This window comes from Dromaius novaehollandiae, chromosome 4, assembly GCF_036370855.1.
Source record: "Dromaius novaehollandiae isolate bDroNov1 chromosome 4, bDroNov1.hap1, whole genome shotgun sequence".
Taxonomy (NCBI): Eukaryota; Metazoa; Chordata; class Aves; order Casuariiformes; family Dromaiidae; genus Dromaius; species Dromaius novaehollandiae.
The window spans coordinates 3,425,801-3,714,158 of record NC_088101.1 but is presented as its reverse complement, the minus strand read 5'-3'; the positions used below and the strand labels follow the sequence as shown (position 1 = coordinate 3,714,158).

The window sequence follows — 288,358 nt, the reverse complement described above, 5'->3', positions numbered from 1 at the left end:
CTTCTGCGACGAAGAAGGCCGTCGGGCAGAGACTGCGAGCGAGGGCACCACGCACAGGCCATTCAGCCCCAGCAGTGACACCACCCCCACAGGGACAGCGGCCCACCATGGCTCCCGCCTGCTGACAGCAGAGCAAGCAGCTCCACACCCCGTGCCCCACAATGACTGGCTGGGCCTGGAGATCGCCTCAAAGTCAGGGCCCACAGCCCCAACATCTTCGCCAGCGCCAGCAGGCTCTCAGCAGACACCTCCATGCCAGCCATGTCCTCCAGAGCTCTGAGCAGCGCTGCCACCGTGGCCGCACCATGCCTCCGCAGCTGCAAAGCAATGGGCGCAGGAGCTGCTCTATGCTCCAGCCTCTCACTGCCGCTCTCGGCCCAGGTCCCAAGGGTGGGGCTTGCTGGAGCAAGTCCAGAGCAGACCGCGCCCCGCGCCAGGAGGCCTGGCCGGTGCCCCATGCACCCGTTGCCACCCTGATTACGCCATACCGAGGAGGGCGGCCTCACCACAGCCCCACACCTGCCTCTGCTCCTCTCTCAGCACGGTACTGACGGGGTAGTTTGATCTCTCCTCCAAGGACTCTAGGAGCAGCTTCCTCGCCTCCACTAGCTTGTCCTTCATCAGCTGCAATCAAGCCACGTGGCCGCTAGCATTGGCCGCGAGTCACGCCGGGCGAGACGCAGGAACCCCTCCGAGCCACCGCTCTGCTGCCTCACCTCAGCAAAGCAAGCCGTGGCCGTGAGCCACAGGTGTGCAGACTGTGAGTCTGAGCAGCAGAAGAGGCTCTGCAGCAGGCGCTGCGGGACGAGCTCTGCGCGGAGCTGCATGCTGCGCACAGAGCACGAGCAGGCTCAAGACACGCAGTCCCGCGGGAGAGCCAGGGGCCGTGACTTCCACCTTCTCCCGCGCCCCAGGCAGACGCCGCGCTGCAGCTCAGCAGAGCTCCCAGGTGCGCAGGAAGCTCTCAGCAGCCCTTTCCCCGAGCACAGGGCAGGGCGCATCCCGGGCTCTCACCTCACCAGGAGACACACGCCGGCGCTGTGAGCCCGGGGCTCTGCCAGGGACGCCCACACTCCCTGCTCCCGGAGCAGCCGCAGCCACCGATTGTCCAGGCACCTCGCCAGCTCCAAGGCGGAGCAGAGCTCAAACCTGGGGCCGGTGCCTGCAGCCTGCATGGCAAGGCTAATCTCAGTGATGCTCTGCAGCAGGGGCAGCTTCAGCTGTGTGTCCTGCTCTCACGGGAGAAAAGCCTGCTTGGAGCTCTTCCAAGGCCCGAGGGCGCTAAGAGCAGCTGGGCTTGGGGCAATCCCCTCTCCAAGCACAGCGTAGGGATGACACTGCGCCGTCCAGGAGGCCCGCGGAACCCAGCTCAGCACCTGCGCCCCACCAAGGACACCTCTCCCCCCCGTCCTGGGAAGGAGCCTCCCACGGGGAGGGGAGCAGCTGCCCCAGCTGCCAGCTGGAAAGGCCCTGCGGAGCCCGCTCCACAGCAGCAGGGCCTGCAGCACCCACACGCCTGTGACGGGAGAGCTCCGGCCTCTCCTGGGCCTTGCCACGCGCACCTCTCCCGTCACGGCCGGCACCAGTGCTGCTCGCCCTGCTGCCATGGGCCAGGGTCTGCAGGGTCTTTCCAGCTGGCAGCTGGGCAGCTGCTGCCCTCCCCGTGGGAGGCTCCTTCCCAGGACGGGGGGAGAGGTTTCCTTGGTGGGGCGCAGGTGCTGAGCTGGGTTCCGCGGGGCTCCTGCAGGGCACAGTGTTGTCCCTGTGCTGTGCTTGGAGGCAGATTGCCCCCCACGCCCAGCTGCTCTACCCCAGCTCTGGGGCCTTGGAAGAGCTCCAAGTGTGTTTTTCTCCCCTGGGATCAGGATGCGCAGCTGAAGCTCTCCCTGGGGCAGAGCGTCCCTGAGACCAGCTTTGCCATGCAGGCTGCAGGCGCCGGCCCCAGGTTCGAGCTCTGCCGCAAGCGGGAGCTACTGCCGACCCGGCTGGTGAGTGCCCAGAGCTGGGGCCGTTGCGCAGGGGAGCTTTGGGCTCTGCCGTGGGGCACATTTGCGCAGAGTCCGCTGGTCTCCTGGGGCAGTGCGCGAGCTCCCGAGGGCCCTGAGCCGCATCCCCAGCCGCACCCAGTGCCCCAGGCCACTATTGCCTCCCGCCTCAGGCCGCTGTCTCCGCTCCCCCGGGGCCCAGGCAGCACTGCGCTGCACTGGAGACACATCGGGGGGGCGGCAGGGCCAGGGCCGCCGCCAGACCCTGACAGCGCCCCACACGGCTGGTGCCGTCCCCACGGGGACACAGCTTTATTGAGCTCCTGCCCCAAGCAGCCAGGGCCACCGGGTGCGGGGCACTGCGGCTGCTGCCCACCACGCGCAAGGGGCCTCGATGTGCTGATGCCGAGCTGTAATGAGACTGATGACGCGGGGAGGCACCATGGGCCCTTGGCTGCGATGCCGCAGGTGCCCTGCGGTGCCCGGGTGGGGCAACTTCCCCGGCAGCACCCTGGGGACACGGGAGCCACCCGCCTCTCCGGCAGTTGGCGCCTGCGGGGCCTCCAGACACCTCCCTGGCCCGCAGGGTGGCAGTGTGGCCGCCAGCACCTATGTCCCGACAGGAGCTCGTTGCCATCTCCAAGCACCCCTCTGCCACCCCCCCGCCCCGCCCCGCCCCCACGCGGCGCCTGGCGGCCAAGGGCAGGGACGAGGCCCTGGTGCAGCGCTTGCTCAGCAGGTGCCTGCAGATCGCATCCTGCAGCTGTGCTCAGCCCGATGCTCACGGCCGTGCGCTGCTGCAACCTCTTGGAGCCCAGAAACGGGGTGCACAGAGACCTTGCAAGCCTGGAAAGAGCACCGTGCCTGGTCACGGGGAACGCTCTCCGCTGGAGCTACTGCCGAAGAAGCAGCTCACCACTACGGCAGTGCTAGCTAGGGCTTGTGGACGCAGCGGAAACCTGCGCAGGCCAGGGCGGCACCACGGCTCTGCCCGTGCCGTGTGGCATCCTGAATCGCCACAGGATGCTGCAGGGCTCTTACGTTGCAGACGGCTGGGGCTGGGTCCTCGAGGTGCAGCATCAGGCTGGGAAATGCCGCCTCCACCTCTCTGCTGAAAAGTGACTTCCTCCCCGAGGTGGAGGAGACCAGGGTGCCACAGCTGACACAGGCCAAGAAGCGCAGAACCTCTTCCTTCTGCGACGAAGAAGGCCGTCGGGCAGAGACTGCGAGCGAGGGCACCACGCACAGGCCATTCAGCCCCAGCAGTGACACCACCCCCACAGGGACAGCGGCCCACCATGGCTCCCGCCTGCTGACAGCAGAGCAAGCAGCTCCACACCCCGTGCCCCACAATGACTGGCTGGGCCTGGAGATCGCCTCAAAGTCAGGGCCCACAGCCCCAACATCTTCGCCAGCGCCAGCAGGCTCTCAGCAGACACCTCCATGCCAGCCACGTCCTCCAGAGCTCTGAGCAGCGCTGCCACCGTGGCCGCACCATGCCTCCGCAGCTGCAAAGCAATGGGCGCAGGAGCTGCTCTATGCTCCAGCCTCTCACTGCCGCTCTCGGCCCAGGTCCCAAGGATGGGGCTTGCTGGAGCAAGTCCAGAGCAGACCGCGCCCCACGCCAGGAGGCCTGGCCGGTGCCCCATGCACCCGTTGCCACCCTGATTACGCCATACCGAGGAGGGCGGCCTCACCACAGCCCCACACCTGCCTCTGCTCCTCTCTCAGCACGGTACTGACGGGGTAGTTTGATCTCTCCTCCAAGGACTCTAGGAGCAGCTTCCTCGCCTCCACTAGCTTGTCCTTCATCAGCTGCAATCAAGCCACGTGGCCGCTAGCATTGGCCGCGAGTCACGCCGGGCGAGACGCAGGAACCCCTCCGAGCCACCGCTCTGCTGCCTCACCTCAGCAAAGCAAGCCGTGGCCGTGAGCCACAGGTGTGCAGACTGTGAGTCTGAGCAGCAGAAGAGGCTCTGCAGCAGGCGCTGCGGGACGAGCTCTGCGCGGAGCTGCATGCTGCGCACAGAGCACGAGCAGGCTCAAGACACGCAGTCCCGCGGGAGAGCCAGGGGCCGTGACTTCCACCTTCTCCCGCGCCCCAGGCAGACGCCGCGCTGCAGCTCAGCAGAGCTCCCAGGTGCGCAGGAAGCTCTCAGCAGCCCTTTCCCCGAGCACAGGGCAGGGCGCATCCCGGGCTCTCACCTCACCAGGAGACACACGCCGGCGCTGTGAGCCCGGGGCTCTGCCAGGGACGCCCACACTCCCTGCTCCCGGAGCAGCCGCAGCCACCGATTGTCCAGGCACCTCGCCAGCTCCAAGGCGGAGCAGAGCTCAAACCTGGGGCCGGTGCCTGCAGCCTGCATGGCAAGGCTAATCTCAGTGATGCTCTGCAGCAGGGGCAGCTTCAGCTGTGTGTCCTGCTCTCACGGGAGAAAAGCCTGCTTGGAGCTCTTCCAAGGCCCGAGGGCGCTAAGAGCAGCTGGGCTTGGGGCAATCCCCTCTCCAAGCACAGCGTAGGGATGACACTGCGCCGTCCAGGAGGCCCGTGGAACCCAGCTCAGCACCTGCGCCCCACCAAGGACACCTCTCCCCCCCGTCCTGGGAAGGAGCCTCCCACGGGGAGGGGAGCAGCTGCCCCAGCTGCCAGCTGGAAAGGCCCTGCGGAGCCCGCTCCACAGCAGCAGGGCCTGCAGCACCCACACGCCTGTGACGGGAGAGCTCCGGCCTCTCCTGGGCCTTGCCACGCGCACCTCTCCCGTCATGGCCGGCACCAGTGCTGCTCGCCCTGCTGCCATGGGCCAGGGTCTGCAGGGTCTTTCCAGCTGGCAGCTGGGCAGCTGCTGCCCTCCCCGTGGGAGGCTCCTTCCCAGGACGGGGGGAGAGGTTTCCTTGGTGGGGCGCAGGTGCTGAGCTGGGTTCCGCGGGGCTCCTGCAGGGCACAGTGTTGTCCCTGTGCTGTGCTTGGAGGCAGATTGCCCCCCACGCCCAGCTGCTCTACCCCAGCTCTGGGGCCTTGGAAGAGCTCCAAGTGTGTTTTTCTCCCCTGGGATCAGGATGCGCAGCTGAAGCTCTCCCTGGGGCAGAGCGTCCCTGAGACCAGCTTTGCCATGCAGGCTGCAGGCGCCGGCCCCAGGTTCGAGCTCTGCCGCAAGCGGGAGCTGCTGCCGACCCGGCTGGTGAGTGCCCAGAGCTGGGGCCATTGCGCAGGGGAGCTTTGGGCTCTGCCGTGGGGCACATTTGCGCAGAGTCCGCTGGTCTCCTGGGGCAGTGCGCGAGCTCCCGAGGGCCCTGAGCCGCATCCCCAGCCGCACCCAGTGCCCCAGGCCACTATTGCCTCCCGCCTCAGGCCGCTGTCTCCGCTCCCCCGGGGCCCAGGCAGCACTGCGCTGCACTGGAGACACATCGGGGGGGCGGCAGGGCCAGGGCCGCCGCCAGACCCTGACAGCGCCCCACACGGCTGGTGCCGTCCCCACGGGGACACAGCTTTATTGAGCTCCTGCCCCAAGCAGCCAGGGCCACCGGGTGCGGGGCACTGCGGCTGCTGCCCACCACGCGCAAGGGGCCTCGATGTGCTGATGCCGAGCTGTAATGAGACTGATGACGCGGGGAGGCACCATGGGCCCTTGGCTGCGATGCCGCAGGTGCCCTGCGGTGCCCGGGTGGGGCAACTTCCCCGGCAGCACCCTGGGGACACGGGAGCCACCCGCCTCTCCGGCAGTTGGCGCCTGCGGGGCCTCCAGACACCTCCCTGGCCCGCAGGGTGGCAGTGTGGCCGCCAGCACCTATGTCCCGACAGGAGCTCGTTGCCATCTCCAAGCACCCCTCTGCCACCCCCCCGCCCCGCCCCGCCCCCACGCGGCGCCTGGCGGCCAAGGGCAGGGACGAGGCCCTGGTGCAGCGCTTGCTCAGCAGGTGCCTGCAGATCGCATCCTGCAGCTGTGCTCAGCCCGATGCTCACGGCCGTGCGCTGCTGCAACCTCTTGGAGCCCAGAAACGGGGTGCACAGAGACCTTGCAAGCCTGGAAAGAGCACCGTGCCTGGTCACGGGGAACGCTCTCCGCTGGAGCTACTGCCGAAGAAGCAGCTCACCACTACGGCAGTGCTAGCTAGGGCTTGTGGACGCAGCGGAAACCTGCGCAGGCCAGGGCGGCACCACGGCTCTGCCCGTGCCGTGTGGCATCCTGAATCGCCACAGGATGCTGCAGGGCTCTTACGTTGCAGACGGCTGGGGCTGGGTCCTCGAGGTGCAGCATCAGGCTGGGAAATGCCGCCTCCACCTCTCTGCTGAAAAGTGACTTCCTCCCCGAGGTGGAGGAGACCAGGGTGCCACAGCTGACACAGGCCAAGAAGCGCAGAACCTCTTCCTTCTGCGACGAAGAAGGCCGTCGGGCAGAGACTGCGAGCGAGGGCACCACGCACAGGCCATTCAGCCCCAGCAGTGACACCACCCCCACAGGGACAGCGGCCCACCATGGCTCCCGCCTGCTGACAGCAGAGCAAGCAGCTCCACACCCCGTGCCCCACAATGACTGGCTGGGCCTGGAGATCGCCTCAAAGTCAGGGCCCACAGCCCCAACATCTTCGCCAGCGCCAGCAGGCTCTCAGCAGACACCTCCATGCCAGCCACGTCCTCCAGAGCTCTGAGCAGCGCTGCCACCGTGGCCGCACCATGCCTCCGCAGCTGCAAAGCAATGGGCGCAGGAGCTGCTCTATGCTCCAGCCTCTCACTGCCGCTCTCGGCCCAGGTCCCAAGGATGGGGCTTGCTGGAGCAAGTCCAGAGCAGACCGCGCCCCGCGCCAGGAGGCCTGGCCGGTGCCCCATGCACCCGTTGCCACCCTGATTACGCCATACCGAGGAGGGCGGCCTCACCACAGCCCCACACCTGCCTCTGCTCCTCTCTCAGCACGGTACTGACGGGGTAGTTTGATCTCTCCTCCAAGGACTCTAGGAGCAGCTTCCTCGCCTCCACTAGCTTGTCCTTCATCAGCTGCAATCAAGCCACGTGGCCGCTAGCATTGGCCGCGAGTCACGCCGGGCGAGACGCAGGAACCCCTCCGAGCCACCGCTCTGCTGCCTCACCTCAGCAAAGCAAGCCGTGGCCGTGAGCCACAGGTGTGCAGACTGTGAGTCTGAGCAGCAGAAGAGGCTCTGCAGCAGGCGCTGCGGGACGAGCTCTGCGCGGAGCTGCATGCTGCGCACAGAGCACGAGCAGGCTCAAGACACGCAGTCCCGCGGGAGAGCCAGGGGCCGTGACTTCCACCTTCTCCCGCGCCCCAGGCAGACGCCGCGCTGCAGCTCAGCAGAGCTCCCAGGTGCGCAGGAAGCTCTCAGCAGCCCTTTCCCCGAGCACAGGGCAGGGCGCATCCCGGGCTCTCACCTCACCAGGAGACACACGCCGGCGCTGTGAGCCCGGGGCTCTGCCAGGGACGCCCACACTCCCTGCTCCCGGAGCAGCTGCAGCCACCGATTGTCCAGGCACCTCGCCAGCTCCAAGGCGGAGCAGAGCTCAAACCTGGGGCCGGTGCCTGCAGCCTGCATGGCAAGGCTAATCTCAGTGATGCTCTGCAGCAGGGGCAGCTTCAGCTGTGTGTCCTGCTCTCACGGGAGAAAAGCCTGCTTGGAGCTCTTCCAAGGCCCGAGGGCGCTAAGAGCAGCTGGGCTTGGGGCAATCCCCTCTCCAAGCACAGCGTAGGGATGACACTGCGCCGTCCAGGAGGCCCGCGGAACCCAGCTCAGCACCTGCGCCCCACCAAGGACACCTCTCCCCCCCGTCCTGGGAAGGAGCCTCCCACGGGGAGGGCAGCAGCTGCCCCAGCTGCCAGCTGGAAAGGCCCTGCGGAGCCCGCTCCACAGCAGCAGGGCCTGCAGCACCCACACGCCTGTGACGGGAGAGCTCCGGCCTCTCCTGGGCCTTGCCACGCGCACCTCTCCCGTCACGGCCGGCACCAGTGCTGCTCGCCCTGCTGCCATGGGCCAGGGTCTGCAGGGTCTTTCCAGCTGGCAGCTGGGCAGCTGCTGCCCTCCCCGTGGGAGGCTCCTTCCCAGGACGGGGGGAGAGGTTTCCTTGGTGGGGCGCAGGTGCTGAGCTGGGTTCCGCGGGGCTCCTGCAGGGCACAGTGTTGTCCCTGTGCTGTGCTTGGAGGCAGATTGCCCCCCACGCCCAGCTGCTCTACCCCAGCTCTGGGGCCTTGGAAGAGCTCCAAGTGTGTTTTTCTCCCCTGGGATCAGGATGCGCAGCTGAAGCTCTCCCTGGGGCAGAGCGTCCCTGAGACCAGCTTTGCCATGCAGGCTGCAGGCGCCGGCCCCAGGTTCGAGCTCTGCCGCAAGCGGGAGCTGCTGCCGACCCGGCTGGTGAGTGCCCAGAGCTGGGGCCATTGCGCAGGGGAGCTTTGGGCTCTGCCGTGGGGCACATTTGCGCAGAGTCCGCTGGTCTCCTGGGGCAGTGCGCGAGCTCCCGAGGGCCCTGAGCCGCATCCCCAGCCGCACCCAGTGCCCCAGGCCACTATTGCCTCCCGCCTCAGGCCGCTGTCTCCGCTCCCCCGGGGCCCAGGCAGCACTGCGCTGCACTGGAGACACATCGGGGGGGCGGCAGGGCCAGGGCCGCCGCCAGACCCTGACAGCGCCCCACACGGCTGGTGCCGTCCCCACGGGGACACAGCTTTATTGAGCTCCTGCCCCAAGCAGCCAGGGCCACCGGGTGCGGGGCACTGCGGCTGCTGCCCACCACGCGCAAGGGGCCTCGATGTGCTGATGCCGAGCTGTAATGAGACTGATGACGCGGGGAGGCACCATGGGCCCTTGGCTGCGATGCCGCAGGTGCCCTGCGGTGCCCGGGTGGGGCAACTTCCCCGGCAGCACCCTGGGGACACGGGAGCCACCCGCCTCTCCGGCAGTTGGCGCCTGCGGGGCCTCCAGACACCTCCCTGGCCCGCAGGGTGGCAGTGTGGCCGCCAGCACCTATGTCCCGACAGGAGCTCGTTGCCATCTCCAAGCACCCTCTGCCACTCCCCCCCGCCACGCCCCGCCCCGCCCCCACGCGGCGCCTGGCGGCCAAGGGCAGGGACGAGGCCCTGGTGCAGCGCTTGCTCAGCAGGTGCCTGCAGATCGCATCCTGCAGCTGTGCTCAGCCCGATGCTCACGGCCGTGCGCTGCTGCAACCTCTTGGAGCCCAGAAACGGGGTGCACAGAGACCTTGCAAGCCTGGAAAGAGCACCGTGCCTGGTCACGGGGAACGCTCTCCGCTGGAGCTACTGCCGAAGAAGCAGCTCACCACTACGGCAGTGCTAGCTAGGGCTTGTGGACGCAGCGGAAACCTGCGCAGGCCAGGGCGGCACCACGGCTCTGCCCGTGCCGTGTGGCATCCTGAATCGCCACAGGATGCTGCAGGGCTCTTACGTTGCAGACGGCTGGGGCTGGGTCCTCGAGGTGCAGCATCAGGCTGGGAAATGCCGCCTCCACCTCTCTGCTGAAAAGTGACTTCCTCCCCGAGGTGGAGGAGACCAGGGTGCCACAGCTGACACAGGCCAAGAAGCGCAGAACCTCTTCCTTCTGCGACGAAGAAGGCCGTCGGGCAGAGACTGCGAGCGAGGGCACCACGCACAGGCCATTCAGCCCCAGCAGTGACACCACCCCCACAGGGACAGCGGCCCACCATGGCTCCCGCCTGCTGACAGCAGAGCAAGCAGCTCCACACCCCGTGCCCCACAATGACTGGCTGGGCCTGGAGATCGCCTCAAAGTCAGGGCCCACAGCCCCAACATCTTCGCCAGCGCCAGCAGGCTCTCAGCAGACACCTCCATGCCAGCCACGTCCTCCAGAGCTCTGAGCAGCGCTGCCACCGTGGCCGCACCATGCCTCCGCAGCTGCAAAGCAATGGGCGCAGGAGCTGCTCTATGCTCCAGCCTCTCACTGCCGCTCTCGGCCCAGGTCCCAAGGATGGGGCTTGCTGGAGCAAGTCCAGAGCAGACCGCGCCCCGCGCCAGGAGGCCTGGCCGGTGCCCCATGCACCCGTTGCCACCCTGATTACGCCATACCGAGGAGGGCGGCCTCACCACAGCCCCACACCTGCCTCTGCTCCTCTCTCAGCACGGTACTGACGGGGTAGTTTGATCTCTCCTCCAAGGACTCTAGGAGCAGCTTCCTCGCCTCCACTAGCTTGTCCTTCATCAGCTGCAATCAAGCCACGTGGCCGCTAGCATTGGCCGCGAGTCACGCCGGGCGAGACGCAGGAACCCCTCCGAGCCACTGCTCTGCTGCCTCACCTCAGCAAAGCAAGCCGTGGCCGTGAGCCACAGGTGTGCAGACTGTGAGTCTGAGCAGCAGAAGAGGCTCTGCAGCAGGCGCTGCGGGACGAGCTCTGCGCGGAGCTGCATGCTGCGCACAGAGCACGAGCAGGCTCAAGACACGCAGTCCCGCGGGAGAGCCAGGGGCCGTGACTTCCACCTTCTCCCGCGCCCCAGGCAGACGCCGCGCTGCAGCTCAGCAGAGCTCCCAGGTGCGCAGGAAGCTCTCAGCAGCCCTTTCCCCGAGCACAGGGCAGGGCGCATCCCGGGCTCTCACCTCACCAGGAGACACACGCCGGCGCTGTGAGCCCGGGGCTCTGCCAGGGACGCCCACACTCCCTGCTCCCGGAGCAGCCGCAGCCACCGATTGTCCAGGCACCTCGCCAGCTCCAAGGCGGAGCAGAGCTCAAACCTGGGGCCGGTGCCTGCAGCCTGCATGGCAAGGCTAATCTCAGTGATGCTCTGCAGCAGGGGCAGCTTCAGCTGTGTGTCCTGCTCTCACGGGAGAAAAGCCTGCTTGGAGCTCTTCCAAGGCCCGAGGGCGCTAAGAGCAGCTGGGCTTGGGGCAATCCCCTCTCCAAGCACAGCGTAGGGATGACACTGCGCCGTCCAGGAGGCCCGCGGAACCCAGCTCAGCACCTGCGCCCCACCAAGGACACCTCTCCCCCCCGTCCTGGGAAGGAGCCTCCCACGGGGAGGGGAGCAGCTGCCCCAGCTGCCAGCTGGAAAGGCCCTGCGGAGCCCGCTCCACAGCAGCAGGGCCTGCAGCACCCACACGCCTGTGACGGGAGAGCTCCGGCCTCTCCTGGGCCTTGCCACGCGCACCTCTCCCGTCACGGCCGGCACCAGTGCTGCTCGCCCTGCTGCCATGGGCCAGGGTCTGCAGGGTCTTTCCAGCTGGCAGCTGGGCAGCTGCTGCCCTCCCCGTGGGAGGCTCCTTCCCAGGACGGGGGGAGAGGTTTCCTTGGTGGGGCGCAGGTGCTGAGCTGGGTTCCGCGGGGCTCCTGCAGGGCACAGTGTTGTCCCTGTGCTGTGCTTGGAGGCAGATTGCCCCCCACACCCAGCTGCTCTACCCCAGCTCTGGGGCCTTGGAAGAGCTCCAAGTGTGTTTTTCTCCCCTGGGATCAGGATGCGCAGCTGAAGCTCTCCCTGGGGCAGAGCATCCCTGAGACCAGCTTTGCCATGCAGGCTGCAGGCGCCGGCCCCAGGTTCGAGGTCTGCCGCAAGCGGGAGCTGCTGCCGACCCGGCTGGTGAGTGCCCAGAGCTGGGGCCGTTGCGCAGGGGAGCTTTGGGCTCTGCCGTGAGGCACATTTGCGCAGAGTCCGCTGGTCTCCTGGGGCAGTGCGCGAGCTCCCGAGGGCCCTGAGCCGCATCCCCAGCCGCACCCAGTGCCCCAGGCCACTATTGCCTCCCGCTTCAGGCCGCTGTCTCCGCTCCCCCGGGGCCCAGGCAGCACTGCGCTGCACTGGAGACACATCGGGGGGGCGGCAGGGCCAGGGCCGCCGCCAGACCCTGACAGCGCCCCACACGGCTGGTGCCGTCCCCACGGGGACACAGCTTTATTGAGCTCCTGCCCCAAGCAGCCAGGGCCACCGGGTGCGGGGCACTGCGGCTGCTGCCCACCACGCGCAAGGGGCCTCGATGTGCTGATGCCGAGCTGTAATGAGACTGATGACGCGGGGAGGCACCATGGGCCCTTGGCTGCGATGCCGCAGGTGCCCTGCGGTGCCCGGGTGGGGCAACTTCCCCGGCAGCACCCTGGGGACACGGGAGCCACCCGCCTCTCCGGCAGTTGGCGCCTGCGGGGCCTCCAGACACCTCCCTGGCCCGCAGGGTGGCAGTGTGGCCGCCAGCACCTATGTCCCGACAGGAGCTCGTTGCCATCTCCAAGCACCCCTCTGCCACCCCCCCGCCCCGCCCCGCCCCCACGCGGCGCCTGGCGGCCAAGGGCAGGGACGAGGCCCTGGTGCAGCGCTTGCTCAGCAGGTGCCTGCAGATCGCATCCTGCAGCTGTGCTCAGCCTGATGCTCACGGCCGTGCGCTGCTGCAACCTCTTGGAGCCCAGAAACGGGGTGCACAGAGACCTTGCAAGCCTGGAAAGAGCACCGTGCCTGGTCACGGGGAACGCTCTCCGCTGGAGCTACTGCCGAAGAAGCAGCTCACCACTACGGCAGTGCTAGCTAGGGCTTGTGGACGCAGCGGAAACCTGCGCAGGCCAGGGCGGCACCACGGCTCTGCCCGTGCCGTGTGGCATCCTGAATCGCCACAGGATGCTGCAGGGCTCTTACGTTGCAGACGGCTGGGGCTGGGTCCTCGAGGTGCAGCATCAGGCTGGGAAATGCCGCCTCCACCTCTCTGCTGAAAAGTGACTTCCTCCCCGAGGTGGAGGAGACCAGGGTGCCACAGCTGACACAGGCCAAGAAGCGCAGAACCTCTTCCTTCTGCGACGAAGAAGGCCGTCGGGCAGAGACTGCGAGCGAGGGCACCACGCACAGGCCATTCAGCCCCAGCAGTGACACCACCCCCACAGGGACAGCGGCCCACCATGGCTCCCGCCTGCTGACAGCAGAGCAAGCAGCTCCACACCCCGTGCCCCACAATGACTGGCTGGGCCTGGAGATCGCCTCAAAGTCAGGGCCCACAGCCCCAACATCTTCGCCAGCGCCAGCAGGCTCTCAGCAGACACCTCCATGCCAGCCACGTCCTCCAGAGCTCTGAGCAGCGCTGCCACCGTGGCCGCACCATGCCTCCGCAGCTGCAAAGCAATGGGCGCAGGAGCTGCTCTATGCTCCAGCCTCTCACTGCCGCTCTCGGCCCAGGTCCCAAGGATGGGGCTTGCTGGAGCAAGTCCAGAGCAGACCGCGCCCCGCGCCAGGAGGCCTGGCCGGTGCCCCATGCACCCGTTGCCACCCTGATTACGCCATACCGAGGAGGGCGGCCTCACCACAGCCCCACACCTGCCTCTGCTCCTCTCTCAGCACGGTACTGACGGGGTAGTTTGATCTCTCCTCCAAGGACTCTAGGAGCAGCTTCCTCGCCTCCACTAGCTTGTCCTTCATCAGCTGCAATCAAGCCACGTGGCCGCTAGCATTGGCCGCGAGTCACGCCGGGCGAGACGCAGGAACCCCTCCGAGCCACCGCTCTGCTGCCTCACCTCAGCAAAGCAAGCCGTGGCCGTGAGCCACAGGTGTGCAGACTGTGAGTCTGAGCAGCAGAAGAGGCTCTGCAGCAGGCGCTGCGGGACGAGCTCTGCGCGGAGCTGCATGCTGCGCACAGAGCACGAGCAGGCTCAAGACACGCAGTCCCGCGGGAGAGCCAGGGGCCGTGACTTCCACCTTCTCCCGCCCCCCAGGCAGACGCCGCGCTGCAGCTCAGCAGAGCTCCCAGGTGCGCAGGAAGCTCTCAGCAGCCCTTTCCCCGAGCACAGGGCAGGGCGCATCCCGGGCTCTCACCTCACCAGGAGACACACGCCGGCGCTGTGAGCCCGGGGCTCTGCCAGGGACGCCCACACTCCCTGCTCCTGGAGCAGCCGCAGCCACCGATTGTCCAGGCACCTCGCCAGCTCCAAGGCGGAGCAGAGCTCAAACCTGGGGCCGGTGCCTGCAGCCTGCATGGCAAGGCTAATCTCAGTGATGCTCTGCAGCAGGGGCAGCTTCAGCTGTGTGTCCTGCTCTCATGGGAGAAAAGCCTGCTTGGAGCTCTTCCAAGGCCCGAGGGCGCTAAGAGCAGCTGGGCTTGGGGCAATCCCCTCTCCAAGCACAGCGTAGGGATGACACTGCGCCGTCCAGGAGGCCCGCGGAACCCAGCTCAGCACCTGCGCCCCACCAAGGACACCTCTCCCCCCCGTCCTGGGAAGGAGCCTCCCACGGGGAGGGGAGCAGCTGCCCCAGCTGCCAGCTGGAAAGGCCCTGCGGAGCCCGCTCCACAGCAGCAGGGCCTGCAGCACCCACACGCCTGTGACGGGAGAGCTCCGGCCTCTCCTGGGCCTTGCCACGCGCACCTCTCCCGTCACGGCCGGCACCAGTGCTGCTCGCCCTGCTGCCATGGGCCAGGGTCTGCAGGGTCTTTCCAGCTGGCAGCTGGGCAGCTGCTGCCCTCCCCGTGGGAGGCTCCTTCCCAGGACGGGGGGAGAGGTTTCCTTGGTGGGGCGCAGGTGCTGAGCTGGGTTCCGCGGGGCTCCTGCAGGGCACAGTGTTGTCCCTGTGCTGTGCTTGGAGGCAGATTGCCCCCCACGCCCAGCGGCTCTACCCCAGCTCCGGGGCCTTGGAAGAGCTCCAAGTGTGTTTTTCTCCCCTGGGATCAGGATGCGCAGCTGAAGCTCTCCCTGGGGCAGAGCGTCCCTGAGACCAGCTTTGCCATGCAGGCTGCAGGCGCCGGCCCCAGGTTCGAGCTCTGCCGCAAGCGGGAGCTGCTGCCGACCCGGCTGGTGAGTGCCCAGAGCTGGGGCCGTTGCGCAGGGGAGCTTTGGGCTCTGCCGTGGGGCACATTTGCGCAGAGTCCGCTGGTCTCCTGGGGCAGTGCGCGAGCTCCCGAGGGCCCTGAGCCGCATCCCCAGCCGCACCCAGTGCCCCAGGCCACTATTGCCTCCCGCCTCAGGCCGCTGTCTCCGCTCCCCCGGGGCCCAGGCAGCACTGCGCTGCACTGGAGACACATCGGGGGGGCGGCAGGGCCAGGGCCGCCGCCAGACCCTGACAGCGCCCCACACGGCTGGTGCCGTCCCCACGGGGACACAGCTTTATTGAGCTCCTGCCCCAAGCAGCCAGGGCCACCGGGTGCGGGGCACTGCGGCTGCTGCCCACCACGCGCAAGGGGCCTCGATGTGCTGATGCCGAGCTGTAATGAGACTGATGACGCGGGGAGGCACCATGGGCCCTTGGCTGCGATGCCGCAGGTGCCCTGCGGTGCCCGGGTGGGGCAACTTCCCCGGCAGCACCCTGGGGACACGGGAGCCACCCGCCTCTCCGGCAGTTGGCGCCTGCGGGGCCTCCAGACACCTCCCTGGCCCGCAGGGTGGCAGTGTGGCCGCCAGCACCTATGTCCCGACAGGAGCTCGTTGCCATCTCCAAGCACCCCTCTGCCACCCCCCCGCCCCGCCCCGCCCCCACGCGGCGCCTGGCGGCCAAGGGCAGGGACGAGGCCCTGGTGCAGCGCTTGCTCAGCAGGTGCCTGCAGATCGCATCCTGCAGCTGTGCTCAGCCCGATGCTCACGGCCGTGCGCTGCTGCAACCTCTTGGAGCCCAGAAACGGGGTGCACAGAGACCTTGCAAGCCTGGAAAGAGCACCGTGCCTGGTCACGGGGAACGCTCTCCGCTGGAGCTACTGCCGAAGAAGCAGCTCACCACTACGGCAGTGCTAGCTAGGGCTTGTGGACGCAGCGGAAACCTGCGCAGGCCAGGGCGGCACCACGGCTCTGCCCGTGCCGTGTGGCATCCTGACTCACCACAGGATGCTGCAGGGCTCTTACGTTGCAGACGGCTGGGGCTGGGTCCTCGAGGTGCAGCATCAGGCTGGGAAATGCCGCCTCCACCTCTCTGCTGAAAAGTGACTTCCTCCCCGAGGTGGAGGAGACCAGGGTGCCACAGCTGACACAGGCCAAGAAGCGCAGAACCTCTTCCTTCTGCGACGAAGAAGGCCGTCGGGCAGAGACTGCGAGCGAGGGCACCACGCACAGGCCATTCAGCCCCAGCAGTGACACCACCCCCACAGGGACAGCGGCCCACCATGGCTCCCACCTGCTGACAGCAGAGCAAGCAGCTCCACACCCCGTGCCCCACAATGACTGGCTGGGCCTGGAGATCGCCTCAAAGTCAGGGCCCACAGCCCCAACATCTTCGCCAGCGCCAGCAGGCTCTCAGCAGACACCTCCATGCCAGCCACGTCCTCCAGAGCTCTGAGCAGCGCTGCCACCGTGGCCGCACCATGCCTCCGCAGCTGCAAAGCAATGGGCGCAGGAGCTGCTCTATGCTCCAGCCTCTCACTGCCGCTCTCGGCCCAGGTCCCAAGGATGGGGCTTGCTGGAGCAAGTCCAGAGCAGACCGCGCCCCGCGCCAGGAGGCCTGGCCGGTGCCCCATGCACCCGTTGCCACCCTGATTACGCCATACCGAGGAGGGCGGCCTCACCACAGCCCCACACCTGCCTCTGCTCCTCTCTCAGCACGGTACTGACGGGGTAGTTTGATCTCTCCTCCAAGGACTCTAGGAGCAGCTTCCTCGCCTCCACTAGCTTGTCCTTCATCAGCTGCAATCAAGCCACGTGGCCGCTAGCATTGGCCGCGAGTCACGCCGGGCGAGACGCAGGAACCCCTCCGAGCCACTGCTCTGCTGCCTCACCTCAGCAAAGCAAGCCGTGGCCGTGAGCCACAGGTGTGCAGACTGTGAGTCTGAGCAGCAGAAGAGGCTCTGCAGCAGGCGCTGCGGGACGAGCTCTGCGTGGAGCTGCATGCTGCGCACAGAGCACGAGCAGGCTCAAGACACGCAGTCCCGCGGGAGAGCCAGGGGCCGTGACTTCCACCTTCTCCCGCCCCCCAGGCAGACGCCGCGCTGCAGCTCAGCAGAGCTCCCAGGTGCGCAGGAAGCTCTCAGCAGCCCTTTCCCCGAGCACAGGGCAGGGCGCATCCCGGGCTCTCACCTCACCAGGAGACACACGCCGGCGCTGTGAGCCCGGGGCTCTGCCAGGGACGCCCACACTCCCTGCTCCCGGAGCAGCCGCAGCCACCGATTGTCCAGGCACCTCGCCAGCTCCAAGGCGGAGCAGAGCTCAAACCTGGGGCCGGTGCCTGCAGCCTGCATGGCAAGGCTAATCTCAGTGATGCTCTGCAGCAGGGGCAGCTTCAGCTGTGTGTCCTGCTCTCACGGGAGAAAAGCCTGCTTGGAGCTCTTCCAAGGCCCGAGGGCGCTAAGAGCAGCTGGGCTTGGGGCAATCCCCTCTCCAAGCACAGCGTAGGGATGACACTGCGCCGTCCAGGAGGCCCGCGGAACCCAGCTCAGCACCTGCGCCCCACCAAGGACACCTCTCCCCCCCGTCCTGGGAAGGAGCCTCCCACGGGGAGGGGAGCAGCTGCCCCAGCTGCCAGCTGGAAAGGCCCTGCGGAGCCCGCTCCACAGCAGCAGGGCCTGCAGCACCCACACGCCTGTGACGGGAGAGCTCCGGCCTCTCCTGGGCCTTGCCACGCGCACCTCTCCCGTCACGGCCGGCACCAGTGCTGCTCGCCCTGCTGCCATGGGCCAGGGTCTGCAGGGTCTTTCCAGCTGGCAGCTGGGCAGCTGCTGCCCTCCCCGTGGGAGGCTCCTTCCCAGGACGGGGGGAGAGGTTTCCTTGGTGGGGCGCAGGTGCTGAGCTGGGTTCCGCGGGGCTCCTGCAGGGCACAGTGTTGTCCCTGTGCTGTGCTTGGAGGCAGATTGCCCCCCACGCCCAGCTGCTCTACCCCAGCTCTGGGGCCTTGGAAGAGCTCCAAGTGTGTTTTTCTCCCCTGGGATCAGGATGCGCAGCTGAAGCTCTCCCTGGGGCAGAGCGTCACTGAGACCAGCTTTGCCATGCAGGCTGCAGGCGCCGGCCCCAGGTTCGAGCTCTGCCGCAAGCGGGAGCTGCTGCCGACCCGGCTGGTGAGTGCCCAGAGCTGGGGCCGTTGCGCAGGGGAGCTTTGGGCTCTGCCGTGGGGCACATTTGCGCAGAGTCCGCTGGTCTCCTGGGGCAGTGCGCGAGCTCCCGAGGGCCCTGAGCCGCATCCCCAGCCGCACCCAGTGCCCCAGGCCACTATTGCCTCCCGCCTCAGGCCGCTGTCTCCGCTCCCCCGGGGCCCAGGCAGCACTGCGCTGCACTGGAGACACATCGGGGGGGCGGCAGGGCCAGGGCCGCCGCCAGACCCTGACAGCGCCCCACACGGCTGGTGCCGTCCCCACGGGGACACAGCTTTATTGAGCTCCTGCCCCAAGCAGCCAGGGCCACCGGGTGCGGGGCACTGCGGCTGCTGCCCACCACGCGCAAGGGGCCTCGATGTGCTGATGCCGAGCTGTAATGAGACTGTTGACGCGGGGAGGCACCATGGGCCCTTGGCTGCGATGCCGCAGGTGCCCTGCGGTGCCCGGGTGGGGCAACTTCCCCGGCAGCACCCTGGGGACACGGGAGCCACCCGCCTCTCCGGCAGTTGGCGCCTGCGGGGCCTCCAGACACCTCCCTGGCCCGCAGGGTGGCAGTGTGGCCGCCAGCACCTATGTCCCGACAGGAGCTCGTTGCCATCTCCAAGCACCCTCTGCCACTCCCCCCCGCCACGCCCCGCCCCGCCCCCACGCGGCGCCTGGCGGCCAAGGGCAGGGACGAGGCCCTGGTGCAGCGCTTGCTCAGCAGGTGCCTGCAGATCGCATCCTGCAGCTGTGCTCAGCCCGATGCTCACGGCCGTGCGCTGCTGCAACCTCTTGGAGCCCAGAAACGGGGTGCACAGAGACCTTGCAAGCCTGGAAAGAGCACCGTGCCTGGTCACGGGGAACGCTCTCCGCTGGAGCTACTGCCGAAGAAGCAGCTCACCACTACGGCAGTGCTAGCTAGGGCTTGTGGACGCAGCGGAAACCTGCGCAGGCCAGGGCGGCACCACGGCTCTGCCCGTGCCGTGTGGCATCCTGAATCGCCACAGGATGCTGCAGGGCTCTTACGTTGCAGACGGCTGGGGCTGGGTCCTCAAGGTGCAGCATCAGGCTGGGAAATGCCGCCTCCACCTCTCTGCTGAAAAGTGACTTCCTCCCCGAGGTGGAGGAGACCAGGGTGCCACAGCTGACACAGGCCAAGAAGCACAGAACCTCTTCCTTCTGCGACGAAGAAGGCCGTCGGGCAGAGACTGCGAGCGAGGGCACCACGCACAGGCCATTCAGCCCCAGCAGTGACACCACCCCCACAGGGACAGCGGCCCACCATGGCTCCCACCTGCTGACAGCAGAGCAAGCAGCTCCACACCCCGTGCCCCACAATGACTGGCTGGGCCTGGAGATCGCCTCAAAGTCAGGGCCCACAGCCCCAACATCTTCGCCAGCGCCAGCAGGCTCTCAGCAGACACCTCCATGCCAGCCACGTCCTCCAGAGCTCTGAGCAGCGCTGCCACCGTGGCCGCACCATGCCTCCGCAGCTGCAAAGCAATGGGCGCAGGAGCTGCTCTATGCTCCAGCCTCTCACTGCCGCTCTCGGCCCAGGTCCCAAGGATGGGGCTTGCTGGAGCAAGTCCAGAGCAGACCGCGCCCCGCGCCAGGAGGCCTGGCCGGTGCCCCATGCACCCGTTGCCACCCTGATTACGCCATACCGAGGAGGGCGGCCTCACCACAGCCCCACACCTGCCTCTGCTCCTCTCTCAGCACGGTACTGACGGGGTAGTTTGATCTCTCCTCCAAGGACTCTAGGAGCAGCTTCCTCGCCTCCACTAGCTTGTCCTTCATCAGCTGCAATCAAGCCACGTGGCCGCTAGCATTGGCCGCGAGTCACGCCGGGCGAGACGCAGGAACCCCTCCGAGCCACCGCTCTGCTGCCTCACCTCAGCAAAGCAAGCCGTGGCCGTGAGCCACAGGTGTGCAGACTGTGAGTCTGAGCAGCAGAAGAGGCTCTGCAGCAGGCGCTGCGGGACGAGCTCTGCGCGGAGCTGCATGCTGCGCACAGAGCACGAGCAGGCTCAAGACACGCAGTCCCGCGGGAGAGCCAGGGGCCGTGACTTCCACCTTCTCCCGCCCCCCAGGCAGACGCCGCGCTGCAGCTCAGCAGAGCTCCCAGGTGCGCAGGAAGCTCTCAGCAGCCCTTTCCCCGAGCACAGGGCAGGGCGCATCCCGGGCTCTCACCTCACCAGGAGACACACGCCGGCGCTGTGAGCCCGGGGCTCTGCCAGGGACGCCCACACTCCCTGCTCCCGGAGCAGCCGCAGCCACCGATTGTCCAGGCACCTCGCCAGCTCCAAGGCGGAGCAGAGCTCAAACCTGGGGCCGGTGCCTGCAGCCTGCATGGCAAGGCTAATCTCAGTGATGCTCTGCAGCAGGGGCAGCTTCAGCTGTGTGTCCTGCTCTCACGGGAGAAAAGCCTGCTTGGAGCTCTTCCAAGGCCCGAGGGCGCTAAGAGCAGCTGGGCTTGGGGCAATCCCCTCTCCAAGCACAGCGTAGGGATGACACTGCGCCGTCCAGGAGGCCCGCGGAACCCAGCTCAGCACCTGCGCCCCACCAAGGACACCTCTCCCCCCCGTCCTGGGAAGGAGCCTCCCACGGGGAGGGGAGCAGCTGCCCCAGCTGCCAGCTGGAAAGGCCCTGCGGAGCCCGCTCCACAGCAGCAGGGCCTGCAGCACCCACACGCCTGTGACGGGAGAGCTCCGGCCTCTCCTGGGCCTTGCCACGCGCACCTCTCCCGTCACGGCCGGCACCAGTGCTGCTCGCCCTGCTGCCATGGGCCAGGGTCTGCAGGGTCTTTCCAGCTGGCAGCTGGGCAGCTGCTGCCCTCCCCGTGGGAGGCTCCTTCCCAGGACGGGGGGAGAGGTTTCCTTGGTGGGGCGCAGGTGCTGAGCTGGGTTCCGCGGGGCTCCTGCAGGGCACAGTGTTGTCCCTGTGCTGTGCTTGGAGGCAGATTGCCCCCCACGCCCAGCTGCTCTACCCCAGCTCTGGGGCCTTGGAAGAGCTCCAAGTGTGTTTTTCTCCCCTGGGATCAGGATGCGCAGCTGAAGCTCTCCCTGGGGCAGAGCGTCACTGAGACCAGCTTTGCCATGCAGGCTGCAGGCACCGGCCCCAGGTTCGAGCTCTGCCGCAAGCGGGAGCTGCTGCCGACCCGGCTGGTGAGTGCCCAGAGCTGGGGCCATTGCGCAGGGGAGCTTTGGGCTCTGCCGTGGGGCACATTTGCGCAGAGTCCGCTGGTCTCCTGGGGCAGTGCGTGAGCTCCCGAGGGCCCTGAGCCGCATCCCCAGCCGCACCCAGTGCCCCAGGCCACTATTGCCTCCCGCCTCAGGCCGCTGTCTCCGCTCCCCCGGGGCCCAGGCAGCACTGCGCTGCACTGGAGACACATCGGGGGGGCGGCAGGGCCAGGGCCGCCGCCAGACCCTGACAGCGCCCCACACGGCTGGTGCCGTCCCCACGGGGACACAGCTTTATTGAGCTCCTGCCCCAAGCAGCCAGGGCCACCGGGTGCGGGGCACTGCGGCTGCTGCCCACCACGTGCAAGGGGCCTCGATGTGCTGATGCCGAGCTGTAATGAGACTGATGACGCGGGGAGGCACCATGGGCCCTTGGCTGCGATGCCGCAGGTGCCCTGCGGTGCCCGGGTGGGGCAACTTCCCCGGCAGCACCCTGGGGACACGGGAGCCACCCGCCTCTCCGGCAGTTGGCGCCTGCGGGGCCTCCAGACACCTCCCTGGCCCGCAGGGTGGCAGTGTGGCCGCCAGCACCTATGTCCCGACAGGAGCTCGTTGCCATCTCCAAGCACCCTCTGCCACTCCCCCCCGCCACGCCCCGCCCCGCCCCCACGCGGCGCCTGGCGGCCAAGGGCAGGGACGAGGCCCTGGTGCAGCGCTTGCTCAGCAGGTGCCTGCAGATCGCATCCTGCAGCTGTGCTCAGCCCGATGCTCACGGCCGTGCGCTGCTGCAACCTCTTGGAGCCCAGAAACGGGGTGCACAGAGACCTTGCAAGCCTGGAAAGAGCACCGTGCCTGGTCACGGGGAACGCTCTCCGCTGGAGCTACTGCCGAAGAAGCAGCTCACCACTACGGCAGTGCTAGCTAGGGCTTGTGGACGCAGCGGAAACCTGCGCAGGCCAGGGCGGCACCACGGCTCTGCCCGTGCCGTGTGGCATCCTGAATCGCCACAGGATGCTGCAGGGCTCTTACGTTGCAGACGGCTGGGGCTGGGTCCTCGAGGTGCAGCATCAGGCTGGGAAATGCCGCCTCCACCTCTCTGCTGAAAAGTGACTTCCTCCCCGAGGTGGAGGAGACCAGGGTGCCACAGCTGACACAGGCCAAGAAGCGCAGAACCTCTTCCTTCTGCGACGAAGAAGGCCGTCGGGCAGAGACTGCGAGCGAGGGCACCACGCACAGGCCATTCAGCCCCAGCAGTGACACCACCCCCACAGGGACAGCGGCCCACCATGGCTCCCGCCTGCTGACAGCAGAGCAAGCAGCTCCACACCCCGTGCCCCACAATGACTGGCTGGGCCTGGAGATCGCCTCAAAGTCAGGGCCCACAGCCCCAACATCTTCGCCAGCGCCAGCAGGCTCTCAGCAGACACCTCCATGCCAGCCACGTCCTCCAGAGCTCTGAGCAGCGCTGCCACCGTGGCCGCACCATGCCTCCGCAGCTGCAAAGCAATGGGCGCAGGAGCTGCTCTATGCTCCAGCCTCTCACTGCCGCTCTCGGCCCAGGTCCCAAGGATGGGGCTTGCTGGAGCAAGTCCAGAGCAGACCGCGCCCCGCGCCAGGAGGCCTGGCCGGTGCCCCATGCACCCGTTGCCACCCTGATTACGCCATACCGAGGAGGGCGGCCTCACCACAGCCCCACACCTGCCTCTGCTCCTCTCTCAGCACGGTACTGACGGGGTAGTTTGATCTCTCCTCCAAGGACTCTAGGAGCAGCTTCCTCGCCTCCACTAGCTTGTCCTTCATCAGCTGCAATCAAGCCACGTGGCCGCTAGCATTGGCCGCGAGTCACGCCGGGCGAGACGCAGGAACCCCTCCGAGCCACCGCTCTGCTGCCTCACCTCAGCAAAGCAAGCCGTGGCCGTGAGCCACAGGTGTGCAGACTGTGAGTCTGAGCAGCAGAAGAGGCTCTGCAGCAGGCGCTGTGGGACGAGCTCTGCGCGGAGCTGCATGCTGCGCACAGAGCACGAGCAGGCTCAAGACACGCAGTCCCGCGGGAGAGCCAGGGGCCGTGACTTCCACCTTCTCCCGCGCCCCAGGCAGACGCCGCGCTGCAGCTCAGCAGAGCTCCCAGGTGCGCAGGAAGCTCTCAGCAGCCCTTTCCCCGAGCACAGGGCAGGGCGCATCCCGGGCTCTCACCTCACCAGGAGACACACGCCGGCGCTGTGAGCCCGGGGCTCTGCCAGGGACGCCCACACTCCCTGCTCCCGGAGCAGCCGCAGCCACCGATTGTCCAGGCACCTCGCCAGCTCCAAGGCGGAGCAGAGCTCAAACCTGGGGCCGGTGCCTGCAGCCTGCATGGCAAGGCTAATCTCAGTGATGCTCTGCAGCAGGGGCAGCTTCAGCTGTGTGTCCTGCTCTCACGGGAGAAAAGCCTGCTTGGAGCTCTTCCAAGGCCCGAGGGCGCTAAGAGCAGCTGGGCTTGGGGCAATCCCCTCTCCAAGCACAGCGTAGGGATGACACTGCGCCGTCCAGGAGGCCCGCGGAACCCAGCTCAGCACCTGCGCCCCACCAAGGACACCTCTCCCCCCCGTCCTGGGAAGGAGCCTCCCACGGGGAGGGGAGCAGCTGCCCCAGCTGCCAGCTGGAAAGGCCCTGCGGAGCCCGCTCCACAGCAGCAGGGCCTGCAGCACCCACACGCCTGTGACGGGAGAGCTCCGGCCTCTCCTGGGCCTTGCCACGCGCACCTCTCCCGTCACGGCCGGCACCAGTGCTGCTCGCCCTGCTGCCATGGGCCAGGGTCTGCAGGGTCTTTCCAGCTGGCAGCTGGGCAGCTGCTGCCCTCCCCGTGGGAGGCTCCTTCCCAGGACGGGGGGAGAGGTTTCCTTGGTGGGGCGCAGGTGCTGAGCTGGGTTCCGCGGGGCTCCTGCAGGGCACAGTGTTGTCCCTGTGCTGTGCTTGGAGGCAGATTGCCCCCCACGCCCAGCTGCTCTACCCCAGCTCTGGGGCCTTGGAAGAGCTCCAAGTGTGTTTTTCTCCCCTGGGATCAGGATGCGCAGCTGAAGCTCTCCCTGGGGCAGAGCGTCACTGAGACCAGCTTTGCCATGCAGGCTGCAGGCACCGGCCCCAGGTTCGAGCTCTGCCGCAAGCGGGAGCTGCTGCCGACCCGGCTGGTGAGTGCCCAGAGCTGGGGCCATTGCGCAGGGGAGCTTTGGGCTCTGCCGTGGGGCACATTTGCGCAGAGTCCGCTGGTCTCCTGGGGCAGTGCGTGAGCTCCCGAGGGCCCTGAGCCGCATCCCCAGCCGCACCCAGTGCCCCAGGCCACTATTGCCTCCCGCCTCAGGCCGCTGTCTCCGCTCCCCCGGGGCCCAGGCAGCACTGCGCTGCACTGGAGACACATCGGGGGGGCGGCAGGGCCAGGGCCGCCGCCAGACCCTGACAGCGCCCCACACGGCTGGTGCCGTCCCCACGGGGACACAGCTTTATTGAGCTCCTGCCCCAAGCAGCCAGGGCCACCGGGTGCGGGGCACTGCGGCTGCTGCCCACCACGCGCAAGGGGCCTCGATGTGCTGATGCCGAGCTGTAATGAGACTGATGACGCGGGGAGGCACCATGGGCCCTTGGCTGCGATGCCGCAGGTGCCCTGCGGTGCCCGGGTGGGGCAACTTCCCCGGCAGCACCCTGGGGACACGGGAGCCACCCGCCTCTCCGGCAGTTGGCGCCTGCGGGGCCTCCAGACACCTCCCTGGCCCGCAGGGTGGCAGTGTGGCCGCCAGCACCTATGTCCCGACAGGAGCTCGTTGCCATCTCCAAGCACCCTCTGCCACTCCCCCCCGCCCCGCCCCGCCCCGCCCCCACGCGGCGCCTGGCGGCCAAGGGCAGGGACGAGGCCCTGGTGCAGCGCTTGCTCAGCAGGTGCCTGCAGATCGCATCCTGCAGCTGTGCTCAGCCCGATGCTCACGGCCGTGCGCTGCTGCAACCTCTTGGAGCCCAGAAACGGGGTGCACAGAGACCTTGCAAGCCTGGAAAGAGCACCGTGCCTGGTCACGGGGAACGCTCTCCGCTGGAGCTACTGCCGAAGAAGCAGCTCACCACTACGGCAGTGCTAGCTAGGGCTTGTGGACGCAGCGGAAACCTGCGCAGGCCAGGGCGGCACCACGGCTCTGCCCGTGCCGTGTGGCATCCTGAATCGCCACAGGATGCTGCAGGGCTCTTACGTTGCAGACGGCTGGGGCTGGGTCCTCGAGGTGCAGCATCAGGCTGGGAAATGCCGCCTCCACCTCTCTGCTGAAAAGTGACTTCCTCCCCGAGGTGGAGGAGACCAGGGTGCCACAGCTGACACAGGCCAAGAAGCGCAGAACCTCTTCCTTCTGCGACGAAGAAGGCCGTCGGGCAGAGACTGCGAGCGAGGGCACCACGCACAGGCCATTCAGCCCCAGCAGTGACACCACCCCCACAGGGACAGCGGCCCACCATGGCTCCCGCCTGCTGACAGCAGAGCAAGCAGCTCCACACCCCGTGCCCCACAATGACTGGCTGGGCCTGGAGATCGCCTCAAAGTCAGGGCCCACAGCCCCAACATCTTCGCCAGCGCCAGCAGGCTCTCAGCAGACACCTCCATGCCAGCCACGTCCTCCAGAGCTCTGAGCAGCGCTGCCACCGTGGCCGCACCATGCCTCCGCAGCTGCAAAGCAATGGGCGCAGGAGCTGCTCTATGCTCCAGCCTCTCACTGCCGCTCTCGGCCCAGGTCCCAAGGATGGGGCTTGCTGGAGCAAGTCCAGAGCAGACCGCGCCCCGCGCCAGGAGGCCTGGCCGGTGCCCCATGCACCCGTTGCCACCCTGATTACGCCATACCGAGGAGGGCGGCCTCACCACAGCCCCACACCTGCCTCTGCTCCTCTCTCAGCACGGTACTGACGGGGTAGTTTGATCTCTCCTCCAAGGACTCTAGGAGCAGCTTCCTCGCCTCCACTAGCTTGTCCTTCATCAGCTGCAATCAAGCCACGTGGCCGCTAGCATTGGCCGCGAGTCACGCCGGGCGAGACGCAGGAACCCCTCCGAGCCACCGCTCTGCTGCCTCACCTCAGCAAAGCAAGCCGTGGCCGTGAGCCACAGGTGTGCAGACTGTGAGTCTGAGCAGCAGAAGAGGCTCTGCAGCAGGCGCTGCGGGACGAGCTCTGCGCGGAGCTGCATGCTGCGCACAGAGCACGAGCAGGCTCAAGACACGCAGTCCCGCGGGAGAGCCAGGGGCCGTGACTTCCACCTTCTCCCGCGCCCCAGGCAGACGCCGCGCTGCAGCTCAGCAGAGCTCCCAGGTGCGCAGGAAGCTCTCAGCAGCCCTTTCCCCGAGCACAGGGCAGGGCGCATCCCGGGCTCTCACCTCACCAGGAGACACACGCCGGCGCTGTGAGCCCGGGGCTCTGCCAGGGACGCCCACACTCCCTGCTCCCGGAGCAGCCGCAGCCACCGATTGTCCAGGCACCTCGCCAGCTCCAAGGCGGAGCAGAGCTCAAACCTGGGGCCGGTGCCTGCAGCCTGCATGGCAAGGCTAATCTCAGTGATGCTCTGCAGCAGGGGCAGCTTCAGCTGTGTGTCCTGCTCTCACGGGAGAAAAGCCTGCTTGGAGCTCTTCCAAGGCCCGAGGGCGCTAAGAGCAGCTGGGCTTGGGGCAATCCCCTCTCCAAGCACAGCGTAGGGATGACACTGCGCCGTCCAGGAGGCCCGCGGAACCCAGCTCAGCACCTGCGCCCCACCAAGGACACCTCTCCCCCCCGTCCTGGGAAGGAGCCTCCCACGGGGAGGGCAGCAGCTGCCCCAGCTGCCAGCTGGAAAGGCCCTGCGGAGCCCGCTCCACAGCAGCAGGGCCTGCAGCACCCACACGCCTGTGACGGGAGAGCTCCGGCCTCTCCTGGGCCTTGCCACGCGCACCTCTCCCGTCACGGCCGGCACCAGTGCTGCTCGCCCTGCTGCCATGGGCCAGGGTCTGCAGGGTCTTTCCAGCTGGCAGCTGGGCAGCTGCTGCCCTCCCCGTGGGAGGCTCCTTCCCAGGACGGGGGGAGAGGTTTCCTTGGTGGGGCGCAGGTGCTGAGCTGGGTTCCGCGGGGCTCCTGCAGGGCACAGTGTTGTCCCTGTGCTGTGCTTGGAGGCAGATTGCCCCCCACGCCCAGCTGCTCTACCCCAGCTCTGGGGCCTTGGAAGAGCTCCAAGTGTGTTTTTCTCCCCTGGGATCAGGATGCGCAGCTGAAGCTCTCCCTGGGGCAGAGCGTCACTGAGACCAGCTTTGCCATGCAGGCTGCAGGCACCGGCCCCAGGTTCGAGCTCTGCCGCAAGCGGGAGCTGCTGCCGACCCGGCTGGTGAGTGCCCAGAGCTGGGGCCATTGCGCAGGGGAGCTTTGGGCTCTGCCGTGGGGCACATTTGCGCAGAGTCCGCTGGTCTCCTGGGGCAGTGCGTGAGCTCCCGAGGGCCCTGAGCCGCATCCCCAGCCGCACCCAGTGCCCCAGGCCACTATTGCCTCCCGCCTCAGGCCGCTGTCTCCGCTCCCCCGGGGCCCAGGCAGCACTGCGCTGCACTGGAGACACATCGGGGGGGCGGCAGGGCCAGGGCCGCCGCCAGACCCTGACAGCGCCCCACACGGCTGGTGCCGTCCCCACGGGGACACAGCTTTATTGAGCTCCTGCCCCAAGCAGCCAGGGCCACCGGGTGCGGGGCACTGCGGCTGCTGCCCACCACGCGCAAGGGGCCTCGATGTGCTGATGCCGAGCTGTAATGAGACTGATGACGCGGGGAGGCACCATGGGCCCTTGGCTGCGATGCCGCAGGTGCCCTGCGGTGCCCGGGTGGGGCAACTTCCCCGGCAGCACCCTGGGGACACGGGAGCCACCCGCCTCTCCGGCAGTTGGCGCCTGCGGGGCCTCCAGACACCTCCCTGGCCCGCAGGGTGGCAGTGTGGCCGCCAGCACCTATGTCCCGACAGGAGCTCGTTGCCATCTCCAAGCACCCTCTGCCACTCCCCCCCGCCCCGCCCCGCCCCGCCCCCACGCGGCGCCTGGCGGCCAAGGGCAGGGACGAGGCCCTGGTGCAGCGCTTGCTCAGCAGGTGCCTGCAGATCGCATCCTGCAGCTGTGCTCAGCCCGATGCTCACGGCCGTGCGCTGCTGCAACCTCTTGGAGCCCAGAAACGGGGTGCACAGAGACCTTGCAAGCCTGGAAAGAGCACCGTGCCTGGTCACGGGGAACGCTCTCCGCTGGAGCTACTGCCGAAGAAGCAGCTCACCACTACGGCAGTGCTAGCTAGGGCTTGTGGACGCAGCGGAAACCTGCGCAGGCCAGGGCGGCACCACGGCTCTGCCCGTGCCGTGTGGCATCCTGAATCGCCACAGGATGCTGCAGGGCTCTTACGTTGCAGACGGCTGGGGCTGGGTCCTCGAGGTGCAGCATCAGGCTGGGAAATGCCGCCTCCACCTCTCTGCTGAAAAGTGACTTCCTCCCCGAGGTGGAGGAGACCAGGGTGCCACAGCTGACACAGGCCAAGAAGCGCAGAACCTCTTCCTTCTGCGACGAAGAAGGCCGTCGGGCAGAGACTGCGAGCGAGGGCACCACGCACAGGCCATTCAGCCCCAGCAGTGACACCACCCCCACAGGGACAGCGGCCCACCATGGCTCCCGCCTGCTGACAGCAGAGCAAGCAGCTCCACACCCCGTGCCCCACAATGACTGGCTGGGCCTGGAGATCGCCTCAAAGTCAGGGCCCACAGCCCCAACATCTTCGCCAGCGCCAGCAGGCTCTCAGCAGACACCTCCATGCCAGCCACGTCCTCCAGAGCTCTGAGCAGCGCTGCCACCGTGGCCGCACCATGCCTCCGCAGCTGCAAAGCAATGGGCGCAGGAGCTGCTCTATGCTCCAGCCTCTCACTGCCGCTCTCGGCCCAGGTCCCAAGGATGGGGCTTGCTGGAGCAAGTCCAGAGCAGACCGCGCCCCGCGCCAGGAGGCCTGGCCGGTGCCCCATGCACCCGTTGCCACCCTGATTACGCCATACCGAGGAGGGCGGCCTCACCACAGCCCCACACCTGCCTCTGCTCCTCTCTCAGCACGGTACTGACGGGGTAGTTTGATCTCTCCTCCAAGGACTCTAGGAGCAGCTTCCTCGCCTCCACTAGCTTGTCCTTCATCAGCTGCAATCAAGCCACGTGGCCGCTAGCATTGGCCGCGAGTCACGCCGGGCGAGACGCAGGAACCCCTCCGAGCCACCGCTCTGCTGCCTCACCTCAGCAAAGCAAGCCGTGGCCGTGAGCCACAGGTGTGCAGACTGTGAGTCTGAGCAGCAGAAGAGGCTCTGCAGCAGGCGCTGCGGGACGAGCTCTGCGCGGAGCTGCATGCTGCGCACAGAGCACGAGCAGGCTCAAGACACGCAGTCCCGCGGGAGAGCCAGGGGCCGTGACTTCCACCTTCTCCCGCGCCCCAGGCAGACGCCGCGCTGCAGCTCAGCAGAGCTCCCAGGTGCGCAGGAAGCTCTCAGCAGCCCTTTCCCCGAGCACAGGGCAGGGCGCATCCCGGGCTCTCACCTCACCAGGAGACACACGCCGGCGCTGTGAGCCCGGGGCTCTGCCAGGGACGCCCACACTCCCTGCTCCCGGAGCAGCCGCAGCCACCGATTGTCCAGGCACCTCGCCAGCTCCAAGGCGGAGCAGAGCTCAAACCTGGGGCCGGTGCCTGCAGCCTGCATGGCAAGGCTAATCTCAGTGATGCTCTGCAGCAGGGGCAGCTTCAGCTGTGTGTCCTGCTCTCACGGGAGAAAAGCCTGCTTGGAGCTCTTCCAAGGCCCGAGGGCGCTAAGAGCAGCTGGGCTTGGGGCAATCCCCTCTCCAAGCACAGCGTAGGGATGACACTGCGCCGTCCAGGAGGCCCGCGGAACCCAGCTCAGCACCTGCGCCCCACCAAGGACACCTCTCCCCCCCGTCCTGGGAAGGAGCCTCCCACGGGGAGGGGAGCAGCTGCCCCAGCTGCCAGCTGGAAAGGCCCTGCGGAGCCCGCTCCACAGCAGCAGGGCCTGCAGCACCCACACGCCTGTGACGGGAGAGCTCCGGCCTCTCCTGGGCCTTGCCACGCGCACCTCTCCCGTCACGGCCGGCACCAGTGCTGCTCGCCCTGCTGCCATGGGCCAGGGTCTGCAGGGTCTTTCCAGCTGGCAGCTGGGCAGCTGCTGCCCTCCCCGTGGGAGGCTCCTTCCCAGGACGGGGGGGAGAGGTTTCCTTGGTGGGGCGCAGGTGCTGAGCTGGGTTCCGCGGGGCTCCTGCAGGGCACAGTGTTGTCCCTGTGCTGTGCTTGGAGGCAGATTGCCCCCCACGCCCAGCTGCTCTACCCCAGCTCTGGGGCCTTGGAAGAGCTCCAAGTGTGTTTTTCTCCCCTGGGATCAGGATGCGCAGCTGAAGCTCTCCCTGGGGCAGAGCGTCACTGAGACCAGCTTTGCCATGCAGGCTGCAGGCGCCGGCCCCAGGTTCGAGCTCTGCCGCAAGCGGGAGCTGCTGCCGACCCGGCTGGTGAGTGCCCAGAGCTGGGGCCATTGCGCAGGGGAGCTTTGGGCTCTGCCGTGGGGCACATTTGCGCAGAGTCCGCTGGTCTCCTGGGGCAGTGCGCGAGCTCCCGAGGGCCCTGAGCCGCATCCCCAGCCGCACCCAGTGCCCCAGGCCACTATTGCCTCCCGCCTCAGGCCGCTGTCTCCGCTCCCCCGGGGCCCAGGCAGCACTGCGCTGCACTGGAGACACATCGGGGGGGCGGCAGGGCCAGGGCCGCCGCCAGACCCTGACAGCGCCCCACATGGCTGGTGCCGTCCCCACGGGGACACAGTTTTATTGAGCTCCTGCCCCAAGCAGCCAGGGCCACCGGGTGCGGGGCACTGCGGCTGCTGCCCACCACGCGCAAGGGGCCTCGATGTGCTGATGCCGAGCTGTAATGAGACTGATGACGCGGGGAGGCACCATGGGCCCTTGGCTGCGATGCCGCAGGTGCCCTGCGGTGCCCGGGTGGGGCAACTTCCCCGGCAGCACCCTGGGGACACGGGAGCCACCCGCCTCTCCGGCAGTTGGCGCCTGCGGGGCCTCCAGACACCTCCCTGGCCCGCAGGGTGGCAGTGTGGCCGCCAGCACCCATGTCCCGACAGGAGCTCGTTGCCATCTCCAAGCACCCTCTGCCACTCCCCCCCGCCACGCCCCGCCCCGCCCCCACGCGGCGCCTGGCGGCCAAGGGCAGGGATGAGGCCCTGGTGCAGCGCTTGCTCAGCAGGTGCCTGCAGATCGCATCCTGCAGCTGTGCTCAGCCCGATGCTCACGGCCGTGCGCTGCTGCAACCTCTTGGAGCCCAGAAACGGGGTGCACAGAGACCTTGCAAGCCTGGAAAGAGCACCGTGCCTGGTCACGGGGAACGCTCTCCGCTGGAGCTACTGCCGAAGAAGCAGCTCACCACTACGGCAGTGCTAGCTAGGGCTTGTGGACGCAGCGGAAACCTGCGCAGGCCAGGGCGGCACCACGGCTCTGCCCGTGCCGTGTGGCATCCTGACTCGCCACAGGATGCTGCAGGGCTCTTACGTTGCAGACGGCTGGGGCTGGGTCCTCGAGGTGCAGCATCAGGCTGGGAAATGCCGCCTCCACCTCTCTGCTGAAAAGTGACTTCCTCCCCGAGGTGGAGGAGACCAGGGTGCCACAGCTGACACAGGCCAAGAAGCGCAGAACCTCTTCCTTCTGCGACGAAGAAGGCCGTCGGGCAGAGACTGCGAGCGAGGGCACCACGCACAGGCCATTCAGCCCCAGCAGTGACACCACCCCCACAGGGACAGCGGCCCACCATGGCTCCCGCCTGCTGACAGCAGAGCAAGCAGCTCCACACCCCGTGCCCCACAATGACTGGCTGGGCCTGGAGATCGCCTCAAAGTCAGGGCCCACAGCCCCAACATCTTCGCCAGCGCCAGCAGGCTCTCAGCAGACACCTCCATGCCAGCCACGTCCTCCAGAGCTCTGAGCAGCGCTGCCACCGTGGCCGCACCATGCCTCCGCAGCTGCAAAGCAATGGGCGCAGGAGCTGCTCTATGCTCCAGCCTCTCACTGCCGCTCTCGGCCCAGGTCCCAAGGATGGGGCTTGCTGGAGCAAGTCCAGAGCAGACCGCGCCCCGCGCCAGGAGGCCTGGCCGGTGCCCCATGCACCCGTTGCCACCCTGATTACGCCATACCGAGGAGGGTGGCCTCACCACGGCCCCGCACCTGCCTCTGCTCCTCTCTCAGCACGGTACTGACGGGGTAGTTTGATCTCTCCTCCAAGAACTCTAGGAGCAGCTTCCTCGCCTCCACTAGCTTGTCCTTCATCAGCTGCAATCAAGCCACGTGGCCGCTAGCATTGGCCGCGAGTCACGCCGGGCGAGACGCAGGAACCCCTCCGAGCCACCGCTCTGCTGCCTCACCTCAGCAAAGCAAGCCGTGGCTGTGAGCCACAGGTGTGCAGACTGTGAGTCTGAGCAGCAGAAGAGGCTCTGCAGCAGGCGCTGCGGGACGAGCTCTGCGCGGAGCTGCATGCTGCGCACAGAGCACGAGCAGGCTCAAGACACGCAGTCCCGCGGGAGAGCCAGGGGCCGTGACTTCCACCTTCTCCCGCGCCCCAGGCAGACGCCGCGCTGCAGCTCAGCAGAGCTCCCAGGTGCGCAGGAAGCTCTCAGCAGCCCTTTCCCCGAGCACAGGGCAGGGCGCATCCCGGGCTCTCACCTCACCAGGAGACACACGCCGGCGCTGTGAGCCCGGGGCTCTGCCAGGGACGCCCACACTCCCTGCTCCCGGAGCAGCCGCAGCCACCGATTGTCCAGGCACCTCGCCAGCTCCAAGGCGGAGCAGAGCTCAAACCTGGGGCCGGTGCCTGCAGCCTGCATGGCAAGGCTAATCTCAGTGATGCTCTGCAGCAGGGGCAGCTTCAGCTGTGTGTCCTGCTCTCACGGGAGAAAAGCCTGCTTGGAGCTCTTCCAAGGCCCGAGGGCGCTAAGAGCAGCTGGGCTTGGGGCAATCCCCTCTCCAAGCACAGCGTAGGGATGACACTGCGCCGTCCAGGAGGCCCGCGGAACCCAGCTCAGCACCTGCGCCCCACCAAGGACACCTCTCCCCCCCGTCCTGGGAAGGAGCCTCCCACGGGGAGGGGAGCAGCTGCCCCAGCTGCCAGCTGGAAAGGCCCTGCGGAGCCCGCTCCACAGCAGCAGGGCCTGCAGCACCCACACGCCTGTGACGGGAGAGCTCCGGCCTCTCCTGGGCCTTGCCACGCGCACCTCTCCCGTCACGGCCGGCACCAGTGCTGCTCGCCCTGCTGCCATGGGCCAGGGTCTGCAGGGTCTTTCCAGCTGGCAGCTGGGCAGCTGCTGCCCTCCCCGTGGGAGGCTCCTTCCCAGGACGGGGGGAGAGGTTTCCTTGGTGGGGCGCAGGTGCTGAGCTGGGTTCCGCGGGGCTCCTGCAGGGCACAGTGTTGTCCCTGTGCTGTGCTTGGAGGCAGATTGCCCCCCACGCCCAGCTGCTCTACCCCAGCTCTGGGGCCTTGGAAGAGCTCCAAGTGTGTTTTTCTCCCCTGGGATCAGGATGCGCAGCTGAAGCTCTCCCTGGGGCAGAGCGTCCCTGAGAACAGCTTTGCCATGCAGGCTGCAGGCGCCGGCCCCAGGTTCGAGCTCTGCCGCAAGCGGGAGCTGCTGCCGACCCGGCTGGTGAGTGCCCAGAGCTGGGGCCATTGCGCAGGGGAGCTTTGGGCTCTGCCGTGGGGCACATTTGCGCAGAGTCCGCTGGTCTCCTGGGGCAGTGCGCGAGCTCCCGAGGGCCCTGAGCCGCATCCCCAGCCGCACCCAGTGCCCCAGGCCACTATTGCCTCCCGCCTCAGGCCGCTGTCTCCGCTCCCCCGGGACCCAGGCAGCACTGCGCTGCACTGGAGACACATCGGGGGGGCGGCAGGGCCAGGGCCGCCGCCAGACCCTGACAGCGCCCCACACGGCTGGTGCCGTCCCCACGGGGACACAGTTTTATTGAGCTCCTGCCCCAAGCAGCCAGGGCCACCGGGTGCGGGGCACTGCGGCTGCTGCCCACCACGCGCAAGGGGCCTCGATGTGCTGATGCCGAGCTGTAATGAGACTGATGACGCGGGGAGGCACCATGGGCCCTTGGCTGCGATGCCGCAGGTGCCCTGCGGTGCCCGGGTGGGGCAACTTCCCCGGCAGCACCCTGGGGACACGGGAGCCACCCGCCTCTCCGGCAGTTGGCGCCTGCGGGGCCTCCAGACACCTCCCTGGCCCGCAGGGTGGCAGTGTGGCCGCCAGCACCCATGTCCCGACAGGAGCTCGTTGCCATCTCCAAGCACCCTCTGCCACTCCCCCCCGCCACGCCCCGCCCCGCCCCCACGCGGCGCCTGGCGGCCAAGGGCAGGGATGAGGCCCTGGTGCAGCGCTTGCTCAGCAGGTGCCTGCAGATCGCATCCTGCAGCTGTGCTCAGCCCGATGCTCACGGCCGTGCGCTGCTGCAACCTCTTGGAGCCCAGAAACGGGGTGCACAGAGACCTTGCAAGCCTGGAAAGAGCACCGTGCCTGGTCACGGGGAACGCTCTCCGCTGGAGCTACTGCCGAAGAAGCAGCTCACCACTACGGCAGTGCTAGCTAGGGCTTGTGGACGCAGCGGAAACCTGCGCAGGCCAGGGCGGCACCACGGCTCTGCCCGTGCCGTGTGGCATCCTGAATCGCCACAGGATGCTGCAGGGCTCTTACGTTGCAGACGGCTGGGGCTGGGTCCTCGAGGTGCAGCATCAGGCTGGGAAATGCCGCCTCCACCTCTCTGCTGAAAAGTGACTTCCTCCCCGAGGTGGAGGAGACCAGGGTGCCACAGCTGACACAGGCCAAGAAGCGCAGAACCTCTTCCTTCTGCGACGAAGAAGGCCGTCGGGCAGAGACTGCGAGCGAGGGCACCACGCACAGGCCATTCAGCCCCAGCAGTGACACCACCCCCACAGGGACAGCGGCCCACCATGGCTCCCGCCTGCTGACAGCAGAGCAAGCAGCTCCACACCCCGTGCCCCACAATGACTGGCTGGGCCTGGAGATCGCCTCAAAGTCAGGGCCCACAGCCCCAACATCTTCGCCAGCGCCAGCAGGCTCTCAGCAGACACCTCCATGCCAGCCACGTCCTCCAGAGCTCTGAGCAGCGCTGCCACCGTGGCCGCACCATGCCTCCGCAGCTGCAAAGCAATGGGCGCAGGAGCTGCTCTATGCTCCAGCCTCTCACTGCCGCTCTCGGCCCAGGTCCCAAGGATGGGGCTTGCTGGAGCAAGTCCAGAGCAGACCGCGCCCCACGCCAGGAGGCCTGGCCGGTGCCCCATGCACCCGTTGCCACCCTGATTACGCCATACCGAGGAGGGCGGCCTCACCACAGCCCCGCACCTGCCTCTGCTCCTCTCTCAGCACGGTACTGACGGGGTAGTTTGATCTCTCCTCCAAGAACTCTAGGAGCAGCTTCCTCGCCTCCACTAGCTTGTCCTTCATCAGCTGCAATCAAGCCATGTGGCCGCTAGCATTGGCCGCGAGTCACGCCGGGCGAGACGCAGGAACCCCTCCGAGCCACCGCTCTGCTGCCTCACCTCAGCAAAGCAAGCCGTGGCTGTGAGCCACAGGTGTGCAGACTGTGAGTCTGAGCAGCAGAAGAGGCTCTGCAGCAGGCGCTGCGGGACGAGCTCTGCGCGGAGCTGCATGCTGCGCACAGAGCACGAGCAGGCTCAAGACACGCAGTCCCGCGGGAGAGCCAGGGGCCGTGACTTCCACCTTCTCCCGCGCCCCAGGCAGACGCCGCGCTGCAGCTCAGCAGAGCTCCCAGGTGCGCAGGAAGCTCTCAGCAGCCCTTTCCCCGAGCACAGGGCAGGGCGCATCCCGGGCTCTCACCTCACCAGGAGACACACGCCGGCGCTGTGAGCCCGGGGCTCTGCCAGGGACGCCCACACTCCCTGCTCCCGGAGCAGCCGCAGCCACCGATTGTCCAGGCACCTCGCCAGCTCCAAGGCGGAGCAGAGCTCAAACCTGGGGCCGGTGCCTGCAGCCTGCATGGCAAGGCTAATCTCAGTGATGCTCTGCAGCAGGGGCAGCTTCAGCTGTGTGTCCTGCTCTCACGGGAGAAAAGCCTGCTTGGAGCTCTTCCAAGGCCCGAGGGCGCTAAGAGCAGCTGGGCTTGGGGCAATCCCCTCTCCAAGCACAGCGTAGGGATGACACTGCGCCGTCCAGGAGGCCCGCGGAACCCAGCTCAGCACCTGCGCCCCACCAAGGACACCTCTCCCCCCCGTCCTGGGAAGGAGCCTCCCACGGGGAGGGGAGCAGCTGCCCCAGCTGCCAGCTGGAAAGGCCCTGCGGAGCCCGCTCCACAGCAGCAGGGCCTGCAGCACCCACACGCCTGTGACGGGAGAGCTCCGGCCTCTCCTGGGCCTTGCCACGCGCACCTCTCCCGTCACGGCCGGCACCAGTGCTGCTCGCCCTGCTGCCATGGGCCAGGGTCTGCAGGGTCTTTCCAGCTGGCAGCTGGGCAGCTGCTGCCCTCCCCGTGGGAGGCTCCTTCCCAGGACGGGGGGAGAGGTTTCCTTGGTGGGGCGCAGGTGCTGAGCTGGGTTCCGCGGGGCTCCTGCAGGGCACAGTGTTGTCCCTGTGCTGTGCTTGGAGGCAGATTGCCCCCCACGCCCAGCTGCTCTACCCCAGCTCTGGGGCCTTGGAAGAGCTCCAAGTGTGTTTTTCTCCCCTGGGATCAGGATGCGCAGCTGAAGCTCTCCCTGGGGCAGAGCGTCCCTGAGACCAGCTTTGCCATGCAGGCTGCAGGCGCCGGCCCCAGGTTCGAGCTCTGCCGCAAGCGGGAGCTGCTGCCGACCCGGCTGGTGAGTGCCCAGAGCTGGGGCCATTGCGCAGGGGAGCTTTGGGCTCTGCCGTGGGGCACATTTGCGCAGAGTCCGCTGGTCTCCTGGGGCAGTGCGCGAGCTCCCGAGGGCCCTGAGCCGCATCCCCAGCCGCACCCAGTGCCCCAGGCCACTATTGCCTCCCGCCTCAGGCCGCTGTCTCCGCTCCCCCGGGGCCCAGGCAGCACTGCGCTGCACTGGAGACACATCGGGGGGGCGGCAGGGCCAGGGCCGCCGCCAGACCCTGACAGCGCCCCACACGGCTGGTGCCGTCCCCACGGGGACACAGTTTTATTGAGCTCCTGCCCCAAGCAGCCAGGGCCACCGGGTGCGGGGCACTGCGGCTGCTGCCCACCACGCGCAAGGGGCCTCGATGTGCTGATGCCGAGCTGTAATGAGACTGATGACGCGGGGAGGCACCATGGGCCCTTGGCTGCGATGCCGCAGGTGCCCTGCGGTGCCCGGGTGGGGCAACTTCCCCGGCAGCACCCTGGGGACACGGGAGCCACCCGCCTCTCCGGCAGTTGGCGCCTGCGGGGCCTCCAGACACCTCCCTGGCCCGCAGGGTGGCAGTGTGGCCGCCAGCACCCATGTCCCGACAGGAGCTCGTTGCCATCTCCAAGCACCCTCTGCCACTCCCCCCCGCCACGCCCCGCCCCGCCCCCACGCGGCGCCTGGCGGCCAAGGGCAGGGATGAGGCCCTGGTGCAGCGCTTGCTCAGCAGGTGCCTGCAGATCGCATCCTGCAGCTGTGCTCAGCCCGATGCTCACGGCCGTGCGCTGCTGCAACCTCTTGGAGCCCAGAAACGGGGTGCACAGAGACCTTGCAAGCCTGGAAAGAGCACCGTGCCTGGTCACGGGGAACGCTCTCCGCTGGAGCTACTGCCGAAGAAGCAGCTCACCACTACGGCAGTGCTAGCTAGGGCTTGTGGACGCAGCGGAAACCTGCGCAGGCCAGGGCGGCACCACGGCTCTGCCCGTGCCGTGTGGCATCCTGAATCGCCACAGGATGCTGCAGGGCTCTTACGTTGCAGACGGCTGGGGCTGGGTCCTCGAGGTGCAGCATCAGGCTGGGAAATGCCGCCTCCACCTCTCTGCTGAAAAGTGACTTCCTCCCCGAGGTGGAGGAGACCAGGGTGCCACAGCTGACACAGGCCAAGAAGCGCAGAACCTCTTCCTTCTGCGACGAAGAAGGCCGTCGGGCAGAGACTGCGAGCGAGGGCACCACGCACAGGCCATTCAGCCCCAGCAGTGACACCACCCCCACAGGGACCGCGGCCCACCATGGCTCCCGCCTGCTGACAGCAGAGCAAGCAGCTCCACACCCCGTGCCCCACAATGACTGGCTGGGCCTGGAGATCGCCTCAAAGTCAGGGCCCACAGCCCCAACATCTTCGCCAGCGCCAGCAGGCTCTCAGCAGACACCTCCATGCCAGCCACGTCCTCCAGAGCTCTGAGCAGCGCTGCCACCGTGGCCGCACCATGCCTCCGCAGCTGCAAAGCAATGGGCGCAGGAGCTGCTCTATGCTCCAGCCTCTCACTGCCGCTCTCGGCCCAGGTCCCAAGGATGGGGCTTGCTGGAGCAAGTCCAGAGCAGACCGCGCCCCGCGCCAGGAGGCCTGGCCGGTGCCCCATGCACCCGTTGCCACCCTGATTACGCCATACCGAGGAGGGCGGCCTCACCACAGCCCCACACCTGCCTCTGCTCCTCTCTCAGCACGGTACTGACGGGGTAGTTTGATCTCTCCTCCAAGGACTCTAGGAGCAGCTTCCTCGCCTCCACTAGCTTGTCCTTCATCAGCTGCAATCAAGCCACGTGGCCGCTAGCATTGGCCGCGAGTCACGCCGGGCGAGACGCAGGAACCCCTCCGAGCCACCGCTCTGCTGCCTCACCTCAGCAAAGCAAGCCGTGGCCGTGAGCCACAGGTGTGCAGACTGTGAGTCTGAGCAGCAGAAGAGGCTCTGCAGCAGGCGCTGTGGGACGAGCTCTGCGCGGAGCTGCATGCTGCGCACAGAGCACGAGCAGGCTCAAGACACGCAGTCCCGCAGGAGAGCCAGGGGCCGTGACTTCCACCTTCTCCCGCCCCCCAGGCAGACGCCGCGCTGCAGCTCAGCAGAGCTCCCAGGTGCGCAGGAAGCTCTCAGCAGCCCTTTCCCCGAGCACAGGGCAGGGCGCATCCCGGGCTCTCACCTCACCAGGAGACACACGCCGGCGCTGTGAGCCCGGGGCTCTGCCAGGGACGCCCACACTCCCTGCTCCCGGAGCAGCCGCAGCCACCGATTGTCCAGGCACCTCGCCAGCTCCAAGGCGGAGCAGAGCTCAAACCTGGGGCCGGTGCCTGCAGCCTGCATGGCAAGGCTAATCTCAGTGATGCTCTGCAGCAGGGGCAGCTTCAGCTGTGTGTCCTGCTCTCACGGGAGAAAAGCCTGCTTGGAGCTCTTCCAAGGCCCGAGGGCGCTAAGAGCAGCTGGGCTTGGGGCAATCCCCTCTCCAAGCACAGCGTAGGGATGACACTGCGCCGTCCAGGAGGCCCGCGGAACCCAGCTCAGCACCTGCGCCCCACCAAGGACACCTCTCCCCCCCGTCCTGGGAAGGAGCCTCCCACGGGGAGGGGAGCAGCTGCCCCAGCTGCCAGCTGGAAAGGCCCTGCGGAGCCCGCTCCACAGCAGCAGGGCCTGCAGCACCCACACGCCTGTGACGGGAGAGCTCCGGCCTCTCCTGGGCCTTGCCACGCGCACCTCTCCCGTCACGGCCGGCACCAGTGCTGCTCGCCCTGCTGCCATGGGCCAGGGTCTGCAGGGTCTTTCCAGCTGGCAGCTGGGCAGCTGCTGCCCTCCCCGTGGGAGGCTCCTTCCCAGGACGGGGGGAGAGGTTTCCTTGGTGGGGCGCAGGTGCTGAGCTGGGTTCCGCGGGGCTCCTGCAGGGCACAGTGTTGTCCCTGTGCTGTGCTTGGAGGCAGATTGCCCCCCACGCCCAGCTGCTCTACCCCAGCTCTGGGGCCTTGGAAGAGCTCCAAGTGTGTTTTTCTCCCCTGGGATCAGGATGCGCAGCTGAAGCTCTCCCTGGGGCAGAGCGTCACTGAGACCAGCTTTGCCATGCAGGCTGCAGGCGCCGGCCCCAGGTTCGAGCTCTGCCGCAAGCGGGAGCTGCTGCCGACCCGGCTGGTGAGTGCCCAGAGCTGGGGCCGTTGCGCAGGGGAGCTTTGGGCTCTGCCGTGGGGCACATTTGCGCAGAGTCCGCTGGTCTCCTGGGGCAGTGCGCGAGCTCCCGAGGGCCCTGAGCCGCATCCCCAGCCGCACCCAGTGCCCCAGGCCACTATTGCCTCCCACCTCAGGCCGCTGTCTCCGCTCCCCCGGGGCCCAGGCAGCACTGCGCTGCACTGGAGACACATCGGGGGGGCGGCAGGGCCAGGGCCGCCGCCAGACCCTGACAGCGCCCCACACGGCTGGTGCCGTCCCCACGGGGACACAGCTTTATTGAGCTCCTGCCCCAAGCAGCCAGGGCCACCGGGTGCGGGGCACTGCGGCTGCTGCCCACCACGCGCAAGGGGCCTCGATGTGCTGATGCCGAGCTGTAATGAGACTGATGACGCGGGGAGGCACCATGGGCCCTTGGCTGCGATGCCGCAGGTGCCCTGCGGTGCCCGGGTGGGGCAACTTCCCCGGCAGCACCCTGGGGACACGGGAGCCACCCGCCTCTCCGGCAGTTGGCGCCTGCGGGGCCTCCAGACACCTCCCTGGCCCGCAGGGTGGCAGTGTGGCCGCCAGCACCCATGTCCCGACAGGAGCTCGTTGCCATCTCCAAGCACCCTCTGCCACTCCCCCCCGCCACGCCCCGCCCCGCCCCCACGCGGCGCCTGGCGGCCAAGGGCAGGGACGAGGCCCTGGTGCAGCGCTTGCTCAGCAGGTGCCTGCAGATCGCATCCTGCAGCTGTGCTCAGCCCGATGCTCACGGCCGTGCGCTGCTGCAACCTCTTGGAGCCCAGAAACGGGGTGCACAGAGACCTTGCAAGCCTGGAAAGAGCACCGTGCCTGGTCACGGGGAACGCTCTCCGCTGGAGCTACTGCCGAAGAAGCAGCTCACCACTACGGCAGTGCTAGCTAGGGCTTGTGGACGCAGCGGAAACCTGCGCAGGCCAGGGCGGCACCACGGCTCTGCCCGTGCCGTGTGGCATCCTGAATCGCCACAGGATGCTGCAGGGCTCTTACGTTGCAGACGGCTGGGGCTGGGTCCTCGAGGTGCAGCATCAGGCTGGGAAATGCCGCCTCCACCTCTCTGCTGAAAAGTGACTTCCTCCCCGAGGTGGAGGAGACCAGGGTGCCACAGCTGACACAGGCCAAGAAGCGCAGAACCTCTTCCTTCTGCGACGAAGAAGGCCGTCGGGCAGAGACTGCGAGCGAGGGCACCACGCACAGGCCATTCAGCCCCAGCAGTGACACCACCCCCACAGGGACCGCGGCCCACCATGGCTCCCGCCTGCTGACAGCAGAGCAAGCAGCTCCACACCCCGTGCCCCACAATGACTGGCTGGGCCTGGAGATCGCCTCAAAGTCAGGGCCCACAGCCCCAACATCTTCGCCAGCGCCAGCAGGCTCTCAGCAGACACCTCCATGCCAGCCACGTCCTCCAGAGCTCTGAGCAGCGCTGCCACCGTGGCCGCACCATGCCTCCGCAGCTGCAAAGCAATGGGCGCAGGAGCTGCTCTATGCTCCAGCCTCTCACTGCCGCTCTCGGCCCAGGTCCCAAGGATGGGGCTTGCTGGAGCAAGTCCAGAGCAGACGCGCCCCGCGCCAGGAGGCCTGGCCGGTGCCCCATGCACCCGTTGCCACCCTGATTACGCCATACCGAGGAGGGCGGCCTCACCACAGCCCCACACCTGCCTCTGCTCCTCTCTCAGCACGGTACTGACGGGGTAGTTTGATCTCTCCTCCAAGGACTCTAGGAGCAGCTTCCTCGCCTCCACTAGCTTGTCCTTCATCAGCTGCAATCAAGCCACGTGGCCGCTAGCATTGGCCGCGAGTCACGCCGGGCAAGACGCAGGAACCCCTCCGAGCCACAGCTCTGCTGCCTCACCTCAGCAAAGCAAGCCGTGGCCGTGAGCCACAGGTGTGCAGACTGTGAGTCTGAGCAGCAGAAGAGGCTCTGCAGCAGGCGCTGCGGGACGAGCTCTGCGCGGAGCTGCATGCTGCGCACAGAGCACGAGCAGGCTCAAGACACGCAGTCCCGCGGGAGAGCCAGGGGCCGTGACTTCCACCTTCTCCCGCGCCCCAGGCAGACGCCGCGCTGCAGCTCAGCAGAGCTCCCAGGTGCGCAGGAAGCTCTCAGCAGCCCTTTCCCCGAGCACAGGGCAGGGCGCATCCCGGGCTCTCACCTCACCAGGAGACACACGCCGGCGCTGTGAGCCCGGGGCTCTGCCAGGGACGCCCACACTCCCTGCTCCCGGAGCAGCCGCAGCCACCGATTGTCCAGGCACCTCGCCAGCTCCAAGGCGGAGCAGAGCTCAAACCTGGGGCCGGTGCCTGCAGCCTGCATGGCAAGGCTAATCTCAGTGATGCTCTGCAGCAGGGGCAGCTTCAGCTGTGTGTCCTGCTCTCACGGGAGAAAAGCCTGCTTGGAGCTCTTCCAAGGCCCAAGGGCGCTAAGAGCAGCTGGGCTTGGGGCAATCCCCTCTCTAAGCACAGCGTAGGGATGACACTGCGCCGTCCAGGAGGCCCGCGGAACCCAGCTCAGCACCTGCGCCCCACCAAGGACACCTCTCCCCCCCGTCCTGGGAAGGAGCCTCCCACGGGGAGGGGAGCAGCTGCCCCAGCTGCCAGCTGGAAAGGCCCTGCGGAGCCCGCTCCACAGCAGCAGGGCCTGCAGCACCCACACGCCTGTGACGGGAGAGCTCCGGCCTCTCCTGGGCCTTGCCACGCGCACCTCTCCCGTCACGGCCGGCACCAGTGCTGCTCGCCCTGCTGCCATGGGCCAGGGTCTGCAGGGTCTTTCCAGCTGGCAGCTGGGCAGCTGCTGCCCTCCCCGTGGGAGGCTCCTTCCCAGGACGGGGGGAGAGGTTTCCTTGGTGGGGCGCAGGTGCTGAGCTGGGTTCCGCGGGGCTCCTGCAGGGCACAGTGTTGTCCCTGTGCTGTGCTTGGAGGCAGATTGCCCCCCACGCCCAGCTGCTCTACCCCAGCTCTGGGGCCTTGGAAGAGCTCCAAGTGTGTTTTTCTCCCCTGGGATCAGGATGCGCAGCTGAAGCTCTCCCTGGGGCAGAGCGTCACTGAGACCAGCTTTGCCATGCAGGCTGCAGGCGCCGGCCCCAGGTACAAGCTCTGCCGCAAGCGGGAGCTGCTGCCGACCCGGCTGGTGAGTGCCCAGAGCTGGGGCCGTTGCGCAGGGGAGCTTTGGGCTCTGCCGTGGGGCACATTTGCGCAGAGTCCGCTGGTCTCCTGGGGCAGTGCGCGAGCTCCCGAGGGCCCTGAGCCGCATCCCCAGCCGCACCCAGTGCCCCAGGCCACTATTGCCTCCCACCTCAGGCCGCTGTCTCCGCTCCCCCGGGGCCCAGGCAGCACTGCGCTGCACTGGAGACACATCGGGGGGGCGGCAGGGCCAGGGCCGCCGCCAGACCCTGACAGCGCCCCACACGGCTGGTGCCGTCCCCACGGGGACACAGCTTTATTGAGCTCCTGCCCCAAGCAGCCAGGGCCACCGGGTGCGGGGCACTGCGGCTGCTGCCCACCACGCGCAAGGGGCCTCGATGTGCTGATGCCGAGCTGTAATGAGACTGATGACGCGGGGAGGCACCATGGGCCCTTGGCTGCGATGCCGCAGGTGCCCTGCGGTGCCCGGGTGGGGCAACTTCCCCGGCAGCACCCTGGGGACACGGGAGCCACCCGCCTCTCCGGCAGTTGGCGCCTGCGGGGCCTCCAGACACCTCCCTGGCCCGCAGGGTGGCAGTGTGGCCGCCAGCACCTATGTCCCGACAGGAGCTCGTTGCCATCTCCAAGCACCCTCTGCCACTCCCCCCCGCCCCGCCCCGCCCCGCCCCCACGCGGCGCCTGGCGGCCAAGGGCAGGGACGAGGCCCTGGTGCAGCGCTTGCTCAGCAGGTGCCTGCAGATCGCATCCTGCAGCTGTGCTCAGCCCGATGCTCACGGCCGTGCGCTGCTGCAACCTCTTGGAGCCCAGAAACGGGGTGCACAGAGACCTTGCAAGCCTGGAAAGAGCACCGTGCCTGGTCACGGGGAACGCTCTCCGCTGGAGCTACTGCCGAAGAAGCAGCTCACCACTACGGCAGTGCTAGCTAGGGCTTGTGGACGCAGCGGAAACCTGCGCAGGCCAGGGCGGCACCACGGCTCTGCCCGTGCCGTGTGGCATCCTGAATCGCCACAGGATGCTGCAGGGCTCTTACGTTGCAGACGGCTGGGGCTGGGTCCTCGAGGTGCAGCATCAGGCTGGGAAATGCCGCCTCCACCTCTCTGCTGAAAAGTGACTTCCTCCCCGAGGTGGAGGAGACCAGGGTGCCACAGCTGACACAGGCCAAGAAGCACAGAACCTCTTCCTTCTGCGACGAAGAAGGCCGTCGGGCAGAGACTGCGAGCGAGGGCACCACGCACAGGCCATTCAGCCCCAGCAGTGACACCACCCCCACAGGGACAGCGGCCCACCATGGCTCCCACCTGCTGACAGCAGAGCAAGCAGCTCCACACCCCGTGCCCCACAATGACTGGCTGGGCCTGGAGATCGCCTCAAAGTCAGGGCCCACAGCCCCAACATCTTCGCCAGCGCCAGCAGGCTCTCAGCAGACACCTCCATGCCAGCCACGTCCTCCAGAGCTCTGAGCAGCGCTGCCACCGTGGCCGCACCATGCCTCCGCAGCTGCAAAGCAATGGGCGCAGGAGCTGCTCTATGCTCCAGCCTCTCACTGCCGCTCTCGGCCCAGGTCCCAAGGATGGGGCTTGCTGGAGCAAGTCCAGAGCAGACCGCGCCCCACGCCAGGAGGCCTGGCCGGTGCCCCATGCACCCGTTGCCACCCTGATTACGCCATACCGAGGAGGGCGGCCTCACCACAGCCCCACACCTGCCTCTGCTCCTCTCTCAGCACGGTACTGACGGGGTAGTTTGATCTCTCCTCCAAGGACTCTAGGAGCAGCTTCCTCGCCTCCACTAGCTTGTCCTTCATCAGCTGCAATCAAGCCACGTGGCCGCTAGCATTGGCCGCGAGTCACGCCGGGCGAGACGCAGGAACCCCTCCGAGCCACCGCTCTGCTGCCTCACCTCAGCAAAGCAAGCCGTGGCCGTGAGCCACAGGTGTGCAGACTGTGAGTCTGAGCAGCAGAAGAGGCTCTGCAGCAGGCGCTGCGGGACGAGCTCTGCGCGGAGCTGCATGCTGCGCACAGAGCACGAGCAGGCTCAAGACACGCAGTCCCGCGGGAGAGCCAGGGGCCGTGACTTCCACCTTCTCCCGCGCCCCAGGCAGACGCCGCGCTGCAGCTCAGCAGAGCTCCCAGGTGCGCAGGAAGCTCTCAGCAGCCCTTTCCCCGAGCACAGGGCAGGGCGCATCCCGGGCTCTCACCTCACCAGGAGACACACGCCGGCGCTGTGAGCCCGGGGCTCTGCCAGGGACGCCCACACTCCCTGCTCCCGGAGCAGCCGCAGCCACCGATTGTCCAGGCACCTCGCCAGCTCCAAGGCGGAGCAGAGCTCAAACCTGGGGCCGGTGCCTGCAGCCTGCATGGCAAGGCTAATCTCAGTGATGCTCTGCAGCAGGGGCAGCTTCAGCTGTGTGTCCTGCTCTCACGGGAGAAAAGCCTGCTTGGAGCTCTTCCAAGGCCCGAGGGCGCTAAGAGCAGCTGGGCTTGGGGCAATCCCCTCTCCAAGCACAGCGTAGGGATGACACTGCGCCGTCCAGGAGGCTCGCGGAACCCAGCTCAGCACCTGCGCCCCACCAAGGACACCTCTCCCCCCCGTCCTGGGAAGGAGCCTCCCACGGGGAGGGGAGCAGCTGCCCCAGCTGCCAGCTGGAAAGGCCCTGCGGAGCCCGCTCCACAGCAGCAGGGCCTGCAGCACCCACACGCCTGTGACGGGAGAGCTCCGGCCTCTCCTGGGCCTTGCCACGCGCACCTCTCCCGTCACGGCCGGCACCAGTGCTGCTCGCCCTGCTGCCATGGGCCAGGGTCTGCAGGGTCTTTCCAGCTGGCAGCTGGGCAGCTGCTGCCCTCCCCGTGGGAGGCTCCTTCCCAGGACGGGGGGAGAGGTTTCCTTGGTGGGGCGCAGGTGCTGAGCTGGGTTCCGCGGGGCTCCTGCAGGGCACAGTGTTGTCCCTGTGCTGTGCTTGGAGGCAGATTGCCCCCCACGCCCAGCTGCTCTACCCCAGCTCTGGGGCCTTGGAAGAGCTCCAAGTGTGTTTTTCTCCCCTGGGATCAGGATGCGCAGCTGAAGCTCTCCCTGGGGCAGAGCGTCACTGAGACCAGCTTTGCCATGCAGGCTGCAGGCGCCGGCCCCAGGTTCGAGCTCTGCCGCAAGCGGGAGCTGCTGCCGACCCGGCTGGTGAGTGCCCAGAGCTGGGGCCGTTGCGCAGGGGAGCTTTGGGCTCTGCCGTGGGGCACATTTGCGCAGAGTCCGCTGGTCTCCTGGGGCAGTGCGCGAGCTCCCGAGGGCCCTGAGCCGCATCCCCAGCCGCACCCAGTGCCCCAGGCCACTATTGCCTCCCGTCTCAGGCCGCTGTCTCCGCTCCCCCGGGGCCCAGGCAGCACTGCGCTGCACTGGAGACACATCGGGGGGGCGGCAGGGCCAGGGCCGCCGCCAGACCCTGACAGCGCCCCACACGGCTGGTGCCGTCCCCACGGGGACACAGCTTTATTGAGCTCCTGCCCCAAGCAGCCAGGGCCACCGGGTGCGGGGCACTGCGGCTGCTGCCCACCACGCGCAAGGGGCCTCGATGTGCTGATGCCGAGCTGTAATGAGACTGATGACGCGGGGAGGCACCATGGGCCCTTGGCTGCGATGCCGCAGGTGCCCTGCGGTGCCCGGGTGGGGCAACTTCCCCGGCAGCACCCTGGGGACACGGGAGCCACCCGCCTCTCCGGCAGTTGGCGCCTGCGGGGCCTCCAGACACCTCCCTGGCCCGCAGGGTGGCAGTGTGGCCGCCAGCACCTATGTCCCGACAGGAGCTCGTTGCCATCTCCAACCACCCTCTGCCACCCCCCCGCCCCGCCCCGCCCCCACGCGGCGCCTGGCGGCCAAGGGCAGGGACGAGGCCCTGGTGCAGCGCTTGCTCAGCAGGTGCCTGCAGATCGCATCCTGCAGCTGTGCTCAGCCTGATGCTCACGGCCGTGCGCTGCTGCAACCTCTTGGAGCCCAGAAACGGGGTGCACAGAGACCTTGCAAGCCTGGAAAGAGCACCGTGCCTGGTCACGGGGAACGCTCTCCGCTGGAGCTACTGCCGAAGAAGCAGCTCACCACTACGGCAGTGCTAGCTAGGGCTTGTGGACGCAGCGGAAACCTGCGCAGGCCAGGGCGGCACCACGGCTCTGCCCGTGCCGTGTGGCATCCTGACTCGCCACAGGATGCTGCAGGGCTCTTACGTTGCAGACGGCTGGGGCTGGGTCCTCGAGGTGCAGCATCAGGCTGGGAAATGCCGCCTCCACCTCTCTGCTGAAAAGTGACTTCCTCCCCGAGGTGGAGGAGACCAGGGTGCCACAGCTGACACAGGCCAAGAAGCGCAGAACCTCTTCCTTCTGCGACGAAGAAGGCCGTCGGGCAGAGACTGCGAGCGAGGGCACCACGCACAGGCCATTCAGCCCCAGCAGTGACACCACCCCCACAGGGACAGCGGCCCACCATGGCTCCCGCCTGCTGACAGCAGAGCAAGCAGCTCCACACCTCGTGCCCCACAATGACTGGCTGGGCCTGGAGATCGCCTCAAAGTCAGGGCCCACAGCCCCAACATCTTCGCCAGCGCCAGCAGGCTCTCAGCAGACACCTCCATGCCAGCCACGTCCTCCAGAGCTCTGAGCAGCGCTGCCACCGTGGCCGCACCATGCCTCCGCAGCTGCAAAGCAATGGGCGCAGGAGCTGCTCTATGCTCCAGCCTCTCACTGCCGCTCTCGGCCCAGGTCCCAAGGATGGGGCTTGCTGGAGCAAGTCCAGAGCAGACCGCGCCCCACGCCAGGAGGCCTGGCCGGTGCCCCATGCACCCGTTGCCACCCTGATTACGCCATACCGAGGAGGGCGGCCTCACCACAGCCCCACACCTGCCTCTGCTCCTCTCTCAGCACGGTACTGACGGGGTAGTTTGATCTCTCCTCCAAGGACTCTAGGAGCAGCTTCCTCGCCTCCACTAGCTTGTCCTTCATCAGCTGCAATCAAGCCACGTGGCCGCTAGCATTGGCCGCGAGTCATGCCGGGCAAGACGCAGGAACCCCTCCGAGCCACCGCTCTGCTGCCTCACCTCAGCAAAGCAAGCCGTGGCCGTGAGCCACAGGTGTGCAGACTGTGAGTCTGAGCAGCAGAAGAGGCTCTGCAGCAGGCGCTGCGGGACGAGCTCTGCGCGGAGCTGCATGCTGCGCACAGAGCACGAGCAGGCTCAAGACACGCAGTCCCGCGGGAGAGCCAGGGGCCGTGACTTCCACCTTCTCCCGCGCCCCAGGCAGACGCCGCGCTGCAGCTCAGCAGAGCTCCCAGGTGCGCAGGAAGCTCTCAGCAGCCCTTTCCCCGAGCACAGGGCAGGGCGCATCCCGGGCTCTCACCTCACCAGGAGACACACGCCGGCGCTGTGAGCCCGGGGCTCTGCCAGGGACGCCCACACTCCCTGCTCCCGGAGCAGCCGCAGCCACCGATTGTCCAGGCACCTCGCCAGCTCCAAGGCGGAGCAGAGCTCAAACCTGGGGCCGGTGCCTGCAGCCTGCATGGCAAGGCTAATCTCAGTGATGCTCTGCAGCAGGGGCAGCTTCAGCTGTGTGTCCTGCTCTCATGGGAGAAAAGCCTGCTTGGAGCTCTTCCAAGGCCCGAGGGCGCTAAGAGCAGCTGGGCTTGGGGCAATCCCCTCTCCAAGCACAGCGTAGGGATGACACTGCGCCGTCCAGGAGGCCCGCGGAACCCAGCTCAGCACCTGCGCCCCACCAAGGACACCTCTCCCCCCCGTCCTGGGAAGGAGCCTCCCACGGGGAGGGGAGCAGCTGCCCCAGCTGCCAGCTGGAAAGGCCCTGCGGAGCCCGCTCCACAGCAGCAGGGCCTGCAGCACCCACACGCCTGTGACGGGAGAGCTCCGGCCTCTCCTGGGCCTTGCCACGCGCACCTCTCCCGTCACGGCCGGCACCAGTGCTGCTCGCCCTGCTGCCATGGGCCAGGGTCTGCAGGGTCTTTCCAGCTGGCAGCTGGGCAGCTGCTGCCCTCCCCGTGGGAGGCTCCTTCCCAGGACGGGGGGAGAGGTTTCCTTGGTGGGGCGCAGGTGCTGAGCTGGGTTCCGCGGGGCTCCTGCAGGGCACAGTGTTGTCCCTGTGCTGTGCTTGGAGGCAGATTGCCCCCCACGCCCAGCTGCTCTACCCCAGCTCTGGGGCCTTGGAAGAGCTCCAAGTGTGTTTTTCTCCCCTGGGATCAGGATGCGCAGCTGAAGCTCTCCCTGGGGCAGAGCGTCACTGAGACCAGCTTTGCCATGCAGGCTGCAGGCGCCGGCCCCAGGTTCGAGCTCTGCCGCAAGCGGGAGCTGCTGCCGACCCGGCTGGTGAGTGCCCAGAGCTGGGGCCGTTGCGCAGGGGAGCTTTGGGCTCTGCCGTGGGGCACATTTGCGCAGAGTCCGCTGGTCTCCTGGGGCAGTGCGCGAGCTCCCGAGGGCCCTGAGCCGCATCCCCAGCCGCACCCAGTGCCCCAGGCCACTATTGCCTCCCGCCTCAGGCCGCTGTCTCCGCTCCCCCGGGGCCCAGGCAGCACTGCGCTGCACTGGAGACACATCGGGGGGGCGGCAGGGCCAGGGCCGCCGCCAGACCCTGACAGCGCCCCACACGGCTGGTGCCGTCCCCACGGGGACACAGCTTTATTGAGCTCCTGCCCCAAGCAGCCAGGGCCACCGGGTGCGGGGCACTGCGGCTGCTGCCCACCACGCGCAAGGGGCCTCGATGTGCTGATGCCGAGCTGTAATGAGACTGATGACGCGGGGAGGCACCATGGGCCCTTGGCTGCGATGCCGCAGGTGTCCTGCGGTGCCCGGGTGGGGCAACTTCCCCGGCAGCACCCTGGGGACACGGGAGCCACCCGCCTCTCCGGCAGTTGGCGCCTGCGGGGCCTCCAGACACCTCCCTGGCCCGCAGGGTGGCAGTGTGGCCGCCAGCACCTATGTCCCGACAGGAGCTCGTTGCCATCTCCAACCACCCTCTGCCACCCCCCCGCCCCGCCCCGCCCCCACGCGGCGCCTGGCGGCCAAGGGCAGGGACGAGGCCCTGGTGCAGCGCTTGCTCAGCAGGTGCCTGCAGATCGCATCCTGCAGCTGTGCTCAGCCTGATGCTCACGGCCGTGCGCTGCTGCAACCTCTTGGAGCCCAGAAACGGGGTGCACAGAGACCTTGCAAGCCTGGAAAGAGCACCGTGCCTGGTCACGGGGAACGCTCTCCGCTGGAGCTACTGCCGAAGAAGCAGCTCACCACTACGGCAGTGCTAGCTAGGGCTTGTGGACGCAGTGGAAACCTGCGCAGGCCAGGGCGGCACCACGGCTCTGCCCGTGCCGTGTGGCATCCTGACTCGCCACAGGATGCTGCAGGGCTCTTACGTTGCAGACGGCTGGGGCTGGGTCCTCGAGGTGCAGCATCAGGCTGGGAAATGCCGCCTCCACCTCTCTGCTGAAAAGTGACTTCCTCCCCGAGGTGGAGGAGACCAGGGTGCCACAGCTGACACAGGCCAAGAAGCGCAGAACCTCTTCCTTCTGCGACGAAGAAGGCCGTCGGGCAGAGACTGCGAGCGAGGGCACCACGCACAGGCCATTCAGCCCCAGCAGTGACACCACCCCCACAGGGACAGCGGCCCACCATGGCTCCCGCCTGCTGACAGCAGAGCAAGCAGCTCCACACCTCGTGCCCCACAATGACTGGCTGGGCCTGGAGATCGCCTCAAAGTCAGGGCCCACAGCCCCAACATCTTCGCCAGCGCCAGCAGGCTCTCAGCAGACACCTCCATGCCAGCCACGTCCTCCAGAGCTCTGAGCAGCGCTGCCACCGTGGCCGCACCATGCCTCCGCAGCTGCAAAGCAATGGGCGCAGGAGCTGCTCTATGCTCCAGCCTCTCACTGCCGCTCTCGGCCCAGGTCCCAAGGATGGGGCTTGCTGGAGCAAGTCCAGAGCAGACCGCGCCCCACGCCAGGAGGCCTGGCCGGTGCCCCATGCACCCGTTGCCACCCTGATTACGCCATACCGAGGAGGGTGGCCTCACCACAGCCCCACACCTGCCTCTGCTCCTCTCTCAGCACGGTACTGACGGGGTAGTTTGATCTCTCCTCCAAGGACTCTAGGAGCAGCTTCCTCGCCTCCACTAGCTTGTCCTTCATCAGCTGCAATCAAGCCACGTGGCCGCTAGCATTGGCCGCGAGTCACGCCGGGCGAGACGCAGGAACCCCTCCGAGCCACCGCTCTGCTGCCTCACCTCAGCAAAGCAAGCCGTGGCCGTGAGCCACAGGTGTGCAGACTGTGAGTCTGAGCAGCAGAAGAGGCTCTGCAGCAGGCGCTGCGGGATGAGCTCTGCGCGGAGCTGCATGCTGCGCACAGAGCACAAGCAGGCTCAAGACACGCAGTCCCGCGGGAGAGCCAGGGGCCGTGACTTCCACCTTCTCCAGGCAGACGCCGCGCTGCAGCTCAGCAGAGCTCCCAGGTGCACAGGAAGCTCTCAGCAGCCCTTTCCCCGAGCACAGGGCAGGGCGCATCCCGGGCTCTCACCTCACCAGGAGACACACGCCGGCGCTGTGAGCCCGGGGCTCTGCCAGGGACGCCCACACTCCCTGCTCCCGGAGCAGCCGCAGCCACCGATTGTCCAGGCACCTCGCCAGCTCCAAGGCGGAGCAGAGCTCAAACCTGGGGCCGGTGCCTGCAGCCTGCATGGCAAGGCTAATCTCAGTGATGCTCTGCAGCAGGGGCAGCTTCAGCTGTGTGTCCTGCTCTCACGGGAGAAAAGCCTGCTTGGAGCTCTTCCAAGGCCCGAGGGCGCTAAGAGCAGCTGGGCTTGGGGCAATCCCCTCTCCAAGCACAGCGTAGGGATGACACTGCGCCGTCCAGGAGGCCCGCGGAACCCAGCTCAGCACCTGCGCCCCACCAAGGACACCTCTCCCCCCCGTCCTGGGAAGGAGCCTCCCACGGGGAGGGGAGCAGCTGCCCCAGCTGCCAGCTGGAAAGGCCCTGCGGAGCCCGCTCCACAGCAGCAGGGCCTGCAGCACCCACACGCCTGTGACGGGAGAGCTCCGGCCTCTCCTGGGCCTTGCCACGCGCACCTCTCCCGTCATGGCCGGCACCAGTGCTGCTCGCCCTGCTGCCATGGGCCAGGGTCTGCAGGGTCTTTCCAGCTGGCAGCTGGGCAGCTGCTGCCCTCCCCGTGGGAGGCTCCTTCCCAGGACGGGGGGAGAGGTTTCCTTGGTGGGGCGCAGGTGCTGAGCTGGGTTCCGCGGGGCTCCTGCAGGGCACAGTGTTGTCCCTGTGCTGTGCTTGGAGGCAGATTGCCCCCCACGCCCAGCTGCTCTACCCCAGCTCTGGGGCCTTGGAAGAGCTCCAAGTGTGTTTTTCTCCCCTGGGATCAGGATGCGCAGCTGAAGCTCTCCCTGGGGCAGAGCGTCCCTGAGACCAGCTTTGCCATGCAGGCTGCAGGCGCCGGCCCCAGGTTCGAGCTCTGCCGCAAGCGGGAGCTGCTGCCGACCCGGCTGGTGAGTGCCCAGAGCTGGGGCCATTGCGCAGGGGAGCTTTGGGCTCTGCCGTGGGGCACATTTGCGCAGAGTCCGCTGGTCTCCTGGGGCAGTGCGCGAGCTCCCGAGGGCCCTGAGCCGCATCCCCAGCCGCACCCAGTGCCCCAGGCCACTATTGCCTCCCGCCTCAGGCCGCTGTCTCCGCTCCCCCGGGGCCCAGGCAGCACTGCGCTGCACTGGAGACACATCGGGGGGGCGGCAGGGCCAGGGCCGCCGCCAGACCCTGACAGCGCCCCACACGGCTGGTGCCGTCCCCACGGGGACACAGCTTTATTGAGCTCCTGCCCCAAGCAGCCAGGGCCACCGGGTGCGGGGCACTGCGGCTGCTGCCCACCACGCGCAAGGGGCCTCGATGTGCTGATGCCGAGCTGTAATGAGACTGATGACGCGGGGAGGCACCATGGGCCCTTGGCTGCGATGCCGCAGGTGCCCTGCGGTGCCCGGGTGGGGCAACTTCCCCGGCAGCACCCTGGGGACACGGGAGCCACCCGCCTCTCCGGCAGTTGGCGCCTGCGGGGCCTCCAGACACCTCCCTGGCCCGCAGGGTGGCAGTGTGGCCGCCAGCACCTATGTCCCGACAGGAGCTCGTTGCCATCTCCAACCACCCTCTGCCACCCCCCCGCCCCGCCCCGCCCCCACGCGGCGCCTGGCGGCCAAGGGCAGGGACGAGGCCCTGGTGCAGCGCTTGCTCAGCAGGTGCCTGCAGATCGCATCCTGCAGCTGTGCTCAGCCCGATGCTCACGGCCGTGCGCTGCTGCAACCTCTTGGAGCCCAGAAACGGGGTGCACAGAGACCTTGCAAGCCTGGAAAGAGCACCGTGCCTGGTCACGGGGAACGCTCTCCGCTGGAGCTACTGCCGAAGAAGCAGCTCACCACTACGGCAGTGCTAGCTAGGGCTTGTGGACGCAGCGGAAACCTGCGCAGGCCAGGGCGGCACCACGGCTCTGCCCGTGCCGTGTGGCATCCTGAATCGCCACAGGATGCTGCAGGGCTCTTACGTTGCAGACGGCTGGGGCTGGGTCCTCGAGGTGCAGCATCAGGCTGGGAAATGCCGCCTCCACCTCTCTGCTGAAAAGTGACTTCCTCCCCGAGGTGGAGGAGACCAGGGTGCCACAGCTGACACAGGCCAAGAAGCGCAGAACCTCTTCCTTCTGCGACGAAGAAGGCCGTCGGGCAGAGACTGCGAGCGAGGGCACCACGCACAGGCCATTCAGCCCCAGCAGTGACACCACCCCCACAGGGACAGCGGCCCACCATGGCTCCCGCCTGCTGACAGCAGAGCAAGCAGCTCCACACCCCGTGCCCCACAATGACTGGCTGGGCCTGGAGATCGCCTCAAAGTCAGGGCCCACAGCCCCAACATCTTCGCCAGCGCCAGCAGGCTCTCAGCAGACACCTCCATGCCAGCCACGTCCTCCAGAGCTCTGAGCAGCGCTGCCACCGTGGCCGCACCATGCCTCCGCAGCTGCAAAGCAATGGGCGCAGGAGCTGCTCTATGCTCCAGCCTCTCACTGCCGCTCTCGGCCCAGGTCCCAAGGATGGGGCTTGCTGGAGCAAGTCCAGAGCAGACCGCGCCCCGCGCCAGGAGGCCTGGCCGGTGCCCCATGCACCCGTTGCCACCCTGATTACGCCATACCGAGGAGGGCGGCCTCACCACAGCCCCACACCTGCCTCTGCTCCTCTCTCAGCACGGTACTGACGGGGTAGTTTGATCTCTCCTCCAAGGACTCTAGGAGCAGCTTCCTCGCCTCCACTAGCTTGTCCTTCATCAGCTGCAATCAAGCCACGTGGCCGCTAGCATTGGCCGCGAGTCACGCCGGGCGAGACGCAGGAACCCCTCCGAGCCACCGCTCTGCTGCCTCACCTCAGCAAAGCAAGCCGTGGCCGTGAGCCACAGGTGTGCAGACTGTGAGTCTGAGCAGCAGAAGAGGCTCTGCAGCAGGCGCTGCGGGACGAGCTCTGCGCGGAGCTGCATGCTGCGCACAGAGCACGAGCAGGCTCAAGACACGCAGTCCCGCGGGAGAGCCAGGGGCCGTGACTTCCACCTTCTCCCGCCCCCCAGGCAGACGCCGCGCTGCAGCTCAGCAGAGCTCCCAGGTGCGCAGGAAGCTCTCAGCAGCCCTTTCCCCGAGCACAGGGCAGGGCGCATCCCGGGCTCTCACCTCACCAGGAGACACACGCCGGCGCTGTGAGCCCGGGGCTCTGCCAGGGACGCCCACACTCCCTGCTCCCGGAGCAGCCGCAGCCACCGATTGTCCAGGCACCTCGCCAGCTCCAAGGCGGAGCAGAGCTCAAACCTGGGGCCGGTGCCTGCAGCCTGCATGGCAAGGCTAATCTCAGTGATGCTCTGCAGCAGGGGCAGCTTCAGCTGTGTGTCCTGCTCTCACGGGAGAAAAGCCTGCTTGGAGCTCTTCCAAGGCCCGAGGGCGCTAAGAGCAGCTGGGCTTGGGGCAATCCCCTCTCCAAGCACAGCGTAGGGATGACACTGCGCCGTCCAGGAGGCCCGCGGAACCCAGCTCAGCACCTGCGCCCCACCAAGGACACCTCTCCCCCCCGTCCTGGGAAGGAGCCTCCCACGGGGAGGGGAGCAGCTGCCCCAGCTGCCAGCTGGAAAGGCCCTGCGGAGCCCGCTCCACAGCAGCAGGGCCTGCAGCACCCACACGCCTGTGACGGGAGAGCTCCGGCCTCTCCTGGGCCTTGCCACGCGCACCTCTCCCGTCACGGCCGGCACCAGTGCTGCTCGCCCTGCTGCCATGGGCCAGGGTCTGCAGGGTCTTTCCAGCTGGCAGCTGGGCAGCTGCTGCCCTCCCCGTGGGAGGCTCCTTCCCAGGACGGGGGGAGAGGTTTCCTTGGTGGGGCGCAGGTGCTGAGCTGGGTTCCGCGGGGCTCCTGCAGGGCACAGTGTTGTCCCTGTGCTGTGCTTGGAGGCAGATTGCCCCCCACGCCCAGCTGCTCTACCCCAGCTCTGGGGCCTTGGAAGAGCTCCAAGTGTGTTTTTCTCCCCTGGGATCAGGATGCGCAGCTGAAGCTCGCCCTGGGGCAGAGCGTCCCTGAGACCAGCTTTGCCATGCAGGCTGCAGGCGCCGGCCCCAGGTTCGAGGTCTGCCGCAAGCGGGAGCTGCTGCCGACCCGGCTGGTGAGTGCCCAGAGCTGGGGCCATTGCGCAGGGGAGCTTTGGGCTCTGCCGTGGGGCACGTTTGCGCAGAGTCCGCTGGTCTCCTGGGGCAGTGCGCGAGCTCCCGAGGGCCCTGAGCCGCATCCCCAGCCGCACCCAGTGCCCCAGGCCACTATTGCCTCCCGCCTCAGGCCGCTGTCTCCGCTCCCCCGGGGCCCAGGCAGCACTGCGCTGCACTGGAGACACATCGGGGGGGCGGCAGGGCCAGGGCCGCCGCCAGACCCTGACAGCGCCCCACACGGCTGGTGCCGTCCCCACGGGGACACAGCTTTATTGAGCTCCTGCCCCAAGCAGCCAGGGCCACCGGGTGCGGGGCACTGCGGCTGCTGCCCACCACGCGCAAGGGGCCTCGATGTGCTGATGCCGAGCTGTAATGAGACTGATGACGCGGGGAGGCACCATGGGCCCTTGGCTGCGATGCCGCAGGTGCCCTGCGGTGCCCGGGTGGGGCAACTTCCCCGGCAGCACCCTGGGGACACGGCAGCCACCCGCCTCTCCGGCAGTTGGCGCCTGAGGGGCCGCCAGACACCTCCCTGGCCCGCAGGGTGGCAGTGTGGCCGCCAGCGCCTATGTCCCGACAGGAGCTCGTTGCCATCTCCAAGCACCCCTCTGCCACTCCCCCCCGCCCCGCCCCCACGCGGCGCCTGGCGGCCAAGGGCAGGGACGAGGCCCTGGTGCAGCGCTTGCTCAGCAGGTGCCTGCAGATCGCATCCTGCAGCTGTGCTCAGCCCGATGCTCACGGCCGTGCGCTGCTGCAACCTCTTGGAGCCCAGAAACGGGGTGCACAGAGACCTTGCAAGCCTGGAAAGAGCACCGTGCCTGGTCACGGGGACACTCTCCGCTGGAGCTACTGCCGAAGAAGCTCACCACTACGGCAGTGCTAGCTAGGGCTTGTGGACGCAGCGGAAACCTGCGCAGGCCAGGGCGGCAGCACGGTCTGCCCGTGCCGTGTGGCATCCTGACTCGCCACAGGATGCTGCAGGGCTCTTACGTTGCAGATGGCTGGGGCTGGGTCCTCGAGGTGCAGCATCAGGCTGGGAAATGCCGCCTCCACCTCTCTGCTGAAAAGTGACTTCCTCCCCGAGGTGGAGGAGACCAGGGTGCCACAGCTGACACAGGCCAAGAAGCGCAGAACCTCTTCCTTCTGCGACGAAGAAGGCCGTCGGGTAGAGACTGCGAGCGAGGGCACCACGCACAGGCCATTCAGCCCCAGCAGTGACACCACCCCACAGGGACAGCGGCCCCACCATGGCTCCCGCCTGCTGACAGCAGAGCAAGCAGCTCCACTCCCCTGAGGCACTCACCAGCCGGGTTGACAGCAGCTCCCGCTTATGGCAGAGCTTGTACCTGGGGCTGGCGCCTGCAGCCTGCATGGCAAAGCTGGTCTCAGTGACGCTCTGCCCCAGGGAGAGCTTCAGCTGCGCATCCTGATCCCAGGGGAGAAAAACACACTTGGAGCTCTTCCAAGGCCCCAGAGCTGGGGTAGAGCAGCTGGGCGTGGGGGGCAATCTGCCTCCAAGCACAGCACAGGGACAACACTGTGCCCTGCAGGAGCCCCGCGGAACCCAGCTCAGCACCTGCGCCCCACCAAGGAAACCTCTCCCCCCGTCCTGGGAAGGAGCCTCCCACGGGGAGGGCAGCAGCTGCCCAGCTGCCAGCTGGAAAGACCCTGCAGACCCTGGCCCATGGCAGCAGGGCGGGCAGCACTGGTGCCGGCCGTGACGGGAGAGGTGTGCGTGGCAAGGCGCAGAAGAGGCTGAAGCTGGGGGCACCCAGCCGCTTCTGCTCCGTTGCCCTAGCATCCACGTGGCAGCCCTCTCGGTAGAGCTGCTGGACATTCCCCAGTGCTTCTCTCTCGATACGGGCAAGCAGCTGCTCCCCGGGGTGCACAGTGCCATCCAGCCGTATATCACCAGCAGCGCAGCGCGAGTGTCCGGGCAGGCTGCTTTCTCTCTTTCCCCAGGAAGGGGCTCACGCTCTCCTCTGTGCTGAGCTGGTGTCGGGGTCGGGCTGGCCGCTGGCTGCTGTGGGGCCGGTGCCGTGGGCACCTCGGCAGGGTCTTCCGGCGTGGCCTGGCCCTCTCTGGCCAGGCTGGGCTGTCACCACAGGCGGGGCTCAGTCTCTTCTCTTGCAGCGGTTCCTGTGCACAGCTCTCAGCATGGCCCTGGCAGCTCGTGGGTGTCTTCGCCACATGCGAGAGCAGATCCTGGAACACCTGCAAGCAGCCAACTTCCTTGAGCTGTGGGAGGCGCAGGTGAGGTTTCCTGGTGTCGCCCTGCTTTCCGGCATGTTCTCGGGATAGAGGGGCTCTGCTCCAGCCCCTGCCGATATTTTGTTTGCCGCCATTTCCCTGGGGAAAGGTCCTGCCTGGCCGGTGGTGTGTCATCCCTGCTCGTCCCAGCAATCACCCTCCACCCTGTAGGGGTTCATTTAGTTAAGACAGATCATTGCTCAAGGGGCATTTGTCCAGGGATGCACAGGGAATGGAAGGGACTGACTGGCAAGCTGAATGTTTTGCCAAGCTGCTTGCAGTGACATACCTGAGCCCCAGGAAGATGGAGGAGTGATTTTTTTTTTTTTTTTTAAGGGGGATTTGTCTTTTCTTAAAGAAAATAAAACCTGTAGCCCCAATATTTCGCTGTTTCACACAATCTGAGCCCAGGGGTTTTAGCACAAAACTGAGAAGGCAGTAAGTCTGTGTTCATTTTTCAAGCTTGTTCTGTATGTAAAATGGAATATATACCTTTAGAAAACCCCTCTCCTTTCATAAGGGCATTGCAAGAAATCATTGATAAGACATTTGGGTAGGGTCAGATTGCATGCAAAGCCCAGTAAGGAGAAAGATGTCTGATATGTTGGGGCTCACGCAGAATGAAGTCTTTGTGTATAGCAATAAGAAGTTTGGGCATAAACAAACTTAGATCATATTTGAAAATTAGGGTTTTCTGAGTTTTACATAGATGGACTTATCCTGGTTTCCTCCATTACAGTTTGTGAGGAAGTGCAATATATCTGTGCTTTAATTAAGAGAGGAAAAAAATCAGACTTTCTGTGTTTCCCTTCACAGGGGCTGGGGTGAATGTGCCCCTACAGACTACAGCAGTGCAGGTAAGCTGAGCAGCAGAGAAATAGATTTCGAGGCCTGTCACATTCCTGCTGCTGCCTGGGTCACCTGAGGCAACTGCTCTCACCCTTACTCTGTGCTGTGGCCATGTCGCTGAGCAGCTCTTTCCTACAGGAGTTCTCTCTTGCAACGTATTAAAATGCTTGGCACAATACAACCTTAAATGAAATATCAGCTTCTTTAGGCAAAGATAGGAAATGTTCATTTTTTTCTTTTTTTAACTTTTCCGCTAAAGTTTTAAGGTTCTTCAAACTATTGGTGAGGACTCAGGCACAGTTATTTAGTTGCTAGGTAGTCAAATCACGCCTTGTTCCCCTTAAGATCAAATCCAGTGATTTCTATAACCTTGTGGAAAGTATGCAGAGGTCATATTCATATGTGAATGTGTATTCATATACAAACTCAAGTTTGTTTCAAATGAGTAATCCATCTTCTGCATTGGTGGAGGAGGTTTGTACAGTGTACTGGTGCTTGTCAAAAAGACCAAGAAAAACGCAAAGGTGATTTCCTTATATTTCAAGAAATGTGTACATCTGCTGGCTCCCATGATAAGGTTGAAAGTTCTGTTGTCCTTAGTAAATGTATTGATGTGTTTTAAAAGTTTGTATAGCTTTCCAGTTGCTCTGAAGGCTAACTGCTCAGTGCTCTTAGAGTCTGTCTTAGAGTCAGAATTTGCAGAGACAGAGCAGAATTTTATCAGTTCCCAGCATATTAATGTCTTTCCTACTCTAAGATTTCCTAATCTAAAAATCTAAATCTCTTTTGTGTAGATGCTGTTTTCATTTATTCCAAATAACACCTGAGGAAATGAGTATTTCTGTAGGGCTTCCAGCAACATTCTCATATTTTATCAAGAATCCCTGTTGCCCGCTGAATTTTGATGAGCTCAAAGTCAGAGACTTTATTACTTAACAGTGTGAGAGTGCTGCCAACTCTCAGCTGTTTTTCCAAGCACTGTGTAGAATTTTCAAACAGCCTCAGTACTGACAATAACAATCACCTTACAAAGGGGCAGCGGCTGCCCAAGGTCTCATTGACAAACTCATTCAAGAGTCATTTGGCACATAACCCTTTTGGATGTGGCCACAGTGCAGGATCAGAAATGCCTGTGCTAGGTTTGAAGCAGGCAGCTTGTGTACTGAGGTTGCCCAGAGCTCAATATGGCTTAAGCATGCGTTAATGTACCCAAGATATGGGATAGGGAGGTTTGTTTTAGTCCCTGTCAAGCTCTGCTGCTGTCGCTACTTTCTCGTCATTCTCTGGACTAGCACATTTCAAACTGGCTCAGATATATCTCAGTGACACTTTAGACTCCCCGCAGAAATCCTTGCCTAAAAATGTTCTTGTCTATGGGGTGGGGGCTTAAATCTGCAGCTCTCAGACCCATAGTTAGATTTTTTGTATTCCTTCCTTATTCCTCACTGCACTGTTTCTGGCTATAGATTTCAAGATGACTAATGTTGCCATTTGTCTGTGCCAGTTAGTATGGAGGCAGGAGGGGAAAGGGCGTAGCTCAAAGAGCCTTTCCACCACAGCCCCCAACTGTCCAAGCCTCTGCTAGCCTGGATTGGCAACAGTCCCCAGAAGAGCTTCTGCTAGAGGTAGGAAATAGTTACAAGCCTGTGTATGGATCAGCTGGGTGATTTCTCCCATCACTGACAGCATGAGATGCTGCTGGCAGCATAGGAAAGGGCACATGGAATGATCAAGGTCACAGATGAAGGCTCCCTCACTTGGATGTCAGCATGTTCTTCCAGCCTGTGCCATGCTCACAGATCTCACTATACAAAACAAAGAAGCCTAGGAAACACGATTTGCCTTGTCTGCTTCCATCCTTCAGACTATCATTTTCCATATTTACTGAGACCAGAGAGTTCACAGCAACTGCCTGCCTTTTACAAGAACTCGCTAGTGCCTGGTGCTGTACGGAGAAACTGGATAGGAAGGTATTCTTGTTGGTTCCTGCTTTATCACATTTTCTGTTAGCAAATATAAGAAATAAATTCTTCATTATTGCACTATCCAATCCCCATCACTAGTTTAAAAGCGGCCACAGATGATGTTTACCAAGACAGCAAAAAAGCTAGCTTTGGGAAAGCACCAATTAATTAGCTTTTGTATTTGGATAATTTGAGCATGTTAACTTTGCTACAGATCTTCGAAGATGTCAGTTGTTAAGTGGAAAATGTGTTTCTCAGAATCTGGCCTAACACAGTTATCTCATGATTGCTCATATGCTGTTTAACCAAAACTGTTTAGAAGACTGACGCTACAATCAATATTTTGCATGTAGCAATAAGTGAACATTGAAATAAGATGAGTTAAAAAAAAAAAAAAAAAAGACAAACGCTAGGTAGCATTTTTTGCATGCTCCTCACTTCTGAACAACTCAGAGGTTTACTGGCATGGAATTAATAATATCTTTTGAATATCTTGGCCAGACTGGAAAGGTGAATGTAGAATATGTGCTGAAAAGTTCTCCACGCTTTTTAGTTCTCATTTTAAAAGAATTGTTCTATTTTTTACTTGGACTTAGTAGGAAATACCATGATTATTATTTAGGGAATGTTTTGTGCTCGTGCATTTGAAGATGTACTTAATTTTTACACATAAGAGGGAACATAATGCTTACAACTGCAGTGGTAAATATGAGCCAAACTGGCCCAAGAATAGTGCCTCTACCCCCCTTGTTATTTCTTCAGGCTTTTCGTGTTGCCATTACCAAAGATACGTTTGATCCTACAAGATAGCAAAGTTAAGTGTTTCTTTTTGAGGGGCAGGGAGGAGGCGAGGCAGGAGAGGATGGGACAAAACTAAGCTTGAGTACTTGATTTAGAAAAAAAAAAAGACCCCTGAGTTCCTAGCATTCCTTTGAACCATCCTCAGAATGAAATAAGGACAATTAATTCATTAAGATCTCTTAATGCTAATGGTATGACATTTCAGTCTCCAGACATCAAGCATGAATTATCAGAGCCTCAGGAGCTGTTTTCTGCCAGCCTCTCTCAGCTATTTCTTAGTGTTTTTCTTCTCCTCTAGTTTTATCTGACAGTAAGAAGGGAAAGGTGGCCTGCAAGTTATGTCAAAAGGAAAACGTAAAGTATGTGACAGATCCACTCTACCTGCTAATCCTAACATTCTCCTCTCTGAACCCATCACCAAACAGAAAAACCTAAGATTTTTTTTTCTCAGAGTGAGCTATTCATTGATACACCTTGAAGAAGGGTGTAAAAAAACTTGACTTCCAAAATCTCTACTTCTGTAGGTTATGAAGTGCCTCAATCAATCTTTGTCTATTTGCTGTAAGGCTCCTCAAGGTCCACACAGCCTCTCCCCTTCCTTGCTTACCAAGCTTCCTGTTAACCATCGCACAGCTATCAGGGAACTAACAATCTGCCTTGGCATGTGATTGTCAGCACTTGTCCACCATTCTCTTCTCTTCACTAGTCGCTCCTGCTCTCCTGTAATCTTGTTGACAGCTTATCTCCAGGTTTCTCCTTAGATAGCCTCCCTGTATCTCTTTATTCTTCCGCTATAAAGATACGCACTTTCACAGCCAAGAGGGAGGGACATCCTTCATTCACTCAATATAATTTACCTGGCATTTCCTCTCTCAGTCCTCTTTCAAATCACTGCTCTCTTCAAATCTCTCTCCAGAGAGCTCTACTCACTGGAGTAAATCTCTCTCTGGAGACTAAACAAGTTCCAAAAAGAAGTTTTCACTTTGTTCAAGAACTCTATTCTGATTGCTTTTTCCTCCTCTCTGTTTATGTGGTTTTGTAATCACCAACAGAATAGCTGCAAATTTAGTGTTAGATACAGCCTGCCCTTAAACTGAAAAGGATCTGATTCCAGGAATGACCTCTGAGGTGCCTCACTTGAACCTACTGGGGCCCTATGTTGCTGATATCAAAGGAGTCAGTCCACTCTTCTGAGAGCCAGAATATAGCTGCGAGTTTACACAGGAACTACATATCAAAAGGGGTTGTTGTCTTTCACAAGTCAGAAAGTCTTACACTGAGACTGACCATATCTAGCTTTGAATCAGCTGCTTCTTCTCTTTGTTTGCTTGGATTTTTTCCTGCTCCTGGCAGAGGGGCTAGATCACCTTATTGGTCAATGTTCAACCATGTCAGCAGCTCTTTCAGGGGAAAGCTACAATTAACAGTATTTTCCCCACAGATGGAATTGATCTATTCCTTGGGCCATTCAAGAAAAATCACACGACCATGTCTTTGTCTTCTGGCCACAACAACCACTCAGGAAGCAAGTGGGTTTGGTGGGGTCCGCCAGAGCATCTCCACTGCAGTCGTCTCCAGGCAGACAAAAATCTATGAGGGGATATGATCCTTCACTAGTAGCTTTGCTCTGACCCAAGGCCTAATGAGGAGATAGTCAGCTCTGCAGCCCTGGTGGTACAGCAAAACTCCTTGGTCTAACCTAATAGTGCCAGCTGAAGACTTCAGTGCTCCCAGCAGTTTTCCTTGTCCTCTGGGGAAAGCTGTTACCTCTAGCAGGAATGGCAAGTTCAAATCCACCTTCACTAGGAGTTCAAGCTGTGATGTACTGGAGCAGCTGAGGTGTGGATCCCTTTTCATTAGATTCTCCAGAGGAAATCTTTCAAAGACCCTACTTGCTGAAACCTGCTTTACTTGTGGAAGCTGGGTATTAACTTTGCTATTTCAGGCTGTTCCTCTTTTACTCATCCTGGTTATGTCTGCAGTAAGGTTTCTTGTCAGGCCACTGTTTTGTAGCAGTCTATAGGGAAATGTTCAACTGTCCTCACTGAAATTTAGGTATTTAAACTGTTTACTTGATCCTAAACAGTGCTTAAGATGCCTAGATCTCACTAAAAACGGTATGAGTAATGAATGCTTAAATCTCCACTGAAAACAATTAGAGTAATGAATGCTTAAAGCTTCTGAAGGTCCCAGGGAGGCATCTTTGCTCCATATCCCAATTGGATGCTAAAGTTCTCAAATTGGAGAGGCCGACTAATGGCTTGGAAGCATTTGGTCAGCTTTGAATGCAACCTCAGAATGACATGTTGAGCCTCAGAAAACAAAAGGGTTAATTTCTCTGCAATCTTTTTTCTTTGGGTAAACAAAACACATTTCCCTAGGTTCTCCATAGCTGAATTCCATCTGCCACACAGTAGTGCAGGTTAAAAAGGCCAGCCACCTCTAATAAGCCCTAATTGACATTTACTTCCCAGGACAAGGGTTATCAAAGGTTAAGGTACATTTCCCTAGGCAGTCAGTGACCTAATTCTAAACACCATTAAGCCATTTCGCTCTGAAAAATAACACTGGCAATTTAAAAAGCCTGTTACCTTAAGGTGCGGCGTTGCTGCCTTTTCTCGAGAGTGACTCTGTTGGATTCCTTGGCAAGTGCTCAGTTCCTCTCTCGTAATCACTCCTCAAATGATGCCAGTGTTCAGTGCCTGGCTCCTTCTACCACTCTTTCTGGCCTGCTGTGTGCGGGGAGCACCCTGCTGTGTGAGGAAGCATCACTGTTTCCTACACCCCCTGTCTCTCTGTTAGCATGTCAGCAGGAGCTGACCAGCTCCCAGTTGCTCCTCCACTTCTTCTCAAATGGCAGGTGACCCCTCATGCAGGGTGTGAGTTTGAGTGGCCCCTGGACTGCTCCAGCATATAATGGAAATGATTAGGCTCAAGTAAGGGCGATGACTCATCTGATCATATGCCGCATAAATGACACTGTTCTCGTAGCCTCTCCTCCCAACTCCCATTGATTTGGGGAAGCAGAGGGCAGCTATTTGGCTGCTTACCTGAGCCACCCTGCCCTCTTAGCAGAGCTGTCCAGTACATATACTGACCTTGTGCTTGCCTGAGTACAAAAACTGTTGTTACCTTCCTTCCCTAGCTCTGCATGAATCGGCTTTGCAAGCTGATACAGCAAATATTTGGACTTTTAGTACAGTTGAGCACTGATCGTGAGAATATTCTAGAAGCAGATCCTTCCTCGCTTAAAACCAGACAAGAGCACCATGCTCCATCATGGCCTGAAATTTCATCAAGATTCTGTATATACCATAAGGTGCTACAGAAGGCACTCAGAATCTGTCTCTTCCTGATTTGTCCAAAGCTGTATGTCCGTCAGCATATCCTCCCTTCTCCCTTTGCTTTGCAAGGTGTCAAGAAACCGGCTTACCAACAGCCTCTTGAGCAAAGCAGTCCAAAGACGGCTCAGACTAAAACAATGCATCTTTATCTCCTCCTGGTGGCTAAACTATTTGTAGCTGCCTGCAAACATACTGCTGCCTTCTGGCTGATACCAAATCCTTCCAGCTCTGAGGACAGAAATCCCCTCAGTACAGCATCCTCAGGGATTGTTAGCCTGGATGCTACTGCACAGCTGTCTTCGACTAGATCTATTTCACAAAGATCAGCAGTCCAAAACATTTCAGTAACAAATGAAAATAACAAATGAAATGATGCTTCCAGATGAGAGAAAAGCTGATATAAAATACTTTCTAACATCCCAAAGGAAGTTTGCTTATAACTGAAGTTTTCTCTAAGAAAACACTGGTTATGTTCAGGCTGAAATTATGGGGCTATGAACGGGAAGCACAGTGTCGCTCTGGGTTAATATCCCACCTGCTGGAGTAGAGCACGTCTGGGCTGCAGGCAGGAACACAACACTGCAGCTTGCAACCAACTGGATCACTTCGTGCTGGGTGCTCTACTCACAATCTGTGTCAGTGCTGGTCGGAAGCCATCGAGAGCCTAAGAGGGCAAGGAAAAGGGTTGGATGACAAGATGAGGCGAAGAGAAATGTGATCATTTGTCAGCAGTAGAAGGTAGCAAAGCTGGGAATAGAGTGCTGATCCCCCCCACATGAATCCAGGCACACTCCCAGCAGTCCTTCTATATTACACCTTTTATTTCGCAACTAGAGGTAAGCTTTGAGAAAGCTAGTTCCCCTTCCTGCTAAAAAAGACCCCAGCAACCAATATAACGAGAGCACCCTCTCAAGGCAACTTGCATCAATTCAGTTCCCACAGCTTTGAAAAAGAAAGTAGGTCACATTTCTGTCAGGGTTACTTTGATATGTGCAGGTACAAAAAAAAAAAGACCAAGAGAAAAATAATCCAAATTGCAGATAGCAGGTATGAAGATAGTCTCCCCAGCAGAGATGTTTATTAACACCATAGTGAAGTGCCTAGTTAAACCTCACATCCATGAAGGAGAGCTTTGTATTTGAGGGGCTCAAAGGAAATAAAGAGTGTTTATTAGCCAAGATAATAAGTTATGGCTAGTATTTGTGCTTTGTAATAATAATCAGGAATTTTTATCTTTCTACTGAAAGCCAGGAGCTCAGCAGTGTTTGCAGATGCTAGTTCATTCTTTTCACCCAACTGACTGCGCATCACAGTGGCATAGCAACAGGGATCTTTGGATGCTCTCTGATCCTGATCATTTTAGTTGACCCAAATGCCAGCTTCAAAATCAGTGACAGAAGTCTTTAGAAAGAAAGAGTAGAGAGAGGAAGAGGAAGAAAGGAGAAGAAAAGCAAAAGCAGTGTTCAGTGCACCTCTGATTTAGCCAGGATCATGGTCTCTTTGGTCTTGTGCCCTGACTAAGGCAGAAAGACTTTGATGGGAAGATACAGTTGTCTTAAGGAGCTGAAGAAATCCTTCACAAAATGGATTTCCAAAATTATTTTTAATCTCATTATGGAATTAACTCTCAAGAAATGGAATCTTTGGTACATAAAACAGCCTTACTAGGTCAGACCAAAGATCTCATCTCCCACAAAGGCTCCAAGTCTATGGTTAGTGAAAAGGTAGAAGAAGAAAGGACAGCTTAAATGATTCTTTCCTTTGCCTTACTTTTCTCAGGTGCCTTCATTTTAAGAACTCCCTGAACTTGTTGTCATGTCTGTTCCATCCTACTTAACAGCCACCAAAGAATATAGTCTCCATTATCTTTCCAAATTACCTTTTCAGTTTCCATAGTGTCCTGTAGCAAGGACCTACACTGTATAAGAGGCCACAATCTCTGCTCCTCACTGCTGCCTTGTGTATCAGTGCATTGGAAGAGTGCACAGTGTCATTTTTGGGGGAGGAAGCTCGTGCTGAAAGAAAAACGCATATTTCTGTACAACTGAGGAACTGGGCGCTGTCCTAGCTATAAAACACAATCAGAGCCACACCAGATACAGACCAGAGAAAACAGACTTCACTGCAAACACCAGCAAAATGGACAATATACTGATGAACAGAAATGTCTGCAGCACATAATACTCTCTCTAATAAAATATGCTGTAGGTGGGAAAATGAGCATGTTTGAATGCAGCTTTAATTCATTTTATTTATAGATAGAGATACTTATAAGGCTTTTTCCCAAGGATTGCTATTAATATTCCTTTTCAGTTTAATAACAGGCTATGGCAGGAGGGGTCTGTTTTTCGGCTCCTTTCTCTTTGCGGTTCATGCATCAGTTCAGTAAAGCCCAGAACAGTGGGTGTTGTGAAGAAATACACTGTTCTCACTTTCATGTGAAAGACAAAGCATCAATCAGGTGAATAAAGGTTCCAAATTCAAACTCAAACTTCCAGTAAATAAGCCTTAGCTGTCTACTGTAAATCAGGGTGATGAAGAGGTGAGTGTTGCAGCTTGATTTCTGTGATAGTTAGTTCTTTTTCCTTTTGACTTAAAGAAATGTCATCCTACTCCCTATACATGTGAAATATTTTCACTGTGGCCCACAAGACATGTTTCAGGACTCGATAAAAGTCTTATTTCGTGTTCCTTTTTTTTTTTTTTTTTTTTTAAGTCTTGGATAGTAAAATGCCTGTTAATGATTTGCTTTAATATTTTAGATTATATTAAAAAAAAAATGCATCTCTGAATCACATAAAGTAACAGCCAAGTTACTGCCATCTTTCATTACTATTACCAATGCTATCTAAATAAGAACAAAATAATTAAATAACGATCCTCTTCCCAGGTTGCCTACTATTATTTTGCTTCACTTTCCTTCAATTTTCTTACTCAGAATCCACTTCTAAAATAAATACACACAAAAAGCAAGTCAGCTATTTCTGCTCACTGAGAAGTTGCTTACTCTCTGACCACCTCCATTTATTTAACTGGAATGACTTTGAATAAAATGATTTATAGAGGGACAGCGACAATCTCAAAACTACAGTAATATCTTCTTTCTCCTCTTTCTCTCTCTAAATGTGTAGGATGGTTGTAGCATATGGCTCATCAGAGAAGATGATTAAGCTGCTGCAAACTTCTTTTAATTATTGAAATATTGGAAAACTCAAGAAATCTCCTCCCAGCTAGGAGCCTTATTAAAGAGAGTGAAACTGTTAAGGGCTGTATCTATTCAAACAATCATGACTTCATTAGAGAGAACGACTAGGGCCGTCTCAAGCCAGCACAGCATTTACTAGTTCCCACTGGTCTAAGCTGATTAGCACACCAGTAATTTGCTCTATAAGGTTTTGCATCACCTCTTTCAAAGGCCATACCCTATACTTGAAGAAGCGGCAATTTGCATGGTCACAAATAGAGCAGTATCTGATGTACTGAAAAATGTTAAACTAAAAGTGAGGATTCAGAAAAAATACCATTTAAGAAACAAGGACATGTTACAGCAGGGCAAAATTCTGTCACTCCATTCTGTGTTAGCTTTTTAGCTAACACAGACTGACAACCTGGATTTCTTTATTCCCCTTTTCAAATTTAAAAATGCCCTGTTCTTTTTGCTATTTGCTCCAACAACTTTAACTTCTTACAGTATGCTTAATTTCACTCTTCTCTGTTTTTCACCCTAGAAGAGCTTAACTCACTTGTTTCCTGGAGGTTTGTTCAAATGACCTGCTTGTGTCAGTGGGTGGGGTGTTATTGCCTTTATGGCTGATCCATGCTTTATAGAGAGAAAGCAACAATCTCAAAACTAAACCATTATCTTCTTTCTCTTGTGTAATGGTTACGAAGACTGGCAAATCTTTTCACTTAGTATTTTATCCCAGCAAATCCAGTGGCAATGTGTATGCTTTCTGAATAGCTTAGATTGGGAAGTATGTGTGTCAAGTTGTACTGCTATCACCCCTTCAGTGGCCCTACTGATTTCAGTGGCACTGCCTCAAACAGGAAGATGCCACTGAACAGAAGTAATAAATGCACAGGCTGGCCTCAATGAATTTTCTTCGATAGCAAAGTGTAGCAGCAGTGTGAGGTGACTTTTAATGGACCAAGGCTAATGCACAAGTTCTGCAGCACGAGGCAACAATTCAGCTGTAGAGGAGGCATAATCAAAGCCAAGCAGAAGATTTCTAGATAGGTGCTGGCTGTAACCCAGGAGTCTCCTTACCCGTAAATCACTCAAGGCAACTGCGGAGTGATCCAAGAGCACTTGCCCACCAGGAGATATACTGGCTCTTCTCTCTTCCCCATCTTCAAAAACTGCCAGGACCTCTGTGAAAACAGCTAGCGTTATCTTGTGTTACCAGTAGGATAAAGATGCTACATTCATACAAGCCAAAATTCAAGTGTATGAGTAGAAACATAGACACTGACCGGATAATGCACAGGTCTTAAGCACTGTGCAACTCTAAAATATCTTTCCTTATATTGCCTTATTCCAGAACTGCTCCCACAAATTCAGTGGGTCTAGATTTCATTGTTGATTTATCAAATGTGTTCCTTTTCCTCTCCTCCTGATGTACACACAAGATTCTCTCTCAAGGGGAAAACCAGCCAGCTGTCAAGTCTAGTTCTGTGTGAAATGTAGCTCCCAATCCCTGTAGGTGGAAAGGGGCTGCAAGAGAGCACCACTTCACCCGCCATTACTGGCCAAAACCCATGCCTGGACACTATCAGAAAATACACATTAGACTACCAAGAACAGCAGTGGCTTACTACATCCCTATTTTGGGAGTGAGAATGCAAAAATGGACAGAAGTCAGGATCTGTTTTTAAGCTGTGATTTACTTTCTTACCTGATACTTGGGCACTAATGAAATTTATTGCTAGCCATTTTCCAAGAGGTTGACCCAGACTGCTAACAACAAAAGGAAGGAAAGCATAACAAGATGGAAATATCTCAGTTGATATAGTGGATCTCATCAGTGAAACTCGGAGATGATGTGCCAGTGCCACCAGCAGGCCTGTATCAAAGGAAAGATGAGAATCACGCTCTCCTGAGAGTGCCCTATTTCCTCTAGCAGCTAGAGAATATACAATAGATTATTATCTCTTACCAGGCCTCCAAGGTCTTCTCAGATAACCAATACTGACCTATCTGATGCTATCATTGGCTGTTTTACTCTTGGCAATCTTAGGAGATGAGTGTCAGACAAAGCAAGTGTCATACCACTTGGAAGATTCTTTTTCAGAAAACCTCTAGAAATTATTTGAGAATCCAAAAGAGATTTTTTTACAGGGTACTGTAAAAAGCCATTCAAAAGCTGACTGTATGGGAAAGTGTGGAAGAATGTCAAGGAGATAGGTGATGGAAGCTAGCCAGACCGTTCCGTGGGAAAAGGAGCATCAACAGGGCATGTTGACCCATAGTCATGTAGTTTGAGCCTGTGCCAGGGTGGTGCTGCACCTGGGCTTTGAATGGAGAATAACAATGAGCTCAACATGCTTACTGCGCATGTGTATAGTACATAAAAACTTCATCTAGTGCCCCCCCGGTGTTCCTCACCCTGGACCGATGCTCAGCGGTGCCAGGGATCCCCCGCTCCATTATTGCCTCGACTGGGAAAACGCCGGGGAACCCCCATTCAGATGCAGAGGTAATAAATGCTCCATATCGACCATCGTATGCCTTGTGTTTGTGTATCGGTCCCTGCTGGGAGTCCAGGCGGTGCCCCGCCTCATTCTTACACTGACATTGCATGAGAATGCTAAAAGATTCCCACATCAGAACTGGATTGTTATTTTTTTTCCCCTCATGCCTCTGATAGATAGAGAGAAAAACACAATTATCTTCTGCTTCTTAAGCTTATGAATCCAGGTCTGCTCAGCATCTCTGAGAAGTGGTTTCTGTCTGTTATCGGAACCCCTTTGTACTAAGTGTTGTACAGACAAAAAAGAAGCAGGAAGAAGTACTGCGCCAAAGAATGTGAAATTATAGGGAGATTTTTCTGAAATATCAAAAGTAGTCAAGCATCTGAACTGATGCAAATTACTTGGATGTCCATTATATCCTTAGCCATATCTCTGCTGGCTGCCGTTCTCTAGCCCTGCATTTGTGGAGATCCCAGTGGAAAGGTTTGCAATGTCTTCTGAAATCTGAATGGCCAAATCTTTTCTCATAACTCTGTTTAACTCTCAGTTAGTCTGGCTTCCTGGAGGTGGAAGTGCAAAAATAATAGGCACACTCATTTGTCTGAATTCATTTTGCCAGAGATACAATTACTTTGCATCAGACTAAAAAGTTGGAATTCATAAAGCTTGTAAGCTGTCAAATAGAAACTAACCCCCCCCCCCCCCCCGTAAGCACTCACAAGGATAACCTTGTATGTTTCAAGGCTCTTATCTTCCTGTAAAATCAACGCAGTTATCCTCAACAGTCAGCCTGTCTCCAGCAATGCACAGGATGGGGAATGTCTGCTCAGCACTTAAACACAATCCAGGCCCCTGTAGAAAACAGCATTCATATAAGAAGCTGCTGGGCAGTAGCAAAATTTGATTTGTCCTCTCAGCTTTTGGGGAAGTCCCTCAGTATATTTGCAGGGACAAATATTAGTAATGTAGTTGCCTTGGCACAAGTGTGATGCTTTCCTGCCGCCTCTAAATTTATTTTTAAGACGGATGTTAAGCTTCTTGACTGATATATTAACTCACCAGTGTCCTTTTCCATTATCATGGCCACTGACTAATTTACTTGGGAAAGTGTATGATCTGGACAATCAATTGCTTGTTCCATGGTCAGAGCCAACAGATGCAGAAAACAGCTGTTCGTGATAACCCAGGAACACAGACTCTACAGCAAGCAGACACAGAAAAGAATGAGGAAGACCATGCGTGATCTACCATTCTTTCAAGAACAACATTTTAAAGTCCTCTTAATGTGCATCTTCCTTGGGAAGAAAAAAGATGCAAACCAAGAAAGAATTAAAATACTTCAGTTCCTAAAACAGCATACCCAATGTAACTTGGGTTGCAGGACTCCTGTAACGTAATTAGTGTTGCAGATTAATAAGCTTAATTACAGGAACAGGGGGATTACAGTATTCTCTAGCTTTATTTTTCAGCTTGCCTATGATCATTTCTAAACAAAAATGTTGTGGGTAATTTTGTAGATATTACACTAAGTGACATGATTAAAAGGAAAAGGGAAATTAAAAAGTCTGTACATAACAAAATAGGTGCATCATTTTACCATATATCTTAATGAAATAATTATTATTCATAAACTTAATCAGCCTGTAAACTAATTTGCCTCCAAGGCACCTGATTAAAATAATGGTAATGAGATCTTTGCACAGTGAGACAGATTTTTTTTGTTAGTACTCAGCATCCAAAGGAAAAAAAAGATTAACTGTTGTACATGTGCAGCCCCTCTGAAAATCTGTCCACATCGTTTAGGTAAAACAGCACCAAGCTGCGAGGGCTTTCCATCCAACCATTTTATTTAGGTATGCAAATGGAAGCTGTGTAGAACTGCAACGTTTAAGAAACCTGACCTTGTCATATCTAGGCTTAGATAGAAAACAAAGCAGAACGTGGTGAATGCCTCCAAGATACTAAATTGGCAAGATGAGTTTTGTTGCTCTAAGGCACAACGCCTGCCACCTTACTGTGGAGGTAATGTTATTGTGCCTGGGGATAAGAAAATGCTTAGCGAGGATAAAAGACAGCCTCACATACCTGTGTGAAATCAGATAAGCCAGGCCACAAAGCCAGCTCAGTTACGGTTCCATCTGAGGCCAGCTATGCTGTATGGTTTGCTAAGAGGAAAATACTGACCACAGATGACCAAGGGCCTTGTGTCAGGTTGTGGAATGGACTTGATGAGCAGCTTGGGAAGGGTGAAGAAACAGTAGCAGTAACCGGAATTGAGGTGCCTGACACAAAGGATGCAACTCCTCAAAACTCTGGAATTAATTCACACTCAAGCTTAGATACCTGGCCCTTTCCAGCTGATCTTGATGCAGATAGCATCTGCTGCTTAATTTACAAATAAAACAGAAATGTCTATTCATCTTATTTTCCAAACAAGGTTGTGTTTTTTTCCCCTTAGCCTGCTGCATTGTATCCCAGAAGAATCAAACAGATCCTTCGGTCCCTTCTGGAAGAAGGCATAGCTTTTCCTGTAGTTTTGAGGAGTCTTTTCTATCACTTTTTTGTTCCAGCTTCTGCAGAATAGTGAAGGATAAGACTCACACATGCAGCAATTTTTAACATTGGTTCTGAGAGTTCAAGAACAGACTGAAGGATGACCAAGGGAAGAGAACACACAGGCCCATCTGAGAGAGACCTGTAGCATGCACTTAGTGTCGCCAGTGAGGCAATTTGGAACAAAGACCCAGGTCTGATAAACAAAGGGCACGTAAATAAGACAGACAAATACTGTTCAAGTCCTCATTGGTAGCATAATTACAGAGGAAAGTGACTGCTTCAAGAATTACAGGAACTTCTGTAACAGCAGGGGCAACACTTTGCCATGACGCAGCAGGCAGAAAAATCTGCATTTAATCATCTTAGGATAATGTTGTGCTGGGTTGCTTTGAGAGGAAATAAAAATGTTGCAGATGGCTGGCCTTTCTTTACAAGCTCAAATGTTGGATCAAAAAGACATCTCCTAGCTCTTGAATACTAGTAAGAGTACGAAACTTCAAGATGTCACAGAGCATTGTGCTAGCTCAAGAACAGCATGCTAATTTCCAGTTTGCATGATAGCACGGTTTGGTGTGCACGTCATACTCCCATCTTATAAGAACTTTCTAATGCCCCTGCTGCTTTCTCATATGCTGAGTAGAGGATTATTCAAAGAAGATAACAAGCTTCAGGAAGAGAGATGTGGTAGAATTGATCAGAGCATGGCGCAGAGCTAAGATACTGACTATGACAGGTAGTGGCTGACATTGTTTCAACTGGCAAAAAGCAACAAAACTACACAGCTGCTTTGGTACTTAGGTTTAGTAGGGCTTTCTCTGGTTTGAAAAAAGAGAGTCAGCTGGAACAGCTGAGAAAAATGTCCCTTTCTGACAGTTAGTTCTGAGAGTTTCCTTCTCAGTTTCGCTACCCTATTTACCGTTGGAAGATCCAGTGCTAGGACAGCTCTCCTAATTCAGTACTTCCTTTCATACTAGTGAACCGCCAAAGGTAGTATGAAAACAACTAGAAATAGGCACTTAGATTCTGCTGTAAATAAGTCTAGCGTCACTAAAAATCACTGGAGCTAGTGTTTTACAAAAGTCAAGGCTGGAGCCTGAGAGCTTATGGCTTCTTTTGTCATGCAGCAGCTAACATTCCCCCCAAAAAGGGCTGAATTTTTGTCAGCATGTGGAACACCTCTTTACTCTGCTAAAATCAATAGCACTGGCAGAAGTGTGAGGCATTACTCCTTGTGAGTAAAGCTGGCAGAATCCAGCCCCAAGTGAACTCCAGGCTCAAATGCTGACTAAAAGACCATGATCCCTACAAAGAAATACTATTTTTACCATACACGTTATTCAAATCCAGACATAAACTAAATTTATTTGTTTAGGCTCCAGAGATGCTGATTCCTCAAGATGAGGCTTGGAACTGAGATTACCCAGCATGACACAGACAAGAAGGCAGCACTGACAGATTTCTGTGTTCTGTACTTGGCTGGGGATTTGGTGCCATCGATTTCTAGGCTTGACAGGATAAAGTTTTCTAATATGAGGCTGACAGAGCAAGTGATCATACTATGCTAATCATGTATGAAACATATTCCCCTTGGAGAATTACAGAACTGTTCAAAAAGCATTTCCCTGATCATTCATGCCCCCACTGGCTATTTATTAAAAACAAACAACTCCCCCCCACACACCCCATAAAGACTACTGCTACCAGCCGTGAAAACAAAGGGTGGCCGGAATGACTGGATTGTCTAAAGCATGAAGCAAATGATGATAACCAAACACAGAGTGGATACCTGGTAGTTCTGGGGAAAGAACAAGCTAAAACCCCATCCTGTATTGTCATGTAAATCAGAACTAATAGAAAAAAAATCTTCTATTAACACGTTGTCTCTCCTTACTGCATCTGGAAAGTATGTTCTTTTTAAAATAGCCTTGTCTTGTATTTATTTACATTCAATGTGCAAAGAGTTCAACAGGACACATAATATTGCCCTTTCCTCTCTCTCCAGCTTTACTCTGGTGGTCACAGCTTCTGATTTGTAATGGTCTGAAGTCACAATCAGGTTGGTGAAGTTTTGGGCATCTGCAGAGAGAAAACAAGAAAAATGTGCTTGTTTACAAAGTATTCATCTGAGATTTGGATCTCTGGATTAACTTCTTGGCTCTTCTACAGAATCCCAATGAGCAGCCAGTTAAAGCAGTTCAGTTCTTTGTCTTGGAGCCTCTCTCCTTTTCTTCCATCTTATCTCTTAACAGTGTATTTTGGAAGCGGGCTAGGAGAGGGTCGCAGAGGGATTTAAGGTATCCTCTGAAGAGAGGCAAGACACACTTTACCCTTGCCTGCACATGTAAATGCATATAAGCTACTCTTATATGAAGTTTCTTCTCTTTCTCTTACAAGTTTGTAGGTTAGGAATTAGGGTGGAGCAAGGAAGGATGGCCAGACATTGGCACCATCTGCCTGGCGTGTCAGTCAGCACTGGCAAACTTGCCCATAGGAAGGCAAGGTGATCCTGCTCTAGCAGCAGCCTGTGCAACGTGCCTCTCGTGAAACCGCAGAGTGGCGATTTCACTCCTGGGCACACTGTTGCTGTACTCTAGCAGGCAAGAACTGTGACTGCAAGCACTCCAAAGCACAGCTGTGCTTGGTAAGAGCTGATGCAATGCCTGGGGAAGTGGGTTTCAGGTGAGAATGTTAGACCCTACCTCAATGCCTAGTAGTAATAACAGCTCAGTTAGGAGGACAGCATGCATTCAACCTACTACTGCTGTCCTGGGGCGATATTAGGACATTTTGTGCAAAGGTAAAAACTTGTGAGGTTTTCCCCTTCTCTTCTATTCTGTCGCCTTTTCCTTTGCCACTGAAATGGGATGTTTTATGTCACTACCAGCCCTGTCAGGTCTCATGTTCTGTGTATGTGAGCACAGGATGTCCTCAAAGAAAGAATAAATGCAGGACCTGCATACTGTGAAGTCTTATTTGGCTATATTAAAGAGTCTTTCACTATCCTTAAACCAGTGAGGGCTGCTCAGTCAAGTATTACAGTGTATAAGTCCCCAAGTAGATCAGTTACTGTTCTAAAATACATTGCCTGAGAGAGTGTGAACTCAATAAGGGAAATAAAGCAGGGAAAATGAAATGTAGAGCAGTCTGTATTAGGTTTATTCCAGAACACGGCCCAGAGTTATTGTCCAGAAAAAGCTGATTGGAATCCAATAAAATTTCACTGTTACGCCTGTACACTATCCCTTTCTTATAGCTACTGTTTTTTTAAAGCAACCTCCTAAAGTAGATTAGCTCTTCCTACACTCGCCTATCTAGCTCGATTGTATCTTGGCAGCAAGATGAATGGGTTAGTGTAAGGATCTGACACTATTTGCACTGTTTCCCCACTGCACCTTTATGGATCATCTTCGTTCCCTGCTTGCCATTCACTTAGATGCAGTGTCTTTTCTCAAAGGTTGTCCCAAGCCAAACAGGGAGTGAAGAGAATTGATGCTTTTGACATGGGGGCCTCCTATTTTGATGCATTTTTCTATTTGCCATTAATGCACTGGAAAATGCTCTTCCTGACCATCCATTTGTTTTCTCTGCCAACAGAGCAGAGAAGCAGTGACGTTAGGAGGGGGCAAAAGACCTGCAGACCTTAGAAAAATCACTTCAGTTTCGTTTATTTCTAAGGTATGTGTTAAGTTTATATTAAATAACTAATATGATTTTCTATCTACAGAAAATACAAAGGAGTTTTCAAAACCCCATGGTGAAACTGGATGCTTAGTTCAGCTTTGTTTTATTTTCAGATGGAAAAAAATATTTGAATCTTTTGCTCATTTTAAAAGTTTTAGCCTGGGGCACAAACTGGGCTCCAGGTTTTTGAACAGAGGGTTTTTTTTCCCTTTCTTTTCTTTTTTTTTTTTAAATGTACCCAAGAACAGCTGCTTTCTGAAGTGATCTCACCACTTGGGTTTTCCAACCTGGGAGACATTTTGAAATGTCAAAAAGATATTTTATTTTAGTTGGAAATAGAAAAACTATTCTCAAAATGAGATATAGGAATTGATATTATTATTTTGGCAAAAACATGATTTATCATTTAGAGACTTATGTAACATAATCAAACCAGTAGAAAGTGGTAAATGTTTTACTAATTTCACTACAAATCTTATTGGCTTTGATTCATTCCTGGAAACACTTATTTTCAGCACAGCAGCACTTTATGAAGACAATTGCTTTTTTAGAAAATATTTAATATCTTTTATTCAGATCTCCACAATTTCCTTCAGGTCTGAAGTGAGATTTTGACTTAGCATGTGCATGTCTCAGTGGAATCTGGCTCATTTTGAAAAATAAATATATACATAAATACACACACATATATAGAACAAAACCACATACATATATCTGTCCTGAGTTGTGGTTTGTAAGTATATACCAAATCCAATCTCTAATGTGCTCGATGGTAACTCTTGTTATTTGGCTAACCATGCTGGAATTAATTTCTTTTGTGGGTAAGAAATCAGCTGATTGGTGCTGCAGTATTCTTGAGGTAATTGGAGATTAAAACCTTGCAAAAACATTGTGTAGGGGAGTTCCAAAGTACTATAATATCAGAGGAACATCACATTCAAGAAGAGCTAAAGATACATGTCTGATGGACGAGGCCATCATGTACAAGATGGATGAAAAAGCAAGCCTATGGAAAGGAAGGGCTCATTCCAATTTATTGACAGTTCCTAACAAGAATGGTCAACATGGAGAGGGAGCCAGTAAGAGAGTTAAACTCCACATCTAAGCTTAGTATCTAAAACTGTGAAGCACCCTCAAAAGGTGCTTGTAGCTGAACATACTAACCAGCATGCTACTAAGACGTGTCTAATTGGTTTGTAACAAAGGAGTGGTGTGGGGAAGACACCCATATTCTCACATCATTGTCCTGAAAATGGAAGTAATTAATTCCGCAAGCCCAAGAGGGTGATAGGAGCAAAAGTTATGAGAAAAGTCTTAGCAATTTTTGCTTAAATATGAACAGCAAGACTGTGGAATGAATAGGCTCCTATTGTGGTTTTGGAGCTGAAGAAACCTTGATTAGTAGAGGCTAGAGTTAACATGTAATCTTCCTGTGACGATATAAGCATGCTTATCTTTGGGGAGAGGGGGAAGGAGATGGAGAGGAGGCCCTTTCTCACTGTGTGTACCAGTTGTGACAGCCCCAGCAGCACTTGGGATGCACATCCACTGTCCCCCCACCATGCTCAACAGAGATGTGAGAGAAGTAACAAAACCCAATTTTTGACAGCAATGGTAGCAAACTAAAAAGTGCCAGAACTTTTGGCAATCCCAATTCTAACAGCCCAACCCTCTTGTTATACAATTTGTTTGAAATGGTTTCCAGGATTATTTGCTCCATCACCTTCACAGGGATGGAGGTGAGCCTGACCAGCCTGTGGTTAACAAATCCTCCTTCTTACCCCTCTTCAAGATAGGAGTGACATTTACTTTCTTCCAGGTGTCAGGTACCTCCCCCAATCCCTATGAAAGGTCAAAGATAATTGAAAGTAGCCTTGCAATAATGTTGGCCAGCTCCCTCAGCACTCGCAGGTGCATCCTGCGAGGTCCCGTGGACTTGTGTCTGTCCAGTTTGCTTAAGTGTTCCCTACAAGCAGTTACAGAGTATTAAAGGATCTAATGAAAGTTCTCCCTCACTTGGGAACTTTTTTCAGATTAGCACAGATTTCCAAAATATTTATTCCAGTACAGCTCAGAACATGGGCTGGAGGCAGACACCCTCCTGGACAATTGCAGTGATGTCACACACCATCACACCTATCACAGGAAATAGGGCTGGAAGGAACATCAGGAAGTCACGTAGTCTGCCTTACTGCTCCACTGTGAATGAGAGAGAAATCTGGCTCAGAATCCTTGACCTAAGCCTGGGTTTCACATTTGTTTGTGCAAAGCAGCTGCCACGACAATTATGATCACAATTTGCAGTGGAGCCACCAAAGAAAGGCAAAGAATGGATCATTATAGCAGAGTAAAAGCATGGTATTAACACTCTGAAAGATTAATTGGTTCCTTCCATGAAAAAGGCACAATTTCAGTACAAGCCTAGAAGCAACAAGTAGAATCATCAAGCAGGTGGGAATTGGGGGAGCCCACAGGAACAGCAAGACAATTACTGATAGGCAGTGATGTTGTAATACCATCAATTGCGGTGTCATTCGAACAAGGCACTGGGTCGATTTCCTTGCTATCTTTTGGGCTACATATCTAGCACAGCAAAGCAACTATAAACTCATTTTAACAGACTTTATGATCTGGTTTATGTTTGCTTTGTGCCACTGGGGCAACGTTAAGCAGACAGTGCCTGCCTGTGAATTTACCTGTGTGGTATCCAGCCAGGTGGGGAATAAGCTGTAAAAACAGATGATTCTTAAGAAACAGATGGTGTGATTCAGCACTACACAGCATACAATCAAAACAGTTAAAGTGAGACCTGGGGTCCTCAGCTGAGTTTCCTTTTCAGGGAAGTGCCACTTCGAATAAGAGGGTGCAGTGATTGCCAAAGTGATGCAAAGGTGCGTATACTTCTTCATCTGAAGAACTCCGCCTTGTCTTTGGAGGGGGTTTGCCTTTTTTCAGGAGAGGATGAGGAGACCTGAAGCCTCATGGCGTCCTCCAGAAGCCTATTAGCTCCTCTCTCTGTCTCCCTCAAAACTCTCTCTCTCCTTTCTTACCAAGATCTCAGCCATTTCTAATAACATCATTGTCCCTTTCCTCCATCCCCTGAGCACTGACTGTACGACTGAGAAGCCCTAAGATGCTCCTGCTTCAAGGTACAGAAAAAGGCTTTTCAGGCCTTAGAAAAGCACGTTTCTGTGGAATCTATATAGATCCTGCAGACAGAGGTAAAAATGGACTAAAATCTTTTAATAGTGGCAAAGTCTCTTCTATGCATAATACTATCAAATTGTATGCACATTCATAAAATGCTTATCTTTCCTCCTTTGTGCAAATAAAAACCAGCATCACACCATCCTGACTTCCTTCCTTTCCTCTTGTCTCTGCTAGTCTCCAACGGTTTTCTGGCTCAGCGCAAAAAGCAAACATCAGCCATCCTTCCAGCCACTTGTTTTTCCAATGTTGAGTGTCCTTCCCTGAAAGGGGAGGCTAACGGCATTATCCTGGAAGAGTTCCTTGAGGCAGAGAGCCTGATGCTTTTTACTGGTTAAAATAAATAAATAAATAAAAGAATTAATATTCCCTGCCAGCAGCCTTCCATTAACCAGGTGCGTGTGCATGGGTGATAGAGGGGAACACTCTCAGGGAGAAAACAGATTTCGGTGTCAAGACTGCAAAGGGTTATTCATATAAAACAGAGGAGAAAAACTACAATGATTGCTGAAAATGATGAAAAATACCTTGACAGTGTACTTTTCATGTTGCTTGCTCACAATTTGGGTGTTTAAAGGACAAAATCATCATGCAGATCCAGGAGGCTTCCTGGAAACACTTGTCTGCCTTCAAGCATGCATTTTCTTCCTCCTGACAAAGTGATGCATAATTGACATGCTGCGATGCTGCGTTCAGCATTTGCTGTTATCAGAAGTTTCCTTCCAGTTAAGGAATATAACAAATATAGTTACCTTAATCCTGCTCTCATTGAAATTAGGAGTGTGGCCTTTGATTTTAGGGAAGACAAGGTAGAAAACTATAAATGATGATGAATGTACTGCCTTCTGTATAAGGCTCATTACAACATTGGCTCTTGCATAGGTCAAAGCAGAATAACAGAGCAAGATGAAATAAGCTCAAGAGTGGTGCTATTGGCTCCATTCAGGATGCTGCAGGTGTAACAGTGAAATGAAAGGATCTCACTAGGACGCTCTTTAGGCTTTATACAGCTCATGCCAACATCTAACATGGGCAGGAAGGAAGAGTCTTCTTCTGTAGAAGCATTTGATACCACCTGCTGGAGGACAGGACACTGAAAAAAAGTAGATGTAAGCTTGGTCCTGTGTCCCTATGATCAAGTGGGACTCTAGGAGCCTCTCTAAAAGCTTTAATCCCCAGGTGAGGCAATAATTGGATTTCTTTCTCTATTCTAGACAAATTAATGGCTTTTTTGTTTGTTTATTTCCCCTCCATCCCTGGACGGCAAACTACCTTTACATTTAAAAATAAGAATCAAGTTTCATTTTTCCTGCCACAGAAGAACAACATACGCACTTTGAATTACCTTTGATTAATTTAAAAGCATTAAGAAATGAAAAGAAAATAAATGATAGAAGCGACCACAGTTCTGATTTCTATGATGGCACCTGGAAATAAAACATATCAAAAGAAATATGCTCTAAGCCTGGAATGGCTGAATGGCAGTGAGAAAATAGCATGTAGGATTTGCTAAACAGACTTGTTCTGCAATGGCTGAGACTATAATACCCTGTTACATCAAGCAAATACAACTACAGGTTCAGTTGTTTACTTAGTGCTATTGTGCCCAATGCCTTTCTCTCCTTCTTTCTCAGGCTGAAATGAGGAAAATCCACACTTGATATCCAACTCCTATTGGGAATTGTATTAGTAGAGCATAGTAAAGGCATATTAGCAGCTATTTTGAACAGTCAAACTGATGACAGGTTCAAATCTTCAATATGCACAACTTTTCCTTTCTGCATTTAAAGTTCTGTTCATATAACTATCTATTATGCTTTTGCTACACAGCAGATTTTACATCATTGCAAATCCACTGATTTTATGAGAGCATATTCACACTGATGCTACAGTCATCTATGCATTTCACTAGAGGGACTCAGTAGTGAGCCAGGGAGCCCTACAAAGAATAACTGCAGGATAAAATCATTGAGGTGCCTTACAATACTTCATATATAATCCCATTTTCAGATGAGGAACAATACAAGGCCATTGGAGAGCTGGATTCTAACTCTTTCAAGGAAAGCACCATTTTCTTTGCCCCACTGGTAGATCTCTCTCTCACTCACAATTGACAATGCTCAATGCAAAAAGTTACTCAAATGAAAGAAACCTCTAGAGCCTATAGCAATAAAAGTAACTGTTTCCAAACAACACTATATGCCCTGCATCTGTCTTTTCCAGAAGGTATATAACCATTCTAGCTGCAGTTACTGTTTTTGTTTTTAAATAGGAAAAGCAAGGTATCAGGGAGCAACAAGAGCCTGGAGCCAAGGGCAACCACAGCACAGGCAGCAAACTCACCAGCCAGGGCTTAGTCCCACACAATCTGAACAGGGTGAGCAGAGAGGGAGTCCAGTCAGGAGTAGCAGAAGACACAACCACAACATCAGTCCAAGATCCACCCAGCTACCAGAGGCAGTACTAAACAGAAGTAATCCTACATCACAGCTCAGGCAAGGACTGAGGACCCTTACCTTAAACAGAGCACCTGGACCCATGGGCAGAAGTTGGGGGTCCCAGGTGAGGCTGGTCATGCCAATTAGGAGCTATCAGTGCACACCAGAGCTGCCTGCTACCCACAGACTCTTAATTTAAAGGCAAGATGTATATAGCCTGTACACTGGACAAGAGGATGCTGGTATGGAGACACAGTTCATGACAAGGCCCATAGTGCAGATACTTTTTTTCCTATGAGGGAGGCACAGTAGCATCATAACAGCCCTATTACCATTGCTTTGCAGCACACGGATGTAGAACAGATCTTCCACAGATGCCCAGGGAAGTCCTGCTGGCAAAAACGTGCCATGAACCCAGAGCTAGTCTGAGTAACATCTACATCCACAGGGATGGATATCAGCCAGGGAGCAATGAGGAACACAACTCCAACAGCAGCAGTAGTGCTAATACCAGCATGATGCCTCTGCTCTTAGCCATTATATATGTTGAAATATGACCCACCAAGATACAGAGCTGCTGTGCGCATTTTCTTTTCTCTTATTCAAAGAGCAGCTCTTTTGAAATGGATTTTTAGATGCTTTTTAGTCCTTCAGCTGTTTTACAGGTGCGGTGAGTACACCTGAAACACCAACTCATATGTGGCTCTTCAGATTGCAGGATTTCTGACAGAATCTATTGCCAAAGGAATTGCACTTGTCCTTGAAAGTGACAATTTATGTATGCCAGGTGTATTTCTGATGTGTAAATTGCATGCTGGTTCTCCTCACTCAGTACTGTACCATAAGCAGGTTCTGCTGCCACACTCATGCTGAAGTTACTGTGTGAGTGGAAGCATGTGATTTGTGTGTACGCAGTTCAAACATGAGGTGGGTCAGGGGCACATAGGAACGGGGAGTTATTTTGGCTCACAGAGACTTTTAGCTCTTAGTGAGAGCTAGAATGTTATTTAATTCTTTAGAACTCCCAAGAGCGCATAGCTCCTACACAGAAAAGTTTACTTCATCTAGCCTTTGGCAAAGTTTAAGATTAGATGAAACTAAATGTCCATGTCAGCTAGGTTTTTTTAATAATCTTTTCAGTCTAAGCTTCATAAAATAAAAATTCTTTGTTTTTAAGAAAATTGGGCAAAGGTTCCTGCAGATAAGACTCCTGGTTGGTACTAAGGAATGGCCAAGCCCTGATCTAACAACAGGAAACTTCTGAGGATCCACCTCTGGGAAAGAGAAAACAAGAAGCCTGATACTGGGAGAAGAGTGTCTGGGGAAACCCATTTGAGTTCAAAGGTCCAGGGAGGCTATCGCTAAGACAATAGATATCTATATACAATATTTTGCCAACTGATGTGGGCTCCAAGCTGTTAGCATGGTGTTGAGCTAACAAGCCTCGTGGAGAAGCAGAGCACACAAGCTGATCAGCAGTACCCCAGCTTTGAGGCCATATTAACATTACTCATATAGCTAATTATTGGTTTGAAGCAAGAGTGGAGTGACTTGCAGCTGTCTAAAACATACTCTGTAGACGTATCTATCTCCCCAGGAGCTGGGAAAGGCAGCTCCAACAAAGACCATGGGACCAAATTTCCAAGAATAGCACCGCTCCCAAAGCTGGACACCAGGTTTTGCAGGAAGCAAGATCTAGCAATTCTAACTGACATATGTGTCTGGATTTTCAAAGAAACCCACCATGAAAAAATAACCCTTAACCCTCATTATTTTGGACCAAGTTTTCTAGAGTCCATTGCATTTAACCATGGTTCCTGAAATGGCAGCTACTCTGCACCGAGGGTCTTTACACATCTGGCCTATGTTAGTGTCATTAATAGAAAGCAAATTCTTCTGGAAATCTCTGAGTGCATTTCTGAAAATCTGGATTTATGTGCATGCTAATAAAAAACCAAAAATAAAACAAAAACAAAACTGCACCTAATTATCTTCTGAAAGCAAGGCTTCCAATAACTCCAGAGTTATATTCCCTCACAAATTAGTAATTCTTCATTAAAATAGCCAAGGCTGTTATGAATGGGAAAAATACAAATGGAATCGCTCACTAGGCTGCTGATGGTCTCCTTACTTTATTGTTGCACCAATTAACTAAGCCAGAGGGCCTTTGAAGTATCAGCTGTGATAAGCTCTGTTTGACACTGTTGTCAGGCTTCATCATTCCCAATGAAAAGTGACAGTCCTGAGATTAAACTATTATTTCCTTATAAAGATGAGGAGTCACATTTACTTATAATTAGTATGCAGGCTTTGACAGGCCAGACATTTGTAGCACAATTTCAATTACCACCACTTATTAACTACAAATTAATATTTATGAGCTAGATGAGTGGCTAAATTTGACTGCCTTTAGTAGCAGATCATTCCATAAAGGAGCAGTTGTCCTCTTTCAAGGGAAAATATTCAAAACAAAACTTGCGATCACATGTGTATATTTTGTTTGAAGTATGATGTGCTCAATGTGGTAGGCTAAGAGTTGGATGGTCTTCATTCAACCTTCACTCTGCTGGAAAGGCACATATTGTCTGGTTAAGAGACATAATGTGCACTTTACTGTGCTTATAGCCACTCTGCAATATGTTCCTTCAACAGGCGCTCTCCAAGTGCTGCACAAAGAACAGCACTAGTGACACTAACACTAGTGGTGGTCCCTGGAGAAGCAGTCACAGAGAAGCACCAGTGGCAAATGTATGAATTCAGGTTTTCTGAATCTTAGGCCTGCAAATTAGCCTAGTGGTCAAGTGGGGACAATCTGGATACATTCAAGAAAGTGTCTTTCCCCTGTGGTATTTAATTCATCACTTAAATGCTTTTACCTCACACAAGTGATTTTCAGATGGTGGCAAGCAATTCATTCCATGCTGGATAGCTTCACCATCACGATTCAACTCAAGTTGCATCATTTCTGCTTTTGTTCTCTGGAAGGTATACTGAAAATTCTGCACTCAAAAGAAAAGCAGAATCTCAAGTAGAAGGCAGTTTTGCTCCTGCAAAAATCATTTGGGTGAGCTGTACTCCGTGAGAGAGGGAGGCAAGTGCCAGACAAGCATGAGCTACTGAACATTCATCTCATTTAGGAGCCCTGTACTGTGACTGTGGCTCCTCCCTTTAATTAATTTAATTTAGAAGTTCCATCAGTAACAGTGCTAGCATCAAAACACCTATAGGCTGAGCTTATGCAAACAGCCATTCCATCATGTCATAGTTTTTTTCTCTCTGGTAACTCAGGCTGCTAATTAGCTGCAACATATCTGATAATGGACCATAACTCAAAGTCTTTTGCCGGTGCCTGTTTTCTCAGAGTTACTTTATTCTCAAGGCTTAGAAGAAGCATGATGCCTTTCACTGACTTTTCTTCCAGTTGTTTCTCCTACGTTGCTCCACCTGCATTTTGCAAGCCATGTGATATTGTAAAGACTGATATTAAAAAGATCAGGGAAGTGTTCAGCTTGGTATTTGATCTTGGAAATATGCTGCTAATTTGGGAAGCTAGTAAATACCCTAGGAGAGATTCTCATTTGGAGTAAAGTAGTATACTTCCCTCTAAGCTTTACTGCTGACTGTAACTGAGGCCATGGACTCCAGTAAGAATAACCTGATTTGCACTGGCAGAGAATCTCTTTACAGAAGTTTGCTAGCAGTCCTGTGTGCTCTAGGTTTTACTAAAGTCCTTGGCCCTATTGAAATCAACGTGAATGTTCACATCAACATCTGTGGAGCAGATATTCTGAAAGGGCCACTGACACCCTGATCCTGACCAGCCCTACCATTTCAGGGCCTGCCTTTACCTTCCCAGTGAAATAGCACCTGTTAGTAGCATCCATTTCATTGGCTCTCAAAGGGATGTATGTGTTATGCAAAAGTGAGACTTTTGGAAACCTTGCCATTAGATTTTTTTTAAAAAAAGAATCTTGACTTCTAAACAAAAATCTTTAAAGCACCTGATTGCTAGAAGAGTTGTACCTCCATCTCAAAAGATGATAATCCTTAAAGGTGATTTTTGGAAAACTGCACATCCAAGAAGAGCCTGCTTTGAATTAACAACCCAGCCAAGAGATACAGATCTTTCTCCTTCCCACTGAAGCTCTTGCTTCTAGTATATGTTTGAGCTGTAATTATACTAACGATTCCTCCTACTTATAAGCTCAAGGGTTCTCATTAATTACTGTTTACAAATGTTGCTGCAGTCAGGCATTTAGAAATGTTAACTTTCATTCAAATCACATTCTATCTCTGTTCTGAAACGCCTAAATGACTACTAATAGGAATTTCATGATTCCAAGCACACTAGTACTTTTCAAAATGCTGCCTTTAATGAAGCTATAGAGATATTCTTTTTAATGTTTTGTATTAAAAAAACCCAACAACTCAGAATTACTCCAGTAAGAGTTACATGTGTCAGGAATCAGCAAGAGTTGGGTCACTCCACCAGACAAGGCAAGCTAAGAGCCAAGAGTGACAACAACACAGGCAGGGACAGCAACTTTACCAACAGGGCGCAGTTCCAGAGCATCTGAGTGGGGCAACCAGAGGAGGGCAGCAGCAGTAACAGCTTCTACCAACAGTCCCAGCAGGCATCAGGAAAAGTAACAAGTCAGGTCCAAGGCCAGCCCAGGAAACCCAAAAAACAGTCTGGGAATAAGACTGGAACTAGCACAGCTCAAGCCAGCAAGCCCAAGTTTGAGCTTAAATGGGGCTTCTGGCTCATGGGCAGAGGATGTGGGTGGAGGTCATAGGTAAGGCCTGTCAGGGCAATTAGAGCCTATAGGTGCACTCAGGACCCTGGCAAAATGTGAAGGAATACAGACTAATTATTGTATTACCAAGGACACAGTATGAACAGCACACAGGCAGATAAGTCCTAGCAAATATTTCCTGTAGGCTGAAATAGAGCTGCAGAAAACACTTAATAATTTAGAATGATGGAAAAAACTCAGTCTTGTTTGCAAACAATGAAGTACAAAAGTTTAGCTAGACAGAAAAATGGGTTAATTTATCAAATAAATTATTTATTACAATTAGCTTACCCATTAATCTTATTATGGTAGCATCTAAATGCACCAGCCAGCATCAGGGCTCTTTGCATTACTCCCAAAAGGGACTTGTGCAAAGTATGTAGGCAGTCCTCTAGGGACTAGGAGAGAGGGACCTCCTCCAATTGAATGTCCTACCACCAATCTGCCATGGTCAAACTTGTCTTCTCTTTACCCGGCCCAGTAATTCATTATTTTCTGCATGAGAGAACATTCATTCATCAAGAGTGGCTGTGAATGCTGCTTAGTTGGCAACCCTGAGGTTAGGCATATTCTGGAAAGTCATGGGGGAGAATGAGAGGGAGGAAATTTTGGGCAGCGACACAACTAAATTGGGCCCTTTCACTTCGGTAAAGGCTTTAGCCACTGACTGAATAGGAGTACTAAAGGAGATGGGGGAATATTGCTTTTTCCCATGAGCATACTTCAAAAGAAAAGAACGCCTTTTGGAAGAGAGGCGGCAAGCATTTCCCTTCTGAACAGTGAATCTGGAGAGTGGGAAGATGTCCTCTGGAAGCATTAAGTCACCCAAGCCCTGCAAAGGTTGGATTTACATGTATTTCCCATTCTGACATCCCTGGCCCTCTGTACATGAGATATGTAGGCAGCTGACTGGATCCTGGACTGTGCTCATAGGAAGAGGGAGCACAGACCTCAGAGTGAGCATTACAGTGCTAGACCTGCAGGAACTTAGGTCAGCAGCTAAAAGTGTCAATGACAGAACAAGGAACAGAGTGTGGACACCACAGGTCAGAGTCCACTGTCTGATTCACTGGACCACAACCACGCTTGCTTAAAAAAGCCTAAAATACACATAGCATGAAGCTTTTACCTATTACTCTGTCAAGATCAATAGGACAATTGCATTCTGCAGCACTATGCTCTACTAAAACTCCAAGACTGATGAGAACAAAAGTTGCAATAGTATATTTTTGTGATACCATTTATTATCCCACATGGTTTGACACAGTGTAGTATATTGCACGTATAAATCAATTCCAGCAAATTATTTAATGATGCATTAACTGTGGAATTTCACATATATTACAGTTCTTTAGCCAATGTTGAATGCTTTTTCAATAGCTTAATCCATCCCAGAAGTACTGAAGCACGCATATATATCTATCATCAGAGTGCACACAATCTTCTCTTTTGCTCTTTTTTATTTTATTAAAGCCCTTGAGCTACAGGCATGGCATTAAATAATTCCCCAGAGCTTTTTCAGCACAATATTCCCACTACCATCCTTGCCCTTCTCTCACAAAGATCTTTTCCCTCTCTATTTAGCTTCTTGCTGTCCTCTGGCAAAACTTAAGCCCAGCCCAGCATTGACTTGGGCAGCAGATGTCATAGATGACACTGCCGCTATGTATGATGAATGTACGTATGAGTATAGGAGAAGGAATTTTTTTTTAATTTAAACTTCCAAGGTATACCTTGCTGGAGATTCATCTGAGGCCCTTTAGGCATCCAGTGTTGAATCAGAAAAGACTTTTGGAATTGCTCTCTTAAAGGATCCCAGGCATCAAAATAACCTTATTTTCTCTTATGATACTTGATCCCTGTATTGCGCTGAACACAAACAACATTTTCAAAGAAAAAAAGCTAATGGTTTTGCTCTTCAGCACTATATTAGGCACCTAGATAACAGGCTGAGCAATCTGGACCTTCATGGAGTTCTAGCTTTGCATCTCAACAGGCTCCTCCATTTTGGAAAACCACCAACAGCTTTTAACCATAGGGATCTTCCCTTGTTCACTTTTCCAAGCACATTCCGTTCCCTCCAGCTGCTGCATAAAACAGCTTCAAATCTAGAGAGCAATGAGGAGAGTGAGGATGGATCTCCCTTCTGCCGCTTGTCACTGCTTGTGGCTATTCCTCTTGGCAGTTGTCCCTCCTCTCCACTCAGTCATGGAGATAAATGTTGCCATGGCAGAAGGTAGCCTTCAGGCAGTTTTTCTGTACAACAAGCAGTATTAGCATTGCACTTCATTGTACAGCATTGGTGTTAAAAACTCCTTCCCCTCAGCTGGTACCTTCCTCACCATAACATTTGTTCTCATTTTGCTACATGTTTTCTCTTCTACTATCTTTGCGTCTACTCCTCAGTAGCAATTAATGCAGATCCTGCCAGTTCACTCTTCTTCATGTAGAGTAGGGATGGCACAAGGGCAAAGAGTTGGATCATGTTGCTTTCCTTTTCTTATTTAGAAACAAAGCACATATCTCTAAAGCATTGTTCAGGGGTCTGGATACCCTTCTTAGACCACAGCATAAGATCCAGAGTTTTATAAATGGAAGCATTTTGGAAAAGTCAGTGTGGTCTTTTGGAGAAGAAACTGGTCTAGTACTCAGGAGACTATGAGGAAACCAAATATCTGTAATTCACCAGCATACAGGGAGAAAACGTCAGCCCAGCTGCTTTTCCTAACAACTGCTGCAGAAAGAGAAGGGAGGCCAGGACCTCTTAGACAAAGAGCCTCTCCTGTCAGTGGAGTCAGAAAGACGTCTGCAACCAGTGTATGATCATAGCGTCTAACACTGACCATCATTACAGCTGCAAACGTCTTCTCTCATGTCACCTGTATATCACACATGCACAAACACATGCTTAAGGCATGCAGGAAGTAATGTAGCACTGTGGCAACAACACAGGAAAGGTCAGTATGAGACCCTATAGGAGGAGAAAGTAGTTCATGCTCACAGTCACATGCCCCATACTCACAAGCACCAAGATGTGTGTGTTGAAATAGTCTGTCCAGCATTCAGGCATGAAGAGGCCTGAATCCACATGGTCTGTCCAGGATTCCTTGTGATGACGCAGAGAAAAAGGGACACCAGCTATCCAGTCCACCTCATGTCTCTTAGGATGACAACGACATGTTGGTTTTGGATATGCTTTGTTGCATGCTTCAGAAACTGGCAGTGATCAGTCCCTTCCTCCTAACTGGGAATCATCAGAATTTGTCTTGTCCTTTCTCTCCCAGTCTGGATGTCCTGAGGAGCTGCACATAGACGGGCACTAGGATCTCAATGACCTGCTAACCGAGGTGCCGTCAACACATGCCATTCTTACAGCCCTTCTCCTGCTACCTCTTCTGTGTGGTTCTTCCACATCCAGACATTACAATTCTCTACAGTAAAAGAGATTTGGTCCAGTGCCTAGAATGCTAGCTAAAAAGCCATGAAACCTGGCTCAGACCGAGTTGCCTTTGGCCTGGTGAGCAAAATAGTTCAGCCCATCAGTACATCCCTTTGCTTTTTTTGCCCTTCCACTCTTAATCCATCTTGTCTTTCTGTAGTGCGCTTCCTCCTTCAGGTGAAGGTATTGTTTCAGACAAATGGATATGAAATTCAATATTAGGAGGAACTTATAAGTATTTGCCTATTGTAAGTTTGCAAGATTAATACAGTTGTTTCTTGCCTTGTGAGCACTAGATTCTCAACCTGTTAACACTGCTGTTGTCGGATTGTTTAGACATGTAATAGACAAAAAAAGACTATACTCTCTGCTCCCCAATTTGTGCTGCCAATTTGCAGTTTGACAAGAGGGGTGCAACTCTGATTTCTCCAACTTGCTATGCAGTTTTCTGTTAGCCTTTCAGTGTGTTCAATTTCCCCATAATGCATTATTGGAAGTATGATAACATTTGAGATTTGTCAGGCAACTCAATTTCTCTTCAGCACCAAAGACTGAGCCTGGCATGGATTAAGGCCTTGTCATCTTTATATGAGCTTTAAAATGCCTGCTGGCACTTGCACGCAGTGAGATGCTCTGTTAATGTGGCAAACCTACTAAACACAGTGGGAGAAAATAACATAGTTCTTAAAAATACCAATAACAACCTGAATATTCTCTATTATACCACCTTCCGTCTTTATCTAAGCTTCTTCTTAGTTCTATTTGAGAAACAATATTTCTCAAGCTCATCAGCACACTGCTGGTATGTGGGGAATTGGGTTCAGGACAAGAGATCAAGAGCAGGAAAGTCTCTTCACATAAAGAGTGCATGAGCCAGACAAGGCAGGTTTAGCAGGAAGGGTCAAGAACATTCTTAGAAGATGATGACCTAACCCTAAACTTTCAAAATCCATAAGGGAGCTGGGTAGGGAAAGGCTTGCTGGATTCCCCCCCCCCACCCCCCCCCTTGAGTCTGTTTATTTCTTGTGAAAGTGAACAAAACAGGATTGGATTCTAAAAAACTCAAAAAATTAGATATATTGCTGTATCTCCCCAGAAAGCCCCTGGCAGATACATGTATCCATTGTTCAGTGACCACTTATTTCTCCCTGTAAGGGGAGATGGTGTCTCTGCTTATCAAGCTTATGAGCTGGGTTGTGCAGTGCTGCTGTGAAGAGCTAACAAGACAGAGCCTGTGCTTAAAGAGGGTGCCAGAGAAGTAAAAGGAAGACCAGCACCAATACAGTTGCCTTCCCAGAAGTAGGGAAGCTTAAAAGAATGCGAGACCCAAGCACAGCAATCCAGTTTGTTTAAGCGATGTTTAAATGTTAATCCCCTGCTCTCTCAAAATAAGCAGCCAAAAACAGTCACTATAAAAGCAGAAGAGATTGAATATAAGCAGAATATATTTAGACTCCTAGTACAACGTAGTCTGCAGAACATGGGTTTGGTTGATGTGCACTAGTAGCACCTGTGAAACCTTCCCTCACCGCACCTGACAGTTGGCTGGAGGGCATCTGGATTCTGCAGGTGCACGTGGGATATGCTTTGACAGTACATTCAGTCACTCTACCTGCAGGCCTTGAGTCATCACTCCTTGCTAGAAACTGAGCTAGAAACTTGTATATGTGGACACAGGCAAGCTGAAGACATTCTGCTGATGCTGACAGCAGCTTATACTCTTGATGTGGAAAGGCCCAGAAGCCCAGCAGAGCATTTCAGCTGGAGGAGGAGAAATCGGCTCACCAGAACTGACTGGGATATCTGAATGAATGCGGTAGAAGTAGGCTCACTGAAACTCTGAGAGGACACAGTGTAAATGCCAACATTTGAAGCAGTTACAAGGGCTGGTTAGCATCTTTATTTTGTTAAAACACGGATTTCTGGTAACCAGTGTTTCTTTCAAGCAGCATTCCTTGAGGAAATAATTGGCCTCTTACAATCACTTCTCACAGATGTTTATACTACAGTGAGTAATATCTCAAGTGGTCAGAACTTTTTTTTTGTGCTGAAAACTAAGCAGGTCACAACATTGCTTTTGGAGCCCCCAAATCATCCTGACACTCAAGCACTTTCCAGCAGGTCAACAGGAAATACTTCAAGGGTCATAGTTCAGATTCAGCTTACATTAGCTGAAGTTATTTTATGTAAATAACTCTTTCTGCCCTGCTCAGTATTATGTTTCTCACCTTTCCACATGCTTGTCTCTTATCTAATGGAGTCATTTCTAACCTGACTATTCAGGTATTCATCTCAGCTGAACATATTTTGCAATGTGTCACTGAATTGGTAATCCATCTCCTCCTTTTCTTATCACTAGGTACAGAACATTTAATAATTGACACTTTACACAGTCAGTATTAAATCATTTTGGCAGGAGTCTTTCATTTATTGGTCTCAATACAATTCTTTTTTCCCCCTCACTGTGTGAGGGGGTGGAGGAGTGGGGGAGAAAGGATAAGATAATCTGTACCATCAACTGTAATGGGATTTTCCAGTCAGAGGGTAGAAGAAAAAGGGGAACTTGTTCTACTTTTGGGTGGAATCTCAAAAACTTGTAGTTACAAAATGCTGGCCCCAGACCTCAGTGGGTGCAAAGCACCCATCTATATCTAGCTCAGTGCAGCAATTGACTTCCTCCAGCCAAGAATCAGCTACCTCAAGGGTGACTCAGACCTCTCCCTTAGCTGCATCAATGCACTTAAGCTTTTGGGTGTGGGCAGGGATAATGGGCAGACCCATGCAGAAAAGAAAGGAAAATAAGAACTGAAATCAGGGGCTTGTATTGTTTTCTGACCATCTTGTTCACTGTCTTTAGCATGCCAGACCAGGGAATTCCAGCCCACATCCCTCCACCATTGTGTCTGCTCTGCTGCTGCTGTCAGGATGCCCTTGGTACTGTGGGCATCGTCTCTCTGCCTGTGCTTGCAGAAGGATTGGCTCACATGTCTCATTAGCTGCACTAGCAGGACTGTTCTCTCCAGTTAGACAGCGCTGCAGACTGTGCGTGTACTATTCCTGTCTTGTGCTTCTTTGTTTCACTTTGCTCTCTTTGGGCCTACAAGTAAATATCACTCATCACCTGAGTCAATTCTCCCTTTCCTAGCCTCCCTTTCCTACGCAAGCCTGTGGTCTCCTCTCCACAGCTGGACAAACAACATCCACACAGCTTTGCTTGTGTTCACCCTAAGAGATTTCTGCCAGGGGTGAGTGCCATCATACACTGCACCTGAGGTTTCTCCTCTGTGCTGGCTGGGCAGCAAGTGCCTATGCCATGCAGTTCCCATCTCCCTGTGCAGACAAGTGCATTGTTACCTTCCATATGGGAAGTTCAGGGGACATCTCTGGAAATGGCAGAGTGGCTAAAAGCAGAGGAATCTGTTGGTTGGACCCCTGCCTAGCCTCAGCACCAGACTGCCTCTGGGCATCAGTTCTGGATGTTTCCTAGCCAATCGTTCCCTTAATGACCTTGGTTTGCTGATAGGCACTGATATTATTATTGGGAAAACTACCATTTGAGTCATCGCCCTCCCTAGTAAGATTGGCTTTATAGCTTTGCAAACAGGAAGATTTATTTTCCCCTCAAGATAAATATTGATAAATCTCCTTTAGTCGATATTTACTATTTGGTTTTGGGAAGGAACAAAAAATCCTAGCCCAAAGTTTAATAGAGTTTGATATCTGTTTTTTATCTACACTGCAAACACAATATCATGCCACTACCTTGGCAGGGGAAGAAAAATTCGTTTTTATTCATACTACTGAAATGCTATGGGGCTCTCTGTAGTAGGACAGGGATGGGAGCCTGTGGATCGCACACCAGATATAGCCACATTTCTTACATCCAGCAGCTCTATCTCGTTGGTTTTGTTTTTTTTGGGGACCACTGAGGTGTGCATTAGATGAGATCTGCCTCTTCTGTTATAAAAGGCTGTACCTCCATAACACAGAGGCTCTCCCCTCATTCTAGCAGAAGCAGTTGTTTTACAAGCACCCGAAACACAGCAGTGCTCACTTATGGAGCTCTTCACTGTGCTATGTGAAAACATGTGCATTAATTTGGCCTGGCATGAATTCGTAATTCTTGACACTTAGAAACTGAACATATTACCTTATTAAGTGCTACTCACTCACAAATGTGCAGACCAGCTGTTTCCTCCCTCTGCTATCGAACTGTAGCAAACACTTTCTAGAGGAAAATTAAAAGTAATGATTACAATCAATTAAAAAAAAATTGAATTTAATTTCTTCTGCTACAGAGGGAGGCACAGCACACTGTCAAGAATGTTGTCTTACTTTTTTTTTTAAGTTCCTATGTGTAATGTAAAGCCTCCTATAGATAAAATATTCTCCTTCAAAAGCATAGTTTTGCTTACTTTGGAGAATGTGCATACACCCAAATAGAAAAAGAAAATCTGATTAGAGAAATATGGGGCTCTCCTCATCCTAAAACAATGTGAAATTGTGGTAAAGTATCAACACAAACATTTCCTCATGTCAGGTAGGTGGATGATGACTAAACTCTCTAAGAAATGTCTGTAATTCAGGCACCTCATGCTCCCGTGCCTGCTTATACTGCATTTTGTATAAATGCAGCAGAAGAGGGAACATGGAAGGCAAGCCAGCTGTCACTGCAAATTGCCTTTTGGTTCCTAGTGAACCACCCTGTCTCAGGGATGAAAATGGAGTATAAGGAACCTCTCTGGTTCCCACACAGAAGCTCTACATAAGAGATTCCAGGAGCAAAAATACTGTTCTCTGACATTTTATTTTTTTAAGGAAAAAATGAAGTTTTGTGTGTGAGGATGCAGTTTTGAAAAATCTCCTCTTTCATCAAAATTAATATCCTGTTAAAAAATACTGTGACAGAAAATTTGTGCCTTCTGATCTATAGCATTTCATACTCATATTGTGCATTCTTAAACCTATCTGAGGGTTATGGTCAAGTCCTAAGGGAATTTGGAAGATTCAACCATTTCAACTAGTCTCAAGCAGTTACATTCTCTTGCCAATTGCAGTAATTTTCATGGTTCAGCAAGGAATACCCTAACTTTCCCTGCACATAAAGTGTCCTTAGATTTATCCCCCACTGAACTTGCACCTGAAGAATATTTTCAGTGCAGGCATAGGATGAAAATGACTCTCCTGTCAGGTAATTATTGATGCAGACAGGCAACAGGTGCCCTACCCCCCATTTTATCTCGTGTTGTATTGATTTTTATTTATTAGCTTTCCTTGTGCATTTTAGCAGTCCTGATTGTTGAAAGCAGAAACCAAGTCTTGATGCATATGCATTCTGCAAGAGTGCCTTACCTGGTAAAGCAAATCAACTAGCACCGGAGTCAGCACACAGATCTTGATTTATGACCACTGTCAATACTTGTCAAGGGGAGGCTCTGGTGAAGGGAGCCAGGACAACCTTTGTTTGCTCTGCCGATTTAGACACCTCCTGCTTTCCCCCTGCAACTTTCCTTTTGTACGCATGTGTCTGTGTGAACATGTGTTCACTAAAATTCGTGTTCCAGCTACTTACTTGGTTTTCATCACATAATAATTGCTGTTAGTCCAAAATGCTGACATCTCCTTCTGGGTGCTATTCTCCCACTCATGTGCCATTTAGGTGACCTTAGCTTCATTGGTATTCAGTCAGTGTCAGAGATGCACTTGCTTCAGCTGCTTGGGCCTGGATGAGCAGGTGGAAGAATGACCAGCTGAAAATGAGTTGTTAAGACCACTACAGTGAAAAGATTGATGCAATTAATTTTTCATTATGTACAGTGTCTGCGGATTTTAATCAGCTTGGATTGTTCCTCCTCTGAGGCACAAATAAAATGCAAATGGTTTTTGAATGAAAGGAGATGTTCTTTATGAGGTACTGTGCTATTCAGAGCAGCAAAAAGGCTTGAAATAAATGGGGATTGTGAGGAATGTTTTATGAATCCACCTAAGAGAACTTAATATAAATTTCATGCAGGAAAAAACCACAGGTGAACATATTACTGCTCGAGCAATCGGAAACAAGGAAGAGCTGAAGGCTTTGAACCTTATTTAATAATAAGAATACTTAACTCTTTTGCAGAAGGAGATTTGAATGTGCATTACAGAAGGGTTACATTAAGTGCCTTTTCCAAGGTCCCCCTCCCTTTCTACAGCAAGGACTAGAACACATATACTGTCCCCAACCCAAGGCTTTATGCTCTTGGCAATACATCAGATCACTGCAGTGGTCAGATCAGTCCTGAACAAGGCTATTCACACTGCAAAGCATTCAGCTGGACAAAATAGCTGTTGTATTGTAATGTTCTTTCAGTAGCTTGAATGCACGGTCAGTGGACAAATGTCCTCCATGTTGGGAACACGGTACCTAGAAATAGTTTTCTTTCTAACACCCAAATCTTTCAGAATCAGTTAGTGCTCTTGCCCTATCAAGTAGACACCAGCTTGGGAGTTAGGCAATTGTATCCACTACTAACTGGTCCCAGACCTCAGGAAAAGTGAGATATTTCTCAGCTGGCCCAGCAGACCCAGGACTGAGCACACTAAAAGCTTTCCTAGTCAGGGAGGGCAGAGTGTTACTATGGGAGAAAGTCCCCTGACTTTAGCTGCAGCTCTGAAAGCCTATGAATCTCCTGGAGGCCAAATGACGTCAGTCAGATGGGGATTTAGGGAGTGCCCAGTAGGGTGGCAGGTCTGCAGACAAAACAAAAATTAATTGTGCTTCCCCCAAAACAGGGTGAGATCCTGGTGTCAAGAAACAGGCAGCTTCCCCGTGGTTAACTGGAAGACTGGAAACTTGTAGCATGGTGCATGCCAAGTAGATGGTAACTGATGAGATAAGAAGCGGGAGGGAATGCAACAAGATCATGTTGCTCGCAAAACATATATGATGTGGCTGTCAAAGGAATGACTCTTGGCTTCCCAGTGACACACAGTCCAGCGAAAGGGACCTGCATTAAAGTCCCTTCAGGGAAGAGCTTATGGGAGCAGCATGATCCAAGCTGAAGATTAAAAAGCACCTGCTCAGTATCTTATGACCGACTCAATCCCTAACTGTCCCTTTTGTGCTAGAGGTCACAACATATGAATATGCAGGAAGCTACTTCACTGTCATGCTTCAAATCCCTCTTTACAAGTCTCTTCTGTTACATGAAGCACAGACTTCAAGGATTGTGAGGTAACTGGTATGCTAAGACCAGGCCGAAAGTTTCTTCTCTGACTAGGGATATTTCATTATGTACTATACAATCGCCAGTGCTAAGACAAAGGTTTTGTTACAGTTTCACAGTACTTCATACAGCAGGTTCTACCTTCTGGGTGTTACTGTAATATATGTGTATCACTTCTATGGCGCTGGAAATAAATTCCTGGAAAAAGGGCTGAAGGGACCGCGTGCCTATGGCAGAGTCAGTTTGGAGTGTCACACTACCGATTCCCTGGTATGGGAACCCCTAACAAATGCTGCCATTACACCTTCAGTCCTACACCAGCACATGTGCTTGAAATTATTAATAAAACCCTGGTGATGCTAGTGAGCCATGCAACTTTCTTCATGATTTAGGGACTGTTTTTTTTTCTCCTGTAGCCATAGAAGAATTAAGACAGATTGTTAGGCTAGGAAATTAAGACTATGACAGCTACACACGTCGGTAACTCCTGCTGGAGAAGCCCACGTTGTGTGTGCCATGGCTCAGGTCAAATGTAACTGGCAGTGCCTGCTCATCTGTGCAGCAGGGGTTATAACTGCTCAGCACTGAGAGGTCTGTTCCACTGAAGCTGGTGTTAATTTTGTTGACATGACTTGCAGAAGTGCTATGCCAGTAATGAGTGACTTGGAAAATCCCAGCACAAGACATGCAGTTGTTCCCCAGCTCTCATTTTAAGGCTCTATTGTTTTGTTGTTCTGCTTTGTATGTGTGTGTTTTTGTTTTGTTTTGTTTTGTTTTTTACAGTGCGCATCAGTTTAAACCTGAGCATTTCATTTCAGATGATTATGGCAGAGGGTCATTGTTTTTCAAAATCTAACATTTCTTTGTTTCTCAGTGAAAGTAGAAATGTTTAAAAAACATGAATAAGTTTCAAAGCTTTGCTTTCCTTGTTTGCATTCTTAAGCCCTGACATAAAATCCATGGCTATCAGCTGACAGCAGTAGCCACATTTTCATGAGACCTTAATGCCTGTTAACAAACTGCTTACATTTGAAGAATCTCACTTCAAAGATTAGAGTTATCATTTGGGGTCCGTGTCAGCCTTACGCAGCTCTTCCTGAAGTTTAAATTTTGTCTAGGAGCAGAATTATATCAATGATGATTTCACCTTTATACAGTTTAGCACAATGAAGCCCTCTTTTGGCTCAGAACCTTTGAGAGGCACCAAAGCATAAAATATAGACTATCATCTTACCAAAAATGTAAATATCTAAGCACAACATTTGCAAATTGCATTTGGCTTACATGACATGCATTTTCTAGCATACTGAAGATACACCATATTCAACATTGCCATAGAAGTAGGTGCAAGACATAAAATATCTTTGAAAAGTCAGTTCACTGCTGAAAAAGATGCAACTATTGTACAGATTAGAAAACAAAAGGAGACAGACAGTCACAATCTGGACTGCTTTGTGTTTTAAGCTGAAAATGCACACAGTAGACATTTTCCATGATGCCCTTGCAGGATATAATGGCATTTTGTTAAACAGGAAGTGAGCTCTCAGGAGAGAATAAAGGCAGTATGAACCAAAATAAGCCATTAATGGTTGGGAAATCAGAAAGAAAGGCTGTCAGTCAGCCTAGGTCAAGTCAGGGCTGTGAAGTGTAACACTGTGCCACCTCTGCCCTGCAAAACCATCAACCTATCAGCAAGGCCACTGTATGATTTTTAATGTGTTGGTTTCCATTTTTTTAAGCACACCCCTGACCCTGTCTGAAGTCTTTTCCTTCCCTTCACTCTCTCCTCTCCCCCGCCACTTTCTTTTATGCTCTCATTTTGACCTTCAGTAGGTCATTTTGTCATGTTTCCAGTCTCAGCTGGAGAGACTTCTTAAAATAGTTTTTTCTTAATGTACTATTTTAAGGAGGGGCTTCTTAAAAATGAAGTGCTCCTGTCATAGTCTCCACTTGCATGTTATCAACCTAGAGCAAACATGCCAACAGTTTGGTAAAAATATCACCTTCCTAGTAAATTATTTCTCTGCAGAGAACGTGCTTCCAGCTAAAACTGTACAAGAAACATTTTTGTAGAGTCCCAGCTCCAAAGAGCTAATGAGTAAAGGAATTAAGTCCTTCAGAACAGGGAGGCTATTTGGAGGGGAATTTTTCCACAGATTGGAAAACTCCTGTGTCACTGACATATTTTTAAATCTCAGTTCAGAAAATCTAAAGAAAACATTTCACTTTTGGGTGGATTTGATTTTAAATGAAACAGCTTGTTACACTGAAACAAATCAAGATCATCAACCTGGGTCTGCTACTCAGTAATCTTTGCAGTTTATATGAAGACATCCTGACTGTAAAATGATACCAAGTGGCATGAGTGGTTGTTTACCTTTGTTTTAAGGATCTAACTGCAAAAGAACAACAAGCATCTGAGATTTCTTGCTCTCTGTAATACAAAAAACTGCTAGAAGATTGTTCTGGAAAGTGTTTTGGCCAGCAGCACATGCCTATGTAAGAGGGTAAGACCAAAGCAAACACACAGTGCTAGTTTCCAGGTATGCTCTTCAGCTTGCAGTAAGTCAAAACATAAGGCCCTTGGAACTGGATATGGTGACAAGGATTAATACTCCTCAGCAAGTTTTCCATTTTTCCTGAACTTGTTCTGTCATTTTTCAAACACTTCTAAACTTTAGTGTCCACACCATCCTGTGATGAGGAGTTCCATACATTAACTGCATAGTGTATGAGAATGAGTTTCCTTATGTTTGCTTTGAAACCGCTCATCTGTTTAGCGCTCTGCTTACAGACGCTGTTCCACACTACTGATCAGATTGTAGACCTTTTCCTGCTTGCTATATTTCAGAGGCTGGCATACCATAACAAACCAGCTTCAAGGGAAGGCTGAGTTCCTGCTATATTTCTATCCTAGGCTCTTGATATAAGAGATGCCATGTATTAGTGGCATTTCTGATGAGGGTTGGCAAATTTGTTCTCAAATGATGATACACAAGCAGATGTTCCTGAAACACACAGAATATGCTTAAGTGTCTTGCCCCAATCTGGGAGTGTCAGCAGCACAAAGCACAAAGAGAAACAATGCTATCTGAATGACAGCAAAGTGCTAGCAGTTTTGGAAGAGAATGTCTACATTCATATTTTTACTTTATTGCTCTGCTTGTATTTTTACCCCTCCAAACCAATAAAAGGAAAATTAAACCCTCAACTTCACAATCCATAAATTAATTTTACTAACAAAGAAGAGAAAAGGAGGGGTTCGAGAGGAGCAGAATTTTTCTTTCCATTGCTAAGAAGCAGCCAAGTGGTATTGTTGTGACCTTTCTCTAGCCATTTGTTCCTCTCTGCTTCTCCCTTGGATGCGTTTCTGTGTCACTGAACAGTCACATAAATAATGTCAAGAGGCTTCAAGTCGTGGAAAACAGCTCTAAGTGAGCTGTGAGCCATTCCAGCTTTAATTAAGTACACAAACTACACACAGCAGTGATATGTCTGAGGTACCATGAATGTCACACAAGTCTTAGTGAGAGCAAGACATCATCAGGAGGCATAAGGAAAGCTACTATATATAAAAGAAGCAGGTTTTGCTTTCCCTTGTTCTGTCTCAGTTGGCAAAATCCCCTTTGCTGAACAAAGGCCTCACGATACTCCTTTCTCCAACCTGCCTGGGCTCATCTGTCAGTTTTCAAACATGTTTATTTTTTAAGAGGAAACTGTGAGCAATAGGCCTGCATGTTCATGGCCAGCTGAGATACTATCTTGAGGTGAATATGACATAACTGTTCGGGCAGCTCAGGCTACATTTGGTACATAGGAAATACTTTGGAAGAGTTTCTGACTTTTTGAATAATTTAAAGCTGGTCCAAGATTCTTTGCATCTTGAGGATACTTCAGGCTAGATTGTAAAGTGCTCAGCTAGGCTTCAGTCTGCTCTCAATGAAATAGTAGGCCAAACTCATCCTGTATTCAATCATTGCAGATGACAGCTATTTTTTAAAACACGGCATGGCTTCTAAAGAAGCACGTCTTTAGAAGAGCATGGACTGGAGTTACCACTAGACTTTAAGCCAGTTACTGTCCCCATCTTCTGCCTGGCAGGCTACATGCCAGTTTTGGAGACAATCTCTCAGAAGGCAAGGAGCATGGCAAAAAGAAGGGAGACGTGGTTCACTGAATCCATTCTCTTCAGATTCCAGTTTCAGCTAGAATGAGACAACAAAAGTGGTAAGTCAAGACTTAGTTCTTGGCTAGCCTGTGGTTTGGCTGCATTTTAAATGAACTCAAAGATGCATTCATATGAAGGAGACTCTTTGTATTGCAATATCAGTAGTTGTTTAATCAAATTGGTTTGGCATCTCACCGAAAATATAAGCTATTCTTCAAAACCTGAAGAAGGTGAACAGATTGGGTTAGCTGCATCTCCTAGGCACATGCAGCCAAATTCATTGCTGCTTGGCTTCATTCTTCCCAACTCATCATTCATCCACTGTATTTTATCTTATCAAGGATTCTTATTATCACATCTTTCATACTGGCACATAACTAGAGGCATATTAGGGCCAAAAAATATAAATACATAAGTCTAAGTGTATGGTCTGCACAACAGTTTAGGGCTTTTGCAGTGCTTCATGTTATTGGGGAAGACGGCACAAAAATGGATCATTTGGTTAAATGCCACAGCTGCTTTTCAGTCCAGGGAAAACACATCCATAGAAAAATGGGCTGAACTCCCAAGAGATGATTTGAAGCTGACTCAAATCTGTGGCAGGTGGAACTAGGAATATAAATGTGCATTTTTGTTTTCCAAAACAGTTTTTCATTTCAGTAGTATTAGGAATGAATCAGCTTTTATCATATTTTTGCAGAAATTGTTTTTGAAAATGAGTTTCTGATGAATCTGAATGTTCTGGTTTTGTTTTTCTGAAGAGCTCTGATGTCAAGGAATCTCTACTATGTAAACAATGATGGAATCGAGAATAATCTGACAGCTTTTGTGAAAAATACAGTTCTTGAAAGTCCACTAGTAGCAAAATTATTTGCCAGGTGTGGCTACTACTGACACAAAGCTAATGCTTCCTAGTAGGGGCAGCTGAAAAATAATATACACAATCTCCTTCACAAGCACTTTCATAATTACTGATATTTCATAGAAAACTTATAACCTGTAACATTTTACAGCTAAAGATATGGGAATTGTGGCTTCTATGAAAGCTGTAGGCTCATTTTTTATCAAAATCTGACATAACAATGAAAAATACTGATGCTTTTCCAGCATTCATGGACAACTACTTGAATACCTTGACAGGCCTAGGTGAAATGGGTTGAAACCTTGTCACTCACTATAGATGGATGAACGCTTCTTATACACCAGCTTCAGTTCACATTTATCTTGTGTGGTTTAATCAGCCATTCGTTCCTGCAGTTGAAAGATACAGGTGAAGTTATTAGTTCTTTCCCTTTATTTGCCAGGTCAGTTTTTCTTTTTATTGTGCTTGTATGTCAGGGAATTGCTTGCATTGCAGCTGACTTTGCTGTACCAGCTTTCTGTGTTGCATTTCTGTGCAGCTTCAGGTCTGCTCCTCTAGAACTTTTCATGAGTATATAGTAATACAGAAAGAGGATATAAGAGGTGACATGAGGGCTAGATATATAAAGGCGGAAGGGAGACTCTGCTACCTTCATTGTGCTGTGAATCAGGCCACATCAGGCTAGGTTATACAATATATTTTTCAGGGGGAATTTAATCACCTCAAAACCACAGTAATGCAGCACATGTTTAGCAATACTCTAAAGAGTACAGGTGCTCAAATCAGAGGGTTTCAGTGAAAGACTAGTTCTGCATGGGAAAAAAATTCCTGTTGAAACTCCATTTGTAGAAGGGAGGAAACAAAGTAGTTTGTTTGACAGAAGACAAAAACACTACCTGAACTGATGATTCAGTATTTGCAAACACCAGAAAAAAAAAATTATGTTTAGAGGCATATGTCCCTTTAGTAGAAAATGTCACAGTGTAAGCATCTGTTTTTTTTCTTTACAGAAATATCAATGTTTAAGGCTTTTTTTTAAATTCCATTTTGGAATTTTCTATGAGCTCACTGAACAGATGCACAATACACTATCTCAGCTGAGCTTGCCATATTAGAAGATTGAAATCATGTACTGTTCAATGCAACTTCAAAGGCAGACTATGTCTTACCCAGTCCTGGCAATTTTCCTGCCACTTCTATATTTTATATTAAGGGAAATCCTGATTCAGCTAGGTAACTTAGCTTATGTATAACTAACCACTTACCAAACTAAGCATTTGTCTAGTTCTAGTAAGATCAATGCTGAACTGGGGTTTCATAGCATAAGTAAAACCTCTGATTTCAATCTAAGTGAAATGGCTGGTCTTTAGCAGGACTTCTTATTTTTTAATAGTAGTTCAGCTCAAAAACTGCTTGGGAATTTGTAGTTAATCAAGTAACAGAGCCTGCATCCTAATCCGAGACAACGTTATGTCGGATAAAGCGCATTATGAGGGATTTCACATCTGCACCCCTGGTCTTGCTGCTCTTCTCAGCTTTGGCTGTGGAAGAGGTGCACTCTACTGGAACCGAAGCAGAAATGCATGCTCTGGACTAACTCCTCCATGCCTCCTCAGGCCCTTCACCTGTCTACAGCTCTACAGAGATGTTTTGGGTGCCTGAGAGATTTTATAGGCCTGGAGGTCACTTGGAATGCCCCCCAGCTTTACGTCACCCAAATGATATTCCCGATGTATGATTAAGTGAGAAGTTTGCACACAGTTTTAATGGCATGGGTACTCACCCCACCAGAATAGAGGCAAACGCATTCACAAGCTACACTGTAGAGTCCCTAAATCTCTAGAGGGTGGAACGCTATAAAACCACCAGAACATCTGCAGCTGTCAAGATTATGGACAGGTTATTTTCCAAACTAGCTCAGGCCTGGCAGATCCTGCTGGTTTTAGTGACCACTAGAGCCTTATTTAAAGTGCTCACAGATTTGAAGTGGCTAAATAGGACCTGAGCTCCCAAGAGTACCTGATCTTCCATTAGCTAAATCAGCATTGATACAGAAAAAACAAGTAGCAGAGCCAAGCTGGAATTACTGCAGGCGACTAAGTTGAAGTGAGGCTGAAGATCAAGTCCCTGCATTTGAATAACACAAAAAGCACCTTGGGTAATGTCTAAGTCTCCCTTGACAGGAAAATAAACCAGAACTAAAGGGCCTCTGATTGCTGCATATAACAACAGCCACCCCAAACAACTCATTACTTCATGTTAGCCTAACTTGCTAGTGTGAACTGTATGTTCTGAACCAAAACTGAAGATGAACTGAGAACATTAGAGGACCAGCATAGCCATACATATGACATAGCAATTAGTACTAAGAGTTATTAAAAAAAATGAGAGGCAGATTTGGGTGCTCAGGTTTACTTCCACTGAAATCCATTTGCCTTTACAAGCACAGCTATAGCTGTAGAGTCCTGCTGCCATCCTCTGTTATAGAACAGTATGGATGCTCTACCACAGGGCAAGTTTGGTCCTCTGGCCTGTTATGCCCCAAAGCACAGCAAGTAATAGGTGAGGATGCCAAGGAAAAAGGAGCTTCTGTTCTCAGATGAGAGAAAGAATACTTTGTGAACAATACCATGTAATGGCAATGAAATTTTAACTTAATTCTCCAAAAAGAATGTCAAATTTCAGTTGAATCTGGCATATATTCTTGGCCTGAAAAGTATGGGTGAGGAGAGAGAGAGAGGAAACATGTCTTTTCGGTGTTTTTTTAAAATGAAATATTTAGACTGTTTAAAATAACTCACTTAGAATAACTGCTCATTATCTTCACTTCATTTTTGAAGAAGCTTAAAAAAACACCTGAATCAGAAAGGACTTCTCCCGCACTCTTTGTGTTGGGAGCATTCATTCATTTTTTCCCCTTCCGAAGTTTCTAGATGGGTGTCCTGTGCTGTTTTTGCTGGCAGTAGGACCCAGCTATTTAGATGAAAGGTAGATCAGGCAGGTCCTGGTTGCAGCTCAGATTTACCCTGGGTCTATGTTGAGCAGAAGATCTTTGAATCTTCCCTACTACCTGTATGTGCAGCACCAAACAAAAGGGGACTGTGATGTTGGTTGGATGACCTAGGGTTCACAGTAATACTGCTAATAACAAAGAAGTGTTCTCTGTCTGCATATCAAGACCTCATTTTGTGCTTAACATTTTAACCTGCTCGCTGAATCGCAGATTTTATGATAGAGGCAACACTTCAAGACGATTCTTTCAAAAATACGCAGATAGTTTAAAAGCTGTTTCCAACTGATTTAGAATAATGATTAAAAAAAGAGAAATGCATAAGGGATTGTATTTCCATGATAGCAGCCTTCATCTCAACCCTCAGCAATGTGATTCTGTCACAGGCCTTCTTTGCAAAACACCAAAATACTTCCTTCGGGAGGGGAAATGTTGGCTGTCTCTTTTTGACATGGTGTCAAGGGGATGTGTTCTTCTGACGTGAATCTCCAGAATAAACAGCTAAGGTTGAGCTCTTCTGCTTGCATTGAAAAACCAAAGTGACCTGTTATCTTCTGTTTCAGAGAAGACTCTCCTTTTGTGCTTAATATTCCATGGTCTTGATCCTTAACCGTAGGTTTTTTTAATCAGATCTCTTTTCTTCTGTTACCATACAGCTGTAGACCCTACGTCATCAATCAGCTGCATAAATAAAACATTCTGAAGCAATTCTTCCATGTGCCTTGTCCTGTTTTGGTGCCTGTTCGAGATGTTGGCTTCAGACAATAATTTGTTTATGCAGATGTGTCATGTTTTCTTGTGACTGCACAGGCGAGAACAGTGACTTTGAATAAAGGAGAACTGAAATCCTAAAGCTATAAAGGAGGTGGGGCTAAACGGAAGGCTGTGGGCTGACAGGGACTGCATCATCTCTCAGCCATGCCTGGAGGAAAAGATTTTCCTTTCAGATAAGAAAGGAAACTTTTATCATTTCAGTAATTAATTGATATATGATAATGTATTTGGTGAAGGTAATAGTGATAAAAGGTCTGAGGCTGTAGTTTGATGGCTGCCTTGTGCTAATCTAAATGCAGGCACCATCTCACATTGCCTTCCTATGGCTAGCTGGTGAGGTAGATCAGGGAATGGATCTAGCTGAAAAGCTGACTTTCTTTTTAGCGGGTGTTTTGTGACAGCAGCACAACAATCTTAGTTTGACTTAAGGCAGCCATAAAACCACAGACTGAAAGATCAAGCTGCCCAGTTTTCCCAGGCTTCTAGAAAGCTTAAGTCTTAAGACTGGCTTAGAGATTACTGATAGTACTCACTCCAGGTGCCAAAGCACTCCTAAACTGTCAGTGCTTACTGCACTTTTGGTCCAAAACCTGACATCAGTGGACTTTGGATCAGGCTCTAAAATTCCACTCTAGTCTTTTTGTACTGTGGTTTGGATGTGAGAAAGTTGCCTCTTGCAAGGAGGAAAACAGCTGAAATAAAAATAGGAGAAGGAAAAGAGGGAGAATATCAAAGATATTAACATTTAAATAAAGTCTGTTTTGCAGATGCTAGGGTTAAGGTGCACAACAATCAAAACAGCTGACATGTTTTCCTCTAATTGTCATCCTTGTTGTTCTTTTATATCAAGCCCACATGCTATGAGAAGAGACTATTTCATATCTGCTAATTATTATCATGATGTTATTAATTTAGACTAAGGATAATAATAAGATAGGGCATGTGTACAAAGAATTCATTATGAAATTAATTGCTCTGATTAGGGTCAACACATAAGATAAGGTTTATAAAGCATTTAAGAAACAATTAGTTTTGATGGCTATTTGGCATCCTGAGACATGTAAATCTGGAGCATGTATTTTACATTTCTCCCTGCTCTCCATTGATATGCTAAGTTGTCTGATAAATGCCACTTGTTCAAAAGAAAATTGAAATCAGTGGATTGAAGCAAAGCCGGATAATGAGGTATTATTGATATGTTCTGTAAGCGTTTCAATTATTCCTGCTTTTGGTTTTGAAATTATTTCACAGAAACAAAAAAAAAAAGAAGGCTTTTACAAAGTCAATTTTAATCTCACCATTGCATTTGCGGTTATCTTTTCCCTTAATAGACATGGAAAGGGCTTGATTATAGTTATCCTTCTGAATATACTGTTGCTCTTTGTAATTCCTTTCTCTTGACTCTCAAGGGCTCTCTCACAGAATGGTGTCCCTCACTATGTGAAGCACCTGTTTCCAATTCATCTCTGTAAATGCAACTTTACACAGCTTTGTATCTTTGCATCTTAAATGCACTTTCTTTTCTTTTTTTTCTCTCCTATGAATTCTTAAAGAAAACACCCAAGGGAGATGGCAAAAATATCCTTAATACAGAAGAGCAATTGTACATTCAGGATGTTCTTTACCACAAAGGTTTGCAACAGCCTGACTGCATCTCCTCCCTAATGTGGTTGAATTTCAGCCCTTGATTTCAACATGATCAACTTTGGTCAATGCTGACAGGTTCCAAAGATCTTATCCTAAAGGTAAGCTGTTTACAGCAAAGAGACTGTTAAGCTTTCCTAACTGGTTCTGGCCTAACACACTGGTCTGATCTTTGTCTGTCACAACACACAGGCAGACAAACATTGCCAGCAGGAGCACATTAGGAAGAAAGAGCTCCTCAGCATCAAGAAAGGAAGACCAAGTCTGCGCACTTCCCACAGCCCTCTGGAATCACTGGGAGCCTGAGTGAAGCACAGTGTACTTGCAGTACATGCCAGATCCTAGCACAAACATGGTGTGGCATCAGAAATAATAAATAACACATCTGCCTTCGCAAGAATGTTGAATGAGACTGCTCAGTCTGTTTTGCTGCTCAATATAATCCTGCCCGAGAAGAATAAAACCTTGGGAATTAGAGAACAGGTAAGCCACAGCTCTGGCAGGCCTCAACCCTGATTAGAGGCATTCGGTTCATGTTGCCACAGGTGCTGTTTGCCACAGATGCATTACACTGTGCACTGCTTTTGTAGGCATTTCCAGCTCATCTAGACAGATTTGTCTTCAGGCTAAAAGATGGCAGAGTTCATCTCATCCCCAAACAGGCTGGACATGGAAAGTCACCTAGACTCTTTATATCAGATACATCTGTTTTGGTTCTGCTCTTCTCCCAGATCAGGTGCTCAATTTCAACAACAGAAGCAATCAGCTCCTTTATGCAACAAAAGATAAGAAGTCCTTAGGCATTTTCAAGAGAAGCAGCTTTCATTACTTTAACCGATGGGGAAACTGAGGCCAATAAGTGTGTAACCAATATACCCAGAAGACTAAAGTACAGCTGGGAATACAGCCTGTTTCTCCAGAGCCCTGGCATATTAAGAACATTAGCAATCTGTGGGTGCTTGAGCACAGTGTATCCAGCTTCCTGCATTCAGTCCCCTAAGAAGCACAGTAGAGTGTGATTAGGGAGGGAACCAGAGCTTCCTGAAGTCAGCGGACATCTTTCCAATTACTTCAACAGGTCCTGGCATAAGCCCCCAAAGAGCCCTCTGGGGTTACCTGTCACTCTAAGAGTGGCTCATTAACAACAACATTCATCTTGCACACTTCCCTCTTCAAATGGCAGGTTTTACAGGTATCTACACTTATCCTTCTACTGTAAACAGCAGCTAATGGATACGATAGCAATGATAAAGAAAAGAGTAGATGAGGGGAGAGATCAGCACTAACAATTCACAGTAGAAAGCGTCTTAGAAGCATGGCAGAACCTCTTGCCCTCTTTTATCTGTCCCCCAGGATCTTGGCAGAAATTTGGCAGCTTTCTGGCAGCTAATACAGTAAAATGCCATTTCTCAACTTATTTTCTGTTGTAAAGATGAGGGTCTTGATACCATGATTGATCAATGCTCCTAACGAGTCAATAGTCAGATCACGTGGAGTAAATCCCAGCAGCAATGCCAAACTGCAAAGAGCAACTGTCTCCAAGCACAGTGCCAAACACTCCTTCCCTTTCTACAGTGGAAACTCACCAAGCCCAGGGAGCTGCTGTGAGTTGACAGCAGCACAGCAGAGGCTAGAAGCTGGCTCATTTCAATGTCTGAGACAGCACCATCAGATGCTCCAGCCCAGCTCCAGGCAAGGGTCTACAGAAAGTGGCACTTGGCAGGAATTTTGGAGAGCTGCAGTAATGCAGTACATGATATGCCACTGAAACCGTGCCCTGTATCAGAGCGGGCTAAGCTATTTTATGAGTATAGTGTAGAAAGGAAAAAAACAGATGATGTAACAGCAGGCAGCTCTACTGCTCACTACCAAGGTAATAAAAATCAACTGGATGATCAATGGGCTTTCTGTCCACCAGGGCTTTGAAGACACTGCTGTCATGCTTTCTGCTATAATTAGCACTTGATGAACTTAAAATGTTTAATGACTGCAAAATTGCATTTCTATAGAGACAATGAACATATGGAATAGCAGCATGCAATTCAGGGCCTATGGAGTCCCACACCATTAGACACAGGACTTCAAACAGAGTTTTCACAATGAAAATGGAGCAGGTTCCTTGACATGCTAATGTCAGCCCTGGTGCACTTGCATCCGGAATCACTGGTATAGCAGACAAACTTCAAAGTGTTCTGGATGCACTTCAAAACAACCACAGCATTTGCTTGTTTAGGAATGAGCACACTCTCCTGACAATATATAAAGAATACTGGACCACCCTTACCTCAATTTCACCTTTATCCTCAGAGCGGAAGCAGAATAGGAGATAAGAAATAGGGAAAGAAAGAATACTCACTGAGCAACCAACCCAAACCAGGCTACAAGGGCTGCAGTGTTAGATAAGCTGCTTTGGGTTACAGATTAGAGAATAGTCTTTTTTGGAGGAAAGGAGGAGATGCATGGAAAACAATCAACTCTGACAGGCAGTTTTGCAGGGCCAAGAATACGGTGGAAATGTACTCCTGCATCAGAGTATTTTTCACCATACCTATTTCTGCCTTGCCAGCTAAATGAAAGCAATTTCTTATCTGAGCTGGGGGGCACATACCTGAAAAGAAAAGCAGGAGTGGCAGAGACAAGACAACAAAGGGAAAGGAGAGACTGACATTTGCTCTCTCAAGCTCAGCAAAAGCTTGGCCATGGCCTCAGATTAGTACTGGTCCCCACCACAGGGCCAGGGTAACCTGTGCTAATGTTGCTAACTAATTCATTACTCATCCTGGGAATTACAAATCTCAGCAGAGAAGACACCTTGTATCACACAGCTATTTCCAAAGAACATACACACAGGATAGAGCAGATGGTGTCATCAACCTTGCTTTAAGTACTTGTGCCAGTAGTGGATGCATGCAACTCATGTTCACCCTGAGAAGCTGGCCACCTCAGAATGAGAACCCACAATACACAGGCCCTAAGTGGGAGCTCAAATTGGCCTAAACCACCTTTCACCCTATGCAGAAGTCTAAAAAACGGACCTTTGCAAAAGGATTTTGTCCTTCTAGGGCCTTTCAAGACCAAAATCATGGCTTTCTAATATCATGCTCGGTAGACATTAGAAGGAGCTGGGACAGAGTCCCAACCTATCTCCTGACATGCTCTTGCCTCAGTCCTTGAGTTAAATTCTCTTCTGCCTCTTGCACCTCGCATCATTGGCCCCAGAGTCCAAGGCCATACAAGCATGAGCCTAAATATTTGTTCTTAACATGATTTCACTCTCCCTACACGTGTTCTACATAGAAGTTTGATGGGGCCATTGTTTTAAATTTTATGCTTGTTCTCTTCAATTTTTAAAAGACTGCTGGGAGGGCTTGTCATAAATTTATTGTGAAGAAAGAAAAGCGGACTGTTACTACTATGCTATCACTCATTACGTGGACAAGGTTAACGCATGATAAGATATGAGGGCTGGATATGAATCTATAGTGCTTGATCTCAGGATTCAAGCTGAACTGATTAAAGGCACGTCTGTGCTGACACAGCCAGAATTAGCCAAATCTCTCCTGTTTCCTATCTGTAAGGTATGAAGGCTAGCAGTTCTTTGCCACATAGAAATGCAATGAAGATCATACGGTGCTGTAACAGAATTTTACATTAAAAACCTGAAAAAATATACATGACTGCAAGATTAAAAAAACACAAATAATAAACCCCCCTTAATTTATCATGTGAGAAGCATCAGTGTGTATTTTATCTGCTTTCCCAAGGTTCCTGTAGAACCTTATAAAGCTAAGGGTTAAGCACTCAACCTTTACTTTGAGCTTTTGTGTCTCTGAAGTATTTCCGTAGATACTTCATATATAAGGCAACCCAACCTTTGAAGATCACTCTATTGAGTTTTCAAATATTATCTGATTGTAACACTTTATCCCTAACCTGTTCTTGGCTTCTGTTTCCCATTAGTATGAATCAATCCATGGTTTTCCTTCTGTATCAGCAAGGGCTCTCCCCACCTCCTCCCTAAAATCTTTAGTAGCATAGTTAGTAGCATAGCATAGGAGTCAGCCTTTGCTTTTACCAATTCTTTGATCCTTGAGTTCTCGCAAAAGAACAGCGGTAAAAGCACAGACACTAGAACAGCTTGGTGAATTAAGTCCCAGCTGCTCTTAATCTTCGTCCCCCTTTTTTCTTTTTTCCAGGTAAGTGCAGGTGCAATTAGCTGCTGGCTGATGTTTGCCATTTCCACTGCCACTGAGGGGCAGCAAGAAAGCCTGGAGCCATGGCACATCTTTGCTTATCTGTTCCTCAACCTGTTACATGTGTAGCAAAGGCCAGGTAGAATTCCCACCCTGTTCTATCTGGTACAGCAGCATATCCTAGGATGCAGCCTGGGACATCAGCTATTGATCTACTACCATCTAAAATGACTGGATTATAGTTTATAGTTCAGGGAAATATCCCACGTTATAAGAGCTGGAGATGTGATTGATCTCAAAGGTGGTATGCCCATTTACATCACCCAGAGAGTGGCTTGGTGGAGCTTTGCTGGTTTAAACCAGTGAGGGATTTGGTCCATTATACCTCAAAACATTCCACAAAAACACAATATTCCCTTTAGTTATCATCATCTTAAGCAATTACTGCACTGCATTCCCAAGAAAGAATTTAGCAAAATGTATTTTAATCTCAAGGTGACTTACTGCCTGTTTTTCCAAAATGATGAGTGCTTTACTTCAATAGCTTTTATTAGTGGTGAAAAAAGAAAAGGCAGCGATCAGATTTTGTGATTGAACAGAGTACGTAATTTACACTCCAGCCTTCTTGGAAATACGGCTTTTTATTAAGAAAAGGAAGAGGCCTGAAAGGAATAACTGGCTTTTGGGCATTGTGGTACATGAGGAAAGCTAGAGAATATCAGTGGCTGTGCCTTTCTTCCTCCATGCTCTTTAAGACAGCAAACCAGAGCTAAATCTTGGCCAGACCTTTGGCACTGTCCAGTTACTTGCCTTACTGTCTGTTGGAGGTCCTGCACATCAGAGCAGTCACACTGCACATGCACAGCCCTTGTAATTGCAGGCCTGTCTTGCACCCAGACAATACCAAGGAGCAGCACAGGGGAGGAGAGAGATCAAGTTCTGGAAGAAGACAGATAGTATGAAGGCCTGTATCACGTTCCAGGCTCTACCTGAGGAAACATCCTCTCTGGATCCTTTCTGCTGCCAGTTGGCAGAAGCCAGGGCTGCCAAAATTAGAGAGACAGTAAATAAATCCTTCATTGCTGACATATTTCAAACAGGTGTCCTACTCCTACATTAATTAGATGTTCTGAAAAAATGAACACCATGTACTCTAGCTATAACTTAGGGAGTTGTTTGTAGCAGGAAAAAGTCTCAATTTTAAATAAAAAAGCTTTGGTTTAAATATAACATCAGCAGCTTCATGGGTGAGACTGAAATTAGTGGCCTGCATAGAGAGCCATGGTTCCACTGAGGAGGCTGGAAGTTGGTTGGAAGGCCAAAGTTTTTTTTTGTTTCACAACATAAGATAGCAGATTTGATACTCTTTGAAAAAGTTTCTAAATAAGGCAAAAAAGTCTGCTTACAAGTTGAATTTCCATTTTATTATGAAATGGCACTCTTCATTTGCTTATTAAAGCCCAGAATGAAACATAAATGGAAGTGGAATGTGAAAATTCTGACCTTATTTTGGATTTCAAGAAAACAAAAAAACAGACTAACTGTACAAGCAGTTGAAAATGAAAACCCTTACACTGTCAGAAAAATTTGCTTATCTTCTGATTAAGGGCCAAAAGTAGGAACAGTGACATTTTTCACAGACATTTCTTAAAAGGAAATAATCAGTTTCAACAAAAGGTGAAATCTTGTTTCCTGACTGCATTTTATGCAAAGTCGCAGATTCTCCCATTGTTCTCAGCTCATTTTTTTTTCCTGCCTACAGACCCATGCCACTTCTGCAAGCACGGATTATGCCTCTGATGCGTAACTAGAGAAGAGAGCTCTCTAGACTTGGGAGATGTGAAAGGCTGAAACAGCCTGGATAGGAGCGCAACAGAAGATGACGACTTGGGTGATCAAACAGGCACCACACTGTCATATAAGAGGGAAATGGCGGCATTATCTGCTATTTCAGATTTGAACCTGTCCTACTGCAGCAAGGGAGAAAAAAAACAACAAAACAAAACAAAACATTTTGAGCAACAGCCTTACATTTGGAAATCCTGGGTCATGTCCTCCACTGAGGCAGTCACCTTTGAGACAGAGCGCCTCATTCACAGCAGCCCAGGATCAGGCCTTCTGGACTGCTTCTTGTTCATGTTTGTGTTCATGTTTGCATGAGCCTGTTGGCATGAGACATTCAGTAGCAGCAAGCATTGTGTGCAGTGGAACAAATATATTTTAAGCACTTCTATATAAATGGAGTTTTAAATTTGAAAGTTGGCTGGGAGGTCTTCAGGGGAGGGGAAGGGAAGCTGAACTGTGGATTTTAATAAACTGGTTGGTTTTAGTTTCTGCCACTACCTTTTCTGGTTGCTAAGTATATGGCAAGAATAAATGAAGACAGACAACCTAGGGGGAAAATAATTGCACTGCAGAACTGTTCAGACAAACTATTTTTCAACTGGTTAAAGAAGCTTCTAAACTTAGTATGACCTAGAAACAGCACATTCCCCAATAGTCCCACAAGCCCTAATTAGTTGAAGAAACTGAGTGTTTTACCACATAACCTTCAAATCATCTCTTTGAATCCACTCTCTGCCTCTAAATCTCACTGGTTTCCCAAGTGTTTCCTTGTCTCATTTCATATAGCTAATGAAACAACTCAATCAAGGAGCGGGTTCTTATACGTGAGCAGATTTTGCCTGAATTCTAAAGGGCTGAAATCTGAAACAAATTACTACTCTTTTCTTTGTTCCTTAAAATAAATGTCAGTACCATGTCCTCCTTCTGGCCCGTCAACAGTATATCAGGTAAATTCTCGTCTTTACTCTCGGTTTGACACTTCAGAAGAAGAGCTTGGGTGCAGGACGCCAAAATGTTTTATTTCTGATGTGCAGCTGTTCTTTTAAATGTGTAGCCCCTCTCCAGCTTTACCTTTCATGATGGGGTATTTTGCTTTGTGCCTCAAGAAAGCTCTTGTGAATAGGACAGTTCATACTTGTCAAAGCACAAATGTTGCCAGACCTGGCACACGGCACAGACGTTATAGGGCAGGGGACAGGGGTGGAAGTCCGGTTGACCAAAGGCCTCTCTCCTACTCTTTTTCCAGTGACTACTCGGAAATTATTATTCATCTTTCAGTGACTTTTAGTCCAACACAGGAATGGACCGTCCTTGCACTAACACATCTAACCTAAATTGACCAAAGTACTGTTATTCCCTCTGACACTATTGGGAAATGAACCCACACAGAGACTTCCAAACTCCATGGAATTTGTGCAGCATTTCTAGAACTCCTTCTGCCTTTCTCCTTGTTTTCTTTAACTCATTTATCTTTCACTATAACTAAACTGGACAAGTACAGTTAAAAAGGCCATTTATTAGAGTTACAGCCATGGGCAAATATTCTTCTAGGGGAAGCTGATGATGTTTAACCCATTTGAAATGTCAGTCAATAGAATTCACATGGCTAGAGATACAAGTGCTCAAATCCTACAAGCACCTGATTACCTCCAAAATTTGAGGTCTATATGGCTTAGTTAAATAATCAAGAATCCTCAATCTAGTCAGTGTTTTTCTCGCTTTGTATTTGCCATGAAATGAGCCTAGCCTAAAAGTAGAGACCAGTCAAAGAGATTCATAAGCTTATGTAATCAGTGCTTTCAGGATAGCTGGTATGTGAAAGAAAATGAAGTCAATTATTTTATAAATTAAGTTTTAAAAGTATTTTTTATAAAAATATCCAAAGAAAAGCTTGTTTAAATTATGAATAAAATGACTAAATTTTCACTAGAAGAAAACAAATTTGTTCCTGAAAAGCAGTGATTTTTTCTTTTCCTAACTGAAAAACATTGTATGTGAAATAGTTCAGTGAAGAAATCTGGCCAGCCCTGGCTTAGCATACTGAGACTCTTGGAGAACTTCCTTTGTCTTATTATTACTAATGTGGGGATAAACACATACAGGGCAAAAGAATTACACACCAAAGACTCTTAACTGTCTGCTCTTTGAAACCTGCACACATCTTCTGTTTGATGCCTACAAAAACCACAGTGAGAATGCAAACCTATGATCTGCAGCATTATACACAGTAACGCAAAGGTACAATGAAGAGAACAAAGGAAAACCAAAAGGGAAGAGATGAAAGAAAGCAGTGCATGAAAATCCTATTTCTAGAACCAGCTGGGATTTTTCCATCAGGACGATTCCTTGATGGAAAACAACTTCCACAAAAACCCAAATTCCATCTTTACAGTAGAGATTTCAACTCCGCAGTGGGAAGAATTGAAGTTACCAAATTATGCCATTTTGATGCACACAGAGGAATTTCTTTTTAACCTACAGACTAAAATTATTTTATTTTAAGTCTGTGCTCAAACTCCATTTAGTGATGCATCGAGACTGGTCAGAGAATTCACATTGCAGTCTGGGAGATACAGTGCTTTAAAGACCTCAGCTAGCAGGAGACAAGAGGACTTAAATTCCTAGGAGGCAGCACCCGGGTTGATTACAGTTTAATGCTCCTTTGAATCAAAAGTATACCCATCAAGAATGTCCAAAAATACATTGAGTCATTTTTAGAGAGTCATAAAAGATCTTTCTAAAATCTATTCTAAATGAAATATTTCTGTTGCTGGTTCAAAATTTTGAAACATTTTCAAATCCTATTTTAGGACAAAGACAAATGTTGGAAGATTGCAGTATCACTTAGGAGAAAAAAATCCAGATTTTGCTTAACTCTACACTTAATTTGACCTTCCTGCTTAAGCTTTTCTTTTAGCAACCAAATCACCATCAAATGGAAGCAAACCCAATGCTTCAGAACAAACTGAGATGTCATTTTGCTCATGGGTCTGATAGCTTCTTGTTTCCTAGGATGTTGTTTGAAGGAATATTATTCAGAGGAAGTGCAGAGTAAATCTGTTGGGGTCTCATTCATTTGCTTTTCACATTAACTGGGGGGACAAACTGGAACTGACACCATCAATAAATGAACCACCCCTCCTGTTCTGTACAGTGTTCTGACTTTTCACAATGGTATAAGAGAGTAGGTTATTTGCTGAGCGTGTTCAGTATCACATAAACATATCACAATTCTTCTGCTACAATTGTTAATACTTCCATAAAAGCTGCTCACTTTCTTCATGTGCAAAATTTTGCAGCTGCTTGAAAATCACATATGAAAATGATGTTTTTCACACATTGTAGTTTTGCTTGGCAAAAGGCTCATTCTCACACAAGGAAGTAAATGTGATATGGAATTTTGCCAAAAATGCAACTGATTCCAGTTTCATGGCAAAATTCAGCACCATGTACCTTTCAAGGCCCTTATTTCAAAGAATTAAAGATAATATTTGGAAGCGTATCAGTCATCTCATTTACATGCCTAAGGAAGAACAAAATTCGCTTTGAAACCTAGCCCTAACTGTGATGCTGGCTAAGTGGATGTTTTACCGGGTGGTTAATAGACCACAATATATTTCTGCAGGTCAATAAAACGGTTATAAGACTCCAGTGTGCGTCCTTCCTTTCCCTGGTACCAAGATCTTCAGAGCTAACCAAAATTTTTCCTTAAGCATTGTTTTACCATGATAAAACTGATAATACAGAAATTTTCTAATGCAATTTAAAATGTATCCTTAGTAATAAAGTATGACCAGTTTCAAGGTACACAAACTAGGCAACTCTTTCTCATTCATTTTAATTTGTAAAACTTCAGCTTTGCCTACCTGGGCTTTTTCAGGAGGAACTGGACTTGTCCTTCTCACCCTGAGCCATCCTGCCCAAAGGCTGAGAGCCAGGAGCTGTGTATTCACCTTGCTTGGGAAAGCTGGGCTCAAGCTGGTGGACTGCGCACACCATCTAGCGATAGTCACAGGCTTCTGCAGCTCCTCCCTCCTTCCTGAGGCACAAGTGAATCCTGACTGAGGATGCTAAAATCTGAAGGAAAAAAAAAAACCAAGCCACTTAACGCAGATATCCTAAGAAGAGACAGCATTCTCTCGAGTGTCACAATGTTTAACTGGCTTTTCTTCTCAGACATCATATATCACTAGGTTAAGGGCATTTGTATCACATTTGTACTGATATCAGATGTGACTCAGAGTCGATAGGGCACAAGACAGTGGGACTGGACTGAATGGGAGAGAGCAAGAGGCAGTGGAGAAGCTCAAGGACATTTCCACATGCATTTTGTGTAAATCCCAGATAATCCCATTTCAGACCAAAAAGGATCATTTATGTTTCCCAGTAAAACACTTTCTAGATTACAGAAACTGATCACATTTTCTGTGTGAAAACACTTTCAGCACATTCCTCAAACTTTTCTATGCTCCAAGCCCTTCTGGAAAGCCGTAAAGATCCAACTCATTCTGTGGAGGAAGTGATGTCTCCATAGATATTTGACTTTGCAAAGAGCCAGATTGGAATTGCATCCAGAGAATAAAAGTACGTTCTCATTGAAATAAAATCCAAAAGATCACTAACTTAATTTGGCCCAGGAATTTACACCTATAATGCAACGAACTTCAGTGGGAACAGCAGTATGTTATAGAAGGCAGCAATGTTTTTATTAGAAGCAGGACACAGAGCAGTCACAAGTTTCAGGTACTGTCCTATGTGGCGGTCTGATTCACGGACTCCGATGTGCTGGATCAGAATCAACTTTATTCAAGCAAGCAAGCCCTATATATAAGCTCTAGCCTGGGTAGGCACTTTCCCACAGTGATTTACAGTACTTTCTATTCTCCTTGCAAGTGCCACGTTATACCTTCCTGAAGGTCATGTTCCCATCATCACTCCCTTACTCTGTGCGGTTACTCCCTATATTCCCATACTGCTATCTATTCAGCCCATGGCCTTCGGCTCCTTAACGCTATCTTGTCCGATCCTCGCTGTCTGCCCCTTTATTTCCCCCTTTTTTGTTTTGTTAATCTATTAACACTGTGCTTACCGACTGTTGTACCATCCCCTGAGTGCATTGCAGAATGCAAGGAACACAGACTAGGATGCACAAAAAGATCAACAAACCTTCTACTACTCATTTTATTAATTGCTTCATCCAACCCCCTAAACCCCAGTTACTTAGCAAACTGCCAAACCATCTCCACTCATCATCTTCCTGAAATTGAGCCACCTCACCCCATAATTTCTGAATGCTTGCATAAATGGACTCAGAATGATCTGAGAGGTTCATGCAACACATACCTTCAAAATCCTGACACCCGTGGCCGCTTGCAAGTAACAGAAAATCTATGGCAACACGATTTTGCAAAGTGACATGTCTGACAGAATCGACATCTATCAATAAGCTAGACAAGGCTGCAGATGTAGCATTGCTTGGCTTAGCGAGCCAGCACCCTAATTCATTCAGCGTGTTAAGAGCTTTAGCACCTGCAACCCCTGGTGCAAGCATAGAGGCCAGAATGCATCCACTGACACTCCAAAATTCAACCTCACTATCGCAACTTTGGTCAAAGGCATGAGTCGTCCGTTGTGAGCGACGGTGGTATTTTGTGTAATTCATGATTATTGTTAAATTTGGGGTCAGCAGTGTAAGTCGTCCCAAACTGCATGGCCCTCCCCTTATGTGTGAGGGGATCCCTCTCCAGGCTCTGTCTCCACAGATAAAGAAGACCCCCGGGGGAAGCTGTGTAGACTTACTCGTGGATACAGACACATTAAGGCTAGTATAGTTGCACCAGATTGTTGCATTCTTATAGATTGCCAGCAAAGAGTTAACATTTTGTGCAAAGAATTGATTTCGGCCGCTATAATTGAAAAACAAGCAAACATCCATCATGGTCGAGCCCAAGAGTTCAATCTCCTGCGATTCGTTTGCAAGGCGGGGGGGCAGGTACCCGGCCCATCCATCCCAGTTGTCAACCAGTTTGGAACTGCAGCTGCCGTTGCTGCTGGTGCCTGAGGGTCCCGTGCAGACGAATCTGATTTGGGTTGTGCTCGGCCATCCATTCATCGGGACTCCCACCAGGCACGTACTAAAGGGGTTTCCACTGTTACTCCCACCAGGACAGCAATGATGGTCATAGTGACGGACGGACCCACCTTGCTGGTACCCATCTTGGTCCCGTACCTGATTGCCCGTTCAACAGGAACAACAATTCCTTCATAAGTGCAAATAACTGAGGGTTGGAGACTTCTTTCAGGTATGCAGACTCCAAGCGACTAACGAGCCCTGCCACGTAGGCAGAGTCTGTGACTATATTGAGATTTGCCGTCCATTGGCGAAAGGCGCGGACGACTGCCGCTAATTCTGTAATTTGGGAAGACCCCTGGACATCTTGCTGCCAGGGGCCGTTAACCTCTGATCACCAAGCAATGACAGATCTCCCCGTGCAGCCAGAGCCATCCGTGAAGACTGTCAGTGCCTGCAGAGGGGTGGGGCTTAATTTCGAGCCTTTAAATACAGGAAGACTCGGTAGCGTTTGAAAAAGCGGGTGCTTCGGTAGATGGATCCTAAATTGACCCGCAAAACCCTCTGTGGCAATTTGAAATGACAATGAATATTTCAAAAGCCACTCTAGCTGTTTGAGGTCCATGAGTAGATAAATGTCTCTAGGATCCTGGCCATCCAAGAGCATCATTCTATCCCTGCCTTTTTGAAGCAGCATACTGATCAACTCGGGTTGCGAAGTGACTGTTTTTGAGAATTGATGCAGCAAAAACAGCCATTCAATGATCACTAAGGGATCCTGCTGACTCGGATCCCACTGGGCCAAGAGTGCAAAAGATTGGTATGTAGAATTAAAAATGATCAGACCAAACGGAACACCTTCCAGCCTCTGGTGGGCCTTCCGAGCAGCAAGACGCTCTGCAACAGTCTGTAGTGCCTTTTCTGCATCGGTGGAGAGGGTTCTTTTGGAAGTTAAAGCTGGATCCCCCTTTAGCAAAGTGAGAAGCGGGTGAAGCTCCTCATTGGTCAGGCCTATCACAGTACGAAGCCAATTGAGGGATCCTAGTAGCTGTTGCAAATCGTGCAAGTTCTCTATCTTAACACGCAATTTTAGCTCTTGTGGCGTAATAGTCTGCTCAGTGATGCGCCACCCTAAATATCTCCAAGGCGGCATCTCTTGCACCTTTTCCGGTGCTATGACAAGTCCAGCCAGCGTCACTTGACGCGTGACGGCTTCCAATACCACCTTCATAGAGTCTATTGTGGGGGCTGCCACAAGGATGTCATCCATATAGTGATATATGATCGCCTGCAGATGCTGTTGCCGGATGGGCGCCAGTGCTTTTGCCACGAAAGCTTGGCAGATAGTAGGGCTATTTTTCATTCCCTTTGGCAACACAGTCCAATGGTATTGGCGATGAGGCTCTGCAACATTAAGAGAGGGAACCGAGAAAGCAAACCTGGGAGCATCCTGCGGATGCAAGGGGATCGTAAAAAGACAGTCTTTGAGGTCTATTACCGTTAATGCCCAATTTTGTGGGCTCATTGTAGGGGACGGGAGTCCTGGTTGTAGGGACCCCATATCTTCGATTACTGCGTTTATTTGGCACAAGTCGTGCAACAGATGCCATTTCCCGCGCCTTTTTCGAATGACAAAAACAGGTGAGTTCCACGGACTAGTGGAGGGGACAACATGGCCTGCAGCTATCTGTTCATTCACTAGGCTCTGTAAATGATGCAGCTTTTCCTTAGATAGGGGCCACTGATCAACCTAAACCGGGTCATGAGTCAGCCAGGTAAGGGTCAGGGGAAGCTGCGCGTCAGCAGCCCCTATGTGAAATCCGAGTGTAATTGGAGGCCCCACTGTGCTAGGCAGTCCCTGGCCCAGAGAGTGACTGGGCTAGGAAGGATAAAAGGCTTTACCGTCGCCACCCGGCCCTCTGGACCCGTGAGCAGGATATTATGTTGGCTCTGCCCCGGGAAAGTGGCCCCCCCGATGCCTGTGACCGCGGCCACTGTTTTGGTCGTCGGTCATGAGGGGGGCCAGACGGTCACCGAAATAATGGTAACATCGGCGCCGGTGTCCATGATTCCCTCCAGCTGTATTTCCTGTTGCAAGGTGGAATGTTTGAAGGTACAACGATAACAGGGGCGTCTTGCAGAGACCTTCTGGGACCACAGGAGCTGGGCTGGCCCGGTAGAACCAAAGCCACCGTCACCTCGTGTTTTTTCCAGATGATGGGGCACCTGACTGTGGAAGGGGATGAGCTGCGCTATGCGCGAGCCCAAGGGGATCTGACAGGGTGGGGTAGGGGTCCACACCATGATCTGAATTTCCCTGGTGAAATCAGCATCTATAACCCCAGGTAACACAAATAAACCTTGTCGTGTCGCAGAGGAACGACTGAGCAATAAAGCACTCAACCCATCCCCCAGTGGCCCCCTGATGCCCGTGGGGACCAAGGTGACTGCCGGGGTAGAAAGAGTTACTGTTGTGGCGGTGGCCAGGTCCATTCCTGCGCTTCCGCTGGTTCTGGCATACAGGACGGGGCCGCCAGAGGAGGGGGGACTTGTGTTGTCGCACGGCCCCTCTGCGCACTGGCTCAGCGGTTTCCCTGCGATTTCAGTGGAAGCGGTTTACCGTCTTTGTCAAATCTCGAGCAACACTGCTTAGCGTAGTGTCCTCCCCTCCCGCATCGCAGGCATACACCAGCGCCAGGCCCCTTGCTTTGGGCTCTCCGAGGGCACTCCCTTTTTGTGTGACCTGTCCTTCCGCAAGAGAAACACTTCTCGGAGCCTCTGCGAAAGGCAGCAAAGGCTTCGGCCAACATCGCCATCTGGTGGCAGCGTGTGCCCACATTCTGACACGCCTCGATCATATCCATACAGCTGGGATTTTTCAGCGCTTTCAACAGCTGCTGACAGTCGGCGTTAGCATTTTCTAACGCCATCTGCTTCAGCAAGATTTCTCGCGCTGCGGTATCATCAACCTGCTTATCTAGCGCATTTTTCAACCAATCTAAAAATTGCATATAGGACTCTTGTGCCCCTTGTCGAATGGTGACAAAGGACTGTTGGGTCTTTCCTGCATCGGGTACTTTCTGGACTGCTTTGAACGCCAAGCTTTTAGATTGGGTGAGAGACTGCACTGGGAGCGTAGCCTGGGTCACCGGAGCCTGATACAAGCCTTCCCCTAGAAGTGCATCTGTGCCTATAGTGCGCAGGGGATCACCATCAGGACGATCCATGTTCTCAACGGCTGCCACCTCAGCTAGCTGACGCCACTGACTGGTCCATATCATAAACCGAGTGGCTGTTAGCAAAATCTGCGCTATAGTTTTACAATCATGCGGGGCGAGAACATGCATCTCAAACACCGTTTGCAAAAATCCCAGTGAATAGGGGGAACTGAGCCCATTTTCAAGAACAGAACGGCGCAGCTCTTTGATCATCAAGAAATTCAAACCCTCCCATCGCGGGCGCCTGTTCCCTTCGTAGATGACGGGGAACATGCCAACTGCACGGAGAAGGTCTACGTCTCCTTCCTGCACCGCGGCTTGCCGCACAGGACCCCATCTATCATGGGGGTCCGGAGGAAACAAGCCTGGCTCTCGCTCAATGTCAATTAGCCCAGGATTGAGTGGACTGTCTGGGTCGCTTTCTGGAGAGTCCTGTCCACCCACTGCTCCCACCACCATGTCATCCAACGGAGGCGCGGTGGGGGTTGCGGGCGCCTCCAACCCCTGTGTTTTCTTCTTGCTACGCTGTTTCAAGGTCTCGAGTATAGTATGCCACGGGGCTAAAAGTCCTGCCCCGTCTTATCGTTTCTTGTTGCTGCGTCCCAGAGCTTAACCCCGATTGAGTCCCACGTACCGAGGCTATAAATTGTACTGGAATTCACCTCGGGACAGTTTGAGCGTGCCCACACTAATAGCATTTTGAGATCTTGGGGGGCATCTCTCTGCCGTGCTGTTTCAAAGTCTTTTGCATTACGTTTAGCACGGACCTATCTTGCGGGGAGATTCCTTTTCCCATGGCTCCCACGTATTCCCAGCCGCTTACCTCCGTCCAGCAGTAGGTAACCTGTTGCGCGCAATGCCACTTCCTTTCAGTGGCTCCCCTTCTGCTTCCTTTCAGCAGCTTCTTTTGTTCAGCTGGGCTCCGCCACCGGTTTCAGCTACCTGCTGCTTCTACAGCCCTGGACGAAGTCAGTCTCAGGTCCCTGTTCAGGCGCCATTTGTGGCGGTCTGATTCACGGACTCCGATGTGCTGGATCAGAATTAACTTTATTCAAGCAAGCAAGCCCTATATATAAGCTCTAGCCTGGGTAGGCACTTTCCCACAGTGATTTACAGTACTTTCTATTCTCCTTGCAAGTGCCACGTTATACCTTCCTGAAGGTCATGTTCCCATCATCACTCCCTTACTCTGTGCGGTTACTCCCTATGTTCCCATACTGCTATCTATTCAGCCCATGGCCTTCGGCTCCTTAACTCTATCTTGTCCGATCCCTCGCTGTCTGCCCCTACAGTCCTGCAGGTTACTAAACACTTGTTTTAAATTGAGAAGTACTGTCCATCTCAGTTCACTCTTTGGTAAAGTAGGGGTGATTCTTACCTGCACTGCCAGAGTGTTTCCAGGCTTTGCTGATGCTTGAAAGATTCACTGATATCTCTGAATGAAAATTCTGTAACAGAAATTGAGGGTATCAGAATTAAAATCTAGCAAGAGAAAGAACAGTTGTGTGTAACCAAACATTTCTCTAGTTGTGCCTGGCTTTTTTTTCTCATAATCACAGGGAGAAGGGAACCTATTCACAGTGAGGTAATTTCACAGTGATTCTAATTTTGTGTCAAATGGTGTTGGATGGCAGGGAGAATGGGAAGGGAGGTGGATGCCAGCAGAAATGCATTCTCCGTTCTTCCCAGTACTATATTAATATGCAGGTTGAATTTGTGTTCCCAGAGTCTAACTCCAGTATCTACTCACAGCCCAATCTTTTATTACAATTCTCAAAAGAGAACTCACTTAAAGTGGTAAGTTGCTGAGTGATAGCTATATGAGCTGATGCATGCACTTTTGGAGTCTGCATCAGTCTGGTAAAGAGCCACGTTAGCTTTTGGGGTTAGTATTTGGGGTTAAGAGACACATTTCTTTTTCTTTGCCTAACCTCTCTGATGACTAGTCACTTAATTCCATTAGCAGTTAATATCAGGCACTCTCCCATCTGTGACCACAAAAATGAAAATGCTATTACTTCAGGAAAGCCACAGGTAATTGGGCCTGAATAAGTGGGTGGGGGTGAAATTTTCTGGTCATTATTTTACAGGCAATCACACTTGATGGTCTTTTCTAGTTTTGATTTCTCTGGTTCTGGCATTTAAAAGGGCAAAGCTCTTTTGGGCTTTAAATCAATCCTTTTTATTATTATTAACTTGCAAATACATTAAGGCTTTCACATGCTATTTGCTTTTCAATGAGGACATTATTAAAAATTAAATTAAAAAAATAGAACAGACTTTTTAGGATCCTCCAGCAAATACAAATACAGATGATATTAATACTGCTCCGCTTCTCTTATAATACAAAACCATTTCATTGCTGTGTTTCAAACTAATTGAATGTTTATCTGAAAGCCTTCATTATGGTAATACCAATAGGATCCATCTTGATGCCAGCTTCTACTGAGATGACTCATTTTCATCTACGTTGTTTGTAGAGCTCCGTTGCACAGTAATATGAATTTAATGACAGAAGGCCTCAGTTAAATCTCACAGGTTTCCAGGAACATCTTCAGATCTTCTAAAAATTATCTCCAAACCAAATTTGTTGGCCAAAGATTTTAAAGGCAAACTCCTCCCCCACCTCATTATGAAGGCCTGGACAGATCTGCCATGAAAACAAATGGTGGTTAGTGAATTAGTCTTTCTGTAATGATAGCAAAAATTAATGGAGTCTGGACATCTTGATTTTAACATTCATGCTCCTATCCCTTGAGATAGATCTTCCTTTTTCTCCTGACTTTGCCACTTTGATGTTGACCCTTCCCCACCGTTATATTCAGCCTTCTTTCCCCTGTATCCAGATAGGTTCTTATGTGAAGCATGTACTCCACACTGGTAGTCCCACGTGGTTTTCTTGTGGTTGTATCAATACCTGGATGAGATCTGCAATGACAACAAGAGGGCATCCTTAACTCCACTCTTTTTGAGCTGAGTTCGATTTCTAAAGTCTCCTCACTTAATGATTACATCTTGCTCACTGGAACAAGGTGAGCACTTTGAGACAGATTTTTCTGCTGGCATAGCTCTTGTGAAGGCAGTGGAGCTGTGCCAGAGGAAAAATCCAGAAATGTTTAAGCCATCAACTACAATTAAGTTGTTCACCCTGCTTTATAAACTCAAAGACAGAATTTGACTCAGTTAATAATTGGAAAGAGACCACATATTTCAAATATTTTAGAATTTAATGCTCAAGCATATGCACATCTGTTCCGAGGACATCAAGTAAGCGAGCAACCCTCTCCATCTACAATACACATTCTCTTACACTTCCAGTTGTTAATTGACCTCACCATTAACAGCTGATTCTTCTTTCATTTACATTTCTGTTTTTACAACTATTGTGTCTTCCTGGTCTAAATCAAAGTGCTTTTTTTCCTCCAGAGCAGGTATTTTTATAGTATTGCAAATCATGTCTCAATCAGCTTTGTGTCTGGCTGAATAAATTGCATTCCTTCACCCTCTCATTTTAAGGTCCTATGGATAAAATCATAATATACAAAAATAGTATTACTTGTTAAAATTTTTGTGTCAATATAACCTTCATGTGCTTGACAGCTACTGTAATTTTACATCAAGGCTCTCAAACATGCTCTGAGACTGTTATACCTGAAGATACTGAGGCTGGGTACAGTGTCCTTTCACTGTTAGATGGATTTGTCTTGAAGATGAAAAACTCCCAGACAAGCTTTGCTGTCTGTCACTTCCTGCCACACACACTTCTAATGTGACTGCATGCATACAAACACCAAACCCCTTATTACTGTGCTTTGCAGCCACGTGACAGACATGAAAAATTCCACGCCAGTCAGGAGAAATATGAATAAATGCCTTATCACCATTGAAAGCAAAGCCTGATGAATTAAAATTCTTTTATAAGCACTAGGTTCATGTATAAAGCAAATTGAATAAAAGATTTATCACATCTCTATCTGCATTATACGCACATCTTTCAGCAGTTATATTTCTTTAAACATATTTGTCATAGTATTTCTGACATATGCAGGATTTTTGTATCAGTAATAATGTCTGAGTGGCATCAGAATATCATTGAACATTTTCAAACCTGAGGATCTTTTAGACATCGCCTGAAATAACTTGGCTTTCAAAGACATTGAAAACATACAAGTTATTTTAAGTAGCTGAGTGGGTTTTGCCATCCTCAGAATCAAGCTCTGTGTGAATACAGATGTGGCACCTAGGCAGGGACATGCTGGGCTTGGCTTCTGTTCAATCCCTGTGATGGGAACTTGCAGATTCTTCAGATTGAACATACATATGCATTTACTGAGGAGTTGAATGGCCCCAGCTCCTCCAATTACTGTCACAGTTCAATGACTGTCAAATACAATCTGCATTTTCTGTACACAAGCAGCAAATTTTTTCAGAGCTGCCAAGGTTTGGAGGAGCGCTGGTACTCCAAAGCAGTAGAACCAGTGCTCTGACTTAGGCTTCTAGTCCTGTGCGCATGAACCAGTAGCCAACTGCATATGGTCTGTACATAAACTTGAGGTCTGCATTTCTTGTTTGTTCACAAGAACAAACATGTGGGGGGAACAAGAACATGTTTGTTCACAAGAACAAACATGTGTTCAACATGTGGGGGGAGAAAGGGTCCTCTCAAAACAAAAGCTATGTAAGCAGTTCAGTAGCAATTCCAATGAGCATCTTTCCAAAGGCACTGATGATCTCTTTTAGCCTTTGAAGTAGACTGTCATGGAGCTGAGCACTAAGGAGACCTGTGGGCCTTTGTTACTTAAAGTTTGAAAATGGGTCTGCGAACAATTTTAGCATCCTCAAGAGCTCTGGAAGTCTCCAAATCTGAGACTTTGGAATATTTTAAATTGCTAGAGCAGTAACAACCTTAATTTCTCAGACCAAACAGCTGCTACATGTTGTATTCCCATGTTTTTTCAAATGATTCTATGGACCACTTACTACACCACTGCCTCACAGTGTGGTGGCTGAGAGCAGATTGTAATTCTGTCACTATAGCATCTAAGCCAACAGGCATCTCCATGCTACATTTCTAAAACTTCTGCGTAGATACACTTGTTGAACTGAAGTGCTTAGTGAGAAGCAGAAAACAAAGAGGATCACTGTGCTATCCACAGAGGTGATTGCTTCCTTTTAGAGAATGACAATCTGACCTCCACTTATCCCTTGGAAGAGCTATGCTGGAAGGCCATCAATCTGTTTTGATAGCAATTTAACACCAACTTTGCATGGGTATAAATAACTTCAGAAGATGTGAAAGGGCAATGGTGAAGCAGGATTGGAGACTTTAGTCCCAAAATTAAAGGTTCTTCTATAAACAACATTTAATCCAAAACTTCCAGACTTGCTTAAGAGACCCAGTATTTTTCTGGGCAGCTTGAAATGCTATTGTTACTTATTTGCATTGTTCACACAGGTGAAGATATCCAGTACCTTGTGATATCCCACATAAAACAAAAACTGCCCAACAAGTTTAAAAGGACCTAAATTTCTGAAAGAGCCCCTACAAATTAAGATCCTTTCATACTGACTGAAATTCTGCAGCCCAAAGTAGGCAGCCTTTCTGCAACTCTTTGCCTTACCACATCAACCTCCCTGTCTCTAAAGAATTACTATACTGCCAGGTCAAAGTATTACTGATGGAGTTAAAGGCACTTCTTCCCTCCTGCAGAAAATCAATCAGTAGTGCCCTGCATACAGGCAGTTTTAGAACCGATGCACTACTTAACTAAATAGGGCCAGATGCACTCATTAAAAATAGGCAAGGCTCACCGAAGTCTAGCTCTAGACCAGCTTCCCACACAGACAAGCATGAACTTGGTCACGGGTATTTTCTGTCTGCAAGTAGCAGTTAATAGTCACACCCAGTCACTGCAGCTAGTTACACTGTAATCAGAGGCACAGAAAAATGAGGTCATGCAAAAGGTCAAAAGCTGAGGTAGGACAAGAGCTGCTGTTTTGCAAATCTTAGTCCAGTGCTGTAATTTACCATGTCCCACAACTGAACAGGTGAAACTGACTTTTGGGAAAACCTACCTGCTCTGACAAAACATCTGCCTGGAGAGATTTTTTGGAGCTAGGATGGCAAAATCATGACAAACTGGAAGGCTGGTAGCACACTACTTACAGATCCTGTGAGTCTATTTGATTACATTCCTGCCCTCCTTAATTCAGACTCGAACCTCAACCTTTTCATTCCAGGTAAATGCACCGATCTGTTTTGAGGCTGGTCTCTTACATACTCCCATGAGTTGCACTAGATGACACAGGAACAGAAATTTAGACTTCACAGCACAGCTTTAGTTTTTAGCACTACAAGCCACCAGTCCAAGCAGGTTTCATTTCATTTTGGGAAACTAGCATCAACAGAATTGCCAGTTAAGTCAGTAACCCTGCAAAGCATGCCAGTGCATGCTAATTGCCTCTTGTTGGATCAAGGGCTAAATTCTACCTGTGGAAAGACCTACATATCACCAGCACAATGGTCTATCAAAATTTTTTTCCTTAAGAGACTTGACATTTGATATTAATATATTTAGGTGGCTAATTATCTTCATAACCAGGAAGAGATAAGTACTTCAATAGCTGTGCTCCTTCCTGGAATTCTTGCAAGCAGAATTCCAGCTTTCTCTAAAGCAAGCCACTCATCCTCTTCCTAGCACTTAAAGTTGCAGAAAGAAGCTTGAAAATGACAGATCTTAAGGCTTAAAAAATAGTGAAAAGAACTGGTTTTTTGCTGCTGTTAGGAAAAAGCCCCCCAAAGCCCCATCATCTGATGTCTTAGCTAATTATTTTCAAAAGGCCAGACTGCATGACTTCAGAACACTGGCAGTGCAGGAATACTACCCCCAGAACAGGGAAAACAGGAACACACCACCTCTTTTGAGAAACTACTCTTTAAGCACTGGTTACTCGATTCTCTCGAAAGCTCGGGTCAGATTTGAACGTGGCAGACTCATTCCCTCACGGCCGGTCCAACGGCTCCGGCGGGCGGGGCGGCTCTTCACACACAGGCTCGGCGGGAGGCGCCCTCGGCAAGTCGCGCCCCCCCCCCCCCCCCCCCGGCTTTTACTTTGTTCGGCGTGTTTACACCTAGAACGGAATGAAACGCCAGACCTGATTTTTGTATTTTACCTGGATAACGTTTGCGGACGCTAGAGGTCACTCCTGCCTCGCGAAAGGGCTCTTTCCAGGCAGCCCGAGTTGAGAGCACGGCCGCAGGAAGCACGGGCCGCGCAGGCGAGGCCACGCGGGCGGGCGGCGGCCGTCTTGGGTCCCGGCCCCGAGAGCCGTTAGAGGAACTAGTAGCGGGTCGCAAGATGGCGGGGAACCGTGGGCACCACGTCGGGGAGGAGAGGGTGAGGCAGTCGTGCTGGTGCAGTCCGGCCGAGGGCGAGCTGATGCACCTTTGAAAAGCGCCTTTTCTCCTCCTCCTCCTCCTCCTCCTCTTTGCCTGGGGAAGCAGGTGTCAATGCAGCGGTGAGGAAGGGCTCTGGCATCCTCCTCACCTGCAGGGCAGCAAGGTAGGCGAGAGGGGAGGGGGGGGGGGGAGAAGAGGACATCCCTTGTAACCATTGGGACATTACGCTCACACTATTTTTTATTCATTACAACTCTTCAGTTGCAAAAATAATCCTCATAAATACCAGAAACGAGCTATTTTGAAAAGGATATGCTAAGGAAACTGCTAGTAACAGAAATGCTGGTTTTGTGAACTTACAAAAACCAAAGCAATTATGGAAAGTGGCTTCCAAGTTCAAAGTCCAGCTGCTTTGGAAATTATCAAGATTTCTATTTTGATTTCTGTTGTCATGTAAAATAAAGTGGAAGATTTGGCACATTTGCAGAACACACTGCAGCAACTGCAGCTCTGCACTTGCTTGTGCATGAGAAGGATGTCTTTCCTGGTTGAGCTGGCTTAGATTGCCTGAGGGAAACCAGCCTCCTTTCAACCTACCTCCAAGCACATGGCACTTTACCAACAGCTTCCAGAAAACTTGCCTCTTGTGCTAACCAGAGGGGAAATCTCAGAGGCAGCAGTAGGTTGTTTCTGTTGTCCTCACTGTAGATCCAGTCACAAAGCAGCATGCTAGTGAATATTTTTGTGATGTCTGAAGTCTGCCCCATGGGTGAAGTAACACTGCCTCTGCTTGAAGCCTCTTCATCAGTGCCTGTAAATGTAGTTAAAATAATGGCATGGTGTGGCAATAGCCTTAGACAAGAAGAACACTTGCTATCTCAAGTCTATGTAATATATTACCAGGTGTCTGGGTTTTGGACCTCATGAGGCACAGGAGGAAAGTTCAGAGTAACTTTATGTCTCTGCTCTGTTGCTGTAATGCTTTTCATTATGGGCCTGATCATCAGTGTGGTGGGAATCAGACCTAAGTAGCAGTTCTGCACCATGAATCAGTGAAGTTGCTTGGGGCTGTTGCTACCTTCTGAGTGCTGAACTGCAGCACTCAGGGCTGAGCTGATGGGTTAAAGGTGGCAGTGTTCCTCTGTAGAAGGGCTGTTGCTGGCCTGAGACAATTCAGTGCATTTCTTGTGACTATCAGCAGTTTCCCTGTATCCCCCCCACTAATGGGAGAACTAGCACCTCACTGTCAGCTACTGCCTTTTGCTTATCTGACAACCATTTGTTTAGCAATGGATTGTAAAATGAAAGGAGGGTTGGGAACTAGATGGGGAAAAAAAAACGAGAAAAAGGAAAAAAAAGACTAATCCTTTAGTATTTCTTCTCATTCACCAGGAAACTCTTTGACTGAGTAGTCTGGTCAAGCACTCTTCAACTGTCACTACATTTTGTCTTGATGTGATTAAGATATGCTTAGCATAGGAGAGTAAAGTCACTGAACCAAGTGTCTTGCAGGTGTAGCAGTTAGAGGTCAGATTTTGATCTTGTACATACCAGAATAGATCTGGAGTACCTGCAGCAGAGCACTGCAGACTTAATAGGTGCAAATGACAACAGAATTTGGCTAGGTTAATTTTAATTCCCCATCAAAAGCTGCTGAGAATCAACCAGTGAATGATTAACTCCTTAGGGAGTACCTTATGCTTGCTTACCTTTTTCTTCTCTCACTAGTAAGCTGGTTCATTGAGCAATGCTCAGATGGGGCCAAGGAAAGGAGAACTGTGTCTGTGGCTGAGGGCTGCAAGGAAAGCACTTTTGAGATTTACCAGTATAAGTATCAGGAAGATGATTTCTGTTCTTGAAGAAAGTGTCAATGCAACTGTATTCCCAAACAGAAAACATCTTGTTCCAAACTTTCCAACTGTGATGAATATTTTAGCATTACTCAAATAATATTTCCAAATCTTTGTCTTCCTCCAGCAGGCCAAAATAAAGATAGCCAATTGCAAAAAACAACTGCCACAGAACTCCAAACGTTTTTTCCAGTTCAGTGTCTTCACCTTCCTCTGAGTGACTCATGATAAAGATTTGAAAATGGGAACAAAAACGTTAGAAGGGCAGAACTGACTGTAATACCATTACCATAGACGTAGTAAGAATTCTCAGGTGACACGAAAGGTAGCAAGAGTTATTGCTTATGGTTCCTTGGTTCTGTGTATGAAACCTGAGTGTATTCTGGATCAGTAGCGATACTACAGATAAAGAGGCAAGACAAAAGGATAAAGCATGGAGACTACTGAGCATGAAAAACAAACAATAGAATAACCCAGGCCAAACTAGTTAAAGCAGAATTGCGCCTTCTCTTGTATTTGTTCTTTCAGAACATTGGCTAATGCCATTAACTCAATCCATCAAAAATGACATGGTGCTTCACATCAGCTTAAGCATCACTCCAATCAAACAGCAAAACAGGAGGAGCCCAAAACATGACTGGGTCTCAGAGGTGCTCTAGAAATGCAAATTATAAAACAGGTGCAGAAACTAGGCATTTTAAATGGAGTTTGTCTACAAAAAACATCAGAAAGAATGATTTAATAACATGACAGATGAGTAACAAAATAACCTGTGTAGAGCTTTTAGGGGATTTGGTGTAGCCAATCTGGTAAGTCACCTGTCTGATAAGCAGATAATTTGATTCCATTCTAGGAGCATTTTAGTATGTGTATTAGCATGTAGCAAAAAGAGGATCTAAGTTTCTGAAGCTAGAAAGCTGCTTGAGGGAGTAAATAACAGGAAGGCCAGCTAGTCTACCGCGAGTTTCCAAGACCCTGTAGATGCTTCTGCAGTCTTGGTTATTTCAAAGGACCAGGAGCCACCATCTTAAGTTATAGGATGTTTTATGGCTTGTGGGGCAGGATTTGAAGAGCGTGAAAGGGATCTTCTGCAGACCCTTCAGCATTAATAGGCAGTTGCACATTTGTCTGGGATGACAGAATGAGTTAGTGCTCAAGGTGGCCTCTACTGGTCCTTGTTGCTGGCAGTTATCCACACAGCCTATTCACCCTCCCACACTGTGTTAAGACTCTAAGCATAAACTGGTAACTGAACTACTGTGATACTTTAAAGGAAGAAGAAAAGGCTTGGAAAATGGAGATATTCAGAATTAGGGTTATACCTATAAGGCACTGCACAAAACTTATTACCCTGAAGATCACTGCCCCAGTGAGTTTGCACTGCTAGCTCTGATGTTCACTCCAATATCCTTGAGCTGAATACTGGTATTGACACCAAGGGACAGTTGTATTAGTCTGGAAGTATCATGCAAATTTCAGAAGCATTTTCACACCTGCTTTAAATCAAGAGTTTGTATTTGAGTCTACAGACCAATGCAGTAATTTTGTTCTACAACATTATAACTCAGAGACCTGAGGTCTGTGAGAGGAAATAAAATCCTAGCATTTGCCTTTCAAATATTTGGTGCAAATAAAGAATGGTTCTGTATTATCCACAGCAATGCCTTGTTATTGAATTCTTTGAGTGTGTGGATATATTTTAGATCTGCAGATACTTGCATAATTAGCATACTTGATAAATAATTACCAAGTTATGCAGGTAATTGTCCAATTAATTATGACAAAATCCATTTAGAAATCCGAGAAGCCTTATAAGTTGCAATGAGAACACTGAAGAGCAGATGAAAAGAAAAAGGTAAATTCAATTAAAACCTCATTTTTCTAAATCCAACTTCATCGTTTTCAAGCCATTTTTAAGAGGAGTGGACAACTTCCATCCTACTGCTATTAGTTAGACATCACTTCTCTGCCATTCAGAATTCTGGTAACAGAATTGCCCTGATCCTCTAAACCTTATCACAGTAGCTAAACCTATTAGATAGAGAGTTAGGTTCACTGAACTCTCTGGGACCACTTTCGGTGAGGAAAGCCACAGAAGTGCTTGAAATCTTTGCTGTTTAACCAAACATTATTGGGAAATAGCTTTCTCTGAATTGGAATCTTTCCATTGGTTTTTGCAGGCTCAGGGTAGGGCTCATAGCAAATATAGCTAGACAAACAGTGCACGTCGCAAGCTGTCTGTAACACTGTTTCCAACTTTAATGACCCTTCTTCGACACAAATCTGTTAGAAACAAACTTTAGACAGGGACTTCTACAGGAAGCTGAAGTCTGGGCTGAACTGAGTGTTCACGACAGGGCAACTCAACCTGCATTATACTATCTGTTTTGGGGGAAACTGGAAAACTCATTCAAGGTTTGTTTTTTAAAGAGGGGGGAAAAATAAAGATGTTAGAAGAACTGGAGACTAGAGTGTAAATCAACCTTTCTGTGAAACAGCATTTCAGTCACTGGAGGGAAAGACAGAAGGAATAGAGAAGGCTAAGCACAGTAGGAGGGAGACAGCATCTTAGAAGAGGTTGAGAAGTTCCCATGTTCAGTTTTTGACCTCTTTAAAGCATAGCCTCTACTTTTCACATATTGCTTTCCAGTTCTTCCATGCCTTCTGAGCTCTGCCTTTGAACAGGAGCAGGTTTACTTTTACAACAGCTTTTAAAGTGAAAAGGAGAGAATAACTGCAATTTTAATAATGAATGCTTTCAGATGTATATTTTTGTGAACAGTCTGTTCCTCCCTTCTTTCCTTGCTTTCTCAGACAATTGGGTACACATCTATTGAATTACCTTTCATTCTTTACTATTGTCTTCCAATTAATTTTTTTGTCACTCACGTTTTCTTAGTAGTTAACAATATGTTTGCCAGTATGCAGCTTATTTTATTGTTTTATTATGTGAATAATGAAAGTCCTCTCATTCTCTTTCCAATTTTCCTGGACAGATTATGACATACAAATATGGACTCTTTACAACCTTGGCATAGTACCTTTTTCTCTAGTCATTTAATTCTCAGAAGTGGAGTTATCTATTGGACATAGATACTGTATTGCCACTTCTTCTCTTCCCCTACTCTCCCTCTTCCATCTCCAGATCCCTGTAAATACTGATAATACTGAGGGTACATCTCTTGGGTATTTCAGGATGTCAGTATTATGAATACTCCCTGAGTAATAAATGAGGGCCCCCCGTCAATGCTCCTGTGACATTTTTCCAGAGATTGGCTGTGGCTGAGAACAGATACAGCCAGCTATTATGTCTCAGCTGACCACAGGTAACTGTTAAGAGTCTTAAGTTTTCAAATTAGTGAAATAAAGCTTGATATTTCCTAGTGCTTTTGATAGTGAGAATAAGCTACTTAAGAACTTTGTTTAGTGAGATTTTTAGGACAAAACATTGTGGTCCTGATTCAAATCTTGTGTTGCTAACCACAAATTGCTGATGCTCTCCAAACGGTTTTTCAGTCATTGCTCGCATTGTTTTTTCCTTGACATTTTCCTATCCTGTGATTTCAAATATCTGCGATTACCCAATAATCGCACTTTATTTGGCTTATGGAGTTGCACTCCACAATTGCATTACCCTTTTTCATCAAGGGAAGCAGGCAGAGTTGACAGGTATTTGGCATCAGGCAATAATCAGGGAAAAATGTTTGAGAGTGAAGTTCAAGGTCACCATAACAGAAATTCACCCTGTGTTTGAAAGGTAACTTTGTCTCAATCATTTTAAAGAATCTCTATGTGAGCGTTAGCCAAGCAAAGTCTATTATTGTTATTCGCAGTGCAGGATTATATTAAGAATGCTGAATGTTTGATCTTTGAGCTTTTCTGTTTCATTCAGCAAATGCTGGAAAGTTCTAATTAACATGGAGGAAGAAAGAAATCGATGAACACTGTGATGTGTTCATCTCAGCTGCATCAAGCAAATGCTGTAAAACCTAGAACATGTGTAATTGCCAGCAGAAGTGGTTCTGCATAGAGTAAAACCTGCTACTCCACTCTGCCAGCGCTGAAAATGCAGTGGTAACTCCCAAGTGTCCTATATATGGGCTAATGTCACTAACCAGCCTAGCCTGAAAACTGTCAGACCCCCTTTATGATGCTATTGGTCTCAGTCTACTAACCTTGTACTAGGGAAACCATGCTGGTCCTGATTTCTTGTATGCTCTTAGATCACCTAGAACCGTATTTCTAAGGGTATTTAGGGGCAGTTAACCTTCAGTGATTTTACTGCATGCAGGTGTTTTAATAACTCTTAAAATACAACCTTTGCTTCATATGTTCTCCAGTTACCTGCATGTAAAAGAGCAGTAACACAGTTCCTCCTAGTAACACATGGATTGATATGTTAAAGTTGCTGAGAAACTCCAGTAGTTTGGTGATGGAAAGGTGTAGGTTCCTGATAAATCACTGATGGGGATTCTGCATACACCTAAATTAATCCCTCCATATCCCTCTCCCTAAACTGAGGCTTCTAGGCCTAACTCATGAGGTCCAGCAAGGCTGGAAGGAATGTGAGGAGGAGTATGGAGGATCCTTGAACCTCCTCCTTCCTCCCCATCTCCTGGTGGGGAAATGTATGTGCACAGGTCTTAGACCAGACAGACTCACAGCACCTACACTACCAGCAGGTTCAGTTCCTTCAAAGGGTCATTCAAGAGCTGCTTTTTGTCGTGTGGAACATACACCATACTGTATAATAGTTTGAGACTTGGGCAGGCTTTAAAAAAGATATTTTCATGCTTTTTCTCCAAGCCTGTTGAATTACTAGAAATTTCACCACATGGCTATGGCCCAGTAACTCCAGCCATAGAGCTCTTATATGCCACAAAAACACTATTTGTCACGTTAGTTATAAAGAAAAGTGGTGCTTGGAGACATTAAGTCTCCTATATTTAATGGGCTTAGACTGGAGAATCAGTTCTTCGCCAGTTTCTTCCTTGCTGTACCACTTGATGGCACACTTGCCTTAGCACACTGCAGACTGAAGTCAGGACAAGACAACGAATGCTATCCAAAGTTGTTCTACTTAATTTGTTTTGCATCATGAGTGTACCTGTTTAATTGATTAAAGGAACAGAATGCTGTAGTATTGAATGGAAATAAGCAGGACATACGTAATACTTACACCAAGAAAACCATGTATTTTGCAGATTTAATCCCAGGTATTGTCTGGATAATTCTTTATTCATTCCCACAGTAAGTTTGATAACAAACCTGCCTTTGCCTTACTGAGTTTTTTTCAAGGGTGATAAATTGTCCTTGCCCAGTATTTTCTTCTCTCTTCATCAGAAGGTTCAGAGCAAGTCTTCATGTATGGTTAAAGGTTCTTTTCTCTTGATTCAAAAGCAGCAAAGCAATAAACTGCTGCTGAAAGTAAACAAAGATACCTTCCACTTGACTAGACAAAAACAGAGTTTAGTTCATGTCTGAACTGGCTCTGAGAAAATAAAATTTTGATTCAACTTTATATCAAAGGAACATTCTCCAGTGGCTTATGAGAAGTTAATAGATGACTGTGAGATGTTACTACATATGCCACTTATCTCTAGGTAGTTATAAATACATCAGTGAATGCTTCAGATTGTTCAGGCCATGGACAGAAACAGCTTGCTGGTCTGATGGATTTTATGGCTTCATGAAGAATGTCTTAAAACATTTATTAGCCCTTTTCACAGGGAATCTTCTTGGAAAAAGATAACTGACTAGGATTTGAAGTTTAAATGTTTCAGCACCTGGGGTGAAATCTTCAGAGGGTGACTGTCTTAAGAACATCTTCCATTCTAGGGCTTGGATCAATGATCTGAATGACAAACTCAAATTTGAAATTATATCTCTCAGCATAAATGATTGACTGCTCAATGACCCTTGAATTTACTGAGGTCTTAATTCCCAGTATTTGGAATTAACTTCACCTGGTCCAAAATGCAGTTGCTAAAATAATCTTTCCTGCTCATCACTGTTTCCATCCCCTCCTCTGATACTCTTATCTGCTCCCCAGAGGGTTAAACACTTACTGATTGCAGACTTTTTGCCTTTGCTTTGTAATTACCTTTGACTTTTTTCCTCCAACACTCCTTCCCCAGTCTTTCAAATATGTGGATAAAAGATGGGCTAATAGTTAAAGCAGTGGAAAACTTGTGCTCTTCATCCTGCCTGGAACAATGGAAGGGCAGAGTAGGAGCCCCAGAAATAAATCTGTCATAGGCAACAGCTGAGAGTTTTTGAAGAGTAGACCTTCCTGACTTCCTCCATTACCCAGTGAATTTCATTGATAGTGATAATTGCAGCTTTAGGAAAAATAACTGCTAAACAATGATAGCAGCCTTCCTCAATTACGTTAAGTGGAAATTTAGTCCTTGAGTACTCCTTCTGAAGCTGACTGAGCAAAATAAGCAAGTGCTCTGGTGGGTAAGGAGATAGTCTAGGACAGGAGAACCAGGTTGTAAGCTTTGCTCTGACCAAGCTCCTCTCCTTGCCTCATCTGAGAAGCTGGTAGCTACTTCTGCCCTATATCTAATACTGGCACAATAATAAAAGGAACACATTCCAAGTTGGATCTACTGTTACAGAGGCCATCAACTAGTGAATTTAGGAGAGGGTCATTGTTCTCTCCACAACCATCATTTCTCTTCTGGATTCACATCATCAGCTTGTACTTTCACCATTATTCATCTTTCTCAGTCTCAGCCTCTTGATCTTTGAAGGCTATTTTGGTATTGTTAGTCTTTCCTCTCTCTCCCTTGTTTATTTCTACTTTTGGCTTGTTCCAATACTTGTGTTCTTTATCAGCATTGGCTGCAAACACCTTGCAACTAAAAATGGGGTTTAGTCTTACAGAAGTTCAACTTTTGTCTTTATGCATTTCCATGTGAGGGGAAACTGAAGTCATTTTCAGTAACAAAGGAAATGTCCTTACAGTGATTTCACATAAGCCACACAAAGTAAAAGGATGAAGCGAACAAGAAACTAGGAAGTCATTGTCATAATGCTCAGTGAATTCAGGAGATTATTCTCTTCAAATGATATGTAAGAAAGCACTTACATCAGCCTTCATAAAGGAAAGGGAACACTGCCTTAGTGAACATTATATGGGGTAGAGATTGAATAGGAAGGACAGGGGTTTTTGGAATAGAACAGTCTGTCAATTGATACAGCCTTTTAACCTTTCTGCAGTGCCAAGCAGCACTAATCCAAATGAGTAGAAAGGCTTTTAGCCAAGCTTCACATAATAACTCTTTAAAAAGTTTTGTCTCAAAGTGATGTTTTCACCTTAGTGCCTATTAAATGAAGACAATGCAAAAATAAACAAACAGGGTTAGATGAATTTAATGCCTTTCCCATTGCCACTGAAATGTGATTTCCTACAGCTAAGAGTAGGCAACTTGTCTGCAGCATGTGGAAGGTAATGTGGGTTTGCATTCAGAGTACAAGGTGACTTGTACCAATGCAAGTGCCTTGGGGAAAATCTGCATTAACAGTAGCATGTTAGCTGGTAGGATAAGCAGACCTATAGTGGCTTTTGGAAGGTCTGCTCAACATACTGAAAGCAAGACTGGTTCAGGTGGGACTCCAAGGGACATGGACTCCAGCTGGTGCTAATGAGAAGAGGCTAAGTTCTCCCCTCCACTTCCTTGCTGTTTGCAGGTTCTTGCCCTTGGGCACACAGAGGCTCTGTTTCCTATTAACATTTGCCAGGGAATAGTAGTACTTCCTTATTCCTTCCAAAGAGCACAGAATTATGCAGTTGGAGGCATATCTCTGCTGCTCAGGGCAAAGGGAAAATGGAGATATGACCATACTTTCTCAAACCTCAGGACAGGCAATCCTCATGTAATACATAAGCGTTCTTATGTGAAGCATCTGGGCACAGATATTTCTGTATCCAAATTGTTTTCAGTGCTTAGAAAAGCTATATGGACCTTTGGAAAACAGGTAGGTACAACACATAGCTGTAATCTACAAAGACTGGGTGTATGCACATTTGTCCACCATTCAAGGCTCATCCCCTGAGCTGAATTTGTGCTGTGTTCCCATAAGGTAACCAAACTCCTGCAGCACATGCATCTGCCTCAAATTTCCTTTCTCACTTTTATGATTGTTTCTTCTGCCAATTACTGATTACTTTTGGTTTATTTTGGGCAGCACTTAACCCCAGCAATCTGTGACAGGCACTTTATCTGTATAGCATGGTATCTCTGGACTTGCGGGAAGCAGAAGAAATCATCTGTCTGGAAGTGGCTAAGACTTACTACAGGTCACCTTGCAGAGTCAAAGGCTGGGCAAAGCAAACTTGTCAGCTTTACCTTGATAAGCCTGTGAGTGTGAAAGACGCACCACATGCAATTTCCTGTAGAGATCACCAGGAATCCATGAGAAGCCTGAATGAGTCCAACAAGTCAGGCATGCAGAAAATTACCCAGACCAGAAACCCTTGCACAGTTTCAGTTGCTATTCTAGCTGGGCCAGTAAGAATCAAGGGGGTTCTCAGAATTGCATTACAAGGTTCAGAGAAAATAATCCACTACAACACACATCAAGATAGCAAGGTAACATTTTCAGATTGTCCTCCCTATGTTTCTTCAAGTCAAAAGAGGAAAAATACTCACAGTAGGAAAGCAGTTCTAATTTCACCCAAAAATATTTTAGTGCTCTTCCACTTTGGTTATGACTATTTGTGGTGCACTTAAGAGCAGTGTACTACATCCTGCTTTTCTGTCCCTGAAACTGGCAACTCTTATCCACATGTAAAAGTATCTTCTCCCTTTGTCCAGGAGGCAGAACATGGACAGCTGGTAGAGTTAGAGGCTGTTTCTAAGGATCCCAGATAGCTTCACAATGAAGGATCAGGAAGTTTAACAGGATCTCATTTTGAAGCTGAGTGAGCAGTCTCTGGGTAAAGGAGTTACATGCCACACTACTACGCAGGAAGACCACCTGTAAGAGTTGACAAAGTCAGCAGTGAAGAGGACTGGCTGTCAGCTAGACAGCCAGCACTGCTTTTCCCCCTTCTGAGGTAAAGCCATGAATCATGATTTACAGTAAATACTTACTGTGACACCGGTGCCAAACAGTAGCAGATGTCTATTCCTGCATTTTGGGTTTCCTCTTGGATGAGAAACCAAGATGTGAGACATTGTGTATTCATACAGCAGATTAAGTCATGTTTGTACCAGGCCTACAGTGGAACATGTCATGAAAGAAAACAGCTTGGGGGAAAAACACAGCAGTCAGCAGGCTAAAACAGCTGTGGTCCCCTACATGTACTCTGCATATCCCCTTTTGCTAGTCATAGGGTCTTATAACTCAGCACCCTTGTTGTACCTGATGCAAGTCCATCTAGGAGATTTAGGCTTATATTTTTAAAGTTGTTTTTTTGATGTTACCTGGGCCTTGTGGAGACACAGAGGGTGTTAGGAAATGGAGGGAAGCTATGAAATTTCAAGGCACCTATTTGTGGATGAGCTGACCTAGCTAAGGGAAGGGGCTATCTTTAGCCTATACGAAAAGGTAGGTTAGGGCAGGCCAGCCCTGAGCTCAGGCTTCTCAGTGAGACAAGTATAGGTGCCACTGTGGGTTTTGACCAGTATCTAAAGCCTACAACAGAAGTGTGCACAAACATGCTCTTCTGAAGAGCCCTGACTGACCTTATCCAGAGTATGAGTGCTTGGTTTCCCAGCAGCAACTTTGTTTTAAGTAGTAACTGCAGTTATTAGTGAGGCAGGGAAACAAGCTTGTCTTGCTTGCATTCACTCCCTCACAAGAAGCTTCTGCACCTGGAAGCAGATATCAGCACAACACCTTTGTGCAAATTAAAAAAACTCTTTTGCTTAAGAAGAAATAATATCCTTTGGAAAACTGCAATTAGTTGAAAGCAATGTAATACTCATAAAAGGTCTTTCAGCTCAATGTTACCCCCAGACAAAATGTTTGTTGATCAATATAACACTAAAATAACATCACCAGTTCAGCAGCATAGTTTCAAAAATGGAAGTCAGATAACAGTTACTTCTGCCAGGCAAGTAGAAACAAAGTCTGCTTGTGTCAGTCAGTATGAAAGTGTAATTTTATTCAGTGTGACAGAAATCAATTTTTCTCCTAGGATCTAAGAATAACTAAATATCACACAGTCAGCTTAATTAGTTCCTGATATTTATACAACTTCACCTCTAAACTCTTTAAAAAAACCCCACAATTCATGTGTTTGTTCTTTATAATCCTTTTCTGTTCTGCTTTAGTGCTTAGAAGAACTGGGCTTAGAGAGCTTCATAGTCATGATAAAGTCTTACTCAAATTCAGGCTTTCTTTTTGAGACCAGGAGATGGAATCAATGCTCCATCAGATCACTAGGCCAATCTCATTAACATCTCTGAAGCAAGCTAAACAGAAGGAAGAAAACAAAATCAGAGGTCCTAAGCCTTTCAGAAGGGCTTTTCCCATCAGTTACCTTCCCAAGAGGAGTGATCAGCAGGTAACACAAAGGAGACCTTTCTTCAGTCAGTCTTTAGTCTTCTACAGAGTCTATGGCTATTCTAGTGCTTTTCACCATCACTAGCTTTTCTTATAACCACTGCTTGGCCACCTTCCAGTTCAAGGACATTGAGATCCCCACATTTGGGTTAGGCATTCTCACAAAACAGCCCAAGTCTGTCTGCCACTAACAAGCTATTCAGACACCCTGAATAGAGTCCTGTACCTTGGTGTCACCCTACCCCATGCATGTCCTAGGCACATTTTCTGGAGTCTTACACCACATGTGGCCCTTCAGAGGGCATTAAGTCACACACATCAGAACAGATCTCACACTCATGGTGTGAGCAGACACCCCAAGGGATGCTTGGCTCTCTAATCAGTCACTAGAGCACAGGGTACTTACTGTGGAGACAGGAGGCCAGCAGCAGGGAGCAGAAAGAGCAGGGCTGCTCCACTAGAGAAGACAAACCAGAAAATAAGGACAACCACATCGCAGGCAGGGCAGCAGCCTCCCCAACAAGGGCACAGTCCCAAGCACGACAAGAAGAGCAGGGATGGTGGGTGGCAGCAGCAACAAGTCCCAGTCTTGCAAGCAAGTCAGGCTCAGTACAGAACAGAGCCTGAACACAAACCTTCTACAGTATGATTCAAGGAATAAGTAAGGGACCCAGGCCCAAGCTTATACAGAGCTCCTGGACCATGGGTGGAGGGTGTGTGCCCGGAGGCCCTAGGGGAGGCTGATCAAGGCAATTAGCACCTATTAGCACCCTCAGGCCAGGCCACCTGGCTCTCACCTCCCCTTCTCAGGCTGTTTGAATCAAAGATTTTACCACTGGTTCTCCACATACCCTCAGAGGCAGTAGATATTTTGATTTCTGAAATTGTTGGGATTTCCTCTGTTAAAGTAGTTTTACTTGTCATAAATGTATCAGTCAAACTCCTGTGCTCATCCCTCATCCCAGATGACATTTGTAGTGGTTGAGCTAAACTGGCTCTTGCACTCAGGTTTGGGCCTCTCATCTGAAGAGAAGGGTTATTTCTGAGACTCCTCCATGGTCACCTTTTCAGTTTGTCCTGAAATACTCTGCTTCTTTCTTTTCCTCATGCTTCCATCTGGATCTACTGGTGTCTCTGAAGCCCATTTTAAGGCTCATAAGTTCGCAAGGAGTGGAAGAAAAAAGTTAAGCCTTTGAATTATTTTGCAGGCCTTCAGACCAGCTATAGTTCTGCTGTGCCTGTAAGCCAACCTGAACTGCACCAGGTCATGCAGGAGTAACAGGACTACTGTTGTGTTCTCCAGACCAAAATAAGCGCCTTTATAAAGCTATGTTTACTGAGATTCACAACGTACTGCAGCTATCCAGAGCTTTCTTGGAGACTAGCAATTGGGGAGAGAAGGGATGGTTGCTTTAGCAGAACTGTGCAGTGTTGTAAGTGCAAAGTCATGATGTGATAAAATGAAAGATGCAACATGGCTGTGCAACGTGCAGTGATAAAGATGATTATAACCTCCAGTTCTCTTTAACTTACCAAGGGCAATGGGGTGAGAGCTTAGTTAATCAATCCAGAGGAATCCTTTTGTGCTATCTTTTCCATCAGCAAAAGAATGAAAGCACAAATGATGAAGATGATTTATACCCAGCAAACAAAGGCATAAGAAGCTCAAAGTGCAGTTGGCTCAGTACAGCTTAATTAAAATACGCATTACAGGAGACCATTGATAATGCCCTCTGAAATCTCTTCATGCACACTGAGGACTGGACTCTGACTGCTAGGTATAGCCTCATTTGTGCTACTCGAAGGGGCTGAATTTCAGTCACAAATGCTGTGTGGATTATTCCTTGGTTGGAAGGGCACACAAAGGTCTTGCATGCTTCTCAGCTTGAGAGAAATGAGGCTATCTGAAGACAGGAGAGGTTCAGGTCAAGAGTTAACAATAGCCATTTTGGAGCTCTGTGACTGTCACCTCATTTGGCCTAGATCAGGGCCAGCCTCTTGGCAGCTCAGAGCAGAATTGATCTTGGACATCCTTCATGGGACAAATATTAGCACCCATTTGAGTATTACTAGCATCTAATAGTGATATAGAAGAAAATATGCAGCTCGTATGGAAGAAGGATACAGACCTGATGATTTTCATCCCTTGTTGCTGTCTATGTTAGGATCTTTATATGGATGATGTACCTTAGAGCAGCCCCAGAACAACTTTAAATGGTAACATCATTGAGAATCATGCCGTTGGAAACAGTTTTCTAATATTCTGCACTTTCTAACATGCTAATTAGTCTGCCTCAAGAAGCTGTCAGCATTCAGTCCTCTGTATTTGAAGGTAAAGAGTAGGATTTCCTAAAGCAGTCATGGTTAATGTTGGTTACTTAAAGAGACATGATAAGGAATTGTCTAATTAGCCAAGATTGTCTGATAGTAATTGACCAATACTGGACATCTGATCCCCTGCCTGATCTTTGGTGAGCATGAAGGGCTGTTTGTTACTAGTGCTAGTTTCAGCATTGTTGAGAAGTCAATTTTTATTTTGTTAACTTGCACACAGGTAATTCTCAGATCCCCATCTCGTTCTGCCTCTGCGGGGTATATAGCCTGTTCAGAAGGATGCCCCACAAAACGTGGTCCATTTTAGTGTGGAAGGGCTAGAAGTAGACCACAGTCCTCATTCTAGAAACTGGCAGAGTCAAGTCACTGGCCTTTATGTTGCTGCTCTGAGAAAATGGGTAGGATGTAATTCACTTCATCACACACACAAACGACTTGGCCATGTTGACATTTGCAGCCCTCTGGGATAGCCCCAGCTAGTGACCTGTTTGCTAAACACTAGTTCAGCTGTGTCAGTTCTGTCAAAAACTATTTCCTGGCATTTGTGTTCAGAGCACACTATTTTGCAGAACCCCAGCCATGGCTGTTTTCTTTCTTGGAGTAAATAACCTTTCTGCTTAGGCCATTGAAAACCTGTATGTTAAATGTCTTTCATGTCTTTTATCTGCATCATGTCTCAGCATTCTCTGTTGTTAGAAATCACTGCTGTTCATAGCACGCCCATTTGTCATGCTTCAGGTCCACAGACTGTTAGTGGGCTTGTTTCTGAGAAGGTGCATGGCAGAGAACGACCCTGCTCCTTTAACCTTTATTCTCACTGCAACAAACACACTGGTCTGTGCAACTGCATTTATACTTAGAAGCAAAACTCAGAAGCACTGCTTCCCATTCAGCAGAAACAGCAATATCTGCCTTGGTCTGGGAGGGAAGCTGAATCCCCAGAAGCACAGAAGCCTGAAGCCATTTCCTTCTGTCGGTTATTCAGTTGAAGTCACTGGGAACTACTGAGAACAGTATGTTTAATTAGAGAGATACAGTGCAGTTCATCACAACATGACAGCACTACGCAGTATGCAAAGTCCTTCAGTAGCAAGCAATATAAGTTATGCACAGGAATGCCTGCAATTTTTTTGAGCTTATGCACACTGCAAACAGTGTAGATGAGGACCAGCTTTTTATCTGTACAGCAGTTCTAGCACTGGCTTTCTGGCCTATCAGTGTTATCAGCAGTTTAGATTTGCACCGCAGAAGACAGCGCTTCCTTCTTCTGGCTCTGTACTGTAGACATCTGCACGCTTCACAAATGATCCCCACTTGTTTCCAGCTGAGCAGGTCTGAATATATATTATGTCTTTGCATTTCAGAAGCAGCTAATCCCTTCCACTTAACTGGCACACACTCCAATGAGACTGTTTTGGCACTTCTGTTTTATTCAATTACATGAACCGACCTGAGATTCAACAGAAGAGACAAAGTCATGGGATCAGGGAAAAGCTACATAACCAAAGGCAGAAAAAAGTTAAATTGCATTAAATTGTATTGTTTCCAATGATTTTATTGAAAACATATATATGTATATACAGCATGAGAGCAAAAACTTGAAGGAGACAAAAAGCTGATAGTAGACCAGAATTAGACATTGGTTAGTAACCCATTTAGAAAAAGCCAGTGGTATTCTGGGCTGCATGTACAGAAGTATTCTGGTGCAGTCACTTCTTGAATGCTGTGCTGAGTCTGGGTGTTGTGTTATCAGTAGAGAGAGGTCAGAGCTGAAACAGAAAAACTGATGATCAGATCAGTGACTTGGAATGAGCAACTTGTACAGTATGAGAAAGATTAAAACTATTAAACATACTGGAAGAGAATTTCAACTTGTCTAAGTTAGTGTAGTTTTGCTGAAACCGGTGGACTCACAGTGATTTACACCAGCTGAGGATCTGAGCTGGCTAGTTTAGTTTTGGTGACTAACCAACCTAAAGGATAAGAATGGAGCTTAGCAGTCTGCAAATTACTGAAGGTTGTTAAATACCAAGGAGGAAGTAAAATGATTTAATGAAGCACACAAAGGTATAACTAGAAGTAGTTGGACTTAATTAAGAAGGGAAGATCGTAAATGAATATCCAGAAAGCTTCTTGCTGATGAAATATGACAGTCTGCAGAATCACCTTTCCTTGAAACTTTTAAAACAAGGTATGATGGAATACAAATGTCCTGCAGGTCAAGAGAGACTGTTTATGTTGTACACATTTACATCTTCTATGGGACTGAGCTAGCTGAAGGCTTTGCAGTTTTGGGCTCATTTTATCTTACACATCGCAATAGACAAGCCAAATAATGCAAGCATACAAACTTCTTACCAGATGCATGTTATCATGCATGTCTCGGAGTCATAAGCAGGTACCTAATGTATGTTTTTGCTCCTTTTAACACATACCTGCTCCTCTCAGATCTGAAAAAACCCAGCTAGTATGGCATGCTTAGCAGAGGATGTGTTTTATGGTGAAATGGAGAAAAGTGATGACCTGTTTTATGATTACATGGAGAAAAGTGATGACAAATATGTGGAAGGATAGCCAGTACAGTCTTTCCCGAAGTTCTCCGGTCAAACTACCTTCTCCAATTTGTCTCACAGTTCTTTGAAAATGTCCACCCTGCAGTGAAGGCACATGCAAAGTGCTTGTGCAGTCCCTGGCTAAACAGAAACTTGAGCTCAGCTGGAGCATTTAGTTTATGCCCACAATGCAAAGAAGAGCTATAGAATCATTATTGCACCCTCTACGTTAAAACCAGTAGCAACAGATGGGGGGAGGGACATTTCCATTTGTGAACAAACTGTAAATCACTAGCTCAGATGTGTGAGAGATGGAGATTATCCTGAATTTACTAAAATGGCCAAATCTGAATTTATTTCACAGCTCATTAGGGAGCTGTGTATAATAAATTACCCAGCATGTTATGTTCAGCTAACCTGCCAGCTCCCTGGTTTGTTTTATGCTCTGGGTTGTGGAATGTGAATAAGCAAACAGTGCTTATTCGACCATCGTTTCAGTGTACAAATGACAAGGACTTGGTAGAGCTTTTCTTCTTTCCATCGAACCTAAAGTGGTCTTCTTGCAAATCTAGAGGTTTTCTGTGGTCTATGTCGCTGAAGGCTGTTCCAGTTGACAAGAAAGGACACGTTAGCAGAAAGATAGAGCTACCTAAGGGAAGGAGGATCTCTTTTTCTTTCCTAATTGGCGCCTACAAGGCCGATTCCTCTCTGCCCAGTAAATCCCGCCATCTAGTGGACAGACTTTCCAAACAGGCTTGAGATGCCTTGTAGACCTTGAGGACATGCTGGGCACAGGCCCAGCCTAGTTGTTAACATTATTCACTTTGAGTTGTGGTTTCATCTGGCTACTTCATGGGGCTGGACATAGGAAAAGTGCTTCAGTTTCCATTTGTACAAGCTGTGTGGGGGTTTTTTTTTGGGGGGGGAGGAGGGGTTTAGCACTGCTATCTCAGTTTGCTTTGTGGTCCCACCTCATCATCCCTAGAATTGTGGCAAGGCACAGTGGGTGATGTGGAGGAGAGCTGGCAAAGCAGAAGGAGTTTCTGTGTGTTTCTTTTTTTAATTAATTCAACTTTTCAAAGAGGGTGCTTTTTCCCTAGAATTTAAGCCCTCTTGGCAATTTTTTTTTTTTAATTTTCACTTCATCTTTTTTTCCTTTTCTGTTTTACAATTATGACCTAGAACAGGTCTCCACAGAGTGTGAAAATGTTTCATTAACTTCTTTGGTCCTTCCTAGGAAAGAATAATTCATTACTGGAACAGTAAAATATATATATGTATAATAGTAACATATTTATTCTTTCTAATGGCAAAATCTTTTGATGAAGAACAGGGAACTTCTGTGAGATGTTTCGCTAAGGAATATTTCCATTTTCTGTTAGTGCCACTCATTGACGGGATTGATTTTTGTCACCAGCTGATTGTTACAGGTCATAATTCTGGCTGCGGGAGGCTGTGTGGGGACGATTTCTGATTCTTGCTCTCTGGTATGTTTGCATTAAATCTGGTCTGAATACAAAAACTGTACTGATTCTCTGTGCAGATTTCTCTTCTGATTTCATTAAATCTTTCATTAAAACTTCTGGCTTTAGCACTTAAGCACTTATTTCGTATTGACTACACCATTCAGTTTTCTCTGAAAAAAAAGTCAGACAAATATTGGGCATTCTTATTTTGTATGAAGTGTCCTGTGAAAGAAACAGATGTGTCCTTACCAAATCAGATTTCAAACAGATGTAGGTTAGATGTAGACTAGTGCTCACATTAACTCAGATTCTTCCATAAAGTAAGTGACAACATAGCATTTAGTTTACAGGTCACTATTAAGGGATCAGTAATATTTATAGGTACATGAAAACACTATGCAGCTGTTAAGGCACCTGAATCTAATGGCCACATTTTTAAAACTGGGCACTGCCATGTGTTGCCAAGATTGTTACACATGTGGCAGCTGGGATTTTGCCCACTCATGTAGTGTGGCTGAGTAGCTGTAGCGTTGGGCTGGCAGTTGGGAACTGTGGGTGCCTTGCAGCAGGCAGTAGCTGTGAGCATAACTTGAGGTAGACTGTGTTTTGCCTCAGTTTCACTAACTCTAGCTGGGGAAAATAATACGTGCTCTGTTATACATGTGTTGGTGAGAAGCTCCATTACAGCTAGGCAATAGGGCTAAGAAAAAAAATCACCTGTCTATTCCCCTATGCAATTGGTAACACTAGCAACAACCCCCCCCCCCCCCCCAGCTTCTGACTAATATTTTCTGATGCTGACGTAAATAGGGAATGGAAAGAGCATGTTCTGTGCAACAGAAGAGAGGGGTTTCCATTTTCTTCAGATCACATAGTCTAGCTTAATTGCTTTCCTGTAATAATACAGTGTTGGATTTGTATGAATAATTCAGGGAAGTGAAATGATAAAGTTATCAACGAAAGATGGCTTACAGTGATTCTTTAATGCATTTCATAGACATTTCAAAGACAAAAAGGTATATCTGCAGGTGGAATGTGAAATACTGTGTTGAGAATGCATACAAATGTATTAACCCTATTACTGGGATAGAGGAAAAATAAGAGTCAGCTGAAGATAGTGAATAAAACATTTTCATATTCCATGAATGTATGCCATTTTGTTCTATTAAATAATGAACAAAAGATCTTTGAAGAATTCAGAGATAATCTCTTCTGCTATAGGTGTACTTTTTAATGAAAAGGAATGGGAAGGCTTGAAGAAGATACAGGATTCTTCTCTAGTGGGGTGGGGAATAAGCATGGCACTATATACACAGCAGCAGTATATGAGGGGACAGATTTTATGTGTGGGCTACACAGATTGATCAGTTCTAGGGATTTACATTAGTAAATATACCCCTGCATGCAAAAACTCTTCTTTCTTTGTACCCTTCTCCTCCCCCCTGCCCCAACCAGTCTTTTGCAAGCTGCGTGGTATGGGAATGGTCACCTGAAATAGCAGCAGGTTAAAAATAAAACATGACATGTTGTGGCTTTGAAATTCCAGGCCATGGTAGTATTTTGCGCTGCCCCTCTAGCCGATGCCAGTGCTGAAGGAACATGGGGTCGCCCTCCCTTCAGAGCAAAATCCACTGGCTACTGAAATCTCACCTCCTGAGGGTTTCAGCCGTGCTGACAAAATGTGGATGATGCGGTTAGGAGCAGCCCACATTTCCACGGACGCCCAGTTCCTGGAGTGGTGCCAGCCTGTGTGCTTTGCCTCCTGCTCTGAGCGTGGGGAAGGTGGGGTAACTCTTTGTGGCACTAAGCCGGATGGCAATAGCATGTGCTGCTTTTGCAAGCCAGCCACCAGGAAAACAGACAAAACACAGTGTTTTATCTGGAGAGGCATCTTCCTGCATGCTGAATCCCCACTTCCCTTCAAGGAAGATGTCTCTTCCTCTCACTGGTCTGAAATAAGCACTTGCAGGGGGACGGGTGGACCTTGAGAACAACCTGCCTGAAGACCACAGCTTGCCAACTGCCATGGAGAGCAAAAGCTGTAAACATGTAGGCTTTGAATTTATGGACAAGTCTCAAGTCACTCTTAAGTTTGGATGACTGATTGCTTTATGTAAATCATTTATCCATGCAGTAAAGTCCTCCATACCACTTATCCTAGAGAAGTACAAGCAGCACTAGAGATCTGCCCCTAAAACGCCTTGAAGATTTCTCCTGTATTAAATCACCTTGTTTAATAAGTCTCCCTGTACTCCTCCCTATTGAAAGACAAGTTAAAGAGGAATCTTCATTCTTCTGTGTCAGAAAAAAAAAGAAAAAAAAAAGAAATCAAATCTTGATTTAATTGTCTTTTTTCCCCCCATTCTATTACCCTTTACACTATTCATTTACCTTTTCACTATTAAAATAACTATCTGATGGTGGCATTACTTGGTGAAGTGATATAGGTATGCTAAGTGGAGTGTGACAGATTAATTCCATAATTTGAAAACCTACTAGCTATGAGGTAGCAAGAACTGCCTTTTCTCCTTTATTGACTATTAAAGGTTCGTTTTGCAGCTCATACTGTTACAAAGTCATGATTTTCAATACACAAAGTCTGATTTTTTTCTGAAACCAAATAGCTTCCCCTCTGAGTTCAGGTGGGCTGTGTCATTTTGGGGTCATTTATACAGCCCAAAGAAAATACTTCATTTAGTTAATAAAATGGCTTTTCATCTACTTCCTAGAATGTAATTTTTAATATAGGTAAATTAAAAGCTTGCTTATTAATTGCAGTGCATGCAAGTGCCATTGGCTTTCTTTCAGTATATTCATGGCAAAGCTGTTGATGGCCAGGACATGGGTATGGCAAAGGGACAGATCCTGAGTTTGTATGAATCCATGTGGTCCGAGTGATCTGACCACAAATCCCGCTTAATTCCTTTCCTCTCTTGCTTTCTGCTCTAATTGCTTTGTGAAAAGACAAAATGATTGTCCTTTCTGATAAGCAGACAGACTTTTCAGATTGAAACTGGAAACTTCAGTTTTCCTTCAGTGGAGGGTTTTTCACTTTAATGGACTAGGAGTGCTTACAAACTCAGTTAGTTCATCTCATTTTGGTTCAGTTCAGTTCAGCAACAAACAGCTGAGGAGTAACTTCATTAAACATGTGCTGTGTGGCAGGGGAACATCGCTTTGCCAAAATCTATACTTATGTGGGGCACATTATTTTCAAGAGTGGAAGTGCTAGGATTTCATTATGCGTTTATTGCCATAGTAAAGATAATTGTATTTATTTCTCTCATACAGCAACTCTCATAGACTTTAATAAACATGAATTAAGCATAACCTAACCATTTATTATGCAAACAAAATGATAAATTTTCATCTTAAAAGAAATCAGCCCTTCAAACAAGCATTTATTTTATATATGTATTTATTGTTAATTGAAGTATATGCTGAAAACAGGAGAGCAGGTTTGGATCTTGGTTACCCACTAAGGAATGACAGTAAATGTGCTGGGGCTGATGGAGATTTATGTAGGTGTTGTCATGATAAAAAACTTGTCTGAAAGTGTTAACTTTGGAATGTTGGCCTTGTCCTTTGCTCTGTGGTGGCAGATGTGTGCATGCACTCCTCTGAAAATGGGGTAGTATTGATAAAATTATCTAGTGGCAATTTGCTTAATAGTATTTGCATTGTCTTATGTCTGGTGGAAATCCTGTGGTACTGGAAGGTTTTCCTTGGAGCTTAAATGAGTTTCACTCATATACTTTTTATCAAGGACTTGAATGTGCTATTGTTATTCAGCCAGAAAAGTTTTCTTCTGGCTGCTGTGGTGAGTTTCCTTTTGGTTTGTGTTGTCTCTGAGCTAAGCCTCCAGGTCAAACGCTGCTGAACCCCCTGAGCGCTTCAGTTTTTGGTGAGCTCCCTCTGGCCAAACACCCAGTCTATACCAACGCACTTGCTGTGATTTTCAAAATTCTGCCCACATGGTCTTTTCCATTTTTCATTTTTTCATTTTGCGATGCTCAATCTCCCATTTTCCTCAGGGAGAAATACATAACAATTTGGGGCATTTTGTAGTCTTACTAAATACTTTCCATTTGTTTTGTTGTTTTAAGTAGATACAGATGCTTCACTGCCAGTTTTATACTGTCCTGTATTGTTGCTATCAGTTGCTGCATTTCAGGAGGAAGAGATGTAAACTGTACTTCAGCTTCATACAGGCAAAGCTTACAAAGCTATTGAATATGAGATACATGCTGCTGCTGAAGGTTTTGCCTTCATGGGTAGCATTTCCCAATAGATAGCTGGAAATCTACAGATATTTTTAGGTAAGAGACTATCAGTATTGCTATGCACGTGTCATAAAGTCTAAAAAGCATCAGGGATGAAATGATCAACTTTTGGCTCAGAACTTGACTTTAAGCGATATACGGAACATTACTTAAGTATTTTGCTGGTGAAGATGTCTACTTATCAGCATTTCAGCAGTGCTAACTTGAGGCATGGGCCTGAGAAACCCCATCTCTCTCCTGACCCTAGAGGTTCACAGGTCTCTGCTGCATCCCACTGGCCATGAATCCAGCCCTGTGTATCACCTATGGCAGGGGACATGCTGTGCTTCTGCATAGGATTCCTGCAGCCTCTAGTATTGTTAAGAGAACACATCATTTCATTTAGGTGTGTTTTAAAAAGGTGTGCTGAGTAATAATCATTTAATAATAGAAGTGATAATTTCATCTTGCCTCCTTGTAAACCATGCAAAAGTAAGATAGAAGAATTTTGCTGATTTCCTGTTCTGCCACAGATTATTTTATCCTTGGGCAAATCTCATCTTACCTCGGTGCTACAGCTACCTGAAAAAAAGGATTTTTTTTCTGTCAAAAACTGAGAGAGATATTTTTTTTTGGACCTATTCAAAGTTTTATTTTTATTCTGGCTCAAGACCCAGGTATTTCATTTTAAATGTGTCTTAGTCTGCCAAGGAAATGCTCTGAAAGGAAACAGTCTGAAGTGTGGAGCTTGTGTTTCCCTGTATTTAGGTAGTCCTGCATTGTGCTTGCAACAAATTCATACACCAGTGGACAATCTGCTTTGCTCTAAATGCCGTGAATTCAGAGAAAGGCTGTGAATTCAGAGATTGATGAGAAACCTAGCACTTTGCAATATGTCCCTTTATATTACTAAACTGCATACACAAACAGTCGACTTTGCAGCTTGGCACGCTATAATAGCTAAACTTGCATATAAATAACTGCAGTGGACAGTGATCGAGTCTCTTCACTAGTTATTTTCCCTGTCTGTTTTTGCTATTCTGCTTTTGCAATTCAAAATCAGCTTTTTGAGGACAGAATGAAGCCCCCAATTCCTTTGTATTGACAGCAGCAATAGCAAGGCAGATTCTTTATCTGTAAAGAGACGTGCAGCCACAGCCCATTCCCCATGGGGCTGACATAACACCAAGAGCTCTGACACAAAGACCGCTAAACCAGATGGACTCAAACACAGTGTCTGTGGTGCTTGTGAATGGCTTGCTCTGGGCGGAAAGTTGCAGCAGAAAGTAGATCAGAGCAGGGCCTGCTCTATGGCATACCTTGTATGAGGAAAGAGGGAGAGGGAGACACCATGAAAGGCTGTCTCCAATATGCATGCACAGCAAGAAGGCCTGGTCAATTCGTCCCTCCCAATCAGCACAATAGGACAGTGCACATGGATTATTTCTGGAACATCTATGGCAGTACGTCACTTGCCACGTGCCTGACAGCTGGAGGTGCTGGGCATACGGAAATATAGCTGATGGTCAGGAAAGGAAAAGCCAAGCTATATTTCATTGCTTTTCAGACAACACAAGATTGATTATTTAATAAGTTTCATATCATATGGGATGTCTAGCAACCTGGCTGGCAGGGGAGCTTTTCAAGTGCAGGATGTCAGCCGCAGACGCTTTAGTCTCCTGCTGTAAGATGGTACAGATATTGGCAGGTAGGGCCAGGGTTCTTGGAGAGTTTCCTTATTTGTAAAAATATCCTGCTTTCAAATTCCTGTATCTCATTAGCTTGTGGAACTAGCATTGGTTGCATCAGCTGAGAATTTCTGCTTTCCTATGGTAAATTACTCTGATTTCTAGCCCTGAGAGATTGCAAACATGATGCCAAATCTTTGGTCCACCCTTGCATATATGCAGCCCCTTCAGCCTTTCAGAGGACTTCCTGCGCTTGGGTATAGGGGGAGGACATTTATTCCCACCCAGTGGTTGTGCCATACAACATTTTTGAAGCTGCTTGTGGTTCTGAGTTGCTTTATGCAATGGCAAGCTCTAGTGTGATGTGCTAGTATCCTACCTGTAGCCTGCCCATGATGCTTCCCAGACAGTTAAATGCTGTGGCTTTCCTTGTCTTATCTATCTGTAAGACCCTGACCCCAGGAAGGCTACAGAAATTGCAGGCATGCTTTAGAGAGACAGTTGTCAGCCTAAAAGCAGCATCAGCTATTTTTTAAAAAAATGAAGATAATTCTGGCAGCTGGATGTAAATACATGGTAGCTGTCCTGAAACTGTTTGGAAGCTGCTCATAATCATTGCTGACTAGAAGCCCTGAACTGAAACTCAGACTCCAGAGGTGTTGAGTGACATGCTGTTGTCCTAATGTGTCAAGCAACAAGTGCTGTCCTTTGGCAGCCTGAGCTTACATATTAGCTTTTGTCAAGATTTTAGGAGTCTACTATGGCAACCGTCTGTTTTAGCTTTGCTCATCCTCAGAGCCAAAATACTTACTGCTGAGTTGTCACATGCTAACTAATATAAGCAGCAAGCCTCTCTCCTTTCTGGCTGGCCACTGGAAAAGGGAAGCCTGTGCATTGCAAACTTTACACAAATTAGTCCACTCTTCCCTGCCAACTTTGCTGTACAGAAGCATGTTTTTTGTTTTAAAATGCTTCTGTGCAAGTGTTGGTTGTGATAAAATAAAGCACAAATAAACTGGGATGTGACAGCAACAGAGAACCAGGTGCAAAATGCTTTCTTCACTAGGAATGTAAGTGTTGCACAAGAAGCCACCAAAGCATTTCTGGAGCTAACAGTATCCCTTTCTCCATAGAGTCCAAATTTAAAACCTTACCTCTTCACCTTGCTCCAGGCTTCTGCGTGGTGTAAGACCATTATACGGATGAAATGCACACTTCTTTGTGTCTGCATTTCTTTCTGGGCATTAACAGCATAAGTGAGGGGAGACCTGGAGCTCTCACAAAATCCATATTTGTGCGTGCGCCAGGACGCCCTGGCACTGGAAGGGGATTCACCTGCTTTGTGGCTGTGGGCAGCCGGGTCAGTTCTGCCTTCTGCTCAGCATACAGACTTGGCAGAGCCAAAATTCTAAAAGGCAAGTGGCTCCTGGAGAGGTACCCGGAGCACAGCGTCGAGCTACCAGGGTACCCTGTACTTTGTGTATGGGAGGCAAGTGCCTCAGCATGGGGTACTTTCCTGGATCTCGTCCTCTGAAGTTGCACAGAAACTCAAGAACCTGGTTATCTGTGTGTTCTCTGAGAATGGAGATGTAACCAGGAGGCAGGTCTTTCTGGGCCTGGTTTCTGAATCCTCATCCTGTTTAGGCATGAAAGAAAGGGCCAGGTCATTCCAGCTAGCTTAAGAGGGAGCCAGCTCTCTGTTCAGCATGGTGTCTCTGCAGGCCCTGCAGACAGGCCCCTAGCACAGTTGCTCCTTATCGTGAGTCTGCCAATATCCTCCAGCCCAGCTGCATTTCCTGACAAAGGGTGGTTTTTATTTGGGGGTTTGTGGTGGCTCCAGGAGCTGTGAAGATGTCAGAGTTGCATGAAGTGAGGCAGGGCTGCCACACTGTGGCCTAATGAGTCAGTGACCTTTTCACCTAAACCTGCAGTAAGCTGAACAGCCTCTCTGAGCACACCTTTCCATGTTGGACCAGGCTCTACCACAAAAATGCTCTGAGCTCAAGTGAACCTCCTTCTGCAACTGAGTTACAAATAACAAATGGCTTTCTCCTAATGCCTTAAATATCAAAGAATTCCTATACTGCTTTAAATGAGACTAGAGAAGTGAGACCCCAGCCTCTGATGCAGCCTTGCTAGAAGTAATGGTCAAAACATAAAACGGAAGGCACTAACCCATGATGACAACAAAAGTGGGATAGGGTCACTCCTCCATGAGGGTTCACACTGAGAATGGTGCAATTCTGGGAGCAGATGATGTAACTAAATTGGCAGAAGAGACCAAACAAGAAAGAGAAACAGTATTTCAATTTCGTGAGCATGCATGGCTTTGTTTTGTAATTTTGCTACATGGAAACATTTTTCCAAACATTTTAAGCTTGAAAAAAAAACTGGCACTGAATGACATTCTCATGAAATACGTAAAACCTTCTTTTGTTCCAATGTCACATTCCAAGGTTTCAGGAATTTTGCTGTTTCTCAAAATCATTCTGCTTTGAGAGAAAAATATCACCAGAGTATTTTTTAGTCAGAAAAATAATGTAGAAGGACTGATGATCATTTATGTTTTAGTTCAAAATTAATTTTCAGGCTGAGACTGAATATTAAAAATGTCATGCTAAATGATAACTTTTCTGAAAACTTGTAAGTTTATGAAAGGAGGTTATGCTGACAGATGTTTCAGAAACCTAATTAATGGAGCCCTGAAATGAAAAAGACTGAGAACAATTTGGCTTCTTGTATGAGAAGAAATAACAGGTAACATTTCAAAAGCAATAGAAGACCAATCACCTCAAGAATTTCAGGCAGAAAGAATACATTGTAAAATAGCAGTTAGGTTTCTTTTTGTCATTGTAAACTTTCTAACACATCTCTGGATAGAACTGTCTGAGGGGGCACAGTTATGTTTTGTGGCAATTATTGATATTTCAGGATTTTTATACATTCTACACTGGAAAACAAAACCTGAATATTTTTATATTGAAACAACTCCTTTAGGATGCTTCAGGTGTTCTAGTCAAGGTTTTCTTCTCTCTCCCTGGTCAGAAATGATTAGAGAGAGACTAGATTGTTCTGAACCTCAATATCTTCCCATCCAAACGAATGAATCTTTAGAAGTGCTTCAAAGTCAACAAAAACTGCATATTGGAACAACATTGTGTTTTCCTGAAACTATTCCAAGTAACTCCAACTTGGAAAAGAAAAGCTGCACTTAATCTCAGCAAAAAGAGAATGGATTTGCCAGTTCTGTTTTGCTGACACTTGTGGAAAATGGCTTTGTTTTACTGTATTTCTTTTCATCATCCTTATTTAGTGGCTGATGAACTTCCGATAATGTGGCTATTTGATCTTACCCAGTGAAATTACAACTCATTATCTAGTCAGGATGTGCTCCAGGAGCAGGGATTAAAAAAGATGGTGTCAGTAATATACTTTACTGAAATTATGTGAGGACATGAAGTAAACTTACACTGCTGCAAAGTACTGGGTATCAGTATGTCTTTCATTAATCCACTCAGTCCTCTCTCTTTCCTTTGTGGAGTGGCATGATAACACAAAGCCACGATAAAATGCAGGGAAACTTCCTGTCCATGCTCTTGGGACTCTGACAAACACCACTAGAGGAGAGGCTTCCACCTCGATGCTGCCTTGTTGCTTGCTTTGCTGCTGGGCATGAGTATGGGTGCTGAGACTGGCCGGGTTTCATCATGCACACCACTGAGCTACAGAAGTATGGGCAGTGGCTTTCCTTAAGCGATCGAGTGCACAATAGAATGCTGAGAGCCTGCTGCGAGGCCCTGAGATTAAGCCAAATAGTTGGAAGCAAGTTTCTGTCTCAAAGTTAACTGAGGTGCCATTTTCCTAGACAGATTGACAATGCAATAAGGTGACAATGCACCATTGCTAAGGCCAATCTAAAGAAACACTCACTGTTAAAAGAGCAAAGGCTTAGGGAGATACTAAAGGGAAAAGGTGTGATGCTGTAGGGAAGATTCTGCAGGTAAAGGTCAATGGAAGGATTTGGAATTTTCCTTGAAAGTAATTCTTGGACAAGTTTGGGTGACATTTCTTTGTCTCCTAATACTGCTTTCTAATCTTCACCTTAAAGAAACAGTAAGGTGCAAAGCATGCTGTCTGCAGAAGGATTCACACATGGACAGCCTTGGTCTCCCTATCTCTAACTGTCTGCAAAATGCCAAGGCTGGGTTAAAAATCATAGATATCTTTATTTTTCAAAAGTGTGTATGTTTTTAGGCCTTCAGAGGCCCAGTTTTCAAACATTTCTCCTTATTTCCAAGGGCTACATGGTTACATAAGTAAAAACATGTATAATTAAAAAAAAAAAATCACACCATTCCACAAAATCACTAAATTTCAAATGCTGTGGATTTAAGGAAAAAGACAAGCACATGCCTCAAATAATGAGAGTTAGTAACATCAGTAAGAGCACAATTTGCACAGATTTATTTCATTTAAATACAAACTGAAAATTCTCTGCATATCTCTAAAATATACCACTTGTCCTCACTAACTTTAAGAGATCTAGCAGATCACCTACAAAGATTCCTTTCAGCCTCTTCATCACCAGGAGCCATCTCCTCTGGCTTCCTCTAAATCCCAGTCCAACAGTTGTCTGTTGCAATACCTCTTCACTGTCATCAGATTTAGGCTTTGTATAATGGTGTGCTTATTTTGGAAGGGAGGTAGGTGTGTGTTTGTGTGTGTCAGAGGCTGGAGGTGGATGTTTCACTTTGTACTTCTTGCAGATTGAATTACTGTTGCTGGCCTGTCAGTTTTGTGTATTTCTCTCATGTTTCTCATGGGTATCAACGGGGGATAGAGTAAGTACTGGCTTTGGATTTGATTTGTACCATGAATTTGCTTGTAATCAGCACCACCCACATCCCCAGACTACTAGAGTGGGATTTTAAAGAGCTGGTTAAACTCTGTTGGTGTGATAGTAGTGAAAACTTCTGATAGTATCAGTGCAAGCAAGATTAAGTCAGTGTAGAATGACTGAATTCTTATATGGGATCCTTAAAAAGAAACATAATCCTCTAAACTCTTGAACCTTCAGAGGACGCAGGTGTAGCTGCAGGATGAAATCAGTTACATTTTCTCTGGCTTCCTAGGAAGCCCTGTAGACAAGGATTGAGTGGGGGTACACCTGAGGGGGAGTACAAGGAAAGTTTTTAGTTCAGAGCTTGCTTGTGCCAGTAAACTTGAAAGGCAGCTACAACTGTTGCAAATACTGGACATACCATATGTCCAGTCATGGATTTAGCAGGCATATAAGCTCATGTTCTGCTTGAAAATCTTTACAAAACGAAAGCTGCATGTTGCCAAGTTTACAATGCAGTTCATTGTGAGTATAATTGAATTACTCATCCATGTTTGCAAGACAGATCTGGAGGAGAGTTTGTTGCTGGCTGCCTGTAAGACAAAGAGCGTTATTTGGGAGGTGGTTTTCCTCATTCTGTTTCCTCTTTAGCAGATGATAAAGCGATCTGCAAAACTCCGGTTTCTGAGGGCATGACAGTGTTTGACTGCTTCACAACAGCCATGCATAAAAAACTTGGAAATCAGTCAGTCTCCACATTTACCAGATATGAAGATACAGAGAGCATTATGTCACAATCTTAAGCCCCTCTCAACCTGTTGTACCTCAGAGATACTGCCTCTGCTAAGGCAAAAAGACCTTCTAGGCAGTCTGAGAGTCATGAATGTGATCTTCATTAATGTTAGAGTAATACTAGAGACCTCAGACAAGGTTCCAGTCTCATTGTGTTAGGTCATGAAATAAGAAGCAAATCCTAAGAGTTCATAATCTAAATGGATAAAGGGCAGGCAAGGATACAGCAGTGATATGACATATGCCAGAACTACACAGAAACTAGATTTCCTTGACTATTGCCTGTCCTCACCAACTTGCTTCAGCTGTAGGTGCTTCACGCTTATGTGTGCATAAACACAACCAGTCACTAACCTATTCTTTTTAGCAATTGTAAAATGTTCTCTGACGGGAGTAGGGGGTGGGGTGGGTGGGTAGAATCACTATGTTACCATGAATGATAAGCAAAGCTGGAGCATGTTTCATCTCAGCCCCAGAAAACTGTGTACCCAGGGAGTTTATGAGAAGATCACTTCTTTTGCATGCCATATACTCCAGCAACACACAATATACAGTTATTTCAGGGGTATTTCTGAACCAGTGCCAAAGACAACATCTCTACTGTAGTCTGAGACAAAGGGACAAAATGTGTTTTGTTCACAAAGTGTGCATGCACCCAGAAAATCTACAGTGAGTAGAGCCAGGTGCAGCAGACAGGCCATAAGCAACTTCATCCTGGCCCAAGGTCGAGGTCCTTCCCCACCAGCAGAAGGTGGCAGGTCCAGCTGCAAGCTGCTGAGGAGGTGGGGGTCTGCCACAGGAAAAAACTCGGCCATCCTCCAGTGATGAGAGGTAGCAGACTTTCCGTTCTTGGGAAACAAAATGCATCTAGTCCAACTTCAAAGCTAGGATATACCCCCTTCCCATATTTCTGGATGCAGGCAAGGAGAATCCATAGCCTTGTATCTGTACAATTTATTATCTGACAGAAAGATTATGGCACAGCTCCCTTCCTTGTGAAGTGCCTTCTTTGCCAACACCATGATTACTCTCTCTACTGATGAGAAGTGTTATTTCACCCAAGAGATATAAGTGTCCATATAGAGTCAGTTTTGGAGCATGTGTAAGATACAGAAAATATCCTAGATAGATGAGAGGTTTTTCATGAAGTGGCTAGGCCCCTTAGGTTGCTGGTACATGTTTGCTACTGTGCCCAGTCTGCAGGGGGGTTGGATCATTCCCAGCTTGACTTTGGCAATAGCTTCTTCACTCTGACCTTGTGAAGACTACTCTGGATGTCCTCAGTGGCTATGCTGTTGGTTATCAGTTAAATCACAGATTTTCCGTACTCCCCAGTATCAGCATTGGTGGGTTTACGTGTCTGAAAGCAGCAGTGGGGGAGCATTCAGATTCACACCCTCCAGTTTGGTAAACTTTCAGTCATTAGGGATGGCTTTTGGACACTGATCTTTTTTCACCTTGTCCCTACCATCCACTTTGTTTTTCAAAAGCCATGGTGCACAGGTCATAACTCATGATAGTGAGTAATTCCAGCATCAGGAGCAGCTAGTGCTACTCCACTGCAGAATGAGTACACTGCATTGCAATGCTTTTCATTCAGGAGAAAGTGCCAAGTGTAATATGACCTGCTGCACACTGCTAAAGACTGACACTGGTTGCAGTCACATTCGGCTGTAATTTAATGTCTAGCCACATTCCAGCTGTCCTACAGTTGCACAAAATCATGCAGGAAAATCACGAGAGAGAGAATAAAAACATAGGGGAAGGATCTTTCTGGTTTTCTTTCTATCCTCTGTTTACAATTTGTCACAACTTTTCTCATCAACTGAGGCCATTCTTGCATATTTTCTCCTAAGACAAATAGCATTAGAAAAGCCACAACAATAATACCACAATTTGAAGGTGATTAAAAAACTTACTTCCCACAGTTCTTTATTTTTCAACTGCCTGTGACAGTGTGTGTGTGTGTGTGTGTGTGTGTACACATACTGGTCTGCCATCTCTTGGGGCACCTTAGCCATCCAACTCCAAGGAACTGTGTTAACTTAAATAGAGGCAGTTGGGAAAGCCCCACGTAATTGCTTAGCTGAGGCAGGCGATCTCTGCTGAGCGCTGGCTTGCCTGGAGCTGCCAGCAAGGGCGCATTGGGTGGGTGCTGTGGTGGCAGAGAGGTGCAAGTGGAGCTGGGGCTGGGCTTGCCCCCACCCTGCTGCAGGAAATGGGTGAGCCCTGGAGATCTCTAGGCCCTGCTTGCAACTGTTCCCGGGGTTCAGCCCTCCCACAGCCTCTGAGGGATGTGGTACAGCCTTGTGGCTCTTGGCCGTGTGATGTTTCTGCTGCACAGCTCACAGGGTCGGAAGGGTTGGCAGGCTTTGCTGAGGAGCGCTGACGGGAAGGAACACAGCTATGTATCACTTTTGCAGCTCCCTAGCACTGATGAGGTCTAGTTCAGACTTCAGCATTATTTAGAATAGCCATAGGGTTGTTTTGTGTTACAGGGTCAGTGCGCTCTCTGTGCCTTTCTTTCCTATCTATTACTTACTTGTTGAAAGATTTAGTTTCAAAAGCAAAAATTTAAATTAAGTGCCAAGTGGTTTTAATAGTGACACTCCAGAGCTTATTCGAAGAGGCATTTTTGTTTTTCTTGTGGATAGAACATTTTCAGTTGACGTTGAGACTGCTATGGTAGACTTGTGGAGGTTTTAAAATGATGTTGAGGCTGCTGAGGTAGGCATGTGCAGGCAACAAAATCCCAGAGCTTTGTGCAGGTTTCTTTTTACCACGCAGCCTTTAATTATATGAGCAAACGCTACTTGGGAATAACGGTATCAAATTTCATGTACAATGCACTGCAATCTTAGATCTGCATTTTTCATTTCGTTGCAGCCTGGCTTAAACGCTTGAATTCCTACTCTGCTTCAGAAGTGCATTCTAGTTGTTATTGATATGATATGGATAACAGAATCAATACAATGTTTAAAGGCATTAGCCCCTCAAATAATCCATTAAACCCATTCCTAAACTCTCAACCAGATGAAGCAAGGAGCCAGACAAACAAATCAATGTTTTTACAAATGAGTACACTGTATCAGATTCTTAAATCCATTCTTAGACAGCTCAATAAAAAGAAACTAAAAGCATAGCCACAGTGTGCTACCTGGCTCCAAACACATTAAACCTAACATCAAAAGGGGTGTGTGTACTGTACTATGGGGACGTGTTGGTTCAGATCTCCTTTAGCATGGGGATCTCGCTACTTGTTTGCAACACAGTTGAGCTCTTGCTCCCAGCCCCTCTTCCCCCAGCAAAATGAATGGCAGAATCTCCAAAAATGAGGCACTGAAGTGAGTATAGGAGACCTTGGATATCTGCCTTGCTTCAGACTGCATGCACCTGCGTGTACCAAACCCCACATACTCGAACCTCTGGAGTCTGTGTCTTGGGACTTTGCTCAGGTGCTCTTTGGCATCACAAAGCTGGTGGGAAAGGAATAATCCTGCTTCCACTGAACGTTCGGAGTGTGTGCGATAAAAACGCGATGTGTGAGGGGCTGTTGACAAGCATCCAGAGTGACAAGAGATGATTGTGCTGCTGACTTAAAAGCTGACACTCTGCAGACTGAAAGGAGCTGACCAGTTCTCTGCAGAAGGAGTACAAAGCATGACCAGAGATGAAAAGGTACTTCAGTAATGCCTTCAGGCCCCAGCGGAGGTCTTGTGCAGCCTCTTTGTGCCAGGCTGTCTGACAACGCACGGTGAGAAGGAACCTCATGCAGAGAAGGTACATGGAGTGAGAAGGGGAAAAGCAGGAGAAAAGGCAATTCCCTTGCACAGGATTGCACAGGAGGTCAGTGTCATAACCAGAAACCGAGTTCAAAACGTCATCAGCCCCTGCCCATACCTGCCACTGTCACCCCATTTGTCATGGCACATGGTCAGTGTTTGTTTAAGGCAGCGTATTAGAAAGCTGCAAAAAGTCAAATATGGCTGTCCCTTTTTGTTGTGAAAATATCAACAGTTCAGTAAAACAGAAATGATGGCCCTGTTGCAGGCTCGGGGCAGGCACCCCCCTCCCTCATGGAGAAAGCTCCTTTCAGGTGGATGGCTTAACAAAACGCCTGCCCATCTGCAAAATGGCTCAGGTCAGCCAAGTGCCAAGTGAGGAGAAGAGGTAGAGCCACAGTTTGAGAAGTGTTATGCCCTTCTGCATGGCCCCTTGAAAATATTGCCCCCATACATGGCAGGAAATTCAGTGTGAGCTGAAGCTATCAGAGATGATTTAATTCTTGCTGAGTGCTCTTTGACTCCTCTCAGAGTCCCAGAATGAAGCTGAGGTCAGGGACTTGGTGACTGCTGGCTACTAGCCCTGCCACAGCTCTGGGAAGCTGCTCGACCAGCAGCTCACACCCATGTGATGCGATGGATAAATCTCACCACAGGACTGATCACTTGTCCCCACTGTGTTGGGACTCCCCTCTGCCAGACCAAGACAAGGGACGGACACTGCACCAAAAGTGAATATGTGTCTTTTGCCCAGTAATTAATGTTTCACTTCGTGCACTTTTACATAGCAAGGGCTGAATTATTTTACATCAAGCCAGAAAAAACAAAGCCATTGGTGACATTTTAAGCAAGTACAACACTTGTCACATTAATGGCAAAATCTCCACTGCTTTTATGCATCTCCCTTTTACAGGTTAAGTTATCAGTAGTAACTCTATCCCTGATTATTTTTGGTAGAGAGGTGAGCTCTCACTCACCTTACATGCAAGTAATCTGTTTCCCTTCAGTCAATCCCCACTCACTGTGTATAGAAATGGTGCTACAATCCAACCCTAGATCCATAACTTAATACTATGAAGAAAGGGACAGTTGCCTTCAAGGAAGCTATGCTAGTTTATGTCAGCCAGGGATTTGGCTCTGTAAAGATTATTTTTTATCAAAATACTGAAATTGCTTATCATTAGCTTAGATTGAAAAAATAAGAATACATTTCTGTAAGCATTTTACTGGAATAGATTCTGATCTTTGACTGTTCACTGGTCAATAATTACATTCTGACCATTTAAATGTCTGCAGTAAATCAAAAGCCTTTTTTCAAAAGCAGCAGCTCAGATGTTATCATTTTAAATAATGTTTTAAATATACCCATTTGTAATGATCGCAACACCAATACCTTATAGGCACAGAAATTAGTTGTGATTATCAATATTATTCTTCACGGCATTTGAACTGAAATCAATTTAGAAATATATTAATATATACTACTACATCTCACTGATTCATAGATTTTAAGGCTAAAAGGGGATGTGACATCAGTTTGTCTCATCTCTTGTATATAGCAGTTTATACAGTTTCTTTATAATAGTCTGTACCAAATACATGCATCTTACACATAGAATTGGGACCTGACTGTATGTTCCGTGATCTTCATGTAGCTGTTTTTATTAAGCCCTTTAATTTGTCACTATCCATGTTTTGACCTGTTTGTACCAAAATTTCTGCAAATTTATTCTGCTTGTATATTGCTTCCTCCATGCTAGTGGTTCCTTTCGCATCTTTCATCTAAACTCAGAGCAACAGGTATACTTCTTTGATCACAAAATAATCTTGTCTAAGTATAAGGAGTATAAGGAAGATTTTTTTTTCTTTAGATTCTGGCATGTTTTGCATCACTAGCAAGGCACTAATGGATTTCGGTATAGCCAAAATTCCATCCTTCATTTATATTAGGTGACCAGTGTTGTTATATCTGTGCATTCCCACAGTCACACTAACGAAGTCAGTGAAGGCATTTCAAAGGCTGCCTGACTGCATCAACAAATAATGGGGACCTTTTTCTCAGACCTTTAGCTACACAGAAGTTCGTCATGTCATATACACAGAAAGCATTGTAGGTATCAGCTGGGGTTAACCTCTGTAGTCAGAACAACTGGCTAAAGAATCGTAAATAAATGAGGCAGTATCTCCTGGTAGTGCAAGTACTTTTTCACTGAAAATGCCCGTTGCTATTCCACTGAACTCGAACCTGCTCTCAGGTTCAAGCCTACTAACTCATTGTTTCCTTCTCATATGTCTTTTCTGTATGTCTGTAAGCAGCACATGCATTTCATTTATGCAGGTTTAATCCTGCCAGGACTTAAGCACATATACAACTTGATGTAGCATGGATTATTCCATCAATGATGACTAGGTGACTTGCACACATGAAGATGAGTGTACATGTGCATTTTATCAGGAGAGGAGCTTTGCTTTGGAAATTGCTTTTCCTGGGGGTCCCCGTCACTCTCGTATTATTTTCAACTTTTGCAGAACCTTTTCATTTGTTTTTGCAGTTATTTCATAGGGCTTCTTGTCATGTGCAGCTAGACATGATACAACAACCACTAAGTTTTATGCAAGTAATAGCAGAGTCAAAGGTAAGAGACATATTCTGTTCTCTCCTCTTGCCCCACACTTTCCAAAGGAGATACAATATAGCTGTGATGTCGCTTTTATCTGGTTGAAGTTTTTTTTCCACTTAATTAAAATTCCTTAGTGAACCTATATGATTTTTATGATAATGATCATAGTTTAACTGAGGTTTTAACAAACAGAAATATATCCAGAACTTGCTCTATACCACCACTGAAAACAGCTGCCTGCACATCTGGATAAAGAAATCTGTAGTGCCATTCTAACATTGTAATCCCAGGTAGCCCAAGGAAATTTGGGTAGAATCTCAGGATAGAAAAGTGCTGCTAGTTTATATTATATGAATTATATGAAAAGTCATACAAGGAAAAATGAAGTGTAAACAAGACTTGGAGAAGGCCTTTCAGAGAATACATGTTATTTTAAATAAATCCTTGTTTTTACAATTAAGTCAGTCTTTTGTTGCAGACTTTCACTGTGAGAAGTTAATTCTGTGAAGGAAATAAAAAAAAAAAAAAAATCCAAGCCCTACTGTAGGCAGGTTCTGTGCCTTATGCATAACTTCAAGATTACTAATAGTTCTGTTGGCTTGCATAGTACTAAACTTTTTGAAGTGCCAGACTTTTACTTCAGTTGAGTTTCCCTGGCAGAGCTGAGAGGAAACCTCTGCCCCCACTAAATAACAGATAATGCCTAGTACTAAATACAAGCAGGTACAAAAGCCTCTCTACATTTGGAAGCAACCTCTAAATTTTGCTGATGAAATCCTGGCATTTTGTTATTTTAACTGCTCCATCCTCCATATATATCAGTAAATATTTTGAGAGTAGATGATATCTGACATCTTTTTATAGATATATATTTTAAATGTAAATGTATTAAACATATATATGTGTGTGTATGGACACTTTCAAATATCTATCTCAGTAGATAACAATAGAATTCATAGCATTCATTCCTGATTCCTTCTGGGCTCTGGAATTTCAGGGTCTGACTTGTGGGAATCTAGATAAAGGAAGCAAGTATGATGTGCTGTTTCGAATGCTGGTATAAATAAAAAGAAAAACCCCCCAGCAATTCAGCACATCACAATAGCAAGTTAAATATAGACAAGGATTACAGAGCCATTGTTTTCACTCCTGCTAAATAAGACAGTACTCTTAAAATGGAATGCCACTTGACCTTTCACGTCTCATCAGTCCGTGACTGTATTTAACTGATGCAGGGAGGCAACATTTCCCCCTTGGACCCGTCCTTGGTTGATATGACAATCACTCTTGCTGGGTCACACAATGCACAGAAGGCATAAACCCAGTGCTCCAGAACACAAGAGGGATTTTGCAGCTCATGGAGGAGCCCCATCCGTGCCCCACAATGAGATGCGCTCTTTTTTCAACTTTTCACAGCTCGTGCTCTCTGCTGGCCATCTCAGATCACCACCAGTTCTCAAACATTCAAAAGTTACTTACTTTGAAGTGGAAATCCTTGATGTGCAAAGCAAGAAGCAGATCTGCATTGTGGACAAGGTGAGTTTGCATCATTTCCAGCCCACTGGGGCTGTGCCCAGTTCACAAGGTGCCATATTCTGTTTTCTCTCTGCTGTGATCTTGTTCCATACTGGAAATCCTTTCAATCTTCCCTCTGGGAGATACTCAAAACTTCTCATGGTCCTTGGCTGCTTTTCCAGGATTTTTACAGAATAAAACTCACACTGATTTCTTTTTGACCTCCTGGCTGCTCTGTGGACTCAAAATACATCCTTTGCCTGTCTCTTGAGGCTTATGAGATTACAGTGTTTATTTCAGAGCATGATACTTAAACATCTACTTGAGAATGGGTATTCAATTTTTTAATACATTTGCAAAGCTTAGCATCTCTGCAATGCTGTGGATTTTTGTTAGTATCTAAACATATTCAGCTGAACCCTACATATAAGAAATGGCAGGAACCTAACAACCTTTTTCTTTTTCTCTTTTCTTTTTTTGTTAAACAAAGGTGCTTGGCTAAGAGCGCAGAGTTTTTTTTTTAAAGTGAATCAAAAACCATAAACTACCGTCAAATTTTATGTAAGTAGGATGAAAGAACTGGGTAGGAAGGATTTACGACTTAGTAAGCAATGGCTGGCAAAATGCTTCATAAATATTTTCTTCATGGTTTTTGTGATTCATTGTCCCTCAGCAGAAGGGCTGGCCTCTTGCATACCATGTCATGAAAATAAGCATCCCTTTTTTTTTTTTTTTTTTTTTTTTTTTTAGACCACAGGATATTTCTGTAGCGTAGTAGAGTTTTGAGACTTACTGTTTTGCTTAAAAAAAAAAAAAATCCCTTACTCTCACTGGCAACACCTGGAACTGGTGAATAAATTTGCTTCAGATGTTTAGTCTAATGTCTTTGAAATATGCAAGGTGGACTACTACCAGATTTCTTCTGCTCCTCATCTTTTAAAGGGTGGTTTTGTAATCTGTGTGCCTAGTTAATGGTAAATGTATTCATTTGTTCATTCTTAATAGAGCATAATATTAGATTTTTGAATCAGCCAAAGGGGAAACATCTACAAAATGATCAAACAAATACGATGACTTTTACTACCAGTTCTAATGACTGTATTTGTATTATTGAATTTACTGAGAAATATTTATACAATGATTAAAAAGGGTTATCTAAATATTACACTGAATAAGGCTCCAATCCAGTAAAACAATTGAGCATATTTCTTATCTTAAACTTTCCTATAGTCTCATTAAAATAATTATACTAAGAGAAACAGAATTAGGCCAAGAGTCACCTTTCACCAATCCTTCTTCTGTGACGCACAGAACTAGAGTCTGCTGGGAGAACAGCAGACCTGCTTTTTAACCCTGATCTTAATTTGAACATTTCCTGCACCTTTCCCAAACCACGGCTTCTGCCTCTGTAGCAGTGGCAAGAGAGTTATGAGTGGTGATTGTGAAGTACTCTATAGAACAGAGGTAAAATACATACAGAAGAGCAATTGCAACTGTGAGCTGACAGCATCGGAAAACCGTATTCAATTGTACATGGCCACAGTCAGCCCTTCTGAGCAGGGACCTTTCTTAAAGAATTTGCATTTCAAGTGTTCATTTATCTGGGTGTGCAAATCCCTTAATTTGGGCTAAAAATCCCTTCTTAAGGCAAGCCTGAAAGCACAGAAGCTGAGTTCCTTACATCTGTGAACACTGGTTAGTATTGGTGAATCTTATTTCAGTTGCTTATTAGAGTAAGCAAGAGACCTTTTTACTAGCTATTGCATAATCTTCTGCTTAATTATATAAAACATTGATACAGACCCAACATGACACTTCTAATGCCTGTTTTCTGTTTGTATGGTAATTATGATTAGCTTCATTTCTCAGGGTTGCATGTAATTATTTCTGGTTAGGATTTATAATAGGAGAGAAAAGGAAGCATGTATTTTAAAATGTATGTATTTATTCTCTCATTGCATATTATTAGTAGTTCAGACTGATTTAGCAAATGCATTTGTAATAGTTTCAGATTAATAAATCTGAAGGTAAGAACTATATTATAATGGCAGAGAGAAGACTCCCTTCCTTCCTCCGCCTAATGGAAACTCAGGCAGGGTGATTAACGCTATGTCGTTAAATACCAGTCACAGCTTCTAGAGGGTTGGTTTCTGTAAGACTCTTGAAAATGTATATGAATCCCATTCAAATTAATAGAAACTCTGTAAAGTCTGCTACGTGAGGGTACATCCAACTGCTTTTGGTAATAGAGAGAAAAGATGGTCTTGTGCTCAGTGCAGTGTCAGGGTTTTAGAAGGGGTGTGTTCAGCTGACTCTCTGCTCTTGGGCAATCAATTGACATCAGTGGACTTTTGATCAAGCATAAATAACTGTGTGAATTAATTCCCCATCTGTAAAATGAGAATCTCCTTTGGTTTTCTTAGCCTTCTTAAATATTGAGGAAGCATCAGTCACTTAATATTAAGCGAGTTGAGTGGTTTAGTATAAGGTCCTGATCATCTTTAATTTCTCAGGGCTTAATAAATATGGAATATTTCTATAAAGAGTTAGTTCTTTCTTGAGGGTAACCTTCAGGAGAGGGCAGGATATACTGACCAACGTGTCATCACTCTAACTTGGGAAAGGAAGGGCTAGGAGTTGTTTAGTGTTGCCAGCTTCAAGTGCCACAAGACTCACAGCCATGAAACTGGCTTAAAGGCACAAAATAAATACGTATTTGCCTTCTAGTTTTTAAGATTGTAAGATACATTCACATCACACTCCAGGCTTTTCCACAGTCAGGAAAGCCAGAAAAAAAATAAAAGTAATAAAGGAGGAAAACCGCAGACATATTATCACACTGCCATCTCCTCCAGGAGCTGGGACTTGAAGAAAAATACCTAGTCTTGCAAAAGTTGAATTAAATTCACAGGAGTCAGCAACACTGGCAGTTCTTTTTGCACATGTGTTCTTTGGACATAAAATTCTTTATAAAAGTAATGTTATTTTTATTTAATACTGTCAACCTGCTCTCTGGGGACTTTCTTTCTCTGCTATGGATATGATGTTATACAAGTGCTTTGTTGCACATGAGCTTTTCCAATGTCTTATTTACAGAATTTAAAAGAGAAATAAAAACAATGTGAGGCATTTCTTCCCCAGATTTGCTCATGACAGAGAAATTAACTTTGAGGTGAGATATCACAAAGAAGTGCCATCAGATTTTGGGGACGGGGAGAAAAGGCAGGGCGGGGGGGGAACACGAATCTGTCTCAAAGCTTTTTTCCAGTTATTCTTCAAAATATCCCTGAACAACTTCCAGCAGGAGAGCAGACACTGGCTATTTTTAGGCAGAAGGGGCTACCTTTGAGAGGTGGGGGAAAGGTTTCAGAAAAGTTAGGATGGAAAGCGAATTTAAACCTAGGCTGCAGACTCACCTGTCAGTCCCTCAAAGCAGTGTATGAATGGACTGCACTCTCATGAGCAAAGGCATCTGCACTCATATGTGGTGGCATATATAAATTGGTACTGCATTTTTTAAAGATACTCTGTAGTTGAAACGGGACTTGTATAGGTTTCATGCTAAAGGAGTAAAAGAAATATTCAAAAGGAATAAATTTCTTCTTTGGCCAGTGTAAAACAGCAGGTGAACCTAGATGATCACAAGTCCCTTTTTTCTCACAATTTATTAATTTCTATGGATGAAATTCCCATCTGTAAAGAGGAGAGTGCGTGTAATTAGTGTTGATGAAAATTCTTATTTTAAAGAGGAGAACACGCAAAATTCATCAAGTCTTAAAAATGAAAGGAAATAATTCCTTTTTGTGTTTTTTAACAAATAATCCACATTTTTCATCGTCAGTCAGAACTTATGAAAGATACATAGCTACTCAAAAACTGTTTTACTTGCACATTATTCCAAAAGCCCAGTGTAGGTTAAAGTTGTTGACGTGTAGTGATTTGATTTATAAATGCTGTTAAGGCAACTCATAACTGTTTCTGTTTCTGTTAAAACATTCATTGTGTAATATTTTTTTCTTCAAATTAACTTGCAGTAAAATATATTTTCCTACAAATGTAGTGCAGTATGATTAATTTTGCATGAGTTGCTTTTAAGGCAGAAAGTGTTGCACAATATAATTTAACATAAGAAATCACCTTTGGGGAAACCAGCAGAGAAAGCTTTTTTCCCATCAGAAGTGTCAGAGCTCAGTAGCTTGTGTTTCACCCCTTGCTAGCTAAGCTGTAAGCAGAAGTGCATACCCAGAGTTTGTCCACTACACAGTGGAAGTCCTTTCAGAAAAACTGCTTAAGGCCTACAGGGGAGGACTTGCTCCGTGAACTGTGCAGGACTGAACCTCTTTTCTTGGTGTGCTGCAACGGTTAGGGAAACCTCTTTCCTACTGTTGCTTAAATGAGCGCTCCCAAGCAGCCTGTGCTCTCTCCCACTGAAATCTCCGCTCCACTGCCTCAGGCACTTGTATAGTTGATTACTTTATACTTTTCAAACACAGAACTGCCACCTCTTGCTGTTTTACCACAACTTGCTGCCCCCCCCCCTACAATTACCATCTCTGGGAATCATGCAACCACTTGAAACTCCCAACTTACACTATTTAATTTTTTATGTACACTTCAGTTCCTCATTCTGACCCCTGGACACTCAGAAAACTGAAGGCAAATCAAAAGAACAGACTTATTTCTAGTTTTGTATCGTATGATTCATAAGTTCCTAAGCCAGATTCCAGACTTTGGAAAACCCAATTACTGATCGTCACATGCTTGAGGTTAATAACAATGTCTCTAGTTGTTAGCAGACATATGCTGCATGTTTGCGGGTGTGGACACGCCATGCTGTGCCTACAGCGAATGCAACTGTGATGTGAACATGGCTGTTTTTCTTAAAGGCTCTCTGGGTAGGGCCTGTCCTTTTGTTACGCATTTTTGTCTCATCCAGCATAACACAAGTCTATGCATCTAATCCAGCTACTTATATATGCAGGTCTTCTCGCTGTTTAATATTACACAGTGTCTGTTCTTCTACACCTTCAGCCATCAAGATAAGTTAGGAATCATTCTGATTGCTCCGAAAGTGTTGTGTGTCCTGCCTGAGGGAGTTCACGATCATTTTCGCTTTCTTCATAAAGTGCTGAAAACAATAATGTCCTAGTATCTGCACACTATGGCTTAAAAATTGCAATGGAGTTACTCCAGATTTACACTTGCATGACAACAAAATCCAGATGCATGCAGAAATCATATCGGCAGCATCAGAAATCTGTCTGTCTCTCTGCCATGGAGTGCAGCACTGTCACCTGAAAGTGAGCAGCCAGGAAGAGCATTCATCACTCTTTTGCATAGACATCTCTAGCAAATAAAAATAACTTCTCCCATCATAAGTTGGAGGTTATATTTTAAATACCACATTCATTCTAAGTGAGCAAATGCAATTGTTAATGAAGGCAATGGAACTCTTTAAGGATATTCCCCACAGTACCAGGACTTTGCCATTCATATCAGACTTTCCTGATTTGCTTCATTTGTAACAGTTGAGACATGCTAGGGAAATATGATAAGGAAGCCCTTTTCCAAGAAAGAGATAAAGATTTTCATTTAAGGCAAGAGTATATTACAAAAGTCCATTCAGCAGCTTAGTTTTGTAACCTGCCAGACATCATTGCTGGGAAAAATAGCAGCCAGGCAAATCACCCACCTTTCCAGGGACACCAAAAAATCACTGTGAAATACTATATTTGAAAGATCTCCCAGACATTTTGTAGACACAGTTCTTGTGTTTCTCCACATCTTGCTACTGTGAACTGGAAAGGTGCTAGCTGGGCTACTGGTTACATCTCTCCGGATGCTTACAAAGAAATACATGTAAGGATAAGATAACATCATCAACTCCAGACATGTTTTGCGAGCAGTAAGGTTCAAGACCATTGTATTCAGAAGCATTTTTCATTGTCTTGTAACTCCAGCAATACTTATAGCTAAGCAAAATGCCTGTGAAGCACTGCCCCTAGTGCTGTCGTGGTATTTTATATACGCTTTGCACAGCTCAAGATGACAGGACAAGATACAGGTTTTAGAGAATGCGACCCCATTTTTAGCTATTTAGCTGACATATCTTTATTTAAACACAAAAACTGGGGACCAAATTTGAAGCTCTCATACAGTCTTGTGTGTTTCCCTCTAGGACTTGTGCCCTCTCCTGGTAAGTCTGCCTTGTATAAGTGTTTTTTATTTTATCTTGCAGATTTAATATTTAATTTCACAAGACTCTATTCCTCCTTATGGAGACTGAGCAGAACCTCTGTGCTCCCCACAGTTGCCTCTTTCATGCGTAGGGTTTTCGAGATCATCATCTTTCTCATTTAAGCAGTCTGTCATTAGAGACATCCTGCCTCTGTTTCAGTGCCAGAGATGCCCACAGGAATTGAATAACCAGCTGTGTCAAAGGAGGAGGCTTCCTTGGGGAGACAACGTGTTGGTACTACATCACACAGTATAGGAATTCCTAAAGCAATATGGATGAGGGGATGCAGACACTAAACTGGCCAAATGCAGGCTCATTGCTGTGTATGTCCGCTTTATTTCACAGAATCACAGAACAGTTGAGGTTGGAAGGGACCTTTAGAGATCATCGAGTTCAAACCCTTTGCTCAAGCAGGGTCACCTTGAGCAGGTTACCCAGGACTGTGTCCAGACGGCTTTTGAATATCTCCAAGGATGGAGACTCCGCAACCTCTTTGGGCAACCTTCCTTCTTCCCTTTCTTCCCTTTGGAAGGAGGATTTAGTGGTGACAGTGTCTTTTACTGTATGTTTTCACAGCATCCAGCACAACAGGGATCTGGTCCCTGCTGGAAAGCATTGCAAGAAAATACAGTACATTTACAAACACATTATAAAGTCTATGCATTTTCTTGCCCATAAGAATTTAATCTTATGCCTCCTGCCAGTGCTGGAGGTGATGACAATAGTATTTTCTTTCTCAGCTATTAGTTATGCTTGGCAAAATATCTTGTAGGTAAACATATTCAAATTCTACTTAAGCAATGCATTACATTCTTTTCTTCCTGCTCCAGTACACACTTATCTCCTTTTTATGTCAATATAGCCACAGATAGTTTCCAATGAAAAAAGGCAACTGGACATACTAATTTCTGCTTGCTCTTTGCTGTTACAATTCTTGTTTCAGTACAGATTTGCAGATGGAATACCTGCAGAAACAGCCTTTGACTTATCTAGAAGAGAGAGACTGGTCAGGGAAGAAACTGGTAACTTTAGGGCATTTAGCATTTGTAAACAGGTAATTTAGAGAATTACAGAAGCCACTACAGAAGACTAATGCTTCAGCTGATGCTGATTTTCAAAGCTTGGAAGTGCCTTTGAATGACAGTTTTTATACATCCCTTATTTTAGACAGAAAATTCTTAGCCAGGGCGGGGGGAGACTGAAACATAATAGACTGCCCCAAACAATGGCTCGATTCAAAGTTCAGTGAAAACAATAGAATGAATTCCTGAGACATCGGGGATGCTCCAGCTCTTCATGAACATGTTCTGGCCAACAGTATGCTTTGTGTAGGTCTGTTAAAACCAGCCATGCTACAACAGGAATGAGTATTGCCAAAAGTTTATCTGTTGAGACAGATTCCCAGCTAGTGTGGAAATGTCCGCTTTCCCAACAAACTTATGACACTTTACCCTGGCTACACATTTGCCTTATTGCATCAAAGATAATTCATGGATAATTGCAAATTACGAATGTACTGGAGCAGTATAAAACCATAGGGAGCTGTAGGTGTTTTATTAGTCTAATAGTTAATCAGCACAAGCCATGATGGAAATTTAGTTGCATAATGATATTTCATACATGCATTATTGTAGCATTAAAATACTCCTGGCTGTGATTTATCAGTCCATTAGAATATGCTCCAGGTTCTTTTTGAAATCTTAGTCCTGTGATTCTTCACAAAATACCTGAGCCATGTAGTAATGGATCTATGAATACACAGCAGTATATATGAATGCTATAATTATAACATATCTGTCTATATTTACACAATTTTTATTTTTTAAAACTCCTTAAAACAGAAGCTTTGCATTTTAATATATACCACTCAAGAGAACAAACTGTCACAGTCAGAGTATCTGTAGCAGAGAAGCAGCAAACGTCCTTTCATAGCGCTTGGTACTGTGAAAAGTATTTAGCTTTCTAGACTTCCCGATGATGTCTAATTATTCTCATGTATCACCTTCATTTCCCATTCTTTTCTGTTTCTCAGCTTCTTACATCCCCTCAAGGACCACAGGGGGCTGCTTGTCTCTCCATCTTTCTCTGTCTGCTCTCCACAACGTAACTTTGGATCTTTCGGTCAAATTTAAATAAACCTAAAAGAGGCAAAGAAGCCTCAGAGATGACTTAGTTCCACCTGTCTCAGAAAAGCAGGTAGCTGAGTGTTTTCAGGGCAGCAAGGACAGGTAGGACGCAGCCTTTACCTGTGTGTTTGCCAGTAGCCAGGCGGCAGCCCAGCGTGCCCATTTTGCCTGGGCAATCGGTAAGCACAGGGCAGCAAAACAGTCCGTTTCGTGCCCAGTAGAGCCATCGCAGGAGCTGTGGAGGGAGCCATGGCAGGAATATGGGGTGACGGCAGCTGCTACTCATAGAACCACTTGTTTTGCCACTGCTGTGTTCTCCCGTAAATTTTACTTTGAGTTGGTTGGTCTCTTTCTTGTTTTTGTTTTCCTATAGTTCCCCAAATAGTTCACGGCCCTCTTGCACTAAGTGTTGGGCAACTTGCTCAGGTGCAGAGCTTGATTTTAAATGTTAGCAGTCCGAATAGGCCTAAGAAAGCAAGTAAGCAAACATAAACTTCTAGAGCCATTTGAGGGAAGAGGGACGTCAAATACAGAGAGATTTCACGGCTAAGTTATATACTTAATCTGTGCCGGGACTGGCAATTCAAATCAAAACAAAATTCTACAAATCACTTTCCTCCTGAGAAGAACTGGTCAAAATGAGATATATTTTTTAAAAGTCTGTTTCCCCAACTTTGTTTTCCTTGCAAATTACTGTGGAAACAAATAAGGTTTGAATTTTCCATGGAACAGAATTTGGGAGAGGAGGATTGCATTACAAATTAATTTTGGAATGTTTCAATCTGCTATGACACAATAAATATTTCATTTCAACTGCAGTTTGTATTACAATTTAATAGTACATTTACTTGAATATTATTTCATATCAGGTTATTTCCCATTGCTTAAAAGCATGTTATATTGTTATACACTATCATAATTGATGTGTCATAAAATAATGCAAAAGTAATGAAAGTTCCATGGAGATGAGAAATAAAAGAAATGAAAATATCACTGTGGTATGAATTTTCAGCATGTTCCTGAAACAGGATTTCAAAATGAAGCCTTTTCTATTTCATTTTTTAAAATTTGAACTCAATACTAATTTACACATCCAAAGTTTTGTGAGAACAATCCTATTTTCCAGGTAGAAAAAAGTGTTCTGACAAAACCTTTCTGAGTGGTTCTGCTATTGAGCTCTCAAGGTGAATACAGAAACCTTAGTCAATTTTCTTCAACCAAGGGTTAGAAGGCAGAGAGACATGTCAATTCTAGTCAGATTTGCTCAGAAATAAGTGAACATGTTGAACTCTGTAAAGTGTTCAATTGTAAATTGGGATGGCTGGCAAGTCTGCTATCTGTTAGATCACGTTCTCTTTACTTCCACTGTCATCTTTAGTAGAGGGAGAAAAAAGCTCTTTCCAGTGTCTGTCTCTGTTTTTTAGGAAGTTTCTTGTAAAAAAAGAGGATTTTTCTTTGTATAAAACACCCAGCTAGCAGTACAGAGAATTATAGCACAAATTCAGAGACAAATTTGGATAGTGTAAATCAACATGCCTCTGTGGAACCCAGTAAAAGTATGGTTATGTGTATTCATAGATAATTCCACCCTGTAGTCACTGGGAATGTCAGTCAGATTATCTCATATGCCAAAGGTCATGTGAACACATAATAATCTCTAGGAGATTGTTAAGTGATACTGCTCTCTGCTCACATTTTTTTGGAACTGATTCGAGCTAAAACCTAATTCTGAATCTCTCCACTTCTGGAAAGACTAGTTAGAGATCAGAACTAGCTTTTCAGTATACTAGTTTCGTTGCAATCCACTGATTAAAATATTCAACTTCATATAAAACTGTCTTGTAGTTCTGACAATACTTGTCTATCTGTAGCTACTTACATGTCATTTCCAAGGTAGGGTCATCTATTTATATCTGTTTGGACATCATGACCAGCATTCTAGTTCACCAGGCTAACAAGAGACCATTTTGGGACACACTGAGGAAGGCTTTCACAGCACCCATTTTTAATACTGTCTTTCAAAATTAACAGTTAAGAAAAAATATCAGATTTAGAAGCCAAATTCACAATAAATGGCAATCAGTTAGAATGAGAATTTTCCTGATTAACTTTCTGTGAATTGCTGCTGATTCCTAATACTGCAGCATTTTTCCCTAAGCAAGGATAGGATGTGAAAGCAGTAGTGACAAAGGATTTGTTGAAAGCTGAATTTGAAAATTACCTGGCTTTGCCATTATCTGGTTATCTATTTTGGGATCAGATCCTCAGCTACAATAACCTGATGTCATCTCTTTGAACAAATATACCTTGGCCAAAGATGTGGCTATCTGTGGTTAATGAACAGTTGGAGTGGCAGAATTTGTGAATTTCGGCAATCATGGAAAATGACTGCCTGTTGGAAAGTGGGTGATCCAGCAGTGCAGTAATAGTGCCATTTCACAAAGACAGAAAAAAACATTCAAAGGGACATGTTGAATGAAAAACCACTTATTTGTGAAAATTCTATTATTCAAATTCTTATTGATATTCTTCTAACCTCTAACCCCTAAAATAATTCTTCAGCGCAAGAACTGTGTGATGCAATTACATACAGATCATTGGATTTATTATAATTCCTTCAATTCTAAATGGGTAACTATCTGATTAGCTTGTACTCACAAAAGGCAGTATCCAATTCCCATAATATCTTCCTTCCACTTAGGGGTCTTCCTTAAGTCATAGCCTAAGTTACTAATACGGTATTTTAAATCTTAAACAGAAATGTGGTGCTTTGTGCATTACTGCATAAGGGAAGGACAGAACCAGAATTGATGACTCAGAGGGCCTTTCATTCTTGAATTCCTAAAAAATGAAAAGTTGCCTTGAATGGAAAAGTAAAATTATTTTTGCTAGGAAAAATAGAATTAGAGGTTTTAAAATCATCCTTTTCTGAATGAAAAGTGTAATGAATGCAATGCGTACCTATAAAATCAGCATTTTTTGCTACTTTTTTGTGAAGAAAAAGTATTCTTGAACTTTAGAATACTAAAAACTTAGTATTCTAGAAACTTAATTATATATAAAATCTGGTGTTAGACTACCAAGTTGAAGAGCTGGAGGGAAAACTGGCTTGACCGTCAGACATAGAAGATACATGCCAAATAACAGGTGCTTCTACAATACAATTCATCTTGTCCTAGATAAACCAAGGATGGTCTTTTACTTTCTTTTCCCTTTGCATATCTGAAAAATGCTGAACTAGAGGAAAAGGAAGAATAGAACACTTTCAGAAATAATTTAAAAGAATAAAAGGAAAGAAGGACTAATAATTACAGTGGAGTGTTTCAGGGTGTTTTATTCAGTCAGCACAGTGGGTGATAAGCACAGGTGCTGTTCCAGTCCTTACATTTCTTTAGCTTGTATTGATGTACAATGAAGAGAACAAAGGATAATTAATGGAGTACGAAGAAGACACTCTTAGTAGGAAGCTGATGTCTCATCATCATCTTCAAGTTGATCAATATTAGAATCTATAACTCTACTGGTTGTTTTATGAGGTCTTTAATAAAAAAGGGACACAGAATTATCAAGATCATAAAAAAATGTATTTCATTCTTCTGTGGCTATAGCCTTGTTACTCTGCCTGGGAAAGGACACTGTGATTCCTCTGTGGCACAGCCTGCTCTGAAGAGGAATGTATTTGCGTTATTTTTCCATTTCAGGTCTGTCTAGCTTTTTTCAAGTGAGGCAAATGGTTATCCTCTAAGCCAGCTGGCCCATAAAACACGTCTTTCTGCCCTCCTGGCTGGCTGTGCTCTGGACCTTCTCTGGGCACTAACCAACCAAGCCTGTGCTCTGCCCGTGCCTGAGCTGGTGCAACTTAAACCAGCTCTAAGCAGCAGCAGCTTGAAGCTACTCAGGCACATCAGTGATCTTGCTAACGAGCTCTGCGTGTCCGACAGACCTAGGGAGGGAGCACAGTAACCTCCAGCTCCGGCTACCTGGCTTCACGTGTGAGTTGGGTAGTGTGCAATGGCTCACACTGCACCGTGTGGATACCTCAGCTGCAGTGGGTCACTGTAAGCACAGATCCTGACAGGCACCTCTTAACTTGTAAGCACCTAAGGGACATGAGTGATTTGGGAGGTAAATGTCTTGCCTCAAGACCTAAAACGGAAGCTGAGACTAATTTTTTGAGAGCTAAAGTTAGAGGACATGAATCCCATGGCAGGCATGGTAGCATCTGGAGGGGGAAACACTGAAAGTGTCAGGTTGAAAAATCAGAGAGAGATAGAAAGGCAGAGTTCCTGTGCAGGGCTGAACTAGAAATTTTACACTGCTTGAAAGCAGCACTGTCCTGAAGTCAATGCAAGCTTAACTGGTATGGGAAGTGGAAAACCTGAGCTCTGTTTCACGCTCATCCTGCCCTGTGAGCATAGGCAGGTTACAAGTCTTGCAGTTTCCCCAGTTTGTTCAGATGGGCAGCTCTCCAGAGCACCAGTTATCCCTGACTACTACTTACCTGAACCTGGCACAGTAAGATACTGATCTCCCACAGGGATGCAGGCACTGTGGTAATACAGCTTACTGTATTTGGAAAGCCAGAGGATCCTCCCTCACATCAGAGAAAGCCAGTTCCTTGCCTCCAGATGGCAATGTCAGCTCTGAAAGCCTGCCCCCACCCACCCTGTGAAAGGACACATCAGGTTTTGGTCTGCAGTCTTATGCGCCGTAATGTTTGTTACCAGCTATACAGCACTTGCATCCATCTCTGACAGATTCTGGGCTCTGGACCTTGCAGGTGTGAAATTATTACATATGAGAAAGCAATTTGAGCTATTTTAGAGGTTTCTAAAATGTAAAAAAAATAAAAACCTCTGTCTCCCCAGTTCAAGTCCACAGCAGCTGTACAACTTCTAAAAATAAGGCATATGCGGACTGTGCGAGGATGTGATGTTCTACTGGAAGCTCTGGAACGACTTAAGTGTAGTGAGTGCAGATGAAATGCTTTTCTTTTGTTTTTGCACTAAGGTAGAAAGATAAGCCTGCTTCTTGTATTGTCCCCTGTGGCTGCGTCGGCTGTCAGGAACTCCAGGGGGAACATCCCTCTCCTGGCCCAGCATGGTTCCACATGGTTTGGGTACAGCTTGGACCTTACTGATGCCAGGGCAAACTCTGTCCTTAGTTTCAAGGATTCCAGACCCTAATTTGGGTGCAGTTATTATTGCTTAATAGGTGCATGGAGGAAGCAAGTCCAGCTTTAAGTAGAGATTGACTTAACAGAAGTTTCTGCAAATAAGGACTTTGGAGCGACCAGTAAATCCCTCTAAAACTATGGAAATGAAAGTGAGCAATAAAAACCTGACCTTTACATACCAGCCATTCACTAGGCACCATTTAGCGCAGGTATCATCATAAAGCTTTACATTATTGAAATCTGTATTTAGTTATCTGCCTGTTTATATTATTACTGGAAAAAATTTGACTTACTCCTAGCACTAGTGACACATATATTGCATATTTGTGTTGGGTATCAACTTACACAAAAGCAAAACTCATTCTTTTCTATATTGATTTGTAGCTTTTGGGTCAGCAAATTTATTTCCTTGCATCAGTATTTTTCCAGACTAACAATCTTTTCAGGAAAACAACCTATCTTAAGGTGCTGACTGATCTCTACTAGCAGAATGGCCTAATGTTCTTCTCTGTGCTTTATGTACAGTTACTATCACAATTCTTTCTTATATCACTAAGCACATTTTGAAAAAGTGGGACTAAGGGCTGAAGATGATGCCAAGAAGGAATTTTCAGTAGGTCAGTTTATGCGTGAGTGCATAAATTCTAGGTGATGTAATGAAACAGGGATTGGGATTGCCCAGCAAAACTCATTAAGTCTTTAGTTTGAAGGTGGGAAGAGATAAAGCACCTTCTATAGAGCAGAAAGGTTAGGTTCCTGTGTAACTGCCGAAGAAGCAGAGTGGAGAAACTCTGCCAGGTTTTGCTTAGACTGGGAAGATCATGTTCAGCTGGAGATGGAGGTGAACCCAGATTAACCAGTGACAGGTGCCCAGTCAGGGAAAATGGTGTGCCATGACTGTTTCTCCACCTCTGCTGAAAGAAATCCTGCTGCTCTTTAAGGTTTTCTATGTCTCACTGCCACTTCATACTGTTATTAGCCAATGGCACACAGGCACCTAATGTCTCCAAAGAAGGAAGTTTGCTGTGTTCTGCCATTGGCTCTTCTAGTGAGGTCTCTCGCTACAGCCAAAGCAGTTTCCTCTGGTTAAGACTCACTGCTCAGTCTCTGTGCTTAAATGAACAGATATGGACTATTAAATCAGTGTCATCTGCAAGGAGACTGTCTTATGAAGACTAGACCCTTGCCTCTGCCACCTAGATCTCAAACTTGACATACTATTTCCATAAGTGTTCCATTCACCTTCCCTATAAATTCAAGGTACTTGTAAGTTTTTCACTCTAGCCAGTTCTTACTATGTTTCTCAGACACGTTGTACGAAGTGTATTAAGAAATCAATATACATAATAAAATAGAGTCTAAAAGGCCTCAGGACTGCCATCCAGCACCGTGACACCTGAATTGCTTCAGTGCACATGAACGACAGCATGCAAAGGCAAGCTGATTTCAAGCAGAAAGGACGGAACCTGACCCCTTTGCTAGTGGCCCTTTAGGAAAACCCCTTCATATCTCTAAGACCCAGGTCCTAGTATGCTTGGACCTGACTTTTAAGCTCACCCTTCAAGTTGTCCCATTGACTTGATCTTTGGGGCAGTCACTGCTTCTGCAGGGCAAGCAGGTTTCCCTCTTTCCTGTTGGGATTTTACCCTTCTATTGTCCAAACAGGGCTGGCCCAGGTAGTATGTGAATCAAATGAGACCAATCCTTAATAATAACATCAACATGCAAATGCAATTGCTATTTGCATCATCCTTGCCTAAAGAACTTATAGACAAACTGAATCATCTCTTCATTAAACAGGAGGAGAGGAAAAGGGATCCCCAGAATGAAGAAGGAAGAAAAAATTAATCTGCTTGCATTTTGTTTTCTTTTTCAGGTACCTCCATCATCTACCCTTCTTGATGTGAAACACAAATTTCACAAAGCATGTAAGTACTACAGCTAGCAGGCTAGAGGCATGGTTAGAGGCCTTTCAGGTAGGAAAAACTGTCAAATTTATTTTTCATGAGATCTTGCAAGAAAGGTGAGACTGGCTTGACACCTCCAGTGCTAAATTAAAGCAGCTCTTGGACCAAGTTGCTACTGTATCTATCACAGACTTGAGAGGCTGGAAGGAGGGGACTGCGTAATTTATCACGGCCAACCTATGAGCAGCAATACTTATCTATCCTCTGCTTTTAACATTACAGTGTCAATTCAAGACCACAACTGTGTTTGCCCTTCCCAGTGTTATATTAGATAAGATTCAATAACATTATAGCACTTTCAGCTGCCTATAAATAGATCGTGTGGACCAAAGAGCTACTGTAGATGGGAAGTCAAACACAGAGTGATTAAATGACTTATCTGGGATCATGCAAGCAATCTGGCAGAGTTCTCAACTCACTCAGCACTGCCCAGTTCCCTAACAGTCAGGGAAACCTCGCTTTCTTTTAGCAATGCTCTTTTTTCTTTCACATCTGTGAGGAAGGAAGAAAATAGTGGGGGGAAGGATAATTTTTGGTAACCTTAAGTGTCACTCACATTTGAAATATGCAGGTCTATGCAATGCTTGTTAACTTGAATTGGACTTCTTAGAACTGCAGAGGTACTTGGGCAGAAAAAGATGCAACAAGAACTGAGGTTTGGAAGTGAATGCCAGATAAACTCAAATTAGGAATGAGGCAGTTGTTTTCCAACAGGCAGGCTGGTTCACTGTTGGAGTAAGCATCTGAAAGGATGGGCTTTTGTTATTTTTACAAAATAAGGTGTCTTCAAGTAAAGACTAGATGCCTTTTCGAAAGAAATTAGTCAGACACAAATATTCAGTTCAGAGCAGGGTGAGTGGATGAAATATTAAGCTTCTCTTCTGTCCTTAGAATTTTATAAAACACTGAAGTTCAAGGCTGCTGTGATTGCACAAAGGTTCAGTTGATGAAGCAAAAGGCTGTTGATACAACTGCTCCAAACCTACTTGTTTTCACTCTCTGTAAGGATTTGTAAAATGCAGAACAGGTAAAGTTTGAAAGCTCAGCAGCTGAGTATGAAAATTGTGCATAAGATTTAATATTTCAGTACGAGTATTTCTTCCCCTCAGTTTGTGAAAACGCAGCGCATTTCTGCATAGACTCTCTTAAATCAATTGAAACTGGATTTATATTGATCCAGCTTAAATCAGTTGAAGATCACTGGCATAGAAATTTATGCCAATTTAACTATAATCAGGTTTTCAATGGATTTGGGTTAAAATGGTGCAAGCTTGTGTATAAGCCCATTTAATGGTACCTGCATTCATATTTAGAGGTACCTTAATCCTCAGATATTCCCAGTGATGTAAGCAGAACTAAGTATGAAGAAAGACAATAAGCATACAAAAAAGCAGATCATAAATGGAAACTCTGACAGTGTGGCTGTTTACAACACATGTAAGGGCCGGCACATTCCTTCAACGTTTTCTTCAGTCCTCAGTTTCTCAGTTCAGTTCCCCCCATTCTGCAGAGCACACTGTGTCAATGTCCTGTGTCCTTTCTTCCCATTTCAGCTCATTGCTTTGACCTTTCCTTTTCCAACTCAGCCTAGACATTGTTGTCTCAACAAAGTTCCCCTCCCTCTTCCTTTTCCACTTGCAAAGAGCAAACTTTTTGTGTAGTTTGAAGGACGACAGCTTACTGCATACAGTTCTTTTAGGCAAGAGCTGAGAAGGGACTGAGCTGATCTGTGGATGTCTGTGGTTTGCTTGCTATTTCCAACTAGCTCATGCATTCATTGCTGTCATTTCATGTGTGTCAGACTCACGTGTTCTTTACAATCTCTTGCTGAAATACATTCCTACACCCCCCTCCCCCCCCCCCCCCGAGTCTACCTCCTTTCATACATTTTCCTTTGATCACCCATGCAATTAAGCTTTTTCCTCAGCTGGTACCTTGTCAGTGAGTGAGAGGAACCCCTGTGCAGCACTTTCATAAGCAGTATGTGTTATCACTGATCAGTTTTTGCTGCTGGATTTAAGAAAGGAGGAAAAAGACAGAATTATGAATTGTGGTGGAGACTGTTAATCATTAAAATGAAAGAAATGGGATGAAAATAATGCACAGAATGTTACTGCTCAGGAGTTTCTAAGTGAGGCAAATGTTAGGTTGGGTCTGTGTTTATATGACAGGCAGGATATGTATTCGGAAGGCCAGGAAGAAATACTGAAATGTTCCTCAGGCTTCACTTGAGCAAAAATGTCACTGGCTGAAACAATCCTGGCAAAGCCTAATGTGTGATTTCTGTTGTACAGAGGTCAGTGGAGCAATCCCAGTTCTATAGCTGGAAATTTTGGGATCTCTAAGTTTTTTAGTGGAGAAGAACCATTGAAGATAAACTGCCATTCCCACGGGAATTTGAAGCTTTTCTCCAGACTGAAGAGTGCTGTTTTGGCTCAGCCTGCGGTCACTCTAGCCACTGCCCCAGGCAGAGATCACCAGCGCCAGGGTCAGCACAGAGCAGCAGCTTGCCCTTGCAGCCTTCCAGCCACCAGCTGCACAGGTACCTCCTGTAGCAGATGTTAGACCCAGACCACCATCCTTAATAGCAAACATCGCACCTGTCCACCATGAATCTGTCTAATCCTTTTTAAACCTATTTATAGTTTTGACCTCAGCAAAATCCTCTGGGAAGGAGTTCCACAATGTAACTATGTGTTGTGGACAAAAATGTATCTTTTATGCTCGCATGTTACAAACCTCGACACTTCTGTTGCTTGATGCTTTCTGCCGAAAATGGGTGGCAGCCGAGTGCCCAGCTGTTACTGGTCTTCACCCTGTACCATCTAAGGCATGTTCAGAGAAGCTTCAGTCAAACTGGTGCTGTGCTCTAGGTGACCTTAGTGTTGTTTTCCTCATTCCCTTTGCTAGTTGGCAGAGATGAAGCCAAGCCAATAAATTTACTTATGAGAAGGAAGCCACTTGCTCCATTTCCTCAATTGCTTATAAAGAGTTAGGCACCTAAGGTTTTCTTTATCTGTAAGGATGATGATTTTAACTGGGAAAGAAATACCATGTAGACTAAACTTTGCAAGCTCTTGTGCCTGGCAATAACTCTTCACTTACTACTTCACTTAATAACTCAACTTATTTTTATCTTTGTAAAATGCATTGGGCTGGGGGGGGGGGGAATCTTGCAGATAGAAAAAGAAAAACTATAATAATGATGCTAATTCAAGTATCACATAACTAAAAGTACTTCTAGAACAGGTAATATAGTGAAACCAGTGATTAGTTCATTAAATATTTTCAAGGTTACTGCACAAAAAAAGCTCTTGAAGTGGTGAAAGAACAGAAGTGGGGGGGGGGGGTCATGCTCTCAGCAATACTGTAACAAACTGATGGATACAACCTCCTCCTGCAGAAAGGAACTAGAGCTACTCCTTCAAGTTACAACAGCAGGCTTAGGGAGACCAGAAATTGCCCTGTATGCAGAAGGAGCAGGCAGAGAAGGAAAGCCAGGTGGGAGGAAGGTCTGGGTGGAAGGAAAAGAGGAATTTGAAGGGGAAACTGAAAACATCAAGTCCTGAGTGTACTGGCCTACAGATGGGAATGGGGCTCAAGGAATAAGGAACATGCAGAGCTGCCAGCTATCCAAATAAAACGTGAATTTCTAGTCCTACAGCTCAAAAATTGCAGGCCTCTCCATCTGAGCTAAAAAATGTTACACAGAATGTTTACAATAAGCAATGTCAAGGAAGGTAAATCATTAAGAAGGAGATTGTCAGCAGATGGCACTGAAGAATAAACAACATCATTTCTGGACACCGTGAAACTTATGAGGTTTGCTGTACAGTCTTAAGACCTCTTCCTGCAAATATTTATACAGAGACCCTAAGATCAATGTTCCCTAGAAGACAAGTAATATATTCTCTTGCTTTCTGCTAGAGGGAGGACAAGAAGAAAATAATGCAATTCCTTCTTCATGTTGGGGACCAATCTCTCTTTCAGTCTTCTCCTAACAGGCTGCAGGGAAGTTAGGAGCCCTTCATCTGCCACGTTTCACCTACTACACTCATCCTGCATGCATCTCCCTGGAAGTCATAGCGCAACAGGAGGCCTCTTAGATATAATCACCCTCCAGACCACCTGGTCAGGTCATACCCAGTCTATCTCCCTGCACAAAAGCCAGATCAGATGCTCCTTTGCAATTCCTTCCAGTGTGACATTTCAGCGACTCTACCAAAGTCTCCCACTGACTTCTAAGTGCTTGAATAAGGTCTTTATTGCCTAATACAAGGAGATACCATATCACCTCAGAAGACAGAGGACAAACAATTCCAGCTTCACAGGAGGCCTGCACACAGTCTCCCTCTTTTCCCTCCTGTGACTGCTGCCAGCTCTGTTCTCCCTTCAGTGTTCTCAGTAGTGCTCAGCTCAGCAAGGCCTGACCAGCTGGAAGAAGAGCAAAATTTTAAAACCAGCAGGTTCTTGTTTACCCCAAACACTGAAGGATTGCTTCAGAACATGGAGCCATGGCAGCCAGGCTGGCTTGGTGAAGAGCAAGGAGAAAAATCTCTCATTGATTAGAAATCACAAGGTGAGGCTTGTGGGAGTAGCTGAAAGCTCGTGAGGTACTAAAACTTATCCTTTGGGAAGGAGGGGGTCTTTAGTTTTTTTCCTTTCTAAAAAGTCTGCTAGGGATTTTCAAGCTCTGTATCTGCAACTTTCCTGTTTTTAATGACCTCTGAGAGCTCACATAATAGCATGACTCCAAGAGCAGGGGCTTAAGGAAAAACTCCACATTTTGCCAGCCATGTGCTAAAACGCAAGAGCTGAATGCAGGGCTGCAGCTGGAAAGGATGACTGTTCTTACAGCATCATATAATTCCCTTCTAGAGGCTGGCCATGATGTTAAACAGCAATGCTCAGAGAGGTAAGAAAGGATGCTGTAGGGATTAGTCATTAAGACTAGCACCAACGAGAACAGTGACTGCTAAGCCAGTTGCCTACCAGCTCTGTATAATCAGCACTGGCTGATAACACAGTGCTGCTGAGAACCTGCAGTTCCTCTGATTTCTCCACCCTGGCTTATTACTGCTGGATTCTCAGGTTGAAGAAAGTTAATGAAATCTGTCAATTTTGATGCCTGGAGAGGCTCATGTGCCTGATGAATACACCTGCTGGGGACTCAGAGAAGCTGAATTATGCTATTTATGGCTCTCCCAAGCTGGCTTCATAGTACTGGCCTGTCAATCAACCAGGAGCCCTTCATGTATCTCACAAGATGAAGAGACCCAAATAAGCCATATCTAGGGCACAGAGGCTTACAGAGGGATCCTTCTCCTGCTCCATATTAGGAGATCAGGCTTTGTAAAAAGAGGTTTATGATCTGATCCTGCCATAAGTGGCCTTGAGCTGGATGCTCTCCATGGACAGATAGGCAGCCTTAAAACATACAGCTCTTAACAAATCTGAACTCATTCCTCCCTGTTTTTACCCTAAGTAGTTCATGCTAGCCCAGAGTCACAGCTGTAATCCATATATGAATGAGTTTTCAAAGGCAACATCGCCCTGTGCAGGCTGTCTGACCGCAGAGCACACAGCCCCAGCACTATGTCCCCAGCACGGATTCAGAGAGCACACTTGGTTGGCAGTGACTTCGGGCCATGGTTTTCAATAAATTTTCCTCTCTCTGCATTAATAACAACTCAATTGGAAATTAACAATGAAGGTGAATCACTAGGGATGGGCAGTTACTCCTAATGGGCACTAAGAAGTACAGTGATTTCATCTGGATAAATTGCTCATTCATCTGTGTTGGCTTTGTAAATGTAAATGACTAGATTAGGAGGAAACATGATGAGATTTATTTCATATTATATTTTTAAATTATTTTTCTTTTGTCTTAGCCACACAACAGCTAGCAGTAAGACTAGTTTACGATGAATTTCAGTGTCTCTCAAATGAGACCATTCTAAGCTCCTTTTACCACGTTATGCCTGTCGACACAATTCATTTTACTAGAAGCTGCTTTAATTTCTTGTTACTGCCACAGTGAGGCTTGTGCGTACTTAAACTCTTCACTTTTTTGTTTTGCAAGGCTCAGCAACAGCTCCTTCCACAAAAATCAGTTGCTGCCATCTTCCTCCCCAGCTCCCAATTTGAGATCTAATCCTTGAGTAAATTGCTTCCTGCCCCTGCAGAACGTGCATGCCAGAACAGAGACCTGAATCCTTGTCTTGGCTTGCTGCTTTAGCCATCAAGGCAGCCTGTCCCTTACGCTTCATTTTTGATCTACGTAAGAAGAAGGAGGATGACCCTATCCGCTCATTTCTGACATCTGCACAAATCTCTCCATACAAAATACAAGAGTTTGTCTGCTGGTATAGATTTGTGTAACTTGAATTTGCAGCTTATCTGCCAAAATAATTGAAGCACACCTATGAGAGGTAGGAATACTTTCACTTCTTTTGTGATAGCTAGCCAGGAAACGAGAATGGCATTGCTGACCTAACATAGTTAAAAGAAAGCAGAAGCTAAACTGAGTTAGTGTCACAATCTGCATCTTCAAAGCAGCTACAAATTTAGCTTATGCTTACTCCTGAATTTTTCAGTCTCTCTCTATCACACATTCAATGTTGGAATCACAGAAAATGACTTCTGGTCAATTTTGAAAAGGGAAAGGCCACTGTGGGAAATGCCCTAGCTGCAGTCACAGTGGTGTAGCTGATGGGTGACCCTCCAGAAGGTGCTGTGTGCTTCATAGACACTTTGTTTTGCACCCTAAGCTCTGGTCAAACCCTTACATCCAAGCCTTGACCCATGTATCTCTTGCTTATGTTGCTAAAACCCAGAACTTGCATTTTGCCATTTCTAGCTGGGATGCTGAATTCTAATTTCTTGCTCTGGCTGATAGGCTAGCAAGGAGAGCAAGCACCAGACTAGGTACCTTTGGTTCACTTTGACTGAACACTTGAATTTCATTTGAAGGACTGTGAAGGAAGAGATATTAAATTAGTCTGAGAATCATCTGATCAGATATCCCTGGAGTTTTGCTTTCAGAAATGTACATGTGGCTACAAGGAATATTTCCAGTGTGTATTGAGTTATGAAACTATGGTTGAGGTTCAGCTTACCCAGCTTGTTTAGGTGTAGTACAGTTAATCACCGATTACCTTAAGCAAGACTCTGAGGGTCAGATCTTCAAGGTTTTTTTTGCTCTTCTAAAGATATCACTAATGGTCTGAGGGCTGACTGGGATTTTGTCTGATGATTCTCATTGAAGGGAATGTGATGTTTAGGATTCAATCTTTAAGGCTTAATTTAAAATGTGTGGGAGTCATGCTATTGACTTGGAGGAGTTTTGTGTCAAGCACTTTCCCAAAAGGGAGCTTCATTTTCCCAACTATAAAATAAGAATAATTTATCCACCTTTCACCCACCTTGGACTCTTTTGTCTGTTTTGGCTGGAGTCCTGTAAGAAACATTCAGAACTAAGACAGACTTAAATGCATGCCTAATGACCTATTGAACTGGAGGGAGGAAAGTATCTAAAACACAAAAGATAGCCTATCCATTAAATGCTTGTAAAAATAAGCTAGCCTTCAGAAAAACAGAGGTGTTTCAACTAGCAATAGAAAAAGTGAAGATCAATTCAAAAACTCTAATGGAAATTCACGTTATTTCTTTTTTTTGGCAGCTGCTGCATCTGATGTTATTGCATTTCATTAGCAGGATTCCAGATATCATTTCAGATGAATAATATAATAAAAGAAAAGACAGTGAATCTATTGAGACATAGCTTGAAGCAGAACTGGTCTTCTCTGCTCTCTGGGATATTGTTCCCAGCTGAGATTTATAGGGCTCTAACAATGCATCACAAATGACAGCCTATGTAAACAATTGGAGAACAAATGTAAGATGCTATTTAAATGCCTCATTAAGAAAAGGAAATTTCATAGCTAGATTCTTTGCTCTTCTTGCTTTTGCAGTAGATTTAATTGACAGATCTTGATGAGAAACAACAAAATTTGTGTATCAGAATTGCTTATTATTACTCACAATGGGTCTTATTGTAGTGCCTGGGGCTCATCCGAGAAAAGGACAGCGCAAGGCACTGTACAAGTAATCCAGGCCGGAGCAAAGGTGCAGTCTCAGGCACAAAGAAGAGTTAAAGCTTACCAAACTGTTAATAGAAAATGCCAAAGTAGTTTTGATTTTTAAACAGCTCCTAGATCAATTTAAACTCAGGTATTCCTAGATCAGTTTAAACTCAGGTGTTCCATTTTTGTCTGAATAACAGACTTCTAGCCTTACCCTGACGTTAAATGTTTACTGAAGGAATTCAAGATAATAAAAACCCCGGTGGGTGGTCGTGGCTCGTGAAAAAAATTTCATGTCTGTTAATGAGATGGATGCCTGTTGATTATAGCAAGGTCAGAGTGACTTCAGGTCTTTAAAAGTGCTCGGCAGCTAAAGCAAGTTTTTGACAGTTCTTCTTGCTTTGGACACCAGAGTTGGGCAGATGGCTTTACAGAAAGATCCAGTGGCTTTTCTTAGGGGGAGTTGTATGAACTGGATCTGCATGAAATGCCCCAGCGACTTCTTGTGAAAGAGAGTCCAATAGGGGCTGGCATAAAAGAAGAGGAAGCAAATCTCTCCTGCTAGAATGAGAGGAACTTAGCTCCTTCCTGGAAATCTCCAGGAGAGTGTGAGAAAAAACTGCAAGGCCCCTGGTGTCACCTCTGCTACACAAGTCAGAGCAGAGGCAGCAGTTTTGGCTGGTAAGTTCAGACTTTCCCTGGCTTCAGCAGGGCCAAGAGAAGGTGTGAGATAACAAGGAGCTGTGCTTCAGGAGGTAGGGTCGGGTGAGCAGGCTGAGACAAGGGGAGACTGTCCTGGCCTCTGTATAAAGGGTGTCACTCTCTGATGGTGATTTTTTCATGCATTTGTTTGTCCTCCCTCTTATTCACAGCCTGTGTGTTTGTTTATTTTTTGTCCTATTTGGGGGCTGGGAGAAAGAAACCCTAAGAACAACCAAAATAAGAAGCCTTTGATATTTGCCACTGGTTCAAGTTAATGAAACCAATGCATCAAGGACAGAAACTGAACAAATTATTTACAATAAAAATAATGTAGTGGAGGGGAATTCTGCCTCTTTCTGAATTGTCCCCAAATTGCAATGATCTTTAATTTTTTGCTCTTGGAAATGATTCATCATTCAAATAGTTGATGTATGAGCTATTCCGGATCTACAGCTCATTCACAAGCTGTGCTGATTTGAAATGTGGGCTGGCTTTGCTCAGGGTCTCTCATTGTTACTAATGGATGCAAAGTGCCTATTTCTAATTGTTCTTCATACATCTACCTATGTATCCCCGTCTTGCATTTGCTTACTTCCATCCCCCCAGCGATACTGTGCCAATCAACATTAGACTGTAACTAATTCCTATCCCTACCAATTAGTCTCAAATGTTTGATGAAAGACCCAAGCACCTTCATCCTTATCTCTTACCTGGGGAAACAGAAGCATAGGCATCTCTGGATCACTCAGAAGACTGGGAAGAAAAGCCAGTCTCTGAGCCCAGGTCTACTGTTTCATCCACTACTTTCCCTTTCAAAATATTTTCATTTCTTCTTTAGATGTTTAAAACAAGCAAACATAAACGGATGAACTGATGCGGCTTCTGAAAGTACTCAAAGCTTGACCGTGTCTAGCTGAGAATTAACAGGTGGGGAGTTCTCTGGAATACGGTCACCTTTAGGAGTGCAATACGGTTGCTTCTGGAGATAACCCCTGTGTCCATTAGATCAGAGCATTGATTGCTATATTCCCCTGTAGAAAGCTGACACCGTGACACCGTGTCTTTTTAGTTTGACCATTGACAAGGACTGTCTCACCGTACACTGAGATGACTGCAGGCACCTTTACTGAAGGAACATTTCTGATCCCTAAAAAAATGACATTGTTCTTGAGGCCTTAAAGATCCGCCATAAACTTTCCATTATAAACTGAGTACTTGTGTGAATCCAAACACAACATACTGGCTAGCTGCCTTGATATGAGATAAGTTTTGGACGTGGCAGAATATAGCAATGTTTTCTGTATCATCAGAACAAAATTTGCTACATACAGATAGATATAGGCAGTAGAGGTTTTCAGAGGCCATTCAGCATTCACTGTATAGGCTGGGAGCAAGGGCCCATTGCTCAGAAACCTGACAGTCAGAGAATGGGTAGGAACAGTTGCATTGTCCAGTTATGTCTGTAATCAAATGCCTCCCGGGCCATGTCTGTACAATTGTGGAAAAGCAGTTTTCTGAGAAAATTTAAGTACATTGTGCTTCTTTCCACATGGCTGCCTTGTGGCTGATGTGCAGACAGCCTGCCTGGGCTAATCGCCAGCTGGGAGGGCTGGGGGTGTTGGGTGCTGTGCTCTCCGTGGGTGCTAGCGGCAGCTTGCAGTGCGCACAGGAGGCGAACCTGGAAGCAGCTGCATTTACTGCTTTTGCTCACAATGTCTCTATGTGCTGGCAAGGCACTGCTGTAGCCTCACTCCCCAGCGGGGTGACTGCAGTATGCAGAGGGTAAATGGTTCGTCCTCTGTCATAGAGCTGGGATGGGAAGAGCTGTCTGGTAACCACACAGCAGTGCCTCTGAGGCACTGACGCCTCCTCTCAGCCTCATTAAGGTGGTGGATTGGGGCAATTAAACTGGCTCAAATAAACTTCTCCCAGACAGGGCACAGGAAAACAACAGCATCTCTGACTTGCATGCCAGTGTCTGATCTGCTACCAAAGCTGGGCAGCTCTCAGCTGCCTTTTCCTCGTGGCTCAAGGAGAAGCTACAGTTTAGTGCTCTTATTAGTGGGGAATAATTTTCAGTGTGGTGAACTAATGAATGAATTTATCAGAATTTAATTTGCATTAAGGAAGAAATAACACCAGTTCAAACGTGCTCAGTTAATTGTTGACAGCACTGGTGTGCCCATTTGATTAAAAAAAAAAAAAGTGCTGCTATTAGTGATTAGTGAGGGAATGCATCCTGATTAGATTACAGGCTGCAGAGAGCGTTATCCCCTCAATAGTCAAATAGTGAAAGAAAATTATACTTCATTAGCATATTTTATTAGCTAATTGACTAAGGAATGCTTTTAAAGAAACATGGCTAGAACCTGGGATAGGACTCTTCTCTGCCCTGTACAACATCTAAGTGAGCTTTTGAGCCATCTTTGACCTATCAGCTCTGTGTGTTATCTTCATTACCTTTTCCAGCTCCTGGAGAGGGGAGAGGCAGACAAGGGAGGGGAAGAAGACAAAGATACCTGCCAGAGTGCAGCTCCTCTGCTGGCACAGATTCTCCATTGTTCCTTCTGTGCGGACTGGCATTTCAGAGGCAGAGCACAAGTGCCTGCAAGTACTGAGCAAGCTGAGCGCTGCCTTGGTGCATGGCCCCTGGGGCACAGGCCTCCCTGCCACCCCCCTCCCCGGCCAAGCAGCATGCAGTAGCTCTGGCTTCCCTGCGCCCCCCCCACCCCAAGGCGGCAGATCGTCCATCTGCACAGGAATGCTGTATTACATGGGCCGTAAACACAGGGCGACTGCCCAGGCGAGGGGAGCCCGTGCTGCTCGGGACCAGGCAGGGAGTGCTCACTGTGCTGCAGGAACTGGGCACCCGGCCTGGCTGCCCCTGCACTGCTATGGCACCATGCACTCAGCACCTGTTCATCTCTGTGCACCATTTGAGGGTGTTACTGCCTTATGGGAACATTGCTTCAAGCTCCAGTTTTGTCAGGATATCTGTTTTCTTGTTTCTCTGTATTCTGCTCTAGGATTGCTATTAATGAAATAAAAGGTGAGTCTCATTCCCTTCCCTTGCCCACATGCATTAATTTAAATGCAAATCCACAGAGTAAGATCAAAATAATTATACTTTCTGCAGCAGGCCACATGGAAAATTGAAATGCACAGGACTGGCTTTTCTTTTTTCATTTCTTTCTTTTTTTTTTTCTTTTTGAAGTGGAAAGGAGTGGGTTTTGTTTGTCTACACTTCCGCAGTTGCTTTCAGTGCCCAACTGTTTGAAACTGAAAGCTGAATCTCATCGTGACATAGATTGACCTTTAAGTGACAAATAATATTCTATTTACCACTAAAAACAATTGACTTTTGTTAAGAAAAACTATGCTGACTCCTAAGAAATTTGTTCATTATTACCAATTGTATCAGAACTAAAATCTGAAATTCTTTTCAGGAAAAAAGGGGAGGGGAGTAGAAAAGTGCTCTATTCCTCAACAAGTTCAGGTATTCATTGTAGACACCTGTTTCAGGGAAAATTCAATGAGGTGAATTTGTGCTAAGCATGCTGCAAGGTGCAGCACAGAGACCCCTGGTCACAGTAACAGCAGAATTAATTGCTGCCAGGAATCAATATGTGGATGGGGTTACCCTTTGCTGGATTGTGGGCAACAAAGGTAGAGTTTTGACACTCTGTTCAGGGAAAATAGCTGCAGGCATGGTATCTTATGTAGTGCTCTTTGCTTATAGAGACATGTTACATGTGGTTTGAAACCCTTTCTGGATCAGGCCCTTGAAGGAGGAATATGCCTCGTGAAGGAGGTGCTGAGCTGCTCAGCTGTGCTGAGGTGACAGCAGCTCTGAGCATAAGCAAATGGAGACACTCACACAACTTCATGTATGAAAAACAGGTGCTCACAGATTTTAAGCATCGAAAATCAATGTGAGTGATCAAATGCACAGCTAAAGGGAAGCATGTGGCCAGACACCTGGTCAGGTTGGGGCTTACTGCTTAGCAGTCTGAGGGAAATGCATGTATGTCTGTCTGTCCCTGGGCCAGATCTGGCCATAAGCTGTCCTTAACCCAGCTGGTCTGAGCGAATGTCCGGAGGCATCAAATTAACCTGCCCATGGCTTGCTCTCCCTGTGCAAGCAGTGTGTTTGTAGCTAGCTGCATTTATATGTAATAAAAACTAGTGGGAATAAATGAATATTTATGATCAAAATGCTCCATTTTCAAATTCCACCTGTCATTAAGAAAGTGGTTATCTGTGTCCCCATAGCAACTAGAGGTCAAGGTGCCTCTGTAAACACACATAGCTAGAGATCTGCCCTGGAAAGCTTACAGATGAAACAGATAAGAGGAAATAGAAGCTGATAAAGAAAAGGGATTTATCTCTGGGTACAGAGCCATCTAAAACATCTACTTTAGTACCCTACTGAGATATTACTAAACAGGACACACTGGATCTGCTCTTTCCACTGACTTCCCATAAAAAACATGGATCTAGTTCAAGATGTCTTTCTCTTAAAATATTCTGATACAGCCTATCAAAGGTCCTTCCACAATGAAAAGTGCAGCCTAGCTCAAAGATCGCCGATCAAGAGGTGGATCCAGCGAGTGCCTCCCTGAGATCAGCCCTGTGCCCCAAAGCCCTGGTGGCAGCTGGGAGCAGTGCACAGGTGCCAGCCTGGTGCTGGGGAGCCCAGCGGACTCACCGCTCAGTGTGGGGCCAGGCTCACAGAGCCACGCTGCATCTGCAGCAGGGCCGGCTGGAACTGCTCTCTCTTAGCCCTGAAGGAAAGACCCAGAAAGGCCTTCTGAGTGGGACCAAACAAAGGGACACTGGGGTCTTCATGCTGCAGTTCTCCAAGTGGGCTGGTCCTTCAGATGGCAGTGCCCAGGGGCTGCCATTTATTACAGTGCAGGCAAGCACAGGAGTGCTTCAGATACTTTCTCTCTGGCTCTCATGACCCTGCTTAGCTTTACTTTGGTTTCTTGGATGTGCACTGCTTACTGCTGTCATGCTCAGAAATCACTGAAGTGCGGTGTTAGCACAGTAAATCCCACAGCACTCCCCCCCCCCCCAAATGAAAGCAGTAGCTTCAAGTCATTGCAGCATCCTGCTCTCCTGCTGTCAGCTCAGCGAAGCACGGGTATGCAAACTTAGTCCAGCAAAGGCTGCAGCTGTCAGCATGGTGATATCTGTATCTGCTCCTGGTTTCTCAGAAGTGTTCCTGAGAACACATGTGCTAACACCAAGAAAAACAGCATTTATGACTGTTGCTGTTTAAGGTCAGGGACACGGAATAACTGTATTTGTTCAGCACCTACTTGACAAGGAAAGACCTTGGCAAATTAGCTTTCAGATAATCTATGTGTCAGAGTGATGTCTGTCTGTCTCTCTGTATATATTACACCAGAAAACACCTTCCCTACACACACGATTAGGTGAATCTTTCCTAGCTACCTCTTTTTATTGCTGCATATCAAATATCAAATCTGTAATCTGGTTTAAGGTGGCAGAATGTAGTTCAGGCAGGCTCAGTTCACATGAGCAAGTGCTGTTACATTTCTCAGCTAACGCATAGCTTTTTGTGATCATATAAGGGACGTTGATGCCACAATGTTACCCAGAATTTCCTATATTTCTGCAGATTTTAACAACATGCTGCTGATGATTAATTATAGTAATTTTGTTGTTCATATCATCCTATTCATATCACAGCAGGTATTGCTTGTAATTATTAAGCCTATTTGTTATTAGAGATGCATGAGTGGTGAAATACAATCAGAAGCAAACAATTTAACTGATAATAAAATTAGCCATTCATGGAAAGTCAGTCTGCTAATTATCTCCAAACACTGTCCGTCAGCTCCATTTTACATTTCTTAGACTCCTCATTCCCTGGAGGAATAGCTTTTGCAGGGCTGCACCCTAAGGAACAAACCTAATTTCCCCGCAGAAGAGGTATCCATCATGTTTTACCTTTGCTCTCATACAGGTTAACTCAGCTTCATAAATACTTTGTAAGAAATGGGCATTTGATCATATAATTTGCTACAAAACAGGCAGTGCACTAAAGAACTTTCATAAAAGGATCTTTATGAAACACAATAAAAGTTAGAGGGACCCCTTCAATTCCATAATTATTGGAAAATACCTAGTACTTAGATTTCTTAGCTGTTAAATTTTCAAAACCTTCTGTGGTATTTAAGCTGTGGAGCATGCATTAAGGTCAATTTGAATCATGTGGATAAAAAGTACCCTTGGGAGCTTTTAAAACTGCATATGGGCTTTTAAAACTGTCCTTAGTTCCTGTGATTGCCAGCTGATTCACTTACTGAGATTTTAGTGTCAACGCAGTGAAATAACAAGCTGTGTGAGCAACAGGACTAATGGAGCTTGGTTTTCTATGCGTTTCAAGGGTGTAGGTCAGGGTGGAGTCGCTGATGTCTCATCAGTAGCACATCATCCTATAGCTTTTCTCTCAGTGGATGCAGTAAGCGTGTTTTTTTCCCCCCCCTCACTCCGCTCACCTGCCCATGTATACAAACCACGAAGAACTTCATGTATTAGAGACCTCTCTCCCTCTGTCAAATTTGACCAGCTCATCCTAAACGTAGAAGCAGAGGACCATGTAATTTATCTGTCAGCTGAAAACAAAGACTAAAGACTATATAACAGGACATGCTAGATGCAGATGACCCATCTTTGCACAGTAGTATTGGCAACTGGGCATACAGCTGAGGCTGTTATTTTAGAAGTGTTTGGATGGTTGTTTAATAGCACTACATCTCCTTTTCACACCCAGTATTATCAGGTGGTGTCATTAGCTGGATATGGTCAAATTAAAGGTGGCTGTCATTTTTTATACATCCTTCTCTCTTTAACATGTCAGCTTGCTTTTGTTATAATTTTTGTTCTAAATACTGGCAGGTACAACAAATAACTTGTCTAATCCAAAATTACATATTTTTCCTCATTCTTTTTTTTAAAAAAATAGAATATTAAAAATAAACATTGAGTCGCTTTCCCAGAAAGTATCATCTTGTGTTGAAAATTAACATGCTTTAAGGTTATAGCATTAAAATATTTTCACTATTTTTCTATAATGAATGGCCTTTTCTGCTTTGGACTGAAATATTTCACAAATCTTTAACAATTTCCTGGCTGAGAAGATGGAATAAGGTAGAAGGCTTAAGACTCACCATGAATTGCTTGCACTTCCAGAATTAGGGGACCTTGTACATGTAGGAGAATGAAGATAATGACACTTAAAATGGAGGCGCCTGTGAGTGTGCCTTTCAGCTGAGGGATGGGGAAAGCTCTCAGGTGCATATGTGCATGCAGTTGGGGGTGATGGATTTAAAGACATGGAAACAAATGTTCTGTACCCTCAAGTGAAGGATAAGTCAAGAGGAAAGAATCATATCAAATCAAATAGGAGATGGAAAACCAGGAAGCTATTTAAACAGGCTGCCGAGAAAGAAACGAAAGCTGTTCTACAGGAATGCTAGAAATCTAAGAAATACGATGAAGGAACCACAACATCTGTCTCTAAATGAAGACACTGCTGTAATAGGCATTATCAGAAACTTGGCTGCTGTTGGAGGGACATAATACTGGGTAAACAGATCCCTGGTTTGAACCATCATGGCCATTCTTACGCTCTGGTCAGCCTGCATCTGCTTTTTTCAAGTCAAGAACCATATGAGATATGTGCATGCTGCAAAGTTAGCTGTTTTTACAGCCTTGCTCCTAGTGTGAAATGCATATCCAAAACCATGACCATCTGCATAAGGGATCTAAACAACTCAAAAAGGGACTATCTGGAGGAATATGATCTACTGATCACCACACGGAGCTCATGGCTGAGCTCTGATGCACTGTCATAATACTAGTAAATAAATAATAAGTATAGATGCATGCCTGATTTGATGTTCCTCAGGAGTCACAACATAAATGGCAGTCACCTGTGCTCTTGGATTGCCATTTAACCTCTGCAGAAAGCACCAAGGAAAAGTGCTAATGAAAAATGAACTGGGAAGTAAATCCTATTAAAAAATAACTAGAAAAGAGAAGCCCCCCCACTTTAAGCTGGAAGCAAAGGGAGCTTTGCCAGACACAGGAGTGCAGAGAGGCCCTCAAAGGCTGCACACAGCTGCAGCTACATCTCTGTCTGCAATGAGTGCTAAAACTTGAGAACAACCTAGCCAAGCTACCACCAGTAAAGACTGAAAGTGGGAGACCTTCCTGTTCACACTGAAACCAATGCACTTACAGAGAGAAATTAGTTCTCCCACCCCTTTTGCATAGCATTTCTACTCAACATTGCTTAGTGTCCTGTCACCCCCCAGTTAAATGCTGAGAAGAAACACATCCCAACAGCTAATTCCAGGTCCCTCCAGCAAAGTATGCACAGCAGCCCAAGGCTGGCCTGGGGACCAGGGACAAACAGTGGTGCAGTACCTTGTCCAAAATCAGCACAGATGAGCAGCAGCAATGGTGCAGACTTCCATCTATCTAAATCTTTGAGTACGTTCGAAAATAACAGTGTACTGAGGCTAAAGCACTGAAAACATGGGATGACATGCCTAAATACATGGCCTCTGGTTGCCCTTGTGAAGATTGTGAGCCATACCTCAAAGCACACTCCCACAGGGTCAGGTAAATTGGCTTTTATTGAAACATACTATCATATGGAGGGGTGGGGGAAGATTCCAATTTAACACAAGTGCATTGCATTTCAGGCTCCCAAATAACTATTGATATCTGCTGTCCTGGAGCAAATCACATCTTCTGTGACAAGTCAGAGAGCTGCTCTTTTTCTATCTATCTTCTTTTTGTTATTTTTAATAGCCATGCATTGTTGTGGTGCCTTGAAAAAATATTTGTGACTTGATGGATGGGTCCCCTTCTCTCCTGCTATAAGCCCTGGTTCACGGGTTCATCCAGTGCTTGGTCTTGCCTACAGAACTCACCCTGACCCCTAGTGCTTTTAAGATGAGACCATGCTGGGTCCCATTCGGATCTGTTAGGGTGCAGCACACACTGTACAGCTCCCTGACTCTCCATGTGGCAGCTAGGGTGGGGAGCAAGCTTTCGTGATGGTCACAGAATAATTTAGGTTGGAAGCAACCTCTGGAGGTTGTGTGGTCCAGGCTCCTACTCTGAGCAGGGCCAACTTTAAAGTTATAGAAGATTATTCAGGGTCTTCTCCAGTTGAGTTTTGACTGTCTCCAGGAATGATGACTCTACAGCTTCTCTAGGCAACTTGTTCCCATGTTTGACCACTCTCACTGTGAAGAATTTTTTCCATTTGCTAAGGTACAGGAATACGGGTATCTTAAATACAGGAATACTAACAATTGTAGCACAGGTCTAAAGAAAACCATGGCTGTATTCGACCAATTTCACCCAGACTTGGAATTGAAAAGACAAAGTAAATCTCTTTCAGGCAGTCTGCTGTCTGAAGGCCTGTTAAAGGAAATAAAGACAGATGCTGTAGAAATGCCTGTGGGGTTGCAGTGGGGGAGGGTGAGGCTGTAGCTACTTCTTCACTTCCCTCTGTCAGACTTTGCTGAGCCCAAACCTCAGTCAACACTGGGGGCTGTGTAAGGTCTCCCCAGTCTGCTCCAGTGCCAAAGTCTGCCAGGCCAGACCAAACAACCTCCAGCAGCAATTTGGGGGGGGGAGGGGGAGGGCAGGATTTAAGCTAAGCTACATATCTTTGCAATGCAAAGGACAGGTGCTTACCTTGTCCATTTTGCCAGCACAGCTGTAAGGGCACAGCCCCCTGCGCAGGGGCACAACAAACAGCTGTACAAGTTAATGGCTTGAGCGGCCATGGCCATTTCTGCAGGCTTGCTCTGGCACCTGCGGTGACACAGAGAGCCCCAGGAGCTGCTGGGGAGCTGCCCCTTTTCAAACACATTGATGAGTCTCCATCCCCCATCAGGAAGGGACACCTAGCAACAACTGCCAGCTGCTATCGAGTATTTAGAAACAACCTTTAAACTAGACCACATAAAAGGCTCCTTCTAGGAAACATCCTTCAGTTAATGGGTATGAGGGAAATCATACATACCCTCATGCAGTATTAGCAACCCAAAGCCTCTGCTTTTTGTGTTGCCATTGGTCTCTTTCATGGGATTATTGACAGAGCATCCCTGATTAAGGACTTGTGTTAGATATGTGTCACTAGTCAGGCTTTATATTCCTAAATGGGAGCTGTACCTTTGCAGCTTTCCTAGCAGGCTGCCAGTTGACTGTTTGCAGTCTAAATTATTTTGCTATAGGAAAGTTAGGAAGTACTGGCCAGAGCAGCATTTTGAAGAGGGGGGTTCCGACCTCTTCAAGTATTTGGGTGCAAAGAGCTATTGGGACATATCCAGATATAGACACATTTTCTGGATGAATACTTTTCCACTAACCTTACAAAGAATCATTACAGTGACCTCAGGGAAAATCCAAATCGGGGAAATTTCTTCAGGTGCAGGAATCTGGGTGCATTCTCAGAATTCAAGCTGAAGTGTTTCTGTACTGTAATTCACGGGGGGAAAAAAAATGCTGTCCTTGGTAGCACTGCTTTTGTTCCTCCTTCCAATGGAAAACTGGGGAAATGATCACAAAAACAGTATTTTAATGATAAACATGAAAAGATTTGACCAATCAACCAAGAGCTGAAAATGAGAAGACTTTTCTTTTATAGGAGGAGAAATGCATCCATTTTCTCTTCCCTGTAAATTTCACTGAAAAAGGATGAGTTTGTTTTTGTTCCCTGACAGAAAAAAACAACCCCTTTGAGCCCAAACTGTAGAAGAAGCATCTTGGGGCAGGGGGACTGACCACATCGAGTTTTTGCAAATGCAGAAATAAACAGGGTCCTCTCTTTACATATTCCCTAGTGGCAATTATCCCATGAAACTTGGCATTTGCACACCACACTGCATTTTTCATGCGCTGATGGAGCAATCAGCATTGAGATTGGCCCATTCAGCACTCAAGAAGGTGGAAAAGGGATTTCTGCTCCAACTGTACATACTGTTTTTTTCCTCCTAGTTCTCCTGTATTCGCCTTGTATAGCTGAGGACCACAGAAGGGATTTTTCACCTCACATTTGTAGCTATCAGCTAAGAAAAAAGGTAAATTTAGATCCTCCACCATGAAATTAACTGTAATTCTTTATGAATTGAACAGGTCCCCAGTGGTACCCTTCCCGTGTTGGCCTGCAACTGGAACGCAGTAAGTATTCTGGTGCATGTCAAACAGCCATCTAACATATTCCTAGCCTTGTCTCCTCCTAATGATAGTACTCTCTCTACATGTGTTATTGGGTGAACTATTAGCACTTTTTCATTAATTGATATCTGTGATCAACTTACTAGCATCCCCATCAATAAAGGAATCTGATGACTTTCATATCCACTGCATATAAAAATGTTTCAGAATACAGCATCTGATCAAATAATGAAGACAGGGCAGTTTTTTAATGTAAAACCATTTGCAGAAAAACTCACTCACTGCAATGTCAGTTGTAATCCTTGTTCAGAAAGCCTCCTCAGAAGACACAAGTGACTGCAGAAGACAGCCTCTTTTCTTTGTGACAGTTCACCAGCTCTTGGCGGATGTGGAAACGAGAGATGGAGCTACCAGGGACCCTGTGGCATTTGGTCTATGAACAAACAGCTTTGTAGAGCCCTAGAAAATGAGGACTCAGCACTTGGTGCAATTTAGCACCCTCACTGACTTAAACAGTGAACAGATGTATATTGAAAGGGACACACACGATGTGAAGTGGAAAAGAGAAAGAAGAGAAGTGTTATGGCCATGGCAATACCCCGTGCCAGTGGCTGTCAAGGTTTCCTAACACCCAGCTCACTGCGTGTCTGCAAAAAGAGAATTAGACACTGGTATTTTATGCTGTTCCTTGTACACTTTGGGTTCAGTAGAACTGGAAGCAGATGTCTCGGAATACTGTAGAAAGGGCTCGGTAATGCTCAGGTACACGTGGTCTGTCTAGGTGAGACAGCTGACATCAAAATCTTAGGTTGTGAGCCTCGGCCCAGGAAAAGGTTACATTCACCATGGTGGTGCCACGTATCATAAAATAGCCTGGGAATGAAAATGCTCAGGCAAAAACTATCAGAAGATACCAATGACAGAGACACTACATAACATCTGCTTTCCCATTAGTCTTGCACAACAGAAGTGCTCTGTGAAATTGTCTGTGCCTTGCGTGCCATGTCTTGAATGGCCTAGATTAACAGAAATAGCATCGTAACCATTGCTGTGTGTTGCTGCCCAGTGTCACAGCATCCTAATGCTTTTGTTAAAGTGAGGAGAGAACAACTCTTGTACACATGCTCTAAGCCACAAACCTGGAGCATAAGAGGCAAGTTACTGAATGAATCAGAGTGCAAGTTGTCTTTTTTACATTTAAGGAGTGCAATGCAAATTAAAAAAAATGCCGTAACTCCTTGATCATTAATTGTGCAGCCTATACTTTAGCTGAGTCACTGAAAGGATATGTGTTGCTCATGTCACTTCCTTTTGCCTCTTTATCATTACAGATGGGCCCTATTTGAAGGATTCCATTAGCATTCAAAGCCTTGCAGTTTCTTCCATCATCACGCTGTATTTTACAGACCTGGGTCAGCAGGTCAGTTGGACCACAGTAAGTACATCCTTGTAATTATCAACACAATACATCTTAATGTACAATATGTTTTAGGATCAGATTACTTCAACTTCCTCATCCTGTCCTTCCCCATGTCCAATGGTGTAATTACTTTATCAGCAGTCAAAACAGGATTAAATTGATAGTAAGCCAAGCTATCAATGTGCTAACTCAGACATCCAATTAAAGATTAGGAGGTGGACATAATATTGCTTAAGGGAAAAAAAGTCAATTTTTAAAAACAATTTTAGCTTATCTTGGGTTTATATGCCTATGCAGGATCCATACCCAAATACATTCATTTGCTGCATTGCTCCTCAGCTTTTAAAGTGAAAAGATATTAGGAACAAAAAATGAATTTCTGGTAATCCTTTTATTAAAACAGGAAAATTATCAGATGGGAATGTCTGACCCCTTTCTTCCCCCAAAGGCAGAGCCAAGGATGCCCAGCTAGGCTCAGGAGTCACAAAACTTTTTAATCTCTTTGTCAAGCCTCTACTGTCAAAGAAAAGCATCTGCCATGAGCAATCATACCTGTATCATGCTGTGAACACAATCATGGTCTGCTTTGCCTTTGGACTTCAGTTATTTCCTCTAAGCACTGTTGGAAGGTCAAGGTGGCAGGGGAGAGGCAACATGTTCCACACAAACCAGGCTGGCGTGGGGAGCCAAACCTTAAGGGCTCCGCTGTGCTAGAAGCTCTAGACTCAATACTTTCACAGTCCAAAGACAAAAGACACTAGAAAAGCTTGAAAGGACAGTGAAGGAATGGCAAATGTAGTGACTTTTCCTACAGCACACATTGTCAGATTAGTCTTGCTGCTGCACTGACCCAGCATGTTTTTGTGCACTGCGCTAGCTGGGATAACAAGATACAATTGTAAAGGGCAACACAGCCCACATATGTACATTAGGCAATGGGATTCCTGATTTCTACAGTAAGAAACATGAGTAAGAACTACGCAATTTGGAAAGACATAAAAGCCACGATATGATTATTCATAGCACCTAAAAACAATGGTCAGTTGCTTACGATTCTTTTAACAAAGTAACTGAATAATTTTTAACTGTTGTCATGGCCATGGGCCAAATTAATAGACTCTTACCGCATGCAGCTCACACATGCCACCCCGCTCACCTGGTGTGACCGCCTGGCCCACTGACAGGCCGCTAAGTGCCAGCTCTTTAAGCAACTTGCAGGTGATACACCGGTTCCTTTCACCGGTGGGTATGCAACAGCTTCTGCCAACCTCCTCTGCAAAGCTTGGATTTTTCAGCAGAGTGGGCAAAGCACTGGTTAACTTTTCTCTAATCTGGCCCTCCAAAATCTATACAGCCCAAACCTATTCCAAACTTCTTGTACAGCCCAAGCACAGGGCGAGTGCACAAGAAAAGAGCATTTTATCACCCTTTCCTGTATTGTGCTTCTAAGCAAGGAAGAAACCTCTGTGCTCAGAGGATAAGAACAAGCTGCTTTGTAGATCCTTACTTCCTTCATTACTGGAGGGGTAATACAGCAGGGAAGATCCGATCTTCACACTGTCCCAGTGAGGTAGCAGTCACTATGGCTTAGTAAGCACTCCTACAAATCACTTAAAGAATGGACATGCTATTCTACAGCTCCTTATCAGTTAACCAGTGCGTTTGAGGTGGATGTTACAGCTAGAAGCTGTCCTGACCTTGGGAAATGGCAGCTGCTAGACCAGCACTATAAGGTGACCTACGTACCTGTCCAGCTCCAGGTCACATGCATTTCTCACTCTCCAGGCAGCCCCTAACAGCACAGATTCTGGGGAGTTTCAGCCCTGTGAATAAGAACACGACTTGTATCTAAGCCTTCCCAGTTCTAACACAGGGCCCAAACCCCCAGGTGGCATTAAGCAGTTTGCTTCAGTGGTGTTAAACCAGTTCGCACTGCGAGACCTACCTGTTTCAGCAGAAATCTGTCATGTTACCATGGCTGAGGTTTTGCTGCACTGATTTCCATGGGGCCATGCTGATTAATGCTAGTTGGTGTCCTGTTTCCCCCAACCCATCCCACCATCTCTCCAGCATTTTAACATTATCCCCTGTAGACCAACAACTGGGGAATTTCCTTGCAGAGCAGAAAGCGTGAGTAATGCTGCCTCATGTTTGCTACAACTAAGTAATCTGCAAGAACCTTATTTATTCTCTCCTTTTGTGGTGGTTTATGTAGCCTAAGACAGTAACATAACTAAAGCTTAATATCCCATTGTAAATAGTACAGTTATGACTAGGCATTGATACTGCAGGTGGTGGCATTTTTTTTTTTATAATTTAATCTGTGCAGAAAGTTGGCTCCATGAGTTTCTGAATATTCATCTTATCTCTTTCTGTTCCATAGCCTAAATTATCCCAGTTTTCAGTGAGAGAAATCTTTTTCTTAACCATGTCATTTAGTTTAAACACTCAGAGATTTTATAGCTAGTCTATAGCAATAGAGAAAAAGCGCATGGAAAATTGTGTTTTAACAACAGCAATTAAAAATGTATTTTTACACAGGATGTGCAGTTTTACTGCTATTTTTACTGTGCTTAGAGCTCCTGTTCAAACTCCCTTGCTGCTCTATAAGATTTATGCGCACAGTAAGTGAGGGACACTTCTGATTTAAAGGGTTGACATTTAAATAAACAAGGCACAGGATAAAAATATTCTTATCTCTTGTCAGCAAAATGATAGTTGAAGTACGAAGAGCCAGATTCAGAATGCCACATTTAGGTCTGTAGTCCAAAAATAGACACAGAAGCCCTTGGAGATTTATTGGTGCTCCAAAGGATGATGCAGTGAGCATGGATCTGGCTGGGGAAAAAGCTAAGCACAGAGATGGATCTGAACTCCTAGCATCTCAATCAGGATCTCATGTGATATGCTCGCTTGAGAAGCAAGAACACTAAGTCTTCTCTTGGGGATTTACACTAAGAGCAGCTCATGTTTTGTTTTGTTTTGTTTTGTTTTAAAGATAGGAGGAGAAGGTGGCACCCACCTCAGGGGGAGCAGTAACCTCTCCAGGCATGTTATAGAAGAAAATATCAAAACTGTTGTCTGTTCCCAAAGGAACAGTTTGGGTCCCTAACTCTAGCAGCACATTTTGAGTCAAGAAATCTCAGCTTCCCTTCTGGAGCATGCCCAGACTCTGATTTACAGTCCTTGCCAGATTTTAGCATGGTGACTCATGAGTTTGTTGTCTCCTACTCTCTACTCTGCCTCTGCATTTGAAGTTGCTACTTCAGAGGAAGGATGTTTCCTTTGCAGCTTCTGCCTTTTTAAAACATGGTTGCATGGTGACCAAAATCTATTTGGTGTATTGTGGTGTGACAGGCCAGACATCCGCTAGGGCTCAGACTGCACCACAGCTCCCAAATCAGCTCACCAGGTTTTCACTAGTTCTAGAGGTTGGATTGCTCCACAGAGGACAAAAAGGGGTGAAGAATTTACAGCTGTCCTCCACTGGAGCTATTAGAAGTCGATCGCTTTTGACAACAAAGCCATCTCCTGGGATAACATGGGTGCAAGCCCAAACGTGACTGGTTCTTATAGATGAATTCAGGCCCCCATGGCTCATCCTCAGAAAGTATTTTAGGGTGAAAAACAGTTTCTTCACATCATGGCTTTTGTTAGATCCCTCTGTGTCCTACCTTCTTTTTTATAAAACAAATATTAGCCGAAACACATAATTTAATTCCGTGCAAGCTTTATCAATTCCTTTACCCTACCTGGCAAGGGGTACTTCAGATTTGCTGACTGATGCTACAGAGATGCTAATGGGAGCTGAGTTTACAGATCTTTCTACATGTCTCCTGCAAAAATTGTACCCCCAGGCAGGGGTGTTTGAAATTCCCATTGCTGGATGATGAGTTTTTATTTAATCTCTGTCCAATTTTAGATCTAAGCTTGCTTGACAGAGACCCCTTCTTATACACTGCAATGTAATGTGACTTTTTGAAATGTGGTTGGCATTTTATTCCTAAGAATACACACTGCTGCTCTTGTCAAAAGGAAAAAGAAAGCCATTCTTCCTGTTCACATTCAGACTTCTGTTAAAGCTTCCATCATTTGAGCAGTGACTGCACTTCCTGATTGATTGGCTTCTGTTGTCTAGTTGCTACCAGGGCAAGTTACCAGAAGGATCAAAATAGAACTGAGAAAATAGCATAAAAGTGTAAAAAATACATTTTATCTCCAATTCTCTGAATTTCATAAGAAGGATTAACCCTGAAACACAGTACTTTAGTAAATATTTTTTGTAATTGTAACTTAAAACTAGAGATTACTTAAATACTTAGACTTCTGGGAGCCTTAAAGTACTGAGGCTGGCAGCAGAACTGCTTCATTTGCTTAGATTATTGTTACTTAGGCTGTAAATTCTTTTTGCCTTCTTACACTCCCCCCACACACATGCACACACACTCACTCTGAACCCTCTCTAAATGGCTGAATCCACACAGCTCTGACACAGACAATAAATAATCACATAAAAAACCTTTAATCTGAGTTACCACTTCAACAGACTTTGGCTAGTGTGTATCAGAGAGCTAGCTGAAAAATTGAACTGTTTTTAATAGGTTTAAAATTTTACATCATTTTCCTGGAATAATTTCAATTTTTTTCAATGAATTAACATTCTCAATTTAGAAATGTAGAGACTAATACTTCTTTAAATCTTAGAAATCTGAAAATTCATGTTTTCACTAATTGGTCTGTTCCCTTCTAGTTGGCAAGTAATATTATCACCAAGTTTGAGATTGTGAAACATGCACAAGCAGGCAAGAGATTCATATTTGAAACTTTGCTTTTTCTGCTGCTTGTGATTATGTAAAGCAGATTTACACAGTTGGGAAACGTGCTGTATTGAATAAATAGGTGTGCCTGTTCTCTCAGTGGGAGGAGAGTGCTTGGGTCAAAGTGCCTCTCAGGAACAGCTTAGGACCCTTTCTTTACTTTGGCAATGGGAGAAGAGATTTTGATAAAGGTTTATAACCTCCTGATGGTACATAGTAAGAAGCACAGACAATATAATAAATAAATAAAGAACCTAAATAAATACAGTAATAAATAAAAGAAGAAAGACCAGATCTGAGGAACTTGGAGGAAGGGGAGGGCTGGGAGTCCCCTGAAACTCTGTGCTCAGTATGAAGATGATAGATGTAAAAGTTTTTGTAAAAAATTTGTTTGGTCATTGCTTAGGAAGGAATTTGAGGTCAAGGTAAGAGAGATGGCTGAGGGTCTGTAGGATACATTGGTGATGAATGAAAAAATATTTTTTCAGTGGATATATATCAGAGCTTTTGTGGCCAGTTCAACTATAGTTGTGGGACAGGACCATCCAAACTGAGTAACACATGATTATGGAAATGTGGGTACACAGAAAACTTTGCAGCACTGCCAGAGAAAAAGAATGTGTCATTTTGTGTAAATGTGTGAGCAGCTTAAGAATGACTACAACACAAAGTCTCAAAGAGAAGGAATTCCCCAAATGTTCTCATCTCTAAACCACCTGGATTGATAGAGAATTTGATCCTAGAAGAAGATCTCCAGGTAAAAAAGTCACTATTTCCTCTACTGCCACTTTTCCGACTAGATTTATTTGTAATGCAGAGCATCTCCTTTCTACAGCCGACAGTTGGTACTTCGCGGAGATTTCTGCTTGAACACATAATATTACACACAATAAACGTTGCTCTACCTTGGTGCAGCTGGCCAAGTCCTCAGCTGATCGGAGTCAAATGCTATGAACTTTCAAGACATTATAACATTTCACAAAGTCAGACTACACACACAAGATCAGTTTTATTTTTCATTTAATTAAGTCTAATAGTTTTCAACCTCCAAGGTTATCAGGAGAGAACAGCTTGCTTTTGCCTGATTTCTTGCCATGGTTTTATATTGTTTGGGCCCTTCCTTGGGCCACATACAGTTTTGGCTCTGTTACTGCCCAGCGGCAGCATGAAATCAACTGATAAGGGAAGAGGAGCCCTCTCTCTTGCTGAAACTGCCCAACTGGCTGATTGGGATTCCTCAGATGCTGCTTCTAATAAGGCCAAGCAGAGTGTTGCAATGATTTCTCCTGGTCTCGGCAACAAATGCCACAAGCTCATGATGAACCACGCCAGCATATCAATTCTTCAGGCACCAAAGGGAGTTAGGGACCTACTTCTAAAATTAATTCTAAGAGAGGTGAACGTTTAGTTGCTGCTGAGCACAGTATAGGCTGCAGAACCTATACGTAAGTCTTTATATTGATACCCTTGAGGTTTTGCTGCTTCAAGATAGAGGGAATTCAATAAGCCTAAATAGAGCAAGCTGGTTTTTTTCAGTTAGATAAAGCCTTATGCTGAGACCAGTCCTGCTACTAAAGGAACAAGAGGCTACTCCATGCATGGTGCAGATGAGAGCAGCCTCCGCCCTATCTGTATTCAGAGGAACTACAGAGGTAGACAATTGGTCAAACTCTTCCCAAATTTGTGAGTAGTTTCAGTCCCTCTAACAAGTCTGTGTTTGGCAAAATCATGATGTGTGGAGAAGTTTTGCCCAGCCATTCTGGGGGTAAGGAGAGCACAAAATGGTGAGTGAACCAGTGTTTGGGAGAGTGAGCTGCTTTGCCCACATCATCTCGTGACCTTGATAAGTCTCTGGATTTATATCTCAATTTCCAGATCTGTGGCAAGAAAGTAACAGTATTTTCCTCTTATGCAAAGTGCTTTGAGGCTTCTATATGAAAAGCACTGTGGAAGAGCTAGCTGAGATTATTAGTGTTTAAAAAGTATTTAAAAGTGCTGTTACATTTAGATGTCTACATAGCAGATGATGGCTACACATTTTAAAATGGTATTCATTATAGGCCAGATTTCAAAATGCTGTCAAAGCCCTGTAAAGATTTGGCAGCAAATCTGGATTCACATTGGTGTTTGGTTACAAACGGAACTTCAGTTCTTCACTGAATATATACATATATAGATACATACATATATATATGTATATACACACACACACACACACACACACACAAATGTATATGCAAGTTATAAGAAAAGCATTTGTAATTATCAGCAATTTTCCATTTTGAGCAAGGATTATGAAAGGCATGTGCTCTCAGGGAAGAATCTTGCCTAGAGGATGAATTGATTTGATGCCACAGCAGTGGTTTCGGACAGCTCAGGCTTAGGAGAAGAGACAGGATGGAGCTGTGATTTCTCCTCCTTTTCCTCCCAGAGGAAGCATAGGACTGGCTCAGGGAAAAGCAGCATGTGTCGCTGTTCATTCCCCAGCTCCTGGAGCTGCCCTCCCTAAGGCAGCCCCAATTTGCCTATGAACTCCTACAGCGAATCCATCCCTACTTCTGGTATTTGCAAGAAATACTGAGATGCAGCCTTAAATATGCCTAAATACTCAGTCATCACAAAGTCTGTCCAGGCAATGGAAGTTTTAGATGTGCCTGCTTGCACTATTTAAGTTTTGTAGAACAGATCTGGTAGATATTACATGAGAATTGGAACAAAAATCATTGAATATTCAAGTAGCCCTGAAGAATTTTCCTACCTGATACAAAACTACTATTAAGGATTTTTGCAGCAGATGAAAACACAAAAATTTTAAAAAGATTTAAAGATGACGCTAAAATGGTGCAATAATTATCCTCAGCTAAATATAGGGGGTAATTAACTATAATGAGGTACCAAAGCATATGAAACAGAAATTGGTCCACAAATTAATAATGTTTCTTAATGATCATTATCTCAAGAATGCTTAGGGTTGGGATTGAAAAAGGAGTCTAAGGGAGTTAGATGCTAAATTTAATGTGATTTGAGGATTTGGGAGAATTCAGCTGTCTCAGTCTCCTGGGTTTCTCTGAAATTGTAGCTGCTCTCTGTATACTCTCATATAATAATGGTCTGTCTGTCTGTCTGACATGAGCAGATCCTCCTCCTTATGCAGTTCATACTGTCTCTTCTGACCCTGACTCAGACCTGCAGCTGGTGTCTGTGTCTCACACTTATCGAAGAAACTAAGCTCAGTCTGTTAGATAAATTATATCCTGCAGCTGTTTGTCCATCAAACAGTTACCCAGCACACGCTTAAGCTATTTTATATCTCTGGCTGTGCCGAGAGCTGCAGGCAGCAGCCCAAAGCTGTTGTCCCAGCTGCAGGTATCCTCCCAGTGCACCCACCCCTTCCCGGCTTGAACCCAAACACCCCATTGGCACTAGAAAGGGAAGCATCATGCCCAGCACTGATGAACTGGGAAACTACCCCTACATGGCATGGAAAGAGCTGCGGGAAGGGATCACCACAGAAAAGGTTGTATGGCCTTTCCTCAGCTCCATTCTGCAGCTTGTCATCAATGTGATAATGTGAGACGATGCCAAAAGGCAACATGATACAAGCTTGGGTGCGTTGTGCAGTATTACAGAAAGGGCATGTCATAAGCATTACTGAGAGGAATTAGCTGATGGCCTCGTGCAAAGATTGCTAATCTGTGGGCTCTTAGTTTATAAAGGTTCCTAGGGACTTTTTTCAGGCTCCCTCCCCTATTTCTAACTTCCTTTTGTCCTTTTCTGCCTTTTCCCAACCAGTATACACAATACTTCACATGAGAAATCTTTCCATTCCCTTTAGTGGTCCCACTGGGATGGCGTCAGGCACTAACACAGCTGCCCCTACCAGCCAGAAAATTCACCTCACATTCCCTGTGCATTACAAACAGCAAATGAGTTTTAAGAGCTTCTTTAACCTCTTTTGCATTCAGATCTCCCTAAATACACCCTCTGCCTGATGAGGGCTGGGATTATAATCCCTAACCTGGTTGTTATTCAGTTCAGTGAGGTGCTATTGGCACAATAATCTGAAGAAAGGATAAAAAAAGAGGCCTCTGGAAACTCTGGGGAAGCTGGTCCAATCTAGTTCATGCAGGATGAAATGCCTTGCTGTTTTAGGAATTATATATTCTGCACTGTTTTTTCATTTGTCTGTAGATGAGTGATGGAAATACCATGTTGGAGGCTCCCATTTATTAGCTTTCTTTCAAGATATTTCAGGTCCCTGTTTTGTTGGTTATTTAGCAGATGCTTCCAGCTTAGGTGTTACTGAATCCCAGGATCCCCAAGGACCTGATAATTCAGGTGCTCAGAGAGGCCTGAGCTAAGCACCTTTTACATGGAGCTCATGGCTGTGGGAGGTTTGCCCCAACAGCAAAACTCTCCCCAGGCCACTTAGAGGTAGCTAGAGAGTATCATGCCAGACACTGGAGAGGGGGGACGGTAAGACAACTGGACACTGCAAGATATAAAACATGCAATCGAATGTACAGGTGCAGGAAAAAAAAGAGGCAATCTCCTAATTTGTTCCTTCAGGAAGTTAATAATTCTCTTGAGCTATGAAGATTTTAATAGAGATGTAATTCAACATTCTCCTCCAGGAAAAGATCTTTGTTTTTATTATGGACCGCCATATTTTGCTACACCAAATATATCAAAATAATCTAGGCAAGCCCACAAGATTGTAAAGAAGTAATTTGCATTCAAATATTGGATGTTTTTGACATTTCTGCAGAACAAAAATGCTCAGTGTTTTCAATGATCACTTTTTTTGGCTTTTATCAAAATTATGTTTCTTTTTTGCAGAAACTACAAACAAGTTACAATGTCATTATTTTCAGTTTTCTTGTTTAAAGTTTCATTATTATTGTTTTGGATAGAAATGTGAACAAAAGCTAGTATCTTCGTAATTTCCTCATTTTCTGAGCATCTAAAAATATTAAGTTGACTGATCTTTAACACATAGCTAATACCTCTCCAAGCCCAGCAATTTGGTCAACTATAGGATGAGTATGGAGATTGTAGCTAGGCTTAATTGTGTACATTTATTAGGAACCAATAGCTAAAAAAAAAAAAAATGCTTGCCTTTGGTTGCCAGTGTTTAGAACCGATTATAATATTGTGTTAATTTAGGGCTACCTTCCCTTTCACCCACCTCAGCTCATGGGATTTGTAGCAGTGTTTCTCTGCCTTTCTCCCTGGGACTCACTTGTCATTCCTGGTCAGTTTAAAATTCCTGGTTCAGAAAAGAAGAGCAGATGTTGTGGTGCAGGAGAAGCAAGAAGGGAGACGGACTGAAGCTGACCCACAGGGTCAAAAAAAAAAAAAAAAAAACCCACCCCAAACCCCAAAGAACTGGACCTTATCTTCTAAAATTGAATGCTACCAACTCCTTAGCTATGTTCCACAATGTGATGCTGTCATGACAAAGGGATATACAGTCTTGCCTGCCAGACAATTCCTACTTTCCCTGCCAAACTCCGGCCCGGATGGCATTCCTCTGTGTGGTTGATTAATGCTTTGTGCTGGATGTGCCTGACACCTAGACCCAGCCCTCAGAGCACCCTGAGCATGGTAGTGCTGTTCGCTGCTGTGTGTGCTGTGACTGCTGCCATCAGCAGCTTCTCTGAATTCCCTGCATCCCTCCTCCTACTTCAGGAGCACCTCCTCACCCCAGCACATGGGTCCAGTTATCACGCGGCCTGTAATTTTGGCTGTCAGAGAGAGGCTGGATTTTCTACTCATCCTGTGCCTTTCCTTCTCCTTTCAGCATCTGAAATTAGCCAAAGGGTGAGGAGGGAACACTTGGTGCAGAGACAAGTAGCCACAACTTGGTGCCAAATCCTTCCAATCTTTCCCTGGCAGCTTTGTAATACATTCATGCCAAGCAGATGATAAAAGCTGGTAGTTATAGGGATATTTTGTGGTGCAAGTCTTCGCTGAGAGAAAAAGCTACTTTGGGGAAAGCAGCTCATTCCAAGGTCTTACACTGACCTGCTCAGACCATACTGCCTGTGCTTGTGTTTCCTATACCAACATTTTCTATATTTAGTGTGTTAGATAAAGATCATAGCAATTGTCTCTTAGAGTGTGTTTACAGACTGCCTAACAAGGCAGGCACAGAGGAATAGACCAAAAAACAATTAAACCAAAAATCTAATAATCTTTCGGCACTGATGTGTTTCACAACAAATGTGTCTTCTCAAACATTCCCTGATCAAATGTGTCCATACACACACACAAACACAGAGGCAGCTGCTCTTGGGATCATGCAGAATCTAAATGGTGCACAAAAGCCACGGCGTCATGTTGAACAAAGTAAGTTTCCTACTTCTGGAGACTGAGATTTCTGAAGCGCCTCACCCCAGCATACGGGAAAAAATGGTACTGGAGGGCCCCAACCAAAGAAACCTAATTTCAGACTGTTTTTGCAGGAAAATCTCTTGCTTGTTTCCAAGCTCTTCTGAAGAGAGTTTGGAGGAACACTGCATTGTGAGTCTAGGTGCCTGCCAAATACTACTTTTGAGAAAGGCAGTCTGAATTAACTGTTACTCCTTAAACCACAGATTTATTCATTAGGATTCTATAGCAGTGCAAATAGCCACCTTGAAGCTGAACAGTCCATTAATTACAAATCTTTGTCCCTTAAGCAACGTTATGCACTTGAGTTATGATTTGCCAGTTACTGTCCCTTGTAAACATGTTGGACTACACCACTTTAATCCAGGATTTCATTCCAGGAGGGACAGATAATCAAATCCAGACCTGATATCATTCTAACCACATTATACTTCCTCCAGCTGTTAAATTCTTTAAAGCGCGCATTGATAAAAATAGATAGCCCTCACAAAAGGGCTGCTGGTCTGCCCTGACAAAAGGTGATACCCGGCTGTACGAAAGCAAAGCCAGAACATCAAACTTAGGGCTACTCCTTGCGACACTGCAACTGCCCCTTCTCTCCCCTGTGCCCATCCCCACTCTGAGGCCACTGTGGTGGCTGTGCCCGGGGCTGCTTCTGCTGACCCCTGCCTTGGACGGAGGCCCCCTGTGGCACTGGGTACATGTTCAAAGCGCCACCCCAGGCAAGCAGGCCTGGATCTTCCACTGCTCGCTGATTTCAAGCCACGATCCCTCCCTTCCAGCTGACCTCGGATGCTAGCAACCGGCATCCAAAGTTATGGTATGCTTGCTCCTCTCTTACGCAGTTGGCTTTTGATTGATGCATCACTTGCTTAATTGTGAAAAACACTGGCACAAAGCAAGTTGCCTTCTGCTTTTGGGGCCTACATTTTCAGTGCTATTAAGATTCAAAATAGACATCTGATGGCACAGTTGAAAGTATAAAGAGGAGATAACTGTGATTTTGAGCTTCCTCCACTGGGTTAATGCTCTGCACAGAAACCTCTCTCTTTTTTTGCTAGAGACAGCAGGAAAAAAAAAAAGTCTACATGTCATTTAAGTCCTCAAATAGAGCTAAAATGACATTTGAAGGATGAATAGGTGTTGTGGATAGGGTTATTCTTTTTCTCATGCCTTTATTGGTACAATTTCATACTCTCATACAGCTATTTTCTTTTTCATTTCTAGTTTTTTCTAACAGAATACACCGGGCCTCTTCTAATATACCTGCTCTTTTACATTCGCCTCTCAACTATATACGATCAAGTGGAAAGCACGAAGAACTTTCGCCACCCAGTGGTACAGTAAGTGGCACACGTGAACTGCTTGGTGGAGGACAGGGAGCCAGGGGCCTCCTGAGGGAGATAATGCTGAGTGTCCAGCACGGAGGAGGTTACAGAGGGTTTGAGCCAGCTTTCCCACCCACACACAACTGTCTTCAGACTTGGTGGGAGTTTCAGATTGTCCTTACAACCTGTCGGTATTTCAGTAAAGCTCATTAACCTGACCAAAAACAGGATATCAGTCGCAACGGTCACTGCATCTGCTTACAATGGGATGTTGTACTTGCCACAAACAGTGTGCTCTCTAGACATACAAGCTGAAAAAAGGGTGAAATACTAAACAGAAGGTGTAGTAAGCCAAAGTCATGCTTGATAGAGAGGACAAAACTTCAGATGCTCCAGTACCAGTCTCTTCACAGTGCCTTCCAGCTCTGAAGGGCATGTGAAAAGATGGGTAGCATCAGCATCCAGAACAGAAGGTAACTACCTCCATGCCAGCTCTCACCTAGATAACAAAGAAGTACTTCAAGAGGTCTGTGTGTCATGAGTCAGGTCAAGAACAATTGATTAAGGGACAAACAAGCGAAATAGGAATTTAGAACTGGTCATTTGCCTTTGAAAACTAAACTCTTCATAAGGTAATTGTCATGGCCACAGGCAACATATTTGCTGAAGGAGTTTTAAGAAACAAAAAAACTTCAGCAAAAAGCAAAAGTAAGAGCTCATCCACTGTTATAGAAGAGTAGAGAGCACGTGTCGGAGCTACCTGTACACACACACATATACACAGAAGCTCATACATAAGTATACACCGTTTAGCTTTTCTTCTGTCCCTCGCTCTAGCAGTAATGCTAACAAGAACAAGGAAATGCTTCAGGAATGACACAGTAGGAGCTGACCACAAGGAAACACATGCTGGTACTGGTTCATCTGCTAGAACTCAAGAGCATGCCAAAAAGCAGTGAAAAGAGGACAATCAACTGATGAGACTTTTTAGGAAAAACCCTGCCCTTCCCAAGCCCATTTAAAGGAAGCTTGGAGAGATAAAGCAGACCTCATTCATGGGAGGGGTAAAGAACAGCTACAGTTGAGAAAGTAGCTAGCAGGGGGATTCAAGGCATTGCTGCCACCAGCTGTACCCCTCTGCAGGATGGTGGCTAGCGTGCCAGGCTGGGAACTTTCCAATCTAAAGAACTTGCTTCTCTTCAGTCCAGTTTCCCCCGCTATGGGGGCATTTGCATCTGGCAGAGGGGTGGGACATGATCAAAGAAAGCCTGTCTGTCAGCTGTACGCATTAGAGCATTGGAGCTGGGATGGCACACAGGGAACAAAGAGACTGCAGAACAGTACGGCTTCCCCATAGCACTCGGATCCGCTACATAGCGGAGAAATGCAGTAAGTAATATTACCATTTACAGATGGAGGAACACAGACTTAGAGAGAGAGTAAGGGAGTTAGTGGAGCTGGGAATGAGAACACAGGACTGCTGAATTCAAACCCAGAGCTACAAGATTCCTGGCTCCCTTCTCTTGCTCATACACTTAAAAGGCATTTTTAGTAGCACAGAAGAGCCAGAAATACCTTTACCTTCTTTCAAGTGGGCAAGGAGCATGCAGAAACCTTCCAGTGATCACTCTCAAAGGGTTCATTTGAGGTCCCCATCCTAAGTCAAATTAAATTTAAAATTCCCAACAAAGCTGAAAGTTTGCTCTGGCCTTTAGTTAAGTCGTTAATTGTTTGAAATTTTCTTAGCTTAAATCTCCATGGTTTAATTACTTTGAAATTGTTTAATCTTTGACTCTGGCTACCATACAAGATCCGTCATAAAAGTATCTGAGATTTCACATGCTGAAAACCACTTTTCATTTACGTCTTATAATTGGCTTACAGTGAGACAGGCTCTGGTAGTATGGTAAATGTAACCAAGATAAAATGCCACCAGGAATCACTCCTGACATTTGTTTTTAAAATTCAATCTTTATGAGCTGCAACTCATTCTCTGAAGCAAATCAGCAGCGCCTATTATTGTTTCATAATCTTCCTCAAAAGAGAATCAGTATAATAATTTTTAGAACAATTACCACATTCCTTTGCAACTGGGTACAAAAAAGCCATCACAATGGATGAAGTTCGCAACAAAAATCTCATTTTGAGTCCACGAGAGAATGAAATACAAACTACCTCCATGCAGCTACTTGAGTTGGCAAAGAACAAGGAAACAATTCAGAAGCTATTCAGAATGTTTGCAAATGTCAGACACATCCTACAGGAGCATTAAGGTAGCCTTAAAACGTGGGAGACGTCTTTTGGAAAAGCATGGCAGACGTCTGCTTGTGTACACAGCTGTCCCGTTTTATGTCCTGTCAGGGCCATGTATCACATTCAGAGCTTGAGGAGCTCTTTTTAATTCAAGTTTGGTAAAAATAAGTTGCTTCCCTGTAAAATGGAAGCAACTTTGTATAATGCTGAAAATGATTCCATTAATCTTTGGCTCCAGATGCTTCAATTAAGACAAAAACCTTAAATCCTAAGATTTCAGTACAACTTTGCAGTTTTGGAATATTAGTCCTTATTCTTTTGCGACAATAAACTGTGAAGAAATAAAAAGCAGTCTTTCACTTACCTTCTTTTCCCTTGTTTTTTCCAGCTTGGCCTGCTTCTGCCATTGTTTACACTATACCAGACATCTTCTGGAGACGTTATTTGTCCACAAGTTTTCCGGAGGGCACACTCCTCTGAAAAATATGATAAAGGTAATATATTTATCATTTTATGTAGGGCAGAGAAGATCCTCATATTAAAGCAGTCCTTTGAAGAAGATAGGAAAATTAAAAATAATCTACTTTCCAGCTCCAACAATTATGATTAGTCAAAATATAAATATAGGAAGAGTCTTAGGGCCACATCTGCAAGGACATGAATAAGACTCAATGTCCATTTTTGCTGCTGCAAAGCAATGTCAACTTTGACTCCTCCACCCAATGAGCTGATTGTCATGTCCAGGATATTTTTCTGATTGCTACTTTTTTTTTTTTAATGAGATACGCTGCTGCAAAAACTAGAGACGACGACAGAAATCACACTCTACTTCCTTGGCGCGATAAAAATATAGAGTAAGAGACAACCCTTGCATTAGGAAATTAAAACCACATTACAAATAGAAAAAAATATATATGTTCTCATTCTATAGATGGAGCCCTCAGGAAGGAAAATGCTCAGCTGCCTAAAGTCATCTGGCTCTTTAGTAGACTTCTTGAATTTCAACCATTTGTCATCATCTCAGTCTCTCCTTCCTCTTATTTTACATCCTCATTTTGTATCCCCTCCATCCCATTCAGTGTGAGGTAAAGATCCTCCCTTTTAAAGATTTGCAATACATTTACAATTTCAGTGAAGGAGATAAACATAGGTCCATGGTAGCTGGCTCGGCTCCATTCCAGTCAGAAAAGAGCTAGTGAAATATGCACAGGTAGGGATGCTGTCTTATGATGCACGATGTTTGAAAATAAAGAAGAGTATAAGCTAGAGCACCTACATGGCTTTGGAGCCAGAGTGCCACTTCTGAAGTGATTCATGCAGGTGGGCATTACAGACCCACCGTGACTGTTGTTCCCTAGTGTCTGTGGTACAGCTACCACAGTGGCACTGTGTAAAAAAAATGAGAAAGCCTGACTTACTGCCCTTGCACAGGGGACAGAGCTGCAGCCAGCCCTAGCGCACTGCTCTTCCTGAGACCGTATGGAGAGCAAGGAGGCCCTTAAACTAGACATGTAGAAAGGCTTTATCCAGTACCCCACGGTAACTTCAGTCAGTTCATTCAGTTGGTCAGCTGGTGGGTTTTCTTTTTTTCTCATAGAAAGGACAGGAGCAGTGACCCTTAAACAGGGCAAGACCATGACCAGATTATCTCCGCTTGGGCTTTCCCTTATCTCTGTGGTTTCAGACATCAGGAAAAAGCAGCCAGGGTGCTGCTTTTTTATAGATGGATGAGGTGGGGCTGAATACGTAAGTGCAGTTGCAGCATGTGACTCAACTGCACGAAGCTCACATGATATTAATGGAACTGTGTGCCTTTTCTGCCTTTCCATTTTTGTTCTTTATAATCTCAGCTGGTTTACCATACCTCTGTCTTGGAAATGATGAGTTTAAGATATAATCACAGCTCAACTGCTTGAATCAGCCCTCAATTTTTATTAGCTCAACTCAGAGATATATCCCCTTCAGTGGTAGAGTTCCCTTACTCCAGAGAAGAAAACAAATGCCAATTCCTGCAATAGACATCAAACTCATTCAGCACACTCTGAAAAACCTATACTTTCTTTTTTTTGTGTGTGGGGCCATAGAGCATTTAAAAAAATCTGTATTACTGTTCCTTAACTCAAGGAGCCACTGCAAAGTTGATCAGTGATCATCTTGTTTTAATGTGTTACCAGACTATATATAAAAATTTACAGTTCATAGTTTCTTACAGCCCTTTTTAATAAAAGAAGTATCTTTTGTCCATTCCAGGGCTGTGCCTTTTACTGGGGATTCACTTCTTGGATTGCATACTACATCAACCACCCACGGTATACACCACCATGTATGTATAAGCAGAGCACAAAACTGATTTTGGTTTTAAAAAGGTTTTGGTGTGCAACTTTAAGGTCTCCAAAATCAGTAGAGGTTTTGGCCTACACATCAAATCATATGACTAATCTGCCCAGAGATAAGGCTGCTATAAGGAAGATTATGGCGAGGGTGGCGCTCCTGCTTTGTCGCTAAACATACGTTCCTGTCAGCGGTGGGTACTTGCTGTACAGTTTTACAAACAGGATGTATCAGCCACATGGAGGAAACAGAAAGATCAGTGTATTTTGCTCATCTTCACAATATATTTGTTGAGAATACATGGGACAACTAGAGCTAGCTGTGTTTTCTTGGAGAAGAAGAGTTATTTATTTGCTGAAGAAATGGCCTTTTTTGTGAAACCAGAAAAAGTCAATCAGATATTGTTGAAAAAAATGAAAAAAATCCCTTCTTTTTACTTTCAGATTTCACTCATCATTCTGTACCTTTTCATTATATTTTATTGCTATATTGTTATTGCTTTCTGTTTTTTTCTTCACCTGCTCTTTGAACTTTTATTTTATTTGATCATAATTGTTATAACTTTTGTTTCCCGCTACTTTTTTGGGGGTGGCATTTTATCATTGCCTTTGTCTTCCTTTTCCTCTGCAACTGATACATATCTATGAGCTTTGGGGAACGTATGATTTGCTTTGTCAGTTTTAATTACATATCTTTGTACTCACAGTGAAATATCTCATTTTTTTCAAACCAAAAGTTCTCTCAAGTGGCATTTGCTTCCATTTCAAAATAATACAAAAATTCAGTTTAAAAATGATGTGATTCATTGAAAGACATTTGAATTTGGTGTGGCTTTTACAGTAGTGCTGCAAACAAGGTGAAACCTAAGACAGAGCTCTTAGCAGTCCAGGCGATCAGATCAGTAGGTGCAGCTTCTTTACTCATTTATAGAGAAAAGTATTTGCTTAAGATGCAATCTGAAGCCAGAAACCTTATTCACTCTTCCGACTTTTTCAAGAGACAAAGCCTTCAGAAGAAGTGCTTCTAATTCCTTGCCACTGCTTTAAAGTGACATTTGTAGGTAAATGGGGCAAAGCCCTCTGGCATAGTTAGATTGATCAGTAAAAAACGGACAAGTTATTTTGGATGCAGGTGACCTCCACAGTCATATCCAGAGTTGATTATTTTGGGGACAGATAAGGAGAGGCAAGCAGGTAATTGCAGAGTGGCAAATTAAACCAGGCTGACAAGGAGCCTGTGACAAGCATCTGGTTAGCATCTACATGCTTGGCTGTTGACATGTCCTGGCCATTCTGCGGAGAAGTTTCAGTGTATGCCCTTGGCACCACAGAGGAGCTGTGTGCCAGCCAGTGAAAAAAGGTTCTCGAAAGCAGATACTGGTTCAGTGAAGTGAGGTACATGTGATTTGTGTTGCTCAGCCATGAACAAAGCTTACAGGAGAACTTCAACCCTATGGAGATGCACATGATACAGCACTATGGGAAAAACAGCAGGAAGGAGATGCAAGCAAAGGGCAGTTAAAAACTGCAAAGGTTAAATGCATCTCTTGCATGGTCAGACTGTGAAGCAGATACTGGATATACAGAAAAACCTCACTGCTAAAAGCATAATAATGGATAGGTTACGTCTTGGATTCTCTGTTCATGAAGATAGAAGGGCCTATCCAAAACACACGGCTGAAGTGGAAATGACATACAAAAAAATGTAATTTCTGGCCTCCTCCTGCCACTGACCTTCACATATCCATCTCTCCTTGTCTTTCCAAGCAATTTAGCAACACCGACTGCTTTGACAAAGCACTTGGAGATATGAGGCTGACAATGTTAGACAGAAAAAGTTAGGTGAAAACTGCCTTGAGATCAGTGGAGAGGACACTGGCATTTCCTAGAGTGCTGCCACTATTTACATTGTCTTCATATTGTGTGATAATATTCACTCTTTCTGCAGAGCCTGTCAAGAAAGAAGTATTTCTGCTCCTCAGCACCAGATTAATTTCACCCATAGCAAACCATGTGTATACTGTAAAATGCAATTTACAATTTCATTCTATTTTCTAGCATTTGGCCACAGACAAGTTTCTTTTGCTGCCCTTACTTTTCTGGTATGTACAAAAAATAAAGAGTTATTAATGATTGCGGAATAGGAACAAATTGCGATTTAGCAAAATGCAGTAATGCTGCTATGCAACTGTGTATATATGTATGTCCACTCCTGCAGTCCTGTGTCATTTGACTGGATATAGTGATACATATAATTGATTAAGGTTTCTGGGCGAGAAGTCTCCCAGTTTTACTTGCCTATATACAGCTTAATGTAATGATGGTACATGTGCTGTGTCTGAGCGTCATGAGAACATCTTCCACATTATTACTACTCATAATTGTGCAGAACATTAATATTTAGACAGATACAAACTTGCAATTTCTAAAACACTAGAGAATTATATCCTAATCAGACTTTTCAATAGCATTGTGTTCCCTAAATAACTTAATTTCTATCCTCAGCAGCAATTAAAACCAAAAAAATCCCTGCCAAAAATGGGTGAAGCCAAGGGAAAGTGCAGTCGAGGAAGGACAGCCAGTGTTTGTTTGTCAGCCTTGCGTTTAACCCTGCCTTTATGTAGCTACACTTACAAATACCATTTTTCCAGTGCTGTGATTAAACTTTTTTTTACCAAATCAGAAGGAAGAGGCATGGGACTACACAGAGATAAGGGCACTGCTAGCATTCGCACAGCTTTCTGTAACGGGGGTCCCACGAGGGGCAAAAGTTCTGAATTTCAGTGTTTTGGTCATGTCTGTATACAAAGCAATGCCATGGACAATTGGGATGGCTTTAAAAGGCTGATGCCCCTTGAGGGGGAATTTGTAAGAAATAATTCACATGGATCATTTTAGAGAATGTTTCTAAGGCACCGACATTCAGGCTATTCAATACAAGTTAAAAGAAACTGTTTCATAACAGAATATATCACCTGTCAAGTAGATGGCAGGTCAACATAATCTTAGCTGGGAAGGGAGAGGAAAACACATCGGTTCACCCATATGTGACTCCAAGAGTGCAAAAGCAGACAATGCTGAACCTGATGTTTCAAAGAACGCAGCTGTAAAGAGAGACAGCGGCTCAGTAAGAAATTATCACATGCGAATGCATATTCTCTTCCATTCTGTATTGGTGTTATACTTGGAAATGCTGAGTATTAGCTTACCCAAACAATCACAGGTAACTAAAGTGATCAGCGCCTTTGAAAATCAGATACAGACTGATTTCCAGAAATATGACAGGAAAAGAGGACAGTCACACGTCTAGGTTCCTTCAGGCAAACGCTGTTCAGAAAAGCACTCAAGTCCTTAGCCATATTTAAATGCTTTCGTATCTCAGGACCCTTTAAAAATCACAGTTTTCACAGTGTTTGTCTCGGGGGTTGGCCATGCAGTCCTCTGCTTTTCCTGCCTAAATAAGGTATAGCGCAGACATGCAAAATCCTCGTGTGAACTCCAAGTGCTTGGTGAGGCTCAGCAGCTGAGAGCTGTCACCCCTCACTGCACACCAGGAGGCCGTGGCGGCGGCAGCAGCAGCAGCATCCTTCCAGAGCTCAGGGATTACTTGAAACCAGGGAAACTGGGTGCCTGAGTATATACTGCTACCGGTAAAACTAGTCCTTGTCAGAGGGCCTGCTTTGGAAAAGCACCCCCTTTTCTAACAACACATACTTGCTTGCCTCAGTGAACACCCCGCCCCCCCCGCTACAGCTTTTTATGGAGAAGCTGCCATCAAGCAAAAGAATGCGTCCCCGCAGGGTGTTTTCTGTGAAACGTGGCAATCCCCTTCCTATCTGCATCAGCAACTGCTCTGTGGTCTGAATTCTTACGGCTCTTCGGAGAACTTTATACCTATGGAAATGCAAACTCTTCCCATTCAGACCTTGTTCTGGCAAGTTCCCAGACACTGAATTTTAAACAGCAACACACAAAATATGATTTGAAGCTGTTTTTATAGGGCTCTAAAACATATGAATAAAATATTTGGAAGATTTCTTTTTTTCTCTCTTTTTAAGGCTGGTCTTCATCACATATCTCTGATTTAAGCATATACATCTGCACATGCTGTAAACAACAGTAATGAGTAATTTGTCAGCAGACCCTTCGGAAAGATTATCATATTCAAGAGAAATTACTCGAAGCTTAGCAGGCACATTTTTCTCATAGGGTACACATGGAATTTAAAGAAGGGGAATGGTATGTAGACTTCAATATTTCAGCATCATAAATAGTGCAAGGCTTTGTTCCCCGGTTCTCCACAGCCCCACGTTTCAGCTTTCTGAGACACTGACTACAGAACGGGCTTACATTTAGTGGTACTTCTCCATTTAGAGCATTAGCAGACACATTTCTAAAGAGGAACATAAGAGCTAATTACAGTTGAATGCAGCTGCAGACCCAAAGGTAAGCCAAAAAATATCCCTGCAGAAATGCCCTTTGCTTATTTTACTTATGATTGATAATAGAATTAGTAGGTGTTAACTGCAGTGTATAAACCTGTTTTGGCCCACAGTAGCATGTGCACCGCACATTTGAATAAGTATAGTGCTTCATGAAAACACTTTTAACTTTGAAACCTTTTTCTTCAAAATTGTAGTGAAAAGAAATAAAACTGTTCATAGCTATAATAACAAATATGTACATTAAAATTACTTCTAATGCTGTGGCTAAAATTACAGCTTCTGGTATAATATTTTATAATACAATTTCCTCATCTGTTTATTCAATTTTTTACATCTGTTGTTTAGGATAGATGATAGCCAGTTAGGTGTAATTAAAAAAGAATAAAAGGACTGCAGGATTTGACCCATGACTACATATCCATGCAGAATAACAGCTTGCTAATAGAACTGATTTAAACTTTCCTGAAACAAAAATGAAAACACCACAGAAATCTTACTGCCAAAAAAGGAGAAAGTCTTCAGCAATGCTCGCAACAATTTTCTTTCCAATAATTGCACACTTCAATACAAAATGAAGTTACATATTCCTTCCAGTTAGTTTTAATTGAAGTTTGTTATGGTTGACTTTTTGAAAATTGGCTCTCAAAAATGACAATCATATTTCCTTTTTTTTTGGTATTAATTTTATAATTTTACACTTTTAATTTCTCTGGTTTTTAGCACTCTTCCTTTTTTTATTCTGATTTCTTAATCTTTCCAGCTTTGCAGAATTTTAGAATGATAAATTAAATAAGAAAACATAACTTTTTAACACTGTATTTTTTCAGTCTGAGGGGAGAAATCAAGCCTTCAAACCCAGAAATGAATAAAGCTCAGTTCAGTCTGAGACTGAAATGTATACTGCATTTTGATCTTCATCATTAAAAAAAGGTGAAAAATGAAAACCATAAAATTAGATTGTTATACTGATAGGTTTTCTTTCTCAGGAATTGAAACTGATTTTCTCACCAGTTCTCACCTTAAGTATGGGGAACGCTTTGCTTTTGATTACCGTAGTTGTAATCAATAGTGAAAGCTACAGAAGCATCACTAAACTGGTGCTCAACTTTTCACCTCTGTCTTTGTAGGCGCGAGTGAACGTGAACCCTGACGATGACGCTCAGTCAGACTAAGCGGTAGAGGGGGGTGTGCATGTAATGCACTTACCACAGCGTCTTAGGCGTATAACTGAATTATTTTTTTTAATGTTTTGCAGATGTGTGAAGCTGGAAATCACTTTATCAATGTAGCTTTAGCTCAGCAAAATCATTCAGGTTTGTCTTTTCTCTGTTTCCTCTTTGTCTATTTAAGTCTGAAGTGTGCTTAACCTATCCATCTTCTGCTGATGTGCAGTAATTTATGTCTACATCCACAGAATAAAGAAAGATGAAATGGGTACTATCTCATCAGTAAGAAACATTAGTGACACTGTTGTTGTTCCAAAACTTGTAGCAAATTTATCTTAATTATAAACAACTGCAATTTAAATGTGTTTAAGCACTGAGGTTCTCTAAAGCATATCATTGATTGACAACAGAGGATTCAATTTTAAATAAGTTTCAAAACCTTTAATCTTATTTGCATAGTTTTGAGATACATATGTATCTCTCATCTGTGTGTATCTACACACACATACATACAAATACGCAAACATAAACTCATGAATACTTACACAGGCATCTAAGTGTGCATGTGTATACTATAAATATATATATATATATGTATATAAAATATATATCTATATAAGGCTGTGCCAAATCCGAGTTTTTCAGAATATTTTGTACCTTGAGAATAAAAGTTATACCGCATATACCAGAAAGTAAAAGATATTTATTACAATAATCAGTATTATTTCCTACTAGAACACCCCATTCAAGAAAATACTTCATCATGGTATCATCAGCTTCACACAGAGAAGCCAGTTTCTATTCCAGAAAGCATTTCATGTGCTGTAGTTAGGCAGGTGCTTAGGTTCTTTGTCACAACGGGACTAATGCAGTTTAAAAGCAGCAAAAGCCAAATAAATCTGTTAGCGCACTCAGTGTCTGTAAGTAATACACATAGTATTGTTGCCAGAACCTAAAAAGAAAATGTTACCTATGTTACCTTCTGTAGGAGCATTATCAGTGATAAAGCTGTGTTCCCCTCCTGCCATAATAAAATCATGGTTTTGTGTATTTTCTGTTCTCTTTCATAAAGGAAGCAAAGCCTGTTTTCCAAGTCCTACCTACAACCCTTTCACATGGCTCTTCTTGCTGGTATCCTGTCCCAACTACACGTACGAGGTACGTAACTATCTGGGGATCACATACAGAGGGTAGGTCACTGTGTTGCCTCTGCACATCAACCCATCTTTGATATTTCAGGGTCCTCTTGCTCCCACGAGCGCTTACAGGCTGCTCACTGATCCAAGCACTTTCCACCTGTCTCTTCATCCCATCCAGCACACTGCACGGTTGCTTTCTAGCTAATTTTTCTCTCTCCCTTTTCCCACATGACTTCCTCCTCCAGTGGGAGCTCTGACTACAATCGACATTGGTTTTTTTTCTTTGCAACAGGTTGGGTCCTGGATTAGTTTCACAGTGATGACACAAACGCTGCCAGGTAAGTTTGAAACTGCATGAAGATAGACTCTAAATTGTTGTTTGTGGAAGTGAATTCTGTAAATCTCAAATTTGCCCCAAATTTACAACATATAAATATTGCCATCAAATCTCCTATGTGACATGACTGTATGAAGCTTCGAAGTGCCACCTTCAGTAAGCTGTGGAGAGCACGAACCCTACCATTTGCAGCTGATGACTTTTGATCAAAACCTGCTCTCTGCTCTTTGTGAAATACTGTTGTTTCTTCAGTTTTCACAGTGCAAACAGACTTTGAAATGTAATAAAAAATTGTATTTTCACTTACAATTGATCATTTCTGATATGGAGAACTTTCTTTTCATTGTAGTACTTCTGAAAGTGTAAGGAAAACAGATGTACTGAGTACTTGTGATGAGTAAAGAAATAGACAGGTTTCTGAGGGCATTTCCCCTGTTGCATACATCAGACATCCGTAACAACCGGCAGCTTAGTATTGTTTGCAAATCTTGCTCAGGATTTGCTTTCTTGCTACCTAACCTGCATCTTTAGGGACCTAAATATCCCTGCAAATGTCATCTATGGGACCAAGCTCACCAGAACATTCACTTTTTAATTATTTCTCCATTAAAAATGGAAGCCAATAAGTACTGCTTACAAAAAGTTGCCCCAAATGCTTTACAAATGGGAGAAGACAGGAATTTCAAAACTGGACTCAACTGCATCATGCAAAGATTAAATTAAAACTTTTATTTGGGATGGGGGAGGGGGAAGAAGCATTAGGCCTTGGTATGGGAATGACCTGAAAGTTTTTTGTTGCAGGGCTGCATTCATGGGGCAGAGCATAACAACAGTATACCCATTCTTGCTGTGATTGTCTCAAACTGACAATTTGCCCAGATGCCAAGTTAACGTTTCTGATCCCCCAGCACATTTTAAGGAGGAAAGGGAAATGAATTTGCAGAAAGCACCCTCAGAGGCATTCTGCACTCACTGCCCCTATGCTTAAAGGGAGAGCTACCTGAGAGACCTCATCCTGGGGCCTGATGACCACTGCAGGCACCCGGGCAGCTAAAGTCTGGCTTTGTGAGACCTAGCTGCCAGGCACCTGAACCCATCACAGCACCTACTCTGTACTTGCTCCAGGGCCCTGCTGTCCCTCTGTACAATACGACATTATAGCATGGCTCCCTGCTGTGGTTGGGTGCTGAAGGTAAGAATGAAGAAGCGTTACAGGCCAAAAGTAAATCAGAAAAATAAGAAAGCTCATGGAAAATTCTGTGTTGAGACTGTATCACGCCAAAGAGGGCCTTATGATTTATGGGGAACCCATAGGGGATATATGGTGGGTGTAGAAGATATAAATAGCTTCTGCATGAATTCTGCAGTGGCACCTGTGAGCCTCAGGATATGCTAACCCAGCCACAGCAAGGCTGAGAGCAAGGACAGCATTAGCCTGTCTCCAGCTACAGAAGAGATTGTAGACTTCTCCATAAATCCTCTTGTATCCACAGAAATGGACAGCCAAAGAAAACAGATGTTCCTTTTTTTTTTCTTTTTTCTTACTAGTTGGCATTTTTGCTTTCCTGATGGTCATCCAGATGTCTCTCTGGGCCAAAAAGAAACACAAGCTGTATCTGAAGAGATTTTATCCAGAGGTGCGCAGAAAAGCAGCTATGATTCCTGTCATCTTCTAAGCTCTTCACAAGAGCTGAAGCCTAAATGTATAGTTCAGTAACTGGCGCTGAACAGAAACAAGCCATTTCATTCAGTAATCAAAGTCAGTCTAAGAAAGAGTTACTGAGTATCTTTTTCAGAAAATTAACAGATCAAAAATGAAGAGCTTTTAATTAAGTGCAAAGAATGTGGCTTTTCAATTCTTGGTTCCTGCTAAAAGATACGATTTAATTAGATTTTGTGTAATGGAGCTAATTGGGAAGGGACAAGAAAATTGCTCATGTTGAATGTTAGGATAGATATTTAGCTGTTGTAAGCAGGCACAGATTCTGTTAAAATTAACAGAGTACGGCTCACCTGCATGCATTCCGGTCTGGTGATTTTAAGATTCAATGTTAGATGTTGACCAGATTCTCTGTCTTTTGCATCAGATGATGTTTCACAGCCTTATTTTTATTAAGCTGCACAGAAACAGCACGTTCTGCTTCAGCTCCTCTAAAGCATCACATCAAAGAATGGCTGGTGTGCTGTTAACACAGTTTAGTACAGCTTTACAAGGTTCCCCTCCCCTTTTTTTAATTGAATCTGATAGCAAATTGTTCAATATAAATTTGCTTAAAGTGATCACCGCAGAGAGGTCTGGTTTTCTTTTATTTTCAAGTAGGCAGATCAGCCTCGTCATCGCAGGAGAGGCCTGTGTGTGAGGTGCTTCCCATCTTGCCACTAATTTTCTGAGTGGCCTTGGGTACATCATTTATGTCCAAAATGAGTCCTCCATCCCCCATTCCCACACTGAACAGTCCTGGAAGCAGCAGGCAGCTTTCTGAAGCAAGCAGCATGTTATGATCCTCTTGTTCAGTGCCCCACCACAGCTGGGCATTATTCATCTTAGTCGTGCCACCCCTGGGCACAAGGTGACCCTGAGCAGAGGTTGCTCTCAAAAGGGAAGGGGGTCCTGACAAAAATGCATTTCAGTCCCTGTCTGAACTGCCTCAGATGGACATTGCTGAACACCTTCAGCTCCCTTCAATTTGATCACTCAGTTCTCTCTGCTGTTTTGCTTGCCAGGGCATTATTTTTTAAGGTATTCACTGGGCTTGTTATTCAAGCCCCTGAAAATTCTGTTTAGCTCCATTTGCAAATCAGTGGCACCTTTGTGCAGAAGCAGAATTTTTAGCAATTTCAGTTACAGAGAGCAAAAGGACCCAAATTGGTCTAGCAAGTATTAATGCCTTAACTCCCCATATGTTAAATCCAGTTTTCATGCTACTTCTATTGCATGTCTTTCCTCTCCCTTAGGCCAGCAAAAATCTTGCCTGAAGAACTTCATTAGAGAAATACCAAAGTACAGAAGCAAAGCAGGGCAGTCTGGCCTCCTAAAGGCACCAGTATCGTAGCTCCAGCTCAAGTGCTCTACCAAAGTTAATCTGCTCAATAAATTGGGTTCATATCCCTCTTCTGACGTCTAATTTAGAGGCTTGCAACACTCATCCTATTAGCCACAGGAGCAATGACCTATGTTTGTTGATGGTGCTACTAGAAATGTGCAAGTGAAACAGTAGCCAAGATGCAAGGAATACTTCATCATTTTTTCCTGCCCAAATAGGCAGATAAAATGTGCTTGTAACTAAACAATTTGGAAAGATGCTGTTAGCAGCCCAAGAATGCCCCTGCACCTTGGCCTTACTTTCAGAACCATCGACAGGAATCCGGTAGAGCTGTACAGCGTGACAGGGTCTAGCAAGTAACTCCTGTGTACCTGCAATAACTCCGTTTCATCTGGGTAATGTAAATAAATCACCTTCCATATATTTTAACTTCTAACCTGTGAACACCTGGATTTTTTTTCTTTCTCTCAATGGAAAACCACAATAAGCACCCAGTTCCCCAACCCCGATTGTTAATAAAGATCTATTTTAGAAAACAATATTTTCTGTACTCTTTAGTCACTGATACCTAATAAGAATATTCATCTGTGCTACACAGATGAGTCATAAGAATCCCCCCTCACCTTAATTTCAGGTGTATTACATGTCTCATTCCTAGCAACTTTCAAGTTTAAAATACTTCATGTAGGAGGGGTGGCATTTAAAAGGTTAAAATTACACATTTATTTGCTAATCTCTTGATTGTGATCGTTCAACTTAAAGTCTATTCAAGGCCTAACTGTACGAGGCACATTTCCAGAGTAATTCCAATTGCTGGGAATGTGGGTTCTATTCAGCAATTACCTTAAGCAGAATAAGTACTTTGGGAAATGTTTTCTTCCCTGCTTGTTGGTTGGTCATTCAGTACATGGGGCTGGAGGGAGGGGTTGGGTAGTAAATAAATGAAGTTTTAAAATCAGCATAAGAGCAAACACTGGCCAAGACAAAATCAAAATAGTTTACAGTAGTCTGTCTGCGATAAATATGGCAGATATTTTGGGATTCACAGATACAGTCATGAATAGCTGGAATGGCTCTGGAGAGTGTTAAATGGCTTCGCAAATGGCAGTAAATCCAACTTGCTGCACATTCACAGATCCCTCCGTATCACCCTGCCTTCTCTGATTTCCAGGACAAGGGCTACGTGATTAGAGCAGGAAAGCTATCTTCCTGGCAGTGGGGACAAGCTTGGCTTTAAAACAAAAAGTGTACAAAAATGGTCAAGTCTTTGCTTTGATAAATGTTTTAGGGACCTTGCTTTTGGAAGCCAAATAAACCCCACTCCAAAATTGGTATCACTGTGTAAAAACGTGTGTTCACCAGTGATTTTAACCACAAGCAACAAACACTTTTTGAACCAAAAATCATTTTCTTCACACAAACATTTTCAGGGGAAAGTTTGTCATGACTCAATTACCTGGGAAAGAAGATTCCTGATCAAGTTCTAAATATGCTGACATTTCTTATACCAGGGCTGGAAATGGTTCATTTCAAATACCTTGGGCAGTATTTTCTCTTAAGGACAGTTTTTCACAGGCCTCAGCAGAAGGCAGACGGAGCAGGGTCGCATGGCTACCAGAGCTTCATCACATTTCGGGGTCAGTGGGAAGGAGCCACCACGTGGCATGCCCCAGCGCATGCACCTCAGCCCCCTGTCGGCTACCCCAACTTGGAGCCACCTCCCAAGCGCGGCTGAGGACCTTGGCAGCATGGTGGCTGCCTTAGCATTCTTGCCAGCCCAGCCCCTTGCTCCTGAGCTGTGGGAATACTGCTGCTCAGCTGAGAGCAGATCCCGAAATACCTGCTTCCCGGCCCATCTGCTTGCCTCCAGGAGCCTCTGTGCTGACCTTGCAACTGCTTTTCTGCTGTGATCCTTCATGTGGGTAAGTCTCATCTTTCCAAACGGCCAGGCCCAAGACTTGCAAATTTAGGAAGCCCAAAGTTAAAACCTTTAAATTCCCAGCTCTGCATTTTTTTGGCCTGCTCTTACCATGAACTGCCCGGCCTTGGAAACAACGGGCAGCACATAGGCGCTCCAAGCATTGCGGCAGGGAACCGAACACTAGCAGATGCTGCTACACGCAACTTTGCAGCCTATCTGTGGATTCCCCTGTTTAAAAGAGCTCTTAAGACCCAGCCATACACTTGTCTTATGAAAGAGCTACCACGTCTTCTCAGCTGACGGAACTGAAAGTGATCTCAGTGATTTCATCTTTCCACAGTGAAAGCAGAGCTCAAAAGGACACTGAAAGCGGGAGAAGTGACTAAAGGCAGATGGTCATCCCTTTTAAAAGATACTATTATCATCCAAATACCTTGTACTTTCCATTGTTTTGTATAAAGAAAGTGACTCTAAATTGGCTTTTATCACACTAGGAACTGAGATACAGCAGCCTGATATCAAAGTAGTTCTCTGAAAGAGAACCTGCAGTGATAGCTAAATATAATAAAATAAAAATCACGGAATGTGAAGACTTCTAAAGCACACTGTAAGAGGAAGAAAGCTACAGGAAAGTGAGAGACTGTTTATCTATTTATAGTTTTAACAAGTCCTGCTGAACTAAAAATTAATTCAAACCATAAAGAGTTTTCCAGCAAGCTGATATTTTCCACATGATGCTTTATGGGCTTCCCTTTCCAATATTTTCTTGGGTGCAAGTTTTGTCTTCAAGCTATATTCCCTGTCATTAACATTCATGAAAGCTTTTAGAGGAGCACGCTGTATGCCAGTTCCTGTGTTTCCACCGATAAATGTAAATGAAGTGTGTTTTGCTGTCACTGCACACAAATGAATATCTACATGAGTAATATGTTATTATGAAAAGCCTGGTTTATCACAGGTGAGTGTATAAATGCTGCTGTATAGCTCCAATTAAAGGCAATTTTAACATCACACAGTTTCAGCATCATACAAAAAGATTTATTTTAATGGTCTCTGCCTATGTAATGTTCAGCCATATGTGACTCAAACCTACAATTAATCTTTTTTTCAGGTAGCAGAAGCAGGGTAGATGAGGCCTGGAGCATGTCAGCCCCTCGGCAGTCACCCAGCACCCCCGGCCACTCCGAGGGGCCCCAGCATTACAGGTAACAGCCTCCCCCGGGAAAGTGCTCCCGTAGTGTTGCACATGCGTTCTGCTTTCATAACCTCTCATGAAGAAAACCACCCTGGATTTGCTTGCCATGTAACGGTCAATCTAAAACCCCTTAATATGTCCTAAAATATGTGCATTTGGGTCAAAAAATCCCACCAGTTATTAACACTTCTCCACAATACCTAAGCTTCCAACGCCTATCTGCTTTTATCTTACTTTCTAAAGCATTTGAAGACTGCAGAACCGAGTAAGAGAAAATCACTTATAGTTAAAAGAAATGTGATAAGAGTATTCAATAACACTAATGAATTCCATATTTAAAAAAGCAAACTTCACATCTTTTGTCCAAAAAAAATCTGATCGTTAGCCAGCTTCCTCCTGAACACAAAGTATTATCCCTGTGAAAATGCAATTTCTTGTGACTTCCAAGTACCCTGCCACACTCAATAAGGAAGGCTTTTGTTTTAAAATTACAGCTTTCACCATTGGGGGGTGGGGGGTGGGGGTGGGGCTCCTCCTTCTGAATCAGTAGAGAACAGGCTCCAGAGAAAACAGACCACATCACTTGCTCTCTCTTTTATTCACACTGAAAAGTTGATGAGTTTTCAGTTGACCGGTGAAACACAATAGCACAAACTTATAAAACAAACAGAAATATTTAAAAAAAGCTTCCTCTCCTCAAGACAAGAATAATTTTTCTTTTTCGACTTCTTTTTTTTAAAATAATGTGAAGCTATTTCCTAGATTCAAGGGCATCCTTTCAGCAGAGGACATTGATTGGAGAGCAGGAAGGACCTGAATGTGGTCGCCGTGTGCTTTTAGCGATTACCAGCTGTGTCTTTTCGCAAAGAAATTTCACTCTTTCTGACAACTGAGCTTGACAGAAATGGATTAAAGATGACACATCTCCAATATTGTATCCAATGAAAAACGAAGTACCTGTTCTTAAATCAACAGGGAGTATTTGTCACATACAAGAGCACTGTATTCTTCCACCCTCCTGTTTACATCGTATTGCTGCAGAATGTGCTTTGTGTTTGGATTGTCGTTCTAACTCTTATTTTGCCTATTTATCAAGTGCTTGATTCAGTAGCAAGTGATGTCAAGGGAAAACCAACTGTTGATTTCAAAACACTCATGATGAAGAATCTATTTGTATCTGGATATCAGTTTCTGCCTTCTTGCCTCACTCATACCTCATTATTTTGCTGCCCTTTTTAGGTATCGCCATGTGAAGCATTATGCCATATTACAGAGATGGAAAGGAGATTCAGTGACTTGCCAAACAGCACACCTGACTTCAGTCACACAGCACAGAGCTAAATCTTGAAGCAGTGGATTACAATCCTCTGGGCTACCAGAGCCCTGACTTCACAGAGTCTCTCCCTTCTGCTCCTGAACTCTCCAGGGCTGAAGGGATTCACAGACCCCGCTGCAAAAGTACAGCCCTACTTCTTCCACAGGTTTGCAACAGTATCCTATTATTAAACCTTATATCTGTAACAATAGGCACTTCAGCATGTTCTCATAGACATTTTTTGCCATTGTGGAGGGCCCAAGCAGGTGAAAAAAAGCTGGGACATTGTGTTCATCTGTGTAAAGTGCTGTAATAACTCAAGAGCTGTGGTCTCCCCAGGGACACAGTACTCAGCTGCCTTAGATACCTGTTGCAGTGGAGGGTAGTGTGAGACAACAGGGAAGATTTATTGAAATCAAATAATATCAATGCCAGATCTTGACTGCTGATCTGAAATTAACTTTTATCGCTTGGCAAACAGCTTATACAAGTGCACTAAATCTGAACAAGTGCAACAGGCAACGGGGGGCATTCTTGCCTACTGCAGCTCTTGAGTCTTGGGACTGCAGATGCACATATCATCCAAAGGGGATATCTAAGGAGGCCAAAGGAAATATCTTGTGTAATCATATTGCTGTGCTGCAATTATATGTGAATAAAGCATTATAAAACATGCTGACAAGATCTCCACTTCTCAGCAGCCCCTAGAGCAGTCATTTTTTCAGGTATCATTGAGCAAATAGAAATAAAATCAAATCCTTCAGTGCCCACAAATGTACAGTTGACATACACAATCAATACGCTGCTACAAAGAGAGAAAGTGCAGGAGTTTTCCTATTGAAGATAAGGAGAGGGGGAACGAAAGTGAAAGAAGAGCCAGCACTATGTTTTTTCTCCTTTCGACAGAGAAAATAAAATTGATTCAATGGTTACAGTGCAAGGAGATGAGCATCTCTAGCAGAGATTAAGGACACAAGCAAGGTCATGACAAAAAATTCCAAGTGGCAGCAGACAGGACTGCCTACACTGACTTCCATTTTCACTGCAGTTGCTGATAAAACGGTCACATTAAGAAACAGGCTGGAGGATGGTGAAAAGGTTAAATCAGGCAGGCTGGTAGGGAAAAACGGACAGAAACGTCCTTTAACACACCGAGTTTCTGGAGAGAGGGTTTCCTCTGCTGATGCCCTGATGGGGACAAAGACGGAAAACTCAGCCTGAAGAGAAATGCCCCGTTCCTCTCTTCCTCTTCACTGGTGCACATTTTCCCCTAAACAGCGCTCAGTCTTTGCTCTGTCGCCCTCACCAGTTCTTCTCATCTAGAGCTTTCCCCAGGGCAACTTGTTTGTCAGCACTTTGGTTACCTGCCTGTATTTAAGTGACATGCTGATGGGAGATGAAAGCCAATGAAGGTCTGGGGCACCAAGGATCCGGCCTGGTATTTCTATTACTTATCCGGAGTTTCTAATGAACTTCCCAGCAACATTTTTTCTCCGTTTCAATTTCCCCCTTCCCCCAAGGAGATGCTGTGTGCCTTTATGTTGCAGCAAAATCCTCCCTGGCCACAAGACGTGAAAGCCATCTGTTCTTTGAAAGTAACGTGTCTCAACTAGGATTTTTTTTTTCTTATTAATATAACTAATTTATCAGCCTGCTTGCATTTCACATGTAACTGAAATGCCAGGCATTTCAGCACAACTTAGGAAACATGTTTTTCAATCCATCTAAAATGGCTGGGTTTTCTCCTTCCAAGTTTTGATTTACAAAATGTGTTGAATATCTGTATAGTCACCAGGAACCAAAATGTACTGTTTCCCACCAGGAACCCCCCTGGTCAAAAGCCCTGTTCTGGGACCCAGTTGCACACAGCGCTTTCTCCCCTCAAACCCAGCATCACTTCAGTGTTAATGACTGTCAAGGACAACGGCGAGGGACAGTCTTCCCTTGCATTTGGCGAGAGATGCAGATGGGCTGAGTGCTTCAAAGCAGAAAGCATACTGCTTGCTTTCCTCTGCGGTGAAGTCCTCAGCCTGCTCTGTACACGGGAGTCTCTGGCATGGCTGCAACTGCCCTGGAACCAAACTCGATGCTTCCGACTCTGGAGAAGTCTCATAAGCGTTAGAAAGATGCAGAATGTTGTCAAAGCCACCTCCAAGCAAGGGTCAGCAGAGAGAGCAAAGTGTCCCTTTGCCAGGCTCTTCACAAGCTTTTTGCTCCGGGGGAGCTACTACCCTTGAAGTCCTGCTCTGTCCCCTGTCCTCGACCCGGGCACAGCCCATTCCCGGAAAGTAAAGGATGCCCACGGCTGCAGATGGCTACTGTCACCTCCTTGGCTGCCATAAATAAAAGAGATGATGGATGCCAGCAGACTAACGGTCTGCTCTAGGATGCTGGGTTGCGATGCATTGAAAAGAACAGCTGGTTGTCAGTGACATATTTACCAAGAATTTAAAAGACAACAGCAGCCGTATAATCCAGAGGATTTAATGACAGAGTAGAATGAATGCTGAATAAATGCTCCTTTTGATAAACTCGCAAACATTTGGGGGATGCAACAGTGATTTACATTCTTCTGGGAGAAATAAACAAATTACGGATTTCACGGCCTCATGGAGTGCAGATTTTGTAGAAGTGAATTTCAGTGTACTTCCAGCCTGGAGGAAATGTACTGTTTAACCTTTTGTCTCTTAGTATTAGAGGGAAACAAAACATGCAATTTTAAACTTGCAAGAAGTTCCAGATTTTTGAGGTGCAATTGACTTATTATTCTCTCCTCCCTACATTAGCTTAGAAAAACCAGTTACACACACACAATGTTTAGTAGAATAGAAATTCAAAGCTGGTCTATTGTAAAACCATAAAATGATCATACCAAAATTGTAATTTTGACGGTGTCAAAATGTTTGAGTAAAAAATTTAATTTTTCTAATGTTAAAATTTTTCCTTGCAACACAGTGAAATCGCTGCAAATTACAGTGCTGAGTATAATAGTTACATTTAAAAAGGACATTTATCATCCAAACTAATACAAATAGACAAAACCATTGATGGGTGAAGTGAAACTATCCCAAACAAAACACTGTCTGAATTCCGCTTTTGGATACCTTCCTGCAAAACATTCAGATGCCAACAAAAGGGCATTCCTTCCCCCCGCCAAAAAGAAAAAATCACTCGTGAAAATGGCTTTGGCAGCTCCACGGATGTGGCGAATAACCAAACGTATGGCAAGATATGTAAGACAACAAATCAGACACTGCTGCAATAACAGCGCAACCCTCAGGGATGACCAAGACATCGAAGATCCCTTTATTTGCTGACAAAATCTTTTCCCCACCTCTTAGCACAGGAAAAACTTGCTGGTTTTTGCTGAAGTCCTTCCTGAAGCTCAGCTCCTTTCATTTTGCCTCAGCACCTGATACAAGCCTTTGGCTGTAAACCTGCTAGGTATTTACATTGCTACCAGTTTCTCCACTGATCCTAGTTCTTCTGTATCCAGCCTAACTACTGCCAGCACTATTATTAATCTGCACTACACGAATGTCTCCAGCCACTATCCGGAGCCAAGAAACAGGCACATACTTAACCTCAAGCAGACCGCAAGCCTCATACAAATCAATAGGCCAAGGCTTCAACAGACCTCAGTACCTGACATTTAGCACTGAAAACAGTATTAAAACTGTTCCACTGCCCACTGTATTCAGCTTTGCAAAAAAGCCATTCTTTTCGCATTAGCAAAAGTTTTCAGAAACTTAGCAGATTAATATTGTGGCAACCTCATGGGGTTGCCTGTTGCTCTTTCTTTCTGTTGCCTGCTGAAGGAAGCAACCATCCATATCTCTCACCCTGTGCTCCATTCCCCTGGGCAGTTCACAGGCTCCCCATTGTTTCCATGCTTGGACTCGTTGTTCCTTGGTAGTTGTTACTTCAATGTCTAAAGCAAAGAAGGCAGCCTTGTGCTGTACACAGATATACCAAGGAAGATGACCCCTAGGCCCATATGAGCATGGTGAGAGGCAACAGACAAATAGAGCAAGGCATGAGTCTTGAGTTTTGTAGTATGATGTGGAAAGAAAATTCTCCTAGAGTTTCATTACCAAACTCACCTGAGAGAAACTGGAAAAAACAGTAATTTCTTGGAGCAGAAGCAAACTTTATACAGTTAAATCTGTGCAACAGAAAACAAAAGATAAGAATGACTGGTGCTTTTAACATTTTTATCTTTTCATATCCTTTCACAGACAGTCAACCCAGTCTATTAGTACCATTGGTCTAACACAAAAAGTCAATTTGATCTAACCATATTTGCTGGCATTACAAACTACCTGCTTGTCACTCAGTTAGAAAAGTGACATTAGCTCAGGTGTTGTCCAGAATCTAGCTGCTCTGTTGGCTTTATAAGGTACCTGGGATTCTGCTTTAACTCAATGTTCTCTAATCATTTGGATTAAAATCAATTCAGGATTGTCAAGAGCATATGGGATCAAATGAAAATATAACATTGAAAATGCAAGTAACCATTGAAGGTAGTTTTTTAACTGGTAAGACTATATCATTAAGGCAAAGTTGACATCATTTACAGCAACATTAAAGCGAGTGTTATTAAGAGAAAATGAGGCATTTGTCAATAAGCATTTTTAGTGCTACTGAAAGTCTCAAAATTAACATACTTGCAACATTTTGACTAAAAAAAGCTCATTCAAAGGCTCTTTCTAGCACATTAGCATCTCATTAGACTTTGAGGATGTTTCAGATCCTTCCTTCCTTCACTAGTACAGACAGAAAGCAAATCCCCATAAGAATGATATAAAACTGTGACAGTATATATATTTGTTGTTGCATACATACTTTGTAGCAAAAAATGGTCAGAGTAGAAAGGTCAGCTATTTAGCCAGAAAATATAAAGCAATTTCCATAATCCCAAAAGGAAATATGAGCCAAATTCTGCTATCCTCACCCACTACTGATGAATTTTTGTTAACATTAATGACCCATTGGCTTTTATGGGGCTATTTCTTCAGTAAGAATACCCTCACAGAGCTTAGAGGTCTGTCTCCAGCATCATGAGGTTAAAACAAGCTGTTAGTGAGTATCAAACGTGCGTATACATTCATTGTGAGAGGGTTTTTTTAAACATTCAACTGCAGGAGGAAACTTCTGAAAACCAACGTGAGTTGTTTGCAGAGTCCTTAAACAGCATTCCCTCGTCTCTTTTATTCCAAGTGCCTATAGTGTCCTCTACATAAAATACTTCAGTAAAGAAACTTGTATGAGAAGCCCCACTCATACACACTGTGCAAAGAAGGACAGACAGATTGATTTAAATTGGGGCAGAGCTGTCCCCAAAAGATGACTTTTTTGCAGCACATGGCAAAGAGATTTTCTTACCAGACAGGCAAATAAAAACGAATGCCTAGCTCTAGCTGTTCACCTTTAGGAGTGATGGTGCCCCTTCTAACAGCCCACAGTATCAACAGCTGCCCAGACTGCCTCCCTGCTAAACTTTACAAGTGGGAATGCAGTGAGGTCTGGGAAAGTCCCAGGAACACAAGCAGCTTTGGGGGTTGCAGCCGTGGGCCACCTGGTCAGGAGCAGAGCATGGGGATGGCCATACTGCAGCACACCAAGGATCCATCTATCCCAGCATCTGGTCTCCGAAAGCATCCAGAAAGGATGAAAAAGGAAGAGCACAAGAACAAAGTGATCACATATGCCCTGAGACTGTAACTTGGTGGGCGTATCTACATGGACAGAAGCAGACAGGCTCAGTATACAATCCTAAGGGCCAAGAAAACTATTCGGGGTCAGAAAACATACAAGAAGAATAGTTGTTGTATAATATGTGCCCAAGTGAATATACCCTGCTTGAAATGCATGCATCTTGCAGGCTAGAGTTGGCTTACATCTGACCAGTTCAGAGCACAGCAAGAGAGGAGTGGAGATAAATTATGTGGGTCTTCTGTTTGGGGTTTTACACTTACTTACCCTGGTATTAAGTGTTATACTGCCTTCAGCACTTTATGTATTCATTCAAACACAAATCTCTCCTTGTACTATGCTGAAGCATGCAAACAGCAACAACAGTTTTCCTCCCAAAATACTTTGCACTCATGCAAAGTTCTATTTACAGGTCCTAAATGGCTTGTGCCAACCGGATGGGACCGACACCCTTGTTCAATGAAGGCCGGCCCATGATGGAACGCCCTTCCAGTTAGCTTATATACTGGGGGAGATAAAAGAAAAAAGTCTGAGGTGATAGGAACAGATGCTTTAAGTTAGAACAAACCAGGATGTAAACAGAATTGTGCTGAAACTTGTGTTGAGCAGGCTCTACCCTGCCACCCCTTTTAGATAAGTAAGGTCTATCTCTCTGGCTTACAGCTCAATTATAATGGTAATCAAAGAACTAATCGAGCTTGGTGGGCTTGGTCTTTTGAGCCTTTTCTTCTGGATTAACTTTTATTAGAGCTAACACAGAAGACAGGAGGAAGGCTATACAGGGCAGAGAGATGATAAGCCCAGTAGGTGAGAGGAATGATAGTTGTATGACAGGTTTCTGAAGACCAGATTGGGTTCTGGGATGGAATATGACAGAGCTCTGTACCTTTTAAAGTCCTATAAACCATATGGCATTAGGAATCTTTCTTTTGTTTTGCCATCTCTACTGTTTATTTCTCTAACTGTGCTTCTAGCTTTTCCAGCCCATTTGCAACAAACCTGTGAGATCCAGATGTGACCATTCCCCAGGGGAATGAGACACTGTTGTGTCTGTCTGTCCCTGAAACCAGAGACTCTACCTCTCCTCTCAGAACAAAGTGATCTGAAGGAGAAATCGTAGGTATCCACGGGATATTAAATATGTGTGTATATAACAATATTTGCATGAAGCAAAAAATATGACAGAAAGGGCCCAGCAATAATAAAGGCTGTACAGGGGGAAGGATGATTTATTAAAGATGCTGGCAAAGTGAACTTGCATTATTGGATGTGGTCTTCAAAATTAAGGCATATGATTGGAAAGGCATATGTGGAAAAACAACAGTGAATTACAGTCCCTGACACTTTCCTGCTCTTTTTCTCTATGAGATTAATATGGAGAAAAAATTGTTCTATATTTCAGGGCAATTAGAGTATTTTGTCTTTTAAACTTGTTTTGAGAGAACACATTCTGCAAATGCCATAGCTCATACCAGGAAATGATGAGCAAGCTAAACAATTTCAAGTCTCCTAAAATTTAAATAAAAGGAGGCATTCTTTTTTCTCTTTCCGATGACGATCCTATGCTAGAATTACCTTCCTTTTGGCTATCCAAATGATATACTGATGACTCCCATCACATCACTATGTGATGACAGAGGAAGAAGCTATTTATTTTGCTTTATTTAATGCACAAAATAGCCAGAATTAAATGGGAAAATATCAAAATTGAAGGTTTTCCCTGGCTGTAAAACTTTTGCTCATCACTTTCATATGAGACAAGACCTGCTGGTGAGGAAAATGCATGGCTAGTGTAAAGGTCAGCATCAGCTATTCAGACATGCGCGTTTGCTGCTGAAGGCTAATGCAGAGTAAGTCACTTCAGTGACTCCGAATCCTATTCACAGGGCAGAGGAGTATTAATTTTGGTGTGAGACAACCCGGGGGGATCTTGACTGAAGTTCAGGGGATGGCTCTTGCCAACTATGAGTGAGAAGATAAATCCAACAGGGCACGGGCATAGGATGGTCAAAGAAATGAGGTTTGTCTCTTGAGAGTGAAGCAAGAGTGCTAGTCTTGTTTAGCTTCGCAAAGTGGAGGCCAAGAGAGATCTGACTGGGCTCTATAAACACATTGGGGGTAAGCATCCGAGAGCCATAAGAGCAATTTAAGCTAACGAATGATGTTGGCACGAGAACAAATGAGCATTAATTGGCATGAATACATTTTGGTTGGAAAGCTGAGGGTGATTTCTAGCCATTAGAGGAGTGATTTCCTGGAACAGCCTTCCAGTGGGAGTAGCAAGAGCAAAAATAAACAAAAAAGCAACAAAAAGCAAACACCAAGGAGATTCAAGGTAGATGCTGATGCATGCCTGACTGGGATGATAATGCATGGCCACCTGCAACAGCAGCAAACAGAATTTAAGAGGTCCTTTCCTGCCCTATTTTTTGCCATGTTAGCTTTCACAGTCGAATTACAGCTTACAGAAACTACTACGTTTTGCAGTCTGGTACCTGACAATTTTAAAGAAACACAAACATGTCCTGTGAGTGCAGGTGCTTTCCTGGTGATACAATGCCTCCAGACGTGGGACCAGATCATGCTCCTGCACACTATGAGAATATATCTACCACATAGGTAGTAGCCTACTACAACCCATACTATTCACATAAATGAAGTTAAATCTCTGCATAGCAAAAAATAACCACCTTAAGATCATGAACAGAAATATGCAGTGGAAGGGACAGCCCTTTATTCTTTAATTAACTCCTACGTTTCTTCAGCCGTATCGTACATCAAGCCTGGCCATAAAAGTGGCAATTTTATAGTGTGCAAAAAAGAAGCAAATGATTCAGAGAGACTGAAGATCCATTTACAGCAAATGTGTATGCCTTTCATAGTACAACAGATTCCAAGCAGATACGTTACTGTTACGCATAAATCTGCTTAGATAACTTATTTACTGCAACTTCGGATGACGTTGTCACAGATGAATGGCTTTGTAAAGTCCATAGGTGCATCAGGTCACCACAGTGCACTTAAAGGGATTTTTCCCTTAGATGCAGGATGCTGGTACACAGTGAATGGCCAGTGCAATTGCTTAATGTCCATTATTTTATCTACATAGCATTAGGATATAAAAAGGGTGGATGAACATCAGAATAATCTGAGCACTTTAAGGCAAATCTAATTAGAATATGTAACTTCTCACCTAAACTTTTTACCCCCCAAACTCAAAAGACGAGATTTAAATGTAACTTAAACGTGCCCAGTTTAAAAAAAAAGAGGATAAAATTTAAAATGAAGATAGGACTAAGAATTTAAATGCTGTAATCTCCAAAGAGAACCAGCAATCAAAGTCTAATATCCTCATATTGTGCCAGATAATGAAACATTAAGCTGGAGATAATAAGATTTCTTTTCACTGGATAGTCTTCAGCACAGTTAAACCTATGAATGAACAGCTGAAGTGTTTTATATAAGCAAAGGGTTATGTGTCAAGGATTCTGAGGGGTGAAAAAAATCCCAGCCCACTGACTACAAACTAGGTACAACTCTTATTTCACTCACTCTCTTTTAAATTTGTGCTACAGCTAAATGCCTTTTAAAAAAGACTGCTTCACCATTACACACGGATGGTGTCTCTGGATGCAGGAGACACTTTTTACCAGCTTCCTTAAGGAAATGAAGCTTAAGTAATTGTGTTGTATGTATGACTGTATACATCTCCCCCTTTGCCATCGCCAATTAATTAAAAGATTAACTAATTTCAATCAAATTTGCAAAAAGGCAGAGATCTCAATGGCATTAAATTTCTAAAAATTTTCACAGAACTGAGAAACATGGTAGACAGAGATCTTTGCAGCCTCCTGCTCAAGGAACAGATGAGGACAAGTCACCCTGTATCAGCCCCTGGAGAAGTCAACACTGGCACACGAAACCAGGCTAAATTCATCCTATTGCCAGCAGAGCACTACACGCCAGTGAGGTGCAGTAACACTGGCAAAATAATTACTATGTGGACTGCCTGTGGCACTCAATTTCTGTGGCCATTCACCTCTGAGGGGTTTTATCTTTAGAGCTGCAAGGAGGCAGATGTGTCCCTTGTGCCAGCTACAGAGCAGTAAGAGGTAACTGAGCTTTATACTGTAAAGAGAAGTGCACAAGTTAAATGAATATTTTCAACTTTATTTTTAATATATTTTTAATATACTTAATATTAATAATTTATGCCATTTCCACTTCAGCTGGGATCTTACAAAACCCAGTGGAACTGAGACACCCCCAGCTCAGTGAAACCCAGTGCCCTACCTCCTTGAACTTCACTTGGCAATCTAGATTTGATCATCTCAGAGAGAAGTACGAAATGCAGCACAGTAACCGCATATGTGGACCTTGTGGCTCAGCTCAAGTGCCCACGTAGCGAGTTTGTACCTGGGAGACTGATGGGAACTGGCCCTTCAGGAAGGCACAGAGGAGGGCAGATGCAGTGTAGTCACCCATGCCTCTGGGCTGGCACTCGGCAGCTGAGCAGCCAGCATGCTGCAGGCTACCTGTGGTGCACTGCACTTGATAGCTACCGATGGGCCTCTCTCCTGTGAATTTCTTTGATCCCTTTCTTTCCCTGATCCTTCTTTTTTGACAGATGTCTGTTCACTTTTACAAACCCTGTAGAGATGTTTCACCAACTTTCAAAAACACCTTTGAAAGAGCACATCATTAACATTATAAACCATAATCCACACAACAGCAACCTACCGCACAACCAATGAGAAAAGAATCTCCCTTCATACTGCTTTAAAAGTGCATTAAAGTTTTAAAGCAATGAGATGAGGAGTGTTTTCTCACAGAGCAGATTTTGAGCGGATATTCTCTTCTACACTTTTACAACTGTCCATACTTCCTTTTACTACTGCGTACATTGCAGGCACGTCTCTGACTCATCCCAACTTTAAATCCCATCAGGGCATTTCTTTCCTTCACTTGCCTTTTTTGCATGATCCCTGTTGTGGGGAAGCTGTGGCAAGGCAGAGGCATGGTCATACAGGTAACATCAAAGCCAGGGACAATGGGAGCCAGATGGATTTATTTTTATTTTATTTTATTTTTTTTATGATGGCTGGAGAGGATACAGATTAGCGAGGGAGGCATCACCGCAGCATGGCTTGGGAGCTGACCCACCGGCCTGCTGTAACGTGCACGATCACACGTGAAGCACTGAATGTCACATTAAAATTAAAGTACGGGATTGCCAACATGTGCAACATTTCATCACTGACAAATAATATGCTATTCACAGATTTCTGGGTGGATTAACATAAAAGGCAGGGTGTTTTTTGTTTATTTTTTGTTTATTTTTGTTTTTTTACTTCTGCCAAACTTTTTGTTAAGTAGGATCCTGCAGAAGTAACAGTTCTTACCACACTAGCAAAATTGCTGTGGAAAACATGCATGAAGAATGTGAATTTAGACTAATAACAAATACCTTTCCAGCAAAGGCAAAGCCAGGTTCTTTCAGGAGCGTGTCTGGCCTTAGTAAAACCATCAATTTGCTAGAGTTTTTTCTTTTCTTTTTAAAATAAACCACACATGCACAAAGAAGGTGGCAGATGGTTGCTTCCTCATCTGCACATGAAATATCTCTCAATTACACAATTTGTTGCTTAATGTCTCAAAGTCCATATTAATTTTATGTACTAACAGAGGGGCAGTACTGAAAAGTGCTAGATGTGGTTGTGAGGCTGAAGACTCTTCAGAGGGGAGTTTATCTGTTGTTTTTCATAAAGCAGGTGAAGAGCTCAGACAAAGAGATTTTGCCAGACAGCAGCAGATAACACAACATGTTGTGCTGCTTTTTCTGCTGCAAACTGCCAGTGGAAAAGCATTGCACAAAACTTCCCATGGATTTGTGAATTTTGGATATTTTTAAGCATAGGACAGAATTCATGCCAGCTTTTGAGGAGACAATGTAATCTACTAAGAACCTTGTGAGAATTCAAAATAAGCTATAGGTGTTATTTAAATGCCATACAGGCCTTGTCCTGATCGTCTGCTGGGGTTAACCACTCAATAGCTGTGTATCAATCTCTGAAACTGCAAGGAAATGTATTTGCAATACACACAATTAAGGAGTCAGTTTAATTACACACCCACACCCTTATGAAGCTGCAAACCTGCAATATAGAAGCCAGCTATTTTATGATGCTGAGGAGAAGAAAAATGCCATGGCAACTTTTCTGTGTTAGTTAATCACATTTACTGAAATTTTATTAGACGCCTTTGAAGTAAAATGGCAGGAAATAATCTATAAAAATAATGTGCTTTTAAATACAAAGGCCTTGAATTTGAGTTTAAAAAGGAAACCAAATCTCTCGTTCAGTGGAACCAGTATGATTAAAAATAATTACATTTGTAAAGTGAACATTTGGAGGAAAAAAATGATTAATGTGTTTAGTAATAACATCCATCTAATTTGTATAATAAGCATTTTCATTTAAGGCCATGTTTCCATTCAAAACGCGAGGAGATTAAAAAGAAATAACTCAGAGTTGTTAGCATCATCTACCCATATTTACATCAACGTGCTGATTCTGAGTATGACATGGTTTTATGGCTCTGTTTGCTACTCAGTCTTTAGAAAAAACAAAAGCGACAACTTTTAATTAAATTTTTTAATTTATTAACTCACATACATGCCATGAAACATTAATTGTGGCAAATCAAAAGAAATACTAGACATTTAAATACTGATTGCTCGCCATGTCAGCAAAAGCAGAGAAGTTAGTAATCTATCTGGATACAAATTATTATTCGTTAGAGCTCCATTAACTTTCACTGATAACAACTTTGGAAAATATTATTTTGCCTTTCTGTGTTTGGTTATAACTTTAGATTGGCAATTCATTTTCACTCCATGCCAGACTGCCCCTTCTCTCTTTTTCTAGGAAGGGCTTGATCATTATTTTCACTATAAGCAATGAATGATACTGGATCATGAACCAAACCCTATTGTTCCTGAGTTAGGCTCCTAAGAGGTGCCAAAACTAAAAGTCACTTAATCTGAAAAACAGAAATGTCATTGCTTAGAACACGGCCCCAAAGTGCTGCAGCACCCAAGACCTGCTCTGTCAGATGCTTCCTCCTCCTCCCCGGCACGGCCGGAGCATTTGCCCCACTCCAGGGCTCCATCCCTGGGCCACTGCGAGTAGATGGACACGTCCTGGCCAGCAACAGAGCCCTCGGGCAGGAGAGAGGCCACCAGCAGCGTAAGAGACCCTACGGGCCCCTTTGGTTGTTGGGAAAGACAGCACCTGGCACAGGGACTATGGAGGCTCTCAGGGCCTCCTCATCTTCCTGCCACCTCTGCGGACCCGCTGCACGCAGCTCCCGAGCCTCAAACACATCACTGAGCTTCGCCCTGAGAGCTCAGTCAGGCTCACAGCCACTATGTAGCCCCTCTCTCCCTGCTGCAAGCAGGAAGAAGTCGCTGAAGAAGTTCCCTAGGAAAGATGCCACTTAAATGCATTCAAATTCACCCTTATGGATCCTTAGTGCTGCTGGATCTGTTCTCAGGAGCTGCTTCAGTGAATAATTAACAACATCCACTACACGCAGACTCCAAATGTGACCCCAAATGTATCCAAGCCAGTGAGTAGGGAGGGAGACTGATCCAGGGAACAAGCACAGGTCAGCTCAACCATGATTTTCAGTTTGGTATTCCTGCCCATTCCTTCTACCTTAGCTCTTCCGACAGCTGTGTCTCTGCACGATGCAGTTCAGTGCATTTCCGTTCAAATGCAAGGGAGGTTCCACTGAAAAACTGAATCTGCACTATATTACTTCTCTCATGCAGTGGTTAGATTAATTATATTCCCCAAGCACTCTCTAAAGATTTTTGAGCAAAATATGTTTTCCATTTCCTAGTTAAATGAATGGCAAAGGAAAGAAAACAGTTCAAATTCAATCCAAATTACTATAAAGCACCAAAAAGAGCATTCTCTTCACTTTTCAAGGAGACTTGAATAGGAATTAAAAAAAAAAGAGGAAAAAGTAAATCTCTCAAACTTTCTGTAAGTGTATTATGTTCTGTTTTCTGAATCTTTAATGACACTCTCAGACTTGCAGAATTATTAAACAAGACAAGGGCATTTGAATTTCTCCTGTGTCTCTCGCTTTCTTCGTACCAGAAAAGTTGAAGTGGTTTTTATGTTGGCTGACTGAGCCGGTTATAACTGTCTGCGCTCCCAGTGCTGAAAGACTGAGTGCTTACAGGAGAGTTGCAAAAACATAATCTGCTGGTTTATGGGTTAGGTGCCGAAGGTCAAGGGAGCAAACCCCTTAGTCTGAGCAGCACATCAGTCGAAAATTAATGGGGCTGTTAAATGTTAAGCAGAGCTTTAGTCACGTTGTTGTGCTCAGTACAGGGGCACAGGGGTGAGATGCTATGGAGGGCAAAGCGGATGATCTAATGCGTCTTCCTGGCCTTAAATTTTATGAAAATGAATAAAGCCTGAACTTAAACTCTCATTCTGGTATAAAAGTGCCTTTTCCAGTTTGAATCAAGTTGTGTGGAAATATTGCTAAACTCTTCTGAAATTAGAAGGCCCAAATTCAGCTCTACAACCATTTAACTATACCTTAGTAAAACAACCTCAGGGATTTCCTCATATAGGCAAACCAGTTGACCCTTTTCTCTAAACAGCAGCTCTTGCAGTTAGGTGCCCCTCCACTAGAGATCCTTCTCATGTGCATGAGACCTGGTTTAACCAGACAAGACCCGGTTTAACCAGTTCAGCGATCTGGCAGATGAGCTAGGGTGCTGCTTGCTGCAGCCCTGCGAGCTGTCACAGCCCACTGTCCTCTCTGGGGACATTGCCACCACCATCCTGCTTCCTATGGGATGAGGAAACATGTCTGGTGATCTTTCCTACAGGGAGGTAATCTCCAGCAAAGTTGGGAGGAGCAGAATCTCCAGCTACCCCATGCCCACAAGGCCCCGCATGGCAGAGGGGGCTGATCTACTGCTGCTGCTGGCAGAACTGGCGGTGTCACTGCCCTCCCCTTCCTGCCATCCTCGGCTCCTCCAGCACAACAGCGTTGCTTCCAACTCAGACTGCTTCTACGCTCCTTTTCATAGCATAACTCTGCGAGAAGCCCTCCTGCCTCATTCAGGGGGCAACAGTCTGCCACGGCAGAAGAGGGGGAATTGCTTCCACCAGCTCAGCTGCCCGAGAAAGGAAATCCTTTAAACCCACCCCAAGACACATCGGGGTGCTTATTGCTGCTGGACCCCTAAACTTGTTTCTTTTCCTTGTTTCCCAAGGAGAGAGGAACATTCCCCCCAGCACACAGACCTTAGCTTCTGGAGCTGTTTTGTAAGTATTGGTCCCTTCAAGAAAAAAAGGCCAAGCAGGATAGGAAACTACACTGTCATTTCTAAGGTAAAACAACAAAGAAGCTGTCACAACTATTATTGAACTAATCAGGGATAACGTCAGTGACCTCATTCTGTCAGGAAATATGTATGCCGGCGACCTCTTCCTTTATCAGGAGCAATGGGAGGCGACAGCACGCCATCGTTCCTGCGGAGATGAGAAAGCACCCCCGCCTCTCCCACGCCTGCAGCTTTTGCTAATGCCTTCCATTTGTCACGTCTGGCATTTTTCGATGCCAGTATTAATAATTTATTTGAATATCCCTGTAATAGTTTACAAGCATACCTTGCTAACATGAATTAATTGATGATGGTGGGGTATGGCATTAATCTGGGGGGCACTAGTGGTCCGGCTAGCTAGGAAAGGAGAGACGGCGAGTGCAGACTCGCTGCAGCTTGGCTGGCAAACCCACGCACAAAGTAACCTAACCTCCCCATTGTACGAGCTCCTCAGATAACTGGTAGTGGCTTAGAGCTTTATTATTCTAGTTTACAGTCCCTGACCTGCATTTCCAAAACGATTAATAGATTTTTTTTTAAGCCATTTTAATAAATTTGTGAGGACCATTGTAATTTTACAGACTTATGATCTGCATAAAGCCAGGTCGAAGATCAATATCGAATAATCTCTGCATCGACCCCATAATTCCTAAATGAGCTCTAGCAGCTGCTTTAGAGAGATGTCACAGGAAGAGATGGATCATTCACCTCAACTTTAGGTTAGTTGTTCCTTCACTGTTAAGCTTTTCCACATTATCTATAGACTGAGTTTGGCCAGCTTCATTTTCCAGCCAATTATTTTCATGATGCCTTTTTTCTGAGAGATTTCTAGTATCAAAAATTCCTACTGCATTTCCCCAACTGTGAAGTCTTTCTGCAGTTTCTGTTAGTGAGAAGCAGAGCAGCAAAGCCACGATGGGAAATCGCTGAAGCCCAGAATTTGGGAAAATGAACCCCAAATTGTTTTTTATCTTTAGTGGATAGGAAAAGAATTGGAAGGCCGAGAAGCCAGAGGCATGTGCAAGGAAACCTTTTGCAGTTTTCAAATTGAATTCCTTAATGGCGTTCTCATTAAAAGGTTTTTCCTGCCAAATGCTGTTTGCTTATGCCTTCGAACTGCCTACATTAATGATGAGTAGCTCCACTGCAAGGTATTTACATGCTATTGTCTTGACACTGCCACAGACAGTAATTTTATTAAAGGTGAGAGAAAGACAAAGATAAAACTTTGGGAGTGAATTCACAGATTAGACCTCTGCACTACACTGCAAACAACCATGCAATATTCCAGGAGAAATACTCTCAGCGCACGGACTACTAAAGCACCCTGTGAGCCTATTATAATGATTTGGCACAGGTAGGTTTTTGCAGGGGTGATATTCAAACTATGCAAGCATAGGCATGCCTTAAAGAGCAGGTTTCCAGACAACAGATCATTCTTGGCGCTCTTCTCTGTACCTTTCATAATTCCCCAATTGTCCATGGATGCAGCATTCATGTAACAGCTTCACAAATTCTGCATGCAGAAATAATGCAAGTGCTTTCATCCTCTGATGACGTCCCACTTCCAGAAGACAGCTTCTCGCATTTGACTTTGGCAGCTCCCTGGGATCTCACGTTCCATGGACTTCTGTGATGCTCAGCTCCTCTGCTGAAATGCCATTTCTGACATACTGGATGGACACCGTCTGGCAAGTATGAACTACACCAAGCAGTCCTAGATGCCCAAGCTTGCTTTGACTATGTTAAAAATTGCACATAGTTCAAATGAAGCCATGTCACCACGCAATCTCATTTGTGCTGTACAACTTGATTGTCCCCATTGTTATTTTTCACTCTACCAATTCTGTCATTTGCTATTTTTCCCAGCAAAGGCTGGACAGTTTCTTCCAGACCACAAAAACAGATAATGTAGAGTAATTGGTCCAAATGGATCCCCAGGGGACCCATTAGGGATGCCACCAGTTTGCTGCTGACTCCCTCTTATTAATAATGCTTTTGAGCAACTACTGATAAACACATTTGCAATTAGTTCAATGAGAGAGAGATGTGAGATGAATGTCAGCATTTTGCAGCAATCTACAGACATGCTCACACCATCGGTATCACCATGCTCAAGCTCACCATCAAGGACAGACTCGCCCTTCTTCCAAATGCATGCAGTTCATTGCAGCCCAAGCTCCAAAGCTCTCTCAAGCGGGAGAGCCCAGGACTAGGTTGGCCATGATCAAGAACAGCTCAGCCACTATACTCTGAACTAAACCCATGCTCAAAATAGCAGTGCAACCTGTGGGACCTCATATGCTCATGCCCACTTGGACGCTTGCAGCTCCCCAAGCACCCAGTGATGCACCTCTCCGAGTGTGCTTCTGCCTCCCTGAGCTCTTGCCTCCCTCCAGCACAGCCAGGACACAGGCATTTGGCTTTTCTTCTACTTCTGAAAGGCCATATATACCACAAACACTCACAAAGCTCATCGACTGATTTTCTGAACTGTCACAAAAAAGCCTGCCTGGAGAGAGGATGAACTGGTGATGCTGCTGTGCCCTTTCAGCCTGCTGTTCTGACAGTCACCTCTGAAATCAAAAATCCAGCTTCAATCTCACCCACCCGAACTGTTGCTGTAAGTTATATGAAACATCAACTGAAGAAACTACACAAACCAAAGTAAGCACTGCTTGAGAGACCGTGTACAACTAGGAAAAAGCAAAGTTACTACAAAAGCCAAAAGCTGAGTTACTTTCACATGGATTATAAAACCCCAAGCTTCTGTGCAGTAACAACAGGTTGCCAATTATTCATATTTAAATACTGAGCAGGAATTGAGAATACATATTTTAAAAGGCTAGAGGTAAAAAAAGGAGCAGAGAATACACAGGCTGTGTGTGTTGCTGGCACAATTTACTTTGAGTAGTTCATGAAATAGAAAATCTGTAAACTGAGGCAAGATTTCCAGAAGTTTTTATCAACACTGTTAGGCTTTAATGCTTTTTCTACTACTTTATAGAAATATGATCCTAGAACAACTGAAGCACAACTGGTAAAAATAGGACTGAAGTGTGTTCACTTCAGCTATGGGCAGAAGATAGGCCTGGGGAAAGAGGTGAGGGAGCCACAGCACTGTTTGTAGCTACTGAAGGATGCCAGAAGGAAAGTCATGGCGAATGGAAATGAGCAGGGTAAATTTGTGAAAAATCAGAAAAGACTGGAAGTCTTCAGAGCTCAGTTGTGAAAAGCAGCCAGGTCAGGGCAGTATGGGGCAGCCAAGCACTCTGGGTGGTCTCGGAGAAAGAGTGAGCTGCACCTCAAAGAAGAGGCCGGGGCACACAGAAATTGGGAATAGGAAACCAGATTAAAGGCAAGACTGGTAAAAGTCAAAACCAGGAATTGCTGTCATGCTGATTATAGCAACTATGCATACTGTGTTAATGAACAGGCTGGTCATGATCCCTGCTTAAACCACGAGCAGCAACTGGAAAGTTATATGGCAGTCACAGTGGTCCCTGCTGGCCCAAAAACCTGTGAATCAATCAAGACCTAGATAGTGCTTTCTTTGGTTGTTGCACCATGGGTGCAAGTTCAAGTTAGTTACCCCTCTCTGAAAATTTGGGTTGGTAAAGCAGAAACAGGAGGTGCCAGGTTCAAGTGATGCATATATAGGCATTTGTTAAAGCTGCCTGAACACAGGCTTACACCACGCAATGCAAAGTTTCCCCAGTTCAGAAGAAATGAAACAGATCTGGACACCAAAACAGCAGAGCTGTATCCACTGCGTAGCAGGACTTAAAAATTTCCAGTCAGTTTTGCACTAGCCAAACAACACGCTTTTCAAGAGGAAAGAGCTATCCCTGTCGGGTGCTGCAGAGTTGTACAAGCACGCTTGGAGCTTTGGCAGGCTTTGCAATATGCTCTGCCGAGTACACACACACTCTGGGTTGACACAGCCCCTCTGCATGGAAAAGCTAGGGCTAGATGGAGAGCTAGGTGGGCACATAGACAAGAAACCTGGCTGGAGAGTGAGTACACATCTGTACATTATATGTTTGCATGTGTAATGTTATTATTTTTTTTGCTATGCTTAAAACTGAAAAGTTGCATAGCACATTTGTAATACCAGTTATACACCACCAAAAGCCACATGGAGCAAATTCTAAAGAGATGAATTAAAAATGCACTTAATTTTTCCACGTTATAGAGCTAGATTCTACTTTGCCATACAGATTCCCAAGGAGACTCACTGGAGAAAACTAATGAAACATTAATGCCTGCAAAAGATTTTAGGAGTGGTACTTTAGGAACTATTTGGCTTTGATAAAAGGTTTGTCTGCCTGATAACCCTGGAGCCTCCAGTTATAGCACAGTATTTATAAATGGAAGAGACATTTACAGCCTCATAAAAGCTTCTGTTTATTGTTAGCAAATTGCAGTGTTGCACTGAAACATTAATATGTAGGTTAGCCTGTTTCTTGTAGCTTTAGTTACAACACCAGACTAAGTAGGTAAATGGGCATAATGGGCAAAAAAACAGCAAATGCCAAACGACATGGATAACGCACGACAACGAAAGAGGACAACAGCCCAAATGCTGCTGCCACATGGGTAGCCTGTCCGGGGCTTCTAGGGTATGCAGCTCAAGAGAACAGGCGGGGCAACACCGGTGCAATATCTCCTGCCAACAAGTAGCTGCTTCATGCTGAGTGAATCCTCTGAGGCCCTAGGACACAGCACAGACCACAGAGCTGATTAAAACAGGTCGGGCTGGAGTACTGCACAGCACTGGGTAACCACCTACCTCCTGCTCAGCGGCTGTCCATCCATTTGTCTCCCACCCCCGGCACCCCAGTTCGGGGGACACGACACCAGCACCCTGCACTGGTTCTGCTCTAACAAGCATGACTTCGGGGCCTGCATACATCTACGAGAAACAGCATCTCTCTTCTGACTGGACGGGCGCCTGTCTAGACCCAGAAATGGGGTAGGATTTGGAGTGGAAGCTGGGTAACAAGCTGTCCTTTATAGCTTTGAACGCTTCCATTGATCAGACAAGTTTTGGCTATGAATCCAGTGATCCCTGGAAATGAAGCAAACAGCAAGACTACAGAAGGTGGATGTGGCTGTGAAAACTTTTGTTTCCCCTGTTCCACATGATTAAGTAGCATATTTGACACAGCCCAGCAGCCTGTGATGCTCCGTACAACTGCTAGTGAAGCAGAAATAGCGCGATACTTCACTTTCCTCTTTGATAGATGCATACCCACGGCAGTTTCTGAACAAACGTACTTCAATTTAAAGCATTATGAGTTCATAAAGAAATGCAGCACTAGCATGGAATGCTTTTATTGTCAAATCTGCTCAGAATATAACCTCTATCCTCCGAGCAAAGTCTTGAGCAAACAGACCTCTCAATGTGATGTGAAGGTTAATGAGTGCAGCTACTGTCTGGCTAAAACTGGCAGAAAAAAGCTCCAGTGGCTGCTTCTTTCTTTGAGCCCCCCAAAGTGGCTTGTGGAAGCCATAGTTCCTTGCCCTGATTGTGGCCCAAGCTCCTAGCTTCAACTACATCATCCGTGATGCACTGTGGCTATGCAGGTGGCAGGCTGTTCTGCACAGCTCTATTATACAAACATATATATACATATATATGTGTGTGTGTCTGTAACATACACCTCACATACTTTTTTGCTTATTCTCTCTTTGGAAATACCAGTTCTTCAGGGAGTCCTTTTGAGAGGTGAGGGTAAGGGCTGGAAATACTGGATGCCAGAAAGACGCACACTTTAATCTTTAATGAAGCTGTATAAATCCCTAAAATTTCAAACATTAAAAAAGACCTAAATGGACTATTTAGATTTCCCACTAGAAAGGAAATGTCTTTAACAACGTAGCAGGAATCATATTTTCTGCTGAAATATCTTTTGGATGCCAATTTCCTGGCCAGTGCTAGGAATTCCTAATGAATTCCAGCCAAACCAGTCTTCCTAAATGATTCATCTATTTTGAAAAGCCTCCTTTTGGATTTTTCTACCTACTGAGAATGAAAATCTGGTGCTTCATCTTTCAATCATCTTTTTTGATACAACCTGTTAAGAAGAACATAAGTGAGATGTGCTACACAGATCCTCAAAGGCTTTTGAGCACATACATCCTGTGGCCCTTTCTACAGTGAGCACACAGGCTGTTGATGGCTTTATGTTCCATGTTCAGCACTTTGGGTTACAAGAAGCAAGTCCTACAGACAACTACACAGCCCAGAGGTGCAACATGATGCAGAAGTGCTCCTCACGTGTATATATGTAAAGAGGTGGGCAATGTAATCATATCCATATGCCTAGAAATCTCTCACAAGCTAATGGCAAGAGAATAATGAACCGAGAAAGTCATTAAAAAATACAATCTCAGCTGAAATACTCACTTTTCTTTATAGAAGGACAGAGGCTTTAGGAGCACCCTGAATACAGATGGATACACAAAGCTAACTGCTGAGCTGCTCTATTACAGTGTAGGTTAAACCTAGCTAAAAGAGAAGGGCTCAATCACTAGTCTTCATTTACATTAAGGAAGCCAGCAATCCACAAGTCACATCCACACACAAAGACAACTGGACCCTGCTCAGGAGCTTCCCACAGGTGCAGGACTCTGCTGGGCATGGCATATGCAGGGCCACGTGGGGAAGGGAAGACGGAAAGCCTGCCTCAGTCTACATGAAGAGCGGCATGCAAGAAAGAGCAGCAAGCAAGAAACAGCGTCAGTTGTTTCAGCCTATTCATGCTCAGGAAAACAGCATATACAAACTTGTCTTCAACTCTGCTAATCTGCTGGAGCACCTCCACTAGGTACGGATGGTCAGAGAGAGCCCTCAGGACTACAGGACTGTAGGAGATAAGGGTGGAAGAAACTCCAAGTGATTGCCTAGCCACCTTCCATCCCATGCATCTTATGATCCTCCTTGCTTATGAAATGTTTATGTCTCAACCTTGGCTTTATACTTAAGGCTTAGTGACTTTCCTTCCCTTTCTTAGGAATTTAAAGACTTGATATGAGTCATTAAAAATAAAAACGAAATCAAGCAAGATTATTCTGATAATGGTACTACAGACACATGAATTGTAACTGCTTTTTCAATTCACATACTGTATTCTTTCAGCTGTGCACCCTGCTGAAACCAGCATGATAACTGCAGATTTAAAATTGGTTCTTAATTTGAACACTTTTGAGTTTTGAGACTGTAAACTCACCTTTTCAAACTCCACATTTATATCAAGGCACCAGGGTTATCTGAACTTATTTTTCATTATCAGTGAAAAATCCTTCAATATTATGTCCTGATTAATTTGAACACAAATCCCTGGAACAAAAGATCGGTGAGAACACTCATGCACTGAAGTTTCAGCAGGTTTTGTAATGGAAACACATCCTACCTTTTCTACAGCTTGTTTGAGAATTAAAGGAAGATGCAGATGAAGCTTTTAATGTATTCATCTATTTAAAAGGTCCTCTGACCATCTCTAATAAACCACTAAAGGCTCGGTTCTGATTAGCTTGCTTCCTAGCGGTCAAAACATTACAAAAGCAAAGACTGTTTTTCATGGCAGACTGTTACCATTTCAGTGCCGAGATGTTGCTTTGCTCAGAACAGTTTGCAATAGAGACAAAACATGGAAAACTTTACTACTTCTAGCCATAAGCACAGCTTCCATACAGTTTAGACCAGAGTGTGTCCAGAGATGCTTATTCCCATTTCTGGCTATTAGTTCGACAGCAGCCCTACTGCGTGCGTGAGCCTGTGCTGTCACGAGGCGTAGCTGCGCTTGCCAGTTGTGCTGGCACCATGGCACTCGGCGGTTTTCTTGCTCGCAGCTCCGGGGTCATCTCCCCTGCTGGCAGACAACCATCTCCCCTGTGGGGATGCTCCAGCCTTGCCAGCTCTGTCACTTGGGGCACCCCCTCTCCCACCGGGAGCTTCTCAGCCTGCAACCTGAAATTTACTGATTTCCCCTGCAAATAAGCTGAAGTTTTAGGCAGGCTGGTTCACCTTCTCCAAAATGCCATGAAAGAACTTAGCTTACCTTCAGGTTAGAAACCCTGATACAGAAAAGCCCTTCCCAGCAGGGCTCACTAGCCTGGAGGAAATGATGGTACTCTGAACATGTGTCTCACTGTCCCTTGCACAGCTGAGGGCTTCTTCTTGTGCTTAATATCAGGGCAGTGTATCCCTTCAACAAAAACGGGCTCCCTGTGTTTTCAGTTTAGTTTTTCTTTAAAGGGAAGGGGGAGGATATACAGGTATTTCTAACAAACAAACCTTTGCTACCAGCAGGGTGAGCTGAGGCCGTGCCTGGGCCTTGGAGACAAAAATAAAGATAAAAATGTGATGAGACTGTAACAGGCTCCACCTCACAAACTCCTCCATCAGGAGCCAGCATACCATTACTGCAATTTACAGCTGCCAGCCCCAAACATAATGAACGTGCAATTGCAGCCAGAAGACCATCTTAAGGGAGAATGTAGGCTACTTAGCTCACTTACCCATAGTAAAAAGGACTTTATTTTTAGGGATCACTGCTAACTGCAGACAGTTTCTAGGGGGCCATCAGGACTCAAGCAGATGTGGGAGCAGATGGCAGGACAGTAATGCTTTTTTGGATGATTGACTAATACCTTTTGCCAAATGCCACTGGTAATAAAGTTATTTTGCCCGTCTTAGACCAAGCAACAAGGAATTTTGCTCCCAGGAGGTGGCAGGAGTTGGGTCTTGCTTTTCTGTGTGTGTTTGTAAGCACCGAGAAGCACCCATGAACTCTACTCTACTTAACGTTTTTGCATTCTTTCCCTTTGCCCAAGAAATTGCAGTTCTCTGTATTTTGAAAAGGTAATGCAAATATTTAATCAGTTTTGTCATGTCTTGACTCTGTTGAAAGCAGGATGACATATATACCAAAGCAAGGGACTAAAATCTGTCCAGCAGAAGGGAAAATTTATGGTTGCAATTTTACAGAAGGGTCCCTATGATACAGTAAACTGGAAGAACGAAGCATGAAGAGTTTATTAAAGCCATAAGAATCCTGAGAGGAGATTACAGCCTTTATACTATGCCATGCTTCAGATTTGATAATGCATGTCTCCCACCCACCCCCTCCCCCTGCCAGCATTCCTGGAAGAGAGGGGGGAAAAAAATCCACAGTAGATTGATTTTGATTTCACATGTAGCATTCTCATTAATTTTCAAGGCATCAACTGATGCAGATCAAAGTTGCAAAAGACGCTGACATAAGCTTTCACATCTGAGAGCTTATCGCTTCCTGATGATAAAATTGCAGGATTATCAAGGAGTGCATCTGCAAGTCTCTAGCTACTGTAAAAAGCATTGTGACATATAAATGCACAGTGTGACACCATTACTGTATCGTCTTTATTGGAACACTTAGCAAAACATTTTCAGTGTCACCAACTGACAGTCATGCCTGTGATAGTATTTCTCCATTTTTGTAGCCTTGGAAATTATAATTTTGTGGGCAGCACTCTTCCTTTGTCCCAGATGCCCCCAGATCTGCAATGGAAAACATGTCAGGAAAGCTCTGGAGCGCCATCGCCAAGGAATCCTTGGCCTTTTTCATACCTGCTGATGGAGACAGTGTCACTGTGACAGTAAATGATCCCTTCACAGTGCCATTAGAAATGCTTAATTTATCATTCCAGTTTTTTTAAGCTTGATTTTGCTCCTACACAGAACCTCAGGAGTCAAAGACACTGAGTTCCCTGGAGTTCACACCTGTTATGGCCTTTTGTTCTCTTGTTTTGTTAGCAGAGGGGGAAGGGCACAGTCCTAACTGCTCTTCATCTAGGACTTAAAATAAATTGGAAAACAATTTCCCAACAACCATGAAGGTTACCTGCCAGGGACCTGGCCTTTGACAGCAGAGAGGGGATATCAATATCCCTGTTTTGATAGCAGCTACATGCCCAGCCACTCTTCTTCCCTCTTGTATGCCCTGCCATTCCATGGTGGAGGCTTTGCAAGGAGTTCACAACAGGAATTCAGGTAAAGGGCAGCCGCCTCCACATGGACGCGTCATGGCGAGCAGCGTATCTCCACCCTACCTCAGTGTCTTTCTGATCATCTTTGATTTGGGAGGGTATAGAAACGAGCTGCTGGTATGGGTCAAGATGTAGATAATCTGTCTCACAGTGAGAAACTAAAGACATTTTCTTTGGCTTATCCAGGGGAAGGTTATGTCAAAGGCATGATTCCAAAAGGTAAGAGATTTGCAATAGGAGCAAACTAGGATTAAGAGTCATATCCTCAGGGACAGGACATGTATCACCTGCAAATGAAGGCCATATATTACCCTGAAAAATACAGTCTAGGATAAATTACAGACCAGAATTAAGGCAATCACACCATAGTCCATCCTGACCTTATAATGACATATGACATTTGGAGTATATGTAATCAAGCTCACCATAAAGAAACTCCTTGGGTTGCTGATATTAGTGCATCTAGGAAGGCACAGAGCTCATTACAGGTTGCAAAATGCACTCCAAGTACGGTAGGTGCCCTGGGTGTTAGCCCAGGCTGAAACTCTATTGCTGGGGCTGCACTGGCTGAACTGCCTTTTGGCTAGCCCAGCCAACACATCTACCCCAAATACTCTGAAGCACCATTTTGATGAATAGCATTAAAAAAAAGGCCCTTTCTGAGGAGGGGGACTATACTCGGCAGTAAGAAACAAACAAAAAGCCCAATGGGCTGATACATACATAGAATAGCAGTTTCTTCTTTGATTAGAAATAATAATCTGACACCTGGGAAAAGCAGCAATGAGTGCTACAGTAAGAAAACCTGGACAGGAGTTGCAAAAAATGTCTTTTCTGGAAAGGCACGGACCATCTCCTTTATATATGGTGTGAGCTCACAATCACTGAAGCAGAGTAATGCCTACCCCTCTTTACATTTGAAAAACAAGTCTGTGATACAAACTCAAGATATTAAGACTACTTAAATGCATTCTAAGACAGAACTCAGACTGAGGACAGAAGAAACACCACCTGGCAGTAGTAATCATATATCCTAGCAGGGCTTGTAACAGTCCAAAACCAATTTTTCCACTAGCTTGAAAACACTTCCACTCAGTTGGATCTTCTGATATTTTGCAATGAATTTGTATTGTAAACTAGCATAAAAGTTGAAATTTCGCGTGAAACTGAAAAACTGGGAAATGCCGAATGGCTACGTTTTGATAATGTTGAATCATTTTGTTTAAAGAGAGAGGAGGATAGCTTAGATCAACACTGAAGCAGCATAAAAAGAAATATAAAGCACCACTTTTACATAAAACGAATGTTATAATACAAAAGTCTCAATGGAATTAAATGAAAATTAAATGCTTTAACTCATTGAAACAAAGCAATTCAGCATTATTTAAATGACACGAGCAAGCTATTTGCTTCCACACCTTTCCATTGAAAATGGTATTAAAACGTAAATGTGCCCATGAAATTTCAGTTTTGCTTAAACTGCACTATTCCAGCAGAAGTTCTGGTTCTGTCAAATTTTTCTTAGCTCTTATTTCTACAGTTAGGATATGGAACCCGCTGTGAAAAAGGCCCCACTCCTCTGTTCATGAGTAAGCAAATCAGCTATGTTATTAACAGCACTGCTTTTCACAACTCTCATCTGAACAGTGGAAGCTAGTAGAGGCCAATGTCTTTGAAAATGAGCTCTTTTAGTTCAGAGGATAAATATATGCCAGGATCCTGCCTGGGAAATTTCTCTGTTCAAGTGAATTTTGAGAGTGAGAGCATGGCTGCAAGAACAGCGATAACTTGGATGTATCCACAGGAATTTAACAGTAGCAATGTTAGTAAAGATCACTAAATGTCCACACCAGACTGTGACACTCCTTAATTCAAATGATAACATCATGAAGCACAACACTGCCTACCATAATGCGTCTTTAAAACTTTCTACTTCCTTATCCAGCTTGACAACTCGGGTGAGGCTTTTTACAGCTATAAACTGATAAACCCAAACAAACAAATAAATCCAAACACCTCACTGCTATTCTCAAGCTGCTTTAGCCTGCAGAGCTTTTGGCCACTTTGACATGCACAATGTCCTCTCACTTGGCAAAAGGATATCGTGTGTGCCAAGTAGGACCATTTGGTACAGGTGAGGATTCGCTAAGCTGCAGGAAAAGCCAAGCTGGCACCAAAGACGCCGCTTGGGATTTAAAATCTAGATCTTCTCAAGTCTCTTCTACCTATCAAAAGGTTATCATTTAATCTACAAAATGGCATGTGACCTTTAATAGGTCAAGCTGTTAAAACAGTGCACATTTTAATGCTATCAGCTGTGAACCTGTTGAGTTAATACCCATACTAGGTCACTGAGTCAAGTACTCTGGCTGGATTTCAAAAAAAAAAAAGAAAAGAAAAGGCTAGATAATGCTTTATGCCTACTAATAATATTTATAGCTAAGCAAGCTCAGTCACTGCAGATATTTGGCACCAGTCTGGTGCATTACTTGTGTATGTACTCTATGCACAGGCAACGGGGTATAGCACGATTTCTACTTTACTGAACAGAAAACTGAGGCACAGAGGGCCTGGCTGCCATGCGCTTGCCCATGATGGCTCGAATCAGTGACAACGCTGGGAACCTGCCTCTCATCACCCCTGGCAGCTGCCCCCTTCAGAGACGCAAGCCCTTAGCCAGCGCGCGGCCCTGCTCCGGCTGGCAGGGCAGGAGGCTCCACGGGACCAGGCATACGTCTTCGCGGGCAAGAGCAGAGGCACACAGAGGGCACACTGCAGCTCCTGGGGCCCCGCTCCGGAAAAGTGCAAGGCAACCAAGACAGGAGCAGGATTTCTAATACCAATCACTGTTTTCTACACTGAATTTTGACCCAGAAAAGCTGGGTCTTTGAAAAGTCATTACCTACACTGAAGTCTGGATTCTATTTAAGAGCTTCTGATCTGTTGAAAGTAAAACAGGATCATTCTGACAGAGACAAAAGTGACCCAAACTAAACATTTCAAACCCCATGTTATAATTTTTGTGCCCTGTTGGCAACTCATTCCTATTCTTTCTGACCTCCTTTCTTATTGGGTTTATTTTTATAAAACCTTTCAGGTTTAAAATTGGATTAATGATTAAAGGATTTTTTCGTTTTTCCTTTGCGTGAGATGCAAATGCGTTTTTCCAGTCCAAGATGTTTGGTTGCTTTAATTACTTTTGACAGAATTTGTTACAGGTATCTATTTGGATAATTCAGTCATATTGTTTTAGGCACTTTATCTTAGTATCACTCCTTAAAATTACTTCTGAAGTCATAAATCTCTTGTAAGTTGACTTCTGTTTTCATTTTGCTGCCTGCTTGAAAGCCATTCACACTGAAATGATCTCATCACAGTCTTTGCAATTGAGACACAAAATACTGTTAAATATATATTTCATCTTGTTCTTGATCAAAAACATACATTTCTAAAAATATTTTATATTTTTACGTTTCCACTTTGCACAAGTGTCCTATGAGCATCTGTGTTCTGGCAAAACATTGGAACCGCAGCCAATTTACGTGGAGCTCAAAACCATATTACTTAAAATATGGCCCTAAAAAGTTTTCCTCAGAATCCAGTGTGAATACATTACATCACATTTTTAGTAATCCCTGTGGACAAGATTTTGTAGCAGCTGGCCTTGGAGAGACAAAGAATTATTCTACCCCCTCAAAAAGTGCACAGCGGCAGGTGTAATGCAGAGCTGCGCTGTCCTTAGTAAAAAGACCAAGCAGTGTCTCCAACCCTCCTTAATTCAGTGGCCCGGAGTTGGGTGGCCTTTTCCTGGGGCCGCCACCTTCTCTCTGTGGGCTGATGCCTCAGAATTGAGACTTGGAGCGACAGCTTGGTTCCCTTCGGACTGCTGCAGCGACCCACCTGCGCTCCCAGGAGCCAGCTGTCACACTGTGTGTAGCCTCCCGAAATGGTGCTCCACAAAGGACAGGAAGGGATGTCTCACTTCTCTTTATTGCCACGTGTGGACCAGGACCAGCTCACCCATACATAGTATGAACTATGGCCTGTATCCAACACACATGAAAAAGTCAGCTCAAGTCTGAAATGAGGACTGCTTCAATTTGCCCATTTTTCTTGGCCTAGAACCAGACAGAAATCTCTGTTTTGAAGTTTGCTGGAACAAGAGCTGGGACCAAAGCAAGTCCACCAGAGACACAGCTGACCTGCCTTTCTACAAGGCACAGACATATAAATGAGCGTGCCCGCACTCCAGACCCACACCTCAGCCAGCACAGTCTGTACAGTACTGGCGGGCAAGTGTTACACTATGGAAAAAGAAAAAAAGAAATAATTCATCTGCTGCCTTTGATGATTTGTTTCTTCCTACTCAATTGCATTCCTTTGTGGCACCTGACCTCTCCACAGATCCCAGAAGACACTGCCAGGAAATGCCATTTTCACTTCCCACGTAACAGGATGATTAGCAACGAACTGATTTTGCACAAGAGAAGGGCTATCATACGGCCACTGACAAAACCTGCCTTCAGACCTATGTAATGGAAGGGGAAAAGGATCACTCTCATGCTGGTCTGGCACCAACCATGGCAGCAAACAGACCAGGAAGGACCAGTGCAGAACTGCTCCACCTCCCCTTCTCATTTATCTTTGCACTCATAGTCCCAGTGGTACCACGGCTCCAGTGCAGGATAAAATGGTGTGGGGAATTTATGGAGGAGAGACAGCCAGGAGATCATGGTACATCTCCAGACCCAGTTATCAGTGAGTGCAGCAGTTCCCTACACAAAATCTCAGACCTTTCCTTGTCCAGGCAAGCCTGCTGTATAAGTTATACAGAATCACAAGTGTATACTGTAGGCCTACTGTATTTCACACACCAGAAAGCACATGTGCACTCATTCATTCACTCCAGCCTGGGAACTGGCCCTTGAGCACATGTTACAATCTAGTTTTTCCTATGTAGTACATATCTGTGCAGCCACCCTTGCAAAAAGCAGGTCACAATCAGGAATGGTAAAATTTTGCAGCAACTTCTACTTCATATATATTATTTGCGCCAAGGAAAATCCCAAGCAGAAACTGAGCCCAGTAAGAACTTCAAATATTGAGATGACATGAGGCAGCAAACAAAACAGTTGCACGGCAAAGCAGCTAGAGAATTCACATGTGCTCACAGCCTCTTCTCAGGCAAACTCGTTCCAAATGTTCTTCATAAATTATGAACTACCTGATGTGCCAGAGAGAGTGGCAGGCCTTTTCTGGCCCAGGGAATATTTAATGATGCATTCAAAGTGCAACAGCTGCAACCAGAGGGATGAAGGAGTAAGCAACTCAGTCTAAAAGTTAGGAGGTCAAGTGCTCTGCTGGGATGCTATGAACGCAGGCTGACTTGCAGTGGGGACATGAATGTAGCTTTCTAGATCCTGTGAATACCCAAAACTTGACCACAGAGTGCTGTAATTCGAGAGCTGGGCATTTGTGTGCACGTACACACACACGTGCAGACACAGCACGTTCTTTCTCTCTTATTTGTTGTTTTCCCTTTTTAATTCTACTGTGGAATAAATGCATGTTCTTCAACTCGGTTTCCCCCTCCACAACAGGATCCTACACCAATAGTTCCATGTGCCATCTGCTCAGTTTTGCTACATGTAACTACCCACACAGCTTCTCTCAGTTAACAGACAAGTTTATGCTTTAAAGCTCTAATTCATGACAACATCTGTATTTGGGAAAGCGCCTGAGTATGTGTGTAAATCCGTTGCCCCAGTGTGGCTCAGATACAGCGTGCATGTCATCTGTGTCTTTTTCAGCAATTAGTCTCACTGTCTTTTCCTGGAGTAGGTATCTGTAAAGCAGTAGGTTGCTAGCCAAGCAGTCACCCACTGGGGATGTATATTACTTCTCGTTACTTTAGTCATGTAAACGTCTGAAATGAGTTTATATTGGGCTCTTGAAACCAAGGTAGACAATAGGTGAGATAAGCATATGGGCATCTGCCAGCCAAGATGAGGCAAGCCCAGGGCTCAGGTTTTGTACATCGGCCCAGACCATCTTCTGTGCTCCAGCTCACATCTACCACAGTCCTGCAGCAGCTACCAATGCAGGCTAACAGTCCAGGCAACCACTTTACAATAGCACTGCGTGGAAATAATAGGTGCTCAAAGACAATTCATTAGAAAGGGTCTGAAAGAAATGACACTCAACTAACTGGAAGTGCTGATATGGTTTTGTTCTGATTTTCATTAAACGTGTTCAAGTTTGCAGTGCCAATCTGAAGATTCAAAACTCTCTGGCTTTCCAACCAAAGGCAGACACATATGCAGGGAGACTAATGTGTTTTGTTGTCAGTTTGTCAACGAAAACCCTAACATTTAATAGAAAAATGAATCAGTGAAAATGGAAATTATTTTGAGAACTAAATTTCTTAACCACCTCTCATAAAAATATGCTGAAACTACACCAGTCCAAAGGTAATGAGTATCTCTTAGCAGGAAGAATTAAAGCCTTGAAGTCAATGGGTTTACATGTGGGAGTAATCCTTTATCAGTATGATCACAGCTTTCAAAATAATCTCAGAAAGGAAGCATGCCTAAGAGAAGACATCTACTGTAATCATCTTTTGTCTGTAATTGGTATGCCATCCTCTCAGGGAGAAAAAAATCACTCTCTCCCAAAGACAACGTAAAATAAACCTGCAGTACATGTGCGATATGCTTTTTGAGCAATTGTGCTGTTAAAAAATAACGTTTCAGCTACCATGGAGAACATAGCTCAGCTGAAGACATTGAAATCATGCATTATGAAAGCAAATAGACTCAGAATACCCCAGCTGTTTCAGCCATTGTCGGCTATAACAAAAAGATGCTGGTAGAATCAAAGTCAAATGGAAACGGGGCCATGTGGCACATGATAATTAACTGTCTCTGTTAAAACTCGCCTTTTCACTCCTACAAACAAGCACTGTTTAGGGTCACTGTGCCCAAAACACGAAAATGGTATGTAGCCAGGAAGCTTTTCCCTTGCTACATGTTCTTGTATGGCTTCATTACCGTATCCTCTCCCCCATGCGCCAGACGGCATGTAACATATTTTCCTGCCCTACAGGATTGGTAGAAGAGTGACTTGAAAATTCTTGACACACAGACACTTCAATAAAGGTAGCCATACAAAAAGGTAGAAAAAGGAGGTTGGGATGCTGAAAGTACCTGTTCTTACCCAGTGTTACTTACCATTACAACTACCGGAACTTTATTGCAAATATTAATCAATACAAATATTTTCTCTCTTGGTTAGCAATCCTGATGCCCCTTTGCTGATGTACTTGTCTCTAAACAATTTTGAGAAAAGTTTTCACTATAAGCATTGATCCTCAGCTCTTCCCATCAGATATCGGCTGCTGCCTATCCATGTGGTTGTTTATCTGAACTACTGGGCATTGCTACTGACAGACTGGACAACTATCACATTTTAAATTAAATAGGAAACTAAGAAAGACTCCTTACAAGATGCTGTTGGGAGCTGCTTTTTGATATACTAGAGGGGAGTTCAAGAAACCTTGCCTCTATACTTAGCTGTGTTGCTATCTGCCCTGTAACACTGTTCATGGCATCTTTGAGCCCCTGTTTCATTTGCCATTGCTCATGTCCCTCAGGATGCGGTCTGTCTCTTGACAAGCATCTGCTGCAGCACTTCGAGCAGTGCTATAAAACCTCTAGGTTTTATAGGAAAACAGTAAGGAGCAAGCAGGCGCTGAAGGTGCAGGTAATTCATGCTAAAATTGTCTGCACTTTCAAGATCTACAAACATTTCCAAGGCTTTCAGGTAGAGATTTCAATATTTGCGACTATTTAGTAACATGTCCTCACCCAACCCATGTGTTTATTCAAAAGAAAAAAAACCCTTACATATCTAGTTGGTTCTGTTTTTCTGCAGGCATCCAACATCCACAGGCTATGGCTTAAATGCTGTGGATGACCTGCCATTGCCTATCTGCCTGTTATGCAGTCATGGACTTACCAGGCTTTTTAGTCCTCTGCACTATCGCTGGCCGGTGAAGCATGCTCCTCTTCATCATGCAACAGGAGTGGTTCCATGAGTTTGCCAGCTGCTTTCCTCTTTCCACTCAGGAGAACAGAGCTTTCCAATCTGCTTCTAGAAAGAAAAAAGAAATTAGTCCACTAAATGAGAAAACATCCTTCACAAATGAGGTTTTTTGCTCAGTCACCTTTTGATCTGTGAATAAGGATGTGATACAGCAATATACAGATTTCAGCAGGTACTGGAATATGATCAGAAGTAGGTGCCTGGGTATATAACCCTTGCAGTCTGTACTAAAGATGGAGAAAGAAAGGTCCAGAAGGAAAACACTTTCAAATGATTTACTAGACTTTATGCAAGACCCTATGTGCATGCTTTCCATAGAATATACCTCACAACAAATACAGGTCTGCCTGCAGCCAAGACTCCTCACAACCACCAACCCTTGCTGCAGCTCCGCAACTCTATTTTTGGGGGGTTTTTTCAGTTTGTTTCTTTTTCCTGGGAAGTTATTCATGAATAATTCTCCATCTAAATGACTAATCTATAACTGGTAAAATCCAGTAATAATCATGCCATTAAATAGAACGAATAGCAGCAACCTTCTGGATAAGCCACCTTTTTAACCCTTTAACTTTGTAACTCTGCATCCATATGAAGTTTCTCTAGTAAGGTCAGATTGAGAAGACTTATTTAAATGGACACATATTAAAACAGTCTACTAGAACACAAGATCTGCTACAGCATTGCAAGATCTATTTTATCACAAGGTGTGATACCACTGAATGATCTCCAGTCCACTGGTCCCCTCTCTTTCAGTGTCTGCCCTTCTCACCACCACAAAGGGTCTTCCATCCAGGCTAAGTCCAGGCTTCAGAGCAGTGAAAGGTCCCACCTCCTCCACCAGCTATTCTGATTCCCACCTGGAAGCAGCATAAGCTGAGGTGTAGGTCCCCACAATACAATGTCCCCCTCCTAGATCCCATATTGTCTGTGAAAAAGATAAAATGCCACATGCTGAGGAAGGCAGCAACTTGTACTGAATGATGAAACCAACAAAATGCATTGTATGTCCAGTGAAATGAGTTACACTGCAGTCCCTAACCACATGCCAATGGAGAGAGGAGCTGATTGCTGGGGTTTTCTCCACGCAGCCAGCAACAGTATGGGGGGGATTCCTCGGCAGGAAGGTGAGCTGAATGCATACAGAACACAACTGCACACTGCTATTTAGCAGGGAAGATAATTAACCGTCACAGCTTAACAAGGGATGAGGTAGATTATTTGTCATTTGGAATCAGGATCCAGTGTCTTCTTTTAAGAGAAGCAGTGTTTCTGCCAGAAACTACAGGGTCCACGCAGGATTTACCAGCAAAGTGCTCTGATTTATGAGTAATACTGAAGGTCAGACTAAGAATGATCTTGTTTGGTTTTGAACCCTTGAATCTGGGAATAAACAACAGTCCCAGGTCACCATGTGCATTCTGGGTTAACCTCTGTTGTTTTCTTCACGCATATTAGCCTTGTGCCCGTTCCTCAAAGGACCAGGGGATTAGGAGAGTCAGTCTTGCTGTTCCTGCAGTACAGAGCCATATCTACTGACAATTTTTCCATTTAATGGAAACTGCTTGGCAGTTTTTGAGTATTAGCTAACTTCACAGCAAAAGAGACAGAAAGGTAGTCCCAGCCGTGTAAAGCTTATAGTTTGTCAGGAAAAGAAAGATAAAATCTGGGAGCCTGAGACCATTTCTCTCCAGAGAGGCAGCTGAGGCACAAGGAGACAAAAAGGCTGCCCTGTGCTCACCCAGGAGGAGTCATTGACAGAGCCAAAATCTGAACTATAGTGGTATGTTCAGTATACCATATCTGCCTGGCTACAAGCCTGGAACATAAGTAGTCTCTTCCTGTCGAGGAATCAAGGGGTCTGGGTCCCTCCTGAGCCAGGGTGTAAGATACAGGGATGCCTTAGTCACCAGACCCATTCCTTCTCTCATCAGATAAAGTTTTCATTGCAAGGGCTGAGTAGAAATGAAGAACAAAATACCTTCAGTAGTCATTGCAAAAAGAAAAAAAAAATCTTTTGCCTTTTAAGTCTTAGCTAAAGGTATTTTTAAAACACATTTCACCTCGGAACAATAAAAATGAAGAAATTTATAGATATTGATTACATGTCCTAAGCAGGAAAGGAAAGCAAGCAAAAGGAACAAAAAGACAATGACTATTCCTGGAAATAATGCTGATCCACAGGATACAAATCAAAAGAAAAGAACTTGACATATACTTCACAGAGTAATTGATCAACACATTATTCCATTAATTCTATCACGGCCTTTTCTATCTCCCTCAGCTATTAGGTTTTCTTCTTTCTCACTAGCTCTCATTTTGCAAAATTATTTTCTAGCTGATTGAAGAATTATCTCACTGGTTACTAATACACGAGATGCTTGCTACATGACAGATGTAGGACACAGCAAAGTACTTCTCCAGTCAATGAATAGCCACGAAGGTTCTCAGGGAATCTGTATGTGTAAAATCTGCCAAAACTTGTGTATATACAGGACTATCAGCATTTCAGATTTGCACCCATAACCTCACTGACAACATATGTGGCTTCCTTTGCAAGAATGCTGGGGACACATAAGACAAACTCGATCAGGCTTCCTGGAAAGCCAGACACGGAAAGAGGCCTGTCCTGGGGGAATTATGCTTGACAGCTCATGATGCATCTGCAGCCATGTGGCATGCTTTTCTGATCTCACTGGCTGCTGGTAGCAGATAGACGCTTTGGAAAATTAGGTCGCTTGTTTAGATCTCCCAAGGGGTACAGTTTTAGCATATTTTGTAGGTACAAAATGGAAGGAAAAAGTCATGTTTCAGGGTAGAAGCCAGAATACATTGATCTCTTTCAGACTATGGCATTGGCTTGCCACAATCATCACTCAAGGCAATTAGCTCTGTAAGTTCAATTTCCCATCAAAGATTAGAGTTACCTCTATGTCTTTGGGCTCTTGTAGAACCTTGTAGCTACTGAGCACAAATTTTGGGCACACATACAAGGTTTAAATAGACAGCACATGAGATCTAACACTTCATTAATGGTATCACAGTTGGTACTTCTTGTCTACCAGTAGCACTATTGCTTGAAATGGAAATCTATACCATGAATCTCATTAATATCGCACTATTGACCATCTTTCCCTGCTCGCGGTAATTCATAGCACCCTCTCCCTGCTTTATTACTCTGCAGGTTCAGATGACATATTGCAAACAGTGACTGTATTGTAGTCTCTACTGCTGAGAAACCTCCCCTCCGAAAAGCTTTCCAACATATGATGCTCTTTGCTGATAATTAGGACATCTGCTGATCATTACATACTCAGGAGCAAAGTTTGCTCCCCACTACCTGGCTGGAAGTTATGCTGGTTTCAGAGAGAATTGCAGCTAGTAAAACTGAAGGCCCCACTCTACCCAGGTTATATACAAATATAAAATCACCTACGTAACTTAGACAAGTGAGGATGCTTTAAATTGCAGCTTTCGGCTTTTGTTAGAGAAAAGGTATTAACAAAGACTGCTGGGGATGAAATGCCTTCACTCAGAAGTGAAGTGTACAAATCTTAAGCTGGAATTTGAATATCAAATAATTCAGTGCCCTCAGCTGCTGCAAACATGCAGGAGTAACATGCACATTTCAGAAGGATGCATTCTGAGTGGTGAAGGTGGTGTGTTTTTTTTTTTTTTTTTTTAAAACACACACAGACATAAATCAGCATTTCTTGAGTTCTGGAGTTATGTGGACAGACAAACACCTCACAAACTAATAAGTAAAAGTATATTTAAAATAAAAACATTTGACATACTGCGCACTGCATGAGCGAGGACATTTCCTTTGGAGGCATTCCCCTCTCCAGGGTTTATTGCATTTCAAAATAAATCAAGTTTGTTTAATCTGTTGTTAGCATCTGCAGTTCATGCATCTTTTTTTACTAAACAAAGATAAAATGCCATGTACAAGGAACTAATGGTTCAGAAATAGCTTTCATATTAATCACCCATGAACCAAAATGGTGCCAAACCATTTATCTTGCCCGTGTTACTTTCAGACCGATAGATAAGTAAACAGCCACAAAATATGGAGGTCCTTAGCTAGAACAGAATAATCTCCAGTGTTGGTGAAAAGGAAAATATGAAAGAGGCCATTAAACACATGCTCACACTAATTTATTTACATTTGAAGAACAAGGGAACCATTTGATGTAACTAAATGCAAGATAATTAAAAGTGAGAATTACCAATTAGAAACTATACATTACCAATAACAACTCTTAAAAAAACAGCCATGTTAAATGTGCCAATAACAACAGTCCATTTTATTTGCCAAGCTCCCGCCATTTCTAAGAGCTCTGCACAGCATTTTGAGCATGTGGTGCAGGTCACTGATTTTCTGTGAGGACAAGGCATGTCGAGTTTCCCCTTGAATGAAAGGCCCAGTAACAGGCAGCAAATGTGAAGCAGCCTCCCTTCCAAACCCTGCTCGCTCCCACCCTCTATGGACCTATGCGCACATGTACATGTGATGGGCAAATTTTAAGATTGTTTCCATAGGTGGAGCATAACCTGCATCTAAAGCAATTACAGTGCACCTGCAAAAGCGGCCAGGTCCAGGGGTTGCAGGCTGGAGCCCAAAAATAAGGCTTTCCCTTCTTTTGTGGCCATGTCTTCCAGCAACATCTACTCCTCGAGATGATAAAACGATTCCCATGGATCTCTTTGGAGCCCCTGACCTCAGGGGACACGGCCAGCGTAGAAACAGATTGGTTCCTTTCAAACAGGACGGCCCAGGGGCACACTGAGAAGCTCAAAAACCTCACAGCTCCCGGCATGTGCGGGGCCAGCTCCGAGCTGTAGGTACCGCCACCAACACCCTGATGAGGGCGCCAATGCCACTGTCAAAAGCTACCAAAGCTGCGGAGCATCAGGAGCAGGAGAGAGATCAGAGAAACGGCACAAACGCACCTCTCTGGTTATGACGGAAACTGAGACCCCCCCACATGCTCCTTGGCCAGGCAGGAACTGCAGCATGCTCTGCCCAGCCCTGCTCAGGAAGGTTCTTGGGGGACCACGGGCTCTCTATGCAATCTAGACCAAACTTCTTCACTCCAGTCCTAACATATTGAAAGCTGGCTTCTAAAGGATGACGCCATATTTTTGTACCCAAAAAAAAAAAAAAAAAAAAAAAAAAAAAAAATCAATCCACAAGGCCTACCCCAAAAGTACAAAGAACAGCTTAATGTGCTGCCAATGAGAGGCAATGCCATGGTGCAGCATTGCCTGTGCAGCTGCCCACTGCAGCGGGGCTTGCGGGGCCAAGAGGCAGCACGAGTTATGCCCAGTGTCCAACTGAGACCGCAGCACAGACCCAGGCCTCCCAAGTCACGCTTGGCCTTTAACTGCAAGACTTCTTCCCCCCCAGTTTGGAAGCAGGTATTCTAAGTAGAGTCACCTCATTAAACAAGTGGGGTCTCCTTGAGGCGAGAACAGAGATAAAAGAGCATCACGTGAGATCTCCTTTCTGCATGAATGTAGCCTGTGTAACTCCCATTGCCACAGAAGAGCTTTACACACATGCATACACCGAGAAGTGCCTCCAGCCCCACAAAGTGTAACCAAAGGAGAACAAAGGCACTGAATGGATGGCGACCCTAAATACAGCGGTTAATAGAGTGCAGGGTGTAACTGACAAGCAAGATAATTTGCCAGCAGCCAGAGAAACACATTTCTATTATCAGCAGGTAAAAGCAAGTGGATATAGCGTTTCTTACAAATTCCTATTTACACATTTCATAAAACCTTGATTCCCTGTAGTCCTGTCCAGAAGAGCACTCCAAATTTGTTTCTGTTAGTAACCCAATTCACTGTTATTGGCAACAGGCTTTAGTCTCTGCAAAACAACAAGACTGAGAAGATTGCAGGGTCTTTCTCCAGCAGATAAAAGAAAGATCATCCATAAAGATCTCCAGGATGACAGTCCCCGTGGTGATCCGGGCACATATGAAGAAGCTGATGCAGGTCAAGGAAAAACGCTGCCCTAGGACTGTTCAGAACAGCAGAAAATGTGTACAACACAGAGACAAGGTGCTTTGCAAAGGAAAGGCAATTTAGGGTCCTTTAGAAACGTAACAGCACCACAGCAGCATCTCAAGGCATCAGCAGAGATCAGCATGGTATATGCTGCAGAAACATATGGTGGGAGGCTCCTTGGCCCCAAAGGTCTTATAATTTAAACTCACAAAGTTACACAATGCTTGGCAGGAGGCTATGTAGGCAACAGAGGGGAAGCCAGTTGTTTCAGGTTATTTTACACTCAGCTGCATGGTGTGCTGAATGCATGCTTAAGTACTAATGCCGTCTGCAAAACAGCAAATACTCGCTCCTAATACCAACAGACTTCACAAGCAGTCTGGGCACGACCCTACATGGGAGGTGATCCTCATAAAGAATCAGATCAGCTGTATCTATTTAATTTAGCACCATATGTTGCCCTCAAATGGATGGGAATCATCTTTTTCTTAGTTTTAAACTTGCCCTCTTTCAGTGTCTCTGAACACCTATATATCTTTTGCTACGGGTTGGGGAAAATGATCTATCTCTTCTACTGCTTATTGCTTTATACAACTTAGTCCTGCTTGTTTTTGCTGGGAGGAAAAGTCTTCTCTAAGGCTCTAGGCTTTCAAATTTGTCAAGGCCTCCTTCTGTGACATAGTTTTTCTTCTCCTTACCTCTGAACTCCATTTGTTTGCTCACAAACCAACTCATGACAACATTTGTCAATGAATTCAATGCTCTAGTTAGCAAGGAAGAAGCTTGTTATGTAACATCTATTACAAACGCTCTTTGCTCAGTGGGCAATGGACTATACAGACATTTGACTAAGAGAGAAACTGCAGCAAATAATTCTAGATATTTTTATTCACTAGAAGCAGTCAATCTGAATTGCATTTAAGATAGTGATTTTCAGAGCAACAGCTGTAGCAAAAAGGCCCCTATAAAAGATATGGCTGTACATAAAAGAATAGTTAATAGAAAGTGCCGTCTATTGACAGAGGGGAATACACTGTGTCGTATGAATGTTAGGTGGGACAATAACGCTCTTCATGTTATGCCACGCAAATGGCTGCTGGTCAGCAGCAGTATGAACGTGAACCTAGGACCATGCAGAACATTTAAACTAGCAAGAGGAAGTAAAACTAAACTAGGCATCTTACAGGGATGCATAAAGTGTCTCCAATTCATGTTGAAATCAAAGTGAGATATGAGGCTATTAAAATACTTTTAAAATATCACGTTAGATACATATCTTCTTCTCAAGGCACCCAAATACGCTGTGATGCCTGGCCCTCTAGCAGAGCTATAGTGCTCCTAAATCCATTAAAGCACTCCTGAAAAATCTCGAGAGCATTTTGAAATTGCCATCTTCCTAACAGATTTCCTGGAGGAAGCTCTGAGTCAAAAAACTTCCGCTGGAGGTGCCAAAATAAAAACATTATTATGATGCATAGGGCATTGGTTGCACTGCAAAAAGAAACAAAATAATGGAATGACACTGTAATGATTTCCAAAACTCTTAGCTTTGTTAATGAGTCATTAAAAATTTACTCCCTGCACTGATTCAGTGAGAAAATACAATCATTCATTAAAACCTTCTTTGAAATGTTTTAATCCATCTGCCTTCTGAAATGTATGGACAATGCATATGTTTGGTTTTAAATTACAAAAATTTGGAACGTGGAGAAAAATCTTTTCTAAGGAATAATGTAAAAGTTGCCTCACAATATTTACTGCAGTCTTATTGCAAGTTTGCATCAGCAGTTAAAAAAGAAAAACAGAAAATGAAAGCAGAAACAAGTCAACAGGACTTATAATATACATATGAATACTTTAAATATTCCACTATTTATCATTATTAAACATCTCAGCTCTGACATCAACCGTACATTTAATATAAAATAATTACATGTGAGTCTACAGAACAGGAAGAGTGTATTAAAGGATACTGTTAATTTTCTCATGAACGCTAGCCCCATTTTAACAAGTTTCTTTTTTAAGGGGAAAGCAAGGGACAGCAGTTGGCAGTCTTTTGCCAATTGCTATGATTTTATCACAAATCTAGTGCTATTTCATGCTCAAGCTGTGGCTCCTAAAGTCCTTTGTAACGAGAAGGAAATTCTCAGCCTTTTTTTGTTTATTCATCACTGACTTGCCATTCAGGTGGCAGAGGAAAGCTTGAAACTGCAAACCCTAAAGAAATACCCAGGAGGAATACATGTGCAGGCTCACTGCAGTCTCAGGATTTTAGGGCGATCTCAGGACTTGTGGAGTCTTTGCTCACAACTCTACTTTGGCAAGTAGGGAACTGATTTGTAATAATCTATGAATATAAATATGCAATTACAGTATTGACACCAGGTGCTATTGTATTTTAAATTACAACATCTTCCTTTGAAATGAAGTGGATTAACAGGCAACGGTATTGCAGGAAAAGCCACGAGGGAATAAAAAGCAGGGGCTTCTCAAGGGCATACCAAAAGGAAGGTGGCCAAGCTTCAGGCATACTGTCTCCATCACGATGCCAGTTCTGTTCTGCTACAATTTAGGATCCTACATCAAAAGTCTTTCCACAATTGAGAGAGGAGCATCTGTTAGAGCTGTCTAGTTAGGTGGAAAGAGATCCTTTGGAAGGAGAAAGGACCTAAGGAGACCGTGCCTTTTCTAATCGAGAAATGGTAAAGCCCTAAAGCAAATCTACACATGTACTTAGTTTGCTTCAGCCTTTTTGAGAGCTATTTCCTCTAAGAGGCTTTTGCTCTCTCTGTATTACTTTTGGCTCCTCCAGAAAGCCTTTAGGCTGCCCAATGCCCAGGACCAGGAGGGTTTGGAGGTGGAGGTAGGCAGGTCCCACTGACGGTAGAGTGGGGGTATGCAGCAGAGCAGCGCCCACAAGCAGCACTGCCCAGAGCCCCGCAGGCGCTCACCAGTAATGCTGACCACCTCTCCTACAGCCATTTCTTCACGTAGCCCTGGGGATGAGGAACGAGGCTGCTTCAGATCAGGCTTGGCAAGGAACCACAGAGAACATCTGACGAGCGGCACCTACCCTGACCCACCACAACATGGGTTATTTCTTCTTGCATTATTTATCACTGGGTTATTTCCAGTTAATTAGTGGATTATTTCTTCTTGTTCTGGAAGGACTTAAGAAGTCAGGATCCACCTAGATGCAACCCATGGCAGGGCGCTGGGAAGTTAGCAACAAGATGAGTGCAATTGGCCTTTTCACCCTTTTCCCATTATGTTTCGGCACAAGGCAGAGGACAACCTGCACAACTGCCCTTTATGGCACCAGTCTGGACCCACGGTCACATAAACCTCCCCACCCTCCACCATGCTGCTAGGCTTTTAAGCTGGTTCTCTCACAATCCCCTATAAGTGAGATCTCAGTGAAACCTCTGGGAGTAGGATGCCAAACAAACAAACAAACAAAACCACCCACAAAATTCCCCCAAACCAAAAAACCCTTTAGCTTCAGTCAAGAAAGAGTGTGGGAATTATTAACTAAGAGACAGGAAATTTTATGCATCCATTTCAATCAAAGGGTTGTAGATTTGTAGTGGAGCTGATAATCCTACAGAAACTACCCACTGTCTTCAATGTAAATTTTCTTGTGGGACCCAGAAAATCTTCCAATATGTAGCATCCTAACTGGAATGACTCTATGTATTTTCCAGTCAGAAAATCACACCAGAAGAATAATAATTTTCAGAAAAATGCAGAGGAAAATATTATGTGCAAAAGGCATGCACAAATCTCATGTAATGGCAGGTAGCGTTAAGTGAAAGGAGTACTCCGGGTACCTGAAGGTCGAGCTACACAGCAGAGCTGCCTTAATCACTCTGACAAATGGGTAAACTATAACTAATTACCCAGCTCATTAGCTCAGGCCCAAGATGAAGAAAATAACAGACCTTGCTAAAAACCTTCCCGGTTAGATCGCTGATGAAGTTAAGAAAGTCCTCCCCATGCTTGTTAGTGCGTGAAGCGTTAGGGGCTAAGAACATGTACAGCCAGTACGTAAGGCATAAGCACTCCTGCTGCCATCGTCTTTTGGGGCCAAATCTAAAGATGTCACTAAAATTGAGGTCAGGGTCATTAAGTGAGTACTCGCGCTGTGTGTGGCAGTGCAACAATCAGGAGGACTTTCCCCGGGAGATGCACATGCTTCCCACGGTCCAGCAGTCTCCTGGCTGCTGGGCTGCTTGGTGGGGAGCTCTGACAACTCACAGACACAAACGTGCAAAGCACATCCAAGAAGACACTTGCCCAAAACAGCCAAGAAGCACTGGAAACATGGCAGCAACCACATTCATAAATCATGCTTAAAGACCATCTTTTTGAGTTACTACATTTTTTCAACACATTTTATACTCATTTGCTGCCTTTTCAACTCCTTTCTGTGGTTCTCATTGCCAGTGTGCGAGCTGCTCTCATCAATGAGAGGGTGCCAGATCCTGGAAGACACTCAGGGCAGCCCCTGAGGTGCTGGATACCTCTAGTTTCCCTCTATGCTGCACAGGAGCTGAACAGGCTGAGCATAATGCAGGATGAGGCCCAGACAACATTTTGAAAATAGATATTTTTCTTCTGGCATCCAGCAGGAACAACATGCAATTGGCTAGCACACTAATAATTATTTTTCCATTACTCTGAGAGCAGTGTCATCCTTTGTTATTTTCCTCTAATTGCTTTGACAGTATTTCCTAATCTGATCAGAGTGGAGCAGATTTTAAAAATATGTTTTCCCTTCTACACATATTATTAATTGTTAACAAGCCCTGAATGGTTATGCAGGGAGAAAAAAGCCTTCTTGCTTTGGACCATTTCGAGATGTGAGAAAACACTGATGGTTCCCTGTTACTGCCTTCTGAATCCTTTGCACATGAAAGATAATTGCAAGATTAAAGCATCCTACTAGACACCAAGATACCGGTGTGTGGCTTGGGGCTGCGCTAGCAACTCCATGGGTGACCACGGAGTATCTCTTAACCTCTCCCTGCCTCCATTGCCCAACCTAGCAACAATCAAAAATATTCTTTTTTCCCTCATTACGTTTGTCTTATCTACTAATTAGATGTTCCGGGAGGGGAATGCCTTGCACTGTGGGCACAAACAATACAGCACCAGACCCTGCCTCAGCTGCTGGCCTCTAGCTGCTACAGTAGTATAGGAAATAAGAACTACTGGCCGTGCCTAAATGGCATGTGAAAATTCAGCCTGTGGTAACTTTGCAGGAGAACAAAACCAAAACCAAAAACCCGCTACTTCTACATTAGAATTAACGAGCTCATAATCAGAAATATTTCTTCTGAATTTTTCACCCCAAACTATGATACAATATAAAAATGTAGTAATTTCTTACTGCCATCCACTATGAGGGCTGCTACACTAGGATGAGCATAAACACAGAACAAATGAGCTTGAGTCTGTGCCCCAACAAACATGCAGTGCAGACGGAGATGGAAGCCCGCTTTATACATGGGGAGTGGATGTCCTCAGAGGTCGGGATGCCAGCAATAAAGTCACACAGGAAGCAGGAGGAGAGAGTGGGTCTTTTGGGCTGGGCGGAGAAGCACGACATTGCCTTTTTGCGTTAAAATTCTTCGTTCCCATACCTCCATGCCAACTTTCGTTTTGGTTTCAGCACAGTTTTAAGCCTCAAAAGCAGTACCCATTCACACTTCCATAAGCTTCACCTCAAGACACAACTTCTAAACAGCCAAAATGTTTTTGCTTTGAAAAAGCCACCTACATTTCAGCATTTTTAAGCAAAAGCAAAAATGAAAAGGTAAGTACAAACTATTCGAAAATTCAGGCCAAATTTGGTGGATAGTTACAGTTAGCAAAACCCAGTGTACTTCGTCAGATAAACTATTCAACCAGAGCACCGTGCGCATATCTGCTGTGAACACTTTGCTTCTTCTTTATTGGATTTTGGAAGGACTTATTGAGTTTCCTTATTGATTTTTAGCGAGTGAAACAGCAGTTTTCATTGGGATCTTGACTGAGCTAATTGATAAGCTCTTGGTAATAAACAATAGAAGCAGCAAAAAGATAAATGAAATGCAATTAATGCGAGTCAGACCAAAAAAATGCCTTCAGAAATGTACAAAATGGTATTATTACAGCTGCGAGCCAAGTGCTGCCGCAGAAATGTTCAAGAGCTGCCAGCATAGCGGGTGGTACCTGAAGTGTAGTGACTACATGGTGCGTGATAACAGGTTACACACTTCACTGATGCATCTGGGGGCACAGGGTTATTTCAGCTTACTGGGCAAGATCAAAGTATTCTAGAATTTGTCTATAAGACAAAGTATTCTATAATTTACTCAGTGTGAAGTTCTTATTTCTTACAGCTTGGTTATAACTTAAAATTGAAGATGCAATAGCAGACAAACACTCTGCATTCACAGATCAGTCAGGTTCAACTTTAAACCATATCTAAGACCACAGCTTGTTCTCTTACAACAGGCTATTAAAAACTATTGACCCATTGTCCAAACAGCTTGTGAATAGCATAATACCAGATAAGTCAGTGTATTTCACTGGCCTAATTCAGTCTAATTCCTTCTAAGCCACGCCTGATGCAATTTTAATCAATTCACTCCGCAAGCAAAGAAACCTGGGGTTTAAGTCTAAGGGCAAAACACTCACTTGGCCCAGAATAACACAGCTGTGCAGTCTGCTAAAAGAGAGCCCTTGCTCCCCACCTCACCTTCTCCATACACATGCACTTTTAAACATTATTAATGGTCATTAGGAAATCTGTTACAGGTGACAGTTCAAAACCTTAAGCCACAGGTCAAGGAGCAGAGGCTAATGCAGTTAGTACGGAGCACATCAGGCAGATACGGAGTTCATCTCTGCCACACTCCTGGGCAACAAGGTTAGGGTTAGGATGTAGGTGAAAGCTTGATTTAAAAAAAAAAAAAACACAGAAAAAGAGTTTTCCACAGAAAAAGAGTTTCTTTTTTTTAGAAAGAACATTGACAATTCTCAAATGCCCCTCACACGTAACTGGAAATAGCACTGTGGCTCCTCTTCAGAATTCCTGTGCCAGATCCTCTCTGCCTTTGTGTGGGGTGGTTTCGGACTGCACCGGATCTCCCATGGGATACTCAAAACCATCTCCCCCACCAATCTGCTATGGCCTCCAAGTACTATGTGAGACATGATCTGGAGGGGAAGCTCTGCCCCCTAAAAGGGAGGGAGAGGGTCACAGCGACCTCCACAACAACCAGAGTAAACTGAATTAGCACCTCCTGTTTCCCACTGAAGCTCTGCCTGTTTGCTGCAAGGCTTGCCTGAGACCCAAATGGTCATTTTTTCCCCCCTTTCCAGATTTTCACTTCACTGTCACTTTTGCCACTTCTGCTTTTCTTGAGCTCAACTGAAAGATTCAGATGGATGTCTTCTGAAACTGTGAATATGTTTCTGGCTTGTCTTAAATGTGACTGTGAAAGGAGCTAGCAGATGAACACAAGGGCAATGGGTTTGATAGAAGAACCTTTGCCCACTCGTTAACCGTACCAAGCTCAGGGGCAGAGAAGCACCAGACTGGCAATGGCAGCCCCGAAGAGCACTTACTGCCTCTGTGCAGGCCCAGACCTGGAGCAGGAGGTCGGAGAGCACACGGAGAGGGCAAGGGAGCCGCGCATTTTGAGAGGACCAGCCTTGTAAGAGGCTTGTGATAAAACACGATCCTCCGACAGGCTGGTCTTTCCCTGTCTCCCAAGCGCTTTCCTCCAAGGTTTGTTAGTCTGCTTGTTTGTATGGAAAGCACTCTGATTCATGAAGCCAGATTAGAAAGTAAGAATAAAACACACACAAGCATGCCTGGCAGTCCAGCTCCTAGGCAGAGCTCACGACACCATCCTCACGCTTCCCACAGGCACATACACAGGAAGGCAGTCAGCAGGGTGTAGGGCTTGCAAAAGCCACCACACAGACACTGGCAAATGCTCAGTCCTTCTCTGCCCAAATGCCTTTGCTGCTCACGCCATTGCAGGCTAAGCCCTCTCTCTTGCTCTTGAACATCCTCTTTAATCTAGCTTTCCCGACAAGGAAAAGCAAACAGACTACAGAAAGAGGTAGCTTGTTGCTCTTAAGGCATCTGGCCAGCTGTGCCTCCTGACATGAGGACCCTGGCAGGCCATGACATTGAGACAGGAAACTTTGGAAAGGACAATTCCTTGTAACGCCTGCTGGGCATTCAGTTAGGCTGGGCCCCCGTGTTTGAAACCTGATTTGAGAAAAGAGAGGCCAGTACTAGCAGAAAAAGAAGCTATAATTGCCAACTAATATCAAGATGCAGAGAAAAAAACAGGGTATGAATTAGAAGGAGAAAAATAAGACTTACAGTAAAAGTGCCGTAGTGGGTTAGCAACCACATTTCCTTTAGCCTTTTTTCTTTCATTTACGAATTCACTGTTTCTCTGCTTCACAGAACAAGAGCTGAGGCTCTTCAGTCAAAGGTGGATTTCCTAAGTGATGAATGCCCTTGCTCTGGTTCTTCCTCGCAGCCTGTGCTATTATACACGTGCATGGTTCAGGTAAAGAACCACCGCCTGACAGGGAGTGAAAGATGGCTCCATTTGTCCATTTTTCAGAAGCAGCTAAAATCACAGCTCTCCTCCTGCAGACAGAAAAGGAGGCATTTCAGCCTTGCCAAGACATGTCACCTGCAGTCACCCTGCTCTCAAAGCAGTCTCTGCACAGACAGCCGTGCTTGGGTGACCTAAGCTCCTGGTTTGTGCAGGCGCCCAAGCACCCTACCTGCCCCTTGCCTAGGAAGCGAAGCATGTAAGAAACTGCTGCTTTGCCCTGCAGCCCTCAGTAGGACTCAGCATGCCCCAGACCTCCACGGAGCAATTCCTCAGAGAGTCCCCAGGGGGGTGGTACCTGGGACAATGAAGGCTTCATCCAGAAATGAGGCAGGATAAGGCATAACTGTGGTCAGAGCTGGCTTTTAATACAGCTGTTCGGTTACTTGCATCCAGGTGAGACTTTCAGGCTTATGAAAATATTCTTAAGGCAATTTGTCAACTTGCAAGGGGAAGGAGACTCGGACTGATGTAACTATGGCAATAAGATCATTACTGGAGTGGAAGACCCAGCCTTTGCCTTTGCCCCAGCAGCCTTCATGCATGATGCCAATAAGACAAATTCTTCAGACTTCTCCAGTGTTGAATGCAGAGGCTCAGCCTCTAAGGAACAAGATTCACCTAAAATTACGTGACAAAACCACTGTTGTAAAAGATGTTAAACAATGTGGCCATTATTTTGCCAGGCTGCATATTGTTTTCCATTTCAGCACCATGCTTGAAGGATGTGGAGCTGTTTGAGAACATGCCTATGTTGCACCAGGTCAGAGCATGCACTGGCAGCTTGCCCCATCCATGTATCTTCACGACACTAAGGGAACAGGTAATCCCAAATGGTGCAGAACCATTCAGAAATCTGGTCCCTTTATTTTGAGAGAAAAGCTCTTTAAACAACCATTCCTCATGTGGGTGCTGAAGATGTCTGAAGGCTAGGCTACAAGGTGATTCATTCGATGGGCATGTGCTAATCCCATTGGCATATCTGCTCCCTCAAGATTGCAAAGATGGGACACATGTTCAATTTTCCTACCATAAATAATTTCAGTGATACTCTTTCAGTGACTATTCTTAGGTTTGAAGTAAAGCACATGCAAACATCTCAGGGCTTATAGCTAAAGTTGGCTAGCTGTTTTCCAGCAGAATTGTTTCCACTGGAAACAGTGATTGGCCAAAATGGAAAGGTTTCACAGGAACACATCTCTGATAAAGGATGCTCACTTGCTTTCTCCTTACCTGGCTGGCCTACCTTCCCAGGTCCTCAGCAGTCCTCCTGTGAGCTATCAGATTCCCTGTTCTCAGCTGCCAGCTAAAGGATGAACAGCCAGTTCATCTGCTGGGACATGAGCAAACCAGAGTCCCCAGCCCTCTGGCTTCCCATAAGCCAGCCAAGACTCCACAACCAACACTGATGTTCTCCAACCAGCTGTCCATTTTCTAGCCCAAGAAGGTTGTCTGAAACCACCACTCAGTGCCAATTTTTAAATTTCCTCTAAAGCTTGACAGAAAAAATAAGATGGAGGTGAAAGAGGAGAGGAAGGCCTTCACTGCCTGTGAGGTGCTCAGCTCCTACTCTCACACCTCTTTGCCCATCAGCTTCCTCTCATAGCTTTACCTAACCATCACCAGTCTTTTCAGTGCTGGCCCGAGCTGTTATGCCACCTTGCTCTGTACTGTTAAGTATCTGTTGTATCTCACCTCAAAGGCAGCTGCCTTTCAACTATGAGCTACGCGAAATCTTTTTCTCAAAATACCCTGAGACCACTAAGAGACCTCGGTCAAGGTTTATAAAATACTTTGGTGCTAATTATCAGATGAAGGATGCTGTAGGAACAGATACAACCTTTTTTTTAAAACAACAACAACAACAAAAAAGATTTCACAGATTTGAGTGACATTTCCTCTGACTTTCTACAGACAGAGCTGCTGGAAGGGCAGGACACTGTGGATGGGGCAAAGTGAGGCACCACTCCTCTGAAGAGAGAAAGGTACTGTAATTACATCTTTAAAAGATATGAACAGAAGAGATGGCACCTCAAAACTTATATGAACCAACTTATTTGTAAAGCCACAGCTCCAACTGTTTAACAGTTCTGAAAGGAGAGAAGAGAATGCAAC

The 288,358-nt window shown here is 47.1% G+C and overlaps 1 protein-coding gene and 1 long non-coding RNA gene across 2 annotated transcripts; one reads left to right on the top strand and one right to left on the bottom strand.

Moving 5' to 3' along the window:
- Positions 1–147,606: 147,606 nt before the first annotated feature.
- On the bottom strand, positions 147,607–271,637 carry LOC112980780 (uncharacterized). The gene is made up of 3 exons (XR_003258509.2): positions 271,509–271,637; positions 221,800–221,911; positions 147,607–147,947 (listed from the first exon to the last, which is right to left on the bottom strand). It is a non-coding gene; the product is annotated as an uncharacterized LOC112980780 (long non-coding RNA).
- On the top strand, positions 169,484–234,427 carry TECRL (trans-2,3-enoyl-CoA reductase like). The gene is made up of 12 exons (XM_026095937.2): positions 169,484–169,717; positions 185,113–185,164; positions 205,183–205,227; positions 206,556–206,659; positions 219,082–219,197; positions 221,824–221,929; positions 223,686–223,758; positions 225,824–225,867; positions 229,466–229,523; positions 230,449–230,534; positions 230,808–230,853; positions 232,401–234,427. Exons 1-12 carry the CDS (start codon positions 169,484–169,486, stop codon positions 232,526–232,528), a joined length of 1,092 nt encoding a protein of 363 aa, XP_025951722.1. The 3' UTR covers positions 232,529–234,427.
- Positions 271,638–288,358: the final 16,721 nt, after the last annotated feature.

Bases quoted from the DNA above. Each gene is read 5' to 3' on its own strand.
- TECRL (XM_026095937.2), top strand. From the start codon at position 169,484: ATGCACAGAAGGCATAAACCCAGTGCTCCAGAACACAAGAGGGATTTT. The intron at 223,759-225,823 runs GTATGTATAAGC...TCTATTTTCTAG, and splicing joins CCCACGGTATACACCACCAT to CATTTGGCCACAGACAAGTT. The intron at 230,535-230,807 runs GTACGTAACTAT...TCTTTGCAACAG, and splicing joins GTCCCAACTACACGTACGAG to GTTGGGTCCTGGATTAGTTT.